This window comes from Pteronotus mesoamericanus, unplaced genomic scaffold, assembly GCF_021234165.1.
Source record: "Pteronotus mesoamericanus isolate MK-2021 breed Mesoamerican mustached bat unplaced genomic scaffold, CSHL_Meso_final contig_20, whole genome shotgun sequence".
In the NCBI taxonomy this organism is placed as follows: Eukaryota; Metazoa; Chordata; class Mammalia; order Chiroptera; family Mormoopidae; genus Pteronotus; species Pteronotus mesoamericanus.
In genome coordinates, this window is record NW_026555085.1 from 33,044,242 (window position 1) to 33,332,599 (window position 288,358).

The following is a 288,358-nucleotide window of genomic DNA, read 5'->3' on the forward strand; positions in this document are numbered from 1 at the left end:
TGAACACTAGCACAGGAATTGTTGATGCTAAGGCAGTAAACTTTGGAAGAAAATGAATGCAAAATAGAAGTGTACGCATGGGCATTCCAACAAAGCATATTAGGGAGTTAGTAGAATATTCCAGAGTTCAGAATTTCAGGTTTTGAAAACTGCTGCAGCACTGTCAAGCAAATATCCATTAAATTGCCAATGAATAGATTTATATTCATAATTAAATTCAGACTTACCACGAAATTGATTTGTATGAAGAGTTATGACTTTTTAAAAAAAATTTTTCCATGAGAATCATCTCTGGGCATACTATTATTTATATATTTCAAAATAATTTCTCAGAAATTTATCTCAATGTCATCATAGCCTATAAAATACTCTTAAGAGCTCCCATGTTAGTTGCATCGCAGAAATGTCTTTCTCAAAATTAAAAATTTTCAAAAATTATTTGCAATTTTGCATTTGAAAAGAGCACTAACATTGTTTGCAATGATCTCAAATAAGAATGACATTGTTGAAAGTAAAAATTTTACCAACCTAATACAGGAACTTGCAGGAAAAAAACGAGCCAGAAATATGTTGTGATTAGGATGTCACATTAATAAAATATTGTTATTTATTGTATTATATAAAATTATGATACCCAAGTTTTTTGCAGCTTGTATGTTTGTTTTATTCACATATTACTATTGCTCCTAATACATTTTATAATTAATAAAATATTTTTAATGGAGAAAGTTTTATATTTTAGTGCCTTTAACTGCATTTTTTTCTTGCTTTTTGAAATAAGTGGCACTTCATTTTCATTTTTTATTGAACACTGCAAATATTTAGCTGAACCTGAGTGTGAGAATGAGCTGTTGAAGGAGTCCAGGCCTGATATACTCAGTTTTCTTTTTTCTTTTTTTTTCCTTCTGAAACTTTGGAAGCAAGGAAATGGGCATGAGGATGGGGAGTAAACAGAGGGTGGGTTCTGAGTGTTGGCTCCAGGGAGAATTTTAAAGGTTTAAAATGTTATATGGGAAACTTGTAAGGGAATGTAGCACTGTGTCCAAGGGGTTTTAAATACTTCCAATATAATAATTTCCATAGGTTTTAAAAAATTACTACACCTATAAGATTTGCTTTTTTGACCAACCATAATGAAAATTACATTTGGGAATTATCCTATTTCTATCAAAATATTTACTGGGTTTAATATCAAGTTGTGAAAAGTGAGATAACACTTATCTTGATTGATATGAAATAAATGATGTGCTAAGGTCTCAATTGCTATAGATGATGGAGAATAAATGTAAAAGTATCATGAAACCTATAAAGCATTATAGGTACTTTAGCCATTAAACTTAGTTTTGGTAAACCATAAAATGCAAATTTTATTGTAAAAATGTATTTTGGGGGTTGAGGGAAGGGTAAAAAAGGTAAAAGTTATTAAGAAGCAGAAATTGCCAGTTATAAAAAGTCACAGGATATAAAGTGTAGAATAGGGAATATAGTCAATAATATTATTATAACTGTGCATGGTGTCAGATGGGCACTAGGCTTATTGGGATGATAATTTCATAAGGTATTTTAACAGAAATATGAAGAGATTCTCAATATCATTAGTTATAAGGGAAATGCAAATCAAAACCCCAATGAGATGAAGCTTCACACCTATTAAAATGGCTATGATCAATAAGACAAGAAATAACAAGTGTTGGAGAGGATGTGGAAAAAAGGGACACCTCTCACACTGCTGGTGGACAAGTAAATTGGTGTAGCCACTATGGAAAACAGTATGGAGGTTTCTCAAAAATTAAGAATGGAGCTACCACATGACCCAGCAATTCCTCTTCTGGGCATCTACCTCCGAAATGTGAAAACAGCTATTGGTAAAGATATATGTACCCCTATATTCATTGCAGCATTATTCACAAAGCCATGTTTACATGTTTACTTACATGTAAACAATGTAAGTGTCCTTCAATGGATGATTGGATAAAGAAGATGTGGTATGTATATACAGTGCAATACTACTCCACCGTAAGAAAAGATGAAATATTGCAATTTGTGACAACATGGGTAGATCTTGAGAGTATCATGCTAAGTGAAATAAGTCAGACAGAAAAGGACAAGAACTGCATGATTTCACTCATATGTGGGATTTAAAACGGAAACTCGGAGACACAGACAGACAACAGTATGGTGGTCACCAGAGGGAAGGCAGTGGGGATGGTAGAGGATAAAGGGGGCCAAATATATGGTGACGGAAGAGGATTTGACTATGAGTAGTGGGTACACAATGCAATATAGAGATTATGTACCACAGCAATGTACACTTAAAACCTATATGACATTATTGAGTGTCACACCAATAAATTTTACAAAAAGAAAAAGATAAGTAAAAATTTTTTTAAAGGAAACAAACTCATAGATATAGGCAAGAGAAAGATGGGTACCAGAGGGGAAATGAGGGTGGGGGAAGAAGGAGAGGGTAACGGGGGTCAAATACATAGTGACAGGAGACTAGACTTTAAGTGGTGAACACACAGTGACGTATACAAATGTTGTATTAGAAAGTTGTACACCTGAAATTTATACAATATTATTAACTAACATTATCCCAATTAGTTTAATAAAAAAGAAACAAATGTTTAATCACTATATTGTACCCCTGAAATATAATGTTGCATGTGAACCATAATTGAAAAATAATTTTTTTAAAAAATGTACTTCTGTTTGTTACTAAATATGGACCATTTTGAGATTATAAAATTGGCATATGCTCTTTGTGAAAATTTGAAATTTTTTTTACAGAGAGAAAAAGACTGCTCATTAGTCCTTCTTTTATGGTCTACCACTGTTACCATTTTGATATGTTTTTCCAGATTTTTTCCCAACAAATTAATTAGAATATAATTATGAACATATAGTTATATGTTATATAAATTCTTCATTTAATTCATTTTAATATTTATATGCTAGTTCATTATGTGGCTCTGTCATACGTGATATATCCATTTACTTATTGCTGGACATTTAGGTTGTCCCCAACATTTTTGTAATTTTGTATAAATACAAGAAAATTCCTCAATGAAGTCATTTCCAGTTGAAATCTATCTAAAATTAAATTTAATCATATTCAGTTTCTCTGCCTGTCCTCTCCTCCCCTTTTTCAGTGTACAAAAACATGAGTCACTGACCTTATTTGAATCTACTTACTAAGACTGTAGTGCATTATCTCTCTCTCTCTCTCTCTCTCTCTCTCTCTCTCTCTCCTTGGAAGTGAAAAAACACTAAGGCTAACCTCACAGGAAATTACCTTTATGAATTTATCATCTGCTAAATGGCCTCACAGTTGAAATGCCTGAGAATTTCTTAGCAGGCAGAGGTTCAGTTATTGCAGAATCCTGAATTAATCATTGCTGGAGAGAGCTCAGGCCAGAAACAGGTGGAGGGTCCCTGACAGATGTAATAAGCTGTTTTCTGTCACCTCTCAACTATTTAAATGTAAATAGGTCATTTGGGAGCACATTTAGATTTTCCCAAATGACCACTATAACTGGAAATGTTTCACTTGCCCTCTATTCAATTTAATGTAACCATTTACTGGCTGTTCCAAGATAATTTGTTTTGTGAACAGGAGACTTGAAAGAGTTAATTGTACTTTGCAAATGCCTTACTTGTATTTAGGATTAATTTACTCACACAGCAGGATCTGGCTTATTAGAGCTTCAGATATTTCTAAAGAAAATTCTATGTTAGATGCATCACTGAAGTGCTTGTTGTCTCACCAGGAGCCCACATGAAAACAGCGTGGTGGAGTAAACTTATTTTTGTCTTTTTCTCCCTGTGAGTTTTCCACAAAACAGCTGGTCTTTTCTAAAATGAGGTTGACCAACCATTTATTAGATTTGAGAAGGGTCTCATTAGTACTGTAGGTTGATTGGGGATTATATATATTTTTATTTAAAAAAATCACATACTGAGAAGCACTTGTTTGGTAGCTTGCTTGTAAAAGTACTTTTCACTAACCACCATGTTAACAGTGTGGCTATTGCGCAGGAACAAAGCCTGTAATTCTTTATCGCTGTTTGAAATTGGACTCATTGTCGTTGTTGACACTCCACTACATGATTTTACAGTTTTTTAGATTTAGGCAAGAGAAAACAGAAACTCTGACTTCTTGTTTTCACAGATATATCTTCATTAATTTTTCAATGTAGAGGCTATGACTAAAGTTCCTTTGCAGTCCTTTCCTTTGGGGGTTGAACACAGATGACAGGATATATATAGCATATGAGTCTTGCAGTTGAGGGAACAGGGCCCATGAAGTCCCCTGCCAAGCTCCCTGCTCCCAGCCTGACCTCGGCCGAGGAAGCTCCTTCAGCCCTACCAGGGCCGGGCTGACCCGGACCTCCAAAAGAGCGTGGAGCCAACTTTTTCAGGGTTGAATTTCCTAGCTTTGAATCTCACTCTCCTGCAGGTAGATTAAGTCCTTGAGTTAAACTAGTCTAGATCAGTGATTTTCAACCTTTTAAAAAATGTTCATGTCACACATAAACTAATTACTGCAATTCTGTGGCACAGCAAAAAAATATATATTTTTTTCCAATCTGACAAAAAAAAAAGGTATAATTTTGATTCATTCACACCAGATGGCTATTGTTGTGTTGGCTGTTGTCATTTTTTTCAAATGTGACAATCTAAGGGAAGGAGGTCAGTACCCCTGACCCAATGTCGGATATTGCATGCTTTAAAAATTCTTGCGGCGCACCAGTGTGCCTCTTGCTGCACAGTGGCTGAAAACAGCTGGTCTAGATTTACTATTGATCGTCTCTCACTATCCTCCAGCTAGATTAAATCCTCTGATTAACTAGGAATTCCTAAAGAAATAGGATCTCTCTTTCCTCTTTATATGCTTGGAGACCCCACCTCACACTGCTTTTTCCATTTCCCACTCTCCTTGTCTGGTTATTTTCACCTCTCATTGTTTAGAGGCCAGCTTCCCTGAACGGAACTTGCTCAATTAAAAAACAAAAACAAACAAAAGAACCCAAAATATAACAGCCAAAATAACAAATTTAGTGCCTGTACACTGTTTTCCCACCGATCCCTGGACTTAAGCGTTAATCAGCACCTGCACTCTTACTAGAATCATCCATTTATTTGGGGGGCAGGGGGTCCTCTCCCTAGTATAACATTCTTAAGAACACTGTTTTGTTCGTCTTATTTGCCATTATGTTAAAGAGTATAAGATGAAGTTCAAAGGAATTTGCAATCCAGTTGTAAGGAAAAGGTATATTTAGTGTAAAGCCAACTCTGTGTGTGTGTGTGTGTGTGTGTGTGTGTGTATAGATATATATAAACACACACACACTTAAGTTCAAAACTGTTTGGTGTAATTGTTAGGTCAATAGGAATTTATAGGCAGAACTGATCCATGAAGGCAAGAACAATCTAAGGAGGCTTTTTGGGGAGTTTTAGATTAGAATTAGACAAATGCTGCTGTTGCTGTAGGATTAGAGAAGGGAGTTACTTCTTTTTTCATTTCTTTTTTTTAAATTGATTTTAGAGAGAAAGGAGAGAGACAGGGAGAGAAAGAGGGGGCGGAGAGAGAGAGACGTTTGTTGTTCTACTTTTTTATGTATTCATCGGTTGATTCTTCTATGTGCCCCCATCAGGGATGATGCTCTACACAGCTGAGCTACTCGGCCAGGGCAGGTTATTTCTTTCTATTATTGATTTGCAGGAGTTCTTTATATATTCCCTAAACAAGTATTTTGTATTCATAATGTTTTAAAATTACTTTCTCAAAATCTATAGCTTGCCTTTTCATTTTCTTAAATATATTTTCCAAATTTTGTATTTCCTTCCCCCCACAGCTTTTTTGAGGTATAATTGACACATAACATTGCATAAGTTTAAGGTATATGATACCTTTTTATTTTCTTAATGTTGTCTTTTGAAGAGTAAAAATTTTTAATTTTAATAAAGTCTGATTTTCAATTTTTTCTTTTTTAGTCAGGGCATCTGGGGCCCATCCTAGATTTTAAAACATATTTAAAAAATTTTAAAGCAATTTAAGACAAACTTATGCCTATTTCCTTTCCCCTTTTCTCCTAAAATGATATTACTTTTAGTTTAAAACTACTAAGATGATATGCACTGTTGTGGTAAAAATGTCAAGAATGAGAATGGCAGAAAATCTCATATGTAAAATGTCTCATCTCAGCAAGGCTTCCCAACCTCAAAGTCCTAGAAGAAAGGAAATAGATAGATGGCTTTAAAGACTAGGAAAGGAAGCTAAGTTCTTTGAGAATATGCCCCCTCAACCAACATCAAATGATACAAGGCTCATTATCAAAAATTTTGGTGCTGTGCATAAATAAGTTTTAGTTTGATTTTTAGATATCTAACAGACAAAAGAAGAATGCATTGGAAGACTTAGTGGGGTAAGTCAAAGAAGCTAAGGTAATGCTAAAGAGCTAGTCTTCAAAAGGGACAGGAACTAGAGCAGCTGTGAGGATCAAGGGAACAGGATCAAAAAGATGAATAGACTTCCCTATGGAAGTCGGATCTCCAGCTATTTCTGTCTTTGTGTTATTCCTCTCAAGTTCAGCTTTCAAAAGGAAAGTACCTAAGTGGCCTAATTTAGTCACATGGCCAGGGAAAATACAGGGACCTTGGTTGAGAGTTCCTCCTTTAAAGCTGGATTCAACAGAGAAAAAATAGGGCACTGCTGCTCGAGAAGGGGGGATGATTCTGGGGAGGTAAAAACAATAATGCCCACTACACCCTTAAAAAGGCAGAACATGTGTCTTTCAACTTGAATGTATGTTCCCTGATTAAGCAGGATGGAATTGCCTTTATTCACTTATTTTTCAGTCTTCTCTCAAATAATGGGGCTTGACTGAGTTAAATTATGTTACTGCTAAAAAGGCCAAATTAGTGAAAGCACAGTGCCCTTGATTAGAACCCATTCCAGGTTAATTTTGTTGTTATTATTGTTTTAAATCTTGATGTTGACTGTATATTTCTGATCAGAATTTTTTTTCTAAATTGAGATGCAGAAACTCTGGGAAATCTACTATTAAATAGGGAAAAGGGATAACAGTAAATAAAATATGACTTGACCAGGATCAGTAGTGAGTTTGCAGTGATATAAACAGAGGTTTTGTGCATTAGATTCCCATTTTTTAAAATTGCTTATAAATAATGTTTCTTAATTTTGTTTGTAGAAACTGCATGTTTGCACATAGGAGTTCCTATGTTTAATTTTATTTGCTCATTCATTCATTCTGCAAATATTGGGTTGGCCAGGAAGTCATTACACTTTTTCCATAAAATAAAAGAAGCATTTTTTTTCATTTTCACCAATAATTTTATTGATTTGGATATTTTGAGTATGTTGGCTGTCTCCCACTATTGGCTTCTGGTGGTAGAGGCCAGGGACACTGCTAAACATCTTCCAGTGCATAAGACAGCCCAAATCAAAGAATCATTTGGCCAAAATCTCAATAGTACCAAGAAACTCCACAAACCACTCTTGATGTGTTTGATCAGTCACAGCGCCTTCTCCATACATTGAACAAATCCTTTCTTTGCGTTTCAGTTGTATTTTTACCTTTCTTGAAATAATAAAGCATAACACACCAAAATGTTGCTTTTTCCCTCTATCTCCAATATTAAAATGGCTACACAAAAATTCACCTATTGTGATGTTTTTTAAAAATGCACGCTGTTATGACAGCTGTTACAATACGATCTAACAAAATTTTTTCACATGAAGTTAAACATGACTGAGCACTACTAGAGCCATCGTATGGAAAAAATGTAATGGACTATTTGGCCAACCCAGTATTTCTTAAGGGTTTGCCATGTGTGTTAGTGGTGAGGGTTCTGGAAATCTCAGACAAGGAGACAGTGAAAGAACCTGATGTATGAATATAGACAATGAACCATTATAGAAATGAAGGATGGACTATGATTGTTTTGTTCACTAATTTTTATCTCTAGTGCCTAGCACAGTATCAAAAACATAGAAGGAACTAAAAATATATTGTTGAGGTGAATACATGAATGGAAGGAAGAGTCAATATTCTTATGAAAAGACTGGTGGGTTGGGAGTGTAGAGGATAATGGGAAGGGGCAGGTTCGGGAAATTTTTCTTAAGAATTGTCTATTTCTGCTTCAACAAAATGTTTGAAAGAATAAAGCCTAGAGTTGCTAAAGCGCAAACTTGAGAATGGGCTACTCCCCTGGGGTTTCACCAGGCATCTGCCTTCAGATACACATGTATGTTGGTTATTCTATCTCCAGCAAAGCACTGTAGACGTTGAGTGTATTCTTCTGTTTCCTTGTCTCAGGTTTTTGTGACTGAGGACACTGGTTTCCCACATGACTCCTAAAAAAAATTTCAGTGTTTCTGCAGTGGGGGTAAACATATGAGGCTATATAATTTGGAAGTCATGTTTTCCTCCATTAAGCCATATGACATGGGATCTTATATAATACATTCTTGTTCAATACTGTATAGTTGGAAATAAGTCACTTCTGAAAGAGGGTGGGAAAGAAGTATGTGAAAGTCACACATCCGCAACAAAGACCACACTCTGCCCACGCTGAGGGGAGCCCACTGGTATCTAAGCATCGATCAAAGGAATGCTCCCCACACCAGTGGAGCAGAGTCTTTAGGAACCACAGACATGCTAACTTTCCCTGTAACTTTTAAAAACAACAGAAAAATAAAATCTGGGTCTTCCCTGGGTTTTCTCTTTTTGGTGTGTGTGCTGTCTACCTATCTCCATGTTTGTGTTCCTCTTGCCTCAAAACACGTAGACTTCCTCTAATTCTTGTCATTGCTGGATCTAACTTGTTCTACTGTTTTCCATGCCAGGCAGTAGCATGGCTCATGGAAAAGAGCAGGGCCTTTAATGCCAAAAATATCTAACCTCAAATACCAGATATATTATTTAGTATCGAGGCTGCTTTCAACAAAGTACTCATCTCTGAGCCCGTTTCTGTGCTGTTCAGCAATATTTACATTTGTCTTTCTAGGTACATGGTAGGGTTACATTTCTGGTTCCCTTGATATTAGGACATAAAATGCACTTGTTTTGACAATGGATTGAGTTTTGAAGTAGACGTGTCATTCTGGAGGAGAAGCCTGTAAGAGACTCACTTTGTTGCCTTTTCCCTGAAACATGACAGAAACTCTGTCATTCTGGTCCTTGAGAAAGGGCAACATGGAACAGAATCCTTACCACCCTAAGGAACATGCAGTATGGCCGAGAATTAAACTTCTATTTTTTTGAAGTTATTAAGATTTTGGGGTTATGTTACTCAACATGAGTTAGCCCCTTCTGGCTGATGCTTCCTAACACAAATAATGGGTATGATATGGTTTACCTCAAAGAGTCGGTGTGTGAGGATTATTAACTCATAGAATGAGATTAAAAATCAGTGGTTCTCATGACTGCTACCCCCATTCTCACAGTTGTCCATACCTAGTGCTCTCAACAGACATCCTACCCCTACCCGCACACGGTTACTCTTGTCCATTTCACTTCACCCATACTTTTTCTTTATGTCCCCGCTCCCCGACTTTTCCTCTTTTTCTTTGTCCTCTGTGGTATACTGGCTTCATTGTGATATAACCCTCTAAACCTGTTTCTCATCTTTTTCTTCCAACTGGAAACAGAATTTGAGTTGAAAGGACCCTCACCTCTCTAAGAATCTGTAGAAACAGACCTTCAACCTCACTCCCCAGCTTTCAAGAATCTATACACACTTTGATACCTGGACCTCATCAGAAGTTACTACTTCCCTCTGAGAGGTAGGTACTCTAGGTCACTAGGTTCCCTTTTTAGTTGTTTTCATCCATTTCCTAAGGATACCAAATCCCTTCTGGCCTCAAAGGAACCAGTAGTCATTTAGCTGCTCTGGCTTTACCTCTCCTGCACACACTCTTGACATCTCCCTTTCCGTACATCCCACAGTTAACCCTAACAGTGCTTCTTATCCTTATACTTACCCTTTGTTTCTTTGCTTCTTTATTCCTTCCTTCCTTTCTTCTTCCCTCCACCCCCCCTCCCCATTTCCAAACCATCCCCATCCTTCCCTCAACATTTTTACTGAAATACCAGATAACTGCAGTCCCTGGGAAGCCTCACCAGATGATTTCACTTTTCTTGTTTCTGGGCTAAAGGCCAGTTGTAAAGGAAAACAGTGAGCCCACGACTATATGCTGTATGTGTTGACTAGAACTGAAATAACTGATTTTTTTTTTGAGGAGTTGGCATCAGTGTTCACCTTCACTTCTCAGAAACTGATCCTCCCATCGTTTCTGGTTCTTTTCCTGGCCATAATTCACCTCGCTTTTCAATGGTTCACCTTTCTCTGTCCATTCCTCATTTAGCTGGCAATTCCTAGATTTTTGTGCTTGGGATTCTTCTCTTTTTAGTCTATATGCTTTCTCTAGAGGATTATCATCTATCCAATGGCTTCTATGACCATTTAAAAGTAAATGGTTCACAAATGACTTTCACCAGCACTATAGACAATTATCTTATTAGACATATGGAACTGAATGTCCTATAAACACCTTAAACTTAACATGTCCTCAAACACCTTTTGTCCTCTGACCCCAAATCTGTACTGTCCCTTCTATTCTTGATCTGGATTAATGGCATCACCATTTACCTGACTCCTAACTTAGAAACCTTGGTGTTATTCTCACCTCCTTTAACTCAACCCCCATATACAGTCAGCTGCCAAATCATACTGCTTCTAATTTTAAAACATCATTTGATTCTGTCTCTTCCAAACTGTATGTTACTGGCTTAAAATAGGCCTTTAGCATATCTTATTTGGGTTGTTATTACAATAGCACTGTCTGTAATCTGTTTCCCTGATAACATTTTCCTACCCGTTTTCCAGCCTGGCACTATGGTTTCAGAAAACAAAGCTAATTAGGTCTTGTCTCTGTGTAAAAGCTTCTGTTGGCTCTCTATACCGATGGATTAAAATTCAAACTATGCAGTTTGGCTACAAAGCTCTTAGCCTCCTGGCACCAATTTACCTCTCCACTTTGTTTCCCTTCCTACCTACCTGTTCTCCATGTACATTCTAGGTTCCTGTTGCCTCTTATTCTCACTACTTCCAGCACATAACTATGTACTTTCAGAAGTCCATACAATTTTTTTCAAGCTATTCCTCTTCCTTCCCTTCACCGCTATTCATTTGAAACATTCCTACATCTGCTAAAACAAGTTTAAGCAGCACATACTCATTGAAGCCTTCCCTGATTTTTCCAGGCTACTGATGTTCTCTTCCTTTTGCTTCAAAGACACTTTATTTTTTAATTAAGTTTGTTGTGATGACATTAGTTAATTATATTACATAATTTTAAGTGTACAATTTTAAAATACATCATATCTATTACATTATGTGCTTACCACCCAAAGTCTAGTCTCCTTCTGTTACCACATATTCAACCCCCAGTGCACTTTATAAGTGCTATAGACTATATATACAGTATGGCTATTAATTTTTCTGTTGACATTTTTGTATCTCTACTAGACTGTAAGATATGTAAGCTTCTGATTATCAGAGGACCGAAGAGGAAGCGTCTAGTAAATATTGGTAAATGAATGCAATGTTATTTTCTTCCCAAGATGGTTTTGGTATCAGTGTCTTCTTTTCTGCTCTTCCCGTTACATTCCTACTAGGAATCAAAAAAAAAAATCAATTCAGATTTTTTTAATAGCTTCTAGGTTGACAATCTATAGCGACAATGTTCAATAACAAAGCCACTAAACACGTGCCTATTGAGCACTCCAAATGCAGCTAGTTGAAGTTAAAATTAGGTGTGAATGTCAAACACACCCTGGATTTTGAAGACAATATGAAAACAATGTAAAATATTTCACTAATGATTTTCTGTATTACTTACATATTTAAATGATATTTTGGATACACTGGATTAAATACAATGTACTATTAATCTCACCTGCTTTTTAATATCTAAATGTGGCTACTAGAAAAAATGTAAAGCACATATGTGGTGTGCCTGTATGTCTATTAGGCATTGCTCTGACCCTTCAATCCATCATGTAGATCATTTGTTGGTAGTAAGCCTGTCTTCTGTTTTTTTCTGAATTCTTGCAGTGCTAAGAATTTTTTTGGGGAAAACATTCAGAAATGGTGTTTGTTAACTGGTTACTGCTGGACTAACTGTCCCAAAAGATGATTTTTTCTTTTTTATGCTATTATTCTAGTGGAAGAATCCACGGGTTTTCTTTTTATCATTAACTGCATCAAAGTCAGACTGCTTTCTCTGGTTCTCCAAGTCTTCTTTAATTCTGATGGACTTGACTTATTCAGCCTTAACTTTCACTTGTCCTAAGTAGTACCCCTGTTCTTTCGCCTGTTTTCCAAGCTACTTGAAGTCATTGTGTTTTGTGCGTGCTGTTCTTGCTCAAAAGTTCCCTCTCTAGGTCCCCATCTATATCAAGCTGGTCTTCGGGATGTGGCTTGAAAGTTCTATCTCCCACTTTTTTTTTCTGTTTATTGAAACTCACCCTGATATCCACCTAGTTACTATTTGTCAGAATGATGCAGTTTAAGCTGTAATTTATGCAATAACTAAGCATCTTCACTGTCATTACAATTCACTTTAATTCCACAAACATTTTTGAGTCCCTGTGTCAAAAATAGGGCTAGGTGAGCAGGAGGGTCACCTTTACACAGGGCCTAGGCTAGGAACTGGCTCTATAAAAAAAGTATGAGACACAGACTCTTGCTCATTACCTGTATTAGTATCTGCCCCACCACAGGCAAGGACCATGTTTATCCTAATTACGTAAACCCTATTATTAGAAATTGCTAGTAAGATACAACATGCCAAAACATTCAGATTGCCTCTCCCAGGGTTCAAATCCCATGAGCCTGGACTGGGGCACTCTGGGGTTCAATCAAAAGTGTCTCCTTTCCCTAGTTTTCCTTTTGATGAACTAAAGGCCACTGTTTATACAGCTTCTTGTTAAGGTGATACTGCCCAGCATTTGGCAACTTGAGCACACATTCCGCTCCATATGGAAGGCCTTATTGCCAAATATTTTACACTCCGCAGTTAGACTACTTTGGATTTGGATCACAACTCCTCCAATGAGAAGCTCTGTAACCAGGGGAAGTAACTAAACGCCATGCCTCATTTTCCTATCTGTATAATAACGATAATATTACAGGGTTGTGATTGGGCTTAAATGAGTTAATCGTTCATGGAACAGAATAATTACTCATTAAAGATTAGTCCTCAATGCATGTCACTAGAAGAGGCTGTTTTATTTTAGTCTACTCATGTCTCTAGCTTCTAGGGTGGTACCTGTTTAAAAAATGCAGGTGAATAAACGTCAAATGAATAAACAAATCCACGCAGTCACTTTCATTTCTGCATTTCCAGTACTATGCCAGAAAGAGCAAAGTCAAGAAAGCAAGTGAAAGTCGCCTCTCTGTAAAGGATCTTTCCTTACAGGGTTTTACAGAGGTCCTCAACGACAGTTTCACCTCAAAAATAGGGAAGCCCACAGCGGGCAGTGCAAGATACTTTCCTGAAATCATCTGGGGCTAAGGGCTTTGAGCAAAAACATTGGGCTGGCCGGCTTCCGAGGAAGCTCAGCGCATGCGTGGCGCGCCCGGCGTCTTGGTTCCTTCCTGCGGCGCCACCCGGAAGCCACGGCCCCATCCCTCCCCGCTCCACCTCCCCCGTCTCGCCGGCTCGGCGGTGCGTGCGGGGCCGGCCCGGCGAGGAGGTGGGACACGTCGGCGCTGCCACCACCTCCGCCGCCGCTCCTGCTGCCGCCGCCGTCGCTTCCTGAGGCTGAATCTACCCGCGGCCCCGGCGGCTCCAGGTGCGTTTATCCAGCCCGGCTCCTACCCGCACCCGCCGCTGCCGTAGCTGTCCCGGGCTCTCCGCCCCGCTGCCGAGATGGCGACGCGCTCCTGCCGGGAGAAGGCTCAGAAGCTGAACGAGCAGCACCAGCTCATCCTGTCCAAGCTGCTGAGGGAGGAGGACAACAAGTACTGCGCCGACTGCGAGGCCAAAGGTAGCGCGGTCGTCGCCGCCCCTGGTCCGGGCCTCCTGCAGCCGGTGACCTTCCCGTCGCCGCGGCGCCTGGAGCCCGAGCGGACGCTGCCGGCCCCAGTCCTGACGGGAAGGCGGGCGCGGGGCTCGAATGGACCTTTACCTCCGCCCTGTGGCGGCGGCAATGTCAGGCCCACGGGTGCCGTCCCTGGCCCCTGCCTCCTTTCCTACACGACCCCGAGGGTTGATCCAGTGCCTCCGTCGCGAAGCTCGGACCCCGTACGGGACCGGGGCCGGGGCCAGGGCCAGGGCAAGCCTAGGAGCGCGGAATCGGGCGCCGGCCCGGGCGGTGCTTGGGGTTAAAGGGATGCCCTTCTCCCGCCGTAGCTCACAGGTGCCTTCGTGGGTGGGGCCACCCGTAAGTCTCCGTCCGCGACCCTCCCTTCGCCGGTAACTTCATTCTCCTCCAGGCTCCGATGCTCGGTTATCTCAGGTGGAGCTCTGCCTGCTTGCCCACCCAACAGCTTTGTAGAGGGATTTTGCTTCTGCTTCTTGAGAAAGAGTATGGTGGTCCTTTTTGGTGGGTTGTAGTTTTACTGAAGAAAACAATTAGGGAGGAGTTGTTATTATTATTAGCCTGGTTATTAGCCAGAATGAACAGGAATTTCATTACATGAGTCTCTTGGACAGTGACCTTACGTTCCTGAAGATTTTAATAATTAGATTGCCTCTGACCAGCTAGTATGGGAAATTATATGGACATAGGTTTGTGTGCTTCGTAAACGTTGAAGGTACATTTTAAAGATCCAGAGAGGAAAAAAACCCTAATTTTAGTTTGTTCAGTTGGAGGGCTTTCGGCCTTAGCCTTTGGAATGAATATTCTATTTTTAGTCTATATGTTTTGGGTTTGGATATCTGATTTATATTTAATGTCTTATAACTAAGCTCATGGGAAAATTGTTTCCGATTTTTAAATGTGGTTAGGAAAAGAGCTTGCTTATTTGTAAATTGGTTTACTTGTTTATTCTGTGAGAAAACAGGTAGTTCTCCAAAAACAGGGGTTACTCAGTTTTTGGGAATGTCATTTGAGATTTCTGTTATTTTTTGACTTAGAACTTTCCTGAAGCTTTATGGTTCCTCCACAATACTGTATAAATGAGTTACATTTAAGTAGGTTGATGTTTGATTAGAGTAAGCCACACAGCATCAGCAAGTTACTTTACTACCGTAGCAGGTACTGGATTGCTGTAACTAGACCATTTTATTAGCACTTTTCAGTATAGTAACTTGACTGAGCCAACCTAGTATTTATTCTATGACCTTTCAGGTGATGAGTTGAAAATGCCGGATTATTGTAATATTTGCTTACCTAATAGTATGTGGGTGGCTTTTTGGGGGGAATACTTTTCTGTATTGAGACTCATTTGCTCACTCATCACTGCACTAGTAAAACACTGAAAAATGAGGCTTACAAAGGCCAGAAAAAAAGAAGTTGAGGTTGTATGGTATGCATTTTAAGTAATGAGTTATATAGTTCAGTATAGATGTTGGTAAATATGAAATCATTAAAAATAATGTTTCAGTAACTTATGTATAGAAATAATTGAAAAATAATTTTGTTCAGGTTTCCCCCCCTAAAGTACTTTATACAAATGCTTTCTAAAATGGTAGGTTTTTCTTTTTTTTTAAGGCCATCATTTACCACATGTTAACATTTTCATTCATTTTTTTTTTTGAGGTGGGGGAGGTGAATCATGTACTTCTCAAATTATTGGGTTGGCCAAAAAGTCTGTTACATTTTTTCCATAAAATAAGAGAAAGATTTTTTCATTTTCACCAATAACTTCATTTATTTGGATATTTTGAGTATGTTGGCTATCTCCTGCTATTGGTTTCTAGTGGGTAGAGGCCAAGAGTGCTGCTAACCATCTTCCAATGCATAAGACAGCCCTACAAAAGAATTATTTGTCCAGAATGTCAATAGTACCAAGAAATTTCACAAACCACTTTTGACATGTTTGATCAGTCACAGCATCTTCTCTATATGCTATGCAAATCTTTTTTTTTTTGCATTTCAGTTGCATTTTTACCTTTCTTGAAATGATAAAGCATAATATGCTGAAGATGTTGCATATCTTTTTCCATCTTCAGTATTAAAATGGCTGCATAAAAACTCACCTATTTTGATAAGTTTTTTTTAAATGCATGCTGATATGGCAGCTGTCACAATACAGTCTAACCAGATTGTTTCAAATGAAGTTAAAGACAACTAAGCATTACTAGAGCCATCGTGTGGGAAAAAGGTAATGGACTTTTTGGCCAGCCCAGTAGGACAAAAGTTTTATTTCCTTTGACCTGAGGGATAGGGAGCATTAGGTTTTCTTACTATTTGTATTGCCACTGAGGTCAGTAAATATATATTGAATAAATGTCTTTTTTTATTTTTGTTTGGTCTTGATTGTAGGCTTGTTTCTGAGAAGTAGAGGAAGTGGGCAAGAACAGTATCAAGAGTTCAAGATTGCAATGTAAAGGGCATGAACTCCATAGCCATGATTTAGAAAGATCATTATTTTTTTGTTGTTGTTGCTGCTAAATCTAGAATAATTTTAAAATGATCTTCTAAAGTATTTCACTGTTTCATCTTGATCTTTCCAGGAAAAAAAAAATCACAGTTAAGGACACTTACTGCTTTAATTAGACTTGAATTCATGGTTGTAATAATCAAAAAATTTGACACGATTGAACAACTAATGTAATCAGATGTACTTTGTAAAGTTTTTGAGTCATTTATGAGCTTTTTTGGTAGAATTCTTGGCTTGTTACGTGATTTTGTATTTTTTATTATATTTGTCAGACAAATATAAAAAATTTCAAATACCAAAAAATTTCAAAAAAAAAAATTGAAATTCAGATTAAATGTACTTTTAAAAGACAAGTTTAGGGTCTTATTCTACAGTTCATTTATTGTAAAGAGATTTCATGCTGTATATATGTATATTGGTGTTTTCTTCACTGTCTAGTAAACTCTACATCAAGCTTTTCATGTATTTTGGTGCTATGTCCTGGTTAACTTTCTTGCAAGGAATGCTTCTCCCATTGTTGTTTGAGAACATGTGCCCAAAGCTGAAAGTTTAGGGCTAAAGATTACCATATTCTGTTGATTTAAAATAGCTGGCAGAGGTATGTCAATTGGATTTTGACATTTTCTTCCTGAGTCACCAATGTGTGTTTCCTGAATTGATAGTTTTTAGTAAGTAATGAAGGAGAAACGGATGACATAGGTGCCATTTTCCTATTATTGATACTACTCTTACCAAAATTTGTTGATCAGCTGGAGAATAAGAACAGGCAGATGGAGAGCTGCACTTTCTCTCCCTGGCCTCATTCATAATTCTGTTGTTTATTAGTTGGTGGCACTTTATGTATGGAGCAATGAGGATTTAGAGCCCCTTGCCAACTTACTGTTTAGTTTGTAGTATTTTAACTTTCGTCCACAGTAGTACGAGCTTTGATTCTGGATATGTATAAGTTGGCATGAAAATGCGTCTCTTGCCCAAAGTTTTGGGGTAGTCAGAATCAAGGTTTTTGAACCCTGGAGATAATTTTTGTTGTATGGGTCTTGTATTGAGACGTTAAGTTTCTTGCCCAGATCACTCATTTTTTCAGTCCGCATATCTTGACCTGAGGGGATGCTGTCAAGCACCGTATTGACTTGTGTGGCTAGAAAAATTTGTAAAACCTCAAGGAGTTTGTTTAATGGGGGTGGCATTTTCGTAAATGAAGAATTCTAAAACTTTCCACTTATTTTGGGCTGCTGTCTCCTTTGCATTCTGACTTGTCCATAGGTTGTCTTCATATTCCTTAGAGTGCTGCCTCAAGGCCTTTGTACAAGCTGTTCCTTGTGCCTAGGAAACTAATAATTATTTGTCTGATTAGCTTTACCTATCTTCCAGTTTCTTCTTAAATGTCCCTTTAGGGGAAATGATTCTCCCTGGTCCTCCCAGATTAGGTTAGGCTTCCACTTAACACATGTAAGCACACCCTGAATCTTTTATTAACACTTATAGTAATAGTAATTGTAATTAAATATTTTTGGATATTTATTGGGCAGTCTATATCCTTTTGGATTACATCTATCTTTCCATCTGCTTTTGGCTTTTATCCCCAGCCCCTCCACACAATGTATGACATGAGATAGGTAAATGTAACTCAGCAAATATCTTTTGAATGATTGAATGTGAATGAGCACAGAACCAAGGGTAGGCAGCAGGATATATGGAAGAGAGCATACATATAGGCATGTGGAGCGACTTCTCTGGGGAAGATTCACAGGAGTCTTATTTGGGCTAGGTTCTGAAGATGTAGTGGGATTTTGCCAGACAGAGAGGGAATTAAAGGACATAGCCCATAAGGTACAAGTATACAAAGTAACATAAGAGATTTTCATGTTGCCCCTTTTTTGGTAAGTTTTCTTTAAGCATGGTCAGATTTGGGGAAGGCAGGTCAGAGGAAGAACGGTGAGAGATTGCAGGCAAGTCACCTAGTTAGAACAGTAGCCCAAGCAAGGATATAAGAGGTCTTGAACTCAATGTCAGGGTATAGGGCAGGAAACAGGATGACTGTTTTAGTCATTTTAAGGAATAAGGTTCTTAAAACATTGAGAGGGCTGGAGGAACAAAAGTCAGGGAGCCGCCACTGGACTGATTTCCAGTCCACACAGTATTGCCATTGCTGCCAATACCTCCACTGCTGTGGTTGCTTCTCACCCATGAAAGTGGTGAGCTGATGAGAGAACTGTGACTATGGTTATTGCAGCTGTTCAATGTCTATTAGACATTGTTGTCAGTTGCCTTTACTGTAGGAAGATAGTCTTTGCCACACTTGTGCCTTCCATGTGCAAAAAATTTGCAGACTTATGTTCAACACCTTGCCTTCCAGGGAATCTTTTAGTTTTCTAACCTCTTCAAATATAGTAGTAGAAATGTTAAATGGAGGTTGAAAGACCCAGTACCAGAGTCGAGTACAAGCAGTAAGGATGGAGATAATTTTTTAAGTGTTTGGTATTTAAGAGTTCTTACATGAACCTATTTTAAAGTAATTTATACTAAAAAGTTCACCTTGAGGAACTGGTGTTTATGATGGTGGTGCTTGTAGGACAGATTCAGTAAACCAAGGTTTGTGATTATAATTCGTCGAAAAGTTCCTCACAATGCTGAACTTCAGTCTAATTGGTCTTTTGTTCTGGTAAGATTATGCAGAGAGTCCATATGTCAGAGCTGGGATGGAACCACAGGTGTCTGATTCATTAATTTAAAACTTGGGGTGTATATTGTCCTTTTTTTCTTTCAGGTCTTTTTCTTTAAAGATTAAAATATTCTTTTATTGGTTGATTTCATTAAGGAAACGTGTATCTCCTTAATTCTTGCTGTCAAAGATATATACATAATCCTTACTGCCCTATGAGGATCTGAACCCATGCTGTCTTTAAGGCAAAGTCAAATATTTCACATTCTAATCATATACTTTATAAACTCAAGTGTTACCCTGCTGCTGCTGTGGTACTACTACTGCTGCTGCTACTACGGCAACTACTAGTTTTTTCAATGGATGCAGTCAGCTCATTTTTCCTTCCATTTCTCAATAGAAGATCAAAGGAACTTAGAGGCCATATTGTTTAAGTTGTAATTATCAAAAGTGTTGACTGACTGCCTGCCTTACCTTCCGACCACCATGAAGAGTTGATTTAAGAGACATTTAATTTTTTTTTTGGCAAATCAATATTTTCTATGAAAATTAGATATCATGTCAGATACTGTTGTGTGTGCCAAAAAGTTTTGCGGTATGGTGCACAAACTAGTTAGGGATCTCAATAGACATGAAACAATGATCAGTGAAATTCTAATCTATGTGTAGACTCATTAAATTTAGTGATGATAGAACTTAGGGTGACTTGGAGAAGGTAGAACTTTAAGGCTGGAAGTAAAAAAAACACCCAACTAAAACATTACATATATACATATAAGTTATATAGTGCCTTCTTGCCAGGCACTATTGTGGATGCTTTGCATATATTAATTAATTTAATCATCAAAGCAACCTTTTGAGATAGGTAATATTATCCTATCTTACAAACAAGTAAACAGGCACACAGCACTTAAGTAACTTTACCAAGGTTATACAGCTAGAAAATGATAGAGCCAGACATTTTTTCAGTAAAAGAAAAAAATTTTTAATGGTTACCAGACCGTAGGCACTTTTCTAGGAGCTGGGAATGAAGCAGGGAACAAGTAGATAAGGGCAGTGCTCCAAGGATCTGCTGGTCTATTGAAAGCAGCCCTGACTTGTAAGGCTGGCCCTTGGCTGGCATCAGAGAACTTGAATTTGGGAGGGTCTCACCACCCTAAATAATGAGACTCAAATCATGTAAACTGTACAAAGTTGTAGTTTATGCTGAACACCTGCTTTCCTCTGGGAGCCTGGAATTTGCATATGTGCTAGGCTTGGGTGCCTGTGTGACCAGCCCCCCTCCCTCCCCCTGCAATAAAAGCCTGAGGCACAGAGTTTCTAACGATCTTAATTGGCTGGCAACATCTCACACTTGTCAAAACTCACCTTTGGGAGAATTAAGCAAGTCCTGTGCAGCTCTGCTTGAAGAGGTTTCAAGCTGGATACACCTGGATGTTTGTGCTTGTTTTCTCCTGGATCTCACTTCAATGTACCTTTTCCCTTTGCCGATTATGCTTTGTATCCTTCTGCTGGAATAAATTATAGCTGTGAGTACAACTGTATCGTGAGTCTTGTGGGTAATCTTTGCAAATTACTGAACTTGAGGGTGGTCTTGGGACCCCCCAACATAATTGATAATGTATATTTTTCTCCAGTATGTTGTAAAGGACATGTTGGAGTCTCAGTATATCTCATCTAGCTCTAGAACCTAACCTGCTATCAAAGGTACAGACCAGAGGGGCCGGTATGAGAATTAGAGGAAATTCTGATTTTATTGGGATGATACGAAGGTGGGAATCTGCACTGTAGAGTCAGCATTTGAATTCACGAAGTCTTATGTTTGAGTGTCAGTGCTGTTAACCATGTTCAGTAGTAGCATGAAAGATAAAACATGCTTTTGCAGTTGAAATTTTGTGAAAAAAAGGTTATTTTTGGGAAGAGACTGTCTTCTTCAAGCTGACTTAATATATTTTTCAGAGATTATTACCAAATGTGCTCCAGTGTGGACAGTGTCTTTGTTTTAATTTATCTCTTTGCATTAAATAGTAGAACCCCCATGACTTCAAAATACTAATATAAATAGAATATTTTTTCTGATCACTAAACTTTATTCTACAAATTGAATCTGTTGACAGATCCTTTAGTGGTTTTTGTTTTATTGTTTTCCTTGTAACTTTGCTTTCTACTTCTGCAGTTACATCCTTAGGCCAGGTACTGGTCATCTACCCTAGCTTTTTAAACTGTAGAGACAACATCATAGAATTGAAAGAGCGTTGTCTTGACCTTAAGTTAGTAAAGCTAGGTTTGGGTCCAAGCTTTGCCTCTGACTTGCTTGGTGGTGCTTGGTGGTGACCAGTTCCTGTCCTCATTGTGTCTTCCTGCAGAGAGTTATTTCAACTGTGATGTGATCTGTATTCTTTTCTAAATCCCATGCCTTACATCACTTCGGTGTCAGTATTTACTGTTGTTAATTTTAAAAGTATTCTGTTATTGAGGGTTTCTATTTTTGTCTCTTATTGAACTTTGGATTATGATAAAATCTGCATACTTTTTAAAAGTTTTTCATTGCTGAGAAAATTTACATGGTATTATCTTTAATTCTCTCAACATATCATGTAACTCAGGAATATTCTTCACAGGTTCAGGAGTTCTTGTGTTTGAAACTTTCTTTTTCCCTTTATGCTTTCTCGGAGAAGAATAAAATCAAAGAAAACAGCACCTCTTCTAGTTTGCTACTAAAGCCAGAACCCCATTTTATTAATCAATTTAAAGAAAAGACCTGTAGCCCTATTAAATTTTCAGTCACCATGTACATTTATCAATATCAGTATTTTCTACTTATGATATTACGTAGTTATGTTACCCCTGAATGGCATTTGGCTATAGTACCATATAGAGGTGATTTTGAAAAATATTTCACATAAAACAGCTTAGAAAGATGTTACTGGAAATATGTGCTAATTTCATGCCCACATATATTTTGAGTAGGAAATTTGAGGATTTTGAGGGTCCAAAAGGAGTGAATTAAATGTTTTTTATTGATTCTGTTGTCTGTGCCCCCTTGTGCTCCCCCTCATTCTCCACCCCAACAGTTTTTGGTCTGCACTTCACAAGAGATCCAATTAATTGCTTTTAGGGGTGATTGATGATAGACCTTCAGAAGTCTGTCAATATCTTTTGTAAAGAGTGCATTTCAAGGACCAGTGATCACATCAAACCCAAACTTAAAAACAAAATAGAAGGGATTTTGAAAATTCTGTGGGAAATCATATGTAAGATAGCTGTATCTTCCAATATAAGAAAATTCATAAAAATTTTGGTTTCGTCTAGATGTTCATGCATTTCTACTCTTAAAAGTTGCTTGTGGTGTGGGGTGCATGGTGCCAAAATGCTAGCAAGAAAGTATTATATTGAAGTGAAATGATTGTCACTGGTGTATTAATTCTCTACTGCTACTATAATAGATCACAAATTTATTGGCTAAAACAATAAAGTTTATCATGTTACAATTGTAATTCTAAAATCCATAGTGACTGTTAACTGAGCTAAAATCAAAGTCTTCCTGGAAGCACTAGGGGAGATTCTATTTTCTCATCTTTTCCAGCTTGTAGAGTAGTCAGTCATCTGTGATGTTTGCCTCATAACCCTTTCCTCCATCTTCAGTGTGTCATCTTCAGATCTCTCCCTGCCACCCCTCCCTGTCCCCTTTTTTCCCTTTTTTTCCTCCCTCCCTCCGCCCTCCCCTCTTCTCCCTTCCTTCCTTCCCTGCCCTCCCCCTTCCTTCCTCCATTATTACATCTCCTTATTTGGCTCTTTTAAAAGTCCTTGTTATTACATTGGGTTTATGTGGATAATCAAAGGTAAAATCATCTCAGGATCCTTAAGTTGCACACTTGCAAAGAAAGTGGCCTGTGTGGAAGGTAACATGTTTAAAGATTCCAGGAATTGGAACATGGATATCTTTGAGGAGGTCCATTATTATGCTTACAAGTGGGTTTGTGATAAAAATTGTATATTGAACGGAGATTTTTATAATAAGTTACTACTTTGAATGTACTTAAGATGGCATAGGATGATGAGGTAAATACAATTTAAAGCAGCCATTTTCACAGAAATTATTTTAAAAATATCATGCATGCAATAGTCCTTTAACAGACTCTGCAATATGATTATTTATTTAGAAAATCCTTAGAAATTTACCAAAAGGAAGCTGTTAGAATCAATAATTTTATCAAGGTTGGAGGAATCAAGGTGAACATAGAAAAATTAATGATTTCTATATTAGCAAGTAATAATGGGAAATTGAAATAAAAATTACCATTTACAATAACAAAAATATGAAAATTTAGAGACAGATTTAACAAGATTCAGGCAAGATTTGTATGCCAGAAACTACCAAAGATTACTGAGAGAAATTAAAGAATACCCAACGAGGTGAGAGGTGTATCATGTTCATGGATTAGAAGATACAATCTTTATGCCTGTTCCCTCCAGATAAATCTATACATTCACCATCATTCCAGTCAAAATCCCAGAAGGCTTTTTTTTTTTTGGTAGAAATTGACAAACTGGTTCTAAAATTCGTAAAGAAATGCAAAGTTTCCCTCAAAATCTAAACAGCTTTGAAAAAGAACTTTGGAGTTCTTATACATCTCATTAAAACAGTTATTATTGTATAACTACTGTAATCAAGACAAATTAATGGAACATGATGGATAGGCAAGAAATAGACTCAAATATAAGGTCAGTTAATTTTTAACAGAAATGCTAAGATAATTCAATAGGAAAAGTACAGTCTTAACAACAACAAAAGAATGTACCTTGATCTTTAACTTTCACCGTGCACAAATGTTAAGTGATAGTAAAACTAAATTTAAGATATAAAACTATATGCCCTGGCCAGGTTGCTCAGCTGGTTAGAGCATTTCCCAAATATACCAAGGTTTCAGGTTCCATCTCCAATCAGGGCACATACACAAGAAGCAACCAGTGAATGAATTAATAAGTGAAATGACAAATCCCTCCAACCCCCTTCTCTCCGATCAATAAATAAAAAATTATAAGAAATAGAATAGTTTTGTGTTTTTTTATTCTTTTAAAGCTCTATAAAACTTTCCAGGAGAAAACATCTGGGACCTTGGATTAAGCAAAGATTTCTTGGATAGGACACAAAAGCACAATCCATAAACATAAACGTAAGAAAATGGATTTCATCAAAATTAAGAACTTTTGCTTTCAAAAGACAATGTTTAAAAAAATGAAAAATTCATAGTCTGGAGAAAAAATTATACTGAGAAGGACTTTCATTCAGAATATATATAAAAAATATTGCAACTTAATTAAACAAGGTAAAACTGTACTTGAATGTTCATAGTTGCTTTATTCATCATAGCCAATCACTGGACACAATCCAAATGTCCATCAGTTGGTGAACGGATAAACAAATGCTGGTACATCCATACAACGGGATAACACTTTGTAATATAAAGAAGCAAACGAGTGATGGAGTCAATAACGTGATGACTCATAAAAACGTTATGCTTAGTGAAGGAATCTATACACAAAAGCCTACATAATTCAGATGGTTCTTGACTATACTGGGGTTATGTTCCTTTAATCACATTGTAAGCTGAAAATACCGGTAAGTAAAAAATGCATTTAATACACCCAATCTGCCGAAAAGCATAGTGTAGCCTAGATACCTTAAATGTGCTTAGAACACTTACAGTAGCCCATAGTTGGTTGAAATCACCTAACATAAAGCCTAGTTTATAATAAAATTTTGAATAGTTTATGTAATTTATTACATATATCACTTTCTCACCATTGTAAGGTTGAAAATTGTAAGTCAAATCATTGTAAGTCAGTTGGGGACCATATGTAATTTCAATTATATGGAATGCTAGAATGTTAAAATTTGTAGGGATAGAAAGCAGATCAGTGGTTGCCAGGGGTTGGGGGTGAGGGTAGTAGCTATTTATCAAAATGGTATTCTAGTATATTGTTTTATTCTTTTGGTGATATTAACAGTTGCTATAGATTATATTACATTTTCTCAATTACTTTATTTGAATTCATACAACATATACACTCCTAAAATTATTTTCCTCTTCTGTGAAAATAAATTTAATGGTCTGAGTAAAGATTTTGCAAAAGCACTATTCTTAGGTCCTGGTTTAAAAGATAAAGAATCCTTGATTGATGCCTGTTTCCCCCCCCAAGTCTATTAGAATACTGTTGAGTACTTTAAAATCTTTATGTAAATCACTAGTTTAATTAGTTTTCTTGTGACATTGTATTATTCATACACAGCCCTAAAGTTCCTTATGACATTTTTTGGTGCTTCTGGGCTGTAGGATTTTCTGCTAGGCTCTATGATAATTTATAAGGATGTAATGAAAATACAGTTCATAGACAGGGTTGTCATAGTATTAGCCAAAAGAATACCACTTAAGTACTTTTAACCTCAAGGAGCTGTATAACTTTTTATGATATTAGATTTTTTTTTTTTTTTTAAGAGAGAGTTTAGAAATTCACAGAGGTAGAAGTGAGCTGTAGAAGAAATGGGCTCAGGGCCCCAGGAGCTGGGTTGGGGAGAGAGATAGAGAGAGAGATGGATGCCTTGAAAGACAAAAGAGGGAGGAGAGGTGCTGGCATGCTGGGGGGCTGGGGTGAGGAGTTGGGGAGGTCAGCCTTGAGGAAGAAGTGGGTGGGGAAAGGCACAGGCCTGCTCCAAAGAGAGAGCCACGCTGATACTGGAATTTTTATTGTGAGACGAGTGGCCCACTTCCTGTGATTTGGAAATCATTATTTGGGGGAAATTCAAATCACAGTAAGCTAATCTGGAACCTTTTCGCAGAGAGTCTTAGGATTCTTAGGTTCTCTTCCAGCTTAGTAAACTAATTGAAATAGGACTGTGCCTACTTAGGTCTCTTCCTGGTCCAGAAAATAAAGTAGGATCATATCTTTACTAATCACGAATCTACTACAGCTTCTTAAAACTTGTTGAAAACATTAAAATTAATTTGTTAATTGGTTGTACATATGAGGAATTCCTTTGTCATCAATTTGGAGTGATCCCTTGATTTTAATGACCTTCTATTTAGCCAAAATGAATTATTGCTTTATTAATATGCCCTTTTCTGTCCCTAAACTTTATAATCAGATAGGAGTTATCTGAAATTTATGTCTTATAATAATTCTTTCTTGTTGTTGAGTAATACTCAGTTTTTGATCTCAACGGAATGGCAGGTCTTTTTCCTGAGATTAGCTTGCCTCAATATAGGGTTCATGATAGTAGGATCCTACATAAATTTGAATAAGTGAATCGAGACAAAGTTGTAAAATACATTTAATAGCAGACAGTAGAGCATGAACTGGATCCTGCAGATAATAGGGGCCTTCACCATCTTACTATACCTTTGTCAAAAACCATAACCTGCATGCTGAATAAAAGCAAAGCAGTAAGATTTTATTGCAGGGCTTTCGACCTGCAAGCCAGAAACTCAAGGCTACTGGAGCAATGAATTCTGAGTTGCTCACAGACTAACGGATAAATGTTGGAATTATTTGGCTTTTTTAGCTGATTGGTGGCCTAGTGGTCGTCTTTCTTATTTGGATCAGGGTAGCTAAGTCAGGAGAACAAGTGAGTTCAGAGGTGGTGTGAACAGACTTGGTGTTTGGGGATTGGCTGGTATCCTCTACAGATTTCTGAGAGGAGCTGTAAATTCCTGTATGGTTAGACAAAGTTTCTTTTATGTGCCTTTGTTGACCATCTCCATTTGGTCCCTCATATAAATAACTCCATTTTAGTTTGCTTCTATACCTTCTAGTCTTGAGAGTATGAAATCACGTCTTACATAGGTGGTATGTTTTAAAATTAGCTTTGACTGGGCTTTGAAAGTTTTTAAAGAATAGTATATGTAATTTTAATATTAACAACCCTGTATAATTAGTCTTATGAAAACAAATTTCAGCACCTGAGAAGAATTAGACTTCATTAAAGGAAAGAAACAAAAGTTTATAGTTTAACCTGTTCTACTTAAAATTAAATACAGTGTCCCTAATGATGAATGAGGTATAGGTAGATATTTCTCAACTGTTTTTCCTTGACAGCATGGTTTCCTGTATATGATTTTAATAATACATTTGTATCATAATAAATGTTGATATATTAATAGGACTATGATGATTATTGCATGCTATAGTGTATATGAAGCATTTATACAGAGTAAATGTTGGATTTGAATCTAAGGCCTGTGTCATTAGACCCCAAAACAACCCTGCACTTTGAACAGCAGTAGAAAAGAACATGTTCAGTATCATCTGAAATGTCTGGTATTAAAGCCAGGTTTCTGAAATCTCTTCTTCCTGTCTGCCAGAGTGAGTTTTGAAGATAAAGATAAAATAGATACAATCCCAGGTACAGTGTCATTACTGAGCATTTCAGCAATACCCATTTTACTAGGCATTTAAAGAGGAATGAAGCATGGTGACTACTGTCAAGGTGAAAACCTGTGCTATCACTGTGTTTGATTAGGCCACTTAGCAAATGTTAATTCCCTCTCCCAGTTTTCTTGAGAGTTTTGTGTGTTCTGCTGCTGTAAAAGTAATTTATGCAGTTCCCTGGCAGTCTCAAGGATATTAAATGTTCCCACGTTAGAGATGGGAACCCTGAAATGTAGAGAGATTACTAATGGCTAAAGATGCCACAGGTGCCAGGATTCTAACTGAAATCTGCCAGACTCTAAGGACCATGGTGCTTCTAACGTCAGATGTTTGTCTTGGTATGCTGGAGCAAACCATGAGAAATTTTAAGAAAACTCCTTATCCACTTATTCCTGGCTTGAGCCCTTTCTATGCCTACTTTCCTGTGGACCCCTCCTACTTCTGCTGGATTCTTCCTGTGACCTGCAGAAAGAAGGAAGGGTGCCGGGCCTCTGAGGAGCCTATTGATGACAGACTTAAAGGACTCCTGCTTTTGAGTCCAAGGAGTCTGGGGTGAGTAATGTAGTGGTGGGAAGGCTGACAGTCCATATTCATTTCATTTTAAATTTTATTTAATCTCATTTTGTTTCAAAACTCAAAGCTAACTGATGCTGTGTACCCACCTGGATAGATTTCACAATAATTCCGATATGTGGTGATAAAAGCTTATATGCCAGAGGGAGACATTTTTGTAACACACATTTAGAAGATATTTATATAGATGTTGAACAGATTGTCATGTAAACCCATTTTTAATGTGCCCTTGGTAACTGAATTTTGAAAATATAGCAAAAGACCATTTTTGTTTTTCTTTTTCTTCTGAATACTCTTTAGGAAAATCATCTGAGTTTTCACATGTAAGAAAACTACTTCTGATTTTGCCTAATTTAATGTTGTGAAATTTCTCTGAATTAAAAATTTTTAACTTATTTATAAGCTATAATTGTTTACTTTATGAGGGTTAATTTTTTGTTGTAATTGTAGAAAGTGAAAAAAAGATAAATTTTATCCAAATATTTGATATACTTTCTCTATAACATGTCTTCCTTGTCTATTTTCATTAAACTATTATTTTCATAAGCAAAATTTGCTAACCTATTGTGGTTACATCTCCTGCCATATTGACAGATTAAAATAAATGTTGTTTTCCCTATGGAAAATCTGCTTAGCTATTATACAGAAGCAGTTTTTCCTCTCGTTTATTTACTGAAAATCAGTTGTTATTTGGAATTTGTTTTTTAGAGGCAGCAATAATTTCACTTTCCTGGATAAGACAAGGCTATCAGGTGATTGCCTTCTTTTTGGGAGCTTTTATTTCATGCCCCAAATTCAGGCAATTATGCTTTTAACTCTTTTTAACTTGTTTGCATATGCTTGGAAAGAATAGGAAAGAAAGGTTTTCTTTTTAAACCTAAAATAAATATCTAGTTTAAAAAAGAAAAAGTTGATGAGACTTCCAGTTTCTAGTCTGACTTCAAGCCTCTAATCCTTCCTAACAACAAGTCACAAGCTTAGCAAACTGAAAAGTCAACATCTCTCCTCAGCTCCGTTAGAGAAGTGAGGTCACAGGGCAAACCACTGTCCCCAAAATTGGAGAGACAGTAGAATATATTTAGAGAATCACAACTTCAATCACAACACTGTGGGAACCAGTCCTGGGGTAGGAAAACCTGAAATGTAGTTCAGAAATTGCTGGAGGCTCAGTGTAGACAAATCTGAGTCAGAAACTCCAAGGGGACTAAGTCATGGGGAGAGTCTACACACTTTTGTGACTTTGACCTCCAGTAGCTCCAGTGAATATGGGAGAAAAATCTTGCAGTGCTTCTGGCAGAGGAAGGGGAAAGGGAACCATTTTAAAATACACCACAGTATTCTGTTCTTAGAAGAAACTATTTAACTGGAGCTTATTTGACCCAGAGGAAGGGAAATACCTAAATCCAGCCTCCTGTAGTCATCCTTTCCCACTGAAGGGGGTAAAACTGCGATTTATGAAGTTTCCAGTGCAGAGGCAGAGGCTCAGTGAAAGACTGAGAGCCAATCATACAACCGTAGAATGCTTTCCCTTCCCCAGTACCTCACCACCACCCTACTAAAGGCCTGTTTACAGCAGTTACTTTTACCTAGTACATCATGTCCCGTTATAAAGAAAAAAATTACAAGTCATATGAAAAAAAAAGTTGATTGTTAAATTTCACAGTGAAACTGTTCATCAAATATCTGAAGTATGGTAATGGGCTACCTGCCCACACCTTGTGAAAAATATTTTCATGTTTAAATAAATGTATAAAACACACATAGATAACTTAATATATAAATGGCTAAAATACTGTATGTTCAGATTGAACATCAAAGGTATGTGAACTGTATGTTCACATCAAAGGTATAATAAATTCTTTCAGTTTAAAAGGTTCTGAAGTTTTTGCAAAGGAGAATATCTGTACCAAATAATACTACTGTTAATACAGAGCTAAGGGACAGGTTTTTTAAAAAAACGATTTTATTTATTTATTTTTAGGGAGGGGCAGAGAGGGAGAAAGAGAGGGAGAGAAACATCAGTGTGAGCAATAAACATTGATTGGTTGCCTCTTACCCCAACTGAGTACTGACCCTGCAATTTAGACATGTGTCCAACCAACTGAGACATACCGGTCTGGTCAAGGGGCAGATCTTTAGACCAGACCCACTCATCTGAGTTTTAATCTTTATGGTAGATCTTGAATATTCATATTCAAATTATTTTTAGAATTCACACAAAGTAATGAGCATTATACTGATCAGTTTCATTTTGTATATGTTTATGTCCCCTGAAAATATTTTAAATGGAGGTTGTAATTCTTTATATTAAACCTATTATACAAATGTGTTTAATACACATACCTCTTTACTAAGTCAGTGATATGAAGAAAGTTGGGAGAGGAAACTCTTCTAACTTAAAAGGAACTTAAGAGACATAGCCAAACACAGTACATGGTCCTTGAGAGGATATATTTTTTTAAAAAATCCTCAGCTGAGGACATTTTTTCATTGCTTTTTTAGAGAGAGAGGAAGGGGGAGAGAGGAACTTCGATGTGAGAGAGAAGCATTGATTGGTTGCCCCTGTACACTCCCTGACCGGGGACTGAACCCAGAACCTAAGTATGTGCTCTCACTGGGAATCGAACCCACAAGCCTTTGGTTATAGGAGGATACTTTTTTGAAAAGCCTGTGATAAAAAGAAATTTGGGGGAAGCACAGTAGTGAGAAATAGAATATGTACTGAATATTAGATGACATTGAAAACGTACCGTTAATTTTGTAAGTGTGTTAACAATATTGTTATTACGGGGAGAAAGTTCATATTGTTTTGAGATTCATAAAGTATTTAGGGGTGATACTTTGGTATATGAAATTGCTTTAAGATACTTCAACATTAATTGCAAAAAAAAGATGAAGATATGACAGAATAACAATTGTCGATTCTAGGAAGTTGATATATAGATATTCACTATACAGTTCTTTCTGCCCTTTTCTGTATTTTGATAGAAATTAAGAAAAAAGTTCTAGCTTTTGTGTCTAAGAAACAAACTCAAACAAGTTACTTACAAGGGGAAAGGACCCTTCTGGACTTAAAAAGTGTTCAGTTCACCTTGGTCTGCAGTTATTCTTTTTCCCCCATAGTTAGAAGTTGAGAACTAGTCTCAACTGATAGTACGTATCTGCACATTTCATGTAATCTTGTCCTGAATGACTGTTTTTAAAAATACTTTATTTCCTATAACTAATAATAACATTGACATTTTATTTTTTGTTTTTTCCATATATCCATATTTTATTTATTTTTATTTTTATAAAATTTATTGGGGTGACACTAGTTAACAAAATTATACGGGTTTCAGATGTAGTTCCACGACTCATCGTCTGTACACTGTATTACGTGTTCACCATCCCGAATCAAGTTTCCTCCTGTCACCATTACTCCCCCATACCTTTCTCTGCCTCTCCCCATCCCCTGGCAGTCACCACACTGTTGTCAATGTCCATGAGTTTTTCCTCTTTTTTTAAAAAAATTTTTGCTCAATCCCTCCATAACTCCAGCCACCACCCCCCGCCAAACCCCAAGCCCCTGACAACTGTTACCCTGCTGTCTTTGAGTCTCTCCATTTTTTGTTCGTTAGTTCATTTTGTTCATTAGTGAATGACTGTTTTTTCACATACAGCTTTCTTTTGGTACCTGAGGGGGGATTGATTCGAGGACACCCCTGGAGATACTAGAAATTGTGGATTCCTTTTTTTTTTTTAAATTTTTAAAGATTTTCTTTATTTTTAGAAAGAGGGTAAGGGAAGGAGAAAGAGAGGGAGAGAAACATCAATGTGTGGTTGCCTCTCACACACCCCTTACTGGGAACCTGGTCTGCAACCCAGGTATGTGCCCTGACTGGGAATTGAACTGGCGACCCTTTGATTCACTGGCTGGCACTAAAAAATTGTGGACTCTTAAGCTCCTTATAAAAAGTCATGTAGTATTTGCATGTAACCTATGCACATCCTTTTGTATACTTTAAATTATCTTTAGATTACTTATAATACTTCATACAATGTAGATACTATGCAAACAGTTGTTACACTGTATTATTTAGGGAATAATGAAAAGAAAAATAAAGTCTGTACATGTTCAATACAGATGCAGCCATTGTAGGCCTTAACTACATAGTGCATGTCAACGACAAAATAGCATTTTTTTAGGGGTGTATTTTTGATCTGTGGGTGGTTAAATCCGCAGAACCTGTGGATACAGAGGGCCAAATGTATATCAACTGTTGTGAATGTGCTCAGAGTCTGTATAAACAAACCAGAAAGAAGTTTAAAAACTTCAAACAATTATCACAAAGACAGTGTGATTAAGGACCAGTTACATTAGCTGTTGACCTAAAATCATTTTAGAATGCTGGTCAGAAAAAGGATTGTCATGGAGCTGTTCTAGTGCTGCTTAGCTGTTGTTTAAAACATTTGACAATTGTAGTAATGAATGTTCTTCTAATTTTACTTCTCCATTATACTGTTTTTCAAGAATATATTGAAAAAAAGTTTCTACCAAGATGGAGGTGTCAGTAGATAGCTTCACTTCCTTGCACAATCAAAAGAAGGATAACAACCAATTTAAAAACAAAAAACAACCAGACTGCCAGAGAATCAAATTGTATGGAAGTTCAACAGCCAAGGAGTTAAAGAAACATTCGTCCAGACTGGTAGGAGGGACGGAGATGGGAAGCTGGGGCAGAAAGGACCTGCCACAAGGTGGTGGCTTATGGACCAGGGTGGGCAAGGCGCTGGCTGGCGGACTGGGATATCCCACATTCATGTGCAGATAAACCAGGAGGAACAACTGGGGAGCAAGACAGACTGTGCACCCCAGGGTTCTAGCTTGGGAAACTAAAACCTCAAAACCTCTGGTTGTAAAAACCTGTGGGGGTTATGGTGGCAGGAGAAGCTCCCAGTCTCACAGGAGAGTCCATGGGGGGACCAACGGGATCCTAGGACGTATACAAGACCACCCACCCGGGAATCAGAACCTGAAAGGGCACATTCTACTTGTGGAAAGCCAGGGAAGTGACTGAAATCAAGTGAGAGCCGAGCCAAGCAAGCAGCATTGTTTTCTCTCTAACTCTTCTCGAACTTACAGCGCCACAACGCAGAGAAGTGCGTGGCCCTGCCCTGGTGAATACCTAATGCTCTTCCGCTTACAACATAACAGGTGCGCCAAAGACAAAGAAATAGGCCCAAATGAAAGAACAGATCGTAACTCCAGAAAAAGAACTAAGTGATGAGGGATAGCCAAACTACCAGGCGCACAAAGAAATAGGCCCAAATGAAAGAACAGATCGTAACTCCAGAAAAAGAACTAAGTGATGAGGGATAGCCAAACTACCAGGTGCAGAGTGCAGAATGCTCACAGAAGTAATTGAGTATGGTCGCAAAATAGAGGAAGAAGTGAAGGCTATACAAAGTAAAATAAAGAAAAATACACAGGGAACCAACAGTGAATGGAAGGAAACTGGGACTCAAATCAAAGATTTGGAACAGAAGGAAGAAATAAACATTGGACCAGAACAGAATGAAGAAACAATTCCAAAAAATGAGGAGAGGCTTAGGAAGCTTTGGGACAACTTTAAATGTTCCAACATCTGAATCATAGGGGTGCCAGAGGGAGAAGAGGAAGGGCAAGAAATTGAAAACCTACTTGAAAAAATAATGAATGAAAACTTCCCCAGTCTGACAAAAACACTAGACATACAAGTCCAGTAACCGCAGAGAGTCCTAAAGAGGTTGGGTCCAAGGAGGAACACACCAAGACACATAATTAAATTACCCAGGAGAGAATCTTAAAAACAGCAAGAGAAAAGGAGACAGTCACCTACAAAGGAGTTCCCATAAGACTATCAGCTGATTTCCCAAAAGAAGCCTTGCAGGCAAGAAGGGGCTCAAAAGAAGTATTCAATGTCATGAAAAGCAAGGACCTACAAAGCAAGGATACATTACTCTATCCAGCAAAACTGTCATTTAGAATGGAAGGATAGATAAAAGTGCTTCCCAGATAAGGCAAAACTAACGGAGTTCATCACCAAGCCCTTATTATGTATAAAGGGACTTACCTAAGAAAAAGAAGATCAAAACTATGAACAGTAAAATGACAACAAACCTTAAAACAAAACAAAACAAAAAAAAACCCCTGAGCAAACAACTAGAACAGGAACAGAAACACAGAAATGGAGATCACATGGAGGATTATCAACGGGGAGAGGGAGGGAAAGAAACGGGGAATAGGTACAGGGAATAAGAAGTATAATTGATAGGCACAAAATAGACGGTGGGGGGAGGTTAAGAATAGTATAGGAAATGGACAAACCAAAGAAGTTATATGTACAACACATGGACATGAACTAAGGGGAGGGGAGTGCTGGAGGGAGGGGGATGCAAGGTGGAGGGGGATTAAGGGGAGGAAAAAAGTGGGACAACTGAAGTGCCAAAATCAGTAAAATATACTTAAAAAAAGAATACATTGAAAAGAACTTCTGCAAACCATGAGAATATATACATCAAAACCTCTAATGCTAATCACTACCTTGGATTTTATCCAGAGGTTATGTAAAGAAGTATTTATTTCACAGATTCTTGCTCAGCAACCATTATGCGTAAGGCACAATTGCTAATTGCTCTATGAATTGATGTATACGATCTGTGAATCCCAACTCTGAGGCTTTCTGTATGATTTAGGACATTTCCATTGTAGGGGATAGAAATAGAACTGGAATTTAGAATTAAGTAAAATAGCATTGGGCGTTTTTTTGTTTTTGTTTTTTTCCTTTAAATCAGAAGAGGAGAGAGACTTGTTCTGCATAACTCAGTTCTTGAATCTCTTTTTGCTTCTGTTTGCATTGACTCCTTTGCCATTCAGTCTCTTGCTTTTAACTGTTGACTCTAAGTCAACTCCCACATATGCATCTTCAGGCCAAAAAATCTCATTTCAGAATCCTGTACTGGTACACCTAATTGCATGTGGTTGTTCATTCAGCAGCTCTGAATTAACATGTCTTAACTGAATTCTTGGTCTTCTAAGACTGTCCTCTAGACAGTCTTACCTGTCTTATTCTGCCCTTTTGATCTGGTCCAGAACTTTGGAGTTGTCCCCGTGTTGACTCCAGACATCTCCTAATTGATCTTCCAGCTTTTATTCTTGTCTGTTATGGTCCTTTCTGACACAAATGCCCAAGTGATCTTTAAAAAAAAGTCGTCAGATCAGTTAGGTCATGACATTGCTGTACCTGAAACCCTCTATTATTTTTGTGTCAGAGTAAAAGCCAAAGTCTAGTTTACAGTGGTCCACAGTGCTCTTCTTGCTCATGAATAACTAATCCAGCCTCTGCCTCAGTGCCTTCATCCTGCTGTTCTCTATTCCTGGAGTGTTGTTCTTCCATACATGCATGTATGTGGGCCTCCTGATCTAGGTTAGGTCCTCAGTCAAATATACTAAATACTTAATTTTATTAAATTATCTGTCTCCCTTTCTAGAATGTAAGAAGCCAGGGATTTTTGTCTTTTTTGTTCAGTGCCTAGAATACTTACTGGCACATAAGTGCTAGGTAAATACTTGTTAAATGAATAAGTGAGGGGGAGAAGAATGCTTGGCACAAGAATAATGTATATTGCGAATTTAAGACATTATCTACATAAGATACATAACCACAATACAAGTGATACACGAAAAAACTGATTTATCGCAGTAGTTTTAAGAATATTTTAAAAGTGACTATAACTTCAGTGATTCTCTTTCTGGAAAATAGACCTCACCTAATATTTCTCTTTTTTAATAACTTTTTCTATGTTAGGTTATATAAAAACTTTGTTTAGTCAGATTTGTAAAAGCCACTGCTTTGCATACTATAATCATATATTCTTTTTGTATTTTTGTTGAGGTTGTTTTAGTAGAGCTTCAGCACAGAAAACAGAACACTCTAGGTGTGTTAACAGGAATATTTTAATACAGGAAATCAGGTGCTTACGAAAGCCCTGGTACGAATTGAAGAATAGGCATCAGGCTGAGCCTCCCCAGATCACAGCAGAACTGACCCACCAGGGAGACATGAGCTCTGAGGCCATCACTTGAACTGCTGAGTCTAAGTAAACACTAACAGTAAATTCATTGTCATGCAGCTTTCATGTAAGAAGACTACAGTTGTCTTACAACATGTGTAAGCTGGTGACTGGTTATTGGAATGTGGGATCTAGCCAATATCCATGTCAAAACTGCTGCTTCACACGAGAAGCTGGAGACTAGACCTTCCATGATCTTGTCCTCATGCAAAACACAGCCAAGGCAGGAAGATAATTTCCATCTCACATTTGCTTTTAAATATTCCATGAGTGTGTCTAATTGGTGTAAACTAATTCTCATCCAGAATCCTAACTACAAAGGAATCTGAGAAATAGAGCTTTTTAACTTTCTGTTTTTTTAATACAGCAAGACATACATACCAGAGGTAGGGTGGAATAGAGGTTGTATGATCAAATCAGCATCTGCCATGTCTTCTCACTTAGCTAGTCTCATCAGAATGTATAGAACATCTGCAACTTGACTTTGAAAGGACTAGAAAGTCTTCAGGCAGTCATATTTGTGTGTGTGTGTGTGTCTGTCTTTGGCTCTCTGTGTCTCTGGGTTTTCCAGGGACTCTCTTTACCTGCTCCATTCTTTACTGACTACTTTCATTACTTAATTCATTCACTTGCCTAAATACTTCATTAGCTCCTAAGTCTATATAACCTACTGTTTGGCTTCCTATAGGTGGTTGTCTCTTTTTTGGGAGTCATATTCTATATTCCTGGATAGATGATCTGGCCCATCCTGGGCCATATGCCCACATCTGGTCATTTTGACTTGGAGGTAGGAAGGCTGCAGGAACAGCAAGTAGGAGTTTCTTTTCCATGGCCAACATCAGGCAAGTTCTTTAAAAAGGAAGTATGGCATAAGTAGTTAATATATTAATATTAATGCAAGATTTAGAGGAAAATTTGATTTTAAAACACAGATGAAGCTGATAGCTTTGGACAGGATAAAAAGATTGGGAAGAATGTGGGTCAGGTTATGAAGGAGAAAGAGAGGGTTCTGAAATGTGAGGGCACAATTAGGTGATAAAGTCATTTGCTAAGAAAAAGGATAGCAGGACATTCATTTTAGGGAATTTGAGGTTATTCTCTGCACAGAATACTTGCAGTAGTATTTTGAAAAAATTTTAAAGTACTTTAATTGAGTCTGTTCCTTCATTGATGGGCATTTGCTTTCTAATTTTTGTGGGTACAGACGGCAACACTGTCAAAGCTTCATGTGCACTACAACTGTTTCCTCAGAATAAAACCTCCTGTGTGAGAGGTGTGTGGTAGAGTATGCCAGATTAAAGCCTGTTTGATTCGTACCAGGAGTTGGAGCCAGTTTACCTTCCCACTGCTAGTGTGTGAAGACTGGCTGACCCAGTGTACCCAGCCTGTCACTGGGTATTCATGTTTTTGAAAAGTTTCCTAAATATAGTTGGTACAAATGGTATGACATCGCATTTTGCATTTTCTTGATACTCTTCAGTATGTTTATTGGTCATTTCTATTTTTTTTATTATTTGCCCTTTCATTTTGGAGCAAGGGTTGGCTCTCTTTTTCACATTTTTCTCTTGACCAAGCATTGGGCTATAACATAAAATTATAGACAACAACGATTCCTTTGAATATGATTGTAAGCCACGCCATTCAGTCCTAGATTTTGTAAACCCAGGAATAAATGATGTTTGAGCACTTCGGGCAGATTTTCAGTTTCTGATCTATACTTTTTTGTAACTATGAAATGATAGAAAATTTAGAGGTAAAAAGAGACCTGTCAAGGTAGCTGATATAATCTCCTGTAAGGGAGATGAAACAGATCAAGAGAGGTTAAATTACTTGCCCTAAGCTGTGTCACTGTGAGAGAACACGGGAGTGAAATAAAGTTGTCTGGAAACCTATCAGTTGCTTCGTGAGTGTCCACAAATAAATGTGTTACCCTTGACATTTATAAAAGGTAACTTTAAGCTTTTTAATTTTTTTCACTTGCTTTACATTCATTGTGTACATTTCTCATGCACACAGTGAGAAAGAAGATAAATTCTATGTTTTTATACTTAACCAAACCTCTGTGTAATGGCAGAATATTAAGAAAAAAATTTGAATGGAATGATAGAGAGACAGGAGCCTTGGAGTTGCGGACAGACAGTGGATTCGACTCTCACACATCCCAACGGGTGAGAAGTGTGGTGGAGGCTCGAGAGGGTGGGCTGGGCGCCCGCGGGCACCAGCACCAGAGGGACACTGAAACGGCCAGTTGGATCCCCCTGAGAAGAACAGGGTCTGAACTATAAACAGGGACCCCTAGACTACAGCAGGTGAAATTAGGAAAACGCACAGATAAAATGCAACCCTGAAAATCTTAGGGGCTCTCTCTGCCAGAGACAGGTGGCTGGGGATGCAAAGAGACATGTAAAGGGCCAACTCAAAAATTTGCAGTGGCAGCCACCCTCCTTGATCTCTGGGTAGAGGTGGCAGCAGGGTGGGCTGGTGCCTGGGAAAAGACTGGTGAGGAAACCTTTGTGAAGAGAATAGAGATGGTGGCCAGCGGAGCCCCGGTCATAAACTCACCTCCCACTCTCAGCTACCACCTCGCCCAGTCATAAGAGAATCAATTAACCTGCCTTTTGCGCCCTCCGCACACAGCTTGTGCACGTGTGGACTAGGGGCTGAGTGCAGACTGGCTGGGAGAAATAGAGGATCCCTGGCCAAAGGGGTCACACAGCTCCACAGAGACCCTTGAAGAGACATTGGAGATGGAGGGGTTGGGCAAAGAACTGGAGGGTTATCTGAGATTCCTGGAGCAGAGTCCCTTCCCATTCCGTATTCCCGATTTGTGCAGGCAGGCCACGCCCCCAAAGAGGCAGAAGCAGGCACGGGAGCAGGAAGGCTCGCAATTACGGTCCTCAGACATAGTGCATCCCTAGCCGAAAGGGTCACAGAGCTGCCCAAAGACCCTGGAGGAGAGACCGGAGACAGGGTTAACTAGAGAGTCCTGGAGCTGACTTCTTCCCATTTCCCTAGTTTCCATTTTGTGCGGGCAGGCCATGCCCCCAAAGAGCCAAAAGCGGGGAAAGCACACAATAGAAGACCCTATACTGACCAGTTCAGGGGCGCCCGCTGGGCGCGGGTGACAGGCGAGTGCGCGAGGTTGGGCGAATAAACCCCATGGGCTGGGGCAAGTGCCCGCGCCCAGGTGGACGGGGTGATCCTGCTGGGGCCAGGGAGCACGCTCAAGGAGCTGGCGTGAGAGTGCAGAGCGATCCACAGAAATAGTGGAACCCTGGCCAAAGGGGTCACAGAGCTGCCCAAAGCAGGAGTCGGACACAGACAGTAGATTCCTAGAAGGCTCAAACAAACAATCGAAGGTCAGATAGGGTCAACAACTGACATCATCAGAGGCAGGCCCAGAAAGAAAAGCAAAGGGGGAAAAATAAATAAATAAAAGACCCACCTGTTACCAAAGAAGTTTAATCCACAAAGTCAGGAAATCCAGATGGATCAATTGAAGCAGATGCAAAAATAAATAAATAAATAAAGTAAATAAAGTAGATAAGTAAATAAAAATAATAGACTCTCACAAAAATGAGAAGAAAAAGAAGTTTCCCTCAAATGAGTGGAAAAGAGGAATCCCTACAGAGAGAGCTAAATGGAATAGAGGCAAGGGAACTATCAGATACTGAATTCAAAACAATGGCTTTAAGGAAGCTCAATGAGCTCCGCCAGCTCAAAGATAACTATGAGAAACTGCAGAGAAACTATCAGGATCTTACAACAAACTATATCCACCTGGAAAAGGACATAGAAACTATCAAGAAGACACAAGAGGATATGAAGAATACCATTTCTGAATTGAAGAACACAGTAGAAGGAATCAGAAGCATGCTAGATAAAACCGAGGATCGAATCAGTGAGATGGCGGATAAAGTAGAAGAAAGCTCCCAGAAAGAACAAGAAATGGAAAAAAGACTCCAAAAGAATGAAGAGGCATTTAGGGAAATGCAGGACAACCTGAAATGCAGTAATATCTGCATAATAGGGATACCAGAAGGAGAAGAAGAGGAGCAAGGGATAGAGAACCTCTTTGAAAAAGTAATGATGGAAAATTTCCCCAGTTTGAGGAGAGAAAAGATCTCATGGTTCAAGGAGGCACAGAGGACCCCACTCAAGAGGAACCCAAAGAGGCCCACTCCAAGACACATCATCATTAAAATGGCAAATGTCAAAGACAAAGAGAGAATCCTCAAGGCAGCAAGGGAGAAACAGAGTAACATACAAAGGAGCCCGGATAGGGCTAGGAGCTGACTTCTCAACAGAAACACTACAGGCCAGAAGGGATTGGCAACAAATATCCCAAGTAATGAAAAGCAAGGGCCTACAACCAAGGCTGCTCTACCCAGCAAGACTCTCAATTAAAGTAGAAGATGAGATAAGGAATTTCCCAGACAAAAGAAGGCTAAAAGAATACGTCTCTACCAAACCAGCACTCCAAGATATGCTAAAGGGACTGGTTTAAGAAGATGAAGGAAAAGAGAGAGAAAGAGAAAAACACAGGTACAAAGAGAAAAAATGAGTAAGTTTCTATCAGTAATAACTCTGAATATAAATGGACTAAATGCCCCAATCAAAAGACACAGGATAGCTGAATGGATAAGAAAACATGACCCACACATATGCTGCCTGCAAGAGACCCACCTTTTGTTTTCAGAACAAAAGACCTACACAGATTGAAAGTAAAGGGATGGGAAAAAAATATTCCAAGCAAATGGGCAAGAGAAGAAGGCAGGGGTTGCAATACTTGTATCAGACAAAATAGATTTCAAAACAAAGGCCATAAAAAGAGACCCAGAGAGATACTTTATAATACTTAAAGGAAGAATCTATCAAGAAGACAAACATTGTAACCTTATATGTACTCAACATAGGGGCACCCAAATATATAAGGAAAATCTTGGATGACTTCAAAAACGATATAGACAGCAACACACTGATAGTAGGGGATTTTAACACCCTACTGTCAAAAATGGACAGATCTTCCAAACAAAACATCAACAAGGATATTGTGGAGCTGAATGATGCACTGAATCAAATAGACTTAACTGACATATAGAACCTTACATCCCAAAGAAGCAAAATACACATTCTTTTCAAATGCTCATGGCAGTTTTTCAAAGACAGACCACATGATAGGACACAAAGCAAGCCTCAGCAAATTCAGGAAAATTGAAATAATACCAACCTTTTTCTCACACCACAAGGGCTTGAAACTGGAAATCAACCTCAAAGAGAAACTTCAAAAACTTGCAAACTCATGGAGACTGAACTGCAGACTATTAAACAATGAATGGGTCAATAATGAGATAAGAAAAATTAAAAAATTTCTGAAAACAAATGAAAATGAACAGACAACGTCCAAAACCTATGGGACACAGCAAAGGCAGTCCTGAGAGGGAAGTTCATAGCAGTACAGGCTTACCTAAAAAAGATAGAAACATTTCAAATTAAAGACCTAACACTACAACTTCAAGAACTGGAGAAACAACAACAAATAAATCCCAGAGCAAGTAGAAAGAAGGAAATAGTCAAGATTAGAGTAGAACCGAATGACATAGAGAAGAAAAGAACAATTCAAAGAATCTACCAATCCAGGAGCCAGTTCTTTGAAAAGATAAATAAAGTCGACAAGCCTTTAAGCAGACTCATCAAGAAAAAAAGGGAGAGGACCCAAATTAATAATATCAGAAATGAAAGAGGAGAAATAACAACCGATACCACAGAAATACAAAGGATCGTCAGAAACTACTATGAACAATTATATGCCAAGAAATTTGAAAACCTGGATGAAATGGACAAATTTCTAGGAAAGTATAATCTTCCAGCACTGAAGGAGGAAGGAACAGAAAGCTTGAACAGATCGATAACAGCTGGGGAAATTGAAGAAGTAATCAAGAAACTCCCGGCACACAAACGCCCTGGGTCGGACAGTTTCATAGAATTTTACAAAACATTTAAGGAAGAGCTAACCCTTGTCCTTCTCAGACTATTCCAGAAAATCCAAGAGGAGGGAAGACTCCCAGACTCTTTTTATGAGGCCAGCATCACCCTAATCCCAAAACCAGATAAAGACCCTACAAAGAAAGAAAACTACAGGCCAATTTCACTGATGAACATAGATGCTAAAATCCTCAACAAAATATTGGCAAACCCCATCCAGCAATACATTAAAAAGATTATCCATCACCATCAAGTGGTATTCATCCCAGGCATGTAGGGATGGTTCAATATACGCAAGTCAATAAACGTAATACAGCACATAAATAAATAAAAAAAAACAAAAACCACATGATCATGTCAATAGACTCAGAAAAAGCATTCGATAAGGTACAGCACCCATTTATGATCAAAACACTGAGCAAAATGGGAATAAATGGGGCATTCCTCAACGTAATAAAGGCCATATATGAAAAACCTACAGCCAACATCATACTCAGTGGGTAAAAACTAAAAGCTTTCCTACTAACATCAGGAACACGGCAAGGATGTCCACTTTCACCATTTTTTCAACATCGTATTGGAAGTCCTACCCACAGTGGTCAGAAATAAAAGAAATAAAAGGCATCCAAATAGGAAAGGAGGAAGTAAAACTATCAGTTTGCAGATGACATGATAATGTACATAGAAAACCCTGTAGACTCCACCAAAAAACTACTCAACCTAATAAGTGAATTTGGCAAAACAGCAGGATACAAAATCAATATTCAGAAATCAAAGGCATTTTTGTATGCCAGCGATGGAATAGAAGAAGAAGAAATCAGGAAAAAAAAACACCATTCGATATAGCAAGAAGAAAAATAAAGTACCTATGAATAAATTTAACCAAGGAGGTAAAAGACTCGTATGCAGGAAACTATACAACATTGAAGAAAGAAATTAAGGAAGACACAAATAAATGGAAGCATATACTATGCTCATGGATTGGAAGAATAGCATAGAAATGTCCATACTACCCAAAGCAATTTATAGATTCAGCGCAATCCCTATTAAGATAACAATGATGTATTTCACAGAAATAGAACAGACATTTCAAAAATTTATGTGGAACCATAAATGACCCCGAATAGTCGCAGCAATTTTGAGAAAGAAAAAGAAAGTAGAAGGATCACAGTACCAGACATCAAACTATATTACAAAGCCACTATACTCAAAACAATCTGGTACTGGCACAAGAACAGACCCATAGACCAGTGGAACAGAAGAGAAAGCCCAGAAATAAGTCCAGGTCTCTATGGGCAACTAATATTTGACAAAGGGGGCAGAAGCATGAAATGGAGTAATAATAACCTCTTCAACAAATGGCGTTGGGAGAGCTGGATGGCTACGTGAAAAAAATTGAAATTGGATCATCAGCTGATACCATACACAAAAATAAACTCAAGATGGATAAAAGACAAATACAAGTTGCAGCACCATCAAAGTCCTAGAGGAGAACATTGGCAGGAAACTCTCTGATATCCCACGCAGCCATTTTTTCACCGCTATGTCTCCTAAAGAAAGGGACATAAAGGAAAGAGTAAACAAGTGAGACCTCATCAAAATAAGAAGCTTCTGCATGGCTAAAGAAAACATCAGCAAAATGAAAAGGGAGCCAATGGGAAAATATATTCGCTAATGATACATCAGATAGAGGTTTGATCTCCAAGATTAATATAAAGAACTCCACTCCAAGAAGACAAGTGATCCAATCAAAAAGTGGGCAAAGGACCTGGGCAGATGCTTTTCCAAGGAAGAGATAGAGAAGGCCCAGAGACATTTGGAAGGATGCTCGGCATCACTAGCCATCAGAGAAATGCAGATCAAAACCACAATGAGATACCACCTCACACCAGTCAGAATGGCCATCATAAACAGATCAACAAACAACAGGTGCTGGCGAGCCTGTGGAGAAAAGAGAACACAAGTCTCCTAATGGGGATGCAGACTGGTGCGGCCATTGTGGAAAGCAGTGTGGAATTTCCTCAGAAAGCTGAAAATAGAACTGCCTTTTGATCCAGTGATTCCCCTGCTGGGACTATACCGTAAGAATCCCAAAAGGCCAATTCAAAAGAACCTATGCATCCCAATGTTCATAGCAGCACAATTTACAATAGTCAAGTGCTGGAAGCAACCTAAATGCCCATCAGTAGATGATTGGATCAAGAATTATGGTACATTTACACAAAGGAATACTATGCAGCAGAAAGAAAAAAAGAACTACTAAACTTCGCGACAGCATTGATGGAACTAGAGAGCATAATGCTAAGTGAAATAAGCCAGGGGGGTAAAAGACAAATACCGTAGGATCTCACCTATAAGGGGAACCTAACCAACAATACAAAGATGCAAGGGAAATAAGATCAGCAACACTGAAAGGAAAAGAAACAACAGAGACAAGAGGGAAGGAGGGAGGGGTGGGTGTGGAGAAAAGGAAGGGAAGGGGAAAGTCAAGGAACATATAGCAAGGACTCCTGGACAAAACAAAAGGGGAAGGATTGAGGGAGGGAGGGTGGAGGGGGCAAGGGAAAGTGGTGGGGGGAAGGCAGAGACAAATGTACTTGAAAAAATAAATAAGTTAAAAAAATTAGTAATCAGAGTGAGGAATGATTACATTTTAAGTATGTACTTAACCAGTTTATTTAAACAGATTTGGCAGTAATGTAGACATGTTTTAAAACTTAGAGTTCTGTTTATTGATGTTTGAGGTGTTAGCTAGGAGCAAATGTTATCTCATGAAATCTGTAGTGTCAGGAATAGTTTAAAGGGGAGTTATTTGTAAATTGAATATCTTTGAGCTTGAGAAAGAAATTTTGCAAATAACAAAGCACTAGAATATTTGTGAAAGTAAAATAAACCTGTAATACGCTTCCTTAAACTATGAACTTTTAAAGTCAGTTTTTGGATGATATTAAATCATCTAAATTAAGAACTAGGTTTGACAAGGCTTAAACTTCAGGACAGTCAGGACAAACAAGGATTATTGATTATTAAAACGAAACTTTATTTCATTTTCTCCTTTTATCTTGGGCAGTTCTCATTCTTAAATGATTAGCATAGCTTAACTTCTTTGCCAAAGTAAATCAACATTTGAAAAATACCAGGGGAATGCTATTTTATTAGTTCTCTAAAGAACCTTTTAAGTTTTCAGTGTCTTTATGATATTTTAAATTTATTTACATATTTATTACTTCTTTGCAAGTTTAAGGGAGAAATAAAATATGGTTATATAATATATAATGTTATTCTATATTATTTGCCGCCCCCTCTGCCACACCCCCCTCCTTGACTGTGGATTGGCAGATATATTGCTCTGCTGTTATCTTTGAGAGGCTAGTGGTTCAGTAGCTAAAAGCATGGGCTTTGGAGGCTGACTGCTCCAAGTTAAAAACCTCAATTTTCCAATTGCAGCCTCTGATTTCTTTTCTTTCTCTCGCACCCTTTCCACTTTTCCTTTTTTCTTCCTTGTGGTGGGAGTGTGTTTAAACTTTCTTAGCTTCAGTGTTATTACATGTAAAATAGCCATACCTGTGTAACAGGTATGTTAGGATTATGAGGATTAACTGAGCTTGTGAAGTAATGTCTGGCACAAAGTAGGGTTTGATCATTATTGTTAGGTTTTTCTTCTTTTTTTAAGTGCTTAGTCATTACTTTGCAGGATGCATCTGTGAACTATATTTTGTTTGGTAAACAGTGTAATTGAACATATCTTTGACACTAGATCTGCATGAGAATATTTTTTGGAAGTCCCAGGAAAAGTAGGTAGTTATCTTTCTCCTATGTGTATGTATATGTATAATGTTTGTATCTTACCCTTTATCTGCTGTTCCACTGGAGTGGACATTCTAAGAAGTATGCAACAGAAGCCCTTGCCTCTGCCCCTTCAGGAGTCTTGACTTTATAAAGAGACAGACTATAAGCATGGAGTACATTCTGGATACCTGTGTGTAAAGAATAGTGCAAATGTTATGTTATAGAAGATCAGAGAAAGTTAAAATCACCAAGAGCAGGAATTGGGGAAGACTTCTAATGCAAGAGGTAGTTCTTAAGGAAGACTAGAATCAAACTTGAAAAGAGAAGAGTGGCAAAGCTATTCGAGGTAGAGAGAAGGTGGTAAACAGATTAGTGCATATGAGCTCTGTCCAGAAGGAATGCAGCCATGTAATATGAAAAATAGAGACATTTCTTGAAGATACAAGACATAAGAAACATGGTACGGGAAAATGACGCCTCAGTCCCCTTCAAAGTGGGCACCTTGGGATCTCACACAGTTCTCCCAATTGCTGTTAGCTGCCCCATTGTATTTTCCTGAATCTCATCAGTGGTCTGAAATCTCTTCCCTTTCAAAGGTGATTTTAGTTTTTGGAAAAGCCAGAAGTTGCAGAGTGCCAAATCTGGGCTGTAGGGGGTGCTGAGTCATGTTTGCACAAGATGAGAGGCATGAGCAGGCACACTGTCATGTTGAAGCTGCCAGTCAGCAGTTGCATGTAGTTGCAGTTTTCTGAATCATCCGAATTCTTCACAGGAGTGTTTAAGCTTAATGCTAAATTTGATGCAGATTCATTGCTCTACTCACTCAACCATTTTGAATGCAGTGGCCACACAGTACACATGCTCACTCAGCAGCGTCTATTGCCTCCACTGACTAGTACAGTGAAGTTGTCATTGTTCATGCGTGTGCATTCCAGTCCACCCTCCTTGGATGCCAGGTTACATTGTTGTCCTGTAAACTGTTCTTGTTTCATTAACAATGGCTGGACTTTCTCCGGACAAACCTCGTATACTTAAGGTGCCAGGCAGAAATTTAGGGGAGGGGATAGTCAAGGGGGTGATTGTTGATTTGGGAGTCATCTGCATGTACATGTCTGCCAAAGCCATGAGTAGAATAGACCCTTGTAGATCAGAGAGATTATGACCAAGACTGTAAGGAGGCAGCAGAAGTAGTAAAATCATTGCAGGAACTAAATGGGAACCTTCAAGACTGCAGGGAAAACCAGAACACAGAAACCCCAGGAGAAGAGGGTTATAAGAAATGGGTATAGTCAGGAAAATAAAATGCAGAAGGGTAGTAAAAGAGACTAGAAAAGGGCATTTTATTTTGATAGACAGGAAAACTATTTTCTAAGCACTTACATAAAAGACTCTATTGTAAAACTGAACCCAAACTGCTTCAGAGCCTGTTTTCTACCTGCTGTGCAGAATCAAAAAAGTGAAGCTTCAGTATGTTGGCACCATTCCCAAGTTTTTCTCAGGCCAACCTTTGACATTTTTTAGCACTTTTACCACATTTCATTGATTATTTTGTTTTCTACAATGTTTACTTTTGAAATGAATGCTTTATTTTCCCATGGAATTCTGACAACTTTTATACTCTGTGAGGAAAATTTTTAGAATTTATTTTGCAGCTCGAGTATTGTTGATGTATATGTAAATAGTGGTGAAGATAAGCCTTCGGTGACATTTTGTTTGCGAGAGTTATTTTGTTTTTATAGTTAACTCTTAAATGAACTGGTAAAATTGACAAAAACTGGTTCTGGGTAGACCGGTCAGTTTATTTTTGAAAAATACACATTAAGTTTTAGCATTTTTCTCTCTTTCAAGAAGTACAATTACTTTTGTGAGAGTGAACATACTAGTGTCTTTTGATTCAATACAGTTGGACTTAAACATGAAATTGGTATGTGGTGTTTATAACATATCTGCCCTCTGCTGGTGAAAATGCATTATTGCTCTTAACCCATTACCTTCAGTAATTTCTTTGAATTAAATAATACTCTATAATATTTTAGAGCAGCCATAAAATTAAATTGGGGAAAATACCTTTAAAGTTTTAAAGGACAATGGCTTTTTTAGGGCAGCCCTGCATAGTTAATTATTCTATTCAAAAGACCATAGCTGAGAAATACTGACTTACTACACTGATGATTATTATACATTGTGTTTTTGTGTTTTTGTATTTTCCTGTAAGTTCTGGATCTTCTCTATTAAGTGTGGTAGCCAGTAGTTATTTGTGGTCACTTAACTGAAGTTAAATACTCAGTTCCTTTGTTCCACTAGCCACATATCAAGGTGTAATAGGCACACATGGCTAGTAGTGACTGTGGCAAATTAAAGAATATCACAGAAAGTTCAATTGACAGCACTGTTCTAATTTTTAAATTTTACATAATAAGGATTATCACTTTCATGAAGTAATCATTGTTCTTAAATTTGCAGTGAATATCTTTTCCATGTACCTTTTTCACATAAAAAGTTTATTAATAAAGACCCCAATTAACTAAGATAATCTGTTTAGAAGGATTTTAGTTAAGGTTTTTCTGTTATGTAATTTATTGTACCTTATAATTATTGTCAGGTGATTACAGTATAGTTTTCTCAATATAGAACATTGAGCATTTCTAGAGTTCTCAGATTAAAGTTAAAGCTAAAAAATATGGTCATATTTTTGTGCCATTTAATTGAGATAATAGCTTCTTTCTTTTTTTTGGTGCATGTTTAGGGTGGATAGAAAGCCACCCTAATAAATCTGCATAAATCAAAGCATATGAAGAGAAACAAAGACTTTATAACAGTGTGGATTATAGTTTAATGTATGTTGGTTGATTTAAAAAATAGACATTTTGGACTTCCAGCCAAGATGGAGGCATAGGTGGATATACTCTGCCTCTTCACAAACCAAAAGAAGGACAACAACAAATTTAAAAACAAAAAATAGTTAGACTGCTAGAAAATTGAACTGTGTGGAAATCCTACAACCAAGGAACTAAAGGAGAAACATTCATCCAGACCAGTGCGGGGAGGGGGCGGGGAGCAGAGACAGGCAGCAGGGGCAGAGAGGAAGCACAGCAAGGCGGTGGCTGGTGGACTGGGTGTCCCACATTTGCGTCGTGATAAACTGTGAGGAGCAGCTGGACAGTGAGACACACCATGCAGTCTAGGGTTCCAGAGTGGGAAAAGAAAGCCTCAAAACCCCTGGAGGTAAAACCCCTTTGGGGGTGCGGCAGCAGGAGAAAGTCCCAGCCTCATAGGAGAGTTTGTTGGAGAGACCCGCAGGGTCGTTGAATGTACACAAACCTGCCCCCCTGGGGATCAGTACCAGAAGGGCCCGATTTACTTGTGGGTAGTGGGGGAAGTGACTGAAAGCAGGTGCAGAGCCAAGCAAGGGGCATTGTTCCTTCTCAGACCCCTCCCCCCTACACAGCATCACAACGCAGAGAAGTGGGTTGCCCCACCCTGGTGAATACCTAAGGTTCTGCCCCTTACAACATAACAGGCACATAGAGGCAAAGAAATATTGCCCAAATAAAAGAACAGATCAAAGCTCCAAAAACAGAACTAAGTGATGAAGAGGTAGCCCACCTATCAGATGTAGAGTTCAAAACACTGGTAATCAAGATGCTCACAGAATTGGTTGGCTACGGTCACAAAATGGAGGGAAAAATGAGGGTTATTCAAAGTGAAATAAAGAAAAATATACAGGGAACCAACAGTAAAGGAAAGGAAACCGGGACTCACATCAATGATTTGGAGCAGAAGGAAGAGATGAACATTTCAACCAGAACAAGATGAAGAAACAAGTCTCTACTCAAAAAAATGAGTAGAGACTTAGAAACCTCTGGGACAACTTTAAACATTCCAGTATCTGAATCATGGGGGTGCCAGAAGGAGAAGAAGAAGAGCAAGAAATGGAAAACTTATTTGAAAACAAAATGGAGAACTTCCTCAACCAGGCGAAGGAAACAGACTTCCAGAAAATCCAGGAAGCTCAGAGAGTCCCAAAGAAGTTGGACCCAAGGAGGAACACAGCAAGACACATAATAATTAAATTACCCAAAGATAAGGAGAGAATCTTTAAAACAGCAAGAGAAGACAGTCGCCTACAAAGGAGTTCCCATAAGACTATCAGCTGATTTCTCAAAAGAAACCTTGCAGACAGGAAGGGGCTGGCAAGAAGTATTCAGAGTCATGAAAGGCAAGGACCTATATCCAAAGTTACTCTCTCCAGCAAAGCTGTCATTTAGAATGGAAGGGCAGAAAAAATGCTTCCCAGATAAGGTCAAGTTTAAGGAGTTCATCATCATCAAGCCCTTATATGAAATGTTAAAGGGACTTACCTAAGAAAAAGATGAAGATCAGAAACTATGAACAGTAAAATGATAAACTCAACACTAACAACTGAACCTAAAAAACAAAAAGAAACTAATCAAACAGCTAGAACAGAAACAGAATCACAGAAATGGAGATCCGGGGCAGCGTGAGAATGGGGGAAAAGGTACAAGAAATAAGAAACATAAATAGTAGGTACAAAATGGACAGGGGGAGGTTAAGAATAGTATAGGAAATGGAGAAGCCAAAGACCTTGTATGTATGACCCATGGACCTGAACTAAGGGGGGGGATGCTGGTCGGAGGGGGAGTGCAGGGTGGAGGGGAATAAAGGGGAGAAAAAAATGGGACAACTGTAATAGCATAGTTAATAAAATATATATTAAAAAAATAAGAAAAATAGACATTTTACCCTGCTTCCTTTAATGATAAACAGCTTGCAAAAACTGTAGTGCAGTATCACAATAAGGATTTTAACACTGATGCGATCTACCAGTTTTACTGTGACTTCTACGATTTTACTTGTACTCACGTGTGTGTATGTGTGTGTGAGTATATTTAGCTCTATATAATTTTATCACATGTAGACTCATGTATCTGCCACCACGGTCATGGTATACTACAGTTTCATTACCACTAGGATCACTTTCTTTGCCATTTTGTAGTCACACACATTTTCCTCCCATTACCCTCCTCCCCACTATCCGTTTTGCACTTGATCACAAGTTTGTCTTTTCAAATATGTTATATGCATGGAATCGTATGATACTTTTGAGATTGGCTTTATTACTGGGTGTAGTTCTTTGGAGATTCATACAGGTTGTTACGTATATTAATAGTTCTTTCCTTTTTGTTAATATGTAGAATTTTATGGTATGTATGTATCTATGTGCCATAGTTTAACAACTCTCCTGGTGAAGGACTTCTGGGCCACTTCTAGTTTTTGGTTATTACAAATAAAGCTCTACATTTGTGTACAGCTTTTTGTTTGCATGTAAATTTCTAGTTCTCTGGTAAGCATCCAGTAGTGCAGTAGCTGGGTTGAACGGTAATTGCTAGTTTAGAATCATAAAGCTGTTAAACTTTTCCAGAATGACTATATTATTTTACATTTCTTCCAGTAACATATGAGTGAGCCAGGTACAATGTCTTTATTGCTGAAACGTTATAGATCAGATAGTATAAACCCTCCAACTTTGTTATTCTTTTTTAAAGTTGTTTTGCTATCCTAGGTCACCTGAATTTCCATATAAATGTTAGAGGCAGTTTGTCAGTTTCTACAAAGTAATCTTCTGGGATTTTAATTGAATTGCTTTGAACCTATATATCCATTTAGGAGAGAATTGACCTCTTTTATATTATAGTCTTCTAATCCATGAACAAAGTATATTAATTTATTTAGATCTCATTTAATTCTCTCAGTATTTTGTAGTTTTCAGTGTATAGGTTTTATCTTTTGTCAAATTTATCTCTATGTAGTTTTTATTTTTAAATGTTACTGTAATGGTATTTTTAAAATTTTAATTTCTGATTGTTGTTGGCATATGGAAATACAGTAGGCTTTTGCATCTTTATCTTCTGATTTGCAGCCTTGCTAATGTCAGGTATTTGTTTTATTAGCTTTTTCTGTAGGTCCGTTCAGCTTTCCTACCTAGCTGATTGTCATTCTCAAAAAAGGCTTTTTTTTTTTTTTTTTTTTTACTTCATCTCCAATTTGGATACTTTTAATTTCCTTTTTTTTGAACCATATTTCACTAGTTAGAACTTCAGTAAAATAGAAGTGGTGAGAATGGACTTGCCACTATTGGGTGTTGTCACTATTTTTAATTTTAGCCATTTTGTTATGTGTGTAGCGAATGTGATACTGATTTTGATTTGCGTTTCTCTAGTGGCTAACAGTGTTGAACATCTTTTCATGTGCTTATTTGCCATCTGTAATATCCTATTTAGTGAAATATGTTAGTCTTTGATTTTTTAATGACTTTAAATAATTTCTTATTTTCCAATTATAATTACATACAATATTATATTAGTTTCAGTGACTAGACATTATATTACTAAGTTATCACCCTGGTAAATCTGGTACCCATCTGACACCATATGTATTTATTACAGTATAATTGACTATTCACTGTGCTGTAACATACATACCTGTGAGGATTCTGTAACTACCAATTTGTACTTCTTAATCCCTTCACCTTTTTACTCATTCCCCCAATTCCCCTTCCATCCTAGAGAAAACCCTGAAACATTTGTTGCACTGCTTGTTTGGTGGTGATGAGCTCCTTTAGCTTTTCCTTGCTAGGGAAACTCTGTCTGTCTTGTTAGTGATGTTGAAGGGGAAAGCATTCAGGCTTTTCACCCTTAAGTATGATGTTAGCTATAGGTGTTTTTCATAGATGCTTTTTATCAAATTGAGGAAGTTCCTGTTTGTTATTAGTTGCCTGTTGTTTTTTTTTTTAATAATCAGAAATGAATATTGGATTTTATTAAATGCTTTTTCCAAGTCTATTGAGATCATGTAGTTTTTCTTTTTTAATTCCTTAATATAGTGAATTACATTGATGTTGCATGTTAAATTTTACATTCTGGGGACACACCACACTTGGTCAGGAAGTATTACCTCTTTTATATATTCTTGGATTTGCTAACATATTGTTAAGAATTTTTGTAAACATTGCCCTGGCTGAGGTGGCCTAGTGGATTGAACACCGGCCTGGGAACCAAAACGTTACCAGTTCGATTCCCAGTCAGGGCACCTGGCTAGGTTACAGGCTGAGAGGCAGCCCATCGAAGTTTCTCTCACAGATTGATGTTTTTCTCCTTCTCTTTCTTTCTCCCTTCCATTTTCTCTTAAAAAAAAAAAAGTAAATAGAATCTTAAAAAATTTTTTTGCAAATATTTATGACAGGTGTTGACGTGTAGGTTTTGATTCTTGTGACACTTTTGTCTGGTTTTGTTATCATTTTTTGTTGGCTGCTTAGAATGAATTGGGAAGTAATCACCTTCCACCCTCACTTCTTTTTTTCCCCCCAGTTTCCTGAAGAGTTTGTATAGAATTTGTGTCATTCCTTAACTGTTTGGTAGACTTCCCTAGTGAAATGATCTGGGCCTGAAGTCTTTCTGACTGTTTGTTTGTTTGTTTATCTTTGCTGGAAGGTTTTTAACTATAGCTTCAGGTTCTTTAATAGATAGTAGGCTTTTCAGGTTATTTTTTCCTTCTGGAAAGATCTCATTTGTATCCTTCAAGGAATTGGTGAACTTATTAGTGTAAAGGTGTTCATAATATTCCTTTACTATCTTTCTAATACCTCGAGAATCTGTAGTGATGTCACTTCTTTCATTCCTGATATCGATTATTTGTGTTTTCACTTTTTTCCCAAATAAGTCAGGCTATAAGTTTATCATTTGTATTGATATTCTCAAAATAATCACCTTTTATTTTCATTGACTTTCTTTGTTGTTTTCCTATTCTTTGTTTCATTGATTTCTGTCCTGATCTTTATGTCACCTTTGTCTCTGAAAGATATCTTAGTATGGTAAACAGTTCTAGGTGGACAATATTTTATTTTCAGTACTTTTAAGATGTTGTTTCACTGACTGCAACCTTGTATTGTTTCTGATGAGAAATTCCTCGTCATTGTATTTTGTTCCTTTGTACACAATGTGTTCTTTTGCCCCCACCCCAGATGCTTTTAAGACTTTTCTGTTCATCCCTAGTTTTAAGCAATTATATTATGATATACCTTCAGATGATTGTCTTCATATTTCTTGTGTTTGGTATTCTTTGAGATCTCGGTCCTGCAGTTCTATATTTTTCAAAAATTTGGAAATTTTTCTGCAATTATTTCTTTTAAGTACTTTTTTTGTCACCTCATTCTAATTCAGGGATTCCAGTTATAAGTTAATTAGGCTACTGAAACTGTGGCTTTTTTTGTCTTTGTGTTTCATTTTGTATAGTTGCTATTGCTTTGTCTTCAGATTCTTTAATCTATATTTCTGTGTCATCTCATCTTCTGTAAATCCTATCCAGTGTATTTTTTTTAATATCAGGCAGTTTGATTTGGGAGCTGTATACAATATATATACACACGCACACATAATCATATTCTATTCATGCCTCTTCTTAACTTGTTCAGGCTTTCCTATAGCTTGTGGGACATGGAAGTCACAGATAATAATGATTTTACTGTCCTTGCCTACTAATTCTTTCCTTATGTAATTTTTGGATCAGCTTCAGTTCATTGGCTTTTCTCCTTTTTATAGATCATATTTTTCTTACTGGTGAATTTTACACTGGTTCTGGAGTGTGTGTGTGTGTGTGTATTTCTATGAATATTCTTGAGCTTTTTCTTTTTTTGATGCAATTCTTTGGAAACATCTACTCTTCCAGATACTGCTTTTTAAGTTTTATTCGTTGAAACTAAAGCATTTACTCTAGAGTTAATTTTTCCCATTAGTGAGGCAAAAATTCTTTTGAATACCACATCTTATGCTTCGTGAATGATGAGGTTTTTAGTCTGGCTGATGGGCACAGACACCATTCCTGACTGTTTTGGACTGTTTTGAACTTTTAGATTGTTCCTTCTAATTGTTTTAGGTGGTTCTTTCTCTGCTTTCTGTGATTTCCTCACTTGTGTGTATTAATCAGTGAACTTTTGTAGATCTAAAGAATTTTCTGTGCATCTCTCTTGTACTTTTCCTAATGAAATCTAGCCACTTTGGTCTCTGCAGATGCCCACCTCCATCTTCTTGAGTTAGGGATGTGACAGGAGAGAAAGAAGCTAGAAAAATTCCTGGGCAAGTGAAATGGGAAAACTTGAGACTAGAATATTAAACAAGGCCAAACAGTTTGAGCTTCTTACAGCCAGCTGGTGAATTGCAAGGACACTTGAGAGCTAATGGTTTATTCCTCTCCTCCCTGACCAAAGGATACATAGCTTAAATCTCCCTGGTCTGGGACATGGAGGACAGAGACCAAATTAATGACATTTGTGCCAGCTACAAGGACAGATGCAGTCAGAGGAACAAATAACAAAACTCCATTAAAAGCCAGACAGAGCCAAGAAAAAAGTAAAACAGTATAGTGGACCAAAGAATATTCATGAATTCCCCCATGCACTCATTTTGATGCATCAGCATATTAAAAATGCACCTGGAAAGCTGATGAATATTCTACTGAAACCCTTGCCGAAGAGTTTCACTGCAGAAAAAAGATAAAAAGCCCTCAGGAAAAGACTCAGGGCAAGCTCGCTTTAGAACACGTGTGTGCCCCTTCGCAAGCATGAACTTTTTTTTACTTCCTCCTAAACTCTGAGGGTCCTCGTGAGACTTGGAGCCAGGAGAGCAGTGGGCAGCAGCACCTCTCCCAAGGCTTACCCCCTGATCTCTCCAAGGTCCCCGGTGGGCTAACTACAGCCCCACCTTGGCTGACTGCTTTCCTATAACATTTCCTATAACATTCCAAAGCAGAGCACTGCCTAGGCTCTCTCCTGTTCTTGTACTTCCTTTGTTTCACTGTCCCCAGCCTTAATAAATGTGCTCTCAAAGTCAGGTGACACCTGGACTTGTGAAATCTTTCCTACACGAACTCAAGAACTCACACACTACAGGCCGGCCTCAGGCAGACCTGCTCCAGCCCTGTGTCTGTTCCATAACATTTTCAAAAATGTTGTTGTAGGTATTAATGTTTTGTTTGGTCTTAAAGTATTTTTAGTCAGTAGGGGAAATTTAGTGTCTGTCCCTTCATATTGGTTAGAAATGGAACTCAGTATAGTATATATTAGAAAAAAGGCATGAAAAGAAAATTACTTTAAAACTTTTGTTTCTTTTTACTAAAACAAACTTTTCTTAGGGTCTTTGAAGAGAGTAGTGTAAACCTAAAAAATAAAAAGTCAAAGTGAGAGGCAACAAACGTTTATTTTAGATCAAAGAATGGCTATCTGGGAAGCAGGCAGAAACTCAAATAATGTACTGATTATGAGGTCAAGGCAAGGGGTATTTATGAGAAATACCCCTTCTCTCCAAGGTCCCCAGCGAACCTTGTGAATGAGAAAGGGAAGGGAAATAATTCCATAAATGGGAAGGGATTTCTATTGGTGCTAATTAGCCAAGAGATTTCTGCAGCTACAGATATTTGCAGGTGCAAATAAGCTAAGTTAGTCTTTAGCTTTCTTGTACATTGTGGTGCTAATTCTGAAGAATGTTCTTAAGTTTTAGCCCTCATAGTCAAGATATCTGTTTTTTGTTAGCTTTCCAAACAGTTGTTTGGAGTACAATATTGCTGTGGCCCAGTCCAAAGGTTATTTTGCCTAGTTCAAACATTCTAGAGGTTTGAGGAGTAAGACATGCAAGGTTATTCCTCTGGGATGGTGGTTCCAACTTCATTTTGAAATGCATTCTTTCATAGTATTTTTACAGTAGTTATATTTAAGTTGTTTTAGAGCATCTTGTTATGTAATACTTAGAGTTACTAACACACATAGGAGAAAAAGACAGTTATTGATGTGTTGCTACTACTCTGTTCCAGTGTCAGTTCCAAGCCTGACCCTGCTAAAATCACAAACAAGCATATTAAAAAAGCTTAAAAAAAAAAAAAAAAAGCAACAGTCCTAATATAGAGAGACACAAACTTTTCTTTAAAATTAAGATTAACTATTTATTTGACAATTATTGTCATCCGGGTATATAATTTGTTGTGCTTTCAACAGTTGAGTTTCTTTTTTTTTTTTTTTAAGTTGTTGTTCAGTTACAGTTGTCCCAGTATTTCCCCCATGGCTCTCCTCTGCTCCCACCTCCCGCTCTCCCACTGTCAGTCCTCAGCCCATTGTTCATGTCCGTGGGTCCTTTATACACGTTCCTTGACCCTTCCCCTTCTTTCCTCCATTATCTCCCTCCACCCACCCTTCTGATGACTGTAAGTTTGTTCTTTATTTCTGCTTCTCTGGTTCTCTTTTGCTTATTTGTTGTGTTGATTAGGTCTTACTTGTACATGAGGTCATATGGTATTTGTCTTTTACCACCTAGCTTATTTCACTTAGCATAATATTTTCCAGTTCCATCCAAGCTGTCTTGAAAAGTAAGAGTTCCTTCTTTCTTTCTGCTGTGTAGTATTCCATTGTGTAAATGCACCACAGTTTTTTGATCCACTCCTTTACTGATGGGCACTTTGGCTATTTCCAGCCCTTGGCTATTGTGAATAATGCTGCTATGAACATTGGGGTGCATAGGTTCTTTTGAATTGGTGTTTCAGGATTTTTAGGGTATAATACCAGCGGTGGAATTGCTGGATCAAAAAGGCAGTTCCATTTTTAGTTCTTTGAAGAAATTTCATACTGTTTCCACAGTGGCTGCACTGGTCTGCATTCCCACCAACAGTGTACTAGGGTTCCCTTGTTTCTACAACCTTGCCGGCACATGTTGTTTGTTGATTTGTTAGTGATGGCCATTTTGACCTGTGTGAAATGGTATCTCGTGGTTTTAATTTGGATCTCTCTGATGGCTAGTGATGTTGAGCATTTTTTCATATGTCTGTTGGCCCTCTATATGTCCTCCTTGGAGAAGTGTCTGTTCAGGACCTTTGCCCATTTTAATTGCATTGTTTGTCTTCCTGGTGTGGAGTTTGTGTGAGTTCTTTATATGTTTTGGAGATCAAACCCTTGTCTCAGGCATCACTGGCAGATATGTTTTCCCACACGGTTGGTTCCCTTTTCATTTTGCTGATGTTTTCTTTAGTTGTGCAGAAGTTTTTTAATTTGACGTAGTGCTGTTTGTTTATCCTTTCCTTTATATCCCTTGCCCTATGGGAGAGATGCAAACTATTTAAATTATTTTTCCACTTCAAACTGAAAGTTTGTATTTATTAATTAAGCCAGAATCTGAAGGTGAAATCTTTTTGTTAATGTGTAGTTAACAAACAAACACAGACTCTTAAGTGTGTATTTATTGATTATATTTTCTTAAGCTGTGATCTTACTCATTTCACTGGCCTTTTCCAGACTGTTGAGTGACTCCTTCTTGCTAGTAGTATTAAATCAAATTTGGGAGTCAAGGTGCTCTGCAGTGTCGTCAGACTATATTCTCACTAATGCTAAGGAAACCTTCTTTGTATTCTGGTAGCTGTTGACTAAAGATACTGTGTGCTTCCCCTTCTTCCTGTGCTGTGGTTTTTATCCTGACTAACTGGCTTCTTGCTTTACTACTTTGCTCAAATGCCACCTTAGCAGTGTTATGTTCCTTGGCGATTACATTTAAAATAGCATCCTATCTTTTTTCTAAGCACTTCCTATTCCCCTTACATATATAATTTTTTTCCTTCATAGCCTTTTCCACAATCTGACATTTTCTGTACATTCTTATAGAATGTATGTTTGTCTCTTTGTTTGCTCCACTGGCACGGTTAAAGAAAGGACTTTCATCTGTTTTATTTCCCTACTGGATCCTCAGCATCTAAAAAGTTCTTGGCACATAGTAAGCATTCAGCACATTTTTGATGACAGTGAGTCAATAAGTGAGTGAATAAATAATCTTCTAAATCTTTTCTGCTTATCCAAGTCTCATCCATCTTTCCAGGCCTACTTCAAAGTTACACTCCATTCATGAAGCTGCCCTTGAATGAAACTGCTTCCAGTTACTTCAAAGTAGCCCATCATGAATTTTTTTTCTTCCTTTGAACTTGTGGTATTTTCATATGGGAGAGAATTTTCTAATAGGTTATTACCCATAATTGGAGTAGGCTGCACGATGGGGGGAACATTCTGTTACTTAAAATGTTTAAGGGATGATGGATGGCTCAGTCAGTTAAGGAGATGAGGGTTGGCATTCAGTAGTCTTCCTTTATCTGCAGGGGATATGTTTGAAGACCCTTAGTGGATGCCTGAAACCAAAGATATTACCAAACCCTGCATATACTGTTTTCCTATACATACAGACATACATACGATAAGTTTTAATTTATACATTAAACATAGGAAATAATAACTAATAATAAAATAGAACAGTTATAACAGTATACTGTAATAATGTTATGTGAATATGGTTTCTCAAAATATCTTACTGTAATCATCCCTTATTTGCAGTTAATGTTTTGATGTCACTTGTTTCAGGGGGATTCCTTTCTAAAGTCTTCATATAGGCTCAGTGCTTTCTGGAGAAACACTGCCCATCACTTGGGACATGTTTTCTTTTTGTCTTCCATATAGAAATTTAATGCCTTTTCCATTTTATATACTGCAGCTCTAAGTTATGCACTTTGAGGTGCAGCAGCAAAACTAGCATGAATTTCTTTTCTTCACAATTTCATGGATGTAAGATTTATTATTACTGTAGATCTTAGTACCTCAGCAGGTATTGTTTCTTTTTTTCTTTATTAAATTGAGAGCTTTAACCCTTTCTGTTAAAAGAAGCACTTTAAAATTTCTCTTCAGCATATCTGAATTGCCAGCATAACTACTCTTCTGTGTTGAGGCAATCATTAAGTAAAATAGAGTTACTTGAACACATGCACTACATTATGAGGACAATCAATCTGATAACTGAGACAGCTACTAAGTAACTAACAGGTGGGGAGCATATATACAATATACAGGGTCTGGCAGAAGTAAGGCTTGCTTGAGTGTGGTTGGTAGGGTACGTGAATGTCTCTTACAAGATGGACAATTTGAGCATTTCACCTAAAATGTTCTATGGTGTGCTTGAGTGTGCTGTTGTTATTTTATAGAATTACATGCTTATGGTTTTGTAATAAAAAAAGGGACATTATTTGTGCTGAACCTTGCATATCCGGCTTGGATACCCTGGACAAAAGGATGATTCATGTCCCCAGCAGGACAGAACTGGATGGTGTGAGAGATTTCATCATGGTACTAGAGTGACATGCAATTGAAAACATGTAAATTGTTTATTTCTGGAATTTCCCTTTAATATTTTCGAACCCCGGTGGATGGACCCTGGTAGACCATGGTTAACTAAGAGTAACTGAAATGATTCAGGGGTGTCCAACCCATGGCCCACAGGCTGCATGTGGCCCTAGGTGGCTATGAATGTGGCCCAACACAAAATTGTAAATTTACCTAAAATATTTTCTTGCTCATCAGTTTTCATTAGTGCTTGTATATTTAATGTGTGGCCCAAAACAACTTCTTTCAGCGTGTCCCAGAGACGCCAAAAATGTGGACACTACTGGAAGGGTAATACTGTATATAGTTCTCTTTGTGTTAGGTGTTTGTCTATTTCATGCCCTTTAATTTTAAGGGACACTAAAAGATGTAGATGAACTCACCCTATTTTATAGCTGTGGAAATAACATTTAAGAGAGGTCCTGTAATTTGTCTATAGTTTCATAGCCATAAGCATCTGATTGGTGATTTAAACCCAGGTCTGTCTTTGTATTGTGGGAAGCGCTGTTGCATTGCTTTCAGTGAGTAATTTGTTTCATGAATTCAAGGTCCATAATGAATGTGTGAAGTTTGGCAGTTAGGCATTTTTACCAAGAAATAAAGGCCTGAATGGGGCAAAATGATGAGACTTGGTGAGGAGAATTTAAAAAATTGGGTAATGGTATAATTAGACACATCAAAAGGGAAACAGGCAGACTTTATCATTCTGTTCTGATTTTGACAACAAAGTCAGTGGATCTTATTTTGATATTTTAAAAAAGAAATGTTTATTATTGAGGTTTATTGTTTGGATTTTTTGTTTTTATATGATTTAAGAGCTTTTTAAAGTTAAAATGAAACATCTGAACTATTAAGTCAGTCTCCAGAAGATGATAGCTACCATGTTCAATTAGGATATATATTAATAAAAAATTAATATTTATCAAGAGCTTACCATGTGTCTGATTCTATGGCTTCTTGTCTAATGTTTCTCTGTATCTGCCAGGACTCCATATCCTGAGATGTCTGCTAGTGTCTTCTCAGCTTCAACCACTAGTTCTACTACTCATTGTCATTCATTCTTTTCTAGTAAAGGAAGGAAAAAGCAATAGTATTTCATTTCTACATTTAAAGAAATATATACACATTTTTAAAAAAACAGCCTTATTGAGTTATTATTTATATACTATAAAATTCACTTATTTTTTAAGTGTATAATTCAGTGATCTTAGTATGTTAATAGAAACTACCACCATAATCACCTTAGAATATTTCCATCATTATAGAAAGATTTCTCATGCTTATTTACAGTAATTCCTGCCCCCTCCTGCCCCACCGTCACATAGTACAGGTTCTTTTGCAAGTTTGTAGTTCAGTTTACAATGAGGAAAACATGTTTTCATGGGTCATTGCTTGCTTCTCTTGGTCATTCACAAGTATACCTAGCCCATAACACAGCTGACGATGGACAATGCAAGGCTCGTCACCCTTGGGTAAAGAACACAGTGCCTGATGGTAGTGAAAGAGAAAGGGTGTCTTCCTGGTGTGATGTTTGCTTCTGGACAGTATTTTGACACAGGTAGTTTCTCTTTCAGGTCCTTTACTGCTTGGTTGTGTGTCTCTTTCCTTGGATATCCACTACTGTGATGCTGCCTTTTGAATTACCCTTTACATCCCAGTTGATCTTGTTCTTCTCCTCTCCCCTTTTGTCCCTTGGTCAAAATACTCGATCCTTCACTATTTCCTTCTCCAACAAATAAAACCAAAGCAAATCTAGTTCTTACTGCCTCTAATCTTATATATTATAAAGAAAGAAATAAAATGCACTTATAATAATTTGGGAAGGTTTGATAATTCTGGAGAGATGAAAAGATTATTTGCATCTTTAAATCTGTATTATTAGCCTCAACAATTAAGTGACTTGGCATTTCAAAAAGTTGACAGAATAGAGTAAAACCAGTATAGTTTTACTCGATACCAGGCATCCAGTATAAAGGAATTTTGTTTGGAAGGATCTATCATAGTAGGAGATGCAAAGTATCCAGAGTTGTGTTTCGGGATGTTCCCATGACATAGTTAGCATGTATGAGCGTTCCTCCCTCTCCCCCCATATCTCTCTTTCACTCTCATTTGTTTATTTACTAGGATTAAATCAGGTGGTGTACCTGGAAATATGATGAATAATGTCTTGCATATTCGATAAGATTGGTTTCCTCCACCATTACCCTCCTAGTTTTGGTAGCAGTAACTCGGGAGGTGGGGGCTCAAGATCTTGGCTATTATTTGTAAGCTAGAGACAGCTTACATTTATATACCAGACACTGTGCATGTTACAGAGCAAATGGTTTAATAAAATGAAGTCCCTATTCTTAAGGAGTGACTTTTTTTTTCAGAAAAAACAGCTAAAACAATTAACTGTAAATCACTGTAATAAATTTATTTAAGAAGTGTTGGGGGAATTGGAGAAGGCTTTCTAGAAGAACTAAGTCTTAAGAGAGAGTTACAGTTAGCAGTTAGTGTTATTTTCACTGTTCATTATTGTATTTTATTTTCTAGTAATAAAAAAGTCAAAGTAGCTATTTATGATTGCTAGGCTTTATGGTAATCAGAAACTTAAAAAGTCTTCCAGTCAAGATGGAGGTATAGGTGAACACAGCTCGCCTCCTCTCACAGCCGCAACAAAAATTATAACTAGGCTGCAAAACAATTATGACCCAGAACTGTTAGGAAATTGAGTTCTGTGAAAGTCCAGCAACCAAAGAATTGAAGAAGTCACATTCATCCAGATGGAGAGGAGTGGTGGAGACATGGAATGGGGTTTTTATCCACCTACACCCACATGTGATGCATAAAAATTGGGAGGGATACCTTGTGAGTGAGGGATCCCAGTCCGACAGCAGACCACCCAGCCCAGAGTTGCAGTGCCAGGAAGATAAGTCCCCATAACTTCTGGCTGCAAAAACCAGCGGGGGGTTGGGGCAGTGGAAGAAACTTCAGGATTCTTAGGAGTCTCCTCTTAAAGGATCTGCAACAGACTTAGGACTGACGCAGACTGGGCTCCAGCACCCAGGCAGTAGCTGGAAGGGTACCAGTGGCATACAGGGAGAAATTGAAGTATCTGGCATCAGGGAAAGTGTTGGGGAACATCTTACTCCCAAACAGAACTCCAGAGGCCAGGCAGTGACATTGTCCCCTTTCTCTGCCCTCTCCCACACAGCCAGAGGGCATTGACACCATATCACGAACTGCATCAACATGGTTCACATGGGTTGCCCACCCAGGCAAGTACCTAAGTCTCCGCCCCATCCAACTTACTATGTGCTTTTCTACAATAGGCCATGCTACTAAGACAGGGAGTCAAACCAGCTTTACCTAATACATAGAAACTAATACAGAGAGGCTGCCAGAATGAGGGGACAAAGAAATATGGCCCAAATGAAAGAACAAAATGGAGATAAGCAATCTATCAGATGCAGAGTACAAAACACTGACAATTTGGATGCTCAAGGAAATCATTAAGTACTCCAATGGCATAAAAATGACCCAGGCAGAAATGAAGGTTACACTAAGTGAAATAAAGAAAAATTTATAGGGAACCAACAGTGGAGTGGATGAAGCCGAGAATCAAATCAATGATTTGGAACATAAGGAAGAAAAAAACATTCAATCAGAACAGCAAGAAGAAAAAAGAATCCAAAAAAAATAAGGATAGGCTAGGGAGCCTCTGGGACAGCTGCACACCTACCAACGTTCAGATCATAAGGGTGCCAGAAGGAGAAGAGAAAGAGCAAGAAGTTGAAAACTTACATGAAAGAAAAAATGAAAGAAAACTTGCTTAAGTTGGTGAAGGAAATAGACATACAAGCCCAGGAAGCATAGATAGTCCCAAACAAGAGGGACACAAAGAGGACTGCACTAAAACACATCATAATTGAAATGCCAAAGGTTAAAAATAAAGAGAGAATCTTTTAAGCAGTAAGAGAAAAGCAGATAGTTATCTACAAAAGAGTTCCCATAAGCCTGTCAGCTGATTTCTCAAAAGAAACTTTGTGGCCAGAAGGAACTGGCAAGAAGTAATCAAGGTGATGAAAAGCAAGGACCTACGACCTAGGTTACACTATCCAGTAAAGTTATTGAGAATGAAAGGACAGATAAGGTACTTCCCAGACAAGGTGAAGCTAAAGGAGTTTATCATCACCAAGCCATTATTATATGAAATGTTTAAAGGGACTTCCTTAAGAAAAAGAAGATTAAAACTATGAACATTAAAATGGCAGTAAATTCACAACTATCAACAATTGAATCTAAAAAACATACTAAGCAAACAAGCAGAACAGAAACAGAATCATAGATATGGCGATCATTTGGAGGGTTATCAGTTGGGAAGGAAGGGGGAGAATGAGGGAAATGGCGCAGGGATTAAGAAATACAAATTGATAGGTACAGAATAGACAAGGGGGATGTTAGGAATAGTATAGGAAATGAAGTAGCTAAAAAACTTAATATGCATGACCCATGGACATGAACTAAGCGGGGGCAGTGCATGAGGGAAGAGGGGGGTACTGGGTGAAGAGGGGCAGGGGGGAAAAATTGGGACAACTGTAATAGCATGATCAATAAAATATATTAACAAAAGAAACAAGAGATTTCATTTCAGAAAAGCATACAAGTTTGTTTCTCAAAGGATATGAAAGCTACAGAGCAAGTATATTTAAATTCCTATTCTTTAAAATGGTCTTTTTTTTTTTACCTTGTTTATATATATAATGATTTATCTTTCAGAAAACCTCATTTTGTACTTTCTATAGAGTTTTTGTATCTTGAAACTATCATTTATATGTGAAAGTTTTTAGTCACTTGGTAATATACACATGTCAGTTAGGTACATTTGTATTACTATCTAAAAAATAGCCAATCAGTATTTAAATAAGAGAAACTTGGCAATAATCAGGTGCTGCCATGATGTACTTTCTGGCTACAGTATTACAGTTCGGTTGAAACTATTTAAGGTGGGAGGGGCATTGTACATTTTACTTAGAATGTACCTTGTCTTGACTTTACCTGCTATAATTGGACTTATCTTTCAGTATCACCTCAAATGCCACTGTCTCCACAAAGCCATCATTAGTATCCCTGGCCAACATTCATCTTTTCCTCTTTTATGTTCTCCCATCACTATCACTTACACTGTAATCATTGTATGCCTTACTACAGTGCAAGCTTCTTGAGGGCTGGACTGGTGTTTTGTCTTCTCCATCTAATACCTTGGTGAAAATAGATACGTGGTGGTTCAAATTGAATCTAGAAAACTAAGGTTAATAAAAATGTGCTTTCTTAATCTTTAACTCTTCTTTCAGAATTTTGACTCTAAAATAAAGGATTCAAACTCTAGTATACTTTGATTATTGCTACCAGCATACAAATATAATTCACAATGAATTAGATTACAGATTTAGACGCTGTAACAAAAAGACGCTGGAGTAGTGTGGCTTAAACAGGATAGAAGTTTATTTCTCTTTTAGGTTAGTCTAGAGATGAACTGTTTAGTATGAATAGAACAGCTCTGTTATCTTCAACATGGGGACTTTCATATCTGGATCCAAGGTAGCAGGTTCATTTCTTACCATCTCCCAGCTATTGGGAAAGGGAAAGGGGCAAGGAGAACATAGGCCCAATTTGGTTAAAGGAAAAACACATCATTTCAGCTCACATTCCATTGGTCAGAACTTGGACATTTGACCACAGTTTGCTACAGGGGAGACTAAGAAATATAGCCTCTATCTGAGCAGCCATGTTTCTAGCTAAAAATTAGGGGATTTTATTTTTAAATGGAAGAGTGGCAAAATGGATTTTAAAAACAACAGTTTATGCTCCACAGTTTTTGCATTTGTGTTCATTTAAAAAAAATAGTAGATGTATTGCTTCAGGTATCAAAGAACCTATGTATTTGAGTAAGTCATCAGACTTAGCAGATTTGTTTTTTATTATACTGCTTCTTTTCTTACTATAGGTGATACAGAAGGCCATATAGATGCCTGCCCAGTGGAATGCACTGTCTGCTTTAGTAGACATGACTAACTTTCTAATTTGTGTGAAAAAATACCAGGTGTCCCTTGTGTGAGACAAGTTGTCATGGCATTTATAGGAAAGGGGACTAGAGGGATGGAGGTATAAGGAAAGGCTTTATGGAGAATATGAAACTATTTAGGCCTTGAAGGTGAGGCAGGATTTATATGGTCACAAGCAGAACATTCTGGGCAAGGGAAATGGTGTGCAGAAAAGTTTTAAGATAAGATAATTGAGTTGTATTCAAGGAAAAGTAATGAATCTGTTCTCATTGGCTTCCTGAGTAAGTAAGTTGGAGTAGGGCAAAATAAAATTGATTTAAGAAGGATCAAGGTTATAGATGGCCATGAAAGCAAAATAGAAGAAAATAGAAAACTGTGTTAAAGGTTTGGAGTTGGAGACTGAAATGGTGAAAGAGTTTAATTTAATAATGGAATTCAGAATGGGTGAATTCCCTCCCTCTCTCCCTGCCTAATCTTTGTGAGGTTATCTGTGACCTCTAGATGTTCTGTTCTAGCCCTATTCTTCTTGACTTCTCTGAAATTTTTGACACTGTTAACCATTTTTTCTTAGAACTCTGGTTGATTCTGATTTTGCACTGCTTCTCATTTTCTCCATAAGACTTAGTATTCTGCTTTTTTTTTTTTTTTTTTGCTCTTCTTCTTGGGGCTACAACTTTTCTCTTGAAGACAGTGCTCATGTATATATCTTCAGTTTGAAGTTTAGCTCAATATTGCTAATTGCTTGATAGACATTTTCATCTTGATGTGTAAAGCGTTCAACAGATTTTCTGCGAAGTTTTCTGATTCTATGAGTACCTTTATGCTTTAAATCCCAGATTTAAAGCTGGAGTTCCAGCCATCTTGGTCTCTACCTTCTCTCTTATCACTGTGTTTTCCAATGTCTAAGTCCTGTTAGTTCTTCCTGGCTATTCTCATGTTTGTTCATTTGCATTCTTGCTGTTGTCACATTTATCAGTTCTTCAACATGGTACATTTGTGTTAGTATTCTGTAATTATTCCCTGATGATGGATATGAGTCAAAGTGAACATTAGTAAGTGCATATTCTCTTCTGTTACTGGAGTTTTGTTTTAGTGTGATTGTGATTATGAGATTATTAATATTAGTTTAATTGCTTTTTTTAAAAAAAATGAGGTGATGGTATAGATAACTCAAAACATCTAATATTTGAATTCCAAATACACTTTGATTTTTTACCTCAGCAGACCTGATTTCTAGTATGTTTTAAAAAATTTACACAGTTTAAATCACATATTCAATAAGAATAATGAAAACAGATCAGGAAATATGCTGAATGTTTGAGTTGAAGACCTTGTCAGAAATAATCTAGAATTTTGCTATTCAAAATGTGGTTCTGTGATGGCAGCTGGGCACACTGGTTGCGTATTAGGAATGCAGAATTAGGGTTATAGAATTAGAATCTGCATTTTTATAATATTCCTGTAGATTTTTACGTGAACTTTGAAATACATTGTTGTATGTGTTAATGTGTTACAATGTGTTGTATGTGTTATAAATGATGGAGAGTAACGGGGACGGTAGCTTTAGCAAATAGTCATGGCAAAGCCCACCGTGAGCAGGTGGCATGTGAACAGAGGCCTGTGGGACGAAGTGAGCTAGGTGTGTGAAGACCTAAGAAAGAAACAGTTGGGGCAGAAAGAGCAACAAATGGAAAGGCATGAAAGAGGACATGTGTAATCATAATAAATGAGTGGGAGAGCCATGATGAACTTTGAAGTGTTAGGCACCTTCTCTATGGGAGCCAGGGTAAACCAGTTAGCCTGACATATGAGGCCTTTTATTATATGGCGTCTTCTCTATCATCTCCTGAAAATTTCCCCAAAATACTCTAAGAGGGGTGTCCAACCTTTTGGTGTCTCTGGGCCACACTGGAAGAAGAACAGTTGTTTTGGGCCATACATTAAATATATTGTGACATACAATCACAAAAAAACTCAAAATGTTTTAAGTCAGTTTACGATTTTGTGTTGGGCCTCATTCATAGCCATCCTGGCCATGTGCAGCCTATGGACGGGGCCACGGGTTGGACAACGCTGCTTACTTTACCCTTCAGCTATACCAAAGTCCCCTACCATACCGCATCTTTTTTAACTTTGCCAAGAATGTGTCTTGACATATTCTGTGCCTATTGCCTACTAGTCAGCCTTTAAATTTTAGTTCAGGCTTTGCCTCTTCTGAGACCTGTGTACTTACCAACAGACTTTGTCTCCTTAGTTGGGGGTCCTCATTGCTCCATATATATATATATATATATTATGCTAAAATTGATTTTTCCATGTTATTTTTAAGGTTTACCCATGTAGATATGTGCATTTGATATCTTTTCACTGTTGTGTAACCTTTCATTGAATGGTAAGATAATCATACTGATGAACATGTATTTCCAATCATTTTCAGAAACCATGCTGCTATAAATACTCTGGAGCATGGCTTCTTGCCTGCATATATGAGTTTCTTTGTAGTGTTTTTCAGCCTTATTTGACCATGACCCAGAGAAACATTTTACAGCATGAGTCGATTTTATGTGTATTTGTGTCTGTACACATAATGCTCCTGTTTTTTTGTAAAAATTTAACAAAATTATATATACCCTTCATATGATGCACTTAACATCTTTCTCTTCTGAAAATATTTGTTGAGATTAAATCAATACATTGTGTGACCTGCCGTTTAAAGTACTGCTGTGTGTGTGTGGCAGGGGGTGGAGCTGGGAGAGAATGAGAATATAAAGTGATTGGTGGAGGGCTTATTCATCTAGAACTTGGCTAGATTTTACCAAATTCACCAAATTGTTTTTTAAATTGTTATACCTATTTGTACTTGGCCTCCTGAGTCAAAAACTTTATGTTTATGGTCTTTTAACAGCATATACTTACTTGTTACAGAGTTGGTAAGTACTTGTTGAATAGTTGGGTGAATGAAATGAGGATTTCATGCCAATGATTGAACAACTACCATATTGAGCAGCTATTATCAAGGCAATTTTAGGTCAATTTAAAAGGTTAATTTTTTAGAGTGGATGATACATATGTAATTTCAGTTCGGCTTTTAAAAGTCTATTTTTGAGGTTTCCAATCTATTGTTAAGATGTGAGAGTTACATTCCAAAGAGAAATGCATTGACAAAAATATATTATTTCATTTGGTCTAAAGTGGTTAGGGCTAAAGTTTTCCATAAGTGATAGCAAAGTATTTCCCCCCCGCCCCCTCCTTTCAGGAACTAATGAAATTGTTTTTATAGCCTTAACTTGTTTAAAACTTAGACATCATCTAACATTTAATTATATCTAGTTTTTAGCTTTAGCTGAATAGTCATATAGCCATTTTTTTCTCTCTCTGCTAGCATTATTGTTGTACATGCTTGTATATGTTTTAATCCCTATATTATCTTCGGTTATTGTAAAAATACACCACTGTATTGGATACTAAGCTTTTTACCTACAGTGAGAGTCCTTATTACATTATGCAAATCATGCTTCCTATTTAATTCACTCATTCAGTTGTAACATTTGCTACAACAGGAAAACTGTGCTATAATAGAAAAGTCTCTATTTGCATTTGGCTATGGTGCCTTGGCAGATATTCCGCAGGGATCATTCTATTGTAAGAATAAAAATGAAGCTGCACTCGGAATGCCTTGAAAATCTTTTGTTTTCCCGTTGTGCTCTTTACTCACTGCCTTTTTGGGGGTTGTTTTTGAGGAAAGTTAAGATATACTTGTTTTGCTGGCCTATGTAGAAACTTCTCTAGAGGAAAAAAAAGTGTTTTGATTTTCAAAATTTCTTAATATGGCAATAACTTGTACTTAAGCAGTGCTTCAAAATTTTAAACATTATTCCATGCAAGTCTTACTTAAGTTATGAGGGCAGCCAATGTTAAGTCAGTGTAACAGGTGAGAACCTTGTTGCTCTGTTGCTTAGTCCAGTGTAATTTATGCAGCTCGAAGTGGTGGAGAAGGTTGACAATACAGAGTCTTTTGGCCTCTAATTCATTTTGACACTGTTAGCAGTTAAACAGATATTTAAATAGAGCATGTCCCAGATGTTTGTTGTTTTGTAGGTGTCATTCTAAATTTAACAGCAGGATATTTTGTCATAAATTATATATGCATAACCTATGTCCTAAGGACTTTGGGAGGCTATATTTAGTTTTATTGCATTATAATTACTAGCTTCAGTGTTATTTTGTAGATTGACTCTGACCTTTAGATAAAAAGTATGTGCTTGAAACAAATGCCTAAAGTTTTTTGCTTGATTTTTTTAATTGATACCTCTTACAGTATATATTTTTATAATCAAGGTAAACGTGTTATAAGCCTCTATTTGACATAATTTTCAGATTACTTTTATTTTTCCATTTTTTTACTTTAAACATACAAGTGATATGTGAAAATAATCATAAAACATTTAAAATTATCAAGAAAAAAGCATTCAAAGCTATGATGAATAGTACAGCTAAGGCTTGTATTATTGTATACTTATGTCAATTTCTCTACAGTGTTTTTCAGAATTTTTTGACCATGATCCAAAGAACTAATGTTTTGTGACACATCTCAGTTCATTTATTAAATTTCTTAATCTCAGATTGTATTGGAGGTTAATCTGATATAAGGCTTCTGGAGCCAGTCCTTGTTTCTCATGCTTGCCAACACATAATATTAGTTGATTTGAAAAATTTTCTAATATGTTGAATACAAAGTATGGGTTGTAATAGTTTCAAAGGGCATTTTCCCTAATTACCAGTGAGGTTGTGTATGTTTTAGTATGTTAATTGGCCATATATGTGTTCTTCTGTAAATTACCCATTCATATCTTTCTGCTCATTTTTTATTAGGTTGGTTGTCTATTTCTTACTAATTTCTAAGGTTTAGTTTTAAAAATCTCTTTGATTTTTATTAGTATTCTTTGAAGCAAAGAAGTTTTTACTGTGGGCTATTACTACTCCTGATTCAAACACACAGAGTGAAAAAAACTCATAAATTCTTAGACAGATTTTGGGGTAAGTTTCTAGGAAAACCAAAATTAGTAAGCTCATTAAGGTTCTTGGGGTTGATGTATAACCATTCAGTACAGCCAAGACACGTGTTTTCTTAGCAATCTGCTGCTGGTGCCATTTGAAAATTTGAGCACGTAAAATTTGTAAGCTTCCATTGTAATTGTATAAAAAACAGAATGATGTTTATGTGCTGGCTGGATAATTATTTTAGTTTTTAATATTTGCTTTTCTTTGTTTCTTTTCCTTAATTAGGTCCCCGATGGGCTTCCTGGAATATTGGTGTATTTATTTGCATCAGATGTGCTGGAATTCATAGAAATCTTGGGGTTCATATATCCAGGGTCAAGTCAGTCAACCTAGACCAATGGACACCAGAACAGATACAGGTAAACATTTTCTTACTGATAAATTATCAAAAATATTTAAAGTGAATTTCAAATCTTTAATCTTTCTTGCATCTAAAGATTAATATTGAAAAGTAGTGTGTTGAAATGTTATGTGCCACATACAAAATTTGAGTGTTACTTGAATTTGTCAATTGACAGTGCTTTTTTTCCTTGGGTTCTATAGTAAAGTCAGTTTATAATCTATTATTTAAACTGTTGATTTTGGACTAATTAAAAAATGAATTTCTTTTCCTTTGTTGATGAAATTTGCCCTTATACTTTTCATCTGTTTTGTTTTCCTGTCAGTAGAGGGAGCCTGGGTAAAGATAAAAAATAAAACACCATCTAGCATAAGAACTAACGGAGGATTTCCCTTCTGTTCTTGATTTTCAGACAGGGCCTAACAATTGAAAGACAGCCCAGTTAGCAAATGTTCAAATTACTGATTTGGACTTATTTTGAATAGTTCAGCTTTGTTAGAGATAAATTTGTAATTTTAAGGTTTTGCCATTTTTCTAATATGACAGTTCTAAATTCTCAAAATCATACTTTCTAATCCTTAAGGTTGACTGGTGATGTAAAAACTATTATTTCTACCTTTCAATAGCCTAGTTGTGAAAAGGCCACAGGTTTTCCGTGGAATAGGTTACAGGTATACTACAAGATGCTACTGTAGTTTTAAAAATGTGAGGATTTTGAAAACAATTATTAAGTAATATATAGTTTTTGAAATTACTTGAAAACTATTTGTATGGTTCCAACTGTCAACTTCCTGAAATAAGAACTATTATGTTGGAATATAAGACTTTTAATTAATACTTGTTGCCAGAGAATGCTCTATATGGCTCTACATACGACAGAGCTCCTCTTCCAGGTGTCCTTTGATGAGAAATGGTTAGGAGGCACTCACTTAAAAAAAAATCCCATGAGTAGACAATAAAGTTTTACTTAAAAATAAAAATAGAGAGGCCTAATCATGCAGACAGGTGAACCATCTAATATTCTTTTTAAGTAAAGCCAAAATTGTTCCTTAAAAATTATTCTGGGACTTCTATGCTTCTATGCATGAGGAGGTAAGTGGTGAAGACCCCAAGGTTCTATACCATAGAGCACAACCTTTATTTTAGCCTAGAAAATTTCAAGACAACTGATTGTAGAGAGGCAATAGAACAAAGTGATTAAGAAAGTTTTTCCTACAGTCAGACTACCAGAGTTTTAGACTTGGGTGGTTACAGGTGGATACTTAACTTCATGTGTCTGTTTCTTCAGTTGTGAAATGGGAATCATAATAGTGCCTACTCCTGTAGGTTGCTGTGAGGATCAAATTAATGAATATGGGTAAAGCATTAGAACAGTACCTGGTATATTTTAAACACTCAATAATGTTAACTTGTAAGTTAGTAGTATTAGTCCATTTGTTCATTATGTAAAACCCTAAGTATTGCTGCCTTGAATATCTTTCTGATAGTGATTGAGCGGTTTAGTTGCCAAATGCACCACTGAGTAAATAAATTGATTCATTGTGTCATGTCATTGAGTATAAATGAATTATTTTTTGCTAATATTTGTGGAAAATAATTCTTTTTTAGTGATGTTTTATGTTAAGGCATTTTGAGATGAAGAGTTAGGTAATCACATCAGTTGTCTGTTGAGGTTGCTCCTTATTCAGATTTAAGCATATCATATTTCCTGAGTGGTAAGTATGTTCCATATAATCCAGCTCTATACCTTGCCATTTTATTAATTAATTTAAAAAATTGAGGTGTAATTACAAAGAGAACAATTTACAGATATAAGTGGGTTTTATGTGTCTAATGTTTATAGTGTGTCACCAATACCCCATTGGAGATATACTGAGCATTTCCAGCACCCTAGACAGTTTCCATGTGCCAATTTCTAGTCAAGTTCCTCAGGGGCAATGACTACATTAATTTCTATACCTTTAGGTTGCTATACATTGGAATTCTTTCTTATCTTTTGGGGTTAGTTCTTATAAACCCTGACTCTTAACTCAGATAAGGGGAAGTATAGATCACATGTGATTTAGTGTTTCTTATTCATACCATATCTTCTTAGAATTTCCTTGATGTAAAAAATACTTGTGTGGTATTTATAGAAGAGAAATACTTTTACTACATATAGTTCTCCCCATGTCTTCCCCTCCCACACCCCAACATTTCATGAAAATCATGCTTATATTTTTCAAAGATGATACTTAGTTTTGGTTAGTTCTGTTTCTTTTAGATCTTTTCTTAATGTGGAAAAGTGATTTAATCTTCAAGCCCAGTCAAGCTATTACATAAAAGTGTTATTTTTTGTGTGACTCTAAAATGTACTTAAGTTTTGCCTCAGAGTTTTTTTATCAAGTGGTATTATATGTACAACATATTTCTATATATGTTATATGTATGAGAACCTGCTTTAAGGGTATCTACCATATCATAGCTGTGCTATAATTGCTGTATGCTTCTTTTTAAAAGAAAATAATTTATCTACCAAAACTTATTTTGATTTTCATTACCATTGAAATACAGTTATTCACCTTAAATTTTAATCAAAATTCTCGCTTTAAATGTCGTTCATGGTCAGATTAAATATCTTTTTTGGATTTATTGTCAAGTACTTCTCATTTTTTTTGGAAAGAACAAATTTTTTAATTCTATAATAAATACTATAGCTTTTACTTTTTATTTTTGTACTGGTTCATTAACCCCAAGTGTTTTCATTTTCCCCATTGTTAAAAAATTCTTAATTATTAATTTTTAGTATCTGTATTGAAGGAGTTAAAATGAAGAATATTTTTATTATAGGGGAATGTTACTTGTGCTCTTATATTTCTTAGTTCATCTCATAGAGTCTTGTTAATTATGCTGCCTAATAAAACATCTTGGTAAGACTTTGTCCATATTGGAAGTATACGCCATATATTTGGTATTTATCTTGACAACTTTTAGACCACTTTTAATGCATTGTGTATCTCTAAATGTTTAGTAATCTTCTCTCAGAGGCTCTTTGTTTATTACTCCCTAGTGTTATTTATTGATATGGCACTTAGTATTTTCTTGGGAACACCAAGGGTATACAACTAACATTTATTTATTTATAAAATATATCTTGGGGAAATTTGAAATTGCCCAGTTTCCATACACATGTGTTTATCCTTAGAGAACTTGTTTCAATATTTTGTAGGTATCTTCCCGCCTTCTTCTCATATCTTTACCATTTTTGCTTTAGCTTCGACTACATTTGAGCTGCAAGGAAAGGCTTTTTTAAACCCAGCTCTTTTTATATAATTTTTTACTATTATAACAAGAGAATAGAAGCATTCTTCCCTCTGTTTTGTGTCCACCCCATCTGGGGCAGTGTTTCTGCTTTGACTTCCTGCAGTTTGTTCTCTTTGTTTAAGGGATAGAGTGGGTGGTGGTGGTGGTTGCTAGTTTTCTCTGCCTTTATTTTTATTCTCAGCCTTTGCTCCTGCTTTTCCACCTTATTAAAAGAATGCATTCACTTGGAGGTATCTTTAAACTCTTTCTTCTTCTTTGAAACATGTTGCTTTACCCCCTCCTTCCATAAAAACATCTCTGTCATACCGTTTCCTTTAACCTGGCTCTTGACTCTGTTATACTTGACTATTCATTTGTTTGCTTGTTCAGTCAATAAGCATTTATTAAGCACTCACATTGTGCCAACCACTATCTTCTAGGGACTAGCTCTTCTTTTGGCAGTTGAATTCCTGAGCAAGGTCTTTATCTGCATTTTCATTTCTTTACCTTTCTTTTCCCCCTGCTAACTCATTTCTGTTCCCATTATTCTGCCAAGTTGGCACTCACAAAGAACGCTAGTTATCTTGATTGCCAAGTCCAGCACTCTATCCTCCACCTACCCCCTCCCCTGCCCCGCCCCGCCCCCTGCCTTGGTCTTCCTGCTTCACTTGACACTAACCACTGCTGTTTTGAGTTTTCTCTTTGTAAAAGAAACTAAAGTTACTATCCCATATCTTTTATTTTGTTTGGTTTTTTACTGTTTCTTTTTCTATTTTTCCCATGTACTGGAGATTTTCTACGCTTTTATATTTAGCCCTTTTGTCTTTCTCTGTAGGAAAGCTTTTTTACTCTCATGCAGTCAGTTGCTATGTTTTTGTGGAGATGATTTCCCCCCTTTCCAGTAGTGACTTCGACAATGAATTACAGTTTTGTTTTGTTTCTTTTTAGATTACCTCTTGAAGACCTTTGGTCATGGATTTATCATTTTTAAGAAACCTGGAATATCCTTGGCCTGAAGTAATTAGTAATTTTTTCAGGCATCCATTTCATTTGTATGTTCTATGAGGCTGTAGTTAATTGATTATAGGGCACTGAAATTTCAACATAGCTTTACATTATCTACACATCTGTGTATATTCTATTGAATATACTCACAAACTCTTGTGAAGTTGTTTAAATCTTGGTTGCTTTATGAAAAATGCTTGGCAATGAAGCAAAGAAACCTGGATGTTAATACAATCGTACAAGTTAAGAGACAGGAATAAGTATCACCAGGCATGGATTTTGTATGTGTGTGTTAGATACCATTATGCATTTGAATAGACAAAAGAGTAGACTATCAGAATTAATTGTTTTATTACAGTATCAACAAAACCTCTATATGTTACAAATGGACACAGGACAAAAGGATTTATGAAATTGTGTTTCAATTTGAGAAATCCTGGCTACAGTCAAAGTTATTAATGTAATACATGTTACATTAGTAGCACATGTAATGTGAAGACTGGTAAATATCTGTTTACCTGCAAATTGACAGATCTAAGATTTAAATAATTATCTGGTTGTCCAGACTGGCTTTCTTACTTTCATCGTTTCAGTTAGTCTTAAGCTAGTAGTGTTCTGTGGTTCTTTCTCATCCCTCTGTACTCCACTGGTTCTCATTTGTTTATTCCTTCTGTTGCTTTCTGTTCTCATTTCTCCTACTAGATCTAAAGTTTTAGCTTATTTCTGATCTTCCTGTCACTGACACCTCTTCATCTGTTTTACATACCACATCCAGGGTAATCTTCCTGGAACACTGCTTGATAATTGTACTTCTCTCCTAAGAGATTTGGTTCTTCTCTGAGAATCATAAACATTTTATTGTCCTTAAATTGGCAGTCTTCTGGCATCTGGTTTCATCTTGTGTCTTTGACCTTAATCCAGTTGCTTTACAACCTATAGCTTTGGCTATCTAGAGACATCTTTTCCTGTTGAAGAAATCTGATGCTGTGTTCTTGTTTTATGCTTTGGTTCTGCAGTTGTCCTTGTTGACAATGTCTTTTTGCATATTCCTTGTGTCAAACCAAATTCTTTCCATTCTTTAAAACCCATCTTTAATTCCTACTCTAATAAGATCTTCTGAGCATAGGCTGTGCTTAATTATCTCATATATTTTAATTACCTTGTGCATCTTGAGTTAACTTAATTGTAAGCTTCTAGTAGTTAGAAACTTTATCTTATGTGTATTTGTAGTCCTTCTGATGGCTACCATATGTGCTTAAGTTTTTTAAAGGCAAGCCAAGAGCAATCTTTGGTTTGCTATAATTCTGTTAGCTAATGCTTCCTCTCTTTAGCAATGAATGGAGAGAATGGTGAAAACAAACAAAAACCAAGCATTTCCTTCCAATTTAAAAAATATTTTTACATTGTTTCTTTTTAATTTTCTTGATATCTGTCCCCTTTCCCCATGTTTCTATATACTTTGAAATTCCAAAAATATAGCAGTCATAGGGAGTATAACTTAAGTAGTATGTAGAAGTTTAAAGGTAATATATGCAGATACTATAAAGGTGGTACTTTCAAACCAACCAAACTGAAATTGATTGCCTTGGAAAGTAGTAGTTAGCTTACCATTATTGAAATGGTGTGTGCAGAGGCTGGACAACCACTTGGAAATGTGTAGCTGGTATTCAGGCATTGAATGGACAGGCAGGGAGTCGTTTAGATGACTCTGAAGTCCCTCTCATTCTTGAGATTCTTTGATTGCATGCTCAGACCTCTTAGGTTACCATAGCAGTTCAGAAACATTTTCATTATTTGTGTTTCAGTTAAAGTAATATTTTTGAGTAATGCAGTTAGACATATGATTCAACTTTTTCCAAAAGTGAAATTCCACCTCAGAGGATTAAAAATTACCTGTACTCTTGGATAATTAAAAAGAATGTGACAAGATTCTCAGGTTAAATTTGAAAGATGGGCTCTAAAAATTTTTTGAACAAACATCTTTGCTTTTTAAATTTTCTTTCATAAGGGAAAAAAAATCACTAGTTAAATGGTTACATTTCTGTTATAATCTTTTTATTCCTAGAAAAACCTACTATAAGGTTACTTGGTAGCCTTTAGTTTAATTTAGCAATAGATGTGTCATAGTATTGACCTGCTTGTCTTAAACATTTGTTCTTTCTTAGAAAAATTTTTTTCCTAAGGAAGCTAGAATCATGGTTTTTCACTAATCTTCATTGATAAGCCTTGTATTCTGTGACCTCAGCTTAAATTCCTAACAGGCCAGATGCAGGGAAAAGAGGCAAAAGAAAATTGATAGATACTTTGTGTGTAGCTAAAAAAAATAACCAAAATTAGAATTGTTTATATGGGTGGTCATGTTGTGTCCATCTTCATTGCTAAAATTGGGATACACATGTAAAGGTTTATGAGATAGATGTAGATCGTGAAAGGGGCTAAAATACACCAAAGTAGTTTTCTCCTCTTTGACTCTGTGGCATAGTATATTTTAGGTGATGTTATGATAAATTTTATTCTTTAAAAGCACATATTAATTTTGTGAAATAAAGTGCCTTGCAGTGTGATAGAGTACAGCATTTCTGTGAGGCACCTCTGCCATCTTTAAAAAAATAGAAACCTGGAACTTAGACTGTTGATAGGCAGTTGAAACTTAAAATTTTTTTTTTATTCTCACCCAAGGACATTTTTAAATTGATTTTTAGAAAAAGAGGAAGGGGGAGAGAGAAACATCGATGCGAGAGAGAAGCATTAGTCAGTCACTTTACTGAACACACCCATACTAGGGATCCTATGTACCTGGACCTGGGATTGTATGTGTCCTAACCAGGGATGGACTGGCAACCCAGGCATGCGCCCCAGCCTAAAATTGAACTCACAGCCTTTCAGTTACAGGACGACACTCCTACTAGCTGAGCCACACAGGCCAGGGAAAAATTTAAATTTTACATTAATCATGTGGTGGTGCAGGTTTGTTTTACTTAGAACAGGATCCAATAATGCAGTGTGTTGATGAAGGTGACATAAGTTATTATATTTTCCATGGGTATTCTGCAGAGGAGAAAGATGGCAGTATATAAATTATATTATTAAAATTAATTTTATCTGTTTTGTTTATTTTTTAATGAGGCTACTAGAAAATGTAAACTCAATGTAACTGGCTCAGCTTATCATTTTGTTGTACAGCAGTGGTATAGTTATAGTTACTATGCTTTTACTTGTAGCCACTGCATCCTTCTTTTACTTAATGGTTACGTGGTATATCTTCTTTCATGCTTTTTGTTTAGCTTATCTGTATCATTAAAGAGACTTCTCTTAGACAAGAAATGCCTACTTCTGGTACGCTCTTTCAATATGTAGTTGGAAGTTTTTATTTCAATGACTTTAAAAATATTTTTTCGTATTCTTCCTTGGTTTTTTTTTTCATGGCTTTCTTACTTGTATGTTGGATCTTCATTGCCTAACTCCTGTATTTGTCACTTTATCTTGGATCACTTTCATTACTTTTTTTAATTTAAATTGAATTATTTTTTTCTTTTGCCTCTTCAGTTTTCTTATGTTTATTCTCATGTTCCAATTATTTCATATTCATTTCAGAAATATTTTTCTTTTATCTTTAATTCTTTCTGGAGTTATTTTAATTCTCAGCATTTCTAATTCCTGACTTAAGTGTTCTTTCATAACTTCACATCTTTTAACTAATTTTACATATTCTTTTATATCTTGTATATATCTTTTAGCTCATTTTGAATTAGTAGGTTACAGTTTTGATCTGTTTTCTGGACCTACTTGTTGTAGTGTGGTTTAATTGTAGAAATGTTATTCTGCTTCTTATTCTCTTCTTCTAATAACTTTGTATGGGCTTTGACCTTGATTCTTCTCTGTTGATTATTTTTATGAGACAACAGTTTTCTATTACTTTTAAAAGGAATTAAACTTCAAGATGGTTTTTTTAACTTCACAGACCTCTTCAGTTATTTTCATGTAAGTTTTAAAAATAAGGTCAACTGTTTTGAGATTTTCTTGCTCAATTTTATTCTCCTGCTTTTATTTGGACCTTCTCTTCTTTTATCTCCATTATTCCTGACCTCAGCTTTGAATCATTTCCTAGTAGTTTCTCTTTAGTGGCTGCATTGTAAGAGTTCATAGGGACTAGGTTGTTTTATTGTGGACCAGCTTACTTGCTATTGGATTGGATAAAAAATTGTTTTAATTTCATGCAATTTCTTCAGATTTGTTCACTATTTGTATCTTTTTACTATTTTAGCATTCTTTTCCCAGACCCACCTGATTCCCTGTGAGGCATCATAGGAGGTCTAATGGTCATTAGGGTCTTGTCCCTACCTGATAGCATTTAGGTTTTTTGTACATATTGTCCAGGGGTTTTTGGTTTTTCTATCTAGTTACCCTTCCCTCCCACCCCCCCATGAGGAGCTCCTGGGAGCCTCAAACATTGTCACCACTATTACAGAGTTCCTAAGACAATGACTATTTAATAAAATGAAGTTCCAGTTAAAAAAGCTCATTTGGAGAACTCCATGATTTAACCACATTTGACCTGTATGTGTTAGAATATTATTTAGTTCTCAAGGTTTTGACCCTTGGATAAATTTTCATAGCGCCTTACAGAAACAGCCATACAATAAGCTTTCAGTATACAATTCTTAGTACACATTTATTCAAGAAAACACAAGGTCAAGCAACTTTTTTCTTATTTTGTGGGAAGAGTACTTATTATCATTCCATCAAGCTGATGAACTTTCTCAAATCATGGCCTCATGTACATACTTAACTTTTAAAGTTGATTGCTCTTCAATTTATCTCCCTGCTAGGATCATTAAGTCTATGCTCAAAGAAGAACAGAGAAATCAGGCAGCTTACAGTGTTGGGCTTATGTATTGTACACTTGCAAAGTAAGATGAAGAAAGAAATATGATACTATCTATAATTTTAAATTTAGAGTTTAATAAGAAGTTTGCCTTTTTAAGCAACACTTTTTGATCAGATAAAAGTCACATTTATTTTGAATTTTATTGTGCAAGATTATACCCTATATTTTCTGCTTTTTCTTAATTTATTAACTGATTTTAAGGTTAAAACTTTTAAAAAGGTCAGTAATAGTATTTAGAATTCTTTTCTAGTGATTGGCTATTTTCTAGTGTTCTAGTGAAAACGGTGGTAAGATGCTACTTAATGGAAGTCTTTCATTAATTTAACTCTGTTAATTTTATATATTGCCTAATAAGGTAGATTGGAGAGAGTTTAACTAAAGGAATAATAAATTATTTGAAGATAAAGGCTTACATATCCCCATATAGAGTGCTATATTTAGTAGGAAATTTTTACATGGTAGTGAATGAATACTAGTATAGATAGATTACATGGAAACAATTATTAGTAATTTCATTGCACATAATATTTTAAAGGTGTAGTCACTTCTCTTCCTTCCTTTGTATGAATATAATAATGATAGAGGATAACAGGCATAGTCAAAACACTGGTTTGGGACCCTAGACCTGGATTTTGGTTTTGGCTTTGTTAACTAAATAGGGTATGATCTTCAGCAAGTTACTGCTTAGTGACTCATTATTGCTATTTTTAAAGATATTATCAGCATCTAATGATATGGTAAGTTTAAACATTTTTTAAATGTCTTAATACTATTTTCATGGTTTCTTTTATTTGTTTTCTAAAAATACACTGTGGTTGTGTGGAGGGTCTCTTAGGTAGAAAGATGGAAAGCGTGTTGTATTTGAGAAAGTAAGTTAGTGTTCTACGACCAGAGCATTGGTTAAAGTTATGGTGTCATGGGAGGCAAAGGTGAAAGCTGCAGCCAGAGGCTGGTTTGGTCTTAATCCTAAGGGATAGAGAGTGGGAACAGGGACAAAGCAGGGGGCTCTTAAAATGCTCTAAGTTGAAGAGTGACATTTAATATTATGTTTCTTTAAGAACATGAGTCTGATGGGCTTGTTCCTTCAGTGGCTCAGTGGGTGACTAGATCTTAAGCTACAGTACTGGCAGTAGGGTACATTATAGGGGGAAGCCTACAAGAAATATTGAAGAATTAGAATCTCTAAGATTCTGACAGAGGGAAGAGTCCAGGACGACTCCTGAGCTGGACCTTAAGCACCTAGGATCAAAGGAGTGGTTGTTCCTAGACTTGTAGCGATAAGAATTTCATAGCAAGTACAGATGACAGAAGACTGTGATGTGAAACTTTTTCAACTTTGTCTTTAATTTTTCAACTTTGTCTTTGCCTACATTAAATAAAGAATGCATTCTTTCAATTTTGTAGCAACTAGCAAATGTTGTAGCAGATGCTCAAGATCTGATTATCAAATATCTAGATACTGTGAAAAATATGAAAATTGGTACCTCTTAGTTCCACATCATTATTTAAAATTTTTAATTCTTAAATGTGTGGTTTACTTAACTTTGTTCTCAAAAAGAACAATTAAAACAGAAAGAGAACAACTTCCCTAAAACACAAGTTTATGAAAACTGAAGGAATGGACTCTGTATTAAATATTTCCAAAGAGTTCCTGAGACCAAAAACGGTGGCCCTTCTTTTCCAGCAGCTGGAATCCAAAAGATCTTGAAACCAGTCCTGAAAAGCTTGCTCCTATGCAAGAAATCCTGGTGGCTTTTGAGAGGAAGATAGAGAACTATTCTGGAAAATTTCAAGTGGTAGTAGAGGTGAGTCACTGACGTGAAGAATGTATTCAGGGACTACAAATATTCATTTTCTCTTTTAAATTGAGGTTTTCTTTTTTAAATACACTTTCAGCTAAGGCAGTTTGAAAATCTTAAGTTTTGTGTTCTAAAATTTTTTATGAATGGAAAGAAGTAGAGCAAGTAGTACATACACACACACACACACACACGCACGCACGCACTCACTCCCTCTGAAATTTTAAGAGGCAAAAAACAACATTGAATTTTGAATGTTGTAATCTTCAGCAACAATCGTGTTTCTTTAAGATGATGATACTGGGAAAAATATGGTAAATGCTGTATTTATACTTTTAATGTATTTTTACTGTAAGTTATATTTGAGTGAGATTTATAAAAATGTCCTAATTTGATTTGATTCATAACCTTTTTGATCATCAGAAGACTGTTCTTCTAGGAGGAGTGGAGGATACCAGTGAGGAGGGTCTCTCTGCTCTGGATATCCTGGCCAAGTTCCTTGGGGATAGTATTTTGTTCAGAAACAATGCAGGATTGATATAACTTTCCTCTAATTATTTTATTGTTTTGGGGAGTGGGAAATATATGGTACGAAAGTCCAAGGGTATAAAAGATAAAGTGAATAGTTTCTTTCCCATTTCTGTCCCTCAGTCATTCAGTTTCCCTTAGTAGAAATAACCATATTTATCAGTTTCTTGTATATTCTTACCAAAATATTTTATGCATATGTACAAACATACAGGTGGTACATATTTTTAGTGGTTTTCATATCCTTACATACTACTCTGTAGACCTGGATGTAAGATTCTTTTCCCCTATTTGTACCTCACAAAATTGGGTAGAAGAGTATTAATTTACATGGTTTTACCTTTCTTCCTCCAGATTTAATATAGGCGTGTAGCATCCGTCCATTATACACTACTATGTAAGATTCTATTGTTTTAATGTTTTGTAATTTTGCCTTTGTGACTTAAGATCTAATCGCTATATTGTAACCTAATCATTTGCAACAATGCAGATGGTAACCTCAGTTCTTTATGTTGTAGCTGCTCTTCTTTTTCCCCACTTATTTCATTTTTTAAAAACAGTAGTCACCCTAGAAGGGCAAATCAGTACATACATAAAATTTATGAAAATTATGCAGATAGCTTCCGAAATAATACATTAGTGTGCATTTTTAGTTTTAACAGCAAATGGTTGTTAATCAGGTAAACATTAGTGTCTGAAGGAGAAAGTATAGGAAGCATTGTGGAGACAAATAGGAAGTAGGTACTGAAATAAAGGGGAGGATGTACAAAGATGAAGGAGAAGGGCGGTCCAAGGAGCAAAATAGTTCTTAAAAATAGCCACTCGACTGGACTGAAGTATATTTGGCTTTAGTTGGCTAGGACAAATCCATAACCTTAAGTAGTTGTATCACTTAGTTGGATTTTACAAAGAGCTTTGCTTACCAATATTTTGGAAGATTGAGGAAAAAAATGATGTTTTATTCTCAGGAAAATGAATCATTAACTAGGAATATCAGGTGGCCTGTCATTTATTATTGTTTCCTGATATTGACAGTTTTCTAAATTCGGGCACATTTTATATCTATCTGTTTCTGTTACCATTTATCTTCACATTTATTTCAGGGTGCCCCCCCCCCCCAGTAAAACTGTTTATGAATGTGGCTCATTTACCAAGTTTTTCCCCTACTGTAGATGCCCCATTAACCTAAAAGTGATTTTTTTAAATACATAATATGATTACATAAAAATAAAATTTCCTGTTACATTTATTTGCCTACTGATTGATTCTGCCTATTTTTATCTATTCCCACTTTTTGTTATATTGATTGATTTTTGTTTAGTTGTATTTTGTATGTTTTGTCTATTAAATTACACAATTCCAATAAATACATGCCAATTAAAACTTTAAATTGACAGTCCTAGTTTTCTTCAGTCTCTGTAAAACATTAAGAACTTAGAACTCTTTTAGAATATAGGTTTTATTGTTTTTAGAGCAAAAACTATGTTTGGGTATGATTGGACTTTCTACTTAGAAAGTTTCAGAAATAGAAATGTTTCATCCACATTAGCTTATGATGATAATATGTCAGCCATAGATGCTTTTCAGCATTTCAGTTTAAATAGTAGTTTTGAAATTGAACCTCAAGTGATGTGTGAGGCTTTGGGCAAGTGTTCTATTTATTGGATTATGTGGAGAAACTAAAAACACATAGGTTATGGATTGACAAGGGCAAAATACTTCTAAACAGTAGATTTTGGGATTCTTGAGTGTGATTTACTATACCATTTCCAGCTGAAGCCTGTCTTTGCAATTTTAATGGCAATGATTTTGAAGTTGGTTCATTCAAAAAGTACAATGTAAAATTCATCTTTGCAGGAACATATAAAATATAACAAATTGAATTTAATAATGTTCTATTTAATATTATTTACTATTTAGGAATAGTATTTAGGAATAGTAAGTAATATGCTGTACCTAAATGGTCATTGATTTACAAGAGGTATATGCGCTTTATATAGCCCCCTTCCCCCACCTTTGCAACCAGTCTGTACATCCCAGCTCTGGAAAACTGAATTGTAAATGCCACAAAATAAGCAACTAAAATTCTCCCAACAGTCAGTGCATTTTTCTAAATCATTTTCAATGGGAGGACCCAAAAGAGAAAGAATAATGTTTTAATAATAGGAATGATGCTTTAATAATGGAGGCAACACTTACAGTGTTCTCTTTATGTTGACATTACCTGGATACTTCTTTCGACTAGTTGGTGCATGGTAGTAGTAAGAATTGGAACTGAGGGAACTTGATCCTGGTCTCAACCCTGTAACTAATCCATTGTATTACTCTCTTTCTGCTTCAGTTTCCTTAACTGTAAAATGAAAGCCGAGCCCCTAAAGCAAACAGCCTGGTGTTTGTGTAAGCCCTGTATGACATAGTTCCCAGTTCTATTAGATGTAGCTTGAGATATCTAAACTACTGATGGCTGATGTTGATTCTGTCAAGACTTAAATACCCATGGAAGCTAATAATGTTGGGCCTGTACCTTGCAGCTTCAATTTCCTTCCCTGTCAAATTAGGATAGTAATGCCTAAATTGTGTTGTTTTTTTTTAAATTTAAAATGCCATATATGTATATACAATCTATATCATATATTACACATGCAGTTTATAACAAATCATTTACATGTAAAAATAAAGTATTGATACTAATGTTTATCATTGTAGTTATAAGGCTGTTTTCATTATTTTTTTGCTGATCACCAGACAATAGAATAAATTTTCATTGGTGTTCTATAGGACTCTTCCCCATAGTGTCTTGAAACTGTGAATAACTGGTTTGTACCATACTCCTATCACATCCTCAAAATGCCTGCTCCTATTTTTTATTTTCCCCTGTTTCTAATCTCCAAAATGTTTAACCTTTTATCTCTACTAATCTTTTCATTGCTGCCCTTTCTTCTACTATACTCTATTCTACTTTTTAGAAATTATCTGAGCTTACCAATATCTTCCTTCTTACAAAATGATCTTTCTGCATTGGTGATATCATTGAATCCTTGTTTCCCACAGGCCCAACTCACACACTCCCGTGCACCTGGACCTAGTCAGGTTTTTGGTAGTGGTCTCTAGTAGAAATGATTCATTCTTTCACATTCAGATTTTATACCTCCTTTTTTGTTCTCCTAATTGTAGTGGATCGCATCCCTAGTACAACATTAAATAATTTGGTATAATGTACATGTATGCCTTGTTCCTAATTACTTTTTTGCTAAAATAAATTATTAATGACCTACATTAAATAAAGAGAATATTTTGTATAAAATGTGTATAGTCATATTCATTGACTATAAGACATTGCTGATTGTAAGCTACACCTCCATTTTATGGACTAATAAGAAAAAAATTATAATACACAATTGTAAGATGTATTACTATTTTATAAATGTTAAAATATGAAGAAAAACGTAGCAGGATCAATGAGATATGAATGTATAGTAGATACTGTTTTTAGTCTTACTAAATTTTTTTGTAAAAATTTCCATGTATTCTTATTTGCTTGGCAGAATCTTTTCAAATTTGTTTAATTTCATAGTTTCTGTGAGTTGTATCTAAGTTACTTTTTGCTTCATTGCAGATATGTGCAAACTAAGAGATAATTTTTTTTCTTGGTCTCATCCTTTCTAAATGTTTAATTCCTTTATAATTGTGTAACTTGATAATCTCTACTTCCAAAATCCCACTATGGCAGAAAGGCACAACATCATTTGAATATTTGAGATAGAAAACATTTTTTCTATTTTCAGGAAGGGAAAGCTACATTGTACATTTCTCAACTCTTCTTCCACCACACAGAATTACATATTACCTCTACTCATGTACTAAATTCATGCTAGTCATGATGTAGTAGAGTCCTCTGTCCTTGTACTGTCAGTTCACCTACTGTAAACTTTTCTTCATCTATTTTTTAAAAAATTTATTTTATAAGTGACATACTATATTAGCATATTATCAACCTTTGAAGCTTGTGGATTTTGCCTTAGCTTGTTTTTTCCCCCTAGAGCTAAATAACAACAACAAAACTCTTTAATTCTTTCTTGGTTTACTATTACCATATACTTCCTAGCCCCCTATTAATTCACTTTATCATTGTCTCTAGAAGAATGACTTAGAAACCTCATTTACTTTGAGAGAATACTTATGTTGAAGTGGAGTGGAGCAGACATCCATAAGTTAGTGTATGTTAGTATTTTGCATACCTTAAAACTCTCAGTTGTGAGGAAAGTCACTCATTTTTTATTTGAAGGAAGGTAAGTTCTATGTACCCTTGAGGGCTACAACTCAAGGTTGACATCCAGTAATCTGTTAAACCTGGATTGTCTTCTTGGGGCTGTGGGGGCGTTTGTCCAGGAAATCAGAAAAATAAAAGGAATTATAAAAACTGATTTTCCTACCAATTAAAACATTTTAAGGAACTCAAGCTCTATGTAAATGACATAATAATAGGATAATGTTTTTTGTAAATGTTAATTTAATGTCTTATGTAATGGACTATCGAGAAAGTATGGTTTTGCTAGTCTTTACTCATAATGATATTGAAACTTAATTAAACTTGTTGAAATGACTATCAAATACTCTTGGGTTTTATAGATTTTAGGGAGGAGGGCCTGTGAACTCCTGAAATTGTTTGTAAAATTTGGCCATTGGGCACAAGTATTTTTTAAAGGAGAGGACCCATAGCTTTCAGCATAATCTCAAAGAAGCTAATAACCCCAAAGAAATTAATCCCCTTCTGTAGAGTTCTAGGTCAGCACTATTCCTTTTTAATCTGCTCTCTGTAGTGATACTGGTTGTAAATCATGAAACCCCAGAGTATTTTGAAGTTTAAAACAGAAAATTTGATCCTGAGTTGTTACTTTGAAAAAGGCAGCATTATTCAAATGGTATATTTAAAACAATAATAATACTGCCCATGGACAACCCCAGAAATTCACTTTTAGGAAGTGGTGAGTATAAATGAAGATGTTGTTATAACTGTATGCACAAAAAAAGTCATTAGAAAACTGGGGGTACATATATTTTGAAAAAAAATGTGAAGGATTAAAAATATGCTTTTATTTTGAACTTGAGTCATTTCATAATTGTGATTTAAATTATTTTTCTAAAGCATATACAGCTTTGTCCAGAAGGTATCCAGCCATGTACTATAAAAAATAGAGACATTTTTTGAAGAAGATACAAGATACAAGAAACATTGTACATAGAACAATGATGCCTCAGTCCCCTTCAAAGTAGGCACCCAGGGACCTCACACAGTTCTCCTAATCACCATCACTTGCCCAGTCTTTTTTTCCCTGAATCTCATCGATGGTATGAAATCTCTTCCCTTTCAAGATGACTTTAGTTTTGGAAAAAGCCAGAAGTCTCAGGATGCCAGATCTGGGGTGTAGAGGGGCTGAGTCACCTGGATGATATGATGTTTTACCAAAAAACTCTGCACAAGATGTGATCCATGAGTGGGCCTCTTGTGGTGATGAAGCTTCTGATCACCAGATGCCCATCGCTGTGGCTTAGGCATGGAGGAATGTCCAAGCTTAACACAAAATGTGATGCAGATTTGTTGTTCTCCTCGCTCAGCCATTTTGAAAACAAAGGCCACACAGTACACCTGTTCACTTAATGGCATCTACCACCCCCACTAACCAGTACAGTGAATTTATCATTGTTCACACATGTGTGTTCCAGTCCACTCTCCTTGGCTGCTGGGTTACATCGATGTCACACAAACCATTCTCGTTATACTAACAATGGCTGGACTTTTTTTGGACAGACTTCATCGTATATATTTGTAAATAATAAATGTTACCTGGTATTTGTATATATGTACGTATATATGTGTGTGTGTGTGTGTATACGAATTACTTTTTTAATGTTCATGTGAATAATGAAAATACTTTTCTTTTTATTATAGTGCATGCAGGATATGGGAAATACTAAAGCAAGACTACTTTATGAAGCTAATCTTCCAGAGAACTTTCGAAGACCACAGACAGATCAGTATCCTTTAATATTTCTGTATTGTGGGTTTGTAAAGAATTGATTAATTTTTACAGTTTATATTTTAACTGTGTTTAGGAAGATACGAACTTTATCATACTGTTGTTCATTAGAGAGAGAACTTGATTTCCCCTGAACTGTGCTTTGTATGTAGTCAATTTTTGTTAGGAATCTGGTGATACACAATCTATGTATTGTTTTTTTATGTAATTATTACTAAGTATAAAATTATGACTAATTCTTCTTGATATTCAACTCTTGATTGGAGATTTGATTTGTGAGCATCTTGACTATTTAAAAAAATCTTTTTCAAAGGAATTTTCTTCTCTTTTTTTTTTAATTGTTCAGATACATTTGTTTCCATTTTCCTGAAACCACTTTCCCCTGCCCCACCCACCCCCACCTCCCACCCTCAATCCTTCCCCACTTTGGCTTTGTCCATGGGTCCTTTATACATGTTCCTTGATTTGACTTTTCCCCTTCACCCCCTTCCTCCTTTCCTCTTGTTACTGTTGGTTTGTTTTTTCTTTCAGTGTTGCTGGTTATATTTTTCTTGCTTCTTTGTTTTGTTGATTAGCTTCCACTTACAGGTGAGATCACATGGTATTTGTCTTTCACCCCCTGGCTTATTTTGCTTAGTATAATGCTCTCCACTTCCACCCATGCTGTTGCGAAGGGTAGTAGCTCGCTCTTTCTGCTGCATGGTATTCCATTGTGTAAATGGACCATAGTTTTTTGATCCACTCATTTACTGATGGGCACTTAGGTTGCTTCCAGCACTTGGCTATTTTAAGTTGTGCTGCGATGAATATTGGGGTGCATAGGTTCTTTTGAATTGGTGTTTTGGGATTCTTAGGGTATATTTTGACATGTAGGCATTTAAAAGGCAAATTACATATTTAGTGCAAGTGCTGAATTATTTATGCTAATTACTACTGACTGTCCATCTTTACATATGTAGGACAATTTCGTGTTTACAGATCTGCTCTAATGAATGAATAGAATATTTTCTCACAGACAATTTAGTTAGGATATTAGGTCACAACTGTCAGTTAAATAGCAAGTGCCTACTGGTACCAGAAATGAGAATATACATTGGAGACCACCTTCTTTGGGAATTAGTTTATCTTGAAAATCTATCAAATTGTTTATACAGTGGGTGTCCCCTCTTATCTATGGTTTCACATTCTACATTTCAAGTTACCCAAGGTCAACTGTGGTCCAAAATATGAATTGGAAAATTTCAGATACTTTGAGAGACAGAGAGAGCGAGCGAGCACACATTCACATACCTTTTATCACAATATATTGTTCTAATTGTTTTCTTATTAGTTGTTAATCACTGTGCCTAACTTATAAGTTAATTTTTATCATAGGTATGTATATATGTATGTATAAGAAAAAATGTAGTATACCTAGGGTTCAGTACAATCTGCAGTTTCAGACATTCACTTGGGGCCTTGGGATGCATTCCCCTTGGATAAGGGCAGACTGCTGTAGTGACAGGTTGCAGAGACAGCGACTCTGTAAATCCAGACTGGCTGTCCTTTGTTCTTTAGTGTTTGAATAGAATTCAGGAATCAGTAAGTACATGCCCATAAACCAGCTCCTGATTTTGTAATTAAATTTATTAGATTATAGCCATGCCCATCCATTTATGAATTTTCATTGACTGTTTTGGAGCTGCAAAGGCTGAATTGACTGGTTGCAACATAGGCTAATTATCCTGCAAAGCCTAAATCGTTTACTATCTGGCCCTTTGAGAAAAAGTTTGCTGATCCCTGGAGTAAAATGTTGTTTCTTTAGGTGAATTAACAATGAAGAATTGGTGTGCATTTGGGACCTTGTGCAAAACTATATAAGGACCATGTGATACGGTCTTGCTGTAGGAGACATAGGAACTGAGAGCAAGCAAGGACATAGCTTATTCTCTAAATCACAGTCTTCTCAGGTGACGCCCATGGAATTTAAAAAATTCACTTGGTGGAGTACTTTGCTCCTTAAAAAGTAATGCTTGATGTTAATAATCAGAAAGATCTTAGTAAGTTATCCTGCCTTAATGCTTTACTCTTATTTTAGTTTATTTTCACGTCCTTAAGGAACATCAATTTTTTTCTGTTATAATTTTTTAAATATTGCTTGTCTTTGATAATTTCTGAGTTTCCTATAAGCAGAAATTACACTTAATATTGTTAAATTATTTATATCAAATACATTAAGTATAAAGATTTTACTGATATGTTATTTTTGAAAAGTTACAACATATACTTTTATGAGATGTGAGTATTGTTTTTGACTCCAAAGGAGTGTATGCTTAAAAGTGTTTGCCTTTCTCAAATTCAGAATTTATAAAGCCATCATAGTTTTCAGTATTTTAGTTTTACTATTGGCAGTTAAATTATTTTATATACTGTGTTTTTAACCATAATAATTATTTTAACCAAAATTATTATTTTGGTCATGAACGGTGATCTTTTCTCTGCTATAATCATTTCATAAAAGAGAGCAGTGAAATCTTTTCAAGCTTTAATATGTAGTACACATTAGACAATATTCCAAATAAACCGTTTATCAAATTTTCTTTAGTTAACAAAGACTACATACACATTATGTTATATATATAATTTGTTCTTAAAGTATTTATGTTTTTAAAACAATATATTTCATATCACCTGGAGTGAAAATGACATCAATCTAAGTAAATTCTTTTTTCTCTTCCCATTTGCAGGGGTAAATAGTTGTCTCAACAATAAAAATTATTCAATTCATCCACATTCCTACACCTCATTCAATGGACTAGGTTTTTGATTGTTTCATTATTTTTTGTTAGAAAAATAGAAAAATGTAATGTGAACTTAGATTTACAATCATGAGCAAACTTAACATTTAGCTGATTTGCATGTAAAATAATTTATGTAAAAATAACACTGCATTTTTTTGAGAATCTTGGCACACTTGCTAATTATTTGCTATTGAATTGCCTGCCAAAATGCTCACATATCTAAATAAGGAACTTTTTAGCAGCTCTGGGGCCTTTCACTCGAAAGGGTCTCCAAGGCTACCTAGAAAATTAAGTTGCCCTCCGACTGACATTTTTCACTAGATTTTAAAGCATGTATTATAATTACCAGAAAATAACTGATTGATTCACAAATGAACGTGATGACCAACAGCATTCTGAAAATGCGATATAAGACATTCCTAATTTTGAATCACAACTTTTCTTTTACTGTAGAATCCCAGAGAACTTTTTAAATTTTCTGTCCCCAGTTGTAGTTGTAAGTGGCACTTACTTTGTAGGTTGTTAAGAGGAAGAAAAAAAAGAGGAAGTGTCTCTGACGTAATCAGGTTTGTAGAAAACCTGATTATGGCTTAAAAAGTGACTTTCAGTCATTCACTCTCCTTAACAAATTGAATATTTAGATTTTCTATCTTGTCATCATGAAAGGCCTTTGAGTGCTTTCATAATGCCTCAACTTTATTGTATCCACTGCCTGTCAACTCTTTCCTGTCTATTTAAAAGGCTTTTTATTAACTTCTAATGTAGAGTTAATGACTGAAAATGTATTGTTTTATAGCTTCAGGTAACTTTTCTTTTGAACAGAAGAATGTCTTAGCCTGGGGATCCACAGAGATTGTATTTCAGTGTAATTCATTTCCTTTGTAATTCTGTGTATTTTATTTTATGCATTAAAAATCCCTATTCCAGGGAGGAGTCCACAGGCTTTTTACCTGTGGGGTTCACGGCACTAAAAAGGTTAAGAATTCTTGGCGGAAGAATTTCTGTGTTAGTGGAATATGATGAAGCAGTGAATGAGTGGCAAGAGACACCATCTATATCAGATAACACAAAGCACTCAAGTCATACTAAAAGTGGCTGACTCAACAGAAAAGACTAGTTTAGTCAACATCAAAAAATTAAATAGCACTAACCTTCATTTTGGCTTCTTAACGTATTTATTCCTAAGATTTGCTAGAAAAAAAATTGGACATCACTCACACAGAAGCAGCCATGTATATTGGGAAAGAATATATGTAGTAAAATCACAATTGTTTAATTTTCCCAAGTTGCTGACTCTTCATCTGTCATATGGAAATAACATGCATATTACTGGGTTGTAGAAGGATTAAAGGAAAGAAACCGTTGACAACACATGCACACAGTGTCTGGTACACTGTGGATACTATATGGGTATTAGTTTCTTTACTTTTACTGAAAACCCAAAATGAACCTTAATTGAATTGGTAGAGAGCTGAGGAGTGTCTTGGAATTGAGAAATGTGGTTACTTTCTTTTCCCCCCAGAATTTGGTTGATTGATTTTATTGAATGGGGAAAATTTCCTGAAAAAGACAGACTTTTTTGGTTGAAAGAAAAGTAGGTTTTAGAGTTTAGTTAGAGAAATAGTATGAGAGGAAAATATAGACTGGGGAGTGGGAAAATTGAATTTAGAGTTTAAACTTTGTGGAGAGGATTGACTAAAGGGGAGTATACATGTCACTGAGTTCATACATTTCCTTAAGTTATCTGTTTTCAGAGCAGTGGAATTTTTCATCAGAGATAAATACGAAAAGAAGAAATACTATGATAAAAATGCTATAGCTGTTACAAATGTAAGTAAAATCTTTATCTCTGTCACCAATTTAAGTTTAATAGATCTTGAACTTTTAACATACAATATAGCTTAATTAGTTGTAAAAAATATACTAGTTATACACTATAGAATTTGAATATTGGACTTTTTTATCATATATGTTAATGAGCTCCCCTGAAGCAGAATTTTTTTTTTTTTAACATTTTCTTTATTTATTTTTAGAGAGGGAGGAAGGAAGGGAGAAGAAGAGGGGGAGAAACATCAGCATGTGAGAGAAACATCAATTGGTTGCCTCTCACACGCCCCCAACAAGGGGCCTGGCCTGCAAACCAGGCATGGAATCCAACCTCTGCAACCTTTTGACTTGCCAGACAGTGGTCAACCCACTGAGCAGAGCAGCCAAGGGCTGAAGCAGAACTCTTGATTTAGAAAGAAGCATATTTTGAGTCTGGTAACTGCCTAAATGGCATTTAATTAAGTTAATTTTATTAAATTTACAAAAATATAAAGCCACTAGTTGAAAAAGAGAGGAGAGAAAATTATTTTACTCCATTCTGGAAATCTATGAAAAACAAAAAAGGCAAATTTATCCTCCCCTCTGGGCTTTGGTGGATCTTTAATTGGTTATTTTCAAATCTTTTGATAACTAATATTATCAAGCCTTTTGAACCTTACTTGAGTGATCAAATATTTAATATCACTTTTTTTAATGGTTTTTTTTCTGATTATATTTTCCCATCCCAGTTAATTACAACTTAAGACTAATTGTTTCTATTGATGCAATCATTTTTTTGGCCATTGATTTCTAGATAAATAAGCAAGCTATAAGTTAGTTAATCTTGCGGTTAAGCAATTTATAGATAATACTTTCATCTCATTTTGCATGCAAACTGGGTTTTTCTTTTCAGTCTGTATGGAGAAGCAATATACTAAAAAAATTGATCAATACTAACAAAAAGTAAGGATATTTTAATATATTGTCTTTGACCATGAAAAAGTCTTGTTAAAAAATGACATAACATAATATTAATGCATATTTTGGAGCGAAGATACCTTGGTATAGAGTTTGGGCTGCATTTACAATGAATAATGAATGTAGGGGAGAAAATCTTTTGAAATATAGATAAAAATTGACAGTATTGAGAATGATATTTAGAATATCAATACAATTAAGTTTAGTTACTGCATTATGAGGGGAAAAGGACTAACTTTAAAACAAGTAATGTATTTTCGTATGAAATTTAAGAAGTCCTTTTAGTATATTTTATAAAATACACTGCTTTACATTAAACATCCTTTTTAATATGCTAATTTTTTAAAACTTTTTAAAATTGAATTTATTGGAGTAACATTGGTTAATAGAATTATATAGGTTTCAGGTGTACAATTCTATAATATATCATCTGTATATTGTGTTGTGTTCACCATCCCAAGTCAAGTCTCTTTCCATCACCATTTATATCCCCTATGCCCTCTTCGGTGCCCCTCAACCCCCTAAACTTTTTTATTGTATCTGTATTTATAATATTTTTTCTTCATGGGAACAATTTAGAAATTAATATTTATGTAGTAATATATATGAAAATAGTTTTATCTTTCAATAATAGTTTTTGTTAGGAAATTGGTTTTTTTCCTCTCAGGTGTGATAATTATAGTAGTATATGTAGTTAAGAGAAATTCTTCACTCATAAAAGATGTGTGTTGGAATAAAATGTTTAGAGATCAGCTGTCATAATATCTATAACTCATTTTTATTTTTTCTATTCATAATATTTAATATAGCAATTAAGTTATACAAACACATCTAAAATAACATAGTATATAAATTATATTAATGTGGAAATACTGCTTTCTCCCACTCATGTATATTGTAATGACTTTATTCAATCTTTACATGCTTCTTCAGTATCAGTATCTTTGTCATCACTAGGGCCATTTTTTTTTTAGTTATCTAACTCAGTTTTTTAAATTAAAAATATTTTAAAACTACAGTTGACATACAGTATTTATGTTTAATCATTCAGATGCAGGTGTACATCTGAATGATTAAACATAAATAACTTATGAAGTAATAACCCTGATCATTTAAGTACCCATCTGACAAAATACATAGTTATTGCAATATTGCTGACTGTATTCCCTGTGCTGTACTTTACATCCCTGTGACTGGTTTTATAACTGGCAGTTTGTACATCTTAATTTGCTTTCCTTTTTCACTCATCCCTCAGTCACCCTATCATCTAGTAGCCATCATTATGTTCTCTGTATCCATGTACAATTCACTTTTATTTATTTATTAAAAAATTTTTTTTTTCATGGGGGGGATGTTTGGTTAGTTTTGGTTGGGATGTTTTTAGAGATCATCATATAAATAAATTATTAATGTAGGGCAGGGCCTCACATTATGTGCTGCTTCTATGGAAGGAGTTTATGGTATATAGGCCATATAATTTTGAGTGCTGTGTAGCTCCATATGCATGAATTAAAGGAGAAGGCTTAAAGGGGAAGGTGAAGTTTAGATAAAGACAAAAACAAAGGAAAATACATTCCAAGTAAAACATTTTTCTAGAATTTTTACTTGTTTGTAATTTCAAACAGGAAAAAAAAGATGTTTCATTTATTTATTTTTGCATCTCTTAAAATAACTGCATGGTGCTGGGCACCAGTGTGGGCAAATCATATCAGTCCTCATTCATATCATTTCCTCCCTTGCTCTTGAGATTTAGGCTGGCATCTTATCTTGAAACTCAATATGGAATGACAGAGATTGGTTGTTGAAGTTCCCTTGGATTGACTGTTTCTTCCCTCTTCCCTTTTTCGTTCATTTAGTCATCAACAGCAAACATTTTTGAATGTATACCATCTGCAGGGCACTGAGATTGAAATGGTATAATCTCTGTCCAAAAGTAGCTTATTCTCAACCATCAATGTGTACTTGTACAATGACCAGAATGTGGTAACTGTTACGACAGAAGAATAAAAGTATTATGGGAACACAAAATTTAGGTAACTAATTAATTTCCACTAGAAGAATTTTTAAAGGAGGTATATTTAAGATTATCCTTTATATAGAAAAGTAAGATTTTAGAGAAACTTGGATGAGTGTTGATAATGCAGGAAAGATATTTCTGGCTGAAGGGACATTTTATCCCATCTTTGCTAAAGTTAGATGAAGAGGAGAGAGAATTCAAGTGTATTATTTGGTGTTTGGTTGTGGTTAGTAGTCCATGAGACTGTCTTGTGTAGTTAAGTGTGAAGGGGGAATATTTAGGGTGGGTAGATAAGGGAATAAATGTATGAGGAAATACTTCAAAGGCAAATAGGGATTGTATAGAGTCTGACTTGATGCCAGACTGCACAGGATTTTTTTTTTTTAATTAAGAAATGGTTATTGGATTAATTTTCTTTTGCCACTTAATAAATTTCTAGAAACTTCATGACTTAACACAGATTTACCATTTTACATGTTCTGTTGGTTAAGAGTCTGGACATAGGTGAGCTGAGTTCCCAGCTCTGGATATCCCCAGGCTGTAATCAATGAGTTGGCCAAGTACAGTCTTATCTGAGGCTCAGTGTCTTCTTCCAAGCTTGTGATGGTTGTCAGAATTCATTTTCTTGTGGCTGTATGACTGAGGTCCTGTGTTCTTGCTAACTGTCAGATGGGGACTACTCTCAGTTCCTAGGGGCCATTCTCAGATCCTTGCCAGTTAAACCCATCCTCTTATGTGTTGGCAGCTTGCTTCTTCAAGGTCAGTTGGAGAATTTCTCTCACCCATCAGATCTGTTATTTAGGGTAGGGTCCAGTTTAAGGGCCTGCCTGATTAAATCGGGCATACCCAGAGTAAGTTTATTTTCCTGCCTTTGAGTTTTAAAGTGGTCAAATCAGTTGATCATCTTCCTAAAAGCAGAACAAGCACTTTTACAATGTACTATCTTTTTTTTTTAAATCTTCACCCAAGAATATGCTTATTAATGAGAGAGAGAAGGGGGGGGGAGAGAGAGAGAGAGAGAGAGAGAGAGAGAGAGAAAGAAAACATCACTGATGTGAGAGAAACATCGATCACCTTTCTCCCAAACACCGCCACCAGGGATCAAACCTGCAACTGAGGTACGTACCCTGACCGGGAATCGAACCTGCAATCTTTTGGCATACAGGATGATTTTCCAGCTGACTGAGCCACCCGGCCAGGGCTGAATTATCTTGAATTAGTAACCCTTGACATACTAAATGCTCCTATTCCTCTTTTATATTTCTATGTTAAGCTTTTACATGAGTTTGGGCAAAAGGATTTATGATAAAGATTATCCACCTGAAGTGATTTTATATGTTTTCCTTTTTTTTTAATTTCTTTTTTCTCCATAAAGTAGTAATTAAAGATGTCTTGCAAATAGCCCTGGCTGATGTGACTTAGTGGATTGAGGCAACAACAACCAGCCTGTGAACTAAAGGGTTGCCGGTTCTATTACCATTTAGGGCACATGCCTGAGTTGCAGGCCAGATCCCCAGTAGGGGGCATGTGAGAGGCAACCACACATTGATGTTTCTCTCCTGTTCTAAAAAAATAAATAAATCTTTAAAAAAAAAGGATCTCTTGCAAGTAAACGTCCAGTTGGATAGGAGCCATGTTTGAAGATGCTGTTTGACTTCTTTAATATTTTTTTCTATGTGTAATTTCCATTAGTAGTCACTAAATGGCTAATTCGCATAATTACAACAGCCAGCAAATAATGTGCAAAGCAAAAAAAAGCCTAAATTTATGGTCTCAGATTGTGATTCAAGAATTATGGCCATAACTAACTTAAGCAGATTCAGTGAGGACTTGTCATCTCACAATGTTATTTTGACATAACAGTATGACCTTCCTATAATAGTACCTTTTATTTTTAAAAATTCCTTATAGGCACTATTGATATGATAGGGCAATATAGAGATATCAGTTTTATGGCTCCAAAGATGTACGCATTTTCTAAATGTCTTTGAGTTATATTTTGGCAGTAAAGAGACCAGGGAGATAATGCTTTCATTAAAGTGATCAACTACATATGTAGAAATTGAGTAGGAAGATGTGTGAAAAGGCTTTTAGATGAGATCCTTTTTCATATATAAATTGCCTCTGCTGCATATATAAGTCTCTGATAATGCTTTGAGGTAAATCAGCAAGTACAGCCCTGGAAATGGTGTTTGTAAGTACTGATCGTAAAGAAGGAAGTGTATAAATTGCTTTATAAGTCTGTCTACTGCTTTGCTGTTATATCGCATTAATCCACCTTTTTTTTCCTCCTAGCCTTTTTTCCTGTTTTCTCAGTTGATTAAAACTTTTAATTTTCTCTACTTCAGCTCTGTTTTATTTTACATCCTTACAACAGTTATTGTAAGTAAAACAAACAAACAAACTCATTTATGCTCTCCTGCTACTTGGGACAATGTCTTCATGCATTAGTATTTCAGTAGTAATAATGACTAAAAGTGAGTCACTAGAGAAGCTTAATTATTTTTTAAATACTTTGGTATGACCTGTCTCAGTGCATCTTAAATTTTATATCCTAGTGAAATCCATTTTAGATCATACACTGTTCTGTAATAAATATTTTACTTTCAGAAATTTTATGTGGAAAGTTTTCAAAAGCAATACATTCTTCTTGATACATTATTTTCCTTTGTTAACATATTTCTAAGTACTTCTGTGTCTTAGATATACATGGGTTTTTGTTTCTTTCCTCTACCTATCAGTTCTGATTACCTTTTTTTTGTTTTTTCCTCCGGACTTTTCATCTTCATTCCACAGATTTCTTCCTCTGATGCTCCCCTTCAGCCTTTGGTAGCCTCTCCTTCTCTGCAAGCTGCTGTTGAGAAAAACAAATTGGAGGTATGGTAGAGTTTTAGTCAGCTGCATTATGTAGTGTTCAAAGTATGCAGTAACTTGGAGTGCTGTAATAGTTCAAATTTTGAATGGTCTCCATCGTTAAATATGTTAAATATGACTATTTGTAGGATATTTTCCTGTGCCACAGGTAGGATTAAAGTGCTTTAATCTATATTTAATTTCAGAATGACTGATTTATTGTTACTGTAGGTATATCAACATTTAAGAAGCATTTAGCTTTTTGTGGTTTCCATTACTGCCTTATAGGAACTTTTTTTTTTTAAACTCTTTTTATAGTTACAGTTGAATTCTTTGATTTATTAGTAAAATCTGATTAAAATGTTTTCTTTCTATGATTCTGTTGTAATCACCTGAAGAAAGTTCATATATTTTTTAAAGCAATAGTAACAGTCATATAGATACAAGGTGTATAGTATAGAATTATGAGTTTAGAATCACCAGTGATAACATTTAGACTGTGTTTGGGGTAGGGATGGTTAAGGGTACACAATATTACCATTATAGACTTTTAAAGCCATCCCTACACATATTTGAGGGTTTTAAATTTTTGTACTTTTTAAAAAAAATTTATCATACATAACCTTAATGAATTAGTTTGAGACACTGTTTGAACTAGTACTTTTTATGTGTCTGCCTGTTGATAAATGGTGCACTAGACGTGAGGGATACAAAAACAAATAAGATATGGCCCCTGTTCTCAAGAAGCTTACAGTCTAAAGGGGAAAAACATAACTAGATAACATTACAGGTCCTAATGCAATATAATGTGCGCAGTGATTGACACGCACTCCCTGTGTTCTTATTAATAACAGGTGACATACTTTTGATGCCTCTTGAACTCTTAATAAACATTAGTTATAAGAATAAGAGTGCATTCCAAGTAGAGAGAGCATCTTGTGGGGGGAAAAAAACAAACCTGTGAGCAAAGTGGAATGTTTGGGGGTTTGCAAGTAGAATGGCATAGCTGGAACATGCATAGGATAGGGACAGAAGTGGGAGAGGACCCTCCTTGTGAGCGTGCTGAAGGAAATTGGTATTCACGCTGAAGGCCCTGACACTTCAGTGATGTGCTTGATGTGCTTTAAGGGTAAGAGAGGTAACAGGATCTTATTTTCATGTCATAACATGGTTCTGCTGTCTCTGTGAAAAGTGAATTTTGTGCTGTGGGTGTGCAAATGGCTTGAGAATCTGTTATAATTCATGAATAAAATGATGGGAGCATTTGCTAAAATGGAGGCAGAGCGGATGACAAAGAATGTAATTTTAAGAGATCTTAAGAAGACAGAATCTGTGGGGTTTAGTAATCAATGGAATATGGAGGTGCTCTGGGATGATTTGATGACTCCCAGTTTTTGGCTTGAGCATCTCAGTAGATGATGGTGATACTGAATGAGAAAAGGATAGAAGCTGAGAAGGAGGAACAGGTTTGAAGAGAGAAAGGGAAGGGAGATGAATTAAAAGTTACATCTGTTGAGTATGAGGTGACCGTGGAACATCCAGGTATCTAAGTAGGTGGATGGATATACAGGTTTTACAGCACAGAGGAAAGGTCCAGGTTGGGAGGGAAGGTGGAGGGGAGGAAAAAATGTTTTATAATATATAAAGATTTTTGCACATCTCCTTTATTCTTCACTTATAAAGTGGGGATAATATTATTTACCTCATAAAGTTGTTAGGATTAAATGAGTCAAAGCAGTGTCTGGTGTATAGTAAGGGATCAGTAAAGGTTAGTTGTTGTAAGAACAATACCAAATCGTATTGCTCCACTGGATAATGGTGAGTAGTGAGTTTTGAGAGTGTGAGCCCTGTTGTCCCGTGACCCTACCATTGATTAGCTTTGTTGCTTTTGTGCCTTACTTTCCTAAGATTTTTGGATCTTCATGTGTGAAACAACAATAATGACAGCTTTTTCCAGAGAGTTATTATAAAAATTAAATTAGAAAGTAAGATGTTTATCACACTGCCTGGCCCATAGGAACTTTTATTATATCTCTTATATTATATCTCTTATATTATAGCCTAGAAATTGCCAGTATTGTCTTTCCTGATTTACAGATAGTAAAAATGCTACCCTTGAGAGAGATTGTGTCAAACACCATTTTAAAGGCGCAGGTGACAACACAACCTTTAGGAATTTAGATTAAGTTATGTTTGATTGTTATTTGCCGTTCCTAGGTTCATCAGTTTATATTTTCATGTAACTGCCAGGAAAAATAAGGTCAAATCTGTACTCAGTTGCAGTAGTCATTCAATTCTAGGTTTATATGCATCTCTTCCCTCTTACTGCCTTATGAATAATGCTCTTTGTTTAATTTTAATTTTTATTTTTTAGGATTTTTAATTAAATTGGGTGACATTGGTTAGTAAGATTATATAGATTTCAAGTGTACAGTTTTATGATACACTATCTGTATATTACATTGTGTACTCACAGCCTGAAGTCAAATCTTCCATTTCTATATGGTTGACTGACTCTTCACCACTCTGCCCTCCCCCACTCTCTTTCCCTCTGGTAACCATCATCCTGTTTACTATGTCTGTGAGTTTTTGTTTGTTTCTTTTTCTTGTTATTTGTTGCTTTCATTCTTATATCAGGCATATGAGTGAAATCATATGGTTCTTTTTCTGTCTGACTTATTTCACTTAACATGATATTCTCAGGGTTTATCCATGTTAATCTTTATTTCATTTTCCTCTTTTTGGCATGTTTGTGGCTGTAAGTCTTTAATATTGTCTCCTGTTTCATCCTTCTTGAAAATGCAAATTGTGAACATCATAATACCATTATGGTTTACCTTGACAATTACACTAGTAAGTTAGCTCAAAGCACCAAATATTTAACATTTTTTTCATGAGAAAATAATTGTATTTACCAAGTTAAAAATCATAACACTATGGTAATAGACCAGACATATTTTGTGATATTTAAAAAAATTGAACTCTTTCTCCTTGTGTTTACATGTTATAGTCTGCCTTTATCTGTGTTGATAGGAATTGTGTTCCAGCAATTAGTTTACTTTTTCTTCTTAGTCAAATTTCAACTTTATGATTGCTATTAGGAGCTTAAATTCCTTATGTAAAAATGCAATGAGAATTTATTGAGTAAAGGTTTCATTTGTTTAATTCCTCAAGCTGTAAAATATCAAAGAAGTTCTAAATTGTCTCTCCTGTTTTAGTTTTTTTAAGAAAAGATATTTATTGTGTTATCAACATGTAACCTAAATGAGAGTATAAATTTGCTGTTTACATTTATATTTCAGTGTCACCAGATATTGTCATCATTGAAAATTTGTATGTTTCTCAAATGATAACTCAAACTAGTAAAATAAAAATGTGTTAAGAGTTGACATTTTTTGAAAGTTAACTTATCAAAACTTTGGGCTATGTTTTAGAAAGAAAAGGAAAAAAAAAAGGAAGAGAAAAAGAGAGAGAAAGAACAAGAAAAGCCTGCAAAACCTCTTACAGCTGAAAAGGTAAAATTTCCTTTAAAAACAAAATCTATAAAGACTACTGTCTTATTTGTATACCTATATAAGAATGAGTTTTGGGATATTCATGATGTGCAAAAAGTCATTCTTTCAACAAGTACTTGTTGAGTGAATATTATGTGCCAGCCATATCCAACAGCTTGTTCTATGTGATTTGTAGTCAGTTATGGATGTGTGGGTATAGAGCATGTCAGTTTCTCTAAGACAAGTATTGGTTTGGCCAAAAAAGTCCATTTCTATTTTTCTGCAAAATAAAAGACATGTTTTTCATTTTCACCAATAACTTTATTGATTTGGATATTTTGAGTATGTCAGCTATCTCCCATGTTGTATAATGTTGATCAGTTAATGTCTCAGTTTGATTGCTGTCAACTTCAACTGGTCTACCGATCATGGAGCATTATCCAGCGAGAAATCTACAGCACGAATCTTTGCTAACCATTTTTTGACCTGTTTGATCGGTCACAGCACCTTCTCCATATGCTGCACACATCTTTTTTTGCATTTCAGTTGCATTTCTATTTTTCTTGAAATAGTAAAGCATAATATGCTGAAAATTCTGTGTATTTTCTTCCATTATTAATATTAAAATGGCTATACAAAAATTCACCAATTTTGATACTTTTCTTTTTTTAAGTGTAGGCTGATACGACAGCTGTCACAATACAATCTAACAAAATTGTTTCAAATGAAGTTAAAGACAAGCACTACTAGAGCCATATAGAGGAAATAAAGCAAACAAACTTTTTGACCAACCCAATATTTCCTTATTCATGGCATAAGGAAAGGTGTTTTTAGCTTTCTTGCACAGACTTCAGTCAAGTTTAGAGAATGAAAAGAGTGTACCTAAAGGGGCCTTCAGAAAAGACTCTGTGCTTAAGGTTAACATTTGAACTAGATTTTGAAGTGTCACTAGATAAGGCGGAAGGCAGGAGTATATCAGTTGGAGAGAGAGAACACCTTGAGGACAGTTATGGAAACTGGAAATAGATAAAGTATGTTTAGAAAAAGAGGACTAATGGAGTTTGACGATATATGTCTATGTATAGGAAGTAGAGAAAAATTAGACCAGAATGGTAGATTGAGCTCAAAGTGTAGAAGATCTTAAAGTTGAAGTTGATCCCTTTTTTTTTTTTTTTTGAGGGAAAGTAATAGGAGGCATTTTTAAGTTTCTAAAGCAGATGATACACTTAATTCACAAGGGTTCATTTGAAGATTGTTTTGGCAGTGATCTGCCAGATAGACGTGATTAGACACATCAGTGGTGGAGAACACATTAGATTACTGTAAATAATTGTGGCTGCTTGGCTTTGAATGCATTTCACCATACAGCTATGAAAGCATGATAGAGGAATGATCAGTAAAGGGAGCATCCTTGATTTTGTTTTTGAAATTTTAAAAATGGACTTTATCAGGGTATAAATTACATACTACAAAGTGCATCCATTTAAAGTGTACAGTTGCCCTGACTGATGTGGCTCAGTTGGTTGGGCAACATCTTATACAGTGAAAGCTCTCTGGTTTGTTCCTGGGCAGGGCCCATGCCTCAGTTGCAGGTTCAGTCCCTAATTGGGGCATGTTTAAGAGGCAGCCTATTGATGTTTCTCTCCCTGTCTTTCTTCCTCCCTTCCTCTCTCCCTAAAAATAAAGAAAATCTTAAAAAAAAAATAAAGTGTACAACATGAGTATGTACTAGTTCTTTCTCTGTCATTTGTTAGAGCAGTTTCTGCCTTCAAAGAGTTATAAACAAGCCTTTAGCAAGTTAAGACGTACTAAGTATCCTAAGACTCCTCAATTCTTTATGTAGCTATCAATATCATCCACCATCTTTTTCACCTGCCCACCTGCATTCTCTTTCCATTCTTCATATCAGCCAGACTTGTCTTTTATCAGCTAAACAAACTTTTCATCTTCAAATTGCTTTGCCAAGCGTATCCTTTCCTCTCCCCACCTCTTATCTAAAGCTTACTCATTCCATTTTTCCATGAAGCCTCCCTAAACATCCCAACTAGATACACTTTCTCCCTTTCTCAAAATTGTGTCAACTATTTCCTTTAAGTTCATAGGTTTTATTAAATCCGGTTCACACCTCTTCACAACCTGCAGAAGTTGAGGGCTCCTGCTGCTCATGGTGGGAGGCTGTTGAAAGAATAATCACATAGAGGGGGGAAAAAAACTTTAGCTCCTATGAAAGTTTTGTGTTCAGGATAGTACAGTGTATAATGTAAAAAGAGAGATACATTAAAAAGTATAACAGTGGAGAAACTGAAAGAGAAATTGCACAAATAAAGAAGCTCTACTTGAAATATAGGCATTTTTCTGTATGTTCTGTCTGGTCTGCTGTTTTCAGAGGATGTATATAATCTGCAGAGGAGAAATTAGTAGTAATATCAGTGAAAATATTAGTAGCAATAGTAGTCAGAATAATAGCATCATAAGTAATAGTTGGCTATATACCAGGAACTACGCTAGGTGTACAGCTTATATGTAAAGTTATATATACGCAACTTACATGTAAAGTGACCACCCATGTATCTACTGCCTAAATCAGGAAGTAGAACATGACCAGCAACCCAGCAATTCCTTGCCCCCCCCCCCCCCCCGCTCGTAATTCCCAATCAAAAACTCACTCCACCTCTCCCTGGAGATAATCATTTTTTGCATTACAGAAATAGTTTTGTAACTGAAAACGCAGGTTTGGCTGCCTGCTGCAATGAAAGTCAAACTTATAAGACAGGTGCTATTGCAAAAGGAAAGAAGTTTTTATTCCAGTGCCGTGACCCAGGAGAACAGGCGACTCTAATCTCAAAGGCCTTCTCCCCTCCCTGCTCAAAGTCGCTGTTGTAGGGAAAGGGAAAGGCGGGCTTTTTTTCTATCCAATTATCTTGCTACCTTTTGCTGCCCTCGGGTCCTATCCGTTCATCTTTCTAGCTTTCATGGCACTACTCAGTATAAGAACCTCTGTTTGCGCCATCTTGGCCAGTGGGGGAGACGCCCCCATGCTGTGTCTGCAGGAACAGTTTCACCGCCTCTGCATGTATGACTAAGTAATGTGGTTTGTTTTTCTCTTTTTTGAACCTATGAATGAAATAATACCACAGGTATTCTTGTGTTTGCTTTTATTAGTCAACCTTTTTTTTGGTAAGGATCAATTGTTATTTATGGTTATAGTTTATAGTTTATTGAATTAATTGTTCCTCACTCCAGAATCGCTGATTCATATTTTAGATCCATGAAACTGGTTCTTGGTAAAAGAATGAAAGCCTGTCTGCTGCGTGACTTACTGGAGAGCACCAGTGAGAGCAAGGATTGTTTTGGGTGTAGACACAAATCCTTTTCTCAGCAGTTTTACTCAGATGCTGAAAGGAAGTAATGTATATAGTTATGTACATGAAAAAAAGTTTATAATAAGCCATTAAGTGGGAGGTATTACAAGATATAAGGTCATTTAAAAGTGAAGCCAGTCATTTTCTTAATTAGAAATTATCCAGAGTCCGGTTTCTCTTTTAAAATCACAAATCTTTTCATCTAATTCCTATCTAATTAGAATCATCTGCATTTTAGGGGTAAAATAGGACAAGATATAAGGATAAATATTTGATTAGAGATATAGTCTTGAGCCACAGAAAATATTGGCCCCATAGCCGTAAACTTTGTTACCATTTCTCAAATATCAGTTTAGTGATACTTAAAATGATTTGTCTAGATTACTGCATTTATTTGAAAGTACTGCAGTGCCAGAAAACTAGAGTTAGAAAAGGATTCCAAATTCGTTATAATTTTTGCAGGGCCTGACCACTGGGAAAAATTAAAAGATAAGTCTGGTTGCTTATAGAATAGAGTATACGTAAGTAAGCCCTTTATAGTCTGGCCAAGACCTTTTCACTTTCTGTTTTACTTAATCCCTTCGCAAATCTATACAGTTTTCAGGGAAACTGAGTAGATACTGTCCTCTGAACATGCCATTCTTATCTTTGTCTCAATAACTGATTTGTTTCTATACCCATGTCCCCCCATCCCCAGTGTCTCTTCTTTCTACCTAACCAGGTCTACAACTCCTTCTAGATCTTTATTATTGTATTCAGCCTCATTTCTTTTTATAACCATTTTTCCTTATTATAAAAACTATGGAAAATATAAGAAAATGTATAAAGGAACACCAGTTTTTAATCACCTGTCATTTTGCTATCTAGAGTGTCACCACTTCTAACATTTTAGTTTTCTTCCAGTTCTTTTTTATTATGTAAAATGTATTGTTTTTATATTTTTCCCACATCTCCCGCTTAATATTATATGATGAGCATTTAACGGTAACATTTGCATTACCATGAGGTTTAGTATATGGACTGCATTAATAAGATTTTATGTTTTCTAAATTTCTAGCTCATTTTATGGCTGTTTCAAATATTGGTGGAAATGAAAACTTAATGGATTTAAAAAGGGTACTTTGTACCTCACACTTACTAGGATGACTACTATCAAAGGGAGGGACGGAGGGAGAGAAGAAAGAAAAAAGGCCAGAAAGTAATATGTGTTGGTGAGGAAGTGGAGAAATTGGAACGCTTTTGTGCACTGTTGAGAATGTAAAATGGTGTAGCCACTGTGAAAAACTTTGATAACTGTTAAAAAAAGTAAACATACAATTACCATATGTTTCCGCAATTTCACTTCTGGGTATATACCCAAAAAATTGAAAACAGGGACTCAAAATAGATATTTATACACTCATGCTCATAACAGCATTTTTCCTTTTTTTTAGATGAAAAATATTTTACCTTTATTTTCCTTAATTTCTAACTAAACTTTACAGTCTGTCCATTTTGAATGTAAGCAGAAACTGTAGCAGTTTTAGCAATACCTGCAATTTTGTAAACAATAGAAACCGTTGATTTTTACAACAGTTATAAATATCTCAAAATACCATTTATAGTCATAATTCCTTCAATTATAGCAGCTATAAAATCATCTACTAGATCTTTTTATTTTTTAAGTATATTTTATTGATTATGCTGTTACAGTAGTCCCAGTTTTTTTCTCCTCTTTATTTTCTTCCACCTGCACCCGTCTCCCGCCAGTATCCCCACCCTCCCCCCTTACTTCATGTCCATGGGTCATACATATAAGTTCTTTGGTTTTTCCATTTCCTATACCATTCTTAACTTCCCCATGTCTACTTTGTGCCTACCATTTATGCTTCTTATTTCCTGTACCTTTTCCCCCTTCTCCCCCTTCCTCTTCCCCGCTGATGACCCTCCATGTGATCTTCATTTCTGTGATTCTGTTCCTATTGTAGTTGTTTGTTTAGTTTGTTTTTCTTTTTAGGCTCAGTTGTTGATAGTTGTGAGTTTGTTGTCATTTTAATGTTCATAGTTTTGATCTTCTTTTTCTTAGATAAGTCCCTTTAACATTTCATATAATAAGGGCTTGGTGATGATGAACTCCTTTAACTTGACCTTATCTGGGAAGTACTTTGTCTGCCCTTCCACTCTAAATAATAACTTTGCTGGATAGAGTAACTTTGGATGTAGGTCCTTGCCTTTCCTGACTTTTCATACTTCTTTCCACGCCCCTTCTTGCCTGCAAGGTTTCTTTTGAGAAATCAGCTGATAGTCTTATGGGCACTCCTTTGTAGGTAACTGTCTCCTTTTCTCTTGCTGCTTTGAAAATTCTCACCTTATCTTTAATCTTGGGTAATATATTTATGCTGTGCCTTGGTGTGTGCTTCCTTGGGTCCAACTTCTTTGGGACTCTCTGAGCTCCCTGGACTTCCTAAAAGTTTCTTTCCTTTGCCAGATTGGGGAAGTTCTCCTTCATTATTTTTTCAAGTAAGTTTTCAATTTTTTGCTTCTCCTCTTCTCCTTCTGGCACCCCTATGATTCGGATGTTGGAATGTTTAAAGTTGTCCCAGAGGCTTCTAAGCCTCTACTAATTTTTTTGAATTCTTGTTTCTTCATTCTGTTCTGGTTGAATGTTTATCTCTTCCTTCTGCTCCAAATCTTTGATTTGAGTCTCAGTTTCCTTCCTTTTACTGTTGGTTCCCTGTATATTTTTCTCTATTTTGCTTTGCATAGCCTTCACCTTTTCTTCTATTTTGAGACCATGCTCAGCCAATTCAGTGAGCATCCTGATTACCAGTGTTTTGAACTGTGCATCTGGTAGGTTGGTATCTGTTTAACACTTATTTGTATTTTTCTAGATTTTTGATCTGTTCTTTCATTTGGGCCATATTTCTTTGGGCACTCCTGTTAAGTTGTAAGGGGTGGAGTCTGAGGTATTCATGAGGGTGGGGCAACCCAGATCGCTGTGTTGTGATGCCGTGTATGGGGGAGGGGTCAGAGAGAGAACTCCACTGCTTGCTCAGCTCTTGCTCCATTTTCTGTCACTTCCCTCACTTCCCACTAGCAAATTGGGCCCTTCTGGTGCTGATTTCTGGGTGTTTGGGTTTGTGTTCATTCTGGGACCCTGTGGATCTCTCCAACAAACTCTCCTGTGAGACTGGGAGTTTGTCCTGTTGCTGCAACCCGGGGACCACCTGGTCCACCAGCCAGCACCTCCCCCGCCCAGTCCTCCAGTCACAGCCTTGTTGTGGGTGCCCTTCGCCCCAGCTGCTCCTCCTACCGGTCTGGATGAATGTTTCTTTAACTCCTTGGTTGTTTCACTTCAATATAGTGCGATTTTCTGGCAGTTCTGGTTGTTTTTGTTTTTAAATTTGTTGTTCTCCTTTTGCTTGTGCAAGGAGGCTAAGTGTATCTGCCTACTCCTCCATCTTGGCTGGAAGTCCATAACCACATTTTTCACAGTAGTCAAAAAGTAGAAACAAACTAAATGACATTGGTGGATGAATGAATAAAGAAAATGTGAGAGATATATATACAATGGAATATTATTCAGCTTTATAAAGGCAGGAAATTCTGACACATGCTGCAACATGGGTGATCCTTGAGGACATTATATTAGGCTGGCCAAAACGTTTGTTTGGTTTTTTACATAAGATGGCTCTGGTAGTGTTTAGTTGTCTTTAACATCATTTGAAACAGTTTTGTTAGCTTGTATTGTGTCAGCTGTCATATTAGCATGCATTTAATTTTTAAAAATCAGTAAAATTGGTGAATTTTCATGTAGCCATTTTAATATTTAAGGTAGAAGAAAATAAGCAACATTTCCAGCATATTATGCTTTATTATTTCAAGAAAGGTAAAAATGCAACAGAGATCCAAAAAATGATTTGTGCAGTGTATGGAGAAGGTGATGTGACTGACCAAATGTGTCAAAAGTGGTTTGTGAAGTTTCATGATGGAGATTTCTCTCTGGACCAATGCTCCACAGTCAGGTAGACTAGCTGAAGTTGAGAATGATCAAATCGAAACATTAATTGAGAGCAATCAGCGTTATGCCATGTGGGAGATAGCTGACATACTCTGAGTATTCAAATCAGTAAAGTTATTGGTGAAAATGAAAAATGTGTCTTTTATTTTTACCCAGAAAAAACATATGGACTTTTTTGGCCAACCCAATGCTAAGTGAAATAAGCAAAGTTCCAAAAAGACAAACACTGTATGATTCCACTGTTACGTCCTGGTTTGAAGTACCTAGAATAGTAAGATTCTTACAAGCAGAATATAGAATGGTGGTTGCCAGGGGCTGAGGGTCAGGAAAAATGGGCAGTTACTGTTTAAAGGGTACACGGTTTCAGTTTTGCAAGATGAAAAGAGCTCCAGAGGTGGATGGCTAAAATGGTTGCACAACAATGTGAATATACTTTATGCTGCTGAACTGTACACTTATAAAAGGTTAAGAAAGTAAATTTGTTACATATATTTTACCACAATTAAAAGTTAATGAATACATTTAAAAAGTACTTTGTAAACATAAACAGCTCCATCTTTATAACCCAATTGTAATGAACTTTATAGTGTAACAATTTTATCATCTTGCTGTTGAGTGCATGAATTATGGCATGTATTTTAGCTGCCTTTTTGCTGAATGTTCTGTTTTTCTGAGTTATAACCCTTTTTTCTTGTAATCATGCTGCTTCATAAATTATTGTTTTAATATGACACTTAAACTTTTAAAACATGGCACTAATTTACTTTACCTGTAACGGTAATGTGTTGTATTGAGCTGTGGTAGTGTGAAAGGGGAGTCACAGGCACTCGACTAGTACGTCACAGTATGCTAGAGAACACCAGGAAATGTCTGCTTGTCCAACTGAGTAATGGTCAGCCTCCAACTAACAGATGTGAATAAGGATATTTTATCTTCCCATTTATTATGGCATCCTTATAGGGAGAGGAATAATGAATTGAAAATAAAATAGGCTTAAGTTACACAAATATATTGCATATATATTGTTTAATTGAATACATCTAATGCTCTTCGATGCTTCTGTCCATCATTTACACACTATGTAGTAGACTACTCAAAATAGTTAAATGTTAATGTTATGTTTCCTTAGTTATAAAAATTTTGAAATATAAAACTTTGATATATTATTGTTAGCTTTTCTTCCCCTATTTTTCCTCCTCCATCAAAAAATAAAAACTTGTGTTAAAGGACTTATCCTTTGAGTCCTAAATTTGTAATGTCCTGATGTATTAATGTGTGCTTTCTCTGGTAATAGTTTTAAGTTTTTAAAAAAATTTTCTTACTGTACAAAAAGTCTAAGAAAAGTTTTAAAACCTATTTCTTATTTTACTTGAAGATCATTTTCTTTACCTTTTTTATCCCTTAATTCATCTGTTGTCATTTGACTTAAAGCAATAATATCTAACCAGAAGGTAAAAAATTCAGTGAGAACAAGGTGTTTTTTCGCTCACATGGGAGACATCCATGTTCTAATTTTAAAAAGTGTATACCTATATACATAGTAATGGAACCCCTGGCCTTTTGATTAGCTTTTCTGTTTTGCTGTCTGCCAGGTGGTGGTCCTAGATAAACATCTCAGTCTTCTATAGTTGTTGTCTGTTGCCTAGGTTTATCGCCTCCTGTTACTAACCTGGTACTGCATTTAGCATTATTAACTGTGGATCTGGAGAGATAGTAGGGGCTCTCTTTTATGATAATTATGATTAACAGTCTTGAAGTATTGCTCCAAAAAGTATCTTGACTGGTTTTTAGTTGGGTTATGAAAAATAAATCTCATCATTTCATAGATACTACATAGTATGAACATGCTTAGAATTGAGGAGGACATTGATTATAGTGAATATTAATAACCTTATAGAGACCCGTAAGCAGCCTTTGTTTTTTTTCCCTCCTCTGTGCCCAGTACTCCCAGACCTTTCATCTGAAGCTTTTCGTTTGTAGACTCATAGTCTGCGTTGCTTTGATCAAATGGTATTGGAGCCTCCAGATGTGCATTGTATTTTCTATCCTATTGCTTCAGTTCTCCTGAATTGAGGTCCCTCTGTATGCAGCCTGACTTCTTAATCCCCAACCACACTCAGCCTTCCTCTATTGTATAAAACATACTATAGGACTTGAGTGTAGGACTTCTAGCTACTGTGATGTTCTGTGTGATTTAAGTGTGTATGGCTGATAAAAGTAACCTTAAGAGGGATTTGGTTTGATAGTTTGTTTTCAAGTAGATTCTATGCTACCACCATTATGCATCCAGGGGTGTGTGTGTGTGCACATGCACTATTTGGAAAAACACATTGAAAGGTTTTTGGGAGGAATATTTGAATTGAATACAGCAACTGTTAGGATGGCAGCAGTATAGAAGGCACACTAAATGGTTGGAGGGAATATAAAAACAATGAAGACAAATACCCTCAAGAATCTTAAAATTCAAAAAGAATTTTCTGTGATTGAATTTTCAGGTGATGAAAAGGTGCTGATATGAAAAATAACTTTAGCAAAAGGCTGATACAGTACAACAGGAGATGTTATAGAGCATGGAGATTTGGCGATGTAGGAGATAACATGTTGGGATTACTAGGAAAGTCTTCATGGAGGTAGTTACATTTGACAAAAACTATGAAAGATTGTTAGGAAAGCAGAGGAAGAGGTCAACAGGCAGAGGAAATAATGTGGAAAATAACTGAAATTGTAAGTCATATTTTGGCAGTAATGAGTAATCTAATTTAACTAGAGTGTAGAACAATAATGGAGTATAAGACAATAAAATTTAATTTTGAGGAAACCTTAAGTTTCATGGCAAACAGTGGTTTGCTTCTGATTTTGAGTAGGGAGCTATATAATCCAAGCAAGAGATAATTAAGGGTTGATGGTAGAGTACTTTCTGAAAAAGAGATTAGCTAACACCTGATTCTCTTAGAAGAATGATTGAGAGACTTTTGTCCTAATGCATTTTAACAAATAGCCTTGTGAAACTCCAAAGAAGTATTATATCGTATTCATTCATTTATTCACTCAAATATTTATTAAGCAGTCATTATATACATAACACTAGGGTTACAGTAATAAACAAAACAAATGTTTGTCTTCATATGAGAATGTATATAGAATCATTTCATATGAATAAGGTTCTTTATCAATAAAAGATATTAGTGCAATGTTTAGTAATTACTACCATCATTATTTTATATTGGCCAAAATCCTAAAATTATATTATTGCCAATTCTCTACGTTTTATCTCCTGAAAAATAATTGATCATTAGACCTTAAACTTTATAGCATTATAAACTCTTATAAGAATTTTTATAAACTCTTGGTAAAGAGTTTAAAAAGGCTTATTAGTACTTTGATTTTAGTGAGACTGTGTATTTACATATTTTTCAAGGAATTTTAGCAAATGTCTATTTCAGATAGATTGGTAATTTATGGTCATTGCATTGAATTTAACAAATTCCCCCAATATTGTCTCTCCCTTAACCAATAGATAGGTTTTGGTGACAGGACCCCAAATATTGTATGTTTAACATACATACTCTAATGGAGATGAAATACAGCAAGAATATATTCTACCGTTTTCTCTACTTCTTAATCACTAAGCCAAACTTCTCTGATTCTGCTGAGTAGATGTCCTTGTTCTTTCTTGTTGCACCTTAGGACCTTATTTTTATAGCATTGCAAACTTTAAATTTCTGCTACCAAATGCTAGAAAACATCTGGGGAAGTTCTAAAGATCTACTTAATTTCTGCTAATCTTCTGACCTCTAGGAGATTTAAAAGTGGTTTCTGTAATCATGGTTCCTTGCAGTGATAGGAACTAGTGTTGGACATTCCAACTTTTCTGCAAGATCTTATCCATTATTTCAGAAAACAGGGACTTTTTCTTTTCAACCACAGCTCTGAATTAAAGTGTCCACATCCATTGAAAAGATTCTTTTAAAAGACAGCCAACAAGTCTAGGAACTTGAACGTCCTTTGCTTCTTTTTTGTTCTTTTTTTTGTTGTTACTCCCTTCATAACAATTGTAGTTCTAAATTCTCAAATATGTTCACAAAGTTTAAATCATCTTTGGCTCCATCTTTTGTTGATTGTAAACAGAGGTCAGAAAATGAATTTGATACTTAGTTTGTACTGCCTCCCTGCTTTGAGTTTCTTGAAAACCAAGTAGGAGTCATTAAGATCTACATGGGAATAAAAGTTGACCCTTTAAGCCCATTTTGGAAGACCCTAGGATGTTGAGAATTGTTCAAACAAGTATTTGTAATGACATTATAAAGTCTTTAAAAAAAAAAGGAAGTAATTGTCAGGGAAAGATTGTTACAATATTTATATAAATTTACCTTTATTATAAGATCATAAATCATTGGGATTTATTTCTTAAACTTTATTGTATTTGTAAATGTAAATTTAGTCCAGATATGCAAAAATTTTTTAAACTTACTATGTGGAATATATCAAATATATACATACTTATTATTCAGCTTCCTTGGTTATAAACTTGTGACCAAATTTTACTCTAGCTTCCCATATTTATTTTGAAACAAATTCCAGAAATTGTATTATTTCATCTATAAATATTACATTATATCTCTCTAAAAATAAGGTCTCTTTAAAAACAACATGATGCCAGTATCATATATACTTTAAAAAAGTCATTTCTCTTTTTTTGCTTATTATTTTTAAAATTTTTCATTGTAATTTTTTTCCTAGAAATTTTATTTTATTCATATTTTATTTATTTCGATTTTTTATGCTATTACAGTTATTTCACTTTTACCCCTTTGCCCATCTCCACCACTTCTATAATCAGTCTCCTCGCTGTTGCCTTTGCCCATGGGTCCTTCATGAATGTCCTTTGACTGATCCCTTCACCTCCTTTCAATCACAGAAATTTTTTAAAAATGATATTTTATTGATTATGCTATTACACTTGTCCTGATTCTTCCCCCTTTGCACTCCACCACCTTGCAACCCCCACTCCCCACTCCCTCAGGCAATCCCTATACCTGAGTCATGTCTATTGATCGTGTGTATAAGCTCTTTGTCTATTCCATCTCCCGCACTGCACCCCACATCCCCATGGCTATTATGTAACAACCCATTTGTAACACCCATTCCACTCACGTTCCCAGTCATTCCCCCACACCCTGTCCCATCTGGCAACCATCAAAACACCCTCTGTATCCATAACTTTCTCCCTGCTCCTTCCGTTTGCTTAGTCTGCCCTTCACGTTCAACCATTGATAGATACTCATCTTTACCATTTTATTGTTCATAGTTTTGATCCTCTCCCCCTCCTAAATAAGTGCCTTTAACATTTTATATACTAATGGTTTGGTGATGATGAACTCCTATAGTTTTTCTTGTCTGGGAAGATCTTTATCGTTCAATTCTAAATGATAGATATGCTGGGTAGAGCAATCTTGTCTGTAGGTCCCTGCTTTTCATTACTTCGAATATTTCTTGCCAGTCCCTTCTAGCCTGCGGTTTCTTTTGAGAAATCAGCTGACAGTCTTACACAAACTCCCCTGCAGATAACTGCTTTTCTCTTGCTGCTTTTAAGATTCTCTCTTTATCTTTAACCTTTGGCATTTTAATTATGATGTGTCTTGGGGTGGGCCTCTTTGCATCCATCTTGTTTGGGACTCTCTGTGCTTCCTAAACTTACATGTCTATTTCATTAATCAAATTAGGGGATTTTTCTTTCATTATTTTTTCAGATAGATTTTCAATTTCTTGCTCTTGCTCTTCTCCTCCTGGCACCCCTATGATATGAATGTTGGACTGCTTGAAGTTGTCCCAGAGGCCCCTTTCACTATCCTCATTTTTTTGGATTCTTTTTTCTTGTTCTGATTGGTTGTTTCTGCTTCCTTATGTTCCAAATCATTGATTTGGTTCTCGTCTTCATCCACTCTACTGTTGTTTCCCTGTAAATTGTTCTTTATTTCAATTGGTATATACTGTGTTTCTAACTTGGATGTTTTTTGTGCTGCTGAGTTCCTCAGTAAGTTCTCTGAGCATCCTTATATCCAGTGTTTTGAACTCTGCCTCTGATTGTTTATCTGCATTTCATTTAGTTCTTGTTTGGAGTTTTGATCTGTCTTTTCATTGGGGCCATGTTTGTCTGTCTCCTCATTTTGGCAGCCTCCCTGTGTTTGTTTCTATGTGCTGCTTTGACTCTGTTGTTTTGGTAGCATGGTCTAATGTAGTAGGTGTCCTGTAGGGTCCAGTGGCACAGCCTCCCCTGTCACCCAAGTTGGGTACTTGATGTGCCCTCATGCAGGTCGAGTACACCCTCCTCTTGTAGTTGAGCCTTGGTTGCCATTGGCAGATCAGTGAGAGGGATTTACCCAGGCTAGCAGCTGCAAGGATTGGTTGTGACCACTGACCACCAACGTCTTCCTTTTGTGGAGGATCAGCTGTGCATGGGGCTGGGTGGTGATGCTCCAATGTAGTCTGTAGCTTTTCACTGGGTGCATTGGCCCTGGAGTTACCTGGGTGGTTCAGGCCAAGGTAACATGTGTTTTGCTGAGGGCCACCATGCCTGAGCTATAAAGCGCTCTGAGATGGCTGCTACTGGTGCTGGACTTCAAGATTGCCAGGCGAAGCCAAGCTAATCTAGGCTGGCTGCTGCTAGTGCCAGGCCTGGGGCTTACTGAAGCCAGCTGTTGGTTTTTTAGGTAGTTGTGAAGCATGAGCCAAGACCAGCCATTTGTATGGAAAAGCAGCTTGGATGGGCCTGTAAGTTAGATGAGGTGGAGTCTCTGGGGATCTCCAAGGCTAGTCAAACAGTGTTACCCAGATTGATGGAGTCTCAGATACAGCAGTGGCTTGCCGACTCTGTGGGTCTGTGCAGGGACAGTTTAGAAAAGGCACAGTGGCCTCTGCTCACCTGATGCCAGACACTTCAGTTTCTCTTAGTATACAACTAGTGCCTTTCAAGGGGCTACCCTGGTGCTGGAGCTCAGGGGGAGTGAGTAGGTGAGTCTGTGTGTGGGTTCTTTAAGAGGAACTGCTTGGATTTTTTAAGAAGTTTCTTCCACTGACTCAATCCCTGCTGGTTTTTGCAGCCAGAATTTGTGGGGACTTATCTGCTTGGCACTGGTAACCTGGGCTGGAGGACCAGGTGTGGGGCTGGGACTCCTTACTCCTGAGATATCCCTTCTGAATTTTTATCTGCCACATGTGGGTATAAGACCAGCCTATTTCACTCCTGTGCCCCTCCTCTCAGTCTGGATGGATGTGGTTTCTTTAATTCCGTAGTTCTCAGAGTTCCATTCAACTTGATTTCTGGTGGTTCTGAATGATGATCTATATTTTAGTTGTAATGTAGATGTGGTTGTGTGAAGAGGCAAGTCATGTATACCTATGCCACCATCTTGACTGGAAGTCTTCCTCTTATTGTATTTTCTTACCTTTTATCACTCTTATGTTCCCCTTTCCCATGCAATCACTACACTGTTGTCCATATCCATGAGTCCTTTTTCTTTTTTGCTCAATTCCTCCACCTTCTATCCCTGTCCCCGAGAGCGGTCAGCCTGCTCTCTCTATGTCTGCCTGTATTTTGCTAGTTATTTCAGTTTACTCATTAGATTCTGCATATGAGTGGAATCATATGGTTATTGCCTTTCTCTGACTGGCTTATTTTGCTCCAGGTCCATCCTTATGTCCTTCAGGTCCATCCACACTGTCAGAAAGAGTAAAATTTTCTTTTTTATGGCTGAGTAGTATTCCATTTTGTAAATATCTTATAGTTGTTTTATCCATTCATCTACACTTGGGCTGCTTCCATATCTTGGTGATTATAAATAACACTGTGATGAACGTTGGGGTGCTTAGTTCTTTCAAATTAGTCTTTTGGGTTTCTTTGGATAAATTCCCAGAAGTAGAATCACTGGGTCATAAGGCAGTTTCATTTTTAATATTTTGAGGTATTTCCATACTGCTTTCCACAATGACTGCACAAATCTGCATTCCCACAAACAGTGCAAAAGGGTTACCTTTTCTCCACATCCTCGCCAGAACTTACTGTTTTTTGATTTATTGGTGATAGCCAGTCTGACTGATGTGACATGATATCTCTTTGTGCTTTTTAATTTACATTTCTGTGATGATTAGTGACGTTGAGCATTTTTTCATATGGGTTGGCCATCTGTATATCCATTTGGAGAAGAGTCTTTTGAGATCCTTTGCCTATTTTTTATTTGGATTTGTTTTTTTGGTATTGAGATTTGTAAGTTCTTTTATAAATTTTGGATAGTAATCCCTTATCAAATACATCTGTGAACATATTCTCCCATTCTGTGCATTGTCTTTTTATTTTGTTGACGGTTGCCTTTGCTGTGCAGAAACTTCAGTTTGATGTAGTCACATTTGTTTATTTTTTCTTTGATTTCCCTTGCCTGGGGAGATATGTCAGAAAAAAATAAGAGCAATGTCTGATATTTTACTGCCTATGTTTTCTTCTAGGATTTTTATTGTTTCAGGTCTAACATGTAAGTCTTTAATCAATTTTGAATTTATTTTTGTGTGTGGTGTAAGAAGGTGGGCTAGTTTCAGTTTTCTGCAAGAATCTGTCCAGTTTTCCCAACAACATTTATTAAATAAACTATCTGTAGTCCACTGTATGTGCTTGCTTTCTTGTCAAGTATTAATTGACTACTAAGGCATGGGATTATTTCTGGGCTTACTCTTCTGTTGCATTAATCTATGTCTGTGTCTGTTTTATGCCAGTACCATACTGTTTTGATTACTATTCTTATAGTTTGATATAGGTAGAATGATTCTTCCAGATTTGTTCTTCTTTTCTTAAGGTTGCTGTTGCTATTCGTGGCCTTTTGTAGTAAGTTGTTGAAATATTTGATCTAGGTCTGTAAAATATGCGATTGGAATCTTGATACAAATTGTGTTGAATCTATAGATTGCTTTGGGTAGTATGGACATTTTAATGATATTAATTCTTCATCCATGAACATGGTATGTGCTTCCACTTATTTGTATCTTCTTCATTTTCTTTCTTCAGTGTCTTATAATTTTCTGAGTACAGGTCTTTTATATCCTCGGCTAGATTTATTTGTAGGTGTATACTTTTTTGTGAAGCTGTTGTGAATGGGATTACTGTCTTAATTTCCCTTTATGATAGTTGATTAGTGGCATATAAAAATACAATGGATTTCTGAATATTAATTTTGTGTCCTGCTACTTCATGGAATTCATTTATCAGTTCTAGTAGTTTCTTGGTGGAATCTTTAGTGTTCCCTATGTACAGTATGGTGTCATTTGCAAATAATGGCAGTTTTACTTCTTCCTTTCCAGTTTGGATGCCTTTTAATTCTTCTTCTTATCTGATTGCTATGGCTAGGACTTCCAGTACTATGTTGAATAAGAGAGGTGAAAGCAGCACCCTTGTCTTGTTCTCCATTTTAAGTAGAATGCTTATAGTTTTCGCCCACTGAGTATGATGCTGGCATTGGGTTTGTCATAGATGGGCTTTATTGTGTTTAGGTGTGTTCTCTCTATTCCCACTTTGCTGAGAGTTTTTATAAGTGGGTGTTGGATTTTATCAAATGCTTTTTCTACATTTACTGATATGATCATGTGGTTTTTATCCTTCATTTTGTTTATGTGTAGTCTCACATTTATTGCTTTGTGAATGTTGTACCAACCTTGCATTCCCAGAATAAATCCCACTTGATGATGGCCTGTGATCTTTTTGATGTATTGTTGTATTCGGTGTGCTCATATTTTGTTGAGGATTTTAGTATCAGTGTTCATCAGGGATATTGGTCTGTAATTTTCTTCTTTTTGTAGTCTTCATCTGGTTTTGGGATTAGGATAATGCTGGCCTTGTAAAATGAAGTTGGGAGCTTTCCCGTCTCTTGAATTTTTTGAAATAGTTTGAGAAGGAGATGTGTTAGGTTTTCCAACAATATTTGGTAAAATTTTTAAAGCCATCCAGCCCATCCAGTCCAGGGCTTTTGTTTATTGGGAGTTTTTTGATTTCCACTTCAATCTTACTTGGTCTAATCTTTCTATTCAGATTCTCTGATTCTTCCTGATTTAGTTTTAGAAGATTGTATGTTTCCAGGAATTTATCCACTTCACCTAGGTTGTTCAGTTTGTTGGCATATAGTTCATAATATTTTCTTACAGTCCTTTGTATTTCTTGGAGTCAGTTCTTATTTCTCATCTTTCATTTCTGATTTTATTTATTTGGGTCCTCTTAATTTTGTTCTTGATGAGTCTGGTTGAAGGTTTGTCATCTTGTTTATCTTTTCAAAGAACCAGCTCTTGGAATCATTGATCTTTTGTGGTATTCTTTAAATTCTGTTTTGTTTGCTTCTGTTCTGATATTTAGTATTTTCCTTCCTTCTACTCATTTGCACTTTGTTGTTGTTCTGCAAGTTCCTTTAAGTGTCAAGTTAAGAGTGTTTATTTGAGCTTTTTTTTGTTTCTTAAGATAGGCCTGTAATGCTATGACTTTCCCCCTTAGGATTGCTTTCTCTGTGTCCTGCAGATTTTGGATTATTGTGTTCTCATTTTTAATTGTTTGAAAGTATCTTTTGATTTCTCCTTGACCTCATTGTTAACCCATTCATTTTTTTTAATAATGTGTTATCTCTATGTCTTTGCATTTTCTTCAGTTTTCTTGTGATTTATTTCTGTTTTCATGGCATTGTGATCAGAGCAGATGCTTGATATGATTTCAGTCTTCTTTAATTTATTGACACTTGTTTGTGTCCTAACATGTGGTCTGTCCTAGGAAACATTCTTGTCCACTTGAATATATGTTCTGTTCCTTCAGGGTGAAATGCTCTGTAGATACTGATAAAGCCACTTGATGTAGTGTGTCACTTAAGCCCACTGTCTTCTTGATTTTCTGTCTGGAAGATCTATCCATTGAAGTCAATGGAGTGTTAAAATCCTCAATTATGACTGTATTTCTGCCGATCTCTCCCTTTATATCTCTCAAGATTTGCTTTACACATTTAGATGCCCTCATGTTGGATGCATAAATGTTTATTAGGTTTATATCCTCCTTTTAGATTGTTTCCTTTATCATTATTTAGTGCACTTCTTTGTCTCTAACAATAGCCTTGGTTAAAAGTCAGTTTTGTTGGATGTAAGTATTGTTACCCCAGCTTTTTTTTTTTCCCATTTGTATGAAGTATCTTTTTCCATCCCTTTATTTTTAGTCTGTGTGTATCTTTCATTCTAGGTGGATATCTTGGAGGTAGTATATGTATGAGTCTTCATTTCTTACCCCTTCAGCTACTGTGTCTTTTGAATGGAGCACTTAAGCCATTTACGTTTAAAGTGATTATTGATACTGCTTCTCGGCCTTTTGGCTAAGATCAAGTGTAGTATCTGTTCTTATCAGTTTAAAGTGATTATTGATAGATACACATTAATTGCCATTTTACTTTTTAACTATTTTTCTTTTTTTTTTTTTCTTTTTCTTCATCTTAAAGCAAGCCCCTTAACATTTGCTGCATTGCTGGTTTGGTAATAACAAACTCTTTTAGCCTTTTTTTGTCTGGAAAGCTGTTTTATTCCTCCTTCAATTTTAATGATGACCTTTCTGGGTAAAGTAGCCTTGGTTATAGGTTCTTGTTTTTCATACCTTGATTACTGAATGCCAGTCCCTTCCCACCTGAAATGTTTCTGTTAAGAAATCAGGTGACAGTCTAATTGGAGATCCCTTGTAGTTAACTAACTACTTTTTTCTTAGCTTTTGAGATTCTCTCTGTGTCTTTAAGCTTTGCCTTTTTAATTATGATGTATCTTGGTGTAGGCCTTTAATGTGTCTTGGTGTGGATCTATCTTGTTTGTAACTTTCTGCACTTCCTGGACTTGTGTGTCTGAGTTTTCAGTCATTATTTCTCCAAATCGGTTTTCAAACCCTTGCTTATTACTCTCTTCTCCTTAGGATTTTCCCATTATGCGGATGTTGTTACACTTCATGTTGTTCCAAAAATTTCTTAAACTCTCCTCATTTTTTAAAAATTCTTTTTTCTTTCTGCTGTTCTGATTGGGAGTTGTTTTTTGTTTTTTGTTTTTACCTTGTCTTCCAAATCACTGATTTGATCTTCTACTTCCTCTAACCTACTGTTTATTCCTTCCTGTATGTGATTTATTTCATATATTACATTTTTTTGTTTCTGACTGTTCCTTTTTTGAGGATTTTATGTCTTTTTTCATGCTGTTGAGTATTCTTATAATCATTACTCTTAACTCTTTATCTGACAAATTGCTTACCTCTATTTCATTTAGATCTATTTCTGGAGAATTCTTTTGTCCTTTCATATGGGGCCTGTTTCTTTGCCTTCCCATTTTGGCTGCCGCTTTATGTTTCTTTCTCTGCATTAGGTAGATCTGCAAAGATTCTGACTCAGACTTTTGTTAGACATTGCCTGTGACTGACTCTGGGCATCCTGTTTGGAGCTGTCAGTGATCAACAGCTTTTGGCTCCTTCTGCTGGGCCTTTGTGTGTGCAGAGAGAACGAGGCTGTTCACCAAAGCCAGCTTTTAGCACCAGGCCCTGAGAAGGGTCAGCTAAACTCTTAGAGCTCCGGAGAGCTGCCTTGGCCTGCAGGCTTTCTGTTAGGCATAATCACTTAAATAGCCTCCAGCTGTTCTCCTGAGCAACTGGGCTTAATCTCCACTGGGAAGGGGGAGAGGGAGTCCGAGTCCAGAGGGTGGGGCTATTGCTTTTTCCCAGGCAGATGCCACTTGGAGGGGCGTGCTCTTCCCAAGAAAGATGGCTTCTGCATTATGGGGAATGACTCAGCCCACAGATCCTGGCAGCTGTTCCTTCAGTTTCTTCTCAGAGCCACCACCCCAGATTCTCCTCAAACGTCTCTAGCCCACTCTGCCCTCCTTCTGCTGGTGCCCGCGGTAATTGACTGCAAATGATATGTTGTGTGTTGGCCCTTTAAGAGGCTCTCTGCGTCTCTGGTGGATAGAAACCCTGCTGCTTTTCATAGCTGGAAGTTATTTGGGTTCCTTTCCTGCTTCTGGCACTCTACGTTGGGGAGCCAAGCTTGGTGTTTAGACTTGACACTTCTCGGGGGGAACCCCTGGGATCTGAAATATCTATCTTGAACTTCAACGGTCAGTTGTGGGAGCCCACCCAGCCCTCTTGCACCTTCATACTCCTTATCAGTCTTGTTGGGGTGAAGTAGTTTCTTCTTCCTGTCCTTGTTGCAGTGCTTCTCTCCAGATAGTATTCAGTTGGTTACTCAGGATGATGTTTCTATAGTTTATTTGTAATTCCTGTTTGGTCCTGAGAGGTTTAGTGTTAGCTTCCACCTACTCTGCCATTTTGGATCTCTGATCAAAACAGTCATTTCTTACTCCTCATCAAATATCCTATAAAGTTTTCAGATTTTCAGTTGTCTCATAGAAGTTAGTTTTCTAGTTTGCATCAAAAGGAAGATCTAGTTGGTATGTCTTTTGAGCTTTTTAACCAAAAATGTCTTCTTCACTCTTTTTTTTCTTTTAGTTTACTTATGGGAAAAATGGGGTCTTTTTCTTTTCCTGTGATATCAATTTTGCTGATTTGTATCTCCATCGTTCTTTTGTCCTTTGTATTTCCTATAAAGAGGTAGTTCATTGGATTCCCACTTTTATTTAAGCTAGACTGTGGTGGTACTATTTCCAAATGTCTGTCTATATCTCTTCTTGACATGTTAGCCCATTTACCTCAGTACCTTTTCCAGCAATTCATCAGGGGTCACAGAATGGTGATATCATAATTCTGTTGTTTCTTTTTCATTTAGTAGTTGAAATTTTTACTAGTTTTGGTTACTTTGTAGTGTAATTCATATATGAGAAGTGGTCAATTTACCAGTTTTCAGAATAACGAGTTGATTAATTAGCATCATCTGGTTGTATCTAGTTAGGGCTTTTTGTTTCATTTTGTATTCATTCAATTTAAACATATATGGTGTGTTCCTGTTTATTGCTGTTATTACCCTGTCATGGAAGCTCTTGAGGTTGGCTCCTGAGTCTTTTTGTGAGGCAGCTGTCGTAGTATGATAATTCCTTGATATTAGGTATGCTAATTGTTTTTAAGCTCATCTTTTACATTGACTGCCCCAGAACTGTCTTCAGCTATTTTACTAGGAAGTCCTGGTTCCTTTTTGTGGAAAAGGGTATCTCATCATCATATTATAGGTTTGAGAAATGCTGTATGCAATCAGTCCATTTTGTAGTATATAGTTTCTCAAATTTAAATTCTTTACTCTGATACTTGTCATTTTATATTAAAACGTTGTTACTAGTGATAGCAAATCAAGAACTAATTGTGGATTTCAGTGTAGAACTCAATAGTTTACTGTTTTCTTAGTTTAAAAAAATGTGCTACCAAACAGTGACTTTGTCGGATTTTAGACCTGCTGCTCAGGTAAGGGGGAGAGGGGGTCCCCTGGTAGCATGTGTTTCTTTCCGTTTCTATTTCTCTATTAGTTTCACATTTTCCCCTTCCTAAATCCTGTTTTTTAAATAATCTAGTACATCAGGTATTGATAGGGGATATCATATCTTGTTTATAATGAAACTGTACTGTTGTGGTTTTCATATTATGCTGTTTTGCCACATACAGATGTGTGTGTGTGGTAGATAAACAGAGGAAGATTATAACAGATTTCTTTTCAGAATTGGTATCCAGGTGATACTCTTGGTTTTGAGGATAAGATGTTGAGGTGGAGAGGTTTGTTTATCAGACCCGCTTTCCCCAGTATTCTCTTTCTTACTTCCTGGCTTTCTAACCCTCTTTCCTTGAGAAAAGAAGAGGAGCTGGGCGCAAGGACACTAGATCTGTGGGAGTGAAAGGCTTTCCTCGAAGAATGTTGGTATTCCTCAAACTGGATTGAAATTTTTACTACTGAAACATGGTCATGGTAGTCTTTTTATTTCCAGTTTGTGGAAAAACCATTCTCACAACATTTTCCAGAAATTTTTCTACTATGTTATTTTTAAATAACAGTTTTTTTGAGATATAATTCACGTATTATAAAATTTACGCATTAACATGTAAAACTCAGTGGTGTTAGTTTGTTGTTCAAGTTGCACAAACATTACCACTGTCCAATTTTAGGACACTTTCATAACCCTCAAAAGAAACTTCATATCTATTAGCAGTTGCTCTTCATAGTAACCACTAACATTTCTGTCTCCCTAGATTTGTCTGTTGTGGACATTTCATATACATGCTATCTTAATACATGTGGTATTTTGTGAGTGGCTTCTTTTACTTAGTATAATGCGTTTAAGGTTCATTCCTATCAGACCATGTGACAGTATCATCTTCTTTTCTTGCAGTATATTTTTTTGTTGTAATTGTGGAGCAAAGAAATGGCCATTCTCTCTTCAACAAATTACTGGCCTTCAAGGTTTTTTAAAGTGTCATTTTTTTATCATTCAAGAGTAAGACAAACCAGAAGTGATGATTTGTTAGAGATCTGAAATCAGTATTTACAAGACGGATAAGTTCCAGGTTTATGCATGTTTCGTTCAGAAAATATTCCATGTTTCAGGTCTTTATACTGTCAAAACCAAAAACACATGGAATTAAAATTTCCGTTTTCTGTGTTTCAATTCTTATTGAAAATTTTAATGTGGCTTTTTACTCTCCTTTATTCTTCTCTAAATGACTTAAAAAATATAAAGAAATAAAAAGGGTTGTTTAGACACATATAGAAAAAGGTGAGAACTGTTTATCCTGATAAACATGGTTAAATTGACCACTAAAGGGGATGTTCTTGGTATAGTTTTTATTGGAACAGAATATGTCTAAGCCACATTAGAACAATATTAAACATTTTTAAGATTTTGCAGTAGGGCACCACATATATTGTTACGTAAATCTAAACTCGCTAATAAGAAATGAACATTCTGCTGAATTGGCAGTAACATGCCTCTACTTAAGATCATTTGGTTTTTTTAAAAAAATTAATCTTTATTACCATTTAGTCCCCTTATACCCCCTCCCCCCAGCAGTCACCACACTGTTGTCCATGTCCGTGAGACCTTTTTGCTCAATCCCTCCATCCCCTGTCACCGCCCCGCCCCCCACAACTAGCCATCATCCTGCTCTCCAGCTGTGTGTCTGTCACCGTTTTCCGTGTTAGTTCAGTCTGTTAATTAGGTTTCACGTATGAGTGAAATCATATGATATTGAAGATCATTTTGGAAAACCTTGCGTTTGCCCTTTCATGTAGTGAAAGTAGTAGACTAGATTCAGAATCCCCTGATACTCTGTTTTTCTTGCCCATATGGCTGTGCAGGACAGTGACTTCAGTTTCACTCTCTGCTTTGCCTTTCTGTTTGATTTCTGCTCCAGGAAAATGTTCACCTCAATTCTGAGCCTGACTAATCTTACGAGTTTTCTCGCTTATACTTTGTCATGTGTTTGAACGGAAAGGGTATGATTAAGGATGAGTTCTGGAGTCGTGTTGGCTACAGTATAAGTGAGAGCAAAAAAACTAATTTAAGAATATCTTTCTTTGATTCAATAAACAAGCTAAGATACACACCTGATAGAAATTTACCAAATATAAGCAATATTTATTGTATAGAGATATTCATAGATTTTCATATCACTTTTTATATACTAAAACGTAAGAAAACAGTCTAAATTGATGTTATGAGCTTTGCAAAGAGGAAAAAGGGAGAAGAAAACTGTTTGCTTTGATGGTGATAGCTATGGTATGTCTTGGTACAGAGACTAGAGAAAAATTGTGAAAATTTTATGTATTAATAAAAGTAATTTTTAGTTGGTGATAGAATTTTTGTCTTGGACAGTCTAGTAGACATTTTTGTTTTTTGTTTTTTTCCACTTAATTATACAGAGTGAGTTAGGTTACTTTCTTATAAATAGGCATTATTTGGAAGCCAGCTTTTCACCACAGTGGAACAATCCTTAAATAACTATTTAAATCTTTAGGCTTTCTTCTTTAAATAGTCTAACCTATCGCATATAAGTGAGTTAATCAGTACAGCCACTAACTAGTGCAAGAGAGTACTCAGTCAGTAGCTGCTGGAGTTAGTCATTTTAGAGTCTGAAGTTTGACTTTATCTTTTTTCTCAGTAAAGCCAGTGTTACAAAATGTCACTCTAGGCAGCACTTGAAATTGCTGTTAGGATGTCCTGTTTTCAAGATATCTTATTTTTTAAAGAGAAAATTAAGGGTGTTTTTAAAACTTTTATAATTAATATATTGTGAGCATATATTTATCTGAAAGTGACATTTTCTAACTTCATAAAGATTTTATTTTAGAAGTTAAGTTAGTTCCTTTCATTTCTTATCCTTTTTATTGAATTGTAACACACAGATCTTAAGTTTGTATCTCAATGAATTTTTGCAAATTTATACTGTGTAACCAACACACAGATCATCATCTAAAACATTACTAGTACCTCTCACTGTCTTGGTCTTCTTGTTCAACACTCTCCCAAAGATAATCACTATTCAGATTTCTGTCAATATAGATACATTTTATCTGCTTTTAATTTTATGTAAATGAAATCATACACCACCTACTATTTCTGTGTCTGGTTTCCTTTGCTAATTATTGTGTCATCTGTGTTTTTGGGTGTTCCTTTCTTATTGTTAAATATGACCGTGTTGTTGACATATGCTGTACTTAATTTTTCCATTCTACTGATGGCTGGCACAAGTAGTTTTTGGTTTAGGACTTTGATGAATAAAGCTGCTATGAACATTGTTGTACATGTCTTTGATGAACATATGTATGTAGGTTATTGGATATATATCTAAAAGTAGAAATGCTGTGTCATAGGGAGTACATATGTCCAGCTTCAGTTTTTCTGCCAAAGAGTTTTCCAAAGTAATTTTACCAATTTATATTTTCTGTAGTATTGTATGATAGTTACAGGTGCTTTGCATTTTCACAAAAACCTGGTATTGTCATTTAAAAAAAGAATCAGGTGGGCATAGAAACTAACATTTTTACTAGTTGGTGCTAATTAAATATACAGAAAATCCTGGCAAGCCCTAACCAGTGTGGCTCAGTTGGTTGGAACATGGTCCTGTCCATCAAAGGATCGTCGGTTCAATTCCCAGTTGGGGTACATACTTCTATAGATTGCAGGTTTGGTCCTGGTAGGGGTACGTGCAGCAGGCAACCGGTCAGTGTTTCTCTCTGACATTGATGTTTCTCCCTCTCTCTTCCTGTCTTTAGAATCTTATTATATTCTCGGGCGAGGATTTAAAAAAAATTCTTAGCAATTGAGAGTTTATCTTTAAATGAGTAAGTAATTTAAATAGCTTGAAATAATTGTGACTAATACATAAAAGTTCTTTTAGCCAAGAAGGTTTGTTTTCTTCTGTTTTACCTTGTTTAAAAAAGAATAGCTAAAATAAGAATTATTGTTTTGTAGAGAACAATAACAAAATGATAGTAACTTTACTTTGCTAGTTAAAAAACTGTATACTAACATGACCTCAACCCTAAAAGAAGGAACCACTTGAAGTTGCAACAGCTTTTTAATACTTGTCCATTATTAAAGTAACTGTAGTGATAAAGAGTGTGTAAGTTGTGGCAGAAAACCATATTTCAGGTTCAGTTAGAGGCTTGTAGTAAATTGCAACATTTCTTTTTCCTTCAGGGAATTTCTAAATTTTTAAATGTTTTTTTTGCAATCACTTAAAGCTTTATTGCAAGTGAGGCAATAAAAAGGAAAGAAGTCCAATTATTTTATGTGCAAAGCTTTCATTTCTATTTAATGAAAGAAAGGGAAACTTCTGTTCAGTAAGCATGCACGCTTTACAGTCCCTCACAGTAGACTGGATATTTCCTTCAATAGAAAATAAGAAAAGTTTCCTTAGTGAATGCTGTGATGAAAGGTAGTTTTACTAAGTTAAAGCCTGTGCTTAAGAATGTATACAAGTCAAGGTGGAAGGGTCAACAATTTGATGAGTCATTCAGGGTAATAAAAATAGTAAATGCTTACTTGATGCTTAACTTAACGCCAGGCTTTGTTCTAAACCTTTTTATATATTATTTCATAGTTCTCACAGCAACTCCATGACGTTGATACTGTTATCCTCATTTACTGATGAGAACCTGAGAGACAAAGGTTTGCTAATTTATTCATGGTTACACAGCTATTTACTAGCCAAGCCAAGATTTGAATCTGAATGTTCTTCCTTCAGAGTGTATGCTCTTAACCAGTATGCTCTGTGGCCTCTCAGTATATTACTATTATAGCCAAAAGTAGGGAAAGAAAGAAGAAAGGTTAAGGATTAAATAAATTTCTACTAAGTGTCATGCATTGTACTAAACATTTTACATGTGCTAATTAATTCTGATACAACCAAAGATAGTTTTAATATGGTAGCCTTACAAAGGAACAATGGAAGATTCAGAGAGTGACATTTTACCCAGGGTCACATCTCATAATTGCTAGAGCATGTCTTTCTAAAAAGGAGGCCACTGGTGAGGAGTTCATTATTTTCTTATTACTGTCTGCTATGGGTTAATAACTAATACCCATTGGACAGTAACAAACTGTTTATATCTTTGGGACAAGTTTTCTAATATAAGTGTTTCAGGAATCACTCAACATACTATCTATGCTAAATAATGGCAACATGGTGTAGTAGAAAGGAATATGGACTTTGGGACCAGAAAGATCTCAGGGTTTATGATTAAAATTTAATTTTAAAGTGGTGATTTAAATTCATAGTTTATAAGCATAGTAGATGAGTCACTTCATCTGCCTAATCCGGAAGATACACTCAAATTATTCAGCGAATGTGTAACAAGTACCTGATATGTGACAGACTGTTGTGGACCACTTTGTGTCGTATTGGGAACTGTAGCCCTGCTTGAGCAGGCCCTGCCTGTAGCCTCGACTGGAATACTAGGAATGCTGGGAGGTGCATGACCCGATACTAGCATCGAGGGTTCCCATGGGAAATAGAGACTAAGAAATGCATTGTATCCACTAGAACTTGCTCTGCTTTTCATCACCCTGAAAGGAAAAACCAGGTGCCTGACTTCAGGGCAGGAAGGAAAATTCCTGAGTCCCTGGACCATGCCTTAATGATTGTTTGGCATCAGTGTGTCTAACAGACCCTAACCCAAGGCTGATCTGTGTGTTCCTTTTATTGTTATCTGTGGCCCTCTGATGTAGATTGATAAGCTTTGCATGTATGCTGTATTATACCTTGCACATATTGTTCTCAATAAAAGCCATTTCAGAGAAGGGCTCGGGGCATTCTAGAGGGAATTGCCACCCCTTTTTTCTGACAGGCAAATCGTGTTTGGTACAATTTATTTCTTCATCCACGACTGCTGGGAGGACTCTGCAGGACGGGGACTTCCCTCAGCAGATGCTCTGATAGGCTCTTGGGACACAACAGTAAACAAATCTGACGAAAGTTCCTGACCTGTAGAGTTTACAGTGTAATCAGGGGGATTCATTGTGATTTTGTCTTGGGGAACTGATCTTGATACTCTCCTGGCAACCTCACAGGTTAAGAGCTGGTCTTCCTTATATAGTTCATTTCTAAGAGCCTCCAGGAACGAAGGTGTTTGGCCCTATATGCACTAGCTTTCTCCGGGACCATCAGTTTTCTGTATCTTTGCAGAGGTGTTCTAATTTTAGTATATATTCACTGAGCATCTTGTGTATGATGAGTCTCATTCTGACATTGGTGTCTTAAAGATGACATCAGAACAGTGTTTCCTCTAGCAGCCTGTAGTGTGGGAGAAAGATGAACAGAGAAAAAAGGAGGAAGCCTTTTTTCTCCTATCTATGTTCTCTCCTTAAGCCCTCCTGCCCTTTATTCACCAAAAACTAGTCAGACCCTATAAGCAGGAGTGTAAGGCTTCATTGTGTAAGTCCCTTAACCTTAGTCTCATTCACTGTTTCTGGCCCATGGTAATCCTTCAAGTATTCCTTGAAGAGAGGAAAGGAGAAAGTTGTATTTCCAGGTGTATGAATATTTTGTTTTCTGGTTCATCTGGTTTAAAGTTAGTTGATATTTCAATGATATTTTCATACATCCCTCTTTTGTGATGTTTTAACATGCATACTAGTCATCGTATGCAGAAAGTCCTTATGGAAAAAATTTACTCTCTAGTCACTGCAGTTGAGACATCATGATATAAAAATATTTAAGTAGATAATGTTGGAAAACTGCTCTAATTACATGCAGTGCTGTTATCAAATGAGGATTTGATAAAGGTAAGCAGTTAACAAAAGAAGAGAAAATTGCTGGTGTGACCTCTATGTGCCTCAAAATAGAATGATTCAAATAGTTCTGACTTAAACTCCACAGTCTCATTCTACGCGCTTCCTTGTGACTACCCAGTTCTCCCTCAGTGGTACTCCTGTCTGGCAAGTACTGATTTCAATCCAATTATTGCCCTATTTGCAGGCCTTCATTTAAGCAGAAATTCTGTTGGCATACTGGTCTCACTTCCACTTTTTTCATAGCTGCAAATCTCAAATGGTCATTGAATGTTGCCTTGCAGTCCCAATTTACACTTTTCATCTTTCCTAGTATGTTTAATTTTTAGTTTTCCAAAGAGTTTTTTTTTTTTGCTTTCTCTTCTCTCTGTAAACATACTACATACCTCATTTCAATAATGTTTTTGCTTCATATTTGATTGAGAAAACTGCAGTCATGCGGGAACTCCCATATTTTTCTACCACCAAAACAGCCCGCATCTCCGCCCTACCTTTCCTTTTGATGAAATGGTCAGGTGCTCTATCAGCCCCTCCAGCTGGGCTGTGAGTATTTTACCTCACAGCTTCATTCTTCATTTACTCTGCTTCCCTGCTTTCTCAGTTTTTTCCTTTCTACCATATCTTATTGCCTCCAATTATTATCACCTCTAGCTGCCACCCTTTTGAAAGGGTCCTCTTTCGTCAATGTGCACATTTTCTTATTAAGGTTTTCTTCTTCTTGCATTCATTCTACCCCCGTTTCTGTTTGCATCTTTCTTCTGACACTCCTCAACTCAAGGTCACCGTGTTGCCAAATTCAGTAGATTTTTCTGTTCTTATCTTCTTACCAGTTTTCCATACAGATGGTAGCTCCCTTTTTCTTAAAGCTCTTTCTTATCTTGGTTTCCATGAAACCATTTTCCTGGGGTTCCTTTTAGCATAGTATTTTCTTTTTTAAAAAGGATTTTATTTATTTATTTATTTTTTTGAGAGAGAGGGGAAGAGAAGGAGAAAGAAAAGGAGATAAACAGTGATGTGACAGGGAAACATCACTTGGTTGCCTCTTGCATGCGCCCTAACCAGGGACCAAACCTGCAACCCAGACATGTGCCTGACAGGGAATTGGACTGGCAACCTTTTGCTTTGCAGGACAATACTCAGCTAACTGAGCCACACCAGTCAGGTCAACCATCCTCCTGGTTTTATTCTCACTTCATTGCCTTTTCCTTCTAAGTTATCCTTTGTTGATTTCATTTCCTCTGCAAGACCCCAAAGTCCAGTCCCCAGTTCAGTGCTGAGTTCCCTTCTTTTGTCCTCTCTCTGCCTAAATGCCCTCAGCTAGTTCTATAACGTTCTTTGTCAAGAACATGCTGATGGCTCCCAAATCTGTATCTTTAAGCTTGACTCGGACTCAGAACTCTAGACTTGTGTATTCAGCAGCTTCTTGTCATTTCCATGTAACAGATGTCTCAAGCTGAATATAGCCAAAACAGAATTCTTGATCTTTCTCTGTCTGCTGCCTCCCCCATCTCAAGGAACCACATCACTAGTCAGCTCACTGAGTTGCTTAAGGCAAAAATCTTAACTAAGGTTTTTTACTTAGTTTCTTCTTTCCCTCACCACCTCTGACATATCACTTCCATCAGTAAGTATTCTAGTAACTATACCTTTCTTCACCTGCTGTTACCATTTTAGGTCACACCACTAGTATCTCTTTTCTGGACCTCTACAATAGCCTCCTTTATATACCCTGTTCTCTAATTTGTCTTTTTAAAAGTAATTTAGATTTTGTTACTTGCTTGCTTGACACCTTCCAGTGACTTACCATTGCACTTAGAATGACATCCTTAGACCTTTTATTATAAAGCCTTTCACAGTGAAGCCTTATGCCCCTGTCTATATTTCCGACTTTACCTCTTTCCATTTTCTCTTATTTATTGTGCTCCAACCACGCCTTTTTTGTGTTCCCAGGATAAATCACACTCATTGAGACCTCAAGACCTTTGCATTATTTGCTCTGCCTAACATGCTTTTCCCCATCTTCCCAGGGTGCCTTCTTCTTGTCATCTAGATTTTAATTTAAATAGCACCTTAGAGAGAGGCCTACCTCGAACACTGAATACCAAGTAGCTAGCCCCTAAGTCATTCCTGATTACAACATCCTTTTCTAATTTACCCCGTGGCACTTAAAGCTACAGGCTTATTTGTGATCATTTGTTTTTTGTCTTTTCTCCCCTCTCCACCTCCTCCCCACTTCTTCAAATGCCACAGTTGAATATCTGTGCCTAGAATAATGCCGAACATGTAGAGGATGAATTATTGAATAAAAGACTGTTAATGGAGCAAGCAGTCCTTGTGTAAAATGATTCTTGGCAAAAAAAAAAAATGATCCTCTTTATGATTGTGCTTTTGGGAAAGATGAACATGAAGACCAATAAAATTCAGGGAAGTGAGGGGAACTGCTGAAGTGTATTTGCTGCTTAAGACCAAGAGAAAAGTTCAGTTCTTGGCTGTTTACTTTGTCTGTAATGCAAACAGCTCACTATCAGTTCACTTCATAGGGTGAGTCTTGAATGAAGAGAGGGCAGAGGTATTGAATCCTTAGGAGGTTTAAAACAAGGAACACAACCACTGAGCCTGCAGTGGGACATATAGCTTAGTGTTCAGGATATTTTTTTCCTCCAGCTGATACTTTTAATAACCTACCTTAGGAATTTTCCTTTTTAAATAAAGAAAAGAGATAAAACCACCTTTATAATGCTGGGAAGTATTTAGCGAAAATATAGAAGATATTTTTTAAAAAGTAGTATCTTGATATTATAGCAAAAAAGTCCTAGTGGATGAATTATTAATAAATCTTTGCAGTTCTAAGAGGATTAGTTAATGCAGTACTGATAGTGAAAGTAAATTTTGTCCTTTGATGATATATCTTAAAATGTCTATAGGCTTTGCCATTTAGACAGGTGTCTTCTTGCACTAAAGATTCTGGCGCAGTAACTGATAGGTTCTATGGGAATGTATACACTAGCCGTAGATGGGGCCCAACAGAACACATACCCACATGGTCATTTTTATAGAGGGGAGATATTTAAGGCCCACATTAAGACTTTTATTTGCATCCTCCTAATGCGTTAGAGCTGGTCAGGATGGAAGCGATCTAGTCCAACCCCCTTATTCTTAAGAGGAAGAAATGGGAGCTGGGTGTGATTATAGAGTCTGTAAATGTCAGGACTCAAATCCCCACAGCGCCTGACCTGAATCTCTGCCAGCGATAACTTGTTTTCAGTAGTTGTCTTCAGTCGGTAACACTGGCCTGGAACGAGCAGTGAGTGCGCATATCCGATGATGGATGCAAGTCTTCTTTATCAGTTGGCTTTTTGTGCTTACCCAAACCCTGCAGGAAATAATTTGCAGTTTTCATTTTTTATTTTTTATTTTTTTGGTCTCTGACTTTGGAACTTAAGCAGTAATTTTTCATATGCAATAATCTGTTTATTGGTTGTTGGTAAAATATTTGACAAGTTATATAATGTGTTGAGTTGTCTTCAAAGTTTTTCCTCATGCTTCTCCCTGTCTAGTATCACTAAGCTGAGGGCCCCGTATTTCTCTGGCAGAACCAGGGGACCTGAGCTTGAAGTTACCTATCTTTCTCTAGTATAAAAGGAAGATAATAAAGCTGGAAGTAAAGTGTTGAAAAATAGCACAGTATTGTTCTGAAGTAGCCACAGTTAAGTGCCAAAGAGAGAATTTCCATTTTTCAGGGGAAAAGGAGAGTAGTTTGGGTTGGAAGCTAACAGCCTGGGCAGGGAGGTTAATAGAAGTAGTGTTTCTAGTAGTGACCATAGTGGTAGTAGTAATTGTAGTAAAAGTACAGCACTTTAACTCAAAGAGCATAGTCTCCAAATCCTTATATGCCAGTGTGAGTCTTAGATTATCATTAAATAATAAAAGTAACAAAAATTAAAACATGGTTTAGTGCATGTGAACTCTCTAAATGGAAGTTGTTATTGTGGTTATTTTGGTAGTGGTAACATTAAATTATGTCTTCTGGTGGATCCATTAACACATTATTAGAATACTTCAAATTTAGACATACAAAGTATCAAATGATATCTCACTGATAACTGTATAAAATAACATCTGAAATAAAGTAGCTATAAAGTATTCTGTTCTTTACTAATAGTGATGTTATTTAATTATTAGATATGTTGTTATTAAAACGAAGGACTTCAGAGAAAGCATCTTCTGTGTTTGAGAATTGAGCGGTTTCTGACACTGAACTTCTGTTTCTACTATAGACTTAATGTATCATCTTAAAGCAAACAGTAAAGGGATGAAATTCTCTACTAGGTTTCTTGTGATCTAGTAATAACTTGCTAATGATTTCTAGAGAGTTCCTAACCTGGCTATAAAAGAAACCTTGAGACAGTGTAAGATGTCTGGTAAAACATGCTGACGTTACATAGTACTACACAAACACGTTTGGTAATTTTGTGTTTTGGTCATAGTACCTGATGCTATGACAACATAAAATCATCAGCTTCTGAGCATAGTAAAGAAAAAGAGAAGTTAAATTATAAATGGTAATACTAAAATCACAAATGTTTATCATTTTCTGTTTTGACACTTCCTTTATTTAGTTCTGAGTTTCTGACCTATATCATTTTCCTTCACTCTGAAGAACTTCTTTTTACATTTCTTGCAAGGCAAATCTACCGATAACACATTCCCTCAAATTTTTGTTTGCCTGAGTAAGTTCTCCTTCACTTTTGAAAGATAATTTGAACAGGATACGGAATTCTGTTTGTGAGATTTTTTTCTTTCAACACTCTTAAGTATTTGGAATGCTTGTGTGGTTTCTAAGAAATTAAATATAATTCCTTATATATTTGTTCCACTGTAGGGTTTTTTCCTGCTTTTGCTTCTTTCAGGATGTTTTTATTTTCTCTAGTTTAAAAATGATATGACTAGGTGTAGGTTTTTTCTTCTGTTTTGTTGTGTTTGTTTGTTTTCTTTTTGTTTGTTTGTTTTGGGGTTTTTTTTTAGCATTTATCCGGCTTGGTGTTCTCTGAACTCTCTGGATCTCTGATTTGGTGTCTGAAATTAATTTGAGGAACTTCTCAGTTATTATGTTTCAGATATTTCATCTTTCCTTTTGTCTTTCTTCCCCTTCTGTTATTCCCAATACATGTATGTTACACTTTTTATAGTTGTCCCACTTAAATATTCTGTTTCTTTCTTTCTTTTTTTTTTTCTCCCAGTCTTCTTTTTGCTTTTCCGTTTTGGAAATTTCTATTGACCTATCCTTAAACTCAGATTCTTTCCTCAACCACATCCAGCTACTAACGAGACCATCAAAGGCACTTTTTTTATGCTTTATTATATTCACCCTTTATTATATTCATGCCCCCAAATCCTCACACGATAATAGGATTTTTATTCTTGTTGTTCAATTACAGTTGTCCCCATTTTTCCCCTATAACTCTCCCTTACCCTTCCTACCCCTGCCTCCCACGTTCAGCTTTTAAGATATTTTTACTTTATATTAGATCATAGCTATATTTCAAATACCTTAAATATTTTTATCTTATTATTCTTTGCAACATACAACAGAATGTTTATGCAGTAGAGCAGCAGGGTCCCCAACGTTTTTGACACCAGGGATTGGTTTTATGGAAGACGGCGGTGGGGAAGGTGCAGCTCCTGTGAGTTAACCCACTGCGGACGGCTGCAGGGGTAGGGGGGTGATGTTGGGGGACAGGAGGCAGAGCTCAGGCATCTGGCCAGCTTTGCTTGTGGTCTGACAGACGGGACCAGTACCAGTCCATGGGCCTGTGACTGGGGACCCCTGCTATAGAAAACAGAGGTATAAATCAGTGATTTTCAACCATTTTCATCTCATGGCACGCGTAAACTAATTACTAAAATTCTGAAGCACACCACAAAATGTATTTTTTGCTGATATGACCAAAAAATAGGTATGATTTTGACTCATTTGCACCAGACAGCTGTTGTGTTGGCTGTTGTCATTTTTTAATTTGACAGTCTCGTCGGGGTATCCAGCTTTTTAGGGTATCTGGGCCACACCAGAAGACGAATTGTTGTCCTGGACCACACATTAAATACATAAACACTAATGAAAATTGATGAGCAAAAAAAAAAAGAGGTTTTAAGTAAATTTACAATTTTGTGTTGGGCCGCATTCATCACCATCCTGGGCCGCATGTGGCGGACACCCCTGAAGGGGAAAAGAGGTCAGTGCCCCTGACTAGCTTGTCAGGAACTGCATGTTTTAAACATTCTTGCAGCACACCAGTGTGCTGCAGCATATTGGTTGAAATCGCTGGTATAAATTATAGTTTGTGTATAAATATTTTTTTTTGTTTAACATTTATTATCTTACAGTGTTATAGGAAAGTCTGTTAGAAATCAAGTATGTTTTTTCATTTAATTAGAAAAATTATTTTATATCCTTACCTGAGGACATTTTTTCATTGTTTTCAGAGAGAGAGATGAGAAACATGTATTGGTTGCCTTCTTGTACACACCCCAACTGGTGATTGAACACGCAACCTGGTTATGTGTCCTGACTGGGAATCAAATGCTTGACTTTTCAGTCTAGGTCTACGGGATGATGCTACAACCAACTGAGCCACACCAGCCAGGAAGAGATTTTTTCCACTTTATGCCTTCCTGACAAGCTCTTCTAATCTATTACACCTGTTTGCTTAACTGCAACTCATTTGGAGAATCTACCTATACTTCTCTGACCTTAATCTGGAGATATATATAAATTCAATAAATAAATAAATAAAGTGAGCAACAAATAGGTTTTGCTGTAGAAAATAAGTAGACTTTAGGTGGCCATGAGAGAGAGTTTTCAAGGTAATTATAGAGTGCTTCTCCTTCCTTCTTGATAAATGGAGGCTATTTAAAGGCTGTGACATTGCCTTGTTGCTACAGGGATTGTTAATAAGGGATAAGGAGAAAACTATTCCCAGTTTCCTATCTTATTTCTTAAGGTTTGATTTTGATCATTCTAAATGTTTTTGAATTGCTGGATTATGCAATGTCGTAAAGAAAGAAGATCTATTAGTTTGACTGTCTCTTTGTAGACCAACACTTGAGGCCGACCATAATCTTCCTTCGCAATCACAAACTGAATCTTGTCAGCTTTTAGAATATGGCAGGGCTGAGCAAATGCAGCAGTGGACATGGTTTAATGACTGAAATAGGCTCTGTCTCTGAATTTATTGGTGTCAATATTGGGCTTATATGCACATATTATATAATGGAATAAAATATAATACCTAGATATTTTTAGTTTATCTTTTTCTTTTAGAAGATTGAATAATTTAGAGGATTGTTTTAGAGGTTTTTTGAAAACTCATAATCCCCAAGTCTACATTTTTAGGTGTACTCATCCATCACTAGAAAAACAAATACTTAATTCTTCTAATTTTACAAAGAGATCTGTAAAAATAATTGTGTGAATGAGAACTTTCACTTGTTACTATAAAGTCACTCAAAGAAATAGTATAGAAAATTAATATCTTTTGTGGATATTTAGCGCTAAAATATTAAGTGTCATTCTGATTAGAATTTCAGGAAGATTTTTCATTTACATGGTTTGATGCTTTGGTGTATCTGTCCTTGAGTTTTCTCTCAATGTTTCAAAATAAAAAATAGGTCAATTTTTATGTTTACATGTATGAGCAAAGAAGAATATTTTCTGAATTCAGTCTTTGTAGCTCTCACTAATACGAGAAGGTAGCACTTGCACTGCTCTGTAGATACAGAAGAGTGACCTCTAAAGTTATCTCTTTCCACACATTGGTGTGTTCACAGTACTGCCGTAACAAGATTTGAGAATGAAGGGATACAAGACAGTTTTTAAAGTGAGCAAATTTTTTGGTTTTTTTTTCTGGTTTATGAGACAACCTATGAGATGCCAACTATATGTAATTCATGCCTAAATTGATGAAATCCATCTAGAATAGTCAACTCTCTTTGGAGTAGTTGGTAAGGTTTAGGGCATAGATATTCCTCATACACATAAGTTGAGCCATTGTAGGAGCAAAGGAGCAGACTGTCTTTTGGGACAGTGTTTCTTAACCCATGCTTTGGTAAGAACTATGTTTTACATTATGGTCCAATCCAAATGGTCCAATATTTGTCATGCTTAACCCATGCTTTGGTAAGAACTATGTTTTACATTATGGTCCAATCCAAATGGTCCAATATTTGTCATATGGTTCAATGACAAATATGCAAAACAATTCACGAATACTTTGTGCAGTGCATTCTAATTTGTGTTCCATTTCACTTGTTTAATGCCAAAATTAAATTCTAGTTGTTACCTATAAAATAGATTTCAAAACCCACTGTTGGACACAGCACACCTGTAGTTTGATAACCTCTGTTTAGCCTCTTCCTTTTTCTTACCTTCAAATTTCTTTTTACCCTGCACTACTATGTATGCGTTCTTTATTACATCATTTCCTGTGGAAATGGTTGATAAACACCTCTTTAAATTATGACACAGTTGAAATCTAAGGAAGAAGAGAAACTCTTAAAACATATAGATACATGGTTATTTATCTGGAAGGAAAGATATTTTCTAAATTGTTTGCAGTAGTTCTGAGGGGTAGGAGTTAGGATTAATAGAGGACCTGACTTCGTTCTTTTTTTTTATTTTTTATTTTTTTCAGACAATGAAGGGGTAATTTCATACTCCACAGTATTTAAGTAGGTAGTTCCATTTTAGTGGGGAAAAGACTCAAACCAGAATTTGAGTTTTTAAGAAGAAATCATTTAACCTAAATGATTCCAGATTCTTAGACTAGAGAAAGCGAATAGGAAGGAATTCCTCACCAGCTTGGTTTCTGTTCCATGCTTCTTTCCGTGGAGAACATTCAGTAAAACATTATACCAGAAAAGGAAGTCTAAATTGAGGGACAGAAAGTAAGTTTTAGTTATTCTATCCTTAATTGGCATATAATATCTGAACCTCAGTTAATATGCAGAATGAATGAAGCTTAGCAGGTATATCTAAATTTATTTTTAGCTTCAGCCTTTTTAATATTAAATTAAATCATTGATTAGATTTTTAAGTTGCCTCTAAACATAAGACACTTAAATCTTAATTTCCAGAGTATTAAAGGCAGGGGTGTGGCAAATGAAGACCTGCCCCAGGATGCTGTTAGGGTCCTGCCCAGGAGTTCTTTGAAGTTTGCTGCTCATGGCCACTTAATCCTCAGATTCTCTTCCAGCTTTGAGTATTTATAGTAACACAGGTAGTCCAGTTTTTTAAAAAGTGTAAGGGGAAAGGAAGGTTTAGCAGCTTTAGTGTTAATTTGAAAAGAATTACCTTATTTCTATAAACTATGCTTTCTTTAAAACTATTTAGCTAAGCAAGGTAAATTTTATACTGGAGGTTGAAAAGTTAATGTGAAATGGACTATGATAGTTATAGGCTGATAATTTTGTATTTCAGAAGGTTAATAAATGATATCTGTGATCGTAGGGTAATTGGTTTAAAAGTTCTGAGGGAGACAGTAGTGATTAAAAACAAATAAGGGTAGATATATTTTCTTAGAAATTATATATCTGTATAGCTTAAAAAATGAACTCAACTATAATTCTTTAAGTGATTATAGAATAAGTGATCTTGAAGCAATGGTTTGAGTAAGGAGAGAATGAATGTTTCATTTTCTTGGTTATAGCAAGGTAAGCTTTTGAATTGCAAAACCCATAAATATGTTTTTCTTAACATTTTAAAATTTTATTTTATTTTTAGAAGGGGAGTGGATAGGGAGAGAAACATCAACGTGAGAGAGAAACGCTGATCGGGCTGCCTCTCATGCATGCCCCGACCAGGGACCAAACTTGCAACCTAGGCATGTGCCTTGACTGGGAACTGAACCAGTGACCTTTAGCCTTCTGGGGGACAGTGCCCAACCAACTGAGTCACACTGGTCAAGGCAGATATGGCTTTTTTAAAAATCCTCTTTTATACAGCACTTTTGGTATGAATGAGAAAGAGAAAGATGGTTTGGAATGTGTAGCTGTGACTTGGGCTCCTGAAAACTAGAAGAATATTTTATTTAAAATGTAACTGATAGTGTAGACTCGGGGAAGACATTATCAAATAATATTTCAGTAGGCCTTTCTTGGTGCGGTGATGTCTTACGTGTCAGCATGTGGGTGAGGGGAGTAAACTGCGCTCATAAAAACCTCAAGGCCAAGGCCTGCCCTACCTCTGCTAACAGGTGCACATGAACGGTGGCTAGCAAGTAATATCAAATATAGTTCTTAAAGTGTGATTTCACATAAATGAATTCAATGGTGAAGAACAATTGTATTAAGATTAAATTTATATATTCACTGTTTGAGGTCCTAATATGTAAGGTTTGTCACTGTGAGCTCAGCAATCATGTTTATTTGTTTTTTTATACAACAGTAAATGTTGAAGGCTTCATTATACTGACTTCATCAAAATTATGTATAATTGGAGCTTTAGAGGCTTGATTGGTTTATTTAAGAAAAATTAATAAATCTGATCATTTACTTTAAAGCTGCAGAAGAAAGAAGATCAGCAATTAGAGCCTAAAAAAAGCACCAGCCCTAAAAAAGCCGCAGAGCCCACTGTTGATCTTTTAGGACTTGGTAAGTAATAAAAAATGTAAGTCACCATTAGAGTTACAAAACAATTGAAACCTTTATTTCAAATTAATGTAATGGCGTTTTTGTCAGCATGCTAAAAGATACCTGTTAACTGAATTTGAAAGTGGCATGATTACTTTGCTAAGTTACTGCAAAAAAAGGAAGTCTTTAATAAGGGAGCTAGTCTCTGTCAGCACTGTCTTCATTAAAGGCAAGTAATGAGTTCCTTGGGGAAAGAAAAGATATCAAAGTAATCTTCAAAGGCTTGGTAGACTGTAACATTTCAACGTTTAAAGAGGAGATTCATTCTCTTTTCTCCATCTCTCCCTGTCTGTCTAATTTTGTCTGTGTACGTGTGATGGTGAGGGTGGGGGAGGGGGTCTCTTAGCAAAGTAATTCTGGAGTAGCCTTATTGTAAAATATGCTGGTTTAAAGAAAATTTAATTTTGGTTAACTGAAGCAACATGCTTTATAGTTATATCTACTAGCTGGATTCATTTCGTGTACCTGATGACAATAAAGCTCATTTTAATTTAACGTCATATTTGTTCTCATGACTGATAGGTGTGTGTTGTCTGCCTGGCGAGTAAACAGGCTTTCATTCAAGAATTTCTTATACTGTGCTTATCTACCAATATTGTCAGTTCTTTCTACATTTTTCTTCTCTTTCTTCTAAAATAGCTTGATAAATGGTTATTTTTAGTAATGTCTGAGCCTTTGAGCAGTAATTAATTTAAAAAAATTTTAGTTAGAGAAAGATTAACAAATAAAGGAAAAGAATGGAAGAGAGCAGAAGGGGAGAGTTGAACTTTGTACACTGCTTTTTTTGATCTTAGTTCTTAGTGAGTAAATTGGTTTCTGTTTGAAGAATTACATTTGAATGTTTTATTCATTTCTTAGGAAGCTGGCATAACATGCAAATATACATTCTTGGGTTAAAAATCTCCTGTGGTGGTAAAACAAAGTAGTATATTAGAAATATTTAAAAACTGTAATTTTGAAAATAGAGCTTCAGATCAGGGCTCTAAATATAATTATGTTAAATTCTAGTCCTCATAATTTCTGTATTTGATTTCCTTTGCTATTAATGAGAGGAAAGAAAAAAGACTTACTACAGAAGAAAGAAACAAATCTTACTGAAACTCTCTGCGTCTCTATCTTCATTGCAGCATTTTCTTTCCAGTCTGGGTGCCTGGTTTATTAGTTCATAACTTAGAAGTATAAGATATAAAGCAGACCTGACTTTTCCTACAGACCAATTCACTGATTCAACAAATATTCGTCAAGTGTCTTTTATGTGTCCGGGCACCATTGTAGGAACTAGGGAGATAGCTGTGAAAGAAAGCAGATAAAAATACCTGAGCTATTGGAGTTTTCATTCTATCTGAGGAGACAGTGAATAAACAGTTCAGTAAAATATGTCATAGATCATATATAGTAGTGCTATAGATAAAAGAAATTTTATCTATACTAATTTTAAATAGGGTAAGGGATAGGAGTGTCCACGGAGATATCATTGGAGCAAAGGCCTGGAGAAGTTGTGGCTATCTGGATATGTGGTACGAGAACATTCTCAGTAAAAAGAACAGCAGGTGGGGAAAGGCTCTGCAGTAGCAGACATTGGAGGTGTCTGAGCAAAGAAGTACATAATCTGACTTTCGTTTTTAAGTATTGCAGCAGGGAGGCCGGTAAGAAAACTGCTGCAAGAGTACAGGTGAGGGATGAGGATGGCTTAGAGTAGGCACTGGCATTGGGGGTTATAAGGAGTAATCAAGTTTTAGATATATTTTGAAGATAGTGCCAATAGGATTTGCTGACCAAATGAAATTATAGGATATTTACCTTTGGGAATAAACCTTGTAGAACAGGCAAATCTGATGATGTTTTATTGTCCTATGTGGCATGTCCACGCCACATAGGACAAGGAAAACTGCTGTAGCAATGTCTTGAATAGCAAAGAGGGGGATGAGATCTAGTAGACAAATGGATTGTTACTGGCCTTGGATACTCAGCTGTTACTAGAATAATGTTGCATAGCAAATAATCCCGCAGAGCTCAATTTATATCAATAAGCATTTATCTTATTCTTAGGTCTGTGGGGGCTCAACTTGGGCCCCTCTGCTAGAACTTCATTTGGTATGTTTTCTACCTTTCTTATAGGAGTAAGTGTTTCCTTGCCTTCTTAATCTCAAAGTCAGTAGCACCTCAGGGTTTGTTGTTGGCAGCTCACCCACCCTCCTCTTCTGGCATCAGTTTCTGTGATAGTAAGCTCTCGCTGCCCATTCTGCATAGCAATAGACAACTCCAAAGTCTCGGTGGCTTGCTTGCATCAGTTGACATTTCGTTCTTTTACTCAGGTTCTGTGTTTCTCTGAGACAGTTCTCTCTTCAACAATGGGAGAACTTCAGGAAACGTTGTCTTCAGGGGAGAACCTATGTTCACTTAGGGTGTGAAGGTGAAGGGAATGTTTGAAGAAGAGGTTAAGCATAGATAGAGGATTTGCCTGGTGACTGACAGTTTTAGATCATATGCGAGGAGTTCCAAAGGTAGGAAGGGTGTCAGATGGCATCACAAAGAGGGATATCCTGCTGATGGAATTTTAGCCACAGGAGACTGGGAGTGTCTTACCCAAGCATATACAGCTCTTCACTCATGCTGGTTATCAACATCCTAAATTCTTTTAAAAATATTTTCAAAAGCATTGTTAAACATGAGATTTGGTAAGTTCCTGAAAGCCTAAGAGACCACAGAAGACCAAAAGTCCCTTTCAGCTCCAAACATACTGTGCTCCTAAATGGGGATTGATTATTGGTATCCGCCTTGGGCACCAGACTGCTTTTCTGGCCTTACGCACGCCACTCTCCCCTAATGGGACTCTGGTTTTCCCCTGGAAATGGAAACATGGTGGGGAGTAGGGAGCAGTATGGTTTATGCTCATGCAAAAAAAATGACAGCATATTCCCATATGAATGAGACCAGAATAGGCATTAACTTAAAACATTTTCAGAAAATACAGAGAATACCCCTGCATAGTTAGTTCACTTTGAATAGTCTCATAATAGGGTAATAGTTAAGATCATTTTTTAGTATAGTCATGTACTGCATATTGACCTTTTGATTGACGATGGACCATATACACCAGGGTCCCATAAGATTATAATGGAGCTGAAAAATTCCTATTGCCTATTGACTTTGTAGCCTTGGTCACATCTCAGCATGATGCATCGCTCATGTGTCTGTGGTATAAACAAACCTACTGCATTACCAGTCATATAAAAGTGTAGCGCATGCAATTACAGTAGTAAGCTGTACCACCTAGGTTTGTGTAAATACACTCTATGATGTTTGTGCAATAATTAAATCACCTAACACTTTTTCCTTTGTTAAAAGGTACATAGCTATAATTTGACCTTCCCTTTAAATGGGTCTTTGGTGAGACCATGTTCTTTTTTTCAACCTGGTAACTCAAGCTAAACTACTTTCTTTGTCTCACCTTTCCTGATATATTCCCCATCCCAAGAAAAAACATAAATGCTCTCTAATTACTTTTAGCAAGGATCAGCATTGTTTTTCTGAAAAGAACCAGATATTTTGGCTTTGCAGACCACATGGTCTCTGTTGTAATTATTCAGTTCTCCCACTATTGCGTGCAAGTAGACATAAACAAATACATAAATAAATGATTATGGCTATATTCCAGTAAACTTTGAAAATAGGAAGTGGGCTGTAGTTTGCTGACTTCTGCTTTATGTTCCTGATTATACCTGCAAGAACTACTTCATATTTAGGTATTGATTTCTGTTTAAAGCTTGCAGAAACAACTGTGTATTCAGTGCTTTACTCTAATACCAGAAATGGGGTCCAATACTTGATTATTACCTACCCTCTAGCCTTGGATATAACCTAAGATCTCGGGACCCCTCTTGATTAAGGGACAAACGGAACACTCCCTGAATGCTCTAGACTCAAATCAAGACCCGTCTTGACTTGAATATGTACCTTTTAAGTCAGAAGAGAAGTGAAGGCTTCTAGGGCCTGTAGGGGTGGTGCTTTCCATGTCTTCTCCCTGTATAATTATTCTAGGACTGGGAATTACTCTGTTAGGCTAGTTCATTCTTTGTTGGTTATTACTTAGTTTTTACATGTTTAAAAACTGACAAGACTGCTTAACAGTTGGTTAGGATTATCCTCCAGACTAATGATTCTTTAATTAAGCAGTTTTTGGTTTTTTTTAGTAGAATACCCTGTCTGAGAATAATATCTTAAAGGGTGAGCATAGGCTCTAAGTGTAAGTCTTAAAGAATAATAATAAATTGCTGGTGTTAAACGTGACCTTACAGGGTTCAGTCAGTCTTTCACCAAAGGTGGAAAGCCCTCCTGTGGGGTTTCTGTCGTGTTGCCAGCCGTGCCCTGTAGGCGTGCTGCAAAGCAGCCTGGCCCTGTCAGGACGCGTTGGCCAGCATTCTTCCTGTCAGGTTCAGAGGGAAATGTGTGACTGGGTGGACCAAGGAAGGTTCCAGAGAGGATCATATCCTCTCAGTGCTCTGGAAGGCATCTTCGCAAAGAATCAGGTATGATCTTGGTATGAAAAGCTAGCTCAGGGTGTATTCACTGCTTAAATAAAATTGTCTCTTCTTATGCTTACTCATTTTAATCTAGGGTAATTTCTGCCTTAACATATCTGAACATATCATGTATATTTTAAATATTGAACTGTATACAGGCATCCTCTTTTTATTGTGCTTCTCAGATACTCCTTTTCTTTTCTCTTTTCTTTCTTTTCTTTTCTTTCAACAAAGTGAAAGTTTGTAGCAACCTTGTATCGAGGAAGTCTATTGGCACCATTTTTCTAACAGCATTTACTCATTTCATTTCTCTGTCACATTTTGGGAATTCTGGCAATATTTTAAATTTTTCATTATATTTGTTATGGTGATCTGAGATCAGTGATCTTTGATATTATTGTAATTGTTTTGGGCCTCCACAAACCATGCCCATATAAGATGGCAAACTTAATCCATAAATGTTATATGTTCTGACTGCTCCACCTATAGGCCACCCCCATCTTTTACTCTCTTCTGGGGCCTCCCTATTCCCTGAGACACGACAGTATTGAAATTAGACCAATTAATAACTACATTGGCCTCTAAGTGTTCAAGCAAAAGGAAGAGTCATATGTCTCTCACTTTAAATCAAAAGCTAGAAATGATTAAGCTTAGTGAGGAAGGCATGTCAAAAGCCAAGACAGGCCAAAAGCTAGTCCTCTTGCACCAGTTAGCCAAGTTATGAATGCAAAGGAAAAGTTCTGTGCAACCCTGGGTGGGTCCTCAGGAAAACACCAGGGTGGGGTGAACAGTGTTAACAAAGTTAACGGAGAGTGTCAGATATGACATATCCCAGTGTCAGGCTAGCTAGGTTAAGGAAAGGGGGGGAAATGGCTTAGGACTCTGGCTTAGGAGAAAGATCCCACAGATCCCTGCCCCTCCAGCACATACCCTAGTGTATCATCTTCATGTCAGTGTATTATCTTCATGTGTGAGTTAGATGCTTTTCAAACTGCTGCCTCTGTGCCAGGATGCAGAAAGAGCACAGTCTGGGTTTCTTCCCGCTCTTTGGCTCTGTCAGATGTAAGCCTTGCTGGTTTTCAAAACCGGATGTTGTGGGGGCTGTACTATCTGGTTCAGGTCCTGCAGGCTAGGGCTCGGACCCTTCGCTCTTCAGGGACGACCTCTGTCTGCAGTTGTAATATCCCTCCACCACATGAGGAGTGGGGAGTGTAGGGTAAGTCCTGACTAGACTTAGACTCTACCACTCCTACCCATTTTAGTATGGCTTTTACTTTATATCTGTAACTGTAGAAAATCTGTTCTGCTAGTTTTCAGGTTTTTCTCAGAGATGGTTGTTCTATATGTAGTACAGTTTTGGTGTCAGTAGAGGAGGTAAGCTCTGAATCTTCCTCATCATCTTGAACTTGAAGCCAGGAGCCTTTCCCTTGAGTGCCAATTTAGCTTGTCCTGAACAGTTGTTCTTTGTGATTGATGCTCTGCCCCTGCCCTGACTCCAATTTTGAAAGAAGCTCTGTGGGTAAAGTGCTTTCAAACATCACATGCTACAAAGAAATCATTTTTGAAAGGAAGAGTCAATTGTGACAAACTTCATTTTTGTCCTATTTTAGGAAATTACCACAACCACCACTCTGATCAGTTAACAGCCATCAATACCAAGGCCAGATCCTCCACTGATGAGGGGTACCCTGTTCCCGCAGAGTCCCCCTGGGTCTCCATCGATGAGGAACTAAGTCAGTTGTTCCAGACACTTCTCGGTCTGCCAGGAAAGGGGGGTGGCAATTCCCTCTAGTGGAGAAGGCCCTGAGCCCTTCTCTTGAAGTGGCTTTTATTGAGAATGTTATATGCAGGGGTGTACAGCATGCATACAAAGCTCATCAATCAATGTCAAAAGGCTATGATTGAAGGAACACAGAAATTTGCCTCAGGTCAGGGTCTGGTGGACAGGGTGGCGCCCATTTAGCCTTGAAACCTGGGATCACATTCTCTGCTCGACCCCAAACATCAGTACTCATTAACTCGAGGGCATTCTTAGCAAAGTAAGTTTCATAGGGTTTAATGTATTCCTTTTCCAGGCCTGATTGTCCCTGGGAATGCCCTGATCCAGTTTAGGGCTGTACCTGCCTTTAGTATTGTTTCAAGCCTGAGCCAGGGCGGCAGGGCAGAGCAGCTAAGAGATAAGGAGACTTCTTTCAGATAGAATGAGGTCTCCAGGCATGACAGAGCCGAGAGGTGAGGGACTTTTGCCCCTTCGCCATGTCCCCCAAGTCCTTCCCTGATGGCCCCTATGCGACTGTGCCTGTCTTAGGTTGCTCTTGCCATTGAGGAGTCTTACCCATCATTGACTAACCAGCCGTCCTCCAGAGCCAAGCAGGGTGATGTGAGGGAGGCAGGGGGCTACTCCTCTGCCAGAGGGACAGGCGTTGTCTCCTCAGTGGCCTATTTTCCCAAGGCCTCCTTGCTCAGCTCCAGCCTTCAGGCCTTCGTGCCTGTCCATGAGGCTGCAGTCCCTGAAACCAGGCAGGATGGTTCCCAACACTCCACCAGCAAAAAGATTGACTTGATGAAAGCTCAGGTGATTGTTATCAGTAAAGTATTTTTAAATTAAGATATATAAATTGTTTTTTATACACAATGCTATTACACACTTAGGAGACTACAGTACAGTAACAGCTTTTACACTCCGAAACCAAAAAATTAGTGTGACTTGATTTATTGCAATATTCACTTTATTGAGGTGGTCTGGAGCAGGACCAGCAATATCTTCGAGGTATGCCTCAAAGTAAAGGAGTCGATAAGGGTCCCCCCGGTGTTTTCTTAATGGACAAGTTCAAGGAATATGCAGTTTTGGGAAAGTTCTAAAGTTTTTCATTCATGCTTGTATTTCAGGAAATAAAACATCACATTGACCAAATTAAGATGGGCTGACAATGTTAATAATATGTAGGTGTCAGTATATGACCTACTTAATTATCTAGTAATGTATGCTCCAATTTCATATAATGAAAGAGATAACTCCATTATCCTTTTTTTGTCTAAATTTTTTTCTTTCAAAAAGATTTTTCTGGACAGAAACTAAAGGATACAGTACAGTAGAAAGGACCCTACTTACCTTAAAACAGAAAATTCCTAAAGGAAGATTTCTATTTCTCAAAGTCCCTATGCTGTAAAATAAAACGAGTTTGGGAATGCCCTAAAAGAATGCCTGACTTACCAGCAGTGGCCCTGGAAAACCACCAGTGTCTTGTGAGTTATGAATTCATAAGACCAGGAGGATGTTTGTGTACTTGTGTGCACACCCTTCTTTCTAGGGAGAAGGGTAAAGAGAAGGCATACTCTAGCACCAGTGCCCAAATTCTGTAGTTTATGTTTTTCAGATACGGCTTAAAACCTGATTAAAAAAAATGTACTGCTTCTGCTCAGAAGAGTGTGTTTGGTGAACTATTATGAATTATTGCCACCCTTCCAAAGAGGAGATTTTAGGAATTGTTTTATTTTTGATAATCACCCCTGTGGAGAAGAGAAAATGCAGATAGGTGAATATTGCTGTAAGAACTGGATAAATAGGCATATACTTATTAGCACCAGAAGCATGTAGGGAGGGGGCAAGATCTCGATAATATCCCAGTACAGTACAGCAAAGAGCGCATATTTAGGTGTTTAAAGGAGTGAAAAATGACCTGTTAGTGAGGCTACTTCTCACTGCCTAAAAGTGGTTTAAACATAAGACACTTAAACGAGAAATATGGGGACCTGGGGGCTCAGGGCTGTGCAGTGTTGGAATGTTGAGGTCTGGAGCCCCACCTCTCTCTCCTTCTTCCCATTCCGCCACCCTCAGCACAACACTGACTTCAACCTTTAGATCTGTCCCCTCATGGTAAACAAATGGCTGGTATAAGTCTCAGCACCTCGTCGTTATAGGACCACATCCAACGCGCCTTTCTTCTTTACAAGTTTGTTTTCTTGGGAAAGGGAGCACAGCACAGTTCTGAGGGTCCCCCTGACTGGAATTGGGTTATATGACCTCATTCTAGTTGTAATGAGGCTAGGAAAGTATATTTAACCTCCAGAGTGGGAGATAGGCTTTGCTCTCAAGAAGTACCATATGGGGCTTCGGCGGTTGGAACAGGTGTATTGCAAATTATTATCTTGTTAAGAACAAGATAGTACTTAGATAGTACTTACTATGTGCCAGGCACTGCTTTGAGTGTTTACAGATATTTTATTCATCAGATCTTTTCAGCAGCCCTGAGGTTGGTGAGCTATCATTATTTACATTTTACAGATGAAGAAACCGAGGCACAACAAGGTTCAGTTGACCAAAGTCTCACAGCTAGTAGACTGCAGAGTCAAGCCCATGTTCTTAACTATTATGCTGTGTTGAACTGTGATGAAAATAAAACTCTTAAGTCTACCAGATGACATTGTGCCACACGGAACAGACATTGGGCCTGTTTGTCAAATTGATAGGGGGCAGCTTTGTGTCATAAAAGAAGCACTGAATTTAGAGGCAGTACCTGTATTTTGTCTTGGGCTCTAGTGTGTTATCTGGGGAATGGAAGTAAGAATCCCTCTGTGGTCAATGACCAGAATACATGAATAAACAAACATGAAACACCTAACACGGTGACTTGCATGTGGTACGGTGCGGAGACTAAGAAGTGAACGTCAGGTCAGAGGAGATCAGTAAGAGGTCACCTGGGCATGGAAACCATGGTTGTAAAACACGGTCTTCAGCCTGTGGAGGATTTGTAGCTGCCTAAAAAAACTGGGAGTATTGGGCAGCTTCAAAGAAATCTAGTCTCTCACCATTTGTTAAACATTTATGAGGAAATTTATATTATACAATTTTGTACTTCATATTTATATATTTCTTGTCTTTTGAGGCTGTAAAATGGCACAGACATATGTATGTATATTTTATGTTTAAAACAATAAGTTCTATGGAGACATAGAACTTATTTAAGGTTTACTCCTTAAACCGCTTCACAGCAATCTCAAGACAGCAGCTGTATATGGATGTGCGGGTGTCTCTTGAAAGGTGGGCAGGGCTGCGGCCCTCCTCTGCGCGGCGCTGGAGGGCCCACTCATCCCCGCCTCAAAGCCGGCCAGGTCACGTGGAGAGGCTCAGAAAGGGAGTCCTAAACAGAACAGAGGCCAAGTCTTTTGAGACCACATCAGTCATTTAGTCAGTTAGCCTAAATACTGCCTGTTTAGCATTAAGAAAGATTAATTTAAAAAAAACAACAACAAATAGTTCTCCTTAACTCTCAGGCACCTATATTTTTGTAAGCTTTTGAAAAGTCTATAGCTTGAAAATTTTAATATACTTCAAATGGACATTTGTGGCTTGAATTTACAAGGTAACACGCATAAAGTTTATTTCATTTATAAAGCAAGTTATGTTTTGATACAAAGGAATTCCAAGTAACATTTTTATTAAGAAAAAAGCTTCAGATGGTTTCAGGAATAGAAAATAAAAAGGGTTCTTTGAGTAACATGAAAATTTACAAAGTTTTAAGAAGACAGATTTTTGCCATTAAGGAGAGCATTGCTGCATTTCATAGAAACGGCCTTTTTTAATCATTGCTGTTTCCACTTTAAATTCATTCTTTCTTAGGATGATGCCTCAGTAGTTACCGATAAAGAATTAGACTTGGCAGTTTTCATTGTAGCAAGGGTATACTCAAAGCTGAATGTTCATGCTTAGTCAAAAACAGTAATGAAAAACATAACATCCATTTACTTATATTCTTATCTGCCTTAAACTAGATAAGCAATACATAAAATCTCATGTTGCTCTTTGACATTCTTTTATTATTTGTGCAAATAGATTGTGACCAGCTAATGCCTCTGACATTGAAGTAAAGGATGAATTCAATTAATATTTATTGAGCCCCAGCAGAGTTCAGGGAACTCTAGTAAATACCAGAAAATGCAGCTCTGTGTGCAAGTATGGGATGAGGCTGCAATCTGGTAACTAGAAGACAGAGAATTACTGCTAAGAGAAGAGATGGGGTTACATAAGAGAACTGGTTATGAGAATTCAGTTTGAAACCTGGAATACTACTAAAATTCCCAATTTAAATTATATTTTCTTCAAAGGGTAATTTTCTTGGTGCTGCTAAGTCAGAGAGAGGAGCAAATGAGGTTTCTTTGGAATTGTGCAAACTTATTTCGGGTAAAATCTAACGTGTTATGGAGGTCACCTTTAGAATGAATAACAGTTGGAAAAAATAAGCAACTTCCCAGATAAATACAGCTCTTGGTGCCTTACCTTTGTAAAACATCTTAGGACTTAAAACCCATCTGCCTCTCATTGAGCAGACAGCTGCAGACCCCCGGTCAGGTGCCGTGATAGCACGCATGGAACAGATCTGTAGGAGAGGGGAGTAAGTTGTTCTCTGGCCCGCAAGGTGGCTGGTACAGGAGACTGACCCATGCCCTGGTAGTCGCCTTGTGGTGCTGCGATAGCAGTGATGTACCCGGCTGTGGACGGAGTTACTCCAGAGGATACACTTCTGTTTTAGAGAGACAGTTCCCACCTCCTTGTCACTGATGAACTGGAGAGACGGGGAAGGGGTTCCAGTCAGGAAGGAAGCATTTGTAATGTCATGGTTGAACATTCTGTGGAATCTGTGGCTGTGAAAACAGGAGGAGGAGCCAGCCAGGATATCAGCAGCCGTGGCCACAGGGTCTTCCAAGAGACTGGCCCTAGACTCAAAGGGAGATTTTCAAGGCGATAGGGTTAGCGAGAGCTAAACGAGGTGGTGGTTATCAAGGACTAAAGAGGGGTATTTTGTAATCTGGTCACCGGTACTTTTCAAAAATAGTGTCATTATTTCACCTTTTCTCTCAACAGAAGTTTCCTGACTTGTTTCCGTCACAGCCCTCCTGTCACTAATAAAACCTCTCATAACTTGTGTTTGGAAAGAATTTCAATTTATCAGTCATTTATTGAGCATTTGCTTTGTGCCAGCATTTAATTAAGCTGTACTGTCTCTTCCTGGTGAGAAGATAGGAGGGAGTGGGTGGTGGCTCTGGGTACAAGCATGATTGATATAGTACAGAGGCCGGTAGCACATGGAGGCCTGCCAGTCTGTCTGAGTGTATTCAGATGCCACTAAAAACTAAAAATGAAAATACAAAGGCACTTGGGAGGGCTGCCACTCTGCACGCAGCGTCTGGCCTTTAGCAGGGAGTCGGGAGGCCTGACTGATCAGGGGTGGGCCTCAGCTCGGAGTGGTGCCCGGTCTTGTGGGCTCAGGAGTCATTTGTTGCCCCAGGGAGCGTGGCCAACTATTGTGGCCGCAATGGGTAGTAGAGTCAACCCTGCTTTGAAGGCCCTTTCTTAGGGAAGTAGGGCGACCACCCATTATAACCCTGTTTGTGGGTGGGGGCACCAGGAAAAACTTCTCAAACTGGTTATAGCTTTTGAGTTTTCCAGGTGTAACACCAGACTCCTATTGAAATTTTAGGCTTATTGTGTAAACACTCTCTCATTGAGGTAATGTGATGATTAACCTGAGATGCTTTATATCTAATTAGAGTACCTGGCAATAGAAAAAAAGTAAAAATATTAGTGTTAAAAGTGTGTTATTAAAATGCAAAGTGTTATATTATCTTCCTTTGGATTATAAATCACTGTTCAAAGGCACTTGGAATTGAACAAGGAGCGACCACTACATATTGTTGTATATACTTTACCTTCACTCATTTGGATTTTGGTACCAGATCAGAATTCTGGGATAGCCACTGTTAAGAGAATCAGTAGTCTCTCCCACCATATCGAGGATTTCTCAATGGTAGAGACTGATCTCCATGACTTTGTCCTATGTTACCTCCTTTTAAAGCATCTATTGACAACACTATATGAAATAGGCCAGTAAGCACATGCCGGGCATGCCGTGTGTTCATGTGAGATGCAGCATTGCTTTTAACAACTTTCTTCCTTAATTCAAAACATTTTAACCTTTTCTTGTAAATTTCTGATATGTGCGCAGTTTAAAATAGTCATCTACCAATGCAGTTTTCAGATAAAATACTAGTATAAAATCTTAAGGTAACACAGAAAGAAAATACTTACCCACAAGCAACTAACTGTAGGCTTGATGCCTTGTCTTTAAGATTGAAATTCCTTCTTCATTTTACTGCATTGTCCTAATTTCTTCTGTTTGCTCATTGCCTTTTTAAGAGGTCCTTTGTGCTTCATTATCATTCTTTATGACGTTGTCCTAACTAAATTTCTTCAATTTGCCTTAGGCTTTTCTTGTATTCTGGATTTCCTGTTATTTTTATTGTCCACCAGCTACTGTTTTTGGCATACTGATTAAAAGGGGTTGCTGCTTCCCCCTGCTGCTGGCTACTCCTCCCACTAGTGTATAGCTGAGCATGGAGCACAGCACCCACCCCGAGATGCAAGTCTGGTGAATTCTCACTGTTTGTGCAGGCATCCTCCATTCTCTCATAGCAGCCTTTGCGTGGATTGGTCTGAGGCTCCACCGCCCTGGAGGAGGTTTCTGTGTGTCCTGATGTGCGTGCATGCATGTTCTGTACACACAAAATGTAACCCATGTGGATTTAAATATTTTCCTTAAATTGCATTAAGTAATTTAATTTGAATAAATTTTATTTTTTCTATGTTTTCAAATTTAATATATATCAAAAACTCTTTTCAACATCTTGATATTCTGTTGTATTTGTGGCCTCTGAGCTTATTCATTCAGTCAGCAAGTTATCGGACCCAAGATCAGAAAGATGCATTGAACTCCCAGTGATTTGTGGATTATATGCCACACTTGGTTCCCTCAGCCCAGTTAGCTCAGTGATGACCACATCCACCTGTATCCTTCACTGTAAAGTGAGAAGGTACTGGGCTTGGCAGGAGGAGAGTGGAGTGGAGAGATGCTGAGAAACTGTGAGTGTGGTGCTGAATGGTTTTTGAACTCTTTCTGTCACTTCCTCTCTTAGTACAAATAAACTATTTAAAAGTTGCTTTTTATTTTCAGAATTTTATGTGATTTCTTTTTGATTAGGTCCAGTTGTAAATACATGACTTTTGATGAAATGTGGTTTAAGGAAACAGGTACTCACTAGTCTAGAGGTCAGAAGACTGTTCTAGTGCAAGTTTTTTGCTACTCAACTAGGCAAGCGCTATTGAGCAGGTGTTTACTCTCTTTGTGCCCTGGTTCCTGTAACTGGAGATAAAGGAAAGGGCTGCCCTTTCCATATTTCATGGAGACAAAATGATAATCTATAAACTTTCCATAAAAACATCCAGGAAACATGATGTTTATAATGATGATGATGATAACTAGTCTTTAACTTTCCTTTTTAATGTTTTTTTAAAATTCCTCATCTGAGGATACTTTATTACCGATTTATTATTATTGATATATTACTATTGCTTGAGAGAGAGGAAGGAAGGAAGGGAAAGGGAGGGAGGGGCAGACACACACAGACACTGGTGTGAGAAACACTGGCGTGAGAGGGAAGCATCAATTGGTTACCTTCTGTATGTGCCCTGGCTGGGAGTTGAACCCACAACCTTTCAGTTATAGAATGATGCTCCAAACAACTGAGCCACCCCGCCCAGGGTTTAACTGTCCTTTTTAAATACTGAATATCTAAAACATAACCTTCAAAAGGAGTTGAAACAACCTTTTTTAAAGAATATGTGTAGCAAGCCAAATGTAGTGAGTCAAGTTAGGAGACATTGAAATCTGTTAGGAAAACCCATTGGGAACTTGTATTTACTGATTATACAATGCTGAGAAGTTTTCATTCAGGTTAAGGTTTGTTTTTCAACAAGTCTGTGACTGCATAGCTTTTGCAGTAACAATGAGAATTCATGAGGGTAAAATCTGTCATATTTGGGGATCAAATGAGTAGAAGAATGGGGTAAAGAGAACACAGCAGGCAAGCATGCTGTAGATGGGAGAGCAGAGGAGAGTCACCTGCGTCCATCACAAGGCTGCACTGAAGAAAGCATTGGCCAGGCCTGGAAGAAAGTTCTTGTGTTATATTTTTGGAGCTAAGAGAAAATTTTCTCCAATCACTTGAAAATAGTGAAAACCTTGCCACAGTAATCGCTATCCCTCAGCAGATAGATGCTCCTTTCTTATTCTAAAGGATTCCAGAGTTCCTTGGACTTGCATTGTGAGTTAACTCTCAGAGCAACTCCAACAATGGTGGTAGGTGGTTGCAAAGAGAGCCCGAGTTTGTTATTCGTGTGGAATGCTTCTTTTTGAGACGTAAAGGCCAGTTTAAAAAAGATTTTTTTTAATGGAATGTGAAAATGGAGTTGTTTACAGTGCAGTGATAGAAACAGAAGTCATATTACCTTGCAGGGAAGGAAGTGAGCTGTGTGAGTTTTATTTTGAGAATTGTGGGTGTTTGCTGTTCTGTTTCTGTAATGACGGAAGTCTGTAGACCACCTAAATGCCAAATAGTGAAGGATTGACTAAATCACCTATTGAATCGGTCTGTACGATATCATAGTATGCCACCCATCCCCGCTGAACACATACACAACTTTATATAAAGAAAACTGTGTTTGTACTGTTGTATATACATTTTTTTAAGCATGTCGATAAGCATATGTGTATAAGCACAGGAAATGTTTGGTAAGGGACTCTTTTTGTGGTGAAATACACATAAAATTTAAGACTTTAATCAGTGTTAAGAATACAGTTTAGTGACATTAACTACATTCACATTATTGTACAACCATCACCATCATTTGTAGTAGGGAAGTCTTATTACTCATTTTTGCATGGTTTGCATCTTTTACAAGAATATATTGCTCTTAAGAGTAAAAATTGAGTAAGATTACAACCTAAGGCTTTGCTCAAGTTCTGTGACAGTCGACAAATTTAACTTTTTTTCCCCATCTGTAAATGCTGTAAGAGGATAGTACCTCTCTCATAGCATTATTATAAGGGTTAAACAAATGCTTATGTGTTTATGTGTGTATTTTTTTTTCAATGTTTGTACAGAAACACACTATACTCAGTGTTGGCTATTATTTTTACCAGTTATATGTGTGATCCTAAGAGTGTGAAGGGTAAAATACAACTTTAAAAACCAAATAAAGTGCTCCGTGTTGCTTTTACAGATTAGATAATGTATTACTAGATAGGGTTTAGATTTGAAAGTATAAATAAGTTAATATTCTTAGTGGAGCATGATATACTACTTAGAACAGACTGACAGTCTTTGAAAGGTGGACAGTGTGAAAGTAATAAAAACCGATCACTTGCCATGTTAGAGACACCGCAGTTCTCACACAGGGCACCCTCGGCTCACTGCTGTTTTGACTACATTGAAATGGCCTGAGGTAAAGATCAGTTGATATTATTTTCTTAATTCACCGAAGGAAAAAAGTTAATAACAGTATTTTTTCACGTTTAAGAATTTTTCCATAAATTTGTCCTAATTGTATTTTTTATTACTTGAAAAAGCAAAGTAATTTAACTGTAAAATCAGGAATAATTACTTATACTTGTTAGCTTTGTCTTTTTTTTTTTTTTTTTTTTTTACTTTTGTTCTTCTTGGTTGTACTTTGTTTTGGGGAGGACATATGCTTCTGTTTGTTGAAATTGCAGATAGATAATATAGTCCTGTTTTCAGTTACTGAATTAAACCTCTCTGATGTGGCTGTTTCCCTGTCCCCCACTCTGCAGTCTGTGGGTTAAAACACCTCTGGCTTGCTTTCATGTCAGTGGATTGCCCCCATCCCTTCCCCCTTTCTTTCTCTCCTTCCTTCCTTCTTTCCCTCCTTCCTTCCATCCATTCATCCAGTTTTTTCTCGTTATAGTAACTTTAAAATTTAACATTTCAGATCATCAACATTTCCAAGGTAGATATTTGTGATATGAAGTGATATCCAAAAACATACACGCCCATTTCTGAAGAGGCATTGTTTGGAAGAATGTGGTATCAGATCCCAGTTTAGCCAGTAAACTCAAAAGTATTGTCTGCCTCATGAGGTTTGGGGAATTTAAATGAATTGGTATATGCAGAGTACTCAGAACAGTACCCAGCACATAAGGAAGCATCAGGATACAGAATAATGTGAATAGTATGATACCATTTGTTAAAAAGGGGTTTTTGGATATATACCTAGAATCGGTGTATGTACATAAATATAAACACACATATATTATATTTGGATGTACCGAATGAGGATAAAATATGACAGGTAAAAATTATTTCTGAAAGAACAGTCAAAACTGGAAATGGTTTCTTTTTTTGAGGAAGAGTGTCAGCTTTTTGAACTGTTCTTTTTTTAACCATATATTAATTTTTAAAATAATGCCATGTTTCAAATACTAAGAGATTGTATTTTAAGGCAAGAATTTATGTTCTCAGATGGTCCTGCTGAGGCACCAGTGACCAATGGGAACACAGCCACAGTGCCAGCCCTGAATGATGATCTGGACATCTTTGGACCAATGATTTCTAACCCTTTACCTGTAACTGTCATGTCCCCAGCTCAGGTAAGTAGTGGTGAGAATAAACCATAATAAACCATAAAGAATAGGGTTTCAAATAATCACTGCTTATTTCCTTTCTGAAAAATTTCAAAATTTCAATTTTGGAAGAATTGTTTCTGAACAGTCACTTGATTTGAAAGCCTCCTGTTCTTTAGACCAGGGGTTGGCAGACTAAGCCTGAAGCTTGTTTGTAAATAAAGTTTTATTGGAACACAGCCACTCCCACTTATTTACATATCATCTGTGGCTGCTTTCACATTAAAAAAGCAAGTTGAATAGTTAGAACAGACACTGTATGACCCACAAAGCCTAAATATTCACTGCCTAAAGTTTGCTGACTTTTGCTTTAGGGAAATAGCAGTATTTACAATGAACAAATGGGAAAGCTCAGACTATTTCAGCCTTACCTGAAATCAACAAAGTCACTTACCTCAGAGTTTATAAACTGTGAGTGTGTAACTATACTGGACTGGAAGCCAGTAGTTGTTGTTGTTGTTGTATTAAAAGGCTTCATTTATTTATTTTTTAGAGAGAGGGAAAGGGAGGGAGAGAAATGTCAATGTGTGGTTGCTTCTCGGGCGCCCTTAACTGGGGACCTAGCCCACAGCCCAGGCATTTGCCCAGACTGGGAATTGAACAGGCAACTCTCAATCCACTGAGTCACACCAGCCAGGGCTGGAAGCCAGTAGTTCTTTTTTTATGCTCTATTGAGCCATCCCCAAGACAGTATTTACTTCTGGTTGCCGGGACACTGAGAATAAGAAATTCTAGACAATTCAGTATTCATATTCTTTTATTATGAAGATAAATTGTTTTAAGGTGGCCTTAAAACCCTACCTTACCTTTTTTATATTAGTGATTTTTTAAAAATTATTTAGAGCATAATATTAGTGATCAGGATTTTTAAAAAGTATTAACAGTAAAGAAATTTTGAATTGCCTTCAAATTATTACACGTAATTTCTTTATTTGCCTGTATTCTTTTATTAAAATTATAAATTGTTTAATACTTTAAATACTATTTCAGCTTTGTAATTGTAATACATTTTAAATGTATAATGTAGTGATTTCATATATGTATAAATTGTACATTTTTACTTTTGGGGGACATAAGAACACAAGTCCTCCTTTCTTAGCAAATTTCAGTTATACAATAAGTATAATCGACTGTAGTCACCAGATTATATTGTACTTCAGATCCACAGACCTTATTCATCTCGGAGCTGAAAGTGTGTACCCTTTAAGTTTTTATTTGTACCCTGAAAGAGTGTGCCAGGCCCCTTGTATTTCCTTCACCCCCACCCCCTGCAACCCCCATTTTGTTCTCTGTTTCTGGGAGTTTGATCTTTTTTTTTTTTTTCATTACACATGTAAATGATACCACACAGTCACGTGGTGTTTGTCTTTTTTAAAGGTGAAATATATGAATTTTCAGGAATATGGATTGTTCTTAAGCATAAAACTTTAAGATTCTATTTTAAATTTATACTTTACAAATAAACAACATATTTGTTTCAGTATAGCATAATTTTTTAGCTAAAATATTTCCTTTTCTCTAGAAAAACGGAACCAAATGGGAATTGTTTGGATGGAAAGTTTTAATATGAAAGTAGTTACATCTTATTGAGAAGACCAATTACATATATTTTTGTTATACATATTTATGGTTATGATAGTCATTGTAATTACCACTAGAATTGAGCACATGGATTTCTTTAGAAATAATTAGTTTAAATGGATCTTTATCAAAATTGTCTGCAGTGTTAATGTTTATTTTCAGAAAAGAACTTTACTTTATGGCTGAGCCCCTTCTCCCCTACCCCCCACCCCCTACCACTCAGAAAGAGGGATTTAGTGTTGCTATTGATGTTTTAGTTAACATTAATTACCTTGTGAACTTGTGCCGGTCTGGGTATGCTTGTGATAAAAAATTGTCTAATGCTGAGTTTGTGGCTTTAGAAAGGAGTATTTAGGATATCAGTCTAAGTGTGAAGAGCAGTTCCTTTTGGTCTCGCATTCTAGTGAGGTTTTAGCTGCTAGACTTCTTTAGATTCCGCTGGGGCATGAGAGTTGCTTTGCAACTGCTTGGAGAATTAGACCCACATCTGAGGCTTCAGTGTAATTCTTGTATTCTGTTCAGTATCAAAGCAGCAAAGGAGACAATGCAGGCTTCATTTAACTGTAAGTGGAGCCCTGGCAGGAGTGTGCGTGGATAGCTTTTGCTGTCCTGAGGGGTTGGTCCGGTCTGGTCTTCATGTTTTGGGCCTTCTGCATCACTAACTGGTTGAACAACAGGGCTGATTTTTTAAATCACACCTAATTCTTTTTTTTTCAAACATTGATTTTGAACCAAAATTGTGCCAGTTTTATTGAGCCCTATAAAAAACGTTTGGTGAACAGAATTTCTTTTATCTAAATTACATGTAAAGATTCAAATCCAGACATATTTTCAGATAATGTCTTTGAAATGGGGGGAGATGGGTTAAAGTACACAATCTGTGCATAAACTGGTAATACATAATTTACTAATTTTGGTGGGTTTTTATTACGTGAAATTTATTGGACACCAATAGGAATTACTGTTGGGGGTTGGGGTACCAACTCCCTGAGCAATCAAAATCTGCATATAACTTTTGACTCCCCCAAAACTTTATTAGTAGCTTACTGTTGACCAAGCAGCCTTATTACTGATAACAGTCATTTAACACTTATCTTATATATGTATTATATACTGCACTTACAATAAAATAAACTAGAGGAAAAAATGTTAAAATCGTAAGAGAAAAATACATTTACAATACTGTATTTACTGGGGAAAAATCCATGTATAAGTTTACTTGCCCAGTTTAAACCTATTGTTCAAGGGTCAGCTGTACTCTGACTCCTATAATCTTTTCAATTCTGATTTTATCTTCTGAGCATAGCACAAATTCTAGTAAAAGGTTTTCCCACTCATGTATGAGATAGATTGCGTTATTTGTCTGGCTGTGTAGTCTTCCCTGAGGGCAGTAGAAATGCTGACCAGAGTGTCCATGTGTACTGGGGTTGAAGGGAATTGTCCCAGGGTCCCCAGAGGTGACATGCAGAAGCCATCCTTTTCCTTTCCTGTCAGTAACACACACACCAACAGTGCCTGGACCTGCACGAGAGCTGTGGCCTGTCCTTGGGTCAGCCCTGGGATTCCAGTCAGAGAGCCTTTGTTCAGGGGTCCTGCAGCCTCCTGAAGTGAAAACAGGCAAAAGTTTTATCCTGGAGTTGTAGTGCTGGCAAAGGGGGCACCAAAAATAATAATAAAAAATGGAGCACTCAAATGAGTGTTCACTAGCCATGCTGTTTGGTGTGACTGTTGTTAGACTACATCCATGTTGAGGTGGATGTTCCATATTACCTACCCTCATCAAAAGCAATACCCTTGTTTAAAATTTTAAAGCACGGGAGTATTGGTTTGGCTGCTCTAGCATGAGACTGGAGTAATAGCTTTCCCTACCATTTTGGGTTTTCTTGTAGTTATATCTCCTTCACAGGGAATAGAACTCAGGGTTTTTGAGCAGGTTCTTGGATTGAAAAGAAACTAAACATGATGATAATGGTCACTTACTGATTGTTACTGTTAGTGATAAGGTCACTAACAATACTAAAACAAGAAATAGTGTGTGTTTATTTTGGCTGTTGTGCAGAACACTTCTTGTGGTCATCAAACAACTCTTTGAGGTGGATAATGTCATCCCATTTTACAACAGAGAGACACTGGAGATTAAGTGAATGTCTGAAGGCATATTTACTGTAGTAAATGTGGGCTCTAGTCTGGTAGGCGGCCCCAGAGCCCACGCTCTTAGCCTCTGGGATCTTTCCTTCAGCTGCACTTGTTATATTTGGTATTCCATTATGTCCAATTTTACACGTTTTGATCTTTTGCAAAATTAAGTGGCTTTTTCTACCTAAAAGTCATAATAGATTAAATTAGTCATAATAGATTCAAAATATTACTCTGCCTGTTTGTAAGTACAATGCTTGAATAGTAATTTATTGCAAGGTTTTTTTAGCAAAGATGTTAAACATTTGGATTTTTTAAAAATTCAGGGTAAATCATACACATGATTTCTAACTTCTCTTTGCTACTTACCTTATTCTATAGTTTGAGGCGGTTTAATCAGTTTTTACTAGTTGCCATAGAATTTTTGAAACTCTCATATCTAAAATCAATTTCATATAAACAAATGTGGATGAGTTTGAAAATTAACGACTGCAGGGATTGTTAAAGTTAGGTTATCAGTTGTGATTGTATAGTACTGTGTGCCAGATAGAGAACAGTAAGTGAAAATTTTGTATTAAATACCCACATGTTTCTTTGGATTTGTGTTCATTTTCCCCTTGTCCATACGTGGAATACAAGATATGGCTGAGAGTATAGGTGGCTGAAGTATTACTGTACATCATTTCTGGAAAGATGAGAAGCATTCTAAGGTTCTGATTAAAACTGATTTAGATTAGGTTTATAATATCACAGTATAGTTTTTGAAAAGCTTTTTTCAAAAAAGACAAAATCAGCCTTTGCAAGTCCCTTGTACAGTCTTCTGTAGTTGTATAAATGTTCTTTATTCCAAGGGTCACCAGTTCCTTGAAGCAGTGGTTGCTGAGGAATGGTGGTGCCCAGACAGCAGCCACATACCCCTACCTGCCCTTGAACCCATTGTAGTCAGGGACGTGATGCAAAAACTCAGTGTCAACCTAGCAGGTAAACACAACTTACTACGAAAGAGTTTCCATCTACCTCTTCTACATTAATACATTCAAAATAGGAAACATTGTACCTTTATCATCCTAAGTGTTTTTTTGCGGGCTGTGAATGATCTGTAATGTCTCTGTTTTACCTTCTACAACTGTTGAATTTCTAATTTCATAACTTTACTTGGATTTAAAGTAATGGATGAGCTATGTTTTAGCATGGAGGATTCAACATGTTTTAGTGTTTGTCTCAGGGGACGTCCACTGCACCAGCAGCTGCCACTGTGTCTACAGTAACATCTGGGGATCTGGATCTCTTCACTGATCAAACAACAAAGTCAGAAGAGGTGGCGAAGAAACAGCTCTCCAAAGACTCCATCTTATCTCTGTACAGTGCAGGGACCATTCAGCAGCAGAGCACCCCTGGTAATTCATTGTGACTCCGCTTTCAGGGAATAGTGGTGACGTTGCTAGAAGATCCTTGTGGTTATAATAGTATCAATTATATTTCCTCCCCATTTTTTGGTAATGGGTACTTTGTTTTTGTAATTTACACAACTATAAAACTAAATGAATGAAGTGTTAGAATTAAAAAGCAGGTACAGGATTCACAAAACTTTATTCATTTAGAATTAACAAGCTGTTCACATATCACTTAAAATATTGTTTCACAAGCTTATTAAAGGAAGACATGAATTATCTTTGAAGAATTATGTAAGTTTGATTTCCATGAAGTTTATAGCTGTGTACAGTATGGTATTTTTTTCTGCAAGTAAACAGTAAGCAGTCTGAATTATCACGTGAACTCCAAAAAAGATTTGAGTTTTAAAAATAATTATAATGAAATACTAGCACGGTAAAATTTGTTGTTTACATTTTTAATTTGTCAGACTCTCTCTTTTAAAATAATGAGCTTCATTTGATGTCTGAGCTGAAATTTGACATCCCAACTGTTTCCCTTAAAGCCAGACACAGAGAACACGCCCCTGAGTACCTGGGCGTGGAGACCAGCGGTGCAAGTCAGCAGAACGGCTTGTCACCTCATGCGATGCAGTTTGGTCTTCACTCACAGTGGATATTTTATCATAAGATATTCTATTATAGGGTGTATGTCCTTTGATTAAAATTGCTCAGGTTCATAACTGATTTGTCTGCATTCTGGAACTAACCAGCTCTGAGATAGGAGGGTGTGAGTTGGTCTGAGCAGTAGGAGTAGCCGAACCAAAATTAGAATTTTTGCTGTTACTATACAGGTGGGTGCAGCTGTATACAATAGCCCTGTTCTCTGGATTCATTTTCTTTTCATGGTTCTTATGATGCAGGTGTATTTATGGGACCCACAAATATACCATTTACCTCACAAGCACCAACTACATTTCAAGGTTTTCCATCAATGGGCGTACCTGTGCCTGCAGCTCCTGGCCTTATGGGAAATGTGATGGGACAGAGTCCAAGCATGATGGTGGGCGTGCCCATACCTAATGGGTTTGTGGGAAATGCACAAACTGGTGTGATGCCACTGCCTCAAAATGTGATTGCCCCCCAAGGAGGAATGGTAGGACAGATGGGTGCAGCCCAGAGTAAGTTTGGCCTGCCGCAAGCTCAACAGCCCCAGTGGAACCTGTCGCAGGTAAGGGTCATTAACTCTCCAACTTATCCAAAATCAGAGAAACAAGACTACCTTCTAAATGGTTTAATTTGCATTTAAATCTAACAGTCTGGCAGAAAGAATTAAGTAGGGATAATGAAGTTATATCAAACAGATAAATGACCTGTCATTGTCCCTATGTTTAGAGTGTTTTGTACAGAAATGTTAAGCATTTTTTCATTTCAGATTATAATAGCATTAATGGTGAATATCCCTAATCTGGTTGTAACAGCTAGAAATTATCTTGGGTATTTTAAGAGACTCTCTGTCTGCTGCCTTTGAAATTAGCAGCAAGCTCTAACCCAGCTCCCTGGAGAGGCGTCTTTATAGTCTACTTAGACCTCCCAACCTGTCTTCATTAATTTGGTGGGGTAGGAAGGAGCTGTAGCTTTCACAAATTAGAAAAACATCTAGTCCCATAGTCTCAAACACTGTTTTGTGAGGAAGCTAGGTGGTTTGCCAGGTCACATAGCTACTGTTCATGGATTTATAAAAAAAATCTTTTTGTTCAAAAACCTTTGTGAAGTTCTATTTCCTTTTTACTTATCCTATAATTAGGTTTATATTTTTTAAAAGTACCCACTAATTCAAGGATTCCCATGAGATATGAACAAGTCCATATTATCCTGTTTCTACCTAAGTTTAGAGGCAAGAGAGGACATGTTGGTACTATCTCCTTCCATCCCGTTTCTATTTTAGGTTCTTTCTTCTAACTTCTCTCTGGCCCCATAGAAAGTCCTTAGACTTGGGTTTATGGTCCCACTCCTCTTCCCTTTACACTTCTTATTGATGTTTCTGGAGCATTTTGGTGACCTTGGCTCCTGCTCAGCTGGTTCTACCTTGGGAGCATTCAAGGAATAGTCTATAGTGATTTCTAACCAACATGAGCAAAATCAACTGTATATACTATGAATGCCCCAGGTTATTTTTACTCTCGCTATTTAAATGAATATCTTGTATTAATTGGTCTGTACTCTGTAAGAATCTCAAAAATTCTAAGGACCACATGGCAGTAACAGCTTTTGTGGAGCCAGAATGCTGAAGCACACCTAGCTAGGTTACAGTGCTGGATGAACCAGTAAGGAGATACATTGGCCCTCCCTTCCAGGCGAGCTGAAGGCTGTTCTCCAGCACTCCCTGCGTGGGTTCTGTTGGCAAGTGGGAGGGTGGTTAAAACATCCTTTAGTCCGTATCGTAAGTGATCTGCCCCTGCCACACTTAGTTCTTATTAGTGATGTTGATTAACACTAGTGTCTGAAAAATTGCAACTTTAAACTTTATTAAGACAATCCAAACCTGAGCATAGGTTTTGAATCCACTCTGTACTTTGTAGTCAATCCTCTTGCTTTTCCTTTACCTGTCATCAGTCTTAGAGGTAAGAGAACCACAGGGAAAAGGTTAAGATGCTTACATTCATACATGACTTTCTTATGGAAGAAAAATATATAAAATCTTATACCTTGTCATACAGTGAACACTTCAGAAGTATGTGGTTAGACAAATGAAAAATGTATCCTTTGTGACCTTTTCTTTAATAATTTAGAAAGTATATAGAGCCATTAAGATTTTGATAAAGGCAGAATAGCTATGATATACAATTTATAATTTTGGAATAGTTTACTTTCTAAAATTTCCTTAGTCTTAGTAGTTAAAGCACTAGTATAGTTGGAATTTAGAATAGTGGACTCAACCATATACCCAGATACAAATGCAAGGATTGCTTTGGCACTTTTCAGTTGTTAATCCTTCGGGGACAAAAAATTAGAGTATAGAAAATGAATAAATATGATTGAGCTCACTTTTTGGACAGTGCTAAAAAGTTGGAAGGAAATGAACAGGAGAGGAACAGTAGATGTTTGTTTTCAGCAGGGAAATAATTGTGTGGTCTGCTTCTAATAAAATAGGGTAACTATTAAAAATGTCTAACTGTGACCAAAGAAACAAAAATAAAAAGTGAAGTAAGCTTGGGGACAACTGTAATTGAACAATAAAATTTTTTTAATTTAAAAATACTAATAAAAAAATAAAGTGAAGTAAGCTTCTTAAACTAAGCCCTTTCTCTGTTTCACAGATGAATCAGCAGATGGCCGGCATGAGTATCGGCAGCGCGAACCCCGCGGCGGGTTTCGGCCAGCCCCCCAGCACCACCGCCGGATGGTCTGGGAGCTCCTCGGGTCAGACTCTCAGTACACAGCTGTGGAAATGAAGACCGCAACGCGCGTTTCATCCGGAACTACCACCTGACATTCCTTGCTAAAATGCATCCAGTGCCCCTGTTTATTCATGTACATATATATTTTTTCTTTTTCCCCATTTGTTCACATTAAGAATTATCTGATTGACTGTGTTGGTTTGTACTGATTAAATTTGATGTGGTGAAAAGCAGGTTGAGAAACCATTTTATGTCCAGGGCAGCTTTGCTCATATTTCCCATAACTTCATAAACCATATTTGAGAAGCTGCTCAACTTGCAAAATCAGTTTTACTCTCAATAAAATTATAGCTCTAATGTTTGCATATAAGGGAAATAGTTATCATGTTAGTAATACATCTAACAGTATAAACCCCACCCCCAAATTAGCCAGTAATCTCGTAGGAAGGTACTGTATGATCAAATGTTTAATCATATAAATAGAATGTAAATGTATCACTGAGCACTGTTTTCTAGTGTATCAAAATTCTTTTATTTCATCATTTACTTCACTGTGCTGTTGTTATGATGTGCTTAACAGGGAATGTGGTTAGTGAAAGGAAGATAAACCTGGATGTTACTATAAAACTTAGTTTAGCAAATATATAAAGAATTCAAATTTTGTCTGCCTCTTGTAATTTGGATCTCTTATGTACGTAGTGCTAACATGAAGACCTTTCTCTGCACTATATGCAAACAGGGTAATTAAACAAAGCCACTTTCAATCCTTGAAGGTATATCCAGGTTTATGACAGTAATTGTGTTTACATTTTATGGTGCCTAGTATTGACAAATGTTCTATCCCTATATTAAATAGATGAATCCACAGACCTTTTATTTGTGGGTTTTATTTCCTACAATGTATACTGCCACCAACCTTACATAAATTACTTAATGTTGCAAAGTCAGGAATTGGGGACAAAACTTAATTGACAAAAAACTTGTCATCCGTTTCTAAAACCTGTTCGGTTCTACCAATTATAAGGCCAAATGGGGAAAAAAAGAAAAGTATATAAGATACTCAGAATGCTACCTGCAGTGTCATTAGCTGTACTGTACAAAGACCTTCCAGTTTAGTTACAGAGAAAACATGTAGAACGAGTGAAGACAAACACATTTTATACCATCCGACTAGCTTACGTTAACTGACAAGCTCTGTTTAACCAGATGTCCACCAGGTGTCAATAAAGGCTGTTGTACTGAAGTGAAATGAATAATACCTGAATGCTCTGTAGCCTAACCTCCAATCGCCCTCTTCCACATCGTCGGCCAGGCAAACTGCATCTGCTGCTGCTTCCATTTATACCTCAATCTTCACTGTGTCCAGGCGGTACTTTGGCTCGTTGGCCAGATTAACCTTCTCTGTCCGAGTGTGCCACACAAGAACCTAAAGGGAGGCGAGGGAAACCTTTTGGGTAGCCAGACTCTTAATGCTAACACTCAACAAGATCAAGCAGCACATGTGAAATGATACCTTGGTGCAGTTATTTGCTTTCGGCTCCAGTTCTTCAACTGTTGTTATCTGTTTTAGAAAGTCAGATTCTTGCATCCCTGGCTGGGATCCACGGCGTTTAAATACAGCTTTTGGGTTGGACAAGATGACTTGAAGGCTGACAGCAAATCCTTTGTGAAAAGTTAAAAAAAAAAAAAAAGACTTTAAAATATTGGTGTACTTATCTTTTTTCTATATAATTTTGGTCATATCAAAAACAATTGTATAGTCCTGGCTGGTGTGGCTCAGTTGGTCGGGCACTGCCCCATAAACCAAAAGGTCACTGGTTCAGTTCCCCATCAGGTCACATGCTCGGGTTGCAGACCAGGCCCCTGGTTGGGGGTGTGCGGGAGACAACCAATCTGTGTCTCTCTTGAGCATTGATGTTTTTCTCATTCTCCCTTTCCCCTCTCTAAAAATAAATAAAATATTTCTAAAAAATCAATTTATATGCCTACTGTGCCAGGTTGCACAAAGTTGAATAGGAATATTATCTATCGCTGTCTCAAAAGGAAAGGTAGGGGGCAGGGGGGGCATTCACTGTAAAATATTTAAGTCTAGTATGTTTTACAGAAGTCATCAAACCCTGTATGCGACCGTCTGGAAACAACTAAGACCTAAATGTAGCTGAAAAGCATTCAGACTTCCCATAACTACACTTGAGGTATGAGAGAGCCCGTCCAGTTCTCCTGCGCGTCCTTGAACATCTTTACGTGTGCTTTAGCAAAGCCAGCTGGGGTTGAGTTTGGAAGACTGAGGAATAGACGTAAAGTTAGTGTGCTAGAACATGAATAATATATAATTATTTAGTTTAAATTTCTGATTTGGTTCAATCTGGAAAAGGTGGGCAGGTTGGAAATCAGTGTAGAAGATACCAGGCCAGTTAATAAATGTTTTTTGTATTTCATTTTTTAAGGAAACAAATTAGTGTTACTTTCCTTCAATGGTTTGGTCACAGGAAAAATTATTACTATTTAATCTGTGGTTTAACAAACTCTGTGTTGAAGGCTTAGCCATTAAACACTCTATAAGCCATCTCAGCAAGCAGTTGTTACAACCTCTGCAGTGGCCTGAAAGCCTGAAGCCCCAGGCTGCTGCTTTTAACGACTAAGCTGACACTGTAAAGTCGGGCACCCTCGCAGGGGTAAGCTATGACGACCAGTCCCCAAAAACAGTTCTTAGCAATGTTTGCCCTTCTCTATATGAACTGAATTGACTTCTGCTGCTTTTTTGCAAAAGTGTAGTTAGCGAAGTTAAGTACCACATGATACCAGGCAGTAATGGGGAAACAGAAGACCACAACCAGCAAGCATCCTCCTAACCTCTCCAGATGCCAGGCCGGCCTGTCCCACGTTCTAGACCCTGTGGCCTTTGTGGGGAAACTTACCACTAAGCTATATGCAGACACAACTTGGTACAGCATGTGCGGAGTGAGGGGAAAAAAAAAACAATCATAAAGCATCAGCTTGAGGACTGGGTCAGCACCTCCCACTGGTCCTGGACAGGGGCAGCCTCTTCTAGCAGAAAGAACACAGAATCTGAAATTTGAAGTCATTTTATTTATTTTTTTAGCCTGGGTCCTTGCACTTAGACACTGGGCAAGTCACTTAACCTTTCTTGATTCTGAAACTACCCCGTGTCCTCATCTGCAGGAGAGGTGTGGCATCTTAACTCAGTGTCTGATGTAAAATCAGTGAGTGGAAAAATCCCCACTAATGGCGAGGCACAGTTCAAATGATACTACAGTATATAGTAACACCATTATACATATTATGAGGGGCACGTGGCATTAGCCACTATTTACCACTAGCAAATAGTGTTGACGGGGAAAGGGCTTGTGAAAGTTCCAGGTCACAGAACCAGGCCTCCTTAACCAAAAGCCAAGGTTTTGAATTAACATGCAAAAAGTGACTTTTCTAGTAGGTCAACTCAGATTTTAGTGTTCGAAGATTCCTTGTGTGTGTGTTTTTTTTTTTTTTTTTATGTGCTAATAAGCTTCATCCTTTTTCCTTAGCTAACAGTCTTCCTGTCTCAGTCACACTGAAGTGGCTGGTATGTCTCACATGGCTTCAAGATCCTGATTGTGTTTCCCCATTCTCATAAAAACACAGGATTCTTCCCAAAGTGCAGAAGTCATTCTCAAAGTGAAAGGAAACCACTGTCCTCTGATTTCCTTCATTGCCCCCCTAAGACTTCAACACATTTATGACATCGCGACCACTCAAGGATTCAAATTGAGTACTTCCTTGCTTTCCTAAGCTCAGAAATATCCTTCCAGCTTTCAAAGCAAGAGTTCCTTGGTAAGACCCACCCGCAGTTTAAAGCAAAGCAGACGGCCACGTGCGGAGCTGCAGGCCCTGTCCTGGCTTCCCGGGACACTGCGAGGCACCTGGAAGGCTAGCACGGTGCAGACATTTTAGTGGGTGGCTCACCAAGGTAGCAAAGTGGTTTTGTATTTTCTAACACAACGAGGAGGGTGGGCAGTTCGGATGCTCTTCACTCCTACCCGTACTCTCTGTGCCACGCGCCAGCAGTAGGTCAGGGCCAGCAGCAGGAACCAGGGCTAACCAGGCCGTGCCCTGGGTTGCCTGCTGGGGAATCATCCGACTGCTGTGCATCCTGGGAGAGAGCTCTCTGAAAGCAGGGCAGGGAGCTTCAGCTCATCAGCTACTGCTTCCAACCCAAGATGGATGTCTTGACTTTTCTTCCAAGTATTTATGCCTCAAGTATTACATTTCCCCTTCACTTTTTTTTAGTGAAATTAATTTATAATAGCTTTAAAGATGTTAGCAACAGCTTTTGAGATAGTAGGAGTCTTATAAAAGTCATGGGAGTGGTATTCTCTGTCCTGGTCAGTTGTGTAAAAACTAAAATGCAAGTGACAACTGGTTGTGCACTGTGAATGCAGGATTTCCTGACTGCAAGTGGCGCGGGGCGGGGTAAGGCAAGGTTGTATTCCCCAGTCCAAGGGGTCAGGGCCTGCCTCAGGAGGTGCTTATTGCTTCATGAACAGAAACATCTGTAAGACTTTCAAAGTCCAACAAGCCATTTCCACTTCGGGATGTGATAGAGCAACAAGGGTTGGGTTTCCCCTAATGTTTGAAAAGGTGGTTTCTAGACAATGGAAAAGAGGAACGCAGGACAAAGATGTCTGAAAAAAGAAACACAGCTCTCCAGTTGCCTCAGTTTCCTGCCTGAAGGGCGAAATCTACAGGCTGTGGCAGCAGGGAGGGGAACTCACTGCTCTTCGGTCCCTTCAAGGTGAGGAAACAACAATACCGAGGCACCTACACAATGGAGAATAAATTCTAGGAGGCCTAGTCAGCTAGGATTCACAGCACGGTGTGCTGCAGGGGAAGGGCCCCTCCCAAGTCCCACTGAATATGATCAGCAAATGCCGGAGAAACTGCCTGAGGCCCAGTAAAGAACCACTGGAAAGAAGCAGGTGGGTTGATTGCTGGAGCTCACTCCGGGCTGGGAATAGTTCGCTTCCCAACAGCCAGAGTGGAAGGGTAATAGCTGGGGCACCTGGAAGAGTTGGAAGGTTATTGGGTTCAGTGTGGGGTCAAATCAGCCCTAAACTAAAGGCTGAGCTGATTCTGCCAAACAAAACTTTACAAGCAAGTTTGGAAAGGATCACAATGCTTCCAAGTAATATAGTTGTACCCCACAAAAATATACATAAAATACACAGAAAGGGGAGGGAGGCGATTCAAATGTGCTTCACTCCTTATATGGATAATGTATGTTATACATATTATACATACATTACAGTATGTATCTTTCTGGTACCTAGAAATTTAAATTTCAAAATGCCTGGGATACAAAAATTACCAGATGTACAAAGAAGCAGGAAACTACAATCCTGTAATAAAAAAAACCAGTCAACAGAAATAAACTCAGAAAATGACACAGATGGTAGAATTACAGAACAAGGACATTAAAGCATTTTACATATACTTCATACATTTAAAAAGGTAGGGGAACATGCTAAGTAGAGATACGGAGGATATTAAAAAGTCCTAGGGTGGTCTCATTGTGATGAAAAATACACTGAGATGAAAAATATACTGGCTGGCATTACACACGATAAAACATTACAGAAAAAAAGATTAGTAAACTGGAAGACAAAAATAGGAACTACTAAAAGGAAACACCAGTGCGCGCGCACACAGTACAGAAACAAAAGGAAAGGGACAAAAGGTGGGAGAGGAGGGATAGGAAAAAATATTTAAAGAACTGAATATCTGAAAAATCCATGAGGATATACAAGACAACATGAGCAACCAACTTGTATAGAACGCCCCGCCCAACAGCAGCAGCGCACACACTCTTTTCAAGTGCACCCGGGGCCTTACCGAGATAAGCCGCAGGCTGGGCTGTGAATCAAGTCTCGATAAATTTAAAAGAATACAAATAGTACAAAATATTTCTCTGACCACATGGAATGAAGAAGAAATCGATAATATAAAGATACCTGGAATTCCAATATTTAGAAACTGAACAACATAATTCTAAAGATATGGATCAAAGGAGGAGTTTTCAAAAGGGAACAAAAACAAGACATCAAAGTTTGTGGGATGCATCTAAAGCAGTACTTAGATGGAAAAATGAATTTTTTAAAAGTACTAAACACTTTTATTAGACAAAAAAGATCTCAGCTCTATGTCAAGTTCCTACCTATATACACTAGAAGGAGTAAATGAAACCTGAAATGAAAAAAAAAATGAATTAAAAAAACCAAAAATCCCTAAAATAGAAACAGAAAACAACACAGAAGATCAGTTAAACTAAAACCACACTTTAGAGGCTCTGGCCTGATAGCTCAGTTGGTTAGCGCATCATCCTGATACACCAAGGTTGTGGGTTCAATCCATGGTCAGGGCACACACAGGAGTCAACCACTGAAGGCATAAATAAGTGGGACAACAAGTCCATACTTCTTTCTCTCCCTCTTTCTTTCCATCCCCTCCCCTCTTTAATTTTTTAAGTTAAAATTTAAAAACATGCCCTTAGGGGAAAAAGTTAATAAAATTGATGACTATCCACCCATACTGAGCAAAAAAAGAGAGAAGATACAAATGGCCAATACCAACAATGAGAGCATAGTTAGGAGCAGTACACGTTCTACAAACATACACATGATAACAGAGGAGTATTATGTGTAACTTTGTGGCAATAAATTTCACAACTGATACAAAAATAGTCAAATTCCTTGAAAGACACAAGCTATCAAAGCTCTTTCACAAGGAAAGAATCTAAATAGCCCTTTAGCAATTAAATAAATTTATAGTTAAAAATTCACCAAAAATCACACAAAAAATCAAAAACCCTCCAGGCCCAAACAGCTTCACCAGTGATTTCTACTAAATGTTTAAGGAAGAAATAAAACTTTCCATAAAATAGAAAAGGAAGGAACATTTTTCACATTCTATGAGGCCAGCACTGCTCTGACACAAATCGAGACAGAAACTTAAAACAACTCTCATGAATACGGACAGAAGAATTCTTACTCCAACAAAAAAGTGACCATTATGACCAGCTGAGGTTTCCCCCAAGACTGCAATGTTGGTTTAACATTTCAACATCAATCAATCAGTGTGATTCACCAAATTAAGAGACTTTAAAAAATCTGATTATCCCAGTGGATGGAGAAAATACACTTGACAAAATCCAGTATCTAGTCATAATTTTAAAAAGCCTCTCAGCAAACTAGGAATAGAAGTGAACTTCCCTCAGCCTGATCAAGGGACTCTACAAAAAACCCGTTGCCAACATTATACTTAGTGATAACAGACGATGTTTAACTCCTGAAGGTTGGGCTGTGGCAAGGAAGTCTGCTCTTGAATTTTATTCAACAATGTACTGCAGGTCCTAACCAGTACAATAAGGAAAAAATAAATAAAGGAAAAGAAGAAGGAAAAGAAAGGGGGAGTGAGAGAGGGAGGGGGGCAGGGAGGGAGAGGGCGTGAGAGAGAGAAGACAAACTGGAAAGGAAGAAGCGCGGCAAACCTCCCCTTCCCTCCTCAGCCAACGTGAAAAGCATCAATAGTGCTCATCGGTTTCTTCTGTCGTTTATCAGTCAGTCTCGCCTCCAAATACTTGCCCCTGCGCATTCTCTGGAACTCCACATAAATCTGATTTCAGCAAGGCTGTTACCAATCAAAACTACTTGCAGTTCACAGAGGAGAGTTTATGGCAATAAAACCTTTATATATAGTCCAGTCACAAGAAAGATACAGCCTTTTGCATTTTTCCCTTGGACGGTCACTCTGGCTCTGGCTCGTCATAAGGGAGCACTCGGCACTTGACACACTTCTATGGCCAGCAGGTGTCAGGCAATTTCAAAAGTTTCTCCCTGCCCACTGTAAACAATAAGAGGAAAAATTCAATTATCAAATTAAAAACACACATACACACAATAGTCTCAGGCAACTTGTTAGAGAAAGAAATATGTGTGTGTGGCACCTCCTCCGCTCTTCTCCCTAATTCTTTCTGAGGCCAATTCTCCTTTCATCTCTCTTCCCAGCAAAGCACCCTGCCGTCAAATGGAGGGTCGTGTGGAGTGTGTGTGTCTTCCCTGCCGCGCCGCCACTTACTGAGATATAATTCCTATACTCAAATTTGCCTTTTTAAAGGATACGATTAAGTGGCTTTTAGTACATTTATAATTCTGAGCACCATTTTTTGAAAAGACTATTGAATGGTCTTGGACCTGTTGGCAAAAATCAACTGACAGCAAATGTAATAGTTTATTTCTGGACTGTCAATTCTATGCCGTTAATTCGCTTGTTTATCTTTACACCAGTACCACATTGTCTTTATTACTGTAGCTTTACAGTTCCCTTTCAAATAGGAAGGGTAAGTCCTTTAACTTTGTTATTTTTCAAGATTGTTTTGGCTCTTCCGAGTCCTTTGCTTTCCCATATAAATGGCCAGCAGGTAAATGAAAAGGAGTTCAACATCACTACTCATCAGGAAAATGCAAATCAAAAGCCACAATCAGGTATCACCTCACATCTGTTAGAATGGCTATTTCAAAAAGACAAGGAATAACAAATGTTGGCTTAATACTTATCCTTCTCAAACTATTCCAAAAAATTCAAGTAGAGGGAAGACTTCCAAGCTCATTTTACAAAGCCAGCATTACCCTGAATCCAAAACCAAAGACATTACAAAAAAAAGTTGTAGGCCGATATCCCTGAAAAACATGGATATGAAAATCCTCAACAAAATATTAGCAAACCAAATTCAGCAATGCATTGAAAAGATCAGGGAGGGCCTCGTGAGCCAAAGTGCGAGGCGGAGACTGGAGGCAGAACTAGAGGGGACGCTGAGTGCCCCGCACCGAGGACGGGGGCTGGATGCAGGGCTGGCCCCAGGGCTACCATGCTGCTCCTGCGGAGGACGGCGGGCGCCCGCCGCTGCCGCCACCTCTGACCCTCGATTTATTCTGTGCAACACACTGAAGCCTCTCTCGCCATTTCCAATCACAGTCTCAACACTCTGCCAATTCGAACCTGTAGGAACATGGTTTGAAGCTTTTGTTAAGAGAAACAGAAACACTTCTGCCTCTTTTCAGGAACTGGAGGATAAAAAAAAAAAGCGTTATGAGAAGGATGAGAAGATGAAGAACTGCAGTTAGAAGAATTTTCTGTGCTGGAAAACACTTGATCCGAACGACTGAAAAAACCAAGATCATTATGCAGTACGTAGGCTGGGCCATGTAAGACACAAAGCTACAGACAGATCAAAGCAGCTCACAAAGCAATGGTTTTAAAACATCACCCAGACAAACGGAAAGCAGCTGGTGAATCAACAAAAGGAGATAATGATATTTCACTTGCATCACTAACGCTTATGAAATGTTATCTGATCCAGTGAAAAGATGAGCATTTAACAGTGTAGATCCTATTTTTGATAACTTAGTTCCTTCTAAAAGTGAAGCAAAGGATAATTTCCTCGAAGTGTTTTCCTATGTTTGAAAGAAATTCCAGATGGCCAAATAAAATAAATGTGTCCCTAAACTTGGTGGTATGAATTCATCTGAAGATGTGGATGCATTTTATTTTCTCTGGTATAATTTTGATTCTCAGAGAGAATTTTCTCATTTAGATGAAGAGAAAAACAAAAGCAGACTGTCACAATGAGAGGAGACAGACTGAAATGCAGACCAGAGCAACAAGAGTGCAAATAAGAAAAAGAGGAAATGAATAGGGTAAGAACATCAGTTGACAATGCATAGAGCTGTTATCCAAGAATAAAAAAATTTAAGGAAAAAGAAAAAGCCAAGAAAGAAGCAGAAAAAAAAAAGCAAAAGGGGAGCAAAACAGAAGGAGAAAGGAGCTAAAGAAAAAGGCAAGCTGAATGAGATGGTGCTCATTTAGCTAAAGAGAAAGAAGAGGAGAAAGTTAGACAATAAGTACTACTGGCAAAGAAGGAAAAACATATCCAGAAAAAGCCACTAAAAAGGAACGGCAATCCCTCGGCCAGTAGCGCAGTTAGAGTGCCGTCCGGTCCCACTGAGCCGAGGTTGGGGGTTGAATCCCTGGTTGGAGCACATACAGGAATCAACCAATGCATAAATAAGTGGAGTAACAGATCGATGCTTCTTTCTCTCCCTCTCCCCACCCTTATCGCTCCCTCTGTCCCTTCCCCTCTTTCATCTCACTCTCTGAAGTCAATAAATTACTTTTCTGATAATGAGGCAGAGTGTGTTAAAATGATGGAAGAATTGGGAAATTTTGTGACCACCTTGAACTAGCAAGTTAACAGTGCTTAAATGAAACACACAATCCACAAAAGAAGTGGGGGAAAGAGAAGAAATAAAAGAGCAAATTAGAAAAGAGGAAGCAGAAGCTGAGGCTCATGTATGACAAGCATATAAGAACGCAAAGAAATCAGCTGGCAGAGGTGGACATGGCAGTAAAAACGGGTCCGAAGGTGACCTGAACTTACTTATTAGACCTGTGAACCTCTCCCCACCAGAACAAATTCAAGATGGGAAGTTATTGCTAGAAAATACATTCTTCTGGAGTCAAGAAAAACACCAAAGATGTTAATTGGAAGAGCAAAGAATCTTCAAAAACTTGACCCTCATCAAAAAGATGACATAAAAAGGCATTTGATTAATCTTAAAGAGACCATGGAGTGGTGACTCAAGTGGACAAGGCAACGCCTTCAGAACAGTCAAAGATCCATGCACAGACTTCACCCCCTGGACAACACAGCAGAAGCTTTTGAAACAGCCTTTGTAAATGTGCGCACTAAATACACCTGAAAGATGGGGAAAATAGCAGAAGCAGTGCTTGACAGAGCAAGGGGAAGCAATATAAGAATCTTGTTGAGATGGTAAAGGAAAAGAAAGCTGCTCAAATGCAAGCACTAAATGCAATTAGAGCTAAGAAATGACTTATGAAAACCTTTGCTATGTGTGCATTTTTATAATAAAACTGAAAATTCTGTAAAAAAATCAAAATCAAGTGGGATTTATTACTGGGATGCAAGGTTGGTTCAATATCCACAAATTAATAAATGTGATATACTACATCAACAAAATGAACGATAAAAATTACATGATCATATTAATAGATGCAGAAAAAGCATTTGACAAAATCCGGCACCCATTTACCTAAAAACTCTCAGCAAAGTGGGTATAGAGGGAACCTAGCTCAACATAATAAAGGCCATATATGACAAACGCGCAGGTAACAGCACACTCAATGAGAAAAAACTAAAAGGATTTTCCTTAAGATCAGAGACAATACAAGGATGTCTCTTTTACCATTTTTATTCAATATTGTATTGAAAGTCCTAGCTACAGCAATCAGACAAGAAGAAGAAATAAAAGACATCCAAATTGGAAAGGAAGTAAAACTGTCACTATTTGCAAATGGCATGATAGTGTGTATAGAGAACCCTAAAGATTCCATTCAAAACTATTACAACTGATAAATGAATTCAGAAGTCAGTTGCATTTTATACACCAATAATGAACAATCAGAAAAAGAAATTATGAAAACAATCCCATTTACAATTGCATAACAAGTAAAATACCTAGGAATAAATTTAACCAAGAAGGTAAAAAAATCTGTACTTGGAAAATTGTACGACATTGAAGAAATTAAAGAGGATACAAATAAATGGATGTGCATATATATATATATATATACACCATGTTCATACACATACACACACACACACACACACCATGTTCATGGATTGGAAGAATTAATATCATTAAAATGCCCTTACCACCCAAAGCAATCTATAGAGTCAATGCAATCTCTATCAAAATACAAATGGCATTTTCACAGAACTAGAACAAATAATCCTAAAATCTGTATGGAACCACTAAAGATTCCAAATAGCCACAGCAATCTTGAGAAAGAAGAACAAAGTTGCACGTATCATGCTACCTGATATCAAACAAGGCTGTAGTAATCAAAACAGCATGATAATGACACAAAAACAGACACATAAATCAATGGACCAGAGCAGAGAGCCCAGAAATAAACCCATGTTTATAGGGTCAATTAATCTATGACAAAGGAGGCAAGAATATACAATGGAGTAAGGAGATTCTTTCAATAAATGGCTCAATAAATATTGAATAAACTGAACAGATAGATATATGCCAAAAAATGAATGTAGACCACCTTCTTATACCATATACAAGAATAAACTCAAAATGGATTAAAGACTTAAATGTAAGACCTGAAACCATAAACCTCCTGGAAGAAAACAGTCAATAAATGCTTTGACTTTGCTCTTAGCAATATTTTTTGGGGTCTATCGCTTCAGGTGAGGGAAACAAAGGAAAAAATAAAAGATGGGGCTACATCAAACTCAAAAGTTTCTGCACAGCAAGGAAATCATCAACAAAACAAAAAGACAACATACCAAATGGAAGAAGGTATTCACCAATAATACACCCAGTAAGAGGTTAATATCCAAAATGTATAAAGAACTCATACAACTTAACATCAAAAAAGCAAATATGATTTAAAAATGGGCAGAGGAACTGAATACACATTTCTCCAAAGGGGACATACCAATAAACATTTGAAAAGATACTCAACGTCACTCATCATCAGAGAAATACAAATTAAAACCACAGTGAGATCTCACCTCATACCTGCCAGAATGGCTATCAATAAATCAACAAACAAGTGTTGATGAAGGTGCTTGTGCACTGTTGGCGGGATTATAAATTGGCATAACCACTATGGAAACGGTATGGAGGTTCCCCCCAAAATTAAAAACAGAACTACCATATGATCCAGCAATTCTCTTTTGGGTGTTTATCCAAAGGAAATGAAAACATTAAACTGAAAAGACATATGGACCCCCATGTTCATTGCAGCTTTATTTAAATAGCCAACATAGGGAAGCACCCTTGGTGCCCACTGACTGTGAATGGATAAAGAAAATGTGACACGCAGAAACACCCACGTGCACAGTTATATTATTCAGCCATAAAAAAAGAAGGAAACCTTGCCTTTTGTAACAACGTGGGTGGACCTTGAAGGTATTATGTAAAGTGAAATAAGGCAGCCAGAGAAAGACAAATACCATATTCTCTTACATGTAGAATCTGAAGAAAAACAAAAAACAAACCAATCTAACTCATAGATTGGTAGTTGTCAGAAGCAGAGGGTGGAGGGTGGGCAAAATGGGTAAAGATGGTCAAAAGGTACAAACTTCCATTTACCAAATAAGTACGTCCCAGGGAGGTAATGTACAGCATGGTGACTGTAGTTAAATACTGTGGTGTATTTTTGAGAACTGCTGAGAGTAGCTCTTAAAAGTTCTCATCACAAGAAGAAAAAAGTCTTTACTGTGTGGTGATGTTTATTAACTAGACTTATTGTGGTGATCATTTTGCAATTTATATAACTATCAAAGTGTTACTCTGTACATCTGAAACTAAAATAATGTTATATATCAATTATATATATCTCAATAAAAAATGGAAAACTTCTACTTAAGTGTTTTTTTCCCATAATCTTTTTGTACCTTCTCCATGTACCTTCTAGCCTTCGCATCTGTGAACTATTCAATTGAAAAACAATTATTTAATAACAGTGTTTCAGGAACCATTTTCACTAGATTTAAATTGGATATAGAAAACAAAAGTAAGGTCTGTGTAAAAGGAATGCGTCCTTTAATTATTTAATATCATCTCTAAATTGCCACTGTCTCATGCAAGTGTTTATATAGATTTCATGGTTCTAAGACAATGCTCGCACGTCATGATGCGCTTTGTATCAGCCACAATACAGATTTCTTCCTAATCTACTGCTTTCTAAGGTGCAGACAAAACTACAGCTTTCCCCATTTACTTCCAATTATACTCTAAAAAGATTTTCTACTAGGGTAGAAAGAAACGGAAAAGCATGCCCGGCTGTTAAATAGGACTGTTAATCTGTTCCAGGACACTGGCTGAAACCTTACGATTGCTTCAGGGTAAACCATTCCAAAAAATTTATTGTCTAGTTTTTAAAAATCCTCAAAAGCTATTTAGCACCCATTGTTCTTTAGGGAAATAAAAATAAAACATTCTTCATTTCTAAGACATATTCTTTACTTAATCTATAAGCAATTCACTTAAATTTCTACTCCAAAAACAATAAACCATCTTAGAAAACTGAACCTTCTAAGGAAACAATCATGAACACAGATGAAAACTTGATCCTAAGAATAAAAGAGGCTTAATTAACTGAATACTAAAAATATCTGTGAATGATTTTCTGGAAAGTTGGTGACAGGGCATTAAAACATGCCTAATGTTGAAATTTAGAGGGGAAAGTGGTTCTATTAGATTGACAGCCAAAAAGACTCTGCTGGGAGGTGAACCGTGTATGTATCTTGAGAACGGCAGAATCAACAGGTTTGGCGATGCCTGTGAGAAGCACTGTCTTCAGCTTTATGTCGCCTTTGAGATGTTCAGCTCTACATTCTCCATGCCTACTACTAAATGTGTCACTAAGCCACTCTATACCCACCCAGAAAACAAAAGAGAACAAGTGGAGAAGAGATCTGTGGTCCTACTCTTCAAACCCAAGTATATAAAAGTAAAACATTTTTTTTTAAATAACAAGAGCTGGCAAGGATATGGAGAAACTGGAACTCTTGTGCATTGCTGATGGGAATATAAAATGATGCAGCCACTGTGGAAAAAATATGGTGGTTCCTCAAAAAAAAAAAATTTAAACATGCGATTTCCATATGATCCAGCAATCCCACCTCCAGGTACACACCCAAAATAACCGAAAGCAGTGACTGACTGTGCACCCCGTTCACAGCAGTATTCAGGACAGACAACAGGCGGAAGCAACCGGATGCGCACCAATGGGTGAATGGATAAACAAAATGCGGTCTACATGCACAGTAAAAAAGTATTCACCTTTAGAAAGGAATGAACTCTGGCACGTGGATGAACCTTGACTATACTAAGTAAAATAAGCCCGACATGATGGACAAATACGGTATAATTCCATTTATGTGAAATACCTGGCACAGTCCAATTCATAGGGAAAACAGTAGAAAGGTGGTACTAGGGACAGGAGTCGGGTGGGGTGGTTGTTTAATGGTGATGAGAGTTTCCGTCTGTGATGGTGAAAAAGTTCTGGGGATGGAGAGTGGTGATGGTTGTACAATGTGAATGTTCTTAATGCCACTGTACACTTAAAAACAGTTAAAATGGTAAATTTTGTTATGTAAATTTTACTACAGTAAAAAAATATATTTGCATTCCCAGTGCATACGGGCAGTCTTTCCTCATATTGTTGGTGGTGCTTTTCAGTTGTTACGACTTAAAAAAAACAACAAAAACTCCTCTCCTGTGCTCAAATTCTCTTCTTGCTTCACCAATGGAAGTGCTTTATATGGAAATAATTTTTTTGAGCACTCTCAAACTTTTTTGTAGTGTCGGGGGCATCCTACCTCAAACCTTCAGAACAATCCAGTGGAGGCTTGGGACGGAGCCGTGCCTACTGACAGATGGTAAAGAACCGCAGAAGGAACGCGAGAGGAGCCTGTGACCACCTGCGCTAGTTGTTCTTAACTCTGGCTGCCTTTTATCGTCACCTTAGGACTTAAAAAAAAAAAAAAAAAATGCATACGCAGACCCAACACCAGGCCCCACGCCCAGAGATTACGGTTATGGTTTAACTGATCAGCAATGGAGCCCAGGCATTTTTTCTGGTATTTTTTTCAAAGCTCCGTAGGTAATTTCGATGTATAGTCAGGTTAAGACTTATCGAATCAGATTCTCCTTGGAGAGCTCCTGGAGTACAGCTCAGTAGTCCCCTCTTTGAAAAAGCTCACCATTAGGAAATAATTGGCAGTGTGATTTCAGAAGAAATAAGTTGTTTAATTTTGACAATCCTTAAACTACAAAAGAAAGACAAGTTAAAATTCATGAATTCAGCAAAAATTTATTCAAGCTACTGCTGTCAAGGATTGTGCCAGACCTGAAAATACAGGGAGAAGAGTTGTGAGCCCGCTCTCCCAGGGCAGCTGCGGGCTGGCAGACTCGGGAGGCGGGAAGAGGGTGGCGGGTGCAGGCGGCGGCAGCAGGACGCCACCTCCCGGACAAGTGAGTAAGTGCAGGATTGTACCGAACACGTGAGAGCGGCGTCAATGCTAGACGGACAAAGGAAAACCTTCCCAGACAAAGCGATTCCTGCACCACTCTTGAGGGGTGACTACGAATTAGCTGGGCAAACATGGGAAGACAAAGTGACATTCCCTATTCTGGGCTGAGGGCGGTGTGTGTCACTCTCAATGACCTCAGGCCCACCAGCCTGGAGCGATGCTAGGCTGACCCTGGCGCTTGGCTGGGAGTGAAAGGAGGTGGACCGAAGTACAGAACTGGGTCGGGGTGATCTGGCTGCTGAGGGGCCCAGGCAGATGCCCCCTAACTCTCACTTCCGAAGCCAGTGCAGAGAGAGTGGTGAAGAGCAATAAGCCTTAATTCTTATTATCTGCACTAATAAAGTGTCTATAATAGATTCCAAATGAGAATTATATCTACAGACACCCTCCTAGGGGCTCTTAGAAAAGTCAGGGAGGTATAAAGGGACAACCTCCCCCCACCCCCTTTCCCCCTTGTGACTTAATTAGAAAACGTGAGAATCATTTCTCGTAAATCCTGCCCAGGAGCCACCAGGAACTTGTACAGAAAGAACGTACACAGAAGCCCTCCACAGAAGCCAGGAGAGCGGACACAAACACCTCACCTACACCCTACAAATCTGCATGTGACAAATGGCACTTTCTTTCTTTTTTTAATTTAATCTTTATTGTATTGTTTTTCCATTGCCATTTAGTCCCCTTATACCCCACTCCCCCCAGTAATCCCCACACTGGTCCACGTCCATGAGTCCTTTTTTCTTTTTGTTCAATCTCTCCACCCCCTAAAACTCCCACAGCAACCTATGAGTCTTCATCTATAAGTCTGTTCACATTTTCCTTGTTAGTTCAGTTTGTTCATTAGATTTCACGTACGACTGAAATCGTATGGTATTTGTCTTTCTCCAAATGGCTTGTTTCACTTAGCATAATGTTCTTCAGGCCCATCCATGCTGTCTCAAAGGGTAAACTTTTCTTCTTTTTTACAGCCAAGTGATATTCCATTGTGTAAATGTTCCTTAGTTGTTTTATCCACTCATCTATAGATGGACACTTGGGCTGCTTCCATATCTAGACAACAGTAAATAACGCTGCAATGAACATAGGCACCGGGTGCTCATCTTCTTTCAAATTAGTGTTTTGGGCTCCTTTGGATATATTCCCAGTAGTAGGATGGCTGGGTCAAAAGGAAGATCCATTTTTAATTTTTTGAGGTGTCTCTATACTGCTTTCCACAGTGGCTGCATCGGTCTACGTTCCCACCAACAGAGCAAAAGCGTTCCCCTTTTTCCACATCCTCACCAGCACTTGTCATTTGTTGATTTATTGATGATGGCCATTCTGACAGGTATGAGATGATATCTCATTGCAGTTTTAATTTGTATTTCTCTGATGATTAGTGGCATTGAGCATCTTTTCATAAGTCTATTGGCCATATGTACGTTCTCTTTGGAGAAGTGTCTATTCAGGTCCTTTGCCAATTTTTAAATTGGGTTGCTTCTTCTGGTGTTGAGTTTTGTAAGTTCTTTATAAATTTTGGATATTAAACCCTTATCAGATATATCAGTAAATATGTTCTCTCATTCTGTGGGTTGTCTTTTTATTTTGCTGATGATTTTCTTTGCTGTGCAAAATCTTTTTAGTTTGATGTAGTCCCATTTGTTTATTTTTCTTTTGTTTCCCTTGCCTGGAGAGATGTATCTGATAAAAAATTACTATGAGAATTTTGCTGCCTATGTTTTCTTCTAGGATTTTTATGGTTTTGGGTCTAACATTTAAGTCTTTGATCCACTTTGAATTTATTCTTGTCTGTGGTGTAAGAAGGTGGTGTAGTTTCATTTTTCTGCACATATCTGTCCAATGTTCCCAATACCATTTATTGAATAACTATCTTTAGCTCACTGTATGTACTTGCTTCCTCTGTTGAATATTATTTGACTATAAAGGTGTGGGTTTATTCTTGGGCTCTCTATTCTGTTCTGTTGATCTATATGTCTGTTTTTATGCCACCACCATGCTGTTTTGTTTACTATGGCTTTGTAGTGTAGTTTGATATCAGGTAGTGTGAGTCCTCCAACTTTGTTCTTCTTTATCAGGATTGCTGTTGCAATGTGGGGCCTTTCGTGGTTCCGTATCAATTTTTGTCATATTCATTCTACTTCTGTGAAATACATCATTGGACTCTTAATAGGAATTACATTGAATCTGTAGATTGCTTTGGGAGGTATAGACATTTAAATGATGTTAATTCTTCCAGCCATGAACACTATATGTGCTTCCACTTATTTGTATCTTCTTCAATTTCTTTCTTTAGTCTCTTATAATTTTCTGAGTACAGGTCTTTTACATCCTTGGTTAAGTTTATTCTTAGGTATTTTATTCTTTTTGTAGCTATTGTGAATGGGATGGTTTTCTTAATGCCCCTTTCTGTTAGTTTGTTATTTGCATATAAAAATGTAACTGATTTCTGGATGTTAATTTTGTATCCTGTCATTTCGTTGAATTCATGTGACAGTTGTAGTAGCTTCTTGGTGGAATGTTTGGGGCTCTCTATGTACAGTATCATGTCTTCTGCAAATGACAGTTTTACTTCTTCCTTTCCAGTTTGGATGCCTTTTATTTCTTCTTCTTGTCTTCTGATTGCTGTGGCTAGGACCTTCAATACTATGTTAAATAAGAGAGCTGAAAGTGGACATCACTGCCTTGCTTCTGATCGTAAGGGGAATGCTTGTAGCTTTTATCCATTGAGTATGATGCTGGCAGTGGGTATGTCATATGTGGCCTTTGTTATGTTTAGGTATGTTCCCTGGATTCCCACTTTGCTGAGAGTTTTTATCATAAATGGGTGCTGGATTTTGTCAAATGCTTTTTCGACACCTGTTGATATGATCATGTGGTTTTTATTTTTTTTTATTTTATGTGGTGAAGCACATTTATTGATTTGTGAATGTTGTACCAATCTTGCATTCCTAGAATAAATCCCACTTGATTATAGTGCATGATCTTTTTGGTGCATTGCTATATCCAGTTTGCTAATATTTTGCCAAGAGTTTTAGCATCTATGTTCACCAGGAATATTGGCCTATTATTTTCTTTCTTTGTAGTGTCTTTACTTGGTTTTGGAATTGGGATAATGCTGGCCTCATTAAATGTGTCTGGGAGCTTTCCCTTCTTTTGAATTATGAAACAGTTCGAGAAGGTAAAGTGTTACTTCTTCCCAGAACGTTTGGTAAAATCTACCTGTGAAGCCCTCTGTTTCCGGGCTTTTGTTTGTTAGGAGTTTTTGTTTTGTTTTGTTTTTGTTACTGCTTCAATTTCACTAGGAATAATCCATCTGTTCAGATTCTGATTCTTTCTGATTTAGTTTTGGAAGACTATGTTTCTAGAAATTCTTCCATTTCATCCAGTTTGTCCAGTTCGGTCGCATAGTTGTTCATAATATTTCCTTACAATTCTTTTTGTTTCTTAGTGTCAGTTGTTATTTCTCCCCTTTTATTTTTCACTTTTTTTATTTGGATCCCCTCTCTTTTTTTCTTGATGAGTCTGGTCAAAGGCTTGTCAATCTTGTTTATCTTTTCAAAGAACCAGCTCTTGGATACACTGATCTTTTATATCTTTTTTTTAGAATTTATTTTGTTTATTTCTGCTCTGATATTTATTATTTCCTTCCTTCTACTCACTTTAGCCTTTGTTATTTTTTTCCAAGTTCCTTTAAGTGTAGAGTTAGATTGTTTATTTGTGTTTTTTTCTTACTTTTTTGAGAAAAGCCGGTAATGCTATGAATTTCCCTCTTAGGATTGCTTTCCCAGTGTCCCAAAGATTTTGTATCACTGTGACCTCAATTTCATTTGTTTCAAAGTATCTTCTGATTTATTCCTTGTTCTCATTGTTGACCGCTTCATTGTTTAAAAACATGTCATTTAGCCTCCATGTCTTTGCATGTTTTTCAGTGTTCTTCTTGTGATTGATTTCTAATTTCATAGCATTGTGGTCAGAGAAGGTACTTGATATGATTTCAATCTTAATTTACTGAGACTTGTTTTGTGTCCTAACATGCAGTCTATCCTGAAAATAAAACATTCCATGAACACTTGAAAAGTATGTATTTTGGGGTGAAATCCTCTGAAGATATCAATTAAATCCATTTGATTTATTAGTGTGTCATTTAAAGCTGCTGCCTCCTTGTTAGTTTCTGCCTGGAAGGTCTATCCACTGAAGTCAATGGGGTGTTAAAGTCCCTGACTGTGACTGTATTTCTGTCGATCTTGAACTTAGGTCCACCAAGAGCTGCTTCATATATTCAGGTGCTCCTATGTTGGGTGGGTAAACGTTTACTAGGGTTATATCCTTTTGTTGGATGTTCCCTTTATCATTATGTAGTGTCCTTCTTTGTCTCTTACTATAGCCTTGGTTTTAAAGTCTATTTTGTTGGATATAAGTATTGCTACCCCAGCTTTTATTTTCTTTTCCATTTGCATGAAATATATTTTCCATCCCTTTATTTTTAGTCTGTGTGTATCTTTTGATCTGAGGTGGGTCTTGTTTTCTTATCCATTCAGTTACTCCATCTCTTTTGGTTGGAGCATTTAAGCCACTTATATTTACGGTGATTGTTGATAGATATGCATGTAGTGTCATTTTATTGTCATACTGTTTTCCTCTGTTTTTCTTCTTCTTAAAGCAATCCCTTTAATATTTGTTGCAGGACTGGTTTGGTGTTAACAAATGCCTTTAACTTTTTCTTGTCTTGGAAGTTCCTTATTTATTCTTAGATTTTAAATGATAGCCTTGTTGAGTAAAGTAGCCTTGGTTGTAGGTCCTTGTTTTTCATCACCTTGAATATTTCATGCCACCCCCTTCTGGCTTGAAATGTTTGTTGAATAATCAGATGACAGTCTAATTGGCGCTCCCTTGTATGAAACTGCCTGCTTTTCTCTTGTGGCTTTTAGGATTCTCTCCTTGTCTTTAAGCCTTGTCATTTTACTTATGATGTGCCTTGGCATAGGCCTCTTTGCATCTACCTTGTTTGGGACTCTTCGGAGCTTCCTGAACTTGTGTCTTTTTCCTTCACCAGATTAGGGAAGTTTTTGGTCATTATTTCTTCAACTAGGTTCTCGATCCCTTCCTCATTTTCTTCTCCTTCTGGTATTCATATATTGTGATGTTGTTATCTTTCATGTTGTCCAAAATGTTTCTTAAGCTCTCCTCATATTTTTTAAATTCTTTGTTCTTTTTGCTGCTCCACCTGGGTGTTTATTCTACCTTTCCTTCCAAATCACTGATTTGATCCTCTGCTTCATCTAACCTACTGTTTATTGCTTCCAGTGTATTAAATTCAGATATTGCATTCTTTATTTTTGACTGGTCCTTTTTTATGGTTTCTATGTCTTTTTTTCATGCTGTTGAGTATCCTTATAATCATTATTCTAAACTCTCTGATAAATTGCTTGCCTCTATTTCATCTAGTTCTTCTTTTGGAGAATTCTCTGGTTCTTTCATTTGGGTGCTCTTTCTTTCCCTTCCTTCCTTCCTTCCTTCCTCCCTCCCTCCCTCCCTCCCTTCCTTCCTTCCTTTGTTTCTTTCTCTTTCGTTGTTCAAGTACATTTGTCTCCATTTTCCTGCCACCATTCTCCCCTGCCCCATCCACCCCCACCTCCCTCCCTCAATCCTTCCCCACTTTGGCTTTGTCCTTGGGTCCTTTGTACATGTTTCTATATTTGGCCCTTCCCCTTCTTTTCCCTGTTACCAACCTCCCTCCTTCCCTTTCATTACTCTCAGTTTGTTTTTCCTTTCAATGTTGCTGCTTATATTTTTCTTGCTTGTTTGTTTTGTTGATTAGGTTCCACTTATAGGGGAGATCATATGGTATTTGTCTTTTACCCCCTGGCTTATTTTGCTTATTATAATGCTCTCCAGTTCCACTCATGCTGTTGCAAAGGGTGGTAGCACTTTTTTTTCCTCTCTGCTACATAGTAATCCATGGTGTAAATGTACCATAGTTTTTTGATCCGCTCATTTGTTGATGGGCACTTAGGTTGCTTCCAGCATTTGGCTACTGTAAATTATGCTGTTATGAACATTGGGGTGTATAGGTTCTTTTGAATTGGTGTTTTGGGATCCTTTGGATATAATCCCAGCAGTGGAATTGCTGAGTCAAAAGGCAGTTCCATTTTTAGCTTTTTGAGGAAATTCCACACTGTTTTCCACAGTGGCTGCACCAGTCTGCATTCCCACCAACAGTGGACTAGGGTTCCCTTTTCTCCACAGCCTCGCCAACACTTTGTTGTTTGTTGATTTGTTTATTATGGGCATTCTGACTGGTGTGAAGTGGTATCTCATTGTGGTTTTCATTTGCATTTCTCTAATGGCTAATGATGCTGAGCAGCTTTTATGTCTCTGGGCCCTGTGCATGTCCTCCTTGGAGAAGTGTCTATTCAAGCCCTTCGCCAATTTTTTAATTGGATTGTTTGTCTTCCTTGAGTGGAGTCATGTGAGTTCTTTATATATTTTGGAGATCAAACCCTTGTCCAAGGTATCATTGGCAAATATATTTTCCCATATGGTTGTCTCTCTTTTCATTTTGCTGATGTTTTCTTTAGCCATGCAGAAGTTTTTATTTTGATGAAGACCCATTTGTTTATTCTTTCCTTTATTTCCCTTGCTCTAGGGGACGTGTCGATGAAAATATTGCTGCATGGGATATCTGAGAGTTTACTGCCTATGTTCTCCTCTAGGACTTTTATGGTATCATGACTTATGTTTAAGTCTTTTAACCAACTTGAGTTTATTTTTATGTATGGTCGTAAATTGATGGTTGAATTTCATTTTTTTTTTTTTTTTGCATATAGCTGTCCAGCGCTCCCAACACCATTTATTGAAGAGGCTATTTTTATTCCATTCTATGCTTCTGTGGGGACTATTTCTTTGTCTTCTGATTTTGGCTGCTTCTTTGTATTTTCTGCCTTAGTTGTTAAACTAATCACTTGTTAAACTGATCTGTTGTTAAATTAATCAAGCTGGAATCAGCAGCTAACTTAAGCACCACAGGGTGGGGCAAAGTAATTCTTGTGGGCAGGGCTATTTCTTTCCCCTCAGGCTGATGCCACTTGGAGGGGATCACTCTGCCTGAGAAAGATGGCCTCTGCAGCACGGGGAATGACTCCACACAAGGAAGCTGCTGGCTGTTCCCTCAGCTCTCTCCCCAGAGCCACCAATCCCACACTCTTCTCATGCCCCTCTAGTCCACTCTGTTGTCCCTCTGCTGGAGCCTAGGGCAAATGGCTGCAAATGAAATGTTGTGTCTTGGCCCTTTAAGGGGCTCCCTGCATCTCCTACCATCTCTCCCTGGTAGACAGAAACCCTGCTGCTTTTCACAGCTGGGTGTTATCTGGGTTCTGTTCTGGCTCTGGTGCTATAGGCTGGGGAGCACAGCTTGGGGTTTAGACACACTTCTCAGGGGGAACCCCCAGCCACTAAAATATCCCTCTGGCACTTCAGCTGCTGCTGAGGTAGCCCAGCCAGCCTTCTGGAGCCTCCTTCACATTCTCTACCAGTCATTCTGTGAATTGGTTTCTTCTGTCTGACTTTGGTTTTAAGGCTTCTCTCCCGCTAGTGTTCTGTTGGTTATTCAGGATGATATCTCTACAATTTAATTGTAGTTCCAGATTGGTCCTTGGAGGAGGTCAGTGTAGTTTCTGCTTACTCCTCCACCATCTTGGATGTCTTCCCTTCCAAAGGCATTTTCTTTTGAACATTCAAACGCTTTTTGTTTGTTTAGTATTTCAGCTGGGAAATTAAGAAAGTGAGCACAGATCTGCTTCTCAACAATTTTTTAATAATCTTTTTGTTTTGTTTTTCTCTTGATGACTCTTTTTTTTAAACAATATTTAATCTAAAGCAAAAGCCAGTGTTTATCTCCACATGCATCCCGCACAGTGGGCTAAGTCACTGAATGACGATGAGCACAGGTCCACCAGCCAGGACAGAAATGAAGTTCATTATAAGCCCAGAGCAAAGAGCTTGCCTGTTCTTAAGAACTGCCCTCCAGAATGACCTGAAATAGCTAGCTGCAGTGAGGATTCAAGAATTCACAGAAGACCAGGAGCTTTTGCATGTTATCTATTTTAACTTCGACCTCACCTAAGGCAAGTGCTCTGGTCATTAGTCTCCTATTGGGGGACCCAGAAATACAGCCTGCTTGTGCCCGAGTGGCACCTGAGTGTCAGCGATCATCCTACCCCACAGCTGCGTGCAGCTGCACGGATGTGACCACCAGAAAACCAGACACAGAGCACAGAGCCCATTCCCCCTGGACCAGCGTATGAATGATTTGAACCCAGAGACGCAGGTGATCTTGTTTCTTAGTTGAGAGACATAACCTTCATTGAGTGTCTACAGTGTTGTACCAGGTGCTCTTTATGTGAATGTATATGAAGCCTTACTCTGTGAAGAATTCCATTTCCTCTCTTCTGCAGATGAAGGAAACAGAGACTCAAATATCAAGCCCTGGGTCACCTGCCTGTAAGAGGGTAAGAAGGGATTCAGAGCCCAGTGCGGGGGCCATCTCTAGGGACACACTGAACTGAGTTTGAATCCAGCTCCACCACTTAATCACCGGGCAACCTTGGACAAGTTAGGTAACACGTCTAGGTTCCGGTTACCTTATATTTGAAGAGGATGATGATATTAGCACATTCCTTGCAGCCTTGAGTCAGGATTCAATAATAAAGCATATAGAGTGGCTAGGAATGTCTGCTCCTTGGTGAATGCTCAGTAAACAATAATTATTAAGTCTGCTGGCCTTTTCTGATGTAAGAGAAAACTTTTGACTTTCCAAATTTTTAGTTCTGAAGGTTAGCTTTATTCCATTGAAATTTTGTGGGGGATTATATAATGCGTAAATGCAGAGCTGCTGTAGCTGAGGTGGGATGGGGCCCTGGAACCCCACCCTCCCCACTTGCCCTGCAGCCCTTAAAGGGCTCCACGGGTCCCTCCACCTCCATCTCCACCTCTGCCGAGCTGAGTGTGAAATGGCCACCCCACCACCATGTGCCCCAGAGAAAGCACCCAATGATGGGCAGGCAGTGCGCTGGTGCTCCTACCCTGCACGCCCAGCACAGCCACGGCACAGGTGGACAGGACTACACATGCAGCGGCCATCAAGTGCCTGCAAGTCTCTAGAATTCATATTATTCTGGAAGTGAATCGGAAATGGGCCAGGCTCCCTAGCGCCCTAACGCCGTGCTGCCGGCCCTGCGGTTCTGTCAGCTGTCTGGGCTGGCAGCTGCAGCCCTCTCCCAGGGGGTCCTCAAGCTGTTCCTGGGACAATCACACTGCGCTGACCTCAGGATCAGGTCCCCAGTCAGTCCCCAGACCCTGCACTAGAAGTTACCATATGACGCATCAAATCACTCTACTGAGAACATTCAGTAAGTGTCTCTTTCTCCAACAAAACATCCATGCATTGAAAACAGCACATGTAAATTACAAATGACTCCCAAGTGGCAAGAAGGTTATTCCCTCCATTTTCTTGCAGTATTATATTTATAAAACAAAGTAAAATGTCATCAATTTTGGTTGCACTCATTTGGCTCTGGCAATCATCTGGGCTGGGCTGGGCTGCCCTGGGGTCCGTTCCTGAGCCATCTACCAAGAAAGAACGCGCCTACTAAATTAACCCGGGCAAAATCCCTTGTCACCAAACATCGAAAGAAAGAAGGCCCCGTGCAACCGCTATTTCCAGAGAGCCCGGGAGAGAGAGCTTCAGTCACTGCCTCGTGTGACCCCTTCACTGTCGTAGTTTACTGCTCATCATTTATAATACATTTCCAAAAGATTTTACTTATTTTTTTAGAAAGAGGAAGGGAGGAAGAGACGGAGAGAAATATTGGCGTGAGAGGGAAACATCAATCAGTTGCCTCTCACAGACCCCCTGCTGGGAACTGGCCTGCAACCCCGGCATGTGCCCTGACCAGGGATCGAACTGGTAAACTTGCAGTTTGTGGGACGACGCCCAATGCCCTGCGCCACACCAGTCAGCGCTGTAACATTTTTGAACAGGTTTGCCGCGCCAGCCAGCAGTGGGGACAGGAGCTCTGGCACAGGGCAATCCCTCAGCCCACTCTAACACTTGGGTGTGGGTCCACGAGCGATGGGCGCAGCGGGTGGAGTGGAGGGCAGGGCAGTCGTGGCTGCATCCTGCTTGAGGGGGTTGGGGCTTTCACCCTCACAGTCCAAGATGTCAGGCCAGGCAGTCGGGGCCGCGGTGCAGCCCTACGGGGGCTTAACTATGGAGGTAATAGCGAGGCCAAGGGGTTATGCGTCTGGGGTGCCAGCAAAGACGTCCCGGAGAAGGTGAGTTTATGCTGAGAACTAAAGGATGAATAGGGCCGAACTACAGAAAGGGCATTCCAGGCACAGGCATCTGTGCAGGCCCCAAGGTGGAGGCTGGGATGTGCAGGGGAACTGTGGGAGCAGCTGGGCCCAAAGACGAGTGGAGGGGAGGCGCGCGGGTGGGGTGGGGGCGGCACGCTGGGGAGGAGTCCTTTACCTAACAGCACGGGAGCGAGGGACTGCCAAGATCTGGCCTGCCTCTGGGCAGGCAGGGACGGGGGAGGGCCGTGGGGGCGCAGGAAACCCAGGCTGGCCCCTCGGCGTCCTACCCTCAACTCCCGCCCTGCCAAGCTCCACCCACACCCTCCCTAAGGTTGGCACCCCCCCAGCGAATCCGGGGTCCGGAGATTTTAGTCAAGGAATGTGATCTTTCTTCCTAATGTGCAGATTCCTATTTTTACACAATTGGTATTCTGCTTAACAGAATATCCTAGTTACTCAAGATCGCAGTGTTTCCTGTAGTTAGTTACAACTCCGATAATACAACAGAGTTCACCAACTACAACTAAACCATAAAATTAAGTTTAATATATCTGTCATCACCATACAGACAACAGTGTTAAAAAGATCTTAACTTCCGCTGGTTTATCGGCAGAATCTGAAGTGGCTTCTTAAAATTTGGTAAATGCCTAACAGCTACGGCGCGGGGCCCACTGCACAGCGGCCCCGCCCCCACCGCAGCGCCCCCGCCACCGCTCGGCGCGCACAGAGCCTCCCGGGTCGGTCCACGGATCGAACCTCCGCTCCCGCTTTGCTCTCTTGGAAGCTTTCCTCAGACAGCTTTGCTGACATTTTAGTCCTTTGGAATTCAGGCCCTTCACTCATCTTTGTCTCCCTTGTTCCTGGGCACAGTCTACAAGGTCCCACTCGGTCCCAACCATCCCCGCGTCACCACTACGTGCTCCTGCTCTCAACTTTCACACTCGCCAGGCACCTTCCCCTTCCATGTCCGTGACAGGGCGCATCCCACAACTGAAATTGTGATTCTCTCGCCTCTGCTTTCCAGAGACTGTTGTCACTGTCCACGCCAGCACCCTCTTGTTGGGCCTTGTCCCTGTCCCTGGCTTCTCCTCCTGCAGCCACTTTAAACGACTGCCCCCCGGGAAGCAATCCCAGGCCACAACAGAGTGTCCCTGTGGGAGCTCACCCACTCTCAGGGTGTCGACGCACCCGCAGCATCGACAGGACTCTGGGCCAGGACGCTAGGACCCTCCTAGACTTCTCACCCCTCTGTAAGCCACAGAGAGAAACAGGTTTAGCATTTTACAATGTCTCATTTTTATCAGTCATCAAAGAGTCCATAGACAACACTCAGAGGACCTTGAGACACCACTTAATTGTACCCCTTGCTTGGGTGAATGAAAGCATTTGCACGATGAGGAGTAGGAGATACTCCTTTGTACGGCAGACTTATCTGTTACTGAGCCTGGTGTACAATGAAAAATGTGTCTGGTCTTTGTTCCAGATGCTTGACAAAGAGCTTGCAAAACCCTAAAAATTCCCTGAGTGGCAGGGGTGTCCTTCTTATGCTAATGAGGTAGTTTTTAGTGGGCCCCTGGATCGGTTCAGGATGGGGGCTAGTTACCAGAAAAACCAGCCCCATGATTACAGGGTAGGGACTTGGGGCCATCGGATGTCTGGGGATGGAATCTAGAGACTTTGTTCAATCACAAGACCATTGATTTAAACAACCACACCTCTGTAAAGAAACCCAATAAATAGTCTAAACACCAAAGGTCAGTGGAACTTCCGGGTACTGAACTCATTAATGTGCTGGGAGGGTGATGCGCCCTGATTCCCCAAGGAAAAGGCGCAGAAGCCCTGGGTTCTCTCCCAGACCGCACCCCATGTGTCTTTTCATTGGGCTGGTCCTGATTTGTGTCTTTTGTATTAGAAATGTAATGATAAGTAGAGCACTATTCTGAGCTCTGTCAGCCCTTATAGTGTATTATCAAACCTGAGAGCGTTGTGGGAAACATCAAATTTATGGCCCGTTTGTCAGGTGACCTGGGGACCCCACAGTGTGGGCTGCGCCTGAAGTAATGGCAGTTTTTCTTGAGGACCATACCCTCTAATCTGTGAGGTCCATGCCAACTGGGTGGTTAGTGCCAGAGCTGAACTGCAGTAGACCCAGCTGGGCTTTTACTGGAATACAGTCCCCACCGTGTGCCAGGCACCCAACTGGAATCTGCATAGACCGTCAACAGAGGAGCACAGGGCCCTGCCTCGCCTCCTGGAGGTAAGAATAAGGTGCAGGCAAATGTTGAGAATTGAAAGTAAACACCTCAGCCTTAAGTCCTGAATTTGAACAAATCTGTACCTCCTGGCGAGGCTGAACATTAAGCTCATTCTTTCAAGCCACGGTTCTTATTGACACTGCCCCCCCGACCCCCCCAGAAGTAGCCAAATGGGTTTCACTTCAAAGTAACTCCCTGACCTCAAAGCAGAGCTAAACGCTTGGTGTGGACTGCCCGGGTTTTACTCAACAAGGGCTGTCTAGTGGTCAGGAGCCTGGGGTGTAGGAATTGAAGACGGAGGGACGTACAGACCAGAAGAAATATTCCTGGGCCTCACTGGCTCGGCAGAGTAGTGAGGCCATCGACCAAATGCAAAAGCCAACTGCACATTGCTGCCAGGGCCAGGCCTGCCTCCAAGGCCTTCTTTCTGTCATGTGGATGGATATCTTCATTCTTTTTTCAGTAATCCTTAGAAAGCTTTTTAAAAATTCTCCCCCAGTGCAACAGAAATAATCTTGATTTCTGCCACTAACATTGTGCATACAAGATAATTTCAGAACCACGTTTCCTCATCTGAGAGCAAAAATAGCATCTGCCAAGTCCAACATGGCTCAATTCAGACACAGCGTCAAGCTCTATGAGTGACATGAAACATTAGAGTCCCAACGTCTTAAATAAGCTTCTGTGACTTCGCAGAGATACTAACAGGGCACACCCAGAGGGGCTTTTACTGAAAGTGCCCAACCCCCCAAAGCAAGACAGTTGGGGACATGTTAACATTTGACCCATTAAGTTTCATGTTTCTTAATCAGCTAATGAAAATCCAGGAGAGACCCAGCTCACTCAACTATCTCAGGCCACTTCCCACGCAGTGCTTCTTGGACGGCCCTGCGGGTGGCAGGAAGTGGCCCCAGCTTCATTCTCTCCTCCTAGACTGCGGTGGGGTGTGTTCGTGCGTGTCACCTGAACACGAGGTAGGAAGTACCGTTTGTACAGGAAGGCCCAGAAGGCTTCCTCCTTCTTCTCACAGAGAATACATGAGTCTTACGTGGAGTCTAAGTAAAGCTGTGAATTTTCAAGATTTAATCAGAACAAAATCAGAATCATTAATTTATCTTATCAACCAAATCACTCTCACTTTAAGGTTTCCAAAAATATCAACACCAGTAATTTACTGAAAACTAATTTGCAAAGCAAACTTGTGAAGTGAATAAAATAATTTAGTGTGGCAAAAGTTGTTTTCTTAGAGAGAGAAACTTATTCCTGTTTTAAAACAAGGATAATTGACACAAAACAAGCAAATCATTCATATTTTATAATATGTCTTATATTTTGCTTTGAAAATATATCGAAATGTTTAGAAACATCCAAACATTAGTCATGGCATGGAGAAAAGTTTCCTAGAGATTTTGGCAGTAAAAGAGCATCAAATAATTTGTCACAGGCCAGGCCTAATACATAAAACCCACATGCCTTTTTTGAATATATCTTTTTTGGATCCAAATTCTGAGGGGAATCAATGCAAATATTTTCAATGGGTTTCCTGGATACTTAAGCATCTACACAAAGTTCATAAATCAAAATCCAAGAAGACTCATCCAAGTTGCCCTGACCTTGATGTTACCTTGCAGGGCAGTGGGCAGAGATCCTGTACGCAAGGAGACATGTCTGGGAGGGCTCTGGGGAAGGTGAGCCAAACATGTGTCAGCCGGCTGCATTAGCAGTCACATTCCTCATTTGGAATCCAAGGAGCTGGGCTTTTCTTTGAGCTTCCCAGGGTGGGAAGCCAGGAAAAGAAAGACCACATTAGAGAAGACCTCAGTGGCCATCCATGTCACAACTTCATTCTACACATGAGGAAAGTGAATCCCCAGAGAAGTGACAGACTTTGTCTAATGATCGCCAAGTTTCCTGTTCAAGGTTACACATGTGTCCCATGAGCAGGATACGTGATTCTCAAAGACACAATGGGGTCAACTTTGTATTTTCAGAGCCACAGAGTCATACTTGATTAAGCAAAGGCCTCTTCCAAGAATCCCCAGGACCTTCTGAGTATGGCTGACCCACCTCTCCGTGTGCCTTTAGGTAAACGCTTTGGGTGATGTGCAGCTCTGTTCTGGGGCTGCAAGAGCTAAGGACCAAAGCATAAGGCTGGGGTTAGAAGAGGGACGGAGCAGCCAGGAAGCAGAGAAGGAGGCCTGGGAGAGGGTAAGAGATCTGGATTGTCCTTGGAGTTACAGACGATGACACAGTCCCACAAAACTGGCACTCAGAAAATGTTTGTTCCACACTGAGTAAAAATACCCCAGTTCGCCTTCTCTTATGACGCAGTGCGACAGACCCTCCACACCGCCATCCACGAGAGCTTCCCCCAACAGCCCATGCTCCTGGTATTCTTCATAAACTTGCTTTCTCAAATTTATAGTATCATCAGAATAAAAGTGATGAACCCAGTTCAGAACACAGCCTTTATCCCATCAGAATTCTGAGCATAGGGATTCTGACTGCAGTATAAAAATCTACACAAAAGATTGGCCAAGCACAGGCTGACAGACAGACAGAGCAGTGTTTCAGAGTTGAAGATTGATGAGATCAATTTTGAAGCTTTTCTGCCTTCATCTTGTGGGTTATAGCTGTTGGTGATTTTTTTTTTTTTTTTTTTTTTTTTGCCTCTAAGACTTATGTTTCAAACTGCATCGTTCCACAGTTACCACAGGCATTGTTTTATATAACCAACAGAAAATAAGTCACTATGATAAAGCAGCATTTTAGAATATGTGGTCTGCTATGGTTCTTATTTAATTCAATTGCTTGGTTAGAAAATAAAAAACTTCAAAATACAGTTATGCTCAACATTAATAAATGCTTGAAAAACCAGTAATCCAATTTTATATTTTAGCTAGTATCAATAAGCACTAAATTGATCAACAAGCATTAAATTGATTGGCTATTTTTTATCTTTCATTGTTGACTCTATTGCAGACATCCCCATTCCTCTCCACCTTTGCCCACCTCAACAAGCATGTGATTTATTATTAAAAACTGGACATTCAGAGAGAGAGGTACAAAAAGGCAGGGGCCAGGCCCAGCTCTCACCACAGAATCCCCAGGGCCCCACGCCCCTGCAACCACCAGCACGGGCACATAAGCATTTGTTGGATGGAAGGATGGCTGCATGCCAGGTGGCAAAATGGAACAGAATGAGCATTTTCTAGTCACTCCCCCCCCAAAATAAATTTCCACTTGAATTAACCAAAGAGTCCATTTTGAAGGTTTAAATAGTTCATTTACCGACTATGATGTGACCCAGAGTTTTAACCAAAGTGGTCTTTTCAAGCTTCCTTCCTCTAGTGCCCTGGGACAAATGGGAATATCCATAAGAACAATGAGGCAGAAGCAGACGTGACCATCCACACTCCTCACCTGCCATGTCGATGGCAAAAGGCCTGTCTGCTCTCCAGCCGGTGTACCAGCCAACGACTTTGCCATTTTCCACCAACGGACGTTCATAGCGTCGCCCGCCGACCAGGCCCACTGGCCAGACAGAGACCTTGCGTGTGGTTCGCATCTATAAAAAGGGGAAAGAGACTTGGTTTAAGCTTCCTTATGGAAAAGAACTTGAAGGGGGGAAAAGAATGTGAGCCACGGAGAAGACATGAGAAGGCGTGGGCAGGTGTCAATTTCTAAAAGGAGAAGGTTTCCAGACAGAACCTATGTGCTGGCAGAGCGCTACTCCATCACCGCTCGTCCGCTCAGCCATCAGCTCTGTGCTCCTCAGACCTAAACTAAGCCTCTGGCTTGGGGTTAAGGGAACTAAAGTGCCTGTCAGTATCTGAACATCACTTACTGGAAGTTACAAGTGACTGTCAAATATTTCCTATTTGTTTCAAAGTTCAATCTTTTAAACAACACTTTGTATCTTCAGAAGTGAGAAGGTTCAGTTCCCCTTTAAGAAACTTTATGACTCAGTAACAGCAAAAATTTTACTCAGGCGGGCTGCAGGAGTTGCCTTCCTCTAGATTATTTATTGTTTTAGACACACAGAAACCTTGGCTGGTGACATTAATAATGGGATCCAGATACAAAACAGACACCGGGCATCCTCCCGGGTGACAAAAAGAAAAACATACCCTAAATTTGCCTTTCTTTTAACAGCAGTTGGGCCAAATTATAGAAGAAAACACCTCATCCAGGCAGTTGAAGTAGCTGGTCTTCTCCCAGCATAGCCTATGGTACCTAGCAGAGTTCTGGTTAAAGATAACCCTCAGCTGAAGATTATTTGCTGGATTTCTTTAAGGGGAAAGACATGTTCACAAGAAGGCTTGATGATGCTGTGGGCAGCAGTTGGGGAAAAACCACCATCTTCTTCTTGGTATGTGCTGAGCAGGGCCATCGTCCGCCCACATGGCACTGTGGGCCAACTAGAAAAAGGTCCCCTTTTCCTGGGCAGACACACTCCAAGCTGGGGCCCATGGTTTAGGGGCCAAGCCATCAGAGTGTTGGCTAGATTCCAGGTCCACTCACCCGCTTGGCAGGGTGTGTCCTTGGACAGGGCATAACCTGCTTGGCAGTGTGAGGGGGCGCTGTTGTTGAGATAATTACAGTCTCAACCCCCATGCTTTTTACCTTTCATTTCTATAAAACTGAGTCATGATCAGTCACCAACCAATGGTTAAAATAACGATGATCAGGTAAGAACTTTTTTAATGAAAGAAAGGAAAACCATATACTTGGGAAAGATTTTCAAATGCAATTCAAATGAAAAGTCAAATTATTAAAGATTAAAAATAATTAGATGCTCCCATTTGCCAAGTATTCCCAATTTATTTATTTATTAATATTCCATCTCATCCCAACGAGAGGACTTAAGGACAGGGAGTGCTCCGAGTAATGAAGATCTCACTGGTCTCCCTCAAATCCAAAATTACTGTTTTTAAAGTCTACTATTTTTCAATAAATTAATCACTGTTGTGTAATGCTAGCTCATACTGACATATGATTTTTTGAAAAAGTTCTACTGAGTTATAATGAAGGATACACTAACTGAAAGGAAGAATAATTTACAGGGAATCAGTAGTACAGTAGATGAAGCCAAGTGTCAAATCAGCGATTTGGAACATAAAGAAGCAAAAACACCCAATCAAAACGGGGGTGGGGGGAAGAATCCTCCCCTCCAAAATGAAGACACTGTAAGAAGCCTCTGGGACAACTTCAAGTGTACCAACATTTGCATTATGGGGGGCCCTCATAAGGAGACTTATGGGGGGGGTGCTCAGAAGGAGACAGAGTAAGAAACTGTAAATCTATTTGAAAAAATAATGACCAAAAACTTCCCATAGTTGGTGAAGGAAACAAACATGTATATCCAGGAAGCACAAAGACTCCCAAACAAGAGGAACCCAAAGAGGCCCACATCAAGACATACCATAATTAAAATGCCAAAGATGCAAGACAGAGAGAGAATCTTAAAAGCAGCAAGAGAACAGCAGTTACTTACTTACAAGGCAGCTTCTATCAGACTATCAGCTGATTTCCCAACAGAAACTTTGCAGGCCAGAAGAGACTGGCAAGAAATATTCAAAATGATGTAAAGCAAGGACCTACAACCAAGATTACTCTACCCAGCAAACCTATCATTTAGAATCAAAAAACAGATAAAAAGATTCCCAGACAAGAAAAAGCTAAAGGAGTTCATACCACCAAACCAGTATTATATGAAATGTTAAAGGGCCTTCTTTAAGGTAAAGGAGGAGGAGGAGATAAAAAATATGAATAATAAAATGTCAATAAATATCCCTGGCTGGTGTGGCTCAGTGGATTGAGCACTGGCCTGCAAACTGACAGATCGCTGGTTTGATTCCCAGTCAGGGCACAGGCCTGGTTTGTGGGCCAGGCCCTAGTTGGGGGTGTGTGAGAGGCAACTGAGCCATGTCTCTCTCTTTCCCTTTCTCCCTCCCTTTCCCTCTCTCTAAAAATAAATATTTTTTAAAAATGTCAATAAATACATATCTATCAACAACTGAATCTAAAAAATAAAATAAACAAGCAGAACAGAAACCGAATCATAGATACAGAGAACGCTTTGATAGTGGCCAGACGGGAGGAGGGTCAGGGGCTGGGTGACAAAGGTGAGAGGTTAAGAATTACAAACTGGTTGCTCCAGAACAGCCATGGGGGTGTCAAGCGCAGCATCGGGAATGTGGTCAATAATATTCTAATAACTGTGGATGGTGTCAGATGGGTGCGAGATTTATCGGGAGGATCCCTTCATAAGTTACATAATGTCTAATCACTGGGGTGTACACCTGAAACTTACATAGTATTGTCTGTAAACTGTAATTGAAAAATTAAAAAAATGACTTAAATAAAGAAAATTAAAAACATTTTAAAAATAAAAGTTCTACTGAGGTATAATTGACTGCAGGAAAGAACTAACAGTCCTGACACTATTATCTTTAGAAAGGCCTGCCTGCAAGGCTGACCATTGGCTGGCATCTGAAAAACTGGCTTTCGAAGTAATCCCTGTGCTGATAAAACTGTTTTGCCCACCTAGGGCTTTAAAACCTTTGCTTTTCTTTGGGAATCTGAAACATTGGTGGGCAGAGGGGGTGCCTATGTGACCAGACTCCAGTAAAAACCCTGACCCTTAACTGGGTTTCCCTGGACAGAGACGCTACACACCTGTGGCTATGGTATTGCTGGGGGGAAGGCTTGTTCCATGTGACCCTGCTTGGGCGTGAGAGGACACTGGAAACCTGCACACTGGAAACCTCCAGTCCCTTCCTGAAGTCTTTCCCCTTCACTGAGCCGGCCTCACTGTGTCCTTACTGTGTCACTGTAACAAATCTTAGCCGCATGTCCCAAATAATGTCATTTTGTTCAACTTGGTTTAGTTATAACAACTTTGATGAGATGCTGTAGGAACTTAACCTTGTTGATATCAACTAGCCTATGGCAAAAATGGCTTTGTTATACACGATTTTGCTTAGTCACAGAACCTATCAAAGACATTCAGAGAGGACTTACTGCACAACTAACTACATGCTGAGTCCTGTGAGTCCTAGTAAATAATCCAACATGGGCGGCCCTGAAAAAATACAATACAATACAATAAAATTGGATACATTTAGACATAGGTATTTGGCCAAGAAACCATCATCACAGGAAGATAATAAACGCCTCTATCGCCCCCAGTCTCTTTGGGCTTTTGGAATCCATCCCTCCCGTCTCTGTCCCCTCGCGACACCCTAATCTCCAGGCGGCCACTTGTCTCCTATCACTACACATTAGTTCGCATTTCATAGAATTTCATATGAATGGAATCATACAGTGTATACTCTTTCTTTTTTTTTTTTTTAAATAAGATTTGGCATCTTTCACTCAGCGTAACTGTATGGTTATTCATCCATGCTGTAATGTTTATCCGTAGTTCATTCCTTTACGTGGTCATCAGCATTCTGTTGCATGGACGTCGCCACGGTTTGTTTTTGTCTTTTTGATTTTTAAAAACCCATTCACCTGTTAATGGACAGTGTTTCAAGCTTTTGGCTATTACAGATAGAGCTGCTATAATATTGTGTACAAGCCTATGTGGACTTTTTTTTTTTTTTGATAAGTACCTAAGAGTGGAAAGGCTGAATGATATGGTAGGTGTACATTTTAACTCTTTAAGAAACTGCCAACTTATTTTCCAAAGTGTTGTGCCATTTTCATACTCCCACCAGCATTTATGAGAGTTCCAGTTATTCCACATCCTCACCAACAGTTGCTATGGTCAGTGTTTAATTTTGGCCATTCTAATAGTTATTAGTAGTATCTCAATGTGGTTTTAATGTGTACTTTTCTAATGACTAATGATGTTGAGTATCTTTTCATGTGCTAGTATTTGCCACCTGTATTGCTTCTTTGGTAAAATATTTGTTTAAATCTTCTGCCTGTATTAAAAAAATTATTTTTTATTTCCTTAGTATTGATGTTGGAGAGTTTTTAATATATTCTGCATACCTGCCTACAAATCCTCTCTCAGATATATGATTGTAAGTATTTTCTCCCAGTCTGTGGCTCATCTTTTCGTTTTCATGACAGTGTCTTTTGAAGAACAGAAGTTTTTAATGTTAATGAGTCCAATTCATCAACTTGTTCTTTCATGGACCATGCTTTCAGTGCTATAGCTGAGATATCTTTACCTAAGCCAAGTTATGGGTTTTCTGCTCCTTTCTAGAAGTATTATAGTTTTAGGTTTTACATTTAGAGTATGATCTATTTGAGCTAATCCACATACATCTGCAGACATGAGGGACTGATGGAAGTTTTTTTTCTGTATATGGAGGTTCAACTGTTCTAACTGTATCTAATTGTCTCAGAATAACTGAGCTGCCTTTGCATCTTTGTCAAAAATCAGTTGTCATATATGTGTGAATTTATTTCTGGACATTCTCCTCTGATTTACTGGTCTGTCTGGTGATTTTGATGCTAATACCGTCACGCTGTCTTAATTTATTATAGTTTTATAATAACTCTGGAAATGTTGGGAAACTTCCCATCTGGTTTTAGGGACTGTAGCCTGGCCAACAGGCAAGAGGGCCCCAAGGCTGGAAAGAATCAAGGAGGCCTTGGGAAAACAGGCCACTGAGGAGACAAACCCTGTCCCCCTGGCAGGGGCGCAGCCCCTGCCTCCCTCACATGGCCCTGCTTGGCCCTGTGATGGTTGGTTGTTGATGCCAGGTAAGTTCTCTCACAAGGAGAAACAACCTAAGACAGACATCAGCCAATATGGGCAGCAGACAAAAACTTGGGGGACACGGAGAAAGGGCAAAAAGGCTCACAGCCCTTGGCTTGGCTTTGATATGGCCAGAGTCCTCATTGTATCTGAAAGAAGTCTCCTTATTTATTGGCAGCTCTGCTCCAACCGCCTGGTTCAGGCTTGAAACAATTCTAAAGGCAGGTACAGTCCTAAACTGGATTTGGCAGTTCCAGGGCGGGGTGGGTGGGAGGGGGGGGTGGGGAGGACGGAGGGACAGTCAGGCCTAGAAGTAAATTCTTTGAAGCATGCTTTGTTCTTCCCTCCAAAGTGATGATAACCAGTTCATACTAGGAAGGAGATTGACATTGTGCACAGACCCTGACCTGAGGCAGATCTCTTGTGTTTCTCCAATGGTTATCTATGATCTCTATCTGTTTTCTGTAAACATAGCCTTTTGACATTGATTGATGAACTTCGCATCCATCCCCATGTATATATGGTTCTCAATAAAAGCCTTTGGACAGAGGGGGCTCAGGATCTTCTCCACTAGAGTGAAGTGGCCATGTCCCCTCTCCTGGCAGACAGAGAAGTGTTTGTGACGATCTGTGTTTATTCCCCCATCCGTGACAACCCCGGGGCAGCTCTGCGGGATTCAGAGCCCTGCTCCCGCCTCAGCCGGCTCCGGACAGTGACCCTCAGATCCAGGAGCACCCACGCCCTGCGCTCCCCGCGATGCGTTGCCCCCCGCGACACTGGAAATCAGGTAGTCTCAGCCTTCCAAAAGTTGATTTGACCGTCCTAAAACTCCTATTCATTTCCATATGAGTTGCACAGTCAGTTTGTCCATTTCAGCACCTCAGTTTTGTGAGAACTGATATCTTAACCACACAGAGTCTTCTAACCCATGGAGATCATCTATCGCCCCACTTATTATGATCTTTCATTTCTCTCAGCAACATTTCAATGATTTAACTACTGAATCAATAATAGCATTTAATGCTTTTGCATCCTAGCTCTTCTCCATTGGTGGGGAAAACCCCAGAAAATCCACTAAAATTCTCACAAAAATACAGCTCCTCCCAACTCACTCCACTTTCAGACTCCCATTCCGTCCCACACTGCAGACAGTGAAATCATTTCAATTTTTTTGTCTTAGATATAAAACAGACCAAACACACTAAAAAACCAAGTTAAAACTAATACAAATGTTTTTCTTTAAATTAATAAAATGGCCTTCTGGCACTAAAAATAGTACTGTGTTCTTTTTTCCTATTTCCTTAAAATGTCTATGATTTTTCAGTTCACAAACTACTTTTGCCCAGTTGCACTAAGTTTTCAAATCTGTGAAAAACTGGTAAGCAGACCCCATCTCATACTTGGGTGTCCTCTTGAGAATGCATAGGTTGTGCCCTGCATACAGCAGGTGCCGAAAAATTCCCAGTAAGTGTGTGAGCACCAGGTAGTAGCTGCAATATGGGCCACACGTAACAAGCCATCAGTATGTGGCTGTGCTGTGCAAAGGACAAGCTCACAATCAAACAGAAGAACAGATAATGAAACAACAGAAGGCAAAAATATTTTTAAAATAGAAAAAGAGAAACACCATTAAAGGGAATATAATCAACCATAACTATGGGTCCACTAGTAAGGAGATGACTAAGTGTTTTGTGGCAGACTTTTTCATGCAAGTTAGGCTGTGAAAGGCATGTGGGACTGTGCCCACAGACTGCAGAATGGCCTAGAGTGCCAGGTAATGAGATGAATCAAAGAAGCAAAACTTTACATTTCCGTGTCCGTTTCATGTTATAAAAAAAAAGTTTTGCTTAGTACACTCCAAATTTCTGAGCAGATCTCAGAACTAACATTTGTTCACGCTCCGTGCCACCCCCCCAACCCACCAAGAATAGCATGGTGTTAAAGGTGAAGTGATGACTATTTGAATGCCAGTGAGGTGGCAGGATTCTGTTTCCAAGTATGCTAAATAAAAAAGTTTGTCATTTAGAGAGTTTAAAAGTTCAGACACATCCAGATGCCCTTGCCACGTGGGCACTGCTCCGAGATTCAGTGTGGACTGCTCCCCCCCAGACTCAGACACGCAGCCCCTCAAAACACGGCCGCAGTGCTATATCGAGTGGGCCAGGCATTTCAAAGGAAAATAGCACAGCTATTTACAGAATGTCTTCATTTCACCCCTGGGATCCATCCTGTGCTGTGTGTCCTTTTCTCTGTAAGGACTCCCGGCAGCCATGTTCTTTTTGGAAAGGGGTGAACACATAACAGTGACTATCCTTGTTAAAAGTAAAACCTTTTCCTAGAACTAAAATATTCTCGGCATTTAAAAGATTTGTTACTTTCTTGACGTAAAATAGCAGTTAGGTAAGAGGCACAACTTCAGGTGCCTGCTGTGAGCTCCGATCTGAAATCAAAGAGTAAAGCCCTGGATAGTAAAATAAAGAGGAAGCAGTTCACATATTTGTAAGAGTTACAATATTACACACAGGTCAGATCCCCAAAGGCATTCTCTTCCTATTTATTCAACGCCATACTCCGTCATTTATTCCTCCTGCCAGGACGTGCTTAGCAACGTTAACCAGTCAAAATCACTTCCTGCAGAGTCATTTCCATACACCCAATGGCTAAAAAGGACATAAAAGATACATTTGGGGCCCTGGTCAGGTAGTCCAGCTGGTTAGAGCATCATCCTGATACACCAAGGTTGTGGGTTCAACCCCTGGTTAGGGTTCATACAAGCACCCTGCTTACTACACTCCACTCTAGGCCATTCTGTAGTCTGTGGGCACAATATCCACATGCCCTACAAGGGTAAACCAATGAATGCATTAATGAACAGAATAACAAATTGATGTTTCTCTCCCTCTCTCTCCTCCCTTCCTTTCTCTGTAAAAATCAATCAATAAAAAAAAATGTAAAGATATATTTGGTACATTTCTACACTCCTCCAGACTAAATGCCATTTAAACCATCAGAGGGCAGGTGGTGCAAAAGGAGGGCAGCTGTGCACGCCAGTGGCTGGTGACCCTGGGCAACAGCCAGCTCGTTTTTGGCCCAGCTTTTCTTCCCGCAGCTTTAGGCTGCAGCCTTTGGTCCCCCCTTGAGGGATGGCAAACAGCCAGCCCAGGGGCTGCAAAGCTTCAGATCACACATACGTGATCATAATGCCCTTAGAGTAAAACAGAAGAAGTTAGACAGATGCCTTTAGCCCCCTTTAAGGCACACCACTAGGTGAAATCTAATTTTATTTTTTCCAAAGGGAAAGAAAGAAAGTTCTTGCTCTTCTGACATTTGAAATGCTATAAGCAACCTCAGGGATTATAATTACAATAAAGAATATTATATACTCAGTACCCTGCCTTTTAAACTAGTAATTTCAGAGAAAAAAAGGAAAACTCACCCCAAATCCAACAGGATACAATGAATTAAAGAGCAGGGCAAATATGATGAAGGAATAGAGGTGAGGTGACCTTGAGCCGGGGTCCTGCTAAATTTCACTGTCTATAAACACCTGATGTTTTCCAACACAGAAACTACACTTACATGATCCACATACCATAAATTTTCATTGGAGCAAGTCTGAAAATTAATGTCATGTCTGCTCTTTCTCTTTCTTGCATCTGTCCCCCAATGACTTCACCATCTATTTCCTTCAACTAATTGTTACCCAGCTCAGGCTATTTCTTCCACAGTGTCCTTCACATAACTTTATATTGCCCTGGACTTTTTCTTTCTTTCTTTCTTTCTTTTTTCTTTCTTTCTTTCTTTCTCTTTCTTTCTTTCTTTCTTTCTTTCTTTCTTTCTTTCTTTCTTTCTTTCTTTCTTTCTTTCTTTCTTTTCTTTCTTTCTTTCTTTCTTTCTTTCTTTCTTTCTTTCTTTCTTTCTTTCTTTCTTTCTTTCTTTCTTTCTTTCTTTCTTTCTTTCTCTCTCTCTCTTTTCTCTTTCTTCCTTTCTTCCTTTCTTCCTTTCTTTCTTTTTTTGCCTAGTCTGACTTCCACATACCACCACCGATAGCATGAACTTTTCAGGTACATGAGCTACTTATTTGAAAGGAGTTGAGACCTCTAGAAAACAGAAATGTTCCTGACATTATATTCTCAACCTTTCTCCTATGCCATTGGGTAGAAGATCACTTAGAACATTCCCTCCGTTCCTCCTGTATTCCTTCACTAAGTGTGTCATGTACCTAACGTGTGTCCAGTGCTGTGCTGTGCTGTGCTAGTCCCTGAGCTCGGCAGACATGGTCCTTGCCTGCAAAGCCGCCATTCTAAGGGGAAAAAAGCAATGACACAGCCGACTGCAGATTTAGTTACTTAAGTGCTCTGCTGATAAGGGCTGTAAGGGCAGATGCTGCTGCTGTGAGAACAGTTGCAGAGAACCTGACCTGACCTGGGACCTGCTGAGACTTCTTGAGGACATCACGTGAGCTACGCCTAAAGCATGAGCAGCATTAACCAATGTGGACAGAAGACCAAAAACCTCCGAGGAAGAAAGGACTTCAAATGCCACAGGCCATTCTGACAGGTGTGAGGTGATATCTCATTGTAGTTTTAATTTGCATTTCTCTAATGATTAATGACACTGAGCATCTTTTCATATGTGTGTTAGCCATCTGTATGTCCTTTTTGGATAAGTGTCCATTGAGGTCTTTTGCCCATTTTTAAATTGGGTGTTTTTTTTGGTGTTAAATTTTGTAAGTGCTTCATAAATTTTGGATATTAACCCTTATCAGATGTATTGGTGAATATGTTCTCTCATTCTGTGGGTTGTCTTTTCATTTTGCTGATGTTTTCCTTTGCTGTGCAAAAGCTTTTTAGTTTGATGTAGTCCCATTCGTTTCTTTTTCTTTTGTTTCCCTTGCCTGCAGAGATATATCTGAAAAAATATTGCTACGAGCAATGTCTGAGATTTTGCTGTCTATCTTTTCTTCTACAACTTTTATGATTTGGGGCTTAACATTTAAGTATTTAATCCATTGGCTATCATCAATAAATCAACAAATAAGTGCTGGCAAGGATGCGGAGAAAGGGGAACCCCTTTGTATTATTGGTGGGAATGCAGACTGGTACAGCCACTGAGGAAAACAGTGTGGAGATGCCTCAAAAAATTAAAAATGGATCTGCCTTTTGACCCACCTATCCCACTTCTGGGAATATATCTGAAGGAACCCAAACCACTAATTTAAAAGAACATAAGCACCCCTATGTTCATTGCAGCGTTATTTACAGACATTAAGATATGGAAGCAGCCCAAGTGTCCATCAGTAGATGAGTGGATAAAACAACAAAGGGACATTTACGCAATGGAATGCTACTTGGCCATAAAAAAGAAGAAAGTTTTACTGTTGCAACAGTATGGATGGACCAGGAGAACATTATGCTAAGTGAAACAAGCCAGTCAGAGAAAGACAAATACCATATGATTTCACTCATATGTGGAATCTAATGAACAAACTAAACTAACAAGGAAAATGGGGACAGACTCATAGATAGAGAGCAGATGACAGCTAGTGGGGGAGGGGAGGGGCTGGAGGGAATGAACAAAAAGGACTCACGGACATGGACGACAGTGTGGGGATTCAAGGGGAGGGGGAGGGAAGGAGTATTATGAGACTAAATGGTAAACAAAAAAATACAATTAAAAAAATTTTGAAAAATGCTACAGGCCCTTGACGGGAGCATTTCGCTGCATTCCTTAATTTAAAAGAAGATCCACTTTGGATGGTGGATGTTGGAGCCGGGTTTCAGTGAGAACTTACAGATGAGCAAAAGAGAAGTCTAGAATGATCTCTGTGGTTATGGAATAGAGTTGGAGACATCAGCATGAACTCATGTTTAGCTTAATATAGAGATGGTTATAGAGATATCTATAGGCATGTGTATATACACAGGTTTGTATACACCTACATTTCCTTGCTCTGTCAGCTGAGAGGCCTAAAAGCAACGGCACTCCTGTAGCAATGAGCCCACCTAGCACCCACGTCTTGGTTTCCAACATCCTGTTCTAAAAAAAAAAGGACCAGAACTACTTGAAGTAGCTGATTTTAGGGCAGGGGCAGAAAAGATACGGAAGGACCCTGGGGTATCTTTAGTGACAGAAGTAAGGGAGTACAGCACCAAAAACTAAAAACAAACAACACTCCGCACAATGACAGGGGCATGTGAGAGGCCCACAGGGGCTGACTGAAAGGGCCCCAAGTAGCCAAAACTAGAACAATTTGAGCAACAAGATAAAGTAGTATTAGATTACCACCTAAGGGATAAAATAAGTACTAAATACTAATACGACCTAAACTCTGTAATTAAATGATTCAATAGGTAAGCAAATGGGAAATAGACAAATCTCCCATGCAGAAGAATTCCAAATAATTTATATAGATAACCCTCACCGCCCCCAGGAAAGGTTGAGCATAACTCCCCACTCCTTAGGTGTGGGCTACACATAGTAATTCCTTTCCAGAGAGAACAGCAGAGGGAACCGTAGGGGGTAACTTTACCGTGAAGAGACCCGATAAACCCTGCCTCAGCCAGATGACCGAGGTTACGGTGAGAAATCATGTTGACAGCACGTGCCCTTGCCATCATGCCCTGAGAATGGCACTTCCCTCGGTGATCTTCCCCAAACCCCATCACCCCGTTCCAATCATGAGAAAAGCCGCAGAACCATCCGACAGAGGGGCTGTTGCAGTGTACCTGACCCAGCGCTCCTCAAAACGGCCCAGGTCCTCGGCAACAAGGGAAATCTGAGACGCTGTCACAGCCCGGAGGGACCTATGGAGACGTGACAATTAAATGTAACGTGGCACCCAGAACAGGACCCGGGAACAGAGAAGGAACACTAGGTAAAAGCCAAGGACATCTGAATAAAGAATAGACTTCAGTTAATATTGATCCATTAATTATAATACACATACCACACTGATGTAAAATGTTAATAATGAGGACACTGGGTGTGGGGTATATAGGAACTTCCTAGTAACATCTCAGCTTTTTCATAAACCCAAAACTTCTTTAAAAATAAAGTCTATTATTTTTTTTTTTTTAAAAGCCCCTTTCAAACGTGTGCAGGGCGATCTTTCCTTCGCTCTCTGCCTCGGTCAGGAGTGACACAGACCTACTCCCTAGCCTGAGGTCAATGTGTCACTCATTCTCCATGCTCTTATTTATCATGTGACCAGAAATCACGAGCTGGAGCACTTGGCCACATGTGGTCCTAGAGGACAGTTTGGTTTGGCCTGCAGTTTTTATGTTTTAAATTGAGACATGTCAAAAACCCAAAGATTTCAGGTCTGAAAATTTGGCAAACGAGGCTAGCATTCCACTCCAGCAGCAGTGCACCGAGAGGCTCTGCCCCTTCAGCGGCACCAGCGCCATTTGCTGGTCCCCACCAGCCCCACGCCATCCCCAGAGCTGAGCCCACGTGCCAATCATGGTTCATTGCTGGCTTGTGCCGGCTCGGCAGATACTCCGCTCTCCAGAGTGGGAAAGTGAAAAACACACCAAATGGGTCATGCATTTCAGGGAAGCCAGGAGGCAACATTGTTGTATGTACAGAAATCAGGAATGTCCCTATAAATTTAATATGCAAAGTATGTGTATAGGAGACACAATTAGAAGTAAGAAGACCCATGAGAAATACAAGGGAAAGGGACATAGATGAAAATAAGTCAGGTTAAAGTTTTAGTCCTTAAAGCTTTTTGGTTAAATGTTTAATTTTTAATTTTAGAGAGAGGGGAAGGGAGGGAAGGAGAGAGGGAGAGAAATGTCGATGTGAAAGAGAAATATCAATCAGTTGCCTTCACTGACTGGGACCGAACCTGCAACCCAGGCATGTGCCCTGCACGGGAATCAAACCGGCGACCTTTCAGTTTGTGGGATAACGCTCAACCAACTGAGCCATACCAGCCAGGGCAGTCCTTTAAGTTTCAATACCAATGAGGTAATACTGCTTACACATGGCCTGCTTCAGTTAATTACATCACTTGCTCAAAAGCATATTTGAGTTTGTGAATCCTGGCACGGACTCTCTGGGCAGAGCTACCTTGGGCTCCCTGCTCATTATAAAACTGCAGCGATCAAGACAATGTGGTACTAGTATAAAAACAGGCATGCAGGTAAATGGAAGAGGTTTGAAGACTCAGAAATACTCCTTCCCACAGATAGCTGGTTAATTTATTTGGCTAAGGTGCCAAGACAATTCAATGCAGGATAGGTTAGTCTTTTTTAATGCATAGTGCTGGAACAAATGGATATCTATGTTAGAGAAAGAGAGAGAGAGAGAGAGAGAGAGAGAGAGAGAGAGAACTTCGAGCCATACATCTCACAGTATTCATAAAAAATGAACTTAAAATGGAATCATGGATCTAAACACAAACTAGTTCTAAAACTTGTAGAATAAAACATAGAAGAAACTCTTATGACCTTTGGCAGGCAAAAGTTCTTTAGGTAGGACCTAAAAATATGAATCTTAAGAAAAATTCCACAAACTGGACTTACTCAAAATTAAATTTCCTACTCTCCAAAGGATACTGTTAAAAAATTTAAACTAAGTCACCAACTGAGAGACAATATCCCAATACATTCATGTGACTCAAGAATTGCATTCATAATACACAGGAAATTCTTATAGCTCAATGGATCAATGGATCAAAAAAACCTAAAGCATGAGTAGCATTACCCACTGTAGACAATTAAAAATGGGCTAAAGATTTGAATGCACATCTCAACAGAGAAAAGTAAATAACCCATCAGCACGTGAAAAGATGTTCTATATCATCAGTCATTATGAAAATTAAAACCACAACAAAATACCATTACACACTCACTAGAATGGCTACAATGTAAAGACTGACAATACCAAGTGTTGATGAAGATGTGGAGTAACTGAGTCTCTTATACATCCCTGGTGGGAGTATAAAATGGTGCAACCACTAGAAAACAATTTAGCACTTTCTTATAAATTTAGAAAATATACTTATCATATGACCCAACAGTTACATTTCTAAGTATCTACCTGAGAAATTTTGTGTGCACATGTGCACACAAAAATATGTACCTAAATGTTCACAGTAGTTTCAAACTTCATAATAGCCATAAACTGGAAACAGCCCAAATGTACATCAACTTGTATATAGAGAAACAAATTGTGATATATCCATTTAATAGATTACTACTCTATAATAAAAAGCTATGAACCACTGATATTCATTAGAGCATGAATGAATGAAAAACCCGCTGAGTGAGAAAGGAACCAGACAAAAGGCTACATATTGTATTACTTCACTTATATGAAAGGCAGACTTACCTATAGTGATGGGAAGCAGATTAGAGGACCTAAGTGGTGAAAACTGACAATGTGATCATTACAGGGGTGTATGGGTGTTTGTTAACACTCAGCAAACTGCAGTTAAATGCGTATGTTTTATAGCAGGTGAATTTTACCTCAAGCTAATTTAAACTAAAAATAAAATAATGAGGAGCATTCAAGATGAACTCCTGATTATAGAGCCTAGAAATATTAACACCCCAGCAGCCATAAATTAACACCCAGATCTGGTTTGTAAATGCCGTTCTCCACTACAAGGAATCAAGGCTCCTTGGAGAAGTGACTGACTCCAGATCTGGCACAGGTGAATTATGGGTAAATTATGTTTTGTTTCCCAAAGAGCAGAGAAGTGCTCAAAGATAAACAACAACATGTGCAATAAAGACAGAAGCTGGTCTCAAGGGTTGCTGGCCAAACTGAACAACTTGAGCATCAAAAAGAATGATGTTGCTAGATTAAAACACATTGGCGTGAAAAGGGACGTCCAGCCCATGGTTATGGATTGGTGTGTGTGGGAGAAGCTGTTCTTAAGGAAGAATGCCAGCTAACAAGTGTAGAAGGAATGATACAATAAGAAAACCACCATTTTATACTCCCAATGTAATAATTAATTTAAGTAAAAAACATCATTTGATGCTAGAACATTTGGGTAAAAGTTGTTGGGAAACAAGGTATTCACACTGTCTCAGGGTATCAATCTATGGGTTACTTGTTAATCATAAAAGAAAAATGTGGCCCAAGCTGATTGGCTCAGTAGATTGAGTGCCAGCCTGTGAACTGAAATGTCACCAGTTCAATTCCCAGTCAGCGCACTTGCCTGGGTTGCAGGCCAGATCCCCAGGTGGGGGTGTGCGAGAGGCAACTGATCCATGTTTCTCTCACACATCAACGTTTCTCTCCCTCTCTTTCTCCCTCTCTTCCCCTTTCTCTAAAAATAAATAAAATCTTTTAAAAAATAGAAAAGTGTGTTTTACAGCAGAGATTTGGCAGTCACTACCTTAACCAGTGGCCAAGCTTGGTGTCACCATCCACAAAGTGACCTAACAAATTGTGGCACCTCACTGGATGCAAGAGGAGGGAGACAACATCATCTACATGCCGTCCTTGCTAAACAGGCTTGGCCTGATACAATTATGAGGAAAGATGATTGTTGGGGGAACTGAACATCTAAATGCAATTTCTGTGTGCATGAACTTACCATAGCCAAATCTATAAATGATTTAAATTTCTATTTTATTCCAAGCTTCTAGGAAAGTAGGCACTGCTACAGAAAAGAGTTCCCGCCTAAGAGTGAGCTACTATTGTGCCAATATTGGAAAGGACAAGAAAAAACCTCCTACTTAGGCGATTCCCGCCCCCCACCCCCGCCTGGCCCAAGCCTGTCCTCCTTCCCGCCCTCTATGCTAAAATATAGTCCTAAAAATATCAAATAAACTTCATCTGTTGTACTATCTCTTTCATAGGTGTATTTACTGTAGTAAAATTTGACGTTTATTGAAAATATGAACATAATTAACTAATTGCCAATGACCATGTTGATCTTCATTGGTGTATCAGAAAGGCAAACTTCACATATAATCAAATGTATAGTTAGGTTTGCATAAAACTTTTGCAAATTAGCATACTAACAAAACTTGTTCCTTTTGCTACACAGTCCCCAAATGTTTCAAGAGTCCTGAGTTCTCTGATGGCAGCAAGGGTGCTACTCATCTCTGTGGCAGTGTGTCTAGCACACAAAGGGAAGTGTTTGTCCAACGGTACAGCTCATGTAGCGTGGGCATCTGGAGCTCTAAGCAACATGGCACCTGGGCTCAGTAGTCCACTAGCCTTTGCATGTAATAGACACACTCAGATGCAAAGAAGTTGACCCACGCTTTGAGAAAAGTTGTAAATTAACACCACTGACTTGCCAGCATTTTAAAAAAATGACTACGGTCTCAGAATATGTCTTCTGGTGTTGTGTGTGTGTGCACGCTCACCTGTGTGTGCAGGGGGATACTTGGGGCGCATATTAGCTTGCTCAGTGCCTTTTCATCACTCCGCAGAGGTGGCAGAGCTCACTACAGCAACGCTCAATCTGTTTTCCTGAACGAGTGCTCACCCCAAAGACCTCTTTGCTCAGTTTGCTCTGTACTATGAATATGTGAGGAAATTCAAATTCCCTCATCTGCTTCTTAATTTCTCCGTAGGAAAACCAACTACAGTAGTCCCCCTCTGACCCACGGCCTCATGTGTCATGGTTTCAGTTTACTGTAGTCAACCACAGACCAAAAATGAAAGGAAAATCCCAGAAACAAACACTTCCTAAGTTTTAAATCGCACACAGCTCTGAGAGGTGCGACGGGTCCCTGTGCGCCGCCCGGGACGCCAGCCACCCTGCCCAGAGCATCCTCACGGCGGACACTCCGCACCTGCGGGCCACACAGTCGCTGCCCCGGTTCTCTCGGGTCCCCTGTGGTTGCGCTCGCGTAAACTTACTGTACTTTAATAAGGGCCTCAAAGCATGCGAGCAGTGACGCCGGCGGTTCGGACATGCCCAAGGGAAGCCATAAAGCGCCTCCTTCAAGTGAAAAGGTGAAAGTCTGGTGCCCTCTGGTTTCAGGCCCCCACTGGGGGTCTTGGAATGTATCTCTCTTGGACAAGGGAGGCTACTGTGCCCCTCTCCCACTCTTCTGAGAGAGAACAGTGGGGGAAAGCGGTCTTTAAAACACTCAGATATTCTTAAAAGATGTCATTTAATGACCCAGTTTCAGCTTTAGGTATGCTATTCAGGGACACCAAACCGGCCACACCTGCCCTCCCCGTCCCCCCCTTCCCCCCCAGCATTCGCTTAAAACAAATTTTGAGAAATACACACAATCCCACTTCTTCCCCAAGCAATAAGATACAACTGTTCTTTTCACAGAAATGTAATATAATAAAATATTCTTTGCTTTCTTACTCTTTAATCCTGTCCCTATTCCTTTAAGATCCTTATACCTCTGGGTTTCTTTCCCAGGATTTAATTAACATATATTACTCCAAAAAGAATCTCAGACAATTTAAAGAGATACATAGATGAAAGAAAATTGAACAGAGGTGACTGATAATGAACAGCTTTCCTATACCAGCAAACATCATGGAAAAGAACATCACCAAAGCCAGGGCACATAGGCAACGCGAGACAAAAACTGAGTACAGCGCGGGAGCCGTAGGGAGAAAATGGCGAACTTGCCTGGCGACCGGCAATGACGTGCGCGGGAACAGGCTCCGGCCATGGCGGAGGCGGCGGGCTGCCCGCTCATCGCCCGCTTCTGCTCTTCCCTAGGAGCTGAGCCTCAGCTTAGTTCAGGCAGTGACCAGATTGCCACTCCCCCCACCCCGCCCCTCAACTGGCCTGAGGTGACCCCGGCAGTGCCAGGGGTCCATCCTGACGTGTCCGTGATGAGTTTAAATGTTGGCAGGTCTGGTCAGTGGAGGGAGTGTGCGGGGCCGCCCCCGGGGAAGGTTCCCTCGCTCCTAAGGAACCTTGAAGTCCCTCCGCCTTAGCACACAGTCATGCCTGGGCATGAAGGCCGGCGCGGCAGCAGCCCTTTCATAGCCAGGAGGAGGGCGGTGGAGGATGATGTTGGACACTGTGAACATGACAGCATGGAGACAGGGAGGACGACTGCGGGCCCCTGGTGACACCATTGAGTTGCCAAGTCAGCCAGCCCTGGAGCCCGTTCTACGTCCGGACTTCTGGAGTCGGGAATGTGGCCCGTCTCCCCAGGCTCACGGGAGACGCCGTGTCTCAGCGCCCGCGCAGGGCGGATGCAGCCAGACGACCGACCGGGGCTGCGGCGCACAGGCGGGAAGCCAGTCAGCCAGTTCCGAGTCTGGTCCTCAAAAACCACCTGTACCGCCCCCCAGCCCTCTTCCCCTACTACAGTGACCTTACAAACCATTATTACGGAGAGTGTAGTGACAAGATGACGCACTGGGATGTCTGAGTCACCAACTCTGTGCTGGAAGAGTCACCGATCCCCAGTGGAGTTTGCAGGACCAATCAATACACGTCTCAGACGTCAGTGTTTGCCTGCTACAGTGGTCAATATTAATTATTCTGCTAATAAAGTGAGGTAATTATCTATGTGGCTCAAAAATAAATAAATATATATGTCAGAGTTTTGTACCATGGAGCCACAACCCCTTCCTGTTTGTTACAGTTTCCATTTTCTTGGACAAGGAGCCTCAAAAATCTATACGATTCTTCCCAGTTGTGCCTAAAGTGAAGCTGCCTGACAACAGCTCCCAGGAACATCGTGTTTCTGGGCTGTCAGTTTGGTTCAGTGCTGCAAAAGCCTTAACTGCTGAACCAGGGAAAAGTGCAGTCTGATTTCATGGCGGTAAACCTAAGGCATCTAACAAAGACGTGAGCCTGAAAGGAGACGGGTCAGGAGGGGCAGCGCATCTTCCCAGGGTATGAGTCCTGGGACCCGGCCGTGCTGGGCATCTCTGTGCAAGATTCCCATGTACTTGGACCAAATCCACAAGAAAACAGACATTTTCCATTGTGGTAGAGTCCTTGACTAAATAGTTTATTGGAGCAGCAAGGCTGGAATGTTTTTTTTTCCCCCACTCATTAATAAAGCACTAGAATGCTATGGTGATCAATACAGCATAGTATGTCATGGCAAATTCTAATTTTCCAAATAAATAGAGGATTTATGAGAATTCTAATTTGAAGAAAAAAGTTTCACAGAAGCAGTGGATTAGAGAGGCCCACAGCAATAAAAATACATCTGTAAAACACAGCACTGCAAGAAAAAAGAAAAAATCTATCCATAATGCCATTTATATGCATTTAAAATGTTGCACACAAAACAGTAAGCACTTCATATGGACACACACAAATGAAATGATCCACAGCATGCATATTAGAATAGATGAAGATAAAGATAAAAGGAAATAAACAGAAGAAGGAAGGAAACTTGCCCGGGACGATGTTGATAGTAGGTTAGAACTGGGAATATAACCAGCTCTACCTCTGTACCTGAAATCTGACAGAAAGAAAAAAAAGCTCAGGTTCTCCTGGTGGAAAACCACTCAGAATGTGTGACAAATGAATAAATGAGGAACAGAGGGGGAACTCTCTGAGATTATACAAGTAATTAAACACTCCCAAGAAACATTAAAAAGGAAGGTTTTGACAGAACTTTTCCTAGCATGATAAGTAGACTCTTTGTAGCTTCAGTAAAAGGTTATTTTGCACAGTTATGACCAACCGTTACTTTGGTCAAAAGTAAACACATAAGTGGATCTTGAAAGAAAACCTAATTCACAAGTTCAGTTCACAACAAAATGCAGAGGCTATTTATTCAGTACAAGATCCACAGCAGGGTTTATTTAAATAAGGTTTTTTTTTTTAAAAAAACCAATTATTAAGTCCTTAACTTGGAAGGAGGTTATCAGAAAAGCAAAAACACAGGTAAAGGACCATGAACCAACCATCTGCTACCTATAACAGACACACACTTTAGATAAAGGTAAAAGGTGGGAGAAGATACACCATAGGAACACAGCAAGCATATTCAAACTATCATGGCTATGTTAATGTCAGACAAAGTAGCTTTCAAAACAAAGAGCTTGCAGGAGATAATGAGGAACATTTTATAATAATAAAAGGGTCAACTCATCAGGAAAAATAACAAGTATAAATGTGTATACACCAAATAACATTGTTTTGAAATACATGAAGCAAAAAAGATGGATAAATCTAAAATGAAAGAGCTGAGTCATAGTCAGAAATTTTAACATAATTCTTTTTGTATTTGACAGAGCTTGCATACTAAATAACAGAAGAATATAGAGAATTTAGACAGCATTCAACTAATTGAGATGCATAGATCTCCATGGCCAACAGCTTCAGAGTAAACATTCTTTTTTAGGCACATCTGGAACATGCACTGAAAACAACCATATGCTGGATATAAAGCAAATCTCAACAAATTTCAATAGAGTGAAACTAAATTATATTTTTAGACCACCAAGAATTAAACTAGCAATCAGAATCAAAGATGGTAAAAAATCCTTAAATATTCAGAAATTAAGCAACATACTTAGAATTATTCAGTGAAATTAAAGAAAAAGATATGCAAAATAAATCAATAAAAATTAGAAAATATCTTGAAGTGAACAGTATAAAACTATAGCATAAAAATTTGTGAGTTGCAGCTGAACAGTGTGTAGAGTGAAGTGTATAACTTTAACAATATACTAGAAAAGAAGAAAGGTAGAAAAATTAAAGGTCTTACTTTTCATCTTAATAAACCAAAAAAGAGAAAATGAAATAAAAAATAAAGAGGGAAGAAAATAAAAGAACGAAACAAAATAAAAAGTATATGAATTAGAAAGAGGCAATAGAGGAAAGCAAAGCGAAGAGCTGGAACTGCAAACCTGATTCCCAGCATTTAAATCTCACTTCCACACCGATCAGCAGTGGGCCTCAGGCAAGTTAGTGCGGCACTCTATTCCGTTCCCACACATGTCAATGGGCATAATAATATTACAGTGCCATCTCATAGGGGGGTTTTGAACATTAAATGAGTTAAAAGATGTAAAGCACTTAAGGGTTCTGGCAAGTAAATAAGTGCTATATGTCTGCTGTCATCACCGTACCCATCGTCACCATCATCACAAGCTGCTCAGGGACAGAGATTCTACAACCTTGGCTTAGACCTCTCACCAGGGAAGCTCTTTTCTTAGTGTTTTACAAACAAAAGACTTTTCTAGGAAAAACTGCATTAAGTAAATTTTACAAACTCAGGCCTGGAATAAGGGGTACCCTTCCGACTGTATTTCAGGATTTAGAAGTTTAATTTCTGATGCATGTTTCAGGTCTGTCCTGAATATGAATACGGACAAGAATCAAGTCATTTAAAAATCATGCCTTGCAATCTCTCGCTAGATACCATTGTTATGGAATATAATTCAGAAAACCTGGCATTATTTTGTGTCTGTCCTCATAAAATGCATAATACTTTGTGTGCAGTATTTTAAACTTACATGAATGGCATTGTGAAATAGATTTTTCTCCCATTTTCTATGCTGTACCATATTTTTAAGATCTATATATGTTGCTCTGTGTACTAAAGTTTTCCTTAGTCCTGGGTTTTTTAGTTCTATTAGTAGCATATAAAGATATTTTCCAGATATGGGACAGTGACCAAAACTAATTTATTAAAACCTAAGAAGTAGTATAAAAAAAACCCCCAAAATAGAAAAATTATGAATAAATTTAACAGGAAAAAACAAAATATTTGTATACTGAAAACTAAAAAACACTGCTGAAATTAATTAAAGACGACATAAATAAATGGAATGACATTCCATGTTCATGGATTAAAAGACAATATTGTAAATATGCCAATACTTGCCAAAGCAATCTGCAAATTTAATATGATCCCTATAAAAATCTCAATGATTTTTTTTTTCAGAAATAGAAAAATCCATCCTAAAATTCACATGGAATCTCAAGAAACCCCAAATAACCCAAACAATCTTTAAAAAGGACAAAGTTGAAGGACCCACAGTTCCTGATTTCAAAACTTACTACAAAGCAACAGTAATCAAAACAGGGTGGTACTGGCATAAAGATGGACATAGAGACCAACAAAATAGACTAGAAAGCCTAGGAATAAAACCTCCCGTATGTGGGCAAATGATTTTTGACAAGGGTTCCAACACCATTCAGTGGAGAAAGGACAGTCTTTTCAACAGATTGTGCTGGGAAAATCTAAATATCCATATTCAAAGATAATATGAAATACTATGTATAAAAATTAGCTCTAAATGGCCCAACATTAATTAACTAAGTGCAAAAGCTAACATTATACAACTATTAGAAGAAAACATAGGAGAAAACTTTATGATATTGAATTTGGCAACGATATCTTGGCTATAACACCAAGAGCAAAAGCAACAAAATAGAAAACAGATAAAGTGAACTTCATCAAAATTTAGAACTCTAGAACATCAAATTACACTATCAACAGAATAAAAAGGCAGCCCTCAGAATGGGAGAACTTATTTACAAATCAACATACCTGATACAGACTATCCAGAATATATAAATAACTCATAAAACTCAACAAGAACAAAAAACAAACAACCCAATTCATAAATGAGCAAAGAATAATAACATGATATGGGGTTAATACCCATAATTTATAAAGAATTCACACAGCTCAACACCCAAAAGCAAACAATCCAATTAAAAAATGGGTAAAGGACCTTCTCCAAAGAGGACATACAGATGGCCAATAGACATATGAAAGATGCTCAAAGTCACTAATCATCAGAGAGATGCAAATTAAAACCACAACAAGATATCACCTCACACCTGTCAGAATAACTATCATCAATAAGTCAACAAAAAAGTGCTGGCGAGGCTGTGGAGAAAAGGGAGCCCTCGGGCACTGTTGGTGGGAATGCAGACTGGTGCAGCCACTGTGGAAAACAGCATGGAGGTTCCTCAAAAAATTAAAAATGAAACTGTCTTAATAGCCAGTGAAAAATTAAAGGTCTTACTTTTCATCTTAATAAACCAAAAAAGAGAAAATGAAATAAAAAATAAAGAGGGAAGAAAATAAAAGAATGAAACAAAATAAAAAGTATATGAATTAGAAAGAGGCAATAGAGGAAAGCAAAGTGATCCCACTTCTGGGTAAACATCTGAGAAAAACCAAAACACTCTTTCAAAAGAACATAAACGCCCCTATGTTCATTGCAGCATCATTTACAATAGCCAAGATATGGAAGCAGCCCAAGTGCCCATCAGCAGACAGGTAGCTAAAAAAGCTGTGGCACATATATACAAAATGGAATTCTACTCAGCCATAAAAAAGAATGAAATCTTCCCATTTACAACAGCGTGGACAGATCTAGAGGGTATTACACTAAGTGAAATAAGTCAGTCAGAGAAAGACAAATACCATATGATTGCATTTATATGTGGAATGTAAAGAACAAAATAAATGAACAAACAAAATTGAAACAGACTCATAGATACAGAAAACAATGGCTGCCAGAGGGAAGGTGGTTGGGGAAGTGGGTTAAAAAGGTGAAGGGATTAAGAAGTACAAGTTGGTAGTTATGAAATAGTCATGGGGATGTCAAGTGCAGCATAGGGCAATATAGTTAATAACCTTATGACAACTATGTATGGTGCCAGGTGGGTACTGAAAATACGGGGGGAACACTCTGTAAAGTATGTTTATGTAACTAGTATGCAGTACACCTGAAACTAAAACAAAACAATGAATGTAAACTGGAAATGAAAAATAAAATAAAAAGATTATTAAAACTCTAAAAAAATTGGCAAAGGATACATGTAGACATTTCTCAAAAAAAGATACACAAACATTCAATAAACACATGAAAAGATCATTGACATCATTAATCATTAGAGAAATGCAAATCAAAACCACAATGAGATATCACCTCACACGCATTAGGATGGTCATTATCAAAAACAAAACAAAACACAAACAAATCCAGAAAATAAGTATGTGGAGAAATACAACCCTTGTGCTCTATTGGTGAGAGTGTAAAATGGTGCAGCCACTGGGGAAAACAGACTGGCAGTTTCTCAACAACTTAAACAAAATTACCATATAATCCAACAATTCTATTGGGTTGGCCAAAAAGTTACCGCCCCCCGCCCCCTCCCCATACAATGGCTCTAGAAGCACTTTGTTTTCTTCAACTTCATTCGAAACAATTTTGTTAGATTGTATTGTGATAGCTGTCATATTAGCTGGGCATTTAAAAAAAACTTGTCAAAATTGGTGAATTTTTGTGCAGACTAATATTGACGATGAAAGAAGGTACCACTTTCAGCATAGTATGCTTTATTATTTCAAGAAAGGTAAAAACGCAACTGAAATGCAAAAAAAGATTTGTGCAGTGTATGGAGAAGGTGCTGTTACTGATCAAATGTGTCAAGAGTGGTTTGTGAAGTTTCTTGATACTATTGACATTTTGGACAAATAATTTTTTGCTGTGGGGCTGTCTTATGCATTGGTAGATGTTTAGCAGCTCCCCTGGCCTCTACCCACTAGAAGTCAATAGTGGGAGATAGTTGACATACTCAAAATATCCAAATCAATAAAGTTACTGGTGAAATGAAAAATGTGTCTTTTATTTTACTGAAAATACATAATAGACTTTTTGGCCAACCCAATATTTATGTCTATAAACACATAAATTAAAAGCAGATACTCAAACATATTCCAATGTTCATAGCAGCATTCACAACAGCCAAAAGGAGTAAGCCACCCACGTTTTCAATGGGGGTTGAATGGATAAACAAAATATGATCTATACATATAATGGAATAGTATTCAGCCTTATAGGGGAATGAAATTTTGATACATACCATGATGTGGAAGAACCTCAAAGACATTATGCTAAGTAAAATAAGTCAGACACAAAAGAACAAATATTGTATGATTCTGCCTATAGGAGGTACCTGGAATGGTTCCATTTATAGACAGAAAGCAGATCATAGGTACAAGGACTGGACAGCAGAGCAAATAGGGAGTTAAAATTTTAACGGGTACATTGTAGAGGCAATAACTGCACAACAAAGTGACTCGACCTAATGTGCTGAACTGCACACTTAAAAATGGTTAAAATGGTAAATTAAAAAATTACAGGAGTACTCATTTATTTCTCCCCACTGCCTTTCACATGTAGATAAAAAAGGACATAAAAAGAAACAGAGAATAAGCATTTGCTTTTTTAAACTTTTTTATATCCCTACCTGAGGGCATGCTTCATTAATTCTAGAAGGAAAGGAAGGGAGAGAGGGAAAGAAAGAGAGAAACATCGATGTGATAGAGAAACATTGATCAGTTGCCTCCTGCGTACACCCCAACCAGGTTCGAACCCATAATCTAGGCATGTGTCCTGATCAGGAACTGAACCTGCAACCTTTCAGTGTTTGGGATGATGTTCCAACCAATCAAATCAACTGTCCAGGATGGAATTTAGTTTTAAATTTCACTGGAGTTACAAGAGCCAACCAAACGAACACCTATATTTTAACATACAGGACAATCAATTGATTTTCAGAGGAAACCCTAAGTTTCTGTAAAAAACCAATTCACTTACCATAGAAACCAAAAGCATTGTCATGCCAGCTTCTTAATGGTTTTGTTTTTTAAATCCTTAAACAAAGGGGGAAAAAGCAAGACCAGAAAAGATAAACATTACAAAACCTGTCTTTTCAGTATGCATGGCAGGATTCAAAGGTAACAGGCAAATAGTTCAACACAACCATGAAAGAAAAATGGAAACCATTAACGGGCAGGGCATGGGCTCCAAACCCCGGCTCTGAGCGCTGTGTGTAGCAGAGCTTCTCTGCAAACAAGGCCGCAGCTCCCCGGAGAGCGGAGGCCGCCCAAGGCTGTCTCCAGCACTTCGGCCAGGCGTAGCTGAGGAGCTTTTCAAAGTTACAAAAACACCCACAAACTGTCATTTGACCTTTAAAACCTACACTGGTAATTGAATCTTACAAGACCCAGTTTATTCAGATAAACAACATGTCTGCACATGGAACATATTTAAATTCTCACTCCCACCAGGTGACAGAGCAGCATCTCAGGGCTGCCAAGACGGTTAGCAGGGTGGTTTTGGGACATCCTGCCTTCTGGAGCCACTCCACCGTGCATGGGGCCACTGACTTACCAGAGGGGCAGATAAATGGGTGGGGAGCGGCCCTGTTTACTCAGTCTACCTGGGCACTATCACCCCGTTCACAACAACCGTGTACATTTCCATCAGGCCCTGCGGGGAGGCTGAGTATCAGGGCTTTCCCTCATCTGTAAAACAGACATTGTACTGGGTTGGCAAAAAGTCTGTCACATATTTTCCATAAAATAAGATACACATTTTTCATTTCACCAGTAACTTTATTGATACTTTGAGTATGTCGGCCACCTCCCGCTGTTGGCTTCTAGCGGGTAGAGGCCAGGGGTGCTGCTAAACATCTACCGATGCATAAGAAAGCCCCACAGCAAAGAATTATTTGTCCAGAATGTCAATAGTATCAAGAAACTTCACAAACCACTCTTGACACGTTTGATCAGTAACAGCACCTTCTCCATACACTGCACAAATCTTTTTTTGTATTTCAGTTGTGTTTTTACCTTTCTTGTAATAATAAAACACAATACGTTGAAAATGGTGTGTACCTTCTTCCATCTTCTATATTAAAATGGCTGCGCAAAAATTCACAAATTTTGGTAAGTTTTTTAAAAATGCATGCTAATATGACAGCTGCCACAATACAATCTAACAAAATTGTTTCGAATGAAGTTAAAGAAAACTAAATGCTCCTAGAGCCACAGTACAGAAAAAAGGTTAACAGACTCTGGCCAACCCAACAGTTTCTGCCTCAGAGATGTGAAAATGAAACAGCAGTGCGCACCTCTAAAGGCCTAGGATGGGACCCCGCTCACAGGAAGCAATCAAAGGCGTTAGTTCCCCAGCGGTCGTGAGTGGTGAGGGGTTTTGGCTCAACCAAGCCTGAAGCTGTTTCCAGATCCTAACTTACCACTCCTTTAACCAGCACAGCAGTCCTCAGACTGAGACAGCATGCCTGCTGCACATATACAAAGACTCTCCATGGACCGTGGGAGCACAGACGGCTGTAAGGGAAAACATTCCCTGACCCTCAGCACTCTCACAGAGGCTCTGCTCAAACCGACTTCACGGAAGGGGGGCAGGTTCTGCCCGCCCTCCTCCCCTCACCACCCTTCCCCTCACAGAAAGGCAACTTCTCATCCACCCTGAGTGTTACTGAAAATAATGTCCATCGCGGTCAAACCTCTAGGGCACCAGATGAAGGTAATTAGAAATACCCCTGTCTTTATTAAGAAAGCTAATGTCTCTATTGAATGGGTAATCAATCCTTTTGGAAGACAGGAAGTTTCTAATTATTTGCTTTCAACAAAATTGAAGGAAGGAAAACTAATGTCATCAATAGATCATTAAAAGTTTCTTCTAAGAAATCAACATAGATTTTTGGCTTTGAGCCTGGGAGTTGAAAAAACTGAAAAACACCAGAACAAGAAAATGCTTTCATCTTATTTACCTCTTTATGTAAGCAAGGTTTACCTAACGGGAAAATAATTTATGATAAACTTTCTTTCTTTCTAGCAATAAATAATCATCTATGAATATGGAGTATCTATCAACAACAAAATGACCATCCATGTCATTAAGTGATCAATTTCCAATAAATACAGCTTTTATGCTTAACAATTAATCAACTTTGTAACATTTATGTTGTTTTGATTTCTTTTTAACTGCTACTAATTATAATGTTAAGTCAGTCCTAAGAGTTTTTAAGACAGACGTTAAAGTCATGGGAATTTTTTTAAAATGTAAATTCCATCTACATTCATTTTTTGTTACTGAAGACATACATAATAGGAGGATCAGTAAATGACCTTGAATCTCAAAATGTTATGCTATAATAAAATTCCAAGAGAGAATAGAGATAGAAAAAAAGAACAATATAAAATTCCCAAATTATTGAAAAGTATATTTATTAAATGAATGATAATGTAAAACTGTTATAGTATTTATAAAAATGCACTGGATATATTTTTCATTTACAAATATCAATATTTATAATACACTGGATTTATAATCACATACTTTGAAACTATTTTAAATGTTTTTTTAAATTTAGACATCAATTTGAAAATATCCTAGAGGGTGTGTAATTTTATTCAAGTTTTTTCTTTTTTCTCTTTCAAAGATTTTATTTATTTATTTTTAGAAAGAGGGGAAAGGAGGGAGGAAGAAAGGGAGAGAAACATGAATGTGAGAGAGAAACATTGATTGGTTGCTTCTTGCACACCCTCAGCCAGGGCCCTGGCCCACAACCCAAGCACGTGTGCTGACTGGGAATTGAACCGGTGACCTTCGGGTTTGCGGGACAATGCCGAACCCAATGAACCACACCAATCAGGGCACTCAATTTTTTTCAGGAGTTATGTAAACAGAAAATGTTGAGCACCATGGCACCAGACCCTAGTGTGACCGCCATTCTTGCCAGAGGCTGAGCTGGAGAGCACAGGGCAGGTGTGTGAAGAAGGAACGTTCACAGGCAAGGAGGCCACCAGGGGACCCTGTGGGCAAACATACACACACACACATACATACAAACCAACCATTACATCTTCCTCATTCTGGCAGAAAATAAGCCTTAAAATATTTTTGTTTATGAAAATTTAAGTAACGTTTGAAAAACAAGAAACAAGCTGAGGATACACTTCCCAGTAATTGCCCATCGGCTGAAGACCAGCTCTGCGTCCCAGGTAGGGCTGAAGGGGCCTGGTCACATTTACAAGGTAAAGCTGTCACATTGAATCTTCTCTGCCTCCTCCAAGCGGAGCTGGGTAGAGCAATACTGCTCACCTTCCCAGCCTCACCCAATTACCTTAAACTATCGCTTCTAATAATGTGCTTTAAAAATCTGTTCATTTCATTCCTATTAAGTTGCCCTCTCCTTTACTGCATCTTCTTTGATCCACTCATTCATGTCAGAAATAATCTATCATGTAATATGTCCTGGGTCCACGCTGGGTACTGGGACTACGACAGTAACTAAAAGTTACACCCAGGACCTTCAGGAGGTTTAGTATCCTGCTCTGGCCTACTGTGAGCTAACTTGCTGGCTTTCATACACTGATTAATCAGCCTCAGACCCCTCAATTCACAGAACACCCTTCTACCCCCTCTCAACCTAAAATGTCTTTTAGATGCTTTTTCCCCTCTTGGTCTCACTTCCTCCCAGGACACTTTGTAGACAAGCCCTACTGAACCCTCGTCCCTTTAATCACTGTAGTAACCCAATGGTGTGATTAAAATACCCAATTTACGCAGGTCCACTAGGGTACAGACTAATTTGTGAAAATCAAGCACCTCTACCTCCTCCTCCCCACCAGGCCTCCAGAAACACAGTCCAGATCTCGGGAACCGAGCACTTCAAGGCCTTTACCCAACTGAGGCAGTGCAGTTGCTTGGGATACCCCTCAACTGGAGAAGTTGCTCACAGAGGAGAAAATATGGGGAAAAGAAATACTACTTAAAATTTGCCTATAGTTCAGTACTTACTGCAATATATGAGGCAGGCAAATGTCAAGGTCATGCAGCCTGTAAGTGGTGAGGCTGCATTTGAACATGGGGCTTTCGAACTCCCAAATGCCCATCTGAGCTCCACACCAGGCTCCAGCCTTTCACACGTGTAGAGGGGTCTAACACTCAGCTGGCTCACACGCACCTTGGCACACCTTAATGAGCAGAGCCAGGGATGCCATAAATGTTCATGGACTTTATCGCTCTCTTTCCTTTTAGCGTGAAAGCTCTTAGAACAGAGAACACATTTATCTTCAAGTTACTCTTTCAAGGGCTCAATATAATCCTAGGCACACAACACAGACTTCAAACGTGTTCTTTGACTCACGACCTGTGCAGAGCTCCTTTCTAGGAATAGCTTCCTTCTGTAATAGAATCCCCCAGCTTCTAAGTGTTGTATCATTCATTCATTCAACAAATAAGCATTTGTTACGTAGTGGGTACTGCTCTGGACACCGCAGGCAGAGCAGTGAACAAAGGAAAGCTCCTGCCCTTATACAGTGTATACTCTCATGAGAGAAACAGTGAACTGATATACATGTACTACATTATTTAATGTGATGTTAAATGTTATGCCGGATCCATAACAGTCTATGTTACTACTTTTTTAATACAACCAGATGTACAAATACACATCTATAATTTTTCTATTAATTTACCCAGTTCTATTTTACAAGTTAAAGGTCAAAGATATGCCTATGGGTGATTTGAAAACCAGACGGACAGAAACGAAAGCAGGCTGCTCACACTCCTCTGTACACACTGTTCAAATTCACAGACTGACGTAAGGACACGGCAGTATCCGGGAAGACGACTCTAATGGGCGTGACTTAAATACCACTTCCAAATACAAAGAAACTGTGGAGTCCTTCACAGGGCAAGTTTTGGGGGGAGAGACTCCATCTCCTCTCCCAAAGCTAACGAGGACACCTTTCAGTTTGCTGGATATTCACACATCCTTTCTCAGGTCCATAAGTTTAGCTCCCTCCACCTGGAGAGCTCTGGGTGCTGGCGGGCCCCAGACTTTGTGGGGAGCAGGGGCCCTCTCCGGGCAGCACCGTGGCCTGGTCTACATGGATTATCACCAGGCAGCCAGGGTCCAAGGGCCCGGGGCTTACTGCTGTCAAAGGAAAAGAAGCAGCAGGGGGGTCACGGTGCATGTGACGCCTGGCAGCAGTGCCAAGACGGCCACCGTCATAGTCAACACCCTCATCGGGAGGACGGATTCCCACGACGGGTCGGTTGCTGTGTAGGGCCTGATGGGTCCCTTCCCCGCCCATGGACTGTAGACCAGAGCTGGCTTGCATTCTCACCCTTGCCTGTTCTGGGAGCATCCCATGAAGCCTAGTGACTCTACAACCCTTCTGAGGATGGGGGGTCAGAGCTCAGGGAGGGTCCCTGGCAAGCGCTAGAGAGTCTTGGGCCTTTGTCTCTGTGGGCCCAACTGCGCCCTTTCTCCGTTCCTCTTACACACTGAATAAACCTCCTCTAGTCCACATGGCCCCAAGTAATCATCCCCCACACCTCACCCCCATCACCTCACATGAAACCAACCTACAACTCTACTAGGTGACTCTGCTTTATACTCCCAGGCACCTGCACGCCTCTCGGCAGGCACTGATCTTAGCGTGTTTACTAAGACCAGGTGCTCAATCTGGCAGGGCTGGGGTGCTGTGTTTACAGCTGTATTACCTACTGCAGTAATTAAGCACAGTGCCTGGCACATAGTAAGTGCTCAATTAACACATGTTAAGTGGAGAAGGCATACTGATTAATTATATTCAAATATCTTCTGAATGTGCTAACATTTAAGCTCAGGTAGGCAGAAGGATCTTGCAGAGTGATACACTATTACTGCTAATATGTGATTATCTTAGATAACTGAAATTCCAGGTAATAGAGAATGTTTAACATTTAGCACACTCAGCTTTCATTAGAGGGAGGGAGATATACTTTATAAATAGCTGGTTGAAGGAACAAGAGCCTTAGATTCTGCATGTGTCATATATAATGTTTATTTTATTTTCTATTTTTATTTTTTACCATACATACTGTTTAAAGTTCTCTTTCCACTAGTGGAGGAGATTAATGGCGGGGGGGGGGGGACTAATGAGTTTTTGGTTATTTGGGGGAAAAGACCAAATAACCTGACTTGTGGTAGAGAACACAGCCATCTCCAAGCTTTTCCTAGCATCCAAACAGACTTGACCAGTGATTTTTATACATCTTGATTTTAATCCATGGAAATCACGAATCCCAGAAGAAATGAGACAAGAAAATGAACAAACCTACCGAGCAAGCAGTCCTGTGAATCTGGCAGCGCAGGCCATGCTTGCCAGCAGCATGGCCGGTGCGCCAGTGTGAGCTTGCAGGGCCCTGGGGCGGGGGGCTCCAGAGGGGAGCTGCCTCCGCCTCTGGGGGAGCAACCCGCAGGTGTCTGCCACCCACATCAGCTTCAGCTCAAGTTGGTCCCCAGCAACTTTCCCTTGTCCCAGTGGTAAACCTGAAACAATTCCGTATTCTGCCATTTGATTCGGTCTGCCCTGACAAGATACGTGCCCAAGAGATACGGCTGCTGATGTACACATATCAACTGAAAAAAACACTAACTTGAACGTTTTATCTTCTCACAGAAATAATCACTTTTTACTTGTTCACAAGAATATCTAATTGAAAAAATATATAAGACTAGTTGATGTACTAACTTGGCAATTTTCACCTGACTTGAAAAAACAATCCAAAAAAGCAAATGATCAATCAGTGAGATAGTGAGGGAAGAGATAACATTTTCTTAAGACCAAAGGCTATCAGGACAAGAAGGTCGTAGGAGAAAATTAGAAGGTGGTATAGCCCAGAAGACAGAGCTGAGTTCCAGCATGAAAGAAGAGAGCAACAACTTGGGGAGACTCCTGCTAATCAAATGCCTTGCTTATCACGGGGGTGTATCCCCATTTGACCGTAAGGATGTGCTAGCTGAGATGAGCTGCAGGACAGTCAAGAGTGCGGGCTCGGGAACAAGGGCATGGGGTTCAAAGTCCTATCTCTGAACAGAATCCTACCTGCAGGACCTTTTCAAGTTACTTCCTGGCACCTCTGCTCAAGTATAAAAAGGGTTACTGATTGTACCGGCTATCTTAGATTCAGGTTCCACTTTTAAAAATCCCTGTACTCACCAAAGTACTGTGTTCATGACTAAATATCAATGTTAGGATGGAGGAAAAACAGGGACAGAACTAGTACCTACATCGGGGGCTGTTGTGAGGATCAACTACATTAATACATGGAAAATCCTAAGGGTGGTTCCTGGACCACCGTACGTACTCAATGATGTCAAGTATATTTTGCTTGTATCCATGGCAAAAGGAATTTCTAACATTTACTTAAGGTTGTACACAAACATTACCAGGTATGAACAATGGATTATATTTTATTAGTTTATTTCTGTGAATTGGAAATCTATTCTAAATCTACCTACATACTTACTTAACTACCTATCTATGGAGTGGTATAACAATTTTATGTGTGTTTTAGGGAGAGAATTTGAGAACCATGCCAAACTTAAATTTCATGCTTCAACAGTATTGCAAATCAAATATATAATAACATGTTAACTTACAGACTGAGCAAATATTCCATCACAGTCCAAAAGATTTGAATAGACATATCTGAACACGATTGAATTCTGTACCAAAAAAAGCACTACTTGAATACCACCTGAAATTGTTAATAAATAAGGCCATTCACTTTGGTTCTTCTATCTTGCTTCTGTAGCATGCCTTAAAAGCAATTACTACTCCATGACTGTTCACACAAGAGAAAAATTACCAGCTTGTAATTTAGAAGCAAGTGGAATAGACAGAAGGAAATTGAGTCACCCACATAGTTTCCAAGAAGAAGCAAACAGGCTAAATGTTTAAAAGATGCACATTCACTGCACCAAACAATAATCCAGACAAGTCTTCATATCTATTCATGAGAAATAATAATCAGTAAAAAGTAGGAGGACAAATGATGGAAAAGACAATTGGAAGAGGCAGGAGAGAATGTCTTTTACACCTGAGTTATTATTTCTGGTCCATTAAATTATCAAAATCCAAATGAAAACTGCTGCTCTCCAAAGAGCCCTGTCAAAAACTAGCCATAACTCAAGTACTGTACAGAGGGAGACTAAAGAAAATCAGTAGATTTAACATTGATAGCCTGAGAAAACTGGCAATAGTTTTATGAACATATTTTTATAAAATGCTCACATTTCATGAGACTTATGGCATGACTATTAATATGCTTTTAGACAGGGAGAAATAAAACACAAGGGATGTATTTCAGGTAAAATAATCTTTTTATGTTGCACCTAAGGGAATTTTCTGGGTTCCTGCACTTTGAAAAGATAATTACCCTACACCAAGTAGCTGTATCAAGGATAAAAAGGAAGGCAGATCTTTTGCCTTCTTTCAGGAAACATACAGAATTTACCCTTAGGGGGGCTAACATTGTGAATTTAAGTGTTCTTTGGATTGTAGTTCCAATAAGATGCATATAAAGAGGGAGCTGATAAATATTTCAGAAAAAGAGCAAGACAGAATTAAGCTTCAACTCCTCCACCTGCCTAGCAGACAAATATTGGGTTGGCAAAAAGTCTGTTTAGTTTTTTCCATAAAATAAAATACACATTTTTCATTTTCACCAATAACTTTATTCATTTGGATATTCTGAATACGTTGGCGCTCTCCCGCATGGTGTAACATTGATTGTTCTCAACAAATGTCTCAATGTGATCGCCATCAACTTCAGCTGGTCTACCTGACCGTCGCACATCATCCAGCGAGAAATCTCCAGCACAAAACTTCACAAACCACTTCTGACACATTTGACCAATCACAGCACCTTCTCCAAACATTGCACGAATCTATTTATTGCATTTCAGTTGGTTTTTATCTTTCCTGACATAATAAAGTATAATGTGCTAAAAATACCGCTTATTTTCTTCCATCTTCAATATTAAAATGACAACACAAAAATCACCAAATTTGGATGTTTTTCTAACTGCACACTGATATGACAGCTGTCACAATACAATCTAAAAATTGTATCAAATGAAGTTAAAAGACAGCTAAGTGCTACTAAAGCCATCATACAGAAAAACTGGACAAACATTTTGGCCAACCCAATAGCTTAACCCCACCCAACAAAAAACCCAAACGAAAGGCCTCTTTAGTTCACCACCATCAGAACATCTTCAAGATGCGGGCTCATTAACTGAGTTCTTTCATGAGCTCCTTCAATGTCTCAGAGTTGACCTGTCTTCCAGTCTTACCTCATTAAATTTAATTTTTAATAGTTTTTGTTCTTGCTTGGAAAAGTGTTATTTTTTAACTTTTCAGTGTAACTAATTTGCAAAGGTGAAAGCAACTTCACCTGAAAAAGCATCAGCTTTAAACTCAGAGGAGCCTGGAAGATTTTCCAGTAAAGAACAAAAATCTGATCAAATACATTATTGAAAACATGACCGGATGGAGAGTCACATGTATCTGCAGTTGTTCCTTTTCTTAAAGCAGTCTAAATCCTTTGCAGATAAGCCCCCCCCCCCCCCCCCCCCCCCACTGCCGAGAGCTAGATTGACAGAGTGCATAGGCAGGCTGGACTACCTGTGACCCAGAGGGCACATTCCCACCAAGGCCACTGGAAGAGCAGCAGTTGTTGACATACTGCAAACCTGAAAAAAGCCTCAACCTCTGTTTTCTCCAATGGCCAGGCCAGTTTCTGTGGTTGCCACTCACACCGAGCTTCATTTGCAAGTGGATTTGGCTGTTAACGTAGGATTGGGTCAATGCAAATATTTCTTTCCTAGCGGCACAGTTCAGTTGAAAGGGTAGCTGAAAATTAGTTAGCTGTATGGGAGAAGCAAGCACCATGCCAGTGACCACGGAGGAATAATTGAACATGGATTGCCTGTTGCGCCTTTAATTTAATTTGGAGACCTTTCATCTTTTACTTTCCTTCATTTGCAACCAATGCTTAGTGAGCTAATTTGTACCTGGTTCATTTTCCTCCTATGTTATCTGCGTTTACATCAACCGTGGAAATTAAAAGCAGTATGAATAAAAGATGAAGCCTGACTCGGGAAATTCTTTCCTTAAGCGCTGTGAATTACTTAAAAACTGATTTGTGTGTGTCTGCGTACATAGGGCTGAGATATAGGCCTCGACGCTACAGCATCCCTGACCAACATCTCCCCTTCCCCCAAGGAGCTTCGGTGTTTAGATGTGTTATCTGGTCCTACCTTTTCTCCAAGAGAGTAGTGTCTATGCTGTAATCTACATGGAATCATTAATTCTAGAATTGGTGTAGAGTGGGCCAGCCCATTAATGCATAAAACTAAGGATGCATAAATTCCATGAATCTGACTTTTCAGAGGCTTCAATACTGCTTGCCCTGAGAGGAAAAGAATGTGTTGTAAAAAGGAAAACTGAACGTACTGACATATATGCATGGTGACCAGATGTCTACTCTGTCCAAACACATCATGTGGGAGGGAGGGAGGACGTTGGTGGACAAGGGACTAGTCATAAAATTACAGTCTGGGAAGGGCCTCTAGGAGCTGAAAATTTAAATTCTAGCTGTTTCCATGCATATTGTGCTTTAAAAAAATTGCTTCTGTTGTGTATTTTGTATACTTGGCACCTCAACATAAACAAAAGTTGCACATGCTCTTAATTTTATTCTCATTATTTCATTACTTCTAACTGTACACAATTTCAGCATCTTGAAAATTTTTGCTTTTTCCTTTTATAGTTTCCTCTGGCCAATACTATCTTTTTTTTTTCCTCCTCACCCTCTCCTTTCTTATATCTTCTCTCTCTCTTTTTTCTCCTTATGGACCAATGGAAAAAAAACTACTGGATTTTTCTCTTGCTGTTTAACATCCACCACCAACAAGCCTTCCTTTCAGTTTGGGAAGCATCAAAGGAAGACTGTTCTGAATCGTTTCACTGCCTGTAGTGCCAACTCTTCCTTCCCCTCATCTAACACCTCACAGAAGGGGCTAGCAGCTGGATATAAACTGAAAATCTCTCCCCTTTCACAGCCCAGCCCCCGAAGAGGTTAACTAGTGATGATGTGCATTACTTTACATACATGAGACCACATTTCCCCAGATAAGGCAACTTCCAAGCTGTAGGAGAAAAGTGGGTTTAAATTATGCTGTACTGATGTGTAAAGGTGTGTGCTTCAGAATACAAACCACATCTTTTGGGTAAGAGAGAGCACAGGCAGAAATATAAAACCCCAACTTAAAAACATCAGATGATAATTCTAATCTTGGTTATAACAAGGATTATGCCATATATTAATTTCTTCTGAAGAAACATGGACAGGATGCCCTACATCCTGAAAGGATGGAAAAGAAAAGATGGAGAACAATTACAGGTCCTTTTATTCATGAAGAGGAAGAGGATGAATAGAAATGAAGGCAGCAATTGCCTTCAAGAAGAGGATTTTTTAAAGCCACATAGGCAAAAAAAAAACAAAAAAAAAAAAACAAACCCCCACAAAAAACAACAAACAAAAAAACTGGAAGTGTACAGAGTAGCTTTGTCCTGAGGTTAAAAAAGCAAAGCAGATGTTAAGATGAAAGTGTGGGGCATATATGATTACTAGACACACAGATTATCCGGTTTCCCTGAGGGGGAGGCAGGGGCGATGGCGTCTCAGAGGCAGGAGGATGTCAAGGAATTTTGGGTAGAGGAAGGCAATGGCCCCATGGGATGTCAAAGAAGCCAAGACTTTTTTTTTTCAGTTGTATTTGAGTATGAGAGAAGAAAACCGACACCACCATGTAGCTCAGCCTTATTTGCAGGCTGCAAAATACCCGCCTCAAGAAATAACACCTGTTCTAATCCAGTGCCCGTTGGTCGTGCACACGTGCGGCCTTCCAAGGGAAAAGAGGGCCATCTCAAAGACTGGGGCTGGGCTGCACGCAGGACCTCACAGCGAGCATTAGGATGCGATGGCACCATGCAAGGGTGGCCTGGCTAACTCTCGGAAGGGAGAGACCTTCAAACAAGGCGCAGAAAAGGAATTCGACAGTTCAGCTGAGAGCTCTGGCTGCGAAAAGACGTAGCCATGAGACAGAACAGTCTCAAGTCATTTGCCAAAGGGTTTCCTTGAAAAAGAGGGAGTCTGCAGAGTGGGAAAGGGCCTTTTGTGAGGTGTGGTAAGAAACAGAGGAAGGACCCCCTAGAAGACACCGTTTTCACTAATAATCAGTTCCGTGTCAACGGACTGTGCCAGAGGAATTTGTCTCTGGGCTGATTTTTAAATAACCATCTCCATCTTCCTCTCCATATGGTTCTAGAATCTCAGTCACACCTGTGTGCGCTGGAAGGCCTCGCGAATAACCCCGCCGACCCGACCATCCTCTCCATCTGGACTTCACCCTCAGGCCACCCAGATCCTGTTCCTGGAAATCATTTCGGCGCCCCACACCTGTGCCACTGTCTCTGCCCAATCTTGGGGCCAGGCAGAGTGCAAAGCCCCTGACTGGCCAGGCGACTTCCTTCCCCGAGTCACAGTGGCCCTTATCCCTCACCCCGAATCCCACCCCCTTGGCCAGGGAAGCTCGCCAGGGCTGACAAAGGCTGCGGGCTGCCTGCGAAGAGCGCTCCACCTGGAGTTACAAAAGAGTGCACTGAGAAGTGCGAACTCCCAAGTACAGACGCAGCCCGGCCGACCCCCGAGGCCCCCTCCCGCCCTTGCCTCCAAGCTGAGGGGGGCCGGCCACTACCTCCTGGAAGAGCTCCAGGCTGTAGGTGTTGTCGTCGTCGGCGAAGAAGAGCACACCGGGCTGAGCGTGCTGGTGCTGGTGTCTCTGGCGCAGCCAGGCGAGGCCGGCGTTGCGCTGCTCGGTGGCGCGCGGCAGTCCCGGCCGCTTGTAGCGCCGCGGGGTGGGCACGTGCAGGTGCGTGCTAGGCAGGCCGGCCCGCGCCAGGAAGCGGCTCACCAGCTCGCTGCGCGCCGCCGCATCCTCCACCAGGATCCAGTGCAGCTGCGCCACCTGGCGGAACGTGTTGGCCAGGCGGGTCAGCTCGGCTTTCTGCACCGGGCGGCTGTAGGTGGGAGTGATGGCATAGATGGTGGGCAGAGGCGGTTCCGACTCTGGCTGCGGCTGTAGCTGCGGCCGCGACTGGTTGCGCTTCTCCAAGCCGCGCCCGGGGCCGCCCCTGCGGAGAGGGAGTCGTGCACCCCCGCGGCCCAAGACGTAGGGGGAGAAGTAGGGGCGCGGGGTGAGCGGGGGCGCGGGCCTGCGGGTGTCCACGTCGAGCATGATGATGACGATTAGGATCCAGGGCAGGAGGATGAAAAAGCGGCTGAACAGCACGGACTTCATGGTGCGCTCTTCCCCGGCCTCTCGGGCGCCCCTAAGAGGGGCCAGCCGGTGGACCCCAGCGCGCAGTTTGGACGACGGCGGCGCCTGTACTCAGGAAGCTGCGGCCCGCGCGCTTCCCATAGGGTTGGGGGGCGCTGCGGGGTCCGGGAGCCGCGGTGTCAGCGCCTGGGCGTGGGGGGTTGGCACGGGTGCCAAGGAGCTAGGGCTACAGGGAGTGCAGGCGGGCGGGCGGGCAGGTGCTGCCCGGCACTCTGGGTGAGTCGGCGGGAAGCAGGACTAGGTCCAGCCGCGCGCGCCTACCCCGGAGTTATGCCGAGCGCCCGGAAGACGGCGATCCCCCTGCGCTCTCTCCGAAGAGTGGCAGCCGGGAGCTGGCCCCCGGGCCGCCTGGCCGCTCCCGTCCCGCGCCTCTGCGTGCAAAGGGACTCCAACGGTGGGCTCTCTGGGGCACCTTCGAGGGCTTGAGGCAGGCGCTTAGGGCTTCCCTTCGTCACATCCCAGCCGGGGCGGCGAGGACCGGGAGCGGACGCCGGAGATGCAGGACCCCAGCTCCGTTTGCGCGCTGCCGCGGAAGCCTGCACTCCTGTCCCTCGCTCTGCTCTTCTCAGAACCTCTCCCAGCTCCAGCAGCAAGATCCCAAACCAAGGAAAGAAAGAAAAAGCGAGGGGGCGGGGGCGCTGCGGACTCCGGCGTCCTCCCAGTCCTCCTGTGGGAAGACAGCAGCGCTGCTACTGGCGGAGAGGGGCTGAGAGAGGCAAGTGGGGAGGGGGCCCGGTTCTCCGCCGGGTCTGGTGCTGGCGGCCCCGCGAGCTAGATCTGGAGGCGGCTGCTGCACCGCCGAAGGAGACTGGGGAGACGGGTTCCCGAGGGGCGCACGACCTCCGGGAGGGGGTGGATGCTCTTCTGCTTAGCTCCGTGCGCTCCCAGCTTTCTGAAATACTGCAAGGTCTTTGGAGATCAGCCAGGAAAACCCATTCACGTGCAGAAAACTGGGGAGACCTAGAGGCGGGAAAGGGCAATGGATTCTTCTCTGGCTCCCAGCTGCGGGGTTGGTGTGCTGGGGGTGTGCCGACCAGCAGCAACAAAAAGCGCTTTCACTGAAAGGCAGAAATCAATGGGAAGCCTGAGAGACCGAGGGGGGACGACAAAGGTGTCTGACATGTGAGATAGCCCTCTTAAGAAAGAATCAATCCGAACGGTTGCTGCCTGACTGCAGTTAGATCAGTGAGGGAAAATTCCTGAAACTCCACCGGAATGTGTTTAACTTGTTTCTTCAGTAATTTGGAGTCAGTTACTCGCAGTTCGCTGCCATAGCAATTATTCCGTTTGACTCTCCCAACGATCCTTTCAGGGAGGCTTGGGAAGGAGGATCACCTCCATTTTATGGATGAGGAAGCTGAGGCTCAGCGTTTGAAGTGATGTCTTCGAGTTCAGTGTTAAATAGCCAAGTGAAAATGCAGCGTGGTTCCCTGGGTCCCGCCAGTGGCCTCCCCCGTGCGCGGCCTGGAGAAACGCCGCCGGACCCAGCCCACCGGGAGGAGAGGGCCCTCCTACATCTGAACATTGACCCGTAGAACTGTGACCGTGTCTGGAAGATGACGAGTAGACAATTGGTGCTTAGTCTGGACGTTTTCTATCTAGCGTACCTACTAGCTGAGTCTCTGGCTATCTGTTATGTACCAGGAAGACAGAAGAGGGGCCACGTTTCATAATCACGTCCCAGGGAGGAGCTTGCAAAGCAGCAGGAAAGCCTTTTATTCCATACCCCCCCCCCCGCCCCCCCCCGCCTCTCCAGCCTATGATAATTTCTGAGTCCATCTTCCTTCAGTTGTCTGTCTTCCTGTCTTGCTCACAAATAAATTCCTCCGTTCGCGCTTTCTGAGTGAGGGCAGATGCCCTTCCAGCCTTTCTGACCTGCTGGGTTTCTCAGCCCTACCCTTGCTGCTCCCTCCTATCATCAGGCGTTAGCGCGTCTGTGAGTTTTCCTTTCTTTCCCCTAAGAGTGAAATGTACAGATTTAACAGCGCCGCTCCCCAGCGACCCCCACAAGGACAAGTCTTCTGTCCCGACATCTCCGTATCACCCTTAGCTCATACTTAAGCTCCGCAGATTAGTACATCCTAAACATAGCAAAGGACGAATCCATTAGACCTCCTCATGTGTCCTGGGGTAGCCTGTGGGCCTGTGGATGCAGGGTGGGGCAAACGTAGGTTTACATTTGTGAGTCGGCAAAACACAGTTTATTCTTGGATTATTATGTATTAATTGTCTTATTTTTCGTACCAACAACTGTAAACATACGTTTGCCCCACCCTGTATAATACAACCTCAGAAAAAACGTCCTGGGTAGGCCTGGGGTATGCCTGCAGAAATCAATGTCAGCATCTTGGGGGGAGAGGAAGGGAATGAAATTAGTAAAGGCTTTTCTTAAATATTAGAAAGCAGCACATACGGCCGCCCGCCCCCACAAAGGTTACCGAAGTCTCATTCATCCTGCCTGAAATGTTAATGGAGTTGAAGAGAAATGCCTTGTGTGTTAGCTGGAGCAAAGCTCAAGTGGTTACTGAATTACATTAAAAAGCATCACTAACCTTGTTAGTAGGGAACTCTCGGTTATTCCCACTACACCATAAAACCTATTCCTAATTGCTGCTTATTTCAGCAGTCAGGGCTGTTCAGAGATGAGACACCTTCAAATGCAAATTTTAGAATTTGAGATTTTAATTGGTGCCCAGAGTTCACAGGTGTCACGCAACACAACACATGACGAGTACATCCACACCATAGGTCACTTCATGTTTTCTACTATCCTTAGTCAGCATTTGAATCCGGATTTTCCTCGTTCAGTCATCCCTTGGGGGCGTCCTGGTTCAATTCCCAGCTGGGTTTGCCTAGGCAACTTTGGAAAGTCAATGAGCTTCTCAAAGCCTCAGTATCTCATCTGGAGAATGGGGTCAATAATACATACTTCATGGGAATCTGGTAAGGACTAAATAGGATAAGTTAGTTAAAGTATTTTGCAGAGGAGCTGGCATTGTGAAGGCACTCAGTAAGTGCTTTTTAAACACAGGTAGCATGTCCTCTAAAGATCTTAACTCAGGAGATCGTGCAGGATTATCATCACCTAACAATATAAAATGAAATCCATTCTAAACAGGACTCACCATATCTCTAAACAGGGCTCCCGCATGTCAGGGAGCTGTTCGTGTGTGTGGTAGAGGTTTTCCAAGTTGAGGTAGGAAAGGGAAGAAAGAGTAAATCAATTTATCCCAAAGAAAAGGTGCAGCTTGTCACCAATAAGGATGATATGATTCCAAGTGGCATTTATTTTCAAACTACTGAATATGCCATAATGTTTTAGTTAGTGTCTCAAAACTGTGGACCCACATCTTTTATGATCAAATCTCAGTAAAGATGTGCAAATACAAAAATCACTAAGAATGTCCATTTGAAGGATAAAATGGGGGTAATACAGTTTTAAGTGTGAAATTTTATAACTCAAAATATTTAAGAGGATTTATCAGGTGCTGGAATAGAAACGACTCCTTTAAATGGAAGCTTGAAGAAATGTCATTTTTATGAAGCATAATTACTGGGTAGCTCTAGAACTTTCCCCTAAAACAATTTAAACTTGATGTGTGGCTGATAATGAGGGTTGGTGGAAATCACTAGAGTAATTAAAATGATTATCTAACTTTAGAGCTTCTGTACATCCTCTCAGTGTTTATTTTCATTTAATCTTTCTAATTATTTGTGCAACAAATGAGCCTTGCTTCATCTGTACTAATGAAGCCTTAGATTGCTGGCACCAGCCACTGCATTTCAGCATTCAGTTGTTGTTCTCAAATAAACAAAGGTTAAAAAAATCCCATCTGGGGAGTTAACAAAAACATATTGTATAACCACTAAACATTGACATTTTGCCTTGATGAGTAATATGCAACTGTAACTCCTGCAGCAAAAAGATTGCAGTATGATTAGTGTGCTGCACAGAACTGATCCTATCTGACAGTTGAGCCCAGGGTTCTGCTAGTGTGGCTAAATCAACCTTCAAAGGAGCATTTGGGGACATCGCTGATATTCTTAGTCAAGTAAGAAGGAGAGCAGGAAAAACAAAACCCATACACAGTTATGTATTTGTAAATCTCTATACGATAATATGGGTATGCAAATCAGGTATAAAAAGAATCAGAACTAGTCCATGTACAAGTGATAATATAATGTGGAGGTATTGATAATCAATACCCACATGCATGTGAACATAAATATTTTCTGTTAAAATATCAAACACAATTATGTGAAATGGTGATATCAAAATAAATAATTCTAATAGCCCCAAATTCCAGGGATACCTGACAGTTGCACTGATAACTGTCAGAAAAATGACATCCAAACCATGATTATTAAATGGCTTCTTTGGTTTATTTTATTTTTGTGCATCTGGATCCTCTACAAATATCACTTTGGCCTAGAATTATTCTAAATTATAGGGCTTCCTTAAAATTTTAGATGTTTGGAGCTATTAGGCACAAAATATGATATTAGAAGTAATTTGTTTAGCAAAATCCCATTTTTATAGAATGAGTTGGGATCAAGGTTATTCAGTAAAAAGCAGTTTTCTAGAAAAGTAAGAATTGGCAATTTATCCTAATAATTTTATTAAAAATAATTGAACCCTGGCTGGTGTGGCTCAGTTGGTTGAAGTGTTGTCCCCTAAAGCGAGAGGTCCTGGGTTTGATTCCCAGTCAGGGCACATGCCTAGGTTGCTAGTGTGGTCCCCAGTTGGAGTACAGATGAGAGGCAACCAATCAATGTTCCTTTCCCTCTCTCTCTCCCTCCCTTCCCCTCTCTCTAAAATCAATAAGCACGTTCTTGGGAGAGGGTTAAATAAATAAATAAATAAATAATAAAAATGATTCAATTCGGTTTGAATAATAGCTGAGGAGAAAACATGCCAGTGTTCCTTCTTTCCCACAAAAATCCAATAAAACGCACATAAAGAATATGAGCAAACACTTTATCTTTTTCTTCACTGTTTTAAAAATCGGCATTTACATTAAAATGCTAATTTGTTAGAAATAGAATTTAACTGTAAAACTGCACAACCTACCTTTCACAATTTTTAGTACGATCAAAGAAGATAATGTAGATGAGCAATTTTCAACCTTTTTCATCTCATGGCACACCTAAACTACTTATTAAAATTCTGTGGCACACCAAAAAATATAGTTTTGGCCAACTTGACAACAAGAATAGGTGTAATTTTTATACATGCAGACAAGACAGCTATTGTTGTGTTGGCTGTTATCATGTTAAAATCTGACAATCTAAGGGAAAAGAGGTCAGAGCCCTGACTGAATAGTCAGGTGTTCCATGTTTCATAAATTCTTGCGGCGCACCAGCTGGAAATTGCTGATGTAGGTGAGGGTGTTTTAAACGCTATAACTTACACATGTAAAATAGAGGAGATTGGCCATGAGTTGATCATTGTTGAAGCTGGGAGATTACACATGGGGGTTCCTTATATTATTGGGCCTATTTTTTATGTATGTTTCAAAATTTCCTTTGAAAAGTTAAAATACACAAACTAGGTTATTAGGTACTACAGTTTGTTTACCAAAAATAATACTGGTGTCGCAATCCAGAAGCTGAGTTGGCAGATTCTTCCATATCTCACTGAATCAGCTTCCTAGCCTTGAAAACAGGTCAATTCACTTATACAGCTATATCCTATTTTAGGAGGCCCTGGTGTAGGTGGAAGTGGGGGGGGCATCTAAATTCACCCTCTTTATAGTAGGAGTAACAGGCATTTAATGAGGGGCATTTCTATGGAAAGAAGAAAAACAAAGTTTAATGATGAGAACAAACTATATAGTCTGGAGGGCAGTCGGTCAAGCAGATTTTTTAGATGTTGGGCTGGAAGCGTCTTCAGATGGTGGAGGGACGACAGGCAGTGGCAATCGATGGATTTTTATTTTCTTTTTTGTATCTTGGATGTGTTTGGTGGTGGCGTCGGGTGTCGTGGTGAACCTCCCGTGTGGCCGGCACGGCAGCAGGCATGCAGGCTGTCCAGACAGGATTTGTGGTGCGATTTCTTCAAAATTTATATCACGTCATCCAGCCTCTCCTCGCAGCACTTCAGGAAAGGGGCAGTGGTAGTTTTTAGTGTTGTCAAGACAGGAGGTGGGAGAGTTGAAAATATTAATTACTGACAAAATACAAACATCACAGGAGCCAGTTTACAAAGAGAACGAAAGCTCACAGTCAGTGAACGTGGCTAGTGTGGCTACGTGGGAACGTGGCTAGTCAACCTTAGTTTCTTAAATCTGTCTGGTCATATCTAATTATATGCATATTATTCTCAAATATGCTGTTCCAGCCAAAAGCCATAGTAATATAACCAATGTTTCCAATTATGTCCTGTTCCAAGAATATATCCTTATTGAACTTATGCAAACAACTATTATATTGTGATGAATATAAAAATATTCAATAAGAGTTTCCAAATTCTGAAGAGATCAGGTAGGGAGAAAAGATAAATGTTCCAATTCTGTTTACAAATTCTGTATAATATACAAAATTTCTGTAAGTTATAGATAGTTTAAAAGAAAAGAGAAAATGAGTATTTTTTAAATCTGGAAGATAAAATATGTAAAAACCAGTAATGTTTTAACAAAAATTAATTTAAAAAATTAATTTATTTAGTCCGATGTAATTAATTCTTGTTTTGCTTGATCTTGGGTTAGCACTTTTATGAATCAATCACTTTCTCCATTAGGTTTCTAGAAGTTCTTACCCAGTGCAGTGATATGATTTTAAAGTTATCAGAAAACTATATTCCAGGGTACTTGTCTGAGTCTTTTCATGAAGCACTTGTCTTTGAAGATGAAGCACTTTTTACTTGCAGCTGATTGCAAAAACTTTCAGGAAAGATCAGAGTGAAAAAATAACTACCTGCGAATAACAAAAGACTAAAAAATAGCCATGGTTAAAGGTCTGGTGAGAGTTCATTATAATGTAATTGATGAGGCAATTTGGTTATTTCTGTGACATTTAACATTTTAAGATAATAACTGTAATTATGGCTGATTATACAGGTAGTAAGAACATTGACAACTTTTCTAGAAGTTTTATACAATTTTTGAAATACTTAGTAGCATATACTCATACAAAAATAACCTAAAAAGGTTAAACATTACTTTAAAAAAAAGATTTTATTTATTTACTTTTAGAAAGAGGGAAGGAAGGGAGAAAGAGAGGGAGAGAAATGTCATTGTGTGGTTGCCTCTGATGTGCCCTGCGCTGGGGACCTGGCCCACAACCCAGGCATGTACCCTGACTGGGAATCAAATCCATGACCCTGTGGTTTGCAGGCTGGTGCTCAATCCACTGAGCCACAGCAGCCAGGGAATACTTTTATTTGGCAATGTTTCCTATGTACTTTACCATATCAAATGAGCCTAATTAGTCCAACAACTCTCTTTTCATAAGGAGAGAGAACGAATCTTCTGAGATTATCCCAGGACCCTTGAAGAAATCCCAAAGTTAGTTTGTGGTCAAAAGATTACTCAGAATTTGAGTTGGAGAGGTTTGTCAAAGAATGTTAAAAGGTTTGAGCACTTGACTACATAGATCACAGATCACTATGAAACAATATGGAGTTCTCCATCTAACCAAAATGGCAATAGATTTTAAAGGCAGATACAAAAAGTAACACACTTCAGGAAAAGAAAAACATTAGCTTTCATATGTTGAGAAGATTTAGTTTTTCTAAATAATCAAAGACCTGATAAAGCCAACATGAAGCACAGGAAATTCTTTTGATAAGACACAGCACCTTTGTTTCCTGAGCAGTTTACTCAGAAAGTAAAGGAAAACTTTTATAATTTTTTTTTAAGAGGAGACCAATAATCTAAGAAACTTTGTCATTTTAACAGAGGGGAAAAAAATTAAACACCAGTTTTGTTTCAGTGTATTTTTGAACTCATGCAAAAAAACTCATAAATAAATCCATTTAATCTTAGTCCGCTTTGACCTTCTAACATAAACTTTCTTTTCCCCTCACAAACCTGCAACTTTCTATATCCATTTAGGCTTTTTCCTATTCTTTTTCAATTTCTCTTTCTGGAACAACCAGTTACTTTATTTTAGAACAAAATTAGTCAATTTTTCTCTTAACAAAAACATGCATTTCATACTTTTTTTTACATCCTACTTTCCTTGCAAACTTTACATACAAAATTATTTGCCTCCACCCTTATGGCTTCTAGTGGTTTCATTTACATATATTGATTGCCAGCCATATACTGCAGGTCCTCAAATAATATCATTTAAATATAATGTCCACAAGATGCCATAGGAACTTAACTCTTGTTTCTATCAGTTAGCCTATGGTAAAACTGGTGTCATTATACATTGTTTTGCTTAAAATTGCAGAACCTATCAATGACATTAAATGAGGACTTACGGTACTAGCATACTGTAGCAAACTAGCCAATTTTATGAATATAGTGTTTTGTAATTTGTCGGTACATTTTTTTCATAGTACAACTTTTTAGTGTGACAAAAGAAGAACATGTTTATTAGCAGTCTCAAATATCTTTCGGCTCTTTAAAACTTAAGAAGTAAAAAAAATAAATCAGCTTTAACTTATATTATTTTTCTTGTGATTTTATCAAAGGAAATATCACAGGAGCAAAGAACCTAAAAGTAAAAAGACATGGTTCGCTCCATTTTTTTTTTAATGCCATGCATGACATACATTAAGCAATTTATTTTTTATTGTATGCTTTGTTCTTAGGCCGAGTTTATAACTTTACAATTAGGAATATCTAGTAGCTTATTTGACTAGTAAGTTCAGGTAGAAGAATTTGTATGTCTGCACTGTATTTAATGTTGACAACTCTGAAGACATACCTATTTTTATGAAGCCAACAAACTTAAACTAACTTTAATTTACTGAAAATTATCCCAGATCATGTGAACTTGAAAAACATTGAGGTTAGTTTTTATATATTTGAGAGTTTTGTGAATTATTTTTCTTAAGCCAATTAAATAGAGATTTTTACAAATTAATTGTGGAATTTTTATCTAGAGGTAGGAAAAAATCACATACAGGGTGGGGCAAAGGTGGGTTTATATTTGTTTATATAAAAATAATGCAACAATGAGTAAATAATAATACAAAAATAAACTCTGTTCATGTACTCACTATAGACTTACTTTTGCCCTACCCAATGTACATAAATGCATACATAAACATAAACATACAGACAGATGCAAACAGAGATTTTATAGTTTTCATTTTAAATCTTTTATTTTATTTGTTTATTTTTAGAGATAGGGGATGGGAGGGAGACAGACAGGGAGAGAAACACCAATGTGTGGTTACCTCTCGTGCGCCCACCACCCAGGACCTGGCCTGCAACCCAGGCATGTGCCCTGACTAGGAATCAAACTGGCGACCCTTCAGTTCACAGGCTGGTGCTCAATGCACTGAGCCACACTGGCTGGGGCTCATTTTCATTCCTATCCATGTGTTAGGTATAAATACGGGAACTCAAAGTATACTAATTTATTTAAGAGTTGATTCTCGTCTTTGCCTTACTAATTTTTTCCTTTTAATCTGATATTCCCGTAGGTAGCAATAGAACATTTGTTTATGAAAAGAGATCTTTAAAAAATCCTTTTAGATATAGAAGTTCAAATCTTCCAAGGTGTACCTATTTCAATATGACTACAAACCAATAAGCCTTCTTACAGCTTAAAACCAATAAGCCTTTTAATGGATTAACTGTGGTCACCAGAAGCATCCCCAAATAGGGTGCAAAAGGCGCAGCCCTCCCAAGTTCCAGAGCCACTCCCATAGACAGTCCTTAAAAGCAAGAAAGACTTCGACAATCCCCCCGAGCACTAGTAACTATTGGCAGCCTGCGAGCCACAAAGGGCGTGCAGTCCACATGTCTGTCCCACCTTGTTCTCGGGGTCCCCAACTAGACGACTGGCTGCCTGTAGCCACAGACTCAACAATCTGCACACCCTAGCAAGTGGAAGACCACGCCCGGCTCTCGGTACACAAATGAGACAAAAAGGAAAGCAATAGCTGTTCTTGATACAGAAATGATCAATAGTCAATGGGTATCAAGACCAGATTCACAAGGGTCACAATCCAAAGAAGCAGTTTTTTCAAAAATGTCTTTTCCCCTGCCAACCTGAACTTGGAAAGGAAGGGACAGGATACGTTTTTACCTTCCTCTCTGGACCGTACTACAGAGACCCAGGAAAGAAGGGCCGGCCCTGGGGAGGGTGGGAGTGGGCGTCCCAGCCTCTCACGGGCACATCCTCACCGCGCAGAAACTGTAGGGGAGGCAAACCGAGGGCCTCTGGCTGGCCCTCAGAGTGAACCAGACATAAACCTGATTAACAGGAGAAGAGCATACAAACTAATACAGATTTTATGTGACATGGAAGTCCTCACAAGGAAATGAAGACCCCAAAGAAGTGGCAAAACCTATGCTTTTATACTAAGTTGAACAGGGAAATACTTTGAGAAATTAACCAAAACATATGAGTAGCTTTAGCCAAAGATAAGAATTATTTTAATAAGGTTTGTTTGTGTGTAATTTCCTCTTCTTCAACTCCCCATCTATGGTGGTATATTTTTTTTTTTTTTTGCCTTGTATGGGGAGAACGTCTTTATCTCCCTCTTTCAGGAAGAAAAGAGGGGGATCAGAGAGCCCTTCTTATACCTGCTGTTTTTCAAGTGCCTTTAGCTCAACAAAATACTTATGACAAATAGCATATTTTAGGGTGGCATATTCTGTCAACTTTCAGGCTTCTATAACAAAGTAGCAGACACTGGGTGGCTTAAACAACAAACATTTATTTGTCACAGTTCTGGTGGCTTCTAAGTCCAAGGTCAAGGTGCTGGCAGAGTCAGTGTGTGGTGGCGGCCCCCTGCTGACTTGCTGGCTGCTCAGTCCCCATTGGTTGTGTCCTCCTCACAAGGCGGAGAGAGGGTGAGGGCTCTCCGGAGCCCCGGTCATAGGGGCTCTAATCTTATTTTTAAGTGCACCGCTCTCATGACCTAATTACTTCCCCTAAACCTCACCTTCTAATATCATTACATTGGGGGTTGAGATTTTATTATATGAATTTTAGGGGGACACGAACATTTAGTCCATTGCACAGGGTTAAAGAAGGTTTGAAATATCTTATTAAATAAGAAAGTATCCCCAGCCTGTCACAAAAGTAAATCTAGTCCTTGTAGGTACACACGTGTTATGTGAGCACCCCACCTCCAAAATATAAAGAACCAATAACAGAATGCTATCAATGTTTCAGGTGCAATTTCTTCTAAATGCGGCAGTCTATTGACTTGAATTAGTTTCTTTAAATTTAATTAATTAATTTATGAGCCTAACATTACGTGATTACAGTGCACACACTTGTTCGTTCCTGTTTCTTGAGTGCCTAATGAAGTATGACGAGTTGGGCATAATTCGGTGGTCTAGGTGAAATGAATCCCTCAGACAAAGCGGACATGGGGTCTGTTCCCTTGTTTCTCTGCCCATCAGGAGTTGATAGCTTACGCCTAAGAATTTACCCACACAGGTTTAGTCAGAATAGGAGCTCATTAAGAAGGTTTGGTTCTGAAGCAGGAATAGCATCAGGGCTGCAAAATTGAGTTCATTATTTTCAAGAAAAGTTCTTGGAATTCTCCTCAAATAGAATGTAATTAAGCCAACAAAATCATCATTCCCAAACTATGGTCTAATTGCTTAGAGTCACACTTCAACTAATGCCAAACAAAAGCCTTCTAATTCCAAAAATATAATCCCCAAGCAGCTAGGTGTCAGGGCTGTCACAGTTGAGGAGCCGCCGCTTGGAAGGGTCTAGAAGCACTTGATTATTTAGAAGGTGGTAGTAATAAAGCACAGAAGCCTAACTGAGCAAACACTGCCTACCAGGCAGGTTGCTATAAGGCTTAGAAGTTACCTGACACCCAGGTCAACCTCATCAAGGGGGTGACAACATGGCACCTGGGAAAATGAGCTGCCTCAGAACGAGGAGACCTGAGTCCATCCCCTAGACAGCCACTCACTGGTTACCTCTCTGAACTGCTGCCTCACTTGTCAAACAAAATATGGTAACAATACTTGCCTCTTGCCGCTTCTAAAACAAAAAATGTTGTCTAAGAACTACCATGGACAAGGTTCTGTTCACTGCACTAAACACTTTAACACAACAATGCTGCATAGTGGGTACAGAGAGTGAGAAAGTTTTCTGAAGTCCTATAGCCAGTAAGTATAAGAGACTCAATTTAAATGTTATTATTTTTTATTCCAAGGCTAACATTCTTTCCACTACAGCTGTTTTCCACAAATGTAAACGAGTTGAGTGGATAATAGATCTGTAAATGGGAGGTATTTCAGCCTTTAAAGTCCTTGTGATTAGATGGATTGACATATGTAAAACCCTTAGAACAACAGCACAGTAAGTATTCAGTAAGCCCTGGCTGCTGCTATTGTGATGGGCTGACACGGTGATGTAAGGTGTTCTTTTGGCCTCTAAATATGCTGTGAATCATGACAATTAGAATAGGACTGATTGCACACATTTTTAAAAATGAGTAATCAAGTGGTCATTGTTATGCAGAAGCACAAATGGGCGATAGGAAGAGGCCTGGGTCTGAGGCCAGAAGATCAGGGTCCCAGCCTTGGCCCCTTCCCATTTTGTTACTCAGAACAATAAGAACTGCGGGGGGAGGGGGGGCGGGGGCGGTTCACCCACACTTCAACGGCGTGTGTGAAATTTTATTTGTAATGGGCACAACACTATAAAAATGCTGGTCAATAAAGAAGGTAATCTCTTTTGGGGCCTGAGGATGTATTGACATTCTGTTTCCTCTTCGTTGCTGCAGTATCAAGCTCCATGGTGACTGGAGAGAGAAAGGGGTATTTAACTGATGTAATACGCCAGGTAAATTGTAGGTTCAAAGGGATAGTTCTCTCCCACTGACCCCCTCTTAACAAGGGCACTTGACTATAAGATGAAAACAATTTCCAATAATATAAATTTAAAAAATTTCATTTAGTGTATTGTCAATACATGTGAAGATCTTCAAACAGTGCTCACACTAGTTAAGTGTGTTAACTAGTCTTATTGCTATTTTTAGAGAAACTGACTAGGGGAAGTGCTATGAACTGAATGTTTGTATCCTCTAAATTCGTATATGAAGCCTGATCTCATTGTGAAGATGAACTAATAGGGGCGGAGCCCCCATGATAGGCCTGGTGACTTAGCAGGGGGGATGAAGAGCTAAGAGCTCTTTTCAACATGTGAAGATTCAAGGGACGCCAGCTGTTTGCAAATCTGAGGAGAACTCGCCAGAACCTGACGACACTATCACCCTGATCTTGGATTTCCAGCCTCCAGGAATTTGAGAAATAAATTTCTGTTGTTGACCGGCCACCTGACTTATGGTCATTTGTTAATGCAGCCCAAATAGACTAAGACAAGGGGCAAACAATTACACAATACCAGCCTACTTCAGGGGTTGCTATGAAGGTTGCACTTGGTAATGTATACAAACACACTTATTTGTCACTTATTTAATCTCTTATTATAAATGTTGATGAGATAATAAACAGCTTACATTTCTGACACAATTAATTAAAAAATATACCTTTTTAAAGTTTTGAACAGTAATGGGCAGATTCTTTTTCAAAACTTCAATACATAAAATTTGTCTGTAATTCAAAATCTTAAGGAGGTTAATAGTTTGTATAACTTGTATCAAAATTGTAAAATGTTATATATACATACACACACATACCTATTTTTTTTTTCCTATGTATCTATTAAAATCAGCCAAGAGCATATGCTCATAGGGCAAAGTCTGGAACATTCTAAACATGGAGCTTCCGACTGTCCCCTCCTCACAGGGTCATGGACAGCATTTTTTTCCTGGCAGTGATCTGTGACAATGCACATGGAGTGTTGCCAGTCAGGGAAGCTTACCCAGGCCTTTGTGTCGAGTCTTTGCAGGGGCTCAGCCGTGCAAACCTGATTGGTCACCCACAAGGCTGACCTCAATCTCCAGGCCCTAGGGAGGCTGAGCTGATAGCACAGGAGGGAAAGCCCCCACCCTACATTGCATTGCTGGTGTGGCTCACGCCCCCGGGGTAAACAAAGATACTTCCATCAGGCAGCATATTCCAAGGGTTTAGAGATTAACTCCGAGTCCAAAGGCAAAGACCAGACAACTTGGACAACATTAAATCCTTTACTCCACAGTTACCAAGACCAAATCTCGGCCACGGAATGCCACCAAAAGCAGTAGTGTTTGGGGTGGCAAGTCACAGAGTTAAGATGCTGTCCCATCCCGTGCCATCCCACCCTGTCCCATCCCATCCCATCACAGTTGCCCTAAGATGTCAAACCTGTCCCTATTTAGACTGTGAACTTAGAGTAACTGCATGTTAGGTAACTTCTCGAAGGGCATCCTTTTAAACTTTCATTGAATCAGAAGTTCTGACAAGAGAAAGGAGGTTTATGAAGGGTAGCCACACGGACAGGTTACCTGTGGAGGCATTACCTGGGCAGGGTCTCATACAGACATGCTTCTACCTCAGTCACGTAAGTGCTACATTATTAAACATATGCAAGGGCATAGTCTCTGCTATCTTGTAGGGAGAAACTCTTGTTAATGTTTAGGATCTGTGCAACTAGACATTGCCAGTTACTGAGAACAAATAAACACTCTTATGTACTATATAAAATAGAAAATGAAGTCAACATCATGTCACTGGAAGGGCTGTTCCCACAACCTGCTCATTTGGAAAGATGCATCACAGATTGAGTTCTGACTAATTAGGACACCAGGGAATACAACCAATCAGAACTCCACAATGCCCTTGTTACCACTCCTCGGTCAGCACACACATGCCAGCTCTCAGAATTCAGAAGCTAAAGGATAGTGGTAATTAATTTAGCACTGCACAAGCAATGTAGGTCAACTAAGAAGGTCAATTGCTTGTGGTAATGATAAGTAAGAAAAAGTAAGATTATATACATCCCCAAATATCTATATTTGGGTGAAAATGTGATACAAGTTTATGTATTAATATCAATACATTAGTAGGGTTTACAAAAGGACAAAAAAGAGACAAATTTGGAGGCTATAAATTTCTCATGTTAGATTCAAAGCCTCATTAACTCAAAAATATTTTTTAAGTTAAGGACATAATTAGGGTCAAATTTTAAAATAGTAATAAAGAGTAGGAGTTTCTCTGTTTCACTTTTATCCCACCTCCCGCAACCCCCAGCATCTCCACGTCTCTGCACTAGGCACTGTTAATAGTGCCTTTGAGTTACCTCTGATTGTGCGTCTTCTCCCAGTCACAACCGATGTTCGCATCAGGTCAGGCCATCAGAGAGCTGTGAATGTGAACTGCATTTATGCTCCCTTCCTGCGTTTGCTTTTGCCAGATTGCTCTTTGCTCTGATGTAATCAGCCTACCCAGAGAGTTATAAGGCGAGACCCAGGAAACCATGACCATGTTTGCTGTACAAATACTGTTGAGAACCTTGCTCATTATTTCACAGTGTTCTCTCAATGAAGACTTACAAGACAAATTTTTCTCTAGTCTCTCAGAACTGGGGATGATAGAGCTTCTCCAGATTTGTTTTCATCCAAAGGACTGTTGCAGTTGCAATGGTCACATGATAAATTACCCTAAACTTAATGATGGCAAATGATCATTTATTAAGCTCAGGAATTTGGTGGGCCAGGAATTCCAATGGGAGCACAGTGGGGCATCTGGTCTGCTCCACTGTCTGGGGTCTCACATGGAAGACTCAGGCTAGGGGTTAGGCTCTTCTGTAGGTTCAGTCCTCATAAATCTTATGTGGGCTTTGGCTGAGACCTTAGCTGGTGCTATTGGCTAGAACCTTTATATATGGCTTCTCTATGTAGCCTGGGATTCCTCATGCATAGTGGCTAGATTCCAAGTGTGAGGAGAGAGAGAGAGAGAGAGGCTGTATCATCTTTTATGGCCTAGTGATGGAGATCACATAGCATAACTTCTCACTTGAGGAGGCAATTACAAAGTCATACCCCATATTAAACAGGAAGGAGTCTACCTATAGCAAAGTTCTAGAGAAACATGACTGACTGGAAATAATGCCACGTCCATTTTAGGAAAATATAATTGGTCACAGGACCCTCTGACATATGGTCCACAATATACAGTTACTTAGAAATTGTAGAGGCAAATTTGTGGCCACCTCAAGTGAGAGTCCAGGACTTCAAGGCATGCATTGTATGCATTCACCTCACTCTGGCTTCGTATTGCTTTCCTCTCCTTATTTTTTGCTGCTCCATCTTCCTCATCGAATTTTTTCTTGCTATAGTTTATGTATCTTTCTAAATCACTGCAAATAATTTTGGGGGGGGAGATAAATATAAATGAAATATAGTGCATTGTTAGGAAAAACATATTTCTAAGTTCCAAATTAATTTCAACACGAACATGACATTCAGGAATCAAAGCCCAACAGATACTGTCTGATATCCAAATTTTAACCTTAACTTTCATTGACTCAGAATGGAAACTCAGCAAGTAATTCATCTTTTCAAGTCAATTTTTTGATCCCTATACTGGAAGAGTTTTGGTTCATCATACTGGAAAAGAATGTTAAATAAGTGAACTCGTCTCATACTTGTTCTGCAGTTTGGAAATACAAATCTCAAATAGTTCTGCAATACTTATTCTATCTCCTTAAAATGTTTTGTATTGCACCACTTAAAAATAATGTACTTTTCCTGAAAAGTCAGGCTAAGTATTTATTAAAATTCTTGGCATAGCTTTTTACAATGAAGATAATACTATTTAATTTTTCAATGAAGCAATTATGTCATTTTCTTATCTTTTCCAATAAAGATGAGATAGTGTATCATTCTCCCATGGCATAATTAACATTTTATTTGACACATCTATATTAGGGATTCCTTATCTATGAAAAGCAACGAGTTTTATTAAATATGCCATCTCCCGTATCAGATTTGTTATAATGAAATTTCATTTCCTTCATTTTCTTACTCCACTACTTCTGGGATGCAAAAACAACTTATTCTCCTGAATGTAAATTGACTGTTTCATGAAAAGGTAGTCATTATAACTATTAAATGCAAAGTTTACCATAACACATTTTGCAGTTGCCAATTTAGACACACCTAAGTTAGGAAGCTACGATCTAAAAGGGATTATTTTTTTAAATTAATTAATTAATTTTTTCAAATACATTTTTCTCTGCCTTCCCCCCACGACTTTCCCTTGCCCCCTTCCTTCCTCCCTCCCTCCCTCAACTCTTCCCCTTTGGTTTTGTCCATGAGTCCTTGCTATATGTTCCTTGACTTTCCCCTTCCCTTCCTTTTCCTCTGCCGACCCCTCCCTCCTTCCCTCTTGTCTCTGTTGGTTTCTTTTCCTTTCAGTGTTGCTGGTCTTATTTTCCTTGCATCTTTGTATTGTTGGTTAGGTTCCGCTTATAGGTGAGATCATATGGTATTTGTTTTTCGCCCCCTGGCTTATTTCGCTTAGCATAATGCTCTCCAGTTCCATCCATGCTGTCGTGAAGTTTAGTAGTTCTTTTTTTCTTTCTGCTGCGTAGTATTCCATTGTGTAAATGTACCATAATTTTTTGATCCAGTCATCTACCGATGGGCATTTAGGTTGCTTCCAACATTTGGCTATTGTAAATTGTGCTGCTATGAACATTGGGGTACATAGGTTCTTTTGAATTGGCATTTTGGGATTCTTAGGGTATGGTCCCAGCCAGGGAATCACTGGATCAAAAGGCAGTTCCATTTTCAGCTTTTTGAGGGAATTCCACACTGCTTTCCACAATGGCCGCACCAGTCTGCATTCCCACCAACAGTTTACTAGTGTTCCCTTTCCTCCACAGCCTCGCGAGCACCTGTTGTTTGTTGATCTGTTTGTGATGGCCATTCTGACTGGTGTGAGGCGGTATCTCATTGTGGTTTTGATCTGCATTTCTCTGATGGCTAGTGATGCCGAGCATCCTTTCAAATATCTCTGGGCCCTCTGTATCTCTTCCTTGGAAAAGTGTCTGCCCAGGTCCTTTGCCCATTTTTTGATTGCATCATTTGTCTTCTTGGAGAGGAGTTCTTTCTATATCTTGGAGATCAAACCTCTATCTGATGTATCATTAGCAAACATATTTTCCCTTAGGGTTGGCTCCGTAAAAGGGATTATTAATTTAACAGTTTTGTGATTGTGTCTCATGAACATTCACTAGTGTAACTAGAAATTCACAGCAACAGAATGCTGCAAAATAGACAAGTTATTTGGGGACAACTGTCATTGCATAAACAATTAAAAAATAGACAAATGACTGTTTTTAAAAACCATGAAAATTTACATGAGAAACACTGAGTCTTTCGTGGCTTTACCATAAGGATTAGAATTAATTACTTAAGGTTTTACTGATTGGGGTGAGTTTTAAGACAACTGAATAAGTCTTTTACAAACAAAATTAGAACCGCAATCACATGACTGTCTAATAACCACCATAACGTATCAAGTCGCTGTTCTGTTCACACACCTTTCAACTTCCTGTCTTGCTGCGTTTGCTTCTTCTGCCTTGAAATGCCCTCCTCCATCTCCCCCTTGTACCTTCTCGTACCTCCTACCTAAAGTTCAATGCCTAGATCACACATCACCAATTTCGGGGGCTTTTCTCCTCCCTCCAAGGGAGATTCTCTCCTTCACTCCACATTCTGGTGCTAGTGTTCATTAGTGTATTCTTGCCTTAGCATTTTATTGGTAATTGTCATTTCCCCACAGCCTCCTCCTTTTCAATGAACTCCCCGTGGGAAGTGCCATGTTGTGTGCATTTTTATCTCCCGCACAGCATGGGGCCAGGGCTGTGCACACAGAAGGTGGTCAAAAATGTTGATTGGATTTTAAACTGAGGTTTGCGTACCCATGAGGTTGACATAAAAATATGTAACCCCAAACTATTATGCGATAATAACTACTCTAGCCTGCGAGTCACTCTGGCTGGCTGGGTCTATGTGTGTTTGTAACAGAGAGCATTCAGGTTGTGTTTTGAGCCTCTTAAAACTCATATTTGTTCGCTCCCTTGGAATGCTCTCATTGACCAGCACAGTGACCTTAGAGGATGGCTAGACCACTGTCTAAGCAGTGCACTTCTCTCTTCAATGACTCCATCCTCCCCTCTCATCTCTGGCTGGTTTGACCATGCATTTTGCCTCCCACCCCACCCTTTTGCTTTGTAACATTTAGTTTCACAATATTTCAGACTGTCTGCCAGGTTCTAATTTGTCACTTTCCTAGGAAGCCCCTCTGGTGGCCACATCGGGGCCTTGCCCGGGCCTCCAGGGTCACTGACCCTTCTCGTCCAGGGAGGAAACATCGATATTTATGATATTCTATGTAAGATAAATGAAATTCATCAACTTTGGAACAAGGATATTAATATTTTACTATTTATGTTATTCTAGGTAAAAATTAACAAAGCTGATTTCCATATGTGGACCTTATTATTTTAATTTACTTTTCACTAGATAAGTTTCTGCTAGTTAGGGTTTTACTCTTGAGCTCTTTTTAGACTGTTTGAAAAACAGACAAAATACAATCTTCAACAGTGAGTGTTTTTCAGTGGCAGTAAGGGTAAATGGTGCCCGGTGGGCAAAGTAATGTGTTCATGCTTCTTCCCTTCGCATCTGATTTGCTTAGACTGGTGTCTTTGTGGATTGGAACAGATTGGCTTCTGGAGACAGTCCCTTTCTGCACTTGCTGCAGGTCCCCCCTGCTCCCCCCACATACTTCTGGCATTTTATGACCTATAAAGATTGTTGGAAAGTTGTTAGTTGGCGTGTTTAATTCTCCTGTTGCAGTCTCAGAGACTGGTTTTCAGCTAATGTTAATAGGCATTTACTACCTTGAGCACAATCACTCTATTTGGTTTTCTGTGAAAAGAATTACAAAGACATGGCTGCTAAAGACGAAGTTATAGTTTACACTAGCAAACGTAAAGGGTTTTATAGCTCACGTTTTTGTGCTTATCCACGCCTGGTCCCAGCTTAACTTCACTACTTTTATTATATTTATGTCTCAGGTTTTTTGAAAACCTATTTTGAATTATTTTGTTTGGTTATCATACTTGAATTTTATAAGCAATCAAATCTTTTCTGGTACAAGGTAGGTGAAATATAAACAAATTTCAGGAAGCAAAAATATATAGATTTTGACATTTGAGACCCATGTGAAAATAGTTTCAAGAGGGAGTAAACATATGATAAAACTTTGATTAACCCCAATTTGGGAAAGAGAGAATTCTGGTCAAATGAATGATATGGTTAAATTAGAGTTAATCAGAAGATGGTTGTGGTTCAACTATTGTTAAGAATCTTCCTGAAGTTATCTTGCTTTACTCTAGTGAGTGAAATGCACTGAACATAATTGATTTTTATTAGATAACTAAAGCTTTCACAATGGCCCAGGGATATCATTGTGAACATCAATTTAGATTGGAACATAATTGGAGACGTACAAGGTTTAAGAGATGAGGCTGGATTTGTACTGACCCCAGGACAGATTGTAAATTGATTAAAAAAATAAATCTCTCTGTTTTGTTGTCAGTCATTCATTTCTTTTTCCTAATACTGACTGAAAGCAAAATAAATCCCCATAACCACCCCCTCACAGAGAAACACAAATATTGAGTTAAAGACTTCTTCTTGAGGTCACTTTGCCCGAGTAATTTAAATAATTATTTTTGATTGAGACCTTATTATTTACAGCCTTGAGGCTGTGGCACTACAATTAGGGATGAGGTTACCACTTTCTAAAGTGGAATGAAAAACTTGGAATGACTCTCTCATTCTCAACTCTGCTTTCAAAATTCAGCAAAATTTTGAAAGACAATTCCAAATTTTCTTGGGCATTTTAAAATTAAGCAAATCATGTATTTTTAGTAGAAACGATATATTAAATCTGTGCAAAAGAAGATAAAAGAGGAGCCTCGTTTGCTAGTGTGCAGGATAATTACAGCTGAGAGACAATGCTTAGTCTCTAATACAGAAGGAAATTCAACTGAGTCACTGGATAGAGGTATGAACACCATGCTCCATCTGTGGCGGTTGGGCATGAGGCATTGTCAATGCCTCCCCACATAGCTACACATTCAAAATGAAATAGGGAAGTCTCTTTGGATAGCAAGGAAATTTTATAGGATGGCATTGGAACCTGTCTCAGGATATGCTTTGCATTATACAAAACCTGATTTCACACACTTGATTGGTTTCTCTGGTGATCTTCAGTACTTCCTAGACTTCAGAAGGCAGGGAATTAGATGTAATGAGGGAGGGAGTGGGGGGGAGGGGGGAAGAGAAAACTGAGCTGAGATGATATGGATGGAGAAAGATGCATCTGCTGCGTTGAGTGTGAGATCTCATGAGTGTGAGCATATGTAGGAGGGTGTGGTGTTGGGAAGTTTGACTGGGAAGTCTGCATATTGAGCAATAGCAACCATGGTGACAGAGAGAAGAGCAGACTCTTCAATAATATAAATATAGTCACCTAGGGAAATTTATGTACATACTTTATCAGCACTTGCTCGGTCAGTCAGGTGCAGGTATACAAGAGGAGCAGAGGAAAGGGTCAGGAAAAAGTGTACTGTATGCACAGGGCCTAGAAACAAGAGGCATGGTGCATGCAGGGCTCCACGGGAAAGGCCCCAGGGTGCTCAGGAGGCATATGATGGGTGTGAGGGGAGGGGACCACTTAGGCCACAGCCTTTACTGGAGTTTCCTTGGGAAAGGCAAAGCAGGGCAGGAAAAACAGCATTGGCTAGTGTGATAACTATGGCGGGCTTTGGGCTATACGGGTGGCCTCTAGCTGTCTGGTACCTGGCCCTGGGATGATTAAAGCAGAGGAACATTGCCTCCTGGGGTGTGCAGGCTCCGTAGAGGAGGTGTGGTTCTGGATTACTTAGCTTGTCTATCGAAGGCACGCTCCCAGCGGGGCCCTCCACAGTCTCCAGGGACTGGCTAGCCCTGCGAGGGGCAATCTCTCCCAGCCAGAAAGGTTCAGTGAGATGTCAAAACATCCTAATACACACACACAAAATTAAAAATATATATACTATAGCACTGAGGGCCATCGCTGAGAATCAAATGTAATATACTGAAATCAAGTCTGTAGTGATAAAATGAGACATCAAGTAAAGGTTAAATGATCATACTCCTGACTCAGAGCGGTGCCATGTGTTTCAGACAGCTCTCTTTCTAAAATGAGTGTGCTGATGTCTGAGCTTAAGTTTTATCACTTCGGGTATAATCCTCATTTAGCTAAAATTTTGTTTATCCAATATAATAGTCCTAAGGATAATAAATGCATGGGATTTATATATTTTCCAAGACAAATGATACATATTTTGCAGAGTTATTATTTTTTCCTACTTTTATCAAAAAGATGAGTAGACTAAACTTGAGGCAAAGTGTCTGAAAAGAATGTTTACTACTATTTTGATGCTTAAGAAAGCAAATATGCATGAAAAATATGCCTTAACATTCTATAAATTCTACAGCTAACTACCTCTGAATATGCCTGTGTTTGTAACAAATCATATCCAACCATGCCCCCCCAAAATTTTTTTTACCACTTCTCTCCAAAAAACGTTGCAATGTTTATGTTCCATATAGACGGTAAAGCACCAAAAAAAAGCACTGATTGATGCCTGGCACAATTTAATATTTTATTTTAAACATTTGTCTTGATTTTTAAAATCGATGTTATCTCTAGAGAATGTTTCTTTTCACTCATTTCCAGGTGTGCCATTTGAAAGGCCTCCCTGGGGCGGGGGTTAATAACAGACTTGAGCTGGCTGGTGTATAATGCGTATTTAGTCAGAGCACACCCTGTTCCCCGAATCCTTCTGCCTTTGTTCAAGTTCTCTGTTCCGTCTGATAAACACTGTGTGTCCTATTTCTTTCTGTAAAAGCTACTACTGTACTAAATCTGTTGGATATTTCTCTTTTATATAATGAAACATCGTTAATGGCAAGGGAAAAAAAAGGTTTTTTTCCTTTTTCTTCATCCATTGGAAAAACCTAACTGGCAATTCAGAAGGTAGAGAGGCAGTGAAGTCAGCAGGGTCTCCTCATTTTTAGGGCATAGTTTTTGACACCTTACTTTTTTAAAAGACAAACATCATCTAGGCCACTAAAGACCTGCTTTAGGTTTTCCTGTTAGCTAATTCAGAGGAAAGGATATAAATAACATTGTATAAACCATATAAGATAAATGGAAACCAAGAAAGTAGTGCTGTGAAAAGAAATGAAATTGAACTATATATCGACCAAAGTCCCCATAAATATGACATCTCTGAAATATAAGGTATGATTAGAAAGTAATTCAACTCATTTCAAAAATATATAGCGTCAGAACTTATACCTCCAAAATGAATTTTGTCACCTTCGGAATTGTGGCAGTATGATCAAAAGAATACTGGCTTTTAAGAACAAATGAGTTAGGCCATCATTCGGGCTTCATGACTTATTACCAAAGCACCGTAACTATGTGGGCCTCAGTTGCCTCAATTATTAAATGGTGGTGATAATACCTATTTCTCGGGAATGTGAGGACTAAATAAAAATGCATTAATGGACACTCTATGTTATCCAACAAATATTAGCTCTCTGTCTCCCTTTCATACAAGATTGGAATGGCTCAAAATGTTAGAGCAAGAGAGCAAGAATAACACACACACACACACACACACACACACACACACACAGAATGTTGTGTCTCCAGAGGCTATATCACATTTATTTCAATTAACCACATTTGAACACAAGTCACTGACTGAAGCACATTCCTTTTGAATATCGCATTTTACTTTTAAAGGTGGATTTGAATTTTGGATACTTCCCAAAATACCCAAAGTCAATTCTTGTGAACATAGTAAATGATTGAACTTGGGTAATTGTTTTTCCGTAACATCTCATGCACGTGTGCACACACATGAGCACACACCATCCTTTCTATGTACCACCTGACCATAAGGAGACAGATCTGTGTGTCCGGCACATTATTTCTAAAAGGCACTTCTAAAAAATTTTTGAGCCTGGTCAGCACTGTCTACCTGCCCCATGATGACCAAGTATAATGGTCCAGGGTTTAGAGGTAGAATTTAGGGCAATTAAGTTGGCAGTAGCCTCTGGAGAGCAATTTCTTCATCAGTTAAATGGAGGTAATACCTTCCTGGCCTACTTCAGAAATTTAAATGGGGGTCACAAGAGATAATAAATGAGTTAAATATAAAGTGCTACAAATTTTGTAAATGGTGAATTGGAAAGGGCTTTAGAAGTCTAAACTCTCCATTCTAAACACAGAAAGTGAGACCTAGAAAAAAAAAAAAAGGCAAGAACACCAGGGGCAAGTAGCAGGAATTTCCCAGATTTGCTAAATTGATGAATGGTAACACCTCTCCCATTCTATTTCTGTTGGTACGTTAAGAGCCAGTGATTGTGAGTCTTCCATATTCACACACAGATGTTCTACAAAGTTGCTTCATTAAGTTCACTTATAAAAATTAAATTTACCTAAACTAAAAAAAAAAAAAGGCCATAATAGAATATTGCCATGGTTTTCTTGTGTTCAGTGTCTTCACTTTTTTGTAGTTCTCAAAAAATGTTTATTCTTCTTGTTTTAATGAGGTATAATTGGCAAAGAAAAAATTGCACATAATTAATATGTAAAATTTGTTAAGTTTGGACATATGTATACTCTCATGTTACTGACACCACCATCAAGGTAATAAATATATCAGCCTAAAAAGTTTCCTTGTGTCTTCCCTTTTTGGTGGCATGAGCACTTAACAGGAGCTCTAGCATTTTAGGGGCACAATATCTATTGCTTTCCCTGCAATCCCTGTGGTGCCCTGGATCCATTTCTTGAGCCCATCCTTGAAATGTGCCCTTATGTTTCCATCATGCTGCTCTAACCGCCTCTCTGCTCTGGGGGAACGCAGGCATTGTCCTGACCACCGCTCAATGGAACACATTTTCTTACACAGACTTAATGGATTAGGACTAGTTGGATTTTCTGCTAAATTACATCTTTAAATCCATTCCACACCTTTGTTTTGGTTGCCCTTTCCCATGGATGCTTCTTCTATATCTCATTTCTTTTCTCTGACATGGAAATCAGCAAACACATAAGCTGTGGACAAAGACAAAACATCGCAACAATGAAGCTTACATAAAAGGCAAATTGATGAACGCAGCCTCATGTGTTTTCTGATTAAATCAAAGGCAGACTCAAGGCTGCCTAGCAATCCAACCTGATTAACTGTTTTCCAAATCTTGATATGGTACTAAGTAATTGACAAGGACAGGAAATCAGATGCAAAATTGGGTATATCACTGACAAATGGTTAACAAAACAAGTTGCTAAATGTCTTTCAGAGTTTTCATATTTCTAGAAACAATTGTTTCTGTGACCAAAATTATTTTCATAGACAATAAAATAGTTTTCAGTATCCAGAGGATATAAAAACATTAAGTTGTTAGTAAGAGACAATCAGCCAATCTTTGCCATCTGAAAGATGAAAGACCAGTTCTCCGTTATTCTGTACAGTTACATCTTTTAAAGCTAGCATCCTGGAGTTGGAGTAAGTCCCTGTTTTTTCAATAATATTAATAATGTTGAAATTATTAAAATAATCAAAATAGTCGATAAAAGTTAGTATTTATTAGGTACCCATAGGTATAACCTATAATCTTCTGTATTTGTTAGAATTTCTAATCCTTGCAAGTGTATTCAAGAGAAACTATCATCTCTATTTCAAATATGAAAAAAACAGAGGCCCAGGGCTGGTGAGTGCTGTGCACACAGGTCGTGAGGGCTGGTGCTCCGGACTCTCACACCCTGAGCTCCATGCTATTTCCCCTCTGCTATGACCTTACTTTGTTCTTGCTGAGCCTCCATAGATTTGTGAGGAGATAATATGGTATAAAACATTTTTTCAGACTTTATTTCCAGGATATTCCAATATAGACAGGCAATTAACCTAGCAATATAAAGCCAGTGAATTCTGCTCTTAAGACAGAGGCAGGAAAAAGAATATGAGATACAGACTCAAAGGACCTGGCCCTGTCATTTATCAGCTCTGAAACTTTAGCCAAATCACTTAATTCCACTCAGTTTTCATAATCTTTAAAATTAATGTGTTAGCAAAGATTTTTGTGATGATTATGTGGGGTAATAGCAATGAAGGAGTTTCTGCAAATTTTAAAAGTCTATGTAAAACATGGGTTATTAGTGTTACCCGAAGACTGTTTAGGGAGTCTGTTTGTCAGAGGAAATCATAAGATTGATCATGTCATTTGGGGGGCCAGGGGCTATTTCCAGCTGAGACCAAATGAAATGGCTAAATGCTCATGGCACCTTCCTGTTCTCACTGCTAAGACGTGGGTGCACTGTTGTACTTTTTAACATCTGTAGCGATTTCATCAGTGTCACCTGTGAAGTTCACTGAGTGAAAGGGTGTCAAACAACGAAGCTCTGCCTGTGGCCACCCAAATCAACAGGAAGCGCCTGTGCGGGGCTAAGACGTGCTGCAGACTGCTGCTGTGGAGGGGGCAGCAGACTGGGGCTGTGTGGGTGGGGAGGGGCTTTTGGAAGTCAAGGCGTGACCGACAGAAGGCCGGGGGTGGCGGGGGGACAGCCTGACAGTCACAGAAACAGAGATGGGCTTCTGTAGCTGAGGCCCGTGGAGGAACATGAATTCAGAGGGGACGCTACAAGAGTACTAAGGTGAGCCAACCAAAGGTAAGGGTTTCCAGGTCCCCAGAGTGGAACACACCTTGGTCGAAGAGTGGCATTTTTTAAAAAAATGGAAATATATTCATACCCTCATTCGTTTTAATCACTTTCAAAGATAGTATTTTGGGGGATGAAGACCTGAAAAAATTAGTATAATCAAAGTCTTCATGGAGTTGTTAATGTGTATGTATCCACAGGTAGGTGAAACATAAGACAAAACATGAGAAGAAGCTTATTTCAGCTATAGATGTAAACAAAACCTTTGCGTTGTCGCCCCTTGACTAAGGCCTTTAGCCACCAACTGGTTGCTCCGGACTGATTGCACTGACAGTCCCTCAGTGCCCTAAACGCAGCTTAGTGGCAGCAGCTGGCAAATCAGGAGAGCAGGGAAACCAGAGGCCAAAAGGCCCATGACAAATGTGGCATACAGTCTCTCTCTCTCTCTCTCTCTCTCTCTCTCTCTCTCTCCACACACACACACACACACACACACACACACACACACACACACACACACACACACACCCATCCATCCACCCACCCCTTCTTTCCATTCGTTGCTCAGACTCCAGAGGGGAAGGCTGTGTCAGAAGCGGGAAGCTGGTCCCTGGCTCAGGGCTTTTTCTGGGCCACCCCCGCCTCCCTAAGCAGCTCAGTTCCCTTCTCAGGTGCATTGTTAATGTCCTTTTGCTTTCGCTTCTTCATTCCTCTTTTTCTCCTTCAAGTGAAAACATCCTACCATATTTGCATATTTGGCGGTCACTGGAGGTCTTAGACAGGCTTTTGTAGCTGTTGGAACCATTTTTTTCCGCTCACTGTCTCCTGGACTGCGGGGAGGGGGGATGGATGAAACAGGTAGGGAATTTCACTACTGCTGCCCCCACCCCCACCCCAGGGAATAAATGAATCCGTAGCCCTGTTGCTGTTTCCATCTGTCAGGGAGACCTGCCAACCGACTCATGCTGATTATTGATATTCCTTCCCAAAGAGAGTTAACCAAACAATTCAAAAATCAGTGAAAAAGGGGTGGTCACTTGCAAATGAGGTTAACCTCATTTTGTCATGTGGATAGGAAGCTGATGGCTGCCTCTAAGCCAAATTTGCTTGATTTATGTTATCGCTGAGAGCGGTTCTCAGTGCCACAGAGAAGGGACACACCAGAACAACAAAATTAGCCTTTTTTACAAAAGGATTCAGATCGCTCTCCAAATGAGCCACATTTATTAGCTAACTTTTATCTCCCTGCAGCAAAATTTGAGTAGCAATAACCAGTGGGGAAGTTCTTTCATAGCCAAAAGAAGTGCTAAGGTGTCCTTGATAACAGATTCTTTCATGAACTTGACCTTCAATTCTAAGGAAAAGGTGATTACTGAAGTACAGAGGCTCACCTCTGATTAAATTTCCATTAATATTCTACTGGGTGTTAGGATACTAGAACAATTAATGAACCCGAGACAGGACAACACGTTGATTTTACTGAGCGGTGTCTCAGGAGATCACTAAACATTCTCTTCTGTATTCAGCATCGTAAATTATATTCTTTGGGGAGCATATTAGTTGTTATGCACTGAGTAAACAGCTGCTTTATTTTATACACAGAAGTGCCAGGAGGTACTTGTCCTGAAAATGTGTATGCCCAGGCTGCCAGGTGTAATAATAAATGGGCATGTTGTATAATTGTAGTCATTTGGATGGACCTTTTATTCAAGTGTCTGCCAAGACACAGGCACAGACCAGAATGTTTAAAGGATTAACTTTCATAAATTTTAAGCATTCCACAGCATTTCACCTGTCTACATATTTTTCACTTTTCTTTTGTTACAAACATGGCTCTGCAGCACCATCTAGTGGACAGGAAGGGGGGGTAATGCGCAGATAACTGGCAGAAAAATTTGAAAGCCAAATTCTGGGTGTGGCCCCACCCTCTTGTTCCTTGAGTACCTCAGCCATCTTCTGAGCAGAATGAACCGCGGATAGGGCGGCAGGAAGTGCTGCTGCAGTTTGGCTGCAGGGAAGGGCGGGGAGGATCCCACCACACGGAGCAGTGCATTGATCTGTGCATTTTCATCAGTGGAGAAATCAGTTATTAATCAACGAAGAACTATTGACTGCCCAGCACAGTCTCAGCCAGAAAGAGGGCATCCCCTGCTACTATTAACAGCCAGTGTGTTGGGAAGTTACCCGGCAGAGCTATGCCCCGGCTTCAGTAATTACATCATTAAAAGATGGGAGATCCTGAACTCTCCAGAGTGATGGCTGGAGGAGACTGAGGAATTGGAAACAAAACACAAAACTAATTTGTATTTTGTAGTTCAGAATGGAGACAGTAATTTCTCATTGCATAAAAAGAATGTGAAAACTGCACATTTACAGCATGTGGGTTCTTTTTCCTTAACCAAAAATGGAGTTGTAAAAACCAAGAAAAAAATTAGTAATCAACAACTATTTATAAAGTGCTTATCTAGTACCAGGCACTCCTCTAAGGGGAACAGACACTGAAATCCCTGTCCTTTATATTAGTATTTAACACTATGTCGGGGGACCTAGACATACACCATGGCGCCGCCACAATCGAAACCAAAGCTGCTTTCATTTTGTACAAATACACTTCAGAGTAATATTAAAATATCATTATGGTATGAGATATGTTTCTCAAAAGAGACACAATAACCAAACACATTCAGTTAGCTTTTATGTTTTCCTCCTATGTCATTCTTTAGTGAGGTCATCGTTACTGAGAACGTTAAATGCTTGGGCCTTCAAAAAGGTGTTCTTGTGGTAATTGTCCTTTAACACCAGCCTGGAAGCAATTGCAGATGAGGGAATACAAAGTCCTCAGGCCCTTGGAGAAGGCCAGGTTCCTAAACGCTTGTCCCATGGGGTCCACAGTCAAAGAAAGGAATTGGTGTTGGAGGCTGCCTGGCTGGCTCGTTAAGCGGGATTTCCCATTCTGGTCTTGGGAAACGGAGCAGTGGTCCAACCAGCCACCTTGGAGGACATCTATGGAGAACCTAGCAATTTAGGGAGGGCTGAGAAGTGGAAGGAGGAACAATTATAGTGATCTTTTTTTATGTTATGGATATTACTGTAAAAAGCCAGGATGATGAGAACTTATTTTTTATTTTTGATCAGTAGAAGAGGTTGATAGACTTCTATGTTTTAGATGCCAAAGGAAATGAGGATGACTGTGACAATTTCCCTGCATGTTGTCAAGCAGTGGGGACAAAGAACCACAGGTAATGGCAACGTAGTGTGCAGAGAGCCCGTGAGGCTTTACAATGTAGAGTGAGGAGGAGCTTTAGAGCAGCAGCTCTCAAACTCGAGTGTGTGCCAGAATCACCGGGGAGGGCTTGTGAAACCTCGGGTTGTTGTGCGCCATGGCCAGAGGTTCTGGTTCAGTAGGTCTGCAGTGGATTCTGAGAATTTGCATTTCTAACAAGTTTCCAGGTGATGCTGGTGCCATCTGTCTGGGGATCACTATTTTAGAGGTGGACAGTTAGGAGAGGCTTCACTGAGGAGGTGACATTTCTGCTGGGACTTTTAATAAATGTTAGGGGTTTGGCAGGTGGTGATGGGTGTGTGCATTCTAGGCAGAGAATGGTGTAAGAAGGCACACCTGGGTGTTGGTGAGCCCTTCGGGGTCACTAGAGCACGGGGCACCTGGGGCAGGCAGGGAGAGGAGGTCCAAGCTGCAGGCTGGAACAGTTCTGAAGGGTCTCGGGGGCTGGGTTCAGGGACTGGACATTGTCCTGGAAGCAATGGGAGCATCAGAGATTTTTCAGAAGAGTGATGTGGTCAGATTTGTTTCCTAAAGGGAAACTGTCTACCATTTGAGGAATGGAGAACCAGAGTCAGGAAAAGCAATTAGGAAGCTGCTTCAGTGGTTCAGGTGATAAACATAAAGGGTGTTCAGTGAGGCCATGGAAGTAGGGAGGGAAGGTGGGAGCAAATGAGAAAGAGATTTAGGAGGCAGAATCAATTGTGATTGGGGACAATATTTCCTGTAAAAGATGAAGGAGAAGGAGGAGCTGAGAATGGGCCTGTATGGTAATGCCAGGGGGCCTGAGGGGAAGTCTTGGTGTAAGTTGAGATACTATAAGATAAATAGCAATTTTTGAAGAAAAATGATTGATTCAATTTTGGAAAGATTAAATGTGAAGCATTGCCACAAAAAAATGAGAATAGGGGGCAGAACCTGTATTAAACTGAATGGAACTAATGGATTAGTGAGGGGGTTGAAGTTTATAGTCATCCTTTAAATATGAAGGGAGGAAAAGATGGGCTTCCAATTTCCTTTTCCTTATTATTTCGACATATCCAATTGAGAGCAGGAGTTCCCATAATTAGGGCTACTTAAAAAAAATTATTCAATCCATTACTCACACACACTACTTATACTTAAAATATGAATGTGGAGATAAAACTATGATACTTGAAATGATATCAGAATTAGACTTTAACTACATATCAAGTGACCGATTTAGATAAGGGTGAGATTTCCATTTGAAATATTCAGAAGAAGCATCAAAGTCTCCCCTCCCCCTTTATTACCTGCTTCTTTTTCTGACACTCACCAACCAGGTACCTTTCCCCCCTGTTCATTCATTCCTTTTGGCTATCAGAAGTTCTCAGCAGAAAATATCACTGAAATGTAACTCAACTGTGTTCAAAGGCGCAGGAAATTCTAAATGGTGGGGTGTCTGAGGTCAGGTTAATGAGAGAAGTGCTTCCCAATTCTAGTGCACCTCAATCCCTGGGGATCTTGTTAAAATGCAGATTCTGATTCTTGTCTTAGACCTGAGGTTTTGTATTTCTAGCGAGCTCTTGAGTAAATGCCTCAGTGCTGTGGACCATACTGAAAAGAAGGACTTTGAGTCAGACTGGTTGAAACTACGGGCTTTCAAGTAAGATAGACTTGAGATAGAATATTGCCCCTGTGAGTTAGTAGGTGGTTGACCTACTAACCACCTACTAAATTAGTCAACCTCAGTGAAGTTCTCTCTTCTGTAATGATAATGTCTTACTTATGGAATTACTATTTATCAGTGTGCTCTCTAGTGTCTTTGAGGATGGCTTTTATGCCCAAGGACTATTTCAGGGACCATTGTGGCCTTACAAATTAACATTCAATTTATTTAAAGTTATGATTTCAAAAATTTAACAGCTTGGGCTCAAGGGGGCAGGGCCATGTTGAATCTCAGGTCGACCACTTACTAACTCTGCAACCTTGGACCAACGACTTATCCTCATACACATCAACTCATTTAATCTTCACTAAAACCCTGTATAGGCAACATTATTACCCCACCTGGGTCTCCATTTCCACTTCTAATAGGATGGTTGTGAGGAATAAATTAATTCAGGCATGAGAACAATTAGAAAAGGTTTGGTATATAAAAAGGTTTGTCTCACTATTTCTCAAGCCTTTAGGTTCGACTCATAAATCTTGGCTTCCTATTTATACATCTAATTTTAACAACCATTTGTAAAGCAGCATTGACAACTAAAAATGGTTCTGACTACCAATTGGAATGCATGTGTGGGAGTGGGAGTGGGAGTGGGAGTCCCAGATCCTGTAGGTTAAGGGCTCAGCCCCACAAGACTCCTCCACTGAACACATACGCAAGGCAGAGTTCTCACCTGTGCTTCCAACCAAAGCGCTATAGACCAATGGTTCCAAAGACTCACTCCTTGAGTAGAATTAATTGGCCGGAGCAGCTCACAAAACTCAGAGAAATATTGTACTGACTAGATTACTGGTCTATTATAAAAGGATATAACTCAGGAATAGCCAGGTGGGAGAGATGTGTAGGGCGAAGTATGGATATGGGACATGGCACTTCCGTGCCCTCTCCAGGTGTGTCACTCCCCCCCCCCCCCCCCCCATTTCCTCGCTTTCACTAACCTGGAAACTCTGAACTTTTTTTTTTTTTTTTTTTTTTTATGGAGGATTCATTATGTAGGCATGCTTGATTAAATCATTGGCCACTGGTAACTGAACTCAGTCTCCAGCCTCTTCATGGTCCCCAGAGGAGAGCGGGAGGGGGGTGGCAGGGTGAGGGCAGGGATGGGAATGAAAGTTCCAACCACCTAATCACAGGGTTGATTCCTCTGTTGACCAGCCTCTGTCCTTAGATACAATCCAAAAGGCCTCTCCTTGTTTTTTTTTGTTTTTTTGTTTTTTTAATTCTTGTTTCTAAATTCTGTTCTGGTTGAATGTTTATTTTTTCCTTCTGTTCCAAATCTTTGACTTGAGTCCCGTTTCCTTCCCTTCACTGTTGGTTCCTTGTATATTTTTCTTTATTTCATTTTGTATAGCCTTCACTTCTTCCTTTATTTTGAGACCATACTCAATCATTTCTGTGAGCAACCTGATTACCAGTGTTTTGAACTCCGCATCTAATAGGTTGGCTATCTCCTTGCCACTTAGTTCTTTTTCTGGAGTTTTGATCTCTTTTTCATTTGGGCCATGTTTCTTTGTCTTGGTGCACCAAGTTAGGTTGTAAGGGGCAGAGCCCTAGGTATTCACCAGGGTGGGGCTACCCACTTGGTGCCTTGTGGAGCTGTATGTGGGGGAGGGGTCAGGGAGGGAACAATGCTGCTTGCTTGGCTCTTGCCCTGCTTTCAGTCACTTCCTTTGCTTCCCACAAGGGGATTGTGCCCTTTCAGTTTCTGATTCCTGGGTGGGTGGGCTTGTGTACTTTCTAAGATCCTGTAGACCCCTCCAGTTGGACTCTCCTGTGAGGCTGGGAGTTTCTCTTGCTGCCAAAACCCTCAAGAGGTTTTTATATCCAGAGGTTTTGTGGCTTCAGTTTCCTGTGCCAGAACTGTGGGTTGCACAGTCTGTCTTGCTCCCTAGTTGTTCCTCCCGGCTTATCTGCACATGAATGTTGGATATCTTGGTCCACCAGCTGACACCTCATCCGCCCCGATATGCCAGCCTCTGCCTTGTCATATGTCCTCACGGTCCTGGCTGCCCATCTCTGCCCCTCCTACCAGTCTGGATGAATGTTTCTTCTTTAACTCCATGGTTGTCAGACTTCCATACAGTTAAATTTTCTTGCAGTCCTGGTGGTTTTTGTTTTTAAGTTGGTTCTTATCCTTCTTTTGGTTGTGCTAGGAAGTGAAGCGTATCTACCTACACCTCCATCTTGGCTGCAAGCTCCCCCAAAGCCCTTTCATTAATCTAACAAGATGCAGCTTTTATGATTCTCAGCGCTCAGATAGTTCCAAGAGTTTTAGAAGCTCTGTGTCAGTAACTGAACAAAGACCAAATATATATTTCTTATTATAAACTACAGTATTACAACAACTTTAATATTCTTTAAAATGCATATATAAATCCAGTGTTCTTTATTTTCTTTAAGAAATTCATTTGTCTATAAAACAAAACATGTCAAGTACAGGCATACCTTGGAGATATTGCGGGTTCAATTTCAGACCACTGCAGTAAGGCCAGTATCACAATCGAGTAAACTGTAATGTTTTTGCTGGTGGACGGTCTTGCTTTCAATTTGTAAATATACAACATCTGTGAAGCACAATAAAGTGAGGTATGCCTGTACCTAAATAATTTTCATAAATCTAAAACTTTAAACTTACAAATATGGGGTTTCTTAAGCAGTGGCATAGCAATGGGTGCGATAAATGTAGTCTACTTTGGGCACAGATAGTAAAGAGGTGCATTATCTGTAGAGAATTTAAGAACAATAAAACCAATTAAGTGTTTATTAGGCATGCTTTTCCTTACCTCTATGTACTGACATGCTAAAAATAACCATGCTAAAACACTCTTCCATGCTGGGAGAGACCACGTCTATCCTCTGTGTCCTTTAATATAGCTACCATGATCTTAAATTCTCATGTTCTAAACTATTTGTAATCTTAGCCAAATTATCTTTTACTTTTCAATTAAAAATAATATGTCCGGTATTGTGATCCCTCCTACTTTGTGTTTCTTTCTCAAAATTGCTGCAGCTATTCGAGGTCGTTTATGGTTCCATATAAATTTTTGAAATGTCTGTTCTATTTCTGTGAAATACGTCATTGGTATCTTAATAGGGATTGCGTTGAATCTATAAATTGCTTTTGGTAGTATGGACATTTTAAGGATATTAATTCTTCCAATCCATGAGCACGGTATATGCTTCCATTTATTTGTGTCTTCCTTAATTTCTTTTTTCAATGTTGTATAGTTTTCTGCATACAGGTCTTTTGTGTCTTTGGTTAAATTTATCCCTAGGTACTTTATCTTTTTTCGTGCTATATCGAATGGTAACTCTACTACAAAGCCACTATACTCAAAACAATCTGGTACTGGCACAAGAACAGACCCATAGACCAGTGGAACAGAATAGAAAGCCCAGAAATAAGCCCAGGTCTCTATGGACATCTAATATTTGACAAAGGGGGCAGAAGCATAAAATGGAGCAATAACAGCCTCTTCAACAAATGGTGTTGGGAGAGCTGGATGGCTACATGCAAAAAATTGAAATTGGATCATCAGCTGACACCATACACAAAAATAAACTCAAGATGGATAAAAGACTTAAATATAAGTCGCAACACCATCAAAGTCCTAGAGGAGAACATTGGCAGGAAACTCTCAGATATCCCACGCAGCAATTTTTTCACTGATATGTCTCCTAAAGCAAGGGACATAAAGGAAAGAATAAACAAGTGGGACCTCATCAAAATAAGAAGCTTCTGCACGGCTAAAGAAAACATCAGCAAAATGAAAAGGGAGCCAACCATTTGGGAAAATATATTTGCTAATGATACATCAGATAGAGGTTTGATCTCCAAGATATACAAAGAACTCACTCGACTTTACTCCAAGAAGACAAACGATCCAATCAAAAAATGGGCAAAGGACCTGGGCAGATGCTTTTCTAAGGAGGAGATACAGAGGGCCCAGAGGCATCTGAAAGGATGCTCTGCATCACTAGCCATTAGAGAAATGCAGATCAAAACCACCATGAGGTACCACCTCACACCGGTCAGAATGGCCATCATAAACAGATCCACAAACAACAGGTGCTGGCGAGGCTGTGGAGAAAAGGGAACTCTAGTCCACTGTTGGTGGGAATGCAGACTGGTGCAGCCACTATGGAAAGCAGTGTGGAATTTCCTCAGAAAGCTGAAAATGGAACTGCCTTTTGATCCAGCGATTCCCCTGCTGGGACTATACCCTGAGAACACCAAAACGCCAATACAAAAGAACCTATGCACCCCAATGTTCATAGCAGCACAATTTACAATAGCCAAGTGTTGGAAGCAACCTAAATGCCCATCAGTAGATGATTGGATCAAAAAATTATGGTACATATACACAATGGAATACTACGTAGCAGAAAGAAAAAAGAAGTACTAAACTTCGCAACAGCATGGATGGAACTGGAGAGCATCATGCTAAGCGAAATAAGCCAGGGGGCGAAAGACAAATACCATATGATCTCACCTATAAGCGGAACCTAACCAACAATGCAAAGAAGCAAGGCAAATATGGCCAGCAACACTGAAAGGAAAAGAAATCAACAGAGACAAGAGGGAAGGGGGGGGCAGGGAAAGGGAAGGGAAGGGGAAAGTCAAGGAACATATAGCAAGGACTCATGGACAAAACCAAAGGGGAAGAGCTGAGGGAGGGAAGGTGGGAGGGGGCAAGGGAAAGGGGGGGGGAAGGCAGAGACAAATGTATTTAAAAAGTAAATAAATTAATTTAAAAAAAAAAAAATAATAAATTTAAGTTACACCTAGGCTTACCTACAAATTACTCTACGATGTCATTAGATAGCACAAATAATTAAAATACCAAATATTCACTATTTTCCCCTAAAATGGCCCAAAATATTAATATTATAGATTGGATTTATATTGCTATTTATATATTTAATTGTAAAATTTCCCAGGGTTTCACAAGGTTGACTTAATAATGAAACACTTGTCATAGAAGGAGAACAGTATAGTGGGTTGAGTATAAATTCTTATATTATAGTAATTATGTACAGTGACAATTACTAAAAAATGAGAGTATAAATTCTTGGTGTGCACCATGTGGTTTCCAGCTGGGCCTGTCCACTTGCTAGCTGTGTGACCCTTGGCTGGTAATATAACCTCTCTGTGTCAGTTTCCTCATCTATCAAATAAGGATGCTAATAAGATAGCAAGTAGCTATCCTATAAGGTGACTAAGTCTGAATAAATTATTATACTAACTTGCTTGCTATACACTTAATATTGATTGGCTATATAAGCTTGGGCCTATTTCTGAATTATCTATTTTATTTTATTGATCTCTATCTGTTTTTAGACTAATACCACATAGTCTGGATTACTGTTGTCTCAAAATTAGGTAGTAGAAGTTCTCCAATGATGTTCTTTTTCAAAGTTGTCTTGGCCATTCTTTATTAGCGAAGCTATCTGGGCCTGACATTTTCTTTGTGAGAAGGTTTTAAATTTAAATTCAATTTAATAGATAGAGGGCTTTTCATGTTTTTTTTTTTAAACTTATTTTGTCAATTTTGGTAATTTGGGTCCTTCAAGGAATGTTTCTGTTTACTATAAGTTGTATATAAGAAAGAGATTGACTCAGTTTACACATTTTACCCATCTATTCTCTGTATCTGAGCATTTAAATAAATGATTATACATATAAGTAAGATCATGGGGCATTTGTTTTTCTTTTTCTCTTTTTTAAGAAATATAATATATTCTGTCCAATAAACTCTTCTTAGGAATGAAGTTACGATTGAGTAGTGAAAAGTAGGGCTTGAGCTCAAACTGATTTGGCAGCATTTATTTATTTTTTTTAAATTATATTTTATTGATTATGCTATTATAGTTGTCCCAACTTTTCCCCCTTTGCCCCCCTCCACATAGCACCTCTCACCACCTCAGGCGATCCCTACACCACTGTTCATGTCCATGGGTCATGCACATAAATTCTTTGGCCACTCCATTTACCACACTGTACTGTACATCCCCATGGCTATTCAGTAACAGCCAATCTGTACTTCTTAATTTCCTCACTTCTTCATCCAATTCCCTAAACCCCCTTCCCATCAGGTAACCATCAAAATGCTCTCCATATCCATGATTCTGTCTCTGTTCTTCTTGTTTGCTTGGTTTGTTTTTTAGATTCAATTGTTCATAGATATGTATTTATTGTTATTTTATTGTTCATAGTTTTGAATTCAAGGGTGTCCAACCCACAGCCTGCGGCCCATTGAAGCCCAGAACAGCTATGAATGCAGCCCAACACAAAATCATAAATTTACTTAAAACATTATGAATTTTTTGTGATTATGTGTTGCAGTGTATTTAATGTGTGGCCCAAGACAACTCTTCTTCTTCCAGTGTGGCCTACAGACACCAAAACATTGAACAGCCCCAGAACTTTTGATTCTTCCTTTTCTTAAATAAATCTCTTTAACATTTCATACAATAATGGTTTGGTGATGATTTTTTTTTTTCTTGTCTGGGAAGCCCTTTATCTGCCCTTTGATTCTATATGATAGCTGTTGGGTGGAGCAATCTTGGCTGTAGGTCCCTGCTTTTCATGCTTTTGAATATTTCTTGCCAATCCCTTCTAGCAAAGTTTCTTTTGAGAAATCAGCCAAAATTCTTATGGAACTCCCCTGTATGTAAATAACAACTTTTCTCTTGCTTCTTTTAAGATTCTCTCTTCCTCTTTAACCTTTGGCATTTTAATGACGATGTGTCTTAGTGCGGGCCTCTTTGCATCTATTTTGTTTGGGTCTCTCTGTGCTTCCTGGATTTGCATGTCTATTTCCTTCACCAAATTAAGGAAGTTTTCCTTCATTATTTTTTTAAAAGAGATTTCCAATTTATTTCTCTTTTTCTTCTCCTTCCAGTACCTCTGTGATGCAAATTTTGAAACACTTGAAGTTTTCCCAGAGGTTCCTTATAATCTCATTTTTTTGGATTATTTTTTCCTTCTTTCTTCTTATTGGTTGTTTTTTGTTTTCTTATGTTCCAAATTACTGATTTGGTTCTCGGCTTCATCCATTCTACTGGTGTTGCCCTGTAAATTGTTCTTTATTTCAATTAGCGTATCCTTCCTTTCTGATTGAATCTTTTTTATGCTGTTGAGGTCCTCACTAAGTTCTTGAGCATCCTTATAACCAGTGTTTTGAACTCTGCATCTGATAGATTGCTTATCTCCATTTTGTTTAGTTCTTTTCCTGGAGTTTTGTCCTGTTCTTTTATTTGGGCCGTGTTTCTTAGTCTCTTAATTTTGGCAGCCCCCCTGTGTTTTTTTCTGTGTATTAGGTAGAGCTTCTATGATTCTCTGTCTTTGTAGCATGGCCTAATGTAGTAGGTGTCCTATAGTGTCCAGTGGTACTGCCTCCCCTATGCCCAAGTTGGGTACTTGAGGTGTGCCTTCCATGTGGGCTGAGTATACCCTCTCATTGTAGTTGAGCCTTGATTGCTGCTGGAAAGTCACTGGGAGGGATTTACTGAGGCTAGTCAGCTGCAAAAACTGGCTGTGACCACTGACCACCAACCTCTGCTATCTGTGAAGGATCAGCTGTGCAGGGGCAGGGCGGTGGTGCTTTGATGTGGTATGTAGCTGTCCACTGGGTGTGTAGGCTTTGGGGTTTTTCAGTTGGTACAGGCCAAGGTCAGCCCCAGCCTGTGTTCCGCCTAGGGCCACCCAGCAAGAGCTACAAACCAATCTGCAGATGGTTGCTACTTGTGCTGGGTTGGAGATTCCTAGGTGAAGCCAAACTGAGAAACTAGGCTGGCTGCTGCTAGTGCTGGGCCTGGGAACACTTAGCAAGAGGTACAGGGGATGGGGGCTTGGTAAGACTGTCAGTTGCTGGTTTGAGAAGATTTAGGAAGATGTGAAGCATTAGCCAAGACCAGCCACTCATATGGAAATATCACTGTTAACAGCTTGGGTGGGCCCATAAGTTGGGTGGGATGGAGCCTCAGGATTGGAGCAAATAGTGTTAGCCTGGTTGATGGAGTCTCAGCTATGGCACCCTCCTGCCAGCTCTGTGGCTCTGTTGGGGGGAGGGTTCAGAAAAGAAACAATGGCTCTGCCCACCATTCTGTCCGGGAGAAAGCTGTCCCCCAGCTCTTGCCCTGATGCCAGGCACTTCAGTTCCTTCCTGTTTGCCATGGTGCCTTTCAAGTTGCTACCTTGGTGCTGGAGTTCAGAGGGACTGAGTCTGAGTAAGTCCATGTGTGGGTCCTTTAAGAGGAACTGCTTGGGAATCCAGCAATTTCTTCCACCAACTCAATCCCTCTGGTTTTTACAGCAAGAAGTTATGGGCACTTATCTTTCTGCCATTTGGACCCCAGGCTGGGGGTCCTGGTGTGGGGCTGAGATCCCTTGCTCCTGAGATATCCCTCTTGAATTTTTAACTACCACACTTGGATGTGGGACCAGCCTGTTCTGTGTCTCTGCCCTTCCTACTGGTCTGGATGGATGTGGTTTCTTTAATCCCATAGTTGTCAGACTTCCATTTGAATCAATTTCTGACATTTCTTTCTTTAAAAATTTTTTTATTGTTAAATTTCTGACATTTCTGAGTAATGGTTATTCTATAGTTTAGGTGTAATTTTGATGTGGTTGTATGAGGAGGCAAGCCGTGTTTACCTATGCCTCATCTTGACCAGAAGCTGGTATTTATTTTTCTTATTTCACTTAATATAATGCCCTCAAGGTCTATCTATATTGTTGCAAATGACAGGATTTCATTACTTTTTGTGGCTGAATGATATTCCGTTACACATGTATATATAATATTTTCTTATCCATTCACCTGTTGAAGAATATTTAGTTGTTTCCATATTGTGGCTATTGTAAATAATGCTGCAATTAACACAGAAATGCACATATCTTTTTGAATTAGTGTTTTGGATTTTTTTTAGATAAATACTCAGAAGTGGAATTACGGGATTATATGGTAGTTCTATTTCTAATTTTTGAGGAATTGCCACACTGTTTTGCTTCATAGTGGCTCACCAATTTATGTTCACCCCAGCAGTGCATAAGGGCTCGCTTTTCTCTACAATCTCGCCAATATTTTTTATTTCTTATCTTTTGACAATAGCCATTCTAATAGGTGTGTGGTAATATCTTATTGTGGTTTGTCACACTGCGCGGCGCCTATAGGGAGCACGCCGCCATGGGGGAGCACCGCAGAGAGCGCAATGCTCCCTGAACCTGAGGGAAACCGGCTGGGGCCAGCTGAGGTGGGAGCAGGGCTCTGAAACCCGCAGAGCCCGTCCTGTGGTTGTCACGGATGAGGGGGACAAACACAAAACGTCGCAAACACTTCTCTGTTTGCCGGGAGAGCAGACGGGGCACTTCCCTCTTACTGGAGAAGGCTGTGGCTCATCTCTCTAGTGGGGAAGGCCGCGTTGTCCTTTGTTCCAAGGCTTTTATTGAAAATCTTATCAGTGGGTATGTAAGAGGAATGCATACGTTATCTCATTACATCAGTATGGTAAGTTTCACAGTGACTATATGATGCCTTTAAGAAGACAAGTGACAGCAGTACACTGATTTACAGGGGTCTGAGAGGAGACTGGAATCAACAATAGAGACTATTGATAAGGGGAAAGTAGACTTAAAGGCGCCTTAAAGATAGAGGGTAAAAGGTGTAAATAAAGCAAATATCTTAACAAGGTAATGGGTGTAAATAAAGGTCCTTCACAGCATGAGCTGACCAGAGATCTGAGGGAGGAACAGAGCACACTCTAAAGGATTTACTTTTAGGCCTGATTACCCCCGGACCTGCCAGATCTGATTTAGGGCTGTCTTTCCTGTACTGTTTTAAGCTGAGCCAGGCGGCCGGGTAGGAGCCACTAAGGGATAAGGAGACTGCTTCTCGGCTGCGGTGAGGACTCCGGCCATGTCCAAGCCAAGCCGAGAGGTGCAGGGGCCTTTTTGCCCCTTCTCCGTGTCCCCCAATTTCTTGTCTGCTGACAATATTGGCCAATACCTGTCTTAGGTCGTATACCTCAGTGCGAGGTAACTTACCTGTCATTGGCTACTGACCATCCATAGCAAAGCAGAGAAGCAGGGTCTATGCCCCTGCCCCCGGGGCAGGGGGACAGGCCAAATCTCCTCAGGGGCCTGCTTTCCCAAGGCCTTCTGAATATTTCCAGCCTTGGGGCCCTCCAGCCTCTCAGCAGGGTTACAGCTCCTGAAACCAGGCCGGGCGTTTCCCAACAGCGGTTTTGATTTGCATTTCCCTGATGGTTAGTGATGCTGAGCATCTCTCCATGTGCACAAGCATTTTTAAAGATATGATGATATATATTCTAGGCTTTCCTTTCCTTTCTCTAGGGGAAGAAATTCTGATAATGGTCTTAAACAAAATGGCATCCTCAGGGACCACTGTAATTGGTCCCTCTAGAGGAATGAGCTCCTGCCGTTAGTGCCAGGTTGTGGGCCTAGGGCCAGGGGCTGTAGAAAAAGTTGCTCTAGTTGCCTGTCATCTGGGCCTTTTGATAAAGTCTTGGAAACAGTTATCTAACGGTGGGGAACACATGGTGGTGAAGGTCTGAGGACTTGCCAGGAGAATTTTACTATATATATCCCTCAGTATTCCACTGGGATAAAAGAAGCAGGTGGCTGAAGAGGAATATGTGGGGTGTTGCCACCACCTCTACTTCTAACATGACTAACATTAGGTGGAATGGCTAATAATAGTAGACAGTTATTCAGCACTTTCTGTGCATCGGCATTATGCTAAGTCTTTCATTTTATTTAAATCATACAAAGCCCACAAGCTGTATACTTCTGTTATCAGATCCTTTACAATTGACAAATTAAGTGACTTGGTTCAGGTCTCTTACAAGGACACTCTTTTCAGACATTTTTGCACCCAATGCAGCTGATCAAAAATGAAGAGACTTTCCCCCCCATCCTGATTCTGGTGCCTTTCTATGATAGAGCCAACTTTCTTTTTGGGGTAATTGGAAGTCAAATATATTTTGAAAAGCTCTCAGTAGAATAGGCAGCACAATGATTGAAACATTTTCTTCCAATTGTGTGTTCTCTATTATAGGGCAAAATAAATGATGCAGAGAAACCCAATACATTCTTGTCAAGTTTACACTGACAATAGGAGCCAGCACACTCCCAATCCCATTTGCTTCTCCATTGCATACTAATCCCAGAATTTATCTGTTTGAGTTTATTCCTTGGAGAAAACTCCAGGCTTAAGATTTCATTCTTAATTCTTTAGAGGAAATTTCCATAGCCTGCGTTAATAATCCTAAGTATTCAGAAGCAGTGTCACTAAGAGCCCTCCAAATATTGTTTTTTCCCTCTCACAAAGAGGTAGGCTGGTAATGAACTGAGGAGTAGAACACTGAAAAAATCAAAATTTATAACATAATACTTGTCATTCAGACAAGTTTCGATATGATGGTTCTAACAATGTACCTCCTGGCATTTATTATGACATTAAATAGACAAGAAAAATATTGGTGAGAGAGAACCAGTTATGTTTATCCAGATTTTGTCCTTTAATAGCAAACTCCAGAATGTAGGGCTGGCTTCATGGCCACACAAGCAATGAAGTTGCACGGGGCCCTGTGCTTAGAAGGGCCCTGAGTTTTCTTTACTGCTCTGCTGTCATCATCATGAAATTCTTAATAATTTTACCTCTGAACCTGTTTTTTGGTAAGTTAAGTTGGAGGGGGGCAATAGAACACATGCCTGAGCAGTGCAATGCACCATGTTTGTCCGCCATTGTCTGGCATCCACCTGCAGGCAGTACTCGTGATGCCCCATAGCGCAGAATTCCAGGGGTCCCACAATATGTGCAAGTTGAGGAGACTCAAAGGAATACAAGGTAAGTAGGTTATGGATATGACAGAATAAGTGGGAATGCTGGCAGCCTCAAGAGGCCACATTTTCCATGTGAATTAGAGCGTGGCTTCAAGCATAGAAAGGTGTCCTATTTTAAGACACATGAATAACCAAGGAACCCAATCATCTTTTCAACTCATGTCACTTCCTTGTATTAGCCAACTTCTTACAGAAAAATTAATGACCTAAAAGAAAGGGAAAGATTGGAAACCCACAGTTCCTTTCCTCTTGGTCCATCTTTAATCATCAATAAGTGAAGGTAGAGAGTATTGGTAGAATGTAGGCATGTAAGAAGTGAAATAAAACAGTGGAGTTAATTTTGTGTGGCACTACCACTGTTCTGGTAAGAACAAAATACATATGCATGGATGAGCTATAAAATATGAATTGTATAATTTCAGTGGTTCTGCTTATGAGTTAGATGCTTTTATTTTGTATTTAAACTGCCATCACATGACATAAATATGAATTGTAAAATGTATGATAATAATTCAAAATTTTAATTTTTTTTACTTAGAATGACATTACATCACAAATATAAAATACCATGACAAGTCAAGAGAAAGACTGCAGGAGGAAAAATCTTTATGTTTTAGCACCTATTAATGAATGGTATTTCTTCCTGCTTTTTGAATAAGGGGCTTGTCATTTTCATTTTGCACTATCCTGTGCAAATTATGTAACTGGCCCTGCCTGGGCGATACAGGTCTCTTCATCCTGCTAGCAATGGCCAGCTTCCTGCTCCTTCAGTTTGCTTTCCTGCTGGCCATTCCCAGTTTTCTCCACTGCCTTGTCTCTGGCTATTTTGATGGAGACTTGCTCCTGAATCCTGGAAGCATATGAAAGCATCCTAATTAAGACAAAGTATTGTTTTCAGGGTCCAAATTTTAAGTCTTTAATTCATTTTGAATTTATTCTTGTGTGTGGTGTAAGAAGGTGGTCTAATTTCATTTTTCTGCACATATCTGTCCAATTTTCCCAATACCATTTATTGAATACACTATCTTTAGCACATTGTATGTGCTTACATCCTCTGTCGAATATTAATTGACTATAAATGTGTGGGTTTATTTCTGGGCTTCCTATTCTGTTCCATTTATCTATGTGTCTGTTTTTATGTCAGTACCATGCTATTTTGATTTCTATGGCTGTATAGTATAGTTCCATGTTAGGTAGCATAATCCCTCGAACCTTGTTCTTCTTTCTTAGGATTCTTGTTGCTATGCAGGGCCTTTGTGGTTCCATAAACATTTTTTAAATATTTGTTCTATTTCTGTGAAATATATCATTGAAATCTTGATAGGAATTGCATTGAATTTATAGATTGCTTTGGGTAGTATGGGCATTTTAATGATGTTAATTCTTCCTATCCATGAACACGGTATATGCTTCCACTTATTTGTTCCTTCTTCAATTTCTTTCTTCAGTGTCTTATAATTTTCCATGTACAGGTCTTTTTCATCCTTGGTTAGGTTTATTCCTACGTATTTTATTCTTTTTGAAGCAATTGTGGATGGGATTGCTTTCTTAATTTCCCTTCCTGTTAGTTTTTTGTTGGCATATAAAAATGCACCTGATTTTTGGATATTAATTTTCTATCCTGCTACCTTGCTGAATTCATTTATCAGTTCTACTAGTTTCTTGGTAGAATTTTTAGGGTTCTCTATGTACAGTATCATGTCATCTGTAAATAAAGGTAGTTTTACTTCTTCCTTTCCAATTTGGATGGCATTTTTTCCTTCTGATTGTTTTCTGTCTGATTGTTGTGGCTAGGACTCCCAGTACTATGTTGAATAAGATGGGTGAAAGCAGACGTCCTCTCTTATTCCCAGTCTTAAGAGGAACACTTGTAGTTTTGTCCATTGAGTATGATGCTGGCAGTGGGTTTGTCATTTATGGCCTTTATTATGTTTAGGTATGTTCCCTGTATTCCTACTTTGCTGAGAGTTTGCTGGATTTTATCAAATGCTGTTTCTGCATCTGTTGATATGATCATGTGGTTTTTATTCTTTATTTTGTTTATGTGGTGAATCGCATTTACCAATTTGTTAATGTTGTACCAAACTTGCATTCCCAAAAATAAATCCCACTTGATGATGACGTATGATCTTTTTGCTGCATTGCTGTATTCAGTTTGTTAATATTTTGTTGAGGATTTTAGCATCTATGGTCATCAGAGAAATTGGCCTACAATTTTCTTTCTTTGTAGTGTCTTTATCTGGATTTGGACTTAGGATAATGCTGGTCTTGTAAAATGAGCTTGGGAGGCTTCCCTCCTCTTGAATTTTTTGAAATAGTTTGAGAAGCAGACATGTTAGTTCCTCCCAGAATGTTTGGTAAAACTTACCTGTGAAGCCATCTAGTCCAGGTCTTTTGTTTGTTGGGAGTTTTTTGATTACTGCTTAGACCCAAAACCATAAATATTATAGAAGAAAATCTTGGACATTGCTCATAGCAGTCTTTTATCAGCTATATCTCCCCATATATGGGAAACAAAAGAAAAAATAAACAAAGGGAATTTGATCAAACTAAAAAGTTTTTGCACAGCAAAGGAAAACATCAACAAAAAACACAACCCACACAATGGGAGAACAAATTGGTTGATACATCTGATAAGGGGTTAATATGCAAAATTTATAAAGAACTTACAAAACTCAAAACCAAACCCACCCCCCCCAACCCCAGACAAGCTGATTTAAAAATGGGCAAAGGACCTGAATAGACACTTTTCCAGAGAGGACATACAGATGACCAATAGACATATGAAAAGATGCTCAACATTATTAATCATCAGAGAAATGCAAATTAAAACCACAATGAGATATCATCTCACACCTATCAGCCTGGCTATCATCAATAAATCAACAAAAACCAAGTTCTGGTGAGGATGTGGAGAAAGGAGAACCCTTTTGCACCATTGATGGGAATGCAGACTGGTGCAGCCACTGTGCAAAGCAGCATGGAGATACCTCAAAAAATTAAAAATGGATCTGCCTATTGTCCCAGTGATCACACTTCTGGGAATATATCTGAAGGGACCCTAAACACTAATTTGAAAGAACATATGTACCCCTATGTTCATTGCAGTGTTATTTACAATCACCAAGATATGGAAGCAGCCCGTGTCCAGTAGTAGATGAGTAGATAAAACAACTATGGGACATTTACACAATGGAATACTACTCAGCCATAAGAAAGAAGAAAGTTTACCCTTTGCAACAGCATGGATGGACCTGGAGAAACTTATGCTAAGTGAAGTCAGTCAGTCAGAGAAAGATAAATACCATATGATTTCACTCATATGTAGAATCTAATGAACAAACTACTAACAAGCAAAATAGAGACAGACTCATAGATGGAGAGCTGGCTGACAGCTAAGGGGTGGTGGAAGGTAGTGGGTGGAGGGATTGAGCAAAAAGGAAAAAGGACTCATGGTCATGGACAACAGTGTGGTGATTACTCAGGGGAAGGAGATATAAGGGGATTAAATGGTAGTGGAAAAAATAAAATAAAAAAATAGAACCAAAAAGAAAAAAAAGGAGAGAAGGAAAAGACAGAGTACTGATGCAATATCAAGAACTTTGAATGATGCTGGTGCCCTGGGTCAGACCATGTAATTTCTGCCTTCTACTGTCAATGAATTTTGAGTCCCTAATCCTTTTAGCCTCCCCCAATTGTAGACTTGCTGTTTGCACTGACATTTGCTCTCTAGGTCTTCCCATGTTCTTCTGCCTGAGTCTGACCTTGAGAAGCAGCAAATGTTCCTACTCTGTACTTATCCCCTGATTGCAGATTCCCAGTCTACCATGACCAGTGACTGTTTTACTTTTCAAAATTACTTTATTTTTTTAATATGTTATACATGCACTCACTTGTGCTCATCTCTGAAGTCAGTTATACTCTAATCAGTTTTTCATACATACTCTGGGGGTATTCTATGCCCATGTGCATGTGTGTTAATAAACACACATATGTATATACACATTTTTATATATGTATATAAATACATGTACATACAAATATGTACATAAATACATATGAATGTGATTATATGACTATATATGAATACATGGATATATTTGTTTTAAAAACACAAATACAGCATAAGTACCTTGTATTTTTCAGCTAACAATATATTTTGAAGAGTCATCCATATCAGACATATTGGGCTCCATTATTCTTTTTAAAGGCTGCATGTTAGTGCATTGTGCATTTAGAAAGATACTTGGATTATTTTAAATATTTTGATATTTCAAATAATGCTAAAATGAATTTCTTATACATAATTTCACACATTTGTGACTCTTCTTTTTTAAAAAATTATTTATTTATTTTTAGAGAGAGGGGAAGGGAGGGAGAAAGGGAGAGAAAATCAGTGTTTCATTGATGGGGCTGCCTCTTGCACATGCCCTGACCAGGGACCCCAACCCACAACAAGGCTTGTGCCCTGACCTGGAATTAAACCGGTGACCTTTCACTTTGTGAGACAGTGTCCAGCCAACTGAGCCGCACTGGTCAGGGCTGTAAGTATTTCTCAGGTGTAGAATTGCAGGATCTAAGAGAATATAACATTTTAATTTAGAAATATGCTGACCAATTACTCTCTATAAGACTATATCAATTTACAGTTCTATCAGCAAGGCATGCAAGTTTGTTACTGTGCCTTCACCAACACAATGGACCTTTGAACTTGCTGCTCTCTGTCACTCTGACAGCAGAAAAAAGTTTTTCTAGGGTCTTTACTATGACTGAATGTGCAGGATCATGAAGTACAGATACATTTGAATCTACTGGGTAATGTCAATCTATCGGGTGGACTGCTACATCCTTGACAATACCTAGTACTCTAGACTTCTAAACTATTCCAATTAGATAAGGGGAAATGATATTTCACTGTGGTTTAATGTGCATTTCTGTAATTACCAATGAGGCTGAACATTTTTTTCATGTGCCCATGGGCCGTACTTGGATCTTCATCAATGAAATGCCAGCTTGTAACTTT

At 38.6% G+C, this 288,358-nt stretch overlaps 2 protein-coding genes and 2 pseudogenes across 6 annotated transcripts; 3 read left to right on the top strand and 1 right to left on the bottom strand.

The window, feature by feature from the left end:
* The first annotated feature begins 13,734 nt into the window (after positions 1 to 13,734).
* Positions 13,735 to 169,034, top strand: SMAP1 (small ArfGAP 1). 5 transcript variants are annotated; one of them, XM_054569567.1, is made up of 12 exons: positions 13,735 to 13,886; positions 71,756 to 71,889; positions 82,730 to 82,850; positions 89,323 to 89,408; positions 93,945 to 94,020; positions 99,788 to 99,868; positions 103,279 to 103,359; positions 142,512 to 142,602; positions 159,537 to 159,664; positions 164,628 to 164,811; positions 165,708 to 166,015; positions 168,105 to 169,034. In XM_054569567.1, exons 3-12 carry the CDS (start codon positions 82,779 to 82,781, stop codon positions 168,237 to 168,239), a joined length of 1,242 nt encoding a protein of 413 aa, XP_054425542.1. In that variant the 5' UTR covers positions 13,735 to 13,886; positions 71,756 to 71,889; positions 82,730 to 82,778; the 3' UTR covers positions 168,240 to 169,034. The 5 variants fall into 5 exon arrangements, with proteins under 5 accessions (XP_054425542.1, XP_054425538.1, XP_054425539.1 ...); XM_054569563.1 differs by lacking the exon at positions 82,730 to 82,850 and having other exon boundaries at positions 13,735 to 14,081; XM_054569564.1 differs by lacking the exon at positions 82,730 to 82,850 and having other exon boundaries at positions 13,735 to 14,081; positions 164,640 to 164,811.
* Positions 122,059 to 122,165, top strand: LOC129068080 (uncharacterized; annotated as a pseudogene).
* Positions 169,035 to 169,419: 385 nt separating the features above from the next.
* Positions 169,420 to 239,620, bottom strand: B3GAT2 (beta-1,3-glucuronyltransferase 2). Its single transcript, XM_054569568.1, has 4 exons — positions 239,018 to 239,620; positions 200,406 to 200,550; positions 169,699 to 169,847; positions 169,420 to 169,611 (listed from the first exon to the last, which is right to left on the bottom strand). Exons 1-4 carry the CDS (start codon positions 239,618 to 239,620, stop codon positions 169,525 to 169,527), a joined length of 984 nt encoding a protein of 327 aa, XP_054425543.1. The 3' UTR covers positions 169,420 to 169,524.
* On the top strand, positions 176,927 to 179,127 carry LOC129067486 (dnaJ homolog subfamily C member 2-like; annotated as a pseudogene).
* Positions 239,621 to 288,358: the final 48,738 nt, after the last annotated feature.

What these genes read in the sequence shown, in the direction of transcription:
- SMAP1 (XM_054569563.1), top strand. Translation starts at nt 13,964, where the DNA reads ATGGCGACGCGCTCCTGCCGGGAGAAGGCTCAGAAGCTGAACGAGCAG. An exon ending in ATGCTATAGCTGTTACAAAT is followed by an intron (nt 94,021 to 99,787) that starts GTAAGTAAAATC and finishes TTCATTCCACAG; the next exon opens with ATTTCTTCCTCTGATGCTCC. An exon ending in TCAGCAGCAGAGCACCCCTG is followed by an intron (nt 164,812 to 165,707) that starts GTAATTCATTGT and finishes CTTATGATGCAG; the next exon opens with GTGTATTTATGGGACCCACA.
- B3GAT2 (XM_054569568.1), bottom strand. Translation starts at nt 239,620, where the DNA reads ATGAAGTCCGTGCTGTTCAGCCGCTTTTTCATCCTCCTGCCCTGGATC. An exon ending in TTTTGCCATCGACATGGCAG is followed by an intron (nt 169,848 to 200,405) that starts GTGAGGAGTGTG and finishes CTTTTCACAAAG; the next exon opens with GATTTGCTGTCAGCCTTCAA. An exon ending in AAGCAAATAACTGCACCAAG is followed by an intron (nt 169,612 to 169,698) that starts GTATCATTTCAC and finishes GCCTCCCTTTAG; the next exon opens with GTTCTTGTGTGGCACACTCG.